General features: G+C 41.4%; 15 protein-coding genes and 1 long non-coding RNA gene across 27 annotated transcripts in view; 6 read left to right on the top strand and 10 right to left on the bottom strand.

Moving 5' to 3' along the window:
* The window catches only part of gal3st3 (galactose-3-O-sulfotransferase 3), a 31,346-nt gene extending 16,577 nt beyond the window's left edge, over window positions 1-14,769 (top strand). The window contains exons 2-3 of the mRNA XM_079669743.1: window positions 8,678-8,784; window positions 9,711-14,769. Coding sequence (XP_079525869.1) covers window positions 8,702-8,784; window positions 9,711-11,049 — 1,422 coding nt within the window. The 5' untranslated portion in view covers window positions 8,678-8,701 and the 3' untranslated portion in view covers window positions 11,050-14,769. The remainder of the gene's footprint in view (window positions 1-8,677; window positions 8,785-9,710) is intronic.
* Window positions 14,770-41,295: 26,526 nt separating this feature from the next.
* rin1b (Ras and Rab interactor 1b) lies at window positions 41,296-65,013 on the top strand. The gene is made up of 12 exons (XM_079672451.1): window positions 41,296-41,440; window positions 51,027-51,170; window positions 51,577-51,691; window positions 51,932-52,004; window positions 52,416-52,507; window positions 53,986-54,155; window positions 54,300-54,584; window positions 55,231-55,786; window positions 58,045-58,353; window positions 59,496-59,627; window positions 60,672-60,841; window positions 63,209-65,013. The coding sequence occupies exons 1-12, from the start codon at window positions 41,435-41,437 to the stop codon at window positions 63,530-63,532; spliced, it is 2,376 nt and encodes a 791-aa protein (XP_079528577.1). The 5' UTR covers window positions 41,296-41,434; the 3' UTR covers window positions 63,533-65,013.
* Window positions 65,014-72,344: 7,331 nt separating this feature from the next.
* Window positions 72,345-75,477, top strand: LOC307033336 (general transcription factor II-I repeat domain-containing protein 2-like). Of its 2 annotated transcripts, none has more exons than XM_079671770.1 (2): window positions 72,345-74,518; window positions 74,719-75,477. In XM_079671770.1, the coding sequence occupies exon 1, from the start codon at window positions 73,081-73,083 to the stop codon at window positions 74,497-74,499; it is 1,419 nt and encodes a 472-aa protein (XP_079527896.1). In that variant the 5' UTR covers window positions 72,345-73,080; the 3' UTR covers window positions 74,500-74,518; window positions 74,719-75,477. The 2 variants fall into 2 exon arrangements, with proteins under 2 accessions (XP_079527896.1, XP_079527895.1); XM_079671769.1 differs by having other exon boundaries at window positions 72,345-74,522; window positions 74,719-75,475.
* A 1,704-nt stretch (window positions 75,478-77,181) lies between these two features.
* On the bottom strand, window positions 77,182-83,837 carry LOC307031767 (actin-related protein 2). Its single transcript, XM_079669145.1, has 9 exons — window positions 83,648-83,837; window positions 82,445-82,555; window positions 81,202-81,360; window positions 80,894-81,023; window positions 80,577-80,713; window positions 80,291-80,440; window positions 78,655-78,800; window positions 78,422-78,554; window positions 77,182-77,745 (listed from the first exon to the last, which is right to left on the bottom strand). The coding sequence occupies exons 1-9, from the start codon at window positions 83,693-83,695 to the stop codon at window positions 77,584-77,586; spliced, it is 1,176 nt and encodes a 391-aa protein (XP_079525271.1). The 5' UTR covers window positions 83,696-83,837; the 3' UTR covers window positions 77,182-77,583.
* A 3,616-nt stretch (window positions 83,838-87,453) lies between these two features.
* Window positions 87,454-164,208, top strand: clcn3 (chloride channel 3). Of its 7 annotated transcripts, XM_079669139.1 has the most exons (16): window positions 122,820-122,979; window positions 128,497-128,678; window positions 140,629-140,789; window positions 142,384-142,483; window positions 143,950-144,137; window positions 144,902-145,024; window positions 146,702-146,908; window positions 147,154-147,234; window positions 147,783-148,035; window positions 148,739-149,031; window positions 149,230-149,416; window positions 155,274-155,672; window positions 158,066-158,282; window positions 159,202-159,277; window positions 160,416-160,446; window positions 162,294-162,433. In XM_079669139.1, the coding sequence occupies exons 2-15, from the start codon at window positions 128,516-128,518 to the stop codon at window positions 160,434-160,436; spliced, it is 2,469 nt and encodes an 822-aa protein (XP_079525265.1). In that variant the 5' UTR covers window positions 122,820-122,979; window positions 128,497-128,515; the 3' UTR covers window positions 160,437-160,446; window positions 162,294-162,433. The 7 variants fall into 7 exon arrangements, with proteins under 7 accessions (XP_079525269.1, XP_079525265.1, XP_079525263.1 ...); XM_079669143.1 differs by lacking the exons at window positions 128,497-128,678; window positions 160,416-160,446 and adding an exon at window positions 87,454-87,501 and having other exon boundaries at window positions 122,790-122,979; window positions 162,294-164,208; XM_079669137.1 differs by lacking the exon at window positions 160,416-160,446 and having other exon boundaries at window positions 162,294-164,208.
* six7 (SIX homeobox 7) lies at window positions 88,240-90,286 on the bottom strand (the record flags this gene model as incomplete). The annotated part of the gene is made up of 3 exons (XM_079667524.1): window positions 88,240-88,450; window positions 88,572-88,735; window positions 89,879-90,286. 3 exons carry the CDS (start codon window positions 90,284-90,286, stop codon window positions 88,240-88,242), a joined length of 783 nt encoding a protein of 260 aa, XP_079523650.1.
* Window positions 108,866-113,455, bottom strand: b4gat1 (beta-1,4-glucuronyltransferase 1). The gene is made up of 2 exons (XM_079669517.1): window positions 112,045-113,455; window positions 108,866-111,268 (listed from the first exon to the last, which is right to left on the bottom strand). The coding sequence occupies exons 1-2, from the start codon at window positions 113,182-113,184 to the stop codon at window positions 111,077-111,079; spliced, it is 1,332 nt and encodes a 443-aa protein (XP_079525643.1). The 5' UTR covers window positions 113,185-113,455; the 3' UTR covers window positions 108,866-111,076.
* Window positions 114,939-118,544, bottom strand: pfdn2 (prefoldin subunit 2). The gene is made up of 4 exons (XM_079669147.1): window positions 118,397-118,544; window positions 117,506-117,594; window positions 117,283-117,406; window positions 114,939-116,178 (listed from the first exon to the last, which is right to left on the bottom strand). The coding sequence occupies exons 1-4, from the start codon at window positions 118,481-118,483 to the stop codon at window positions 115,987-115,989; spliced, it is 492 nt and encodes a 163-aa protein (XP_079525273.1). The 5' UTR covers window positions 118,484-118,544; the 3' UTR covers window positions 114,939-115,986.
* On the top strand, window positions 119,260-122,254 carry nit1 (nitrilase 1). The gene is made up of 6 exons (XM_079669146.1): window positions 119,260-119,498; window positions 119,790-120,023; window positions 120,478-120,581; window positions 120,704-120,840; window positions 121,073-121,198; window positions 121,312-122,254. Exons 1-6 carry the CDS (start codon window positions 119,410-119,412, stop codon window positions 121,576-121,578), a joined length of 957 nt encoding a protein of 318 aa, XP_079525272.1. The 5' UTR covers window positions 119,260-119,409; the 3' UTR covers window positions 121,579-122,254.
* A 2,031-nt stretch (window positions 164,209-166,239) lies between the features above and the next one.
* Window positions 166,240-174,394, bottom strand: mfap3l (microfibril associated protein 3 like). The gene is made up of 3 exons (XM_079669144.1): window positions 174,220-174,394; window positions 172,480-172,885; window positions 166,240-168,245 (listed from the first exon to the last, which is right to left on the bottom strand). The coding sequence occupies exons 2-3, from the start codon at window positions 172,796-172,798 to the stop codon at window positions 167,221-167,223; spliced, it is 1,344 nt and encodes a 447-aa protein (XP_079525270.1). The 5' UTR covers window positions 172,799-172,885; window positions 174,220-174,394; the 3' UTR covers window positions 166,240-167,220.
* A 1,994-nt stretch (window positions 174,395-176,388) lies between these two features.
* Window positions 176,389-178,343, bottom strand: LOC307033734 (uncharacterized protein). Its single transcript, XM_079672301.1, has 2 exons — window positions 177,353-178,343; window positions 176,389-177,162 (listed from the first exon to the last, which is right to left on the bottom strand). The coding sequence occupies exons 1-2, from the start codon at window positions 177,731-177,733 to the stop codon at window positions 176,842-176,844; spliced, it is 702 nt and encodes a 233-aa protein (XP_079528427.1). The 5' UTR covers window positions 177,734-178,343; the 3' UTR covers window positions 176,389-176,841.
* A 109-nt stretch (window positions 178,344-178,452) lies between these two features.
* On the bottom strand, window positions 178,453-185,342 carry aadat (aminoadipate aminotransferase). Of its 3 annotated transcripts, none has more exons than XM_079672298.1 (14): window positions 185,296-185,342; window positions 184,615-184,685; window positions 184,057-184,225; window positions 183,625-183,733; window positions 182,998-183,072; window positions 182,713-182,922; window positions 182,429-182,494; window positions 181,885-181,967; window positions 181,217-181,313; window positions 180,541-180,602; window positions 180,329-180,393; window positions 179,976-180,082; window positions 179,095-179,196; window positions 178,453-178,841 (listed from the first exon to the last, which is right to left on the bottom strand). In XM_079672298.1, the coding sequence occupies exons 2-14, from the start codon at window positions 184,679-184,681 to the stop codon at window positions 178,800-178,802; spliced, it is 1,254 nt and encodes a 417-aa protein (XP_079528424.1). In that variant the 5' UTR covers window positions 184,682-184,685; window positions 185,296-185,342; the 3' UTR covers window positions 178,453-178,799. The 3 variants fall into 3 exon arrangements, with proteins under 3 accessions (XP_079528424.1, XP_079528422.1, XP_079528423.1); XM_079672296.1 differs by lacking the exon at window positions 185,296-185,342 and adding an exon at window positions 185,065-185,269; XM_079672297.1 differs by lacking the exon at window positions 185,296-185,342 and adding an exon at window positions 184,955-185,080.
* A 53-nt stretch (window positions 185,343-185,395) lies between these two features.
* ino80b (INO80 complex subunit B) lies at window positions 185,396-191,988 on the top strand. 2 transcript variants are annotated; one of them, XM_079672299.1, is made up of 6 exons: window positions 185,396-185,552; window positions 185,990-186,109; window positions 186,516-186,690; window positions 186,769-186,938; window positions 188,725-188,894; window positions 191,274-191,988. In XM_079672299.1, exons 2-6 carry the CDS (start codon window positions 186,070-186,072, stop codon window positions 191,736-191,738), a joined length of 1,020 nt encoding a protein of 339 aa, XP_079528425.1. In that variant the 5' UTR covers window positions 185,396-185,552; window positions 185,990-186,069; the 3' UTR covers window positions 191,739-191,988. The 2 variants fall into 2 exon arrangements, with proteins under 2 accessions (XP_079528425.1, XP_079528426.1); XM_079672300.1 differs by having other exon boundaries at window positions 185,397-185,552; window positions 188,761-188,894.
* Window positions 191,989-193,369: 1,381 nt separating this feature from the next.
* intu (inturned planar cell polarity protein) lies at window positions 193,370-219,128 on the bottom strand. 2 transcript variants are annotated; one of them, XM_079672294.1, is made up of 17 exons: window positions 218,731-219,128; window positions 216,332-216,915; window positions 214,441-214,526; window positions 211,637-211,852; window positions 207,479-207,597; window positions 207,275-207,364; window positions 206,677-206,754; window positions 201,948-202,134; window positions 201,524-201,577; window positions 200,289-200,351; window positions 199,851-200,060; window positions 199,395-199,487; window positions 198,433-198,846; window positions 194,892-194,986; window positions 194,625-194,814; window positions 194,128-194,264; window positions 193,370-193,854 (listed from the first exon to the last, which is right to left on the bottom strand). In XM_079672294.1, exons 1-17 carry the CDS (start codon window positions 218,814-218,816, stop codon window positions 193,743-193,745), a joined length of 2,814 nt encoding a protein of 937 aa, XP_079528420.1. In that variant the 5' UTR covers window positions 218,817-219,128; the 3' UTR covers window positions 193,370-193,742. The 2 variants fall into 2 exon arrangements, with proteins under 2 accessions (XP_079528420.1, XP_079528419.1); XM_079672293.1 differs by lacking the exon at window positions 218,731-219,128 and adding an exon at window positions 217,901-218,322.
* LOC307033731 (uncharacterized protein) lies at window positions 195,161-198,422 on the bottom strand. Its single transcript, XM_079672295.1, has 2 exons — window positions 197,294-198,422; window positions 195,161-196,782 (listed from the first exon to the last, which is right to left on the bottom strand). Exons 1-2 carry the CDS (start codon window positions 197,949-197,951, stop codon window positions 195,554-195,556), a joined length of 1,887 nt encoding a protein of 628 aa, XP_079528421.1. The 5' UTR covers window positions 197,952-198,422; the 3' UTR covers window positions 195,161-195,553.
* Window positions 219,129-227,667: 8,539 nt separating the features above from the next.
* On the bottom strand, window positions 227,668-229,993 carry LOC307033551. The gene is made up of 3 exons (XR_013806548.1): window positions 229,952-229,993; window positions 229,769-229,796; window positions 227,668-229,669 (listed from the first exon to the last, which is right to left on the bottom strand). It is a non-coding gene; the product is annotated as an uncharacterized lncRNA (long non-coding RNA).
* Window positions 229,994-230,000: the final 7 nt, after the last annotated feature.

The following is a 230,000-nucleotide window of genomic DNA, read 5'->3' as shown; positions in this document are numbered from 1 at the left end:
ATGCCAGGCCTGTAACTGGCGCTGTAGTCTGCCACAAAAGCAGCGAAGAAGACTTCCCGCACATGGTTGCCATGGTTGCCATGGTTGCCCTTCTGTTTATTCTCCGCTGTGGCTCTTTTTCTCCCTCCCCGAGGCAAGCGTTTGTGCCTCCTGCTGCTGTAATTCAATGCAATCCTTCCCCGTCGAGGCAAGCACTGTAATTTTCTCCGGCAGAGTTTCAGTTATATTTTTTTCCGCCGGTCAACATGTCCGTTCAAGTTTAAATCTTCCGGGCAAAATTTGAAAAGTGCAGGTCAAAGGTCTTCTTTGTTATTTATTGAGCTTTAAAACAAATGAATAACGACTTTATATAATCAGATAAGAATAAAACACGGAGGACGGAGATCTCTTTTCCTCCCCCTCTTCTGACAGCCCAACAGCTGGACTCAAAGCAAGCTCCCGTCTCCTGCAGGGGGGCGTGGTCAGCTGCAGCTAATTTGCATTAAAGCTACGTCACAGAATCAGCCCCTGCAAAAACAGGGCTGGAAAGAGCAGCAAGAGGCTTCTTCAGAATTGATTGTGGCATCTCAACCGTGGTCAAACCGTGGCCCCTGACATGTCTTCTGAGTTCTCCGGCCGAAGCTCCAAATAAACCGTCAGTGTTTGCCATCAAAGCTCCAGCTCTCCATCGTGTCTCTCTGAGTCCTGTCTCCATTGCTTCAGAAGTTTTCCCCACAAAGACCTTAAACTGCTATTCAAAAATGTCTTAAATAGCCTGTAAGTATCACTTCATATTTTATGAGACTGTGAGAAGACAATACACAGATCACTCAATTAATCGTATTTTAATCGCAATTACGATTATGGCTTGCAACGATTACGAAAACAACGTAATCGAAATAAAACGATTATTTTTTTATTATTATTATTATTATTTTTTTTCAAATATATATATTTTTGGGGTTTTTCAGTTGAATTATACTTAAAGTTCAGGGTAATCAACTGTTAAAAACATACTGTTCAAATTCTTTTTCTCCAATAAATTGATGTTTTCAAAGTAAATGGATAATCGTTTTTAATAATCATGATATCAATTATCGACCCATATAATCGAGATTATGATTTTTGCCATAATCGAGCAGCCCTAACACAGACAGTGAGTTCATGAAGGACTTCTTTGAAAAAGTGTTCAGGGCTTTTAACGCCACTGCAGCTCATACTCCTTTCAGACTGCTTTTGTGCTGCTAGGAACCTGTATCTTGTTGGGTATGTATGACATGATAGTGCATTGATGTACCCATCTAACCCCGAGTATGAGATAAATATCTGTGGCTTTACCAAATTACATACAGTAGAATAGTGGAACAGCAAAGACGCGGTCATGGAGGCACAGCTGTGGGAAATGACTTTAAGCCTCATATCTCAGATTCAATTGGAGGATTTCAGAGATGAAGCTCAGACGTAAGCAAAACAGCCTTCCCGGAAAATACACAGATTCCCTAGAAGTCGCAGAACAGCCTTTGAGGATTTCTTAGAAGTTAAACCATGCTTTTGATTCCCCCTCCCCCACACACACTCCCCATGATGCATACAGTAGCTCTCCAGAGTGTGTTGCATAGTGTAAGAAAAGGTCTTAGTATTTTTACTGTCCTGCTCTTCGGCAAATCATTAAGAAAAAGGAAGTCTTTGTCTTCAAGTTGTAAAACATTGGCAGCTGCAGATGTTAAATATCCTCGTTGGGCTGCAGCTGTTACCGGCAAAGGCTCAAATTCGACCGCCTGTCCAGTTGTCATTTCTTCTTTTTCTCCAACAATGTCACCTCGTGAAATGCTAAGCCTTTAAAACAACAGCGAGCCAGAGTCCCTGCTCCCTGTGAACAGTAATCATCAGATGTGATACCTATTGATCCCTCTCTCAGGGGTCAGTACCACAGGGTCAGCAGCCCTTGAGCTGAGAGGATTCACTGTCTTGCACTTTTCACAAACATGAGTGCTTGATCGCTACTGAAGGGGCTTTAAAACAAGATTCACTGTATCGAGTCAGTTCACCTTGGCAGCACAGTACCTTCTCAATTGGATGTATACAGATGTGAGGGTGTAGTCAAAGTTGTTGTAGAGATAGTTTGTTTCATGGGTTTGGAAAGCACTCGTTGTTTTTAGAAAGACACGTTGCCGTTGAATTTTTTTAAGAGGCACTTTTCACATGTCAATGTTGATTTACTAGACACAGTGGGTACTTACTCAGCCTGTGAAAACATCTTCTGGGGCTTTTCAGATGCTTTGTACATTTTTGGGAAATGAGTAAAGACATACTAAGAAGTCTTTAAAGTTGCATTATGGGAAGTGTAGGATCCAGGACTAAATAAATGTCAGCATATCTGTCAGGCCAGTTTGGACCATACTTTAAAATGTGTTCCCGATCTTTAGGCAAATGTAATGTCAAGTGCCCTTTGAATGTAAATGTTCAATGCTTTTCGCCATTAAATTGATATGGTGCAAGTGAGATCTTAAAACTGCACTACACAAACAATCTTTTTAGTAGTAATTTGTGTGAACCGACCCTTATACCTCTTCTTGTCACTGTTTTCATTAATATTATAATGGTGCGTTTCAAGATGTTTGAGCTGGCTTGATCGTTTCTGTTGCTAGCATAACATAAACTAGCATCTTCCACATTGCTGTTGAAGGGCAGCGCTAATGCTAATGTACCCCTCGGTCAGAGAGTGTGTGTGCTGGTGTGTATCTACAGTGTTGGATCAGGCTTTGCCCTTGGTGTCCCGCAGCGACAGTCATTCTGATACTTTGGGTCCTCTCCCTGTTGGCCTGGCCCCGAACAGCTGTGTGTCTTTTAGGGGAAAAAGTTGGGACAAACTGACATATGTGCAAAAGCTATCACTTGTCATGGCTTGGTATGTTGGCCTGTTTTTGACACGGAGAAATACACACAAAGAAAATACCATGTGAGTTACATTCTTGGGGGGGTGGGGATTTGTGTGTCTGTGTTATTTGTGTAAAACCTTACAGATAATTTGAGGTATAAATGTCCCTTAGGAGAGGTCAAAGGTTATCATAGGAGATCAGTGCACATGACAGGATCATAGAGCGTAGCAGCTGCTGTTGCCCCCGAGGACTGAGCATGAAGCTACCTATATACACTCATTAAGTCAGGCTGTGTGTGTTCACGTGTGTGTGCATGTGTGTGTTTGTGTGAGCAAGACTCGGGGGGGAAAGTGTGTGTTGTGAAAATCTGTGTTCGCGGACTAAAGTTGTTATTTTTTTGTTCCTGGATCATGTAGTTCATGTCGGGGCTATCTTGATACTATGTGCGTGTGTGTGTATTACATGTCTTTGAATTGTATTTGTTAGCCTCACTGCTGTATTTTCTGAGACTGTGACTCTCTCAAACTTTGCAGGAGACTAAACTCCAAAACTTTCTCCATTCCTCTTTCATTGATTCATAACAGCTGACATTTTGGAAATACCACATTTGCACACTGAGGCAGAAGCAGCGTTGTGTAAAAAAAAAGAAGACACCTCTGGGAGAGATAGAGATAGATAAAGGAGACAGACGGAAAATAAGTGAAGGGAGAGGGAGAGGAAATAAAGTTTGAATCACCTGCGGGTAGAATTTAAGAGAGGTGAGAATAATTCCTTCACACAGCCTCAATCTGCAGTCGCATGGTGTTTGTATGCAGGCGATGCCACACAGACTGGCAATCATACTGCCATACAGCCCCCAAAAAACAGATCCAGTGTCCTGAAATCAAATCAAATCCAAAATATTCACTTATTTATCTTAAGATATGAAAAGTCAAAAATGGCAGTTATTGGTCTTTGCTCATAAATACTACAAGTATTTACTACAAGTATTTATAGTATGAATTTATTTTTAATAAGCTCTGAATTAGTATCTTGAATCGAAGCGATATATGCAGCCCTGTCAACTGCAAATTGGTTTATATAACTTCAACTAATTTGGAGGTTGACTTTAAACCTTAAATACACTAAAAGGATTATAGGTTTTTTGGGGTAAAGCAAAAAAACTGCTGATACTAATTAAATAGATCCTCTCAAATATCGCTGCCATGCCTCAAAAACCCAGCATTGATTCTTATTAACACTTTTAACTGCACCAGTTCTCTTCCACCATCCTACACGTTAGCCTCCTATAATTATTTACCTCTAAGTCTAAAACATTTAATAAAAAACCAGCGAGCGCTCTCATTTAAAATCCTTGCCGAGTGACTACAATGTAAAACAGATAATCCACTCTGGGATCCGCGTTAAAGGATTAGTTTTTCACCTACGCGCTGTGTGTTGAAAACCTTTGCAATACACACCTGCTTGTTGATAATCCCTCATTTAATCATTAAATCAATACACAAATAAGATAAGGTATCCTCTCCTGTCCATATCGTCTGTCTAAATCATTGTCCGCTTACAGGGGGATCAGGTGTCCTCTCACTCTGCTTTCATATCTGCAGCGACCGTAAGAGAAACCTAATCAGACCTTTTTAATTAAAGAGGCCGGAGTGTTGGAGGGGCGAGAGGGGAGGGGGAGGAGGTGAAGGGAGACGAAGATGAGGGTGGATGAAGGGGAGAGGACGAGTCTGTCTGCTGAAAGCCACTTAAATCCCTTTCTTATTAAGTCTCTGTGACACATGATCCACCTCCATCCACACACACACACACACACACACACACACACACACACACACACACACACACACACACACACACACACACACACACACGCACACACACACGCACATATGCACACACACACACACACACACACACACACACACACACACACACACACACACACACACACACACTCTCAAGACTAGAAACCAGCTCCTCTTAAGAAACAGCCGTCTGCATCTCTGCTGCAGCTTCATTTGGCTGCCTCCCACTACTCACTGAATCAGGAAGGATTTTCATTCAAGCTTAATTTAAGACAGATATTGCAGTGACATTTCCCTATGCAGATGCAACCTAACCTCCAGCAGAGGAGGCCAGTGTAACTAAATGTAATTGACCGAGCTGGAAAAGGTGACATTTCTTGGGATAGTGAGGAAAAGTTCATCCTGCTCCACTTCCACTAGAAGGGATAGACGCACATATGCAGGGGCTTTATGTCGCCGTGATGGTAGAATACAAACTTTTTATTACAATTTCCATCACTTAAACCAAAAAGGGTCTTCAAAATGTTATTATCTTTATCGCAAAAGTTAGAGCTACTTTTCTGCATGCAATTTTTCTATATCATTGTAAAATAATTGTGGAATAAACTCAGGTAATTTTCGGACTTGTTGAGTATATAATTATTAGAAGGATCCTATTAAATATTGTTGCAAATCAAATAATTAGTTTAGACTTTAATGGTTTGCTGAGGACACATTCTAAAACCTTGACAGATACATTTGTTCATGACCAAATATGCTCAAAACTAATCCTATTAGCCTGACGCTATACTTGTTTAATGCTATTTAGCAAAGATTGGCATGCTACTATGCTAATCTATGATGAAAAACATGGTTAGCATTGTATTTGCTTAGCATCACCGTGTTAGCTACCTTTTTCTGAGCCTTTAGCAAAACAAACAGCCCCACAAAAGTTACTTAGTACTTTTCATAGAGATTTTGGCCAAATAGAGTGAATTTCATCTTTATTTTTAAACAACAACTTCACCTATCATATTGTATTTCAGTGAGAACACATTTTCAGGGCTTTTGGGGATTTTTCTTGCCAATACAAAAGGATCCGAAAATAAAGTTGCTCAGGTGAAATGTTTTCCAGAGATTACATCATTTTATCTCCTCTTGTGTCAGGTGATTAAAAATAAGGAGAGGGTGAAGTGTTGAGGGCACACATATGAAAACACGCTGCAAAAGATATAAAACACGTGCCGTGGCAGATCCACATTAAAATGTCATGTTTAATGCGATGGATTATCCAGCTCAGGCAATTTTCAAGTGACTGGGGGTTGTTTTCCATTCTGTACAAGATATATTGGCTTCTTCTTAAGGGAGGAAAACACTAATATCTCCTACTGCTCAGGCTGTGCTCAGACAAAACCAGACCGATGCAAACAACATGTTTTTGAAAGAACGTTTTATTTATTAATAGTACCAAGGTACCTTTTCCCAACGTTGAGAGTGCCGTGAGTTTCTTTGTGCCGAGTCTTGCAAGACTTGTTGTTGCAGAATATTAGCGTGCTACATATAAAAAGACACATTAGCCGCCTTCACACCGCAGTACTTTTCCCACAAAGGTTAAACTATTTAGTTCTCATGAACTAAGTACAGATCGCGTTCACACCGGAATAAGTCCCTGGGGGAGGTTTAGGCAAATGAAGCCGCTGACGGCACTTCTTCTTCTTCTGCTTTGGGTTTACTGGCAGGCCGCAAACAACTTCACGGCGTATACTGCCACCCGAAGTCCCCGAACGGAAGTCCCCAGAGTTTGGGGACTGGCTACTGAAGCCTTCCGAGTAAATCGCCAGAACACCCTCATCTCCACCGCTCCCATGTTTTCTTTTGTGTTGCCATAAGTTAGTCTCTCTGCGTTTCTGCGCTGGGCTAATGCTAATGCGAGGATAATAAAATGGTGGCTTCACAGAACTTTTTTGGAGTTTTACGGGGCGTTGTTTGCAATCCGCCCAGCTAATCAGACATAGGAACCTTTTTCTCCCAGGAAAGTCCCTGCTCTCTAGCAAAAAAAAAAAGGGGGGTAAAAAGGTTCTGATGAACTCATTTTAGTTCCGGATTTTTTTTGGTGTGAACGCGACACTTCGGAACTATATCGGAACTAAAGTGGGAAAAGTACTGTGGTGTGAAAGCGCCTATTGGGAGAATAAGCCCTACTGGGTGAGCTTTTTATATTTCTAAAATTAGTCTGATATGTGATGGACAATTAGTAAAATGGCCGTCTGAATTTCCTATCTCTTGCTTTGATGTCTTTCCAGTTTTCTTGGTAACAGTTTCCTGAAATTGACTGATTGTTTTTGTAAATTAAAAAGCAAAATACCCCCAAAAATTGGAAGATTGGCAGATTAAATATACTTGGGATTTTGACTGTTGGATTAAACATTTTTGGAATAAAGGAAATAATGAAATGGATTCTACTTGGCTAGATACTGCATCACTGTTTGTTCTTCCGGAGTATTTTCATCCCTCAGTCTTTAATCAATTTGGACGATGACAACTTCCTTTTGTTATGAAGATAAATATACGACGCGATTGTGTTCCAATTATGAAGCCGGCAGAGGACATTCTTTATTGACAACAACAAAAGATGAACTAGCCAAAAAAAAAAAAAACGTGTCTGCAGCAATCTGTGCATCAATTAGTGTGAGAGCATGTTTAATAGAGGCTTAGTGTTTTTGTGCATCTGTGTGTGTCTGCACACATATGTGTCAACACACATTCCTGCTGAGCACAACCAGCGAAGCATCGCAATCCCAGCTGTTTTGGGATTGGAAAACAATTACGTCAGTTTTCTCTCTTAATCTCCCACAACTCAACTCAAGGTCAGCTGTCAGTTTTGTTGAATGCTTAATTAGTCTTTGGGAAACATCTTGATTGTGCTTAGAACCTGGGGCTCACTTCTCTTCAACACAGTTGTTTCGTTTTTCACAGAAAACTGTCATATCATGTCCTATCATGTCATTACAAATTGAAATTAAGTTTTTGCAAGCTATTTACGCCATTTGTTAAATAACTTAAGTCATTGTAAAGAAGAATGTGTAACTTAGCTTTTTCCAGATTCCCAAATGTAAGGTTTTGTATCAATATTCATTTCATATTTGGAGGTGTGGGACTCTAAATAAATCACCTTTGGTGCTTAAAGAAACTGTAATACTGTAAAACTGGCATATTTTTAATTAGTAGTTAGAAATATGCTTCAGTTCTATTTGATTTGAAAGCAAGTAGCATGAATCTTGGTCAAAACACCAATATGAAAGGTCCCTCCCTGTGCAAATCGATGCGCTCATGCTCCCCTACCATGATTTGTATACAAAAAAAAATCCCAAAATTGGCATATGCATGTTGCTTTGAGTTACAAAAACGTTGGCTATCGTGGCTGTTGGCATGTGCATGGACGCTAACAGGAAAGTGTAATCAAGGAGACAGACGTCGGCCGTTGTTATGCAAGTGAGATGCCGCCGAGAGAGGCTTGGACTCCTTCCCAGGTTCCATCTCGTCGTGGCGGGTCAAGTGACACGGGGCGCTCTCGCTGTGAAGTGCTTTTAGTTTTTCTCATGTGCATGTCCCTCATTACTGACAGGACCTAATGTACCTGCCCATCTGTCCACGATTTGAGTATAAAAAGGTGTAACTGTGATTGTGACTATTACAGCTGTGGAAGGTAATGAAGGCATCATTCAGCACATTATTAGAGTGACAAAAGCCAAGCCTCGCTACCCTTTGCTAATGGACCCCGGCCATTATTTGCGGAGTAAATCCTCCTTACCATGTTCATTTCCCTTTTCTTCCTGTCCTTTCACTCCTCATTTCTGCTACCTTTCATCTTTTCTCACTCTAAACCCCCCTCTCATTTTCCCTAATTCCCGTCGCCTATTTTCACCGCCGTTCTTGTTCCACCTCATGCTCATTTTCGCTTTCTCATTACACCTCCAACTGCCCTCCTTCTCCTTCTCTGCCTTGACTCATGATCGCTCTTTTCTCCCGCAGTCCCAGTGAAGCAGAGAGAGAGAGATGTCGATGAAGAAGATTTTCCTGGTCTTCGTCGCCATCAGCACCATCAGTCTCCTGCTGCACCATGGGGGCCACTTGAGCTGGTGAGTGATCGAAACACGCCCTCACATATGCAAACGCTCACATTATATACCCTCTATCTCTCTGTAAGTTCAGACGGTGCTAATTACCATGAAGATGTCTGTCTTTTCAAGGCAAATTAATAGCAGGACTGTCTTATTATAATTCTCAGATATGGAGGGTTTGAGTGCAGATGCACTGCCACAGTGGTCGAGGGACCAATTATAAAAGTAGTGAGATCACAGATCTCTGACAGCCCCTTTGTACCCTTTTCAACTTAACGTGTTGCTAATAAAATCATTTTCACATTGCCATCTTTGGAGTCTCTGTTATTGCTCTGCCCTTAGTCTCTATACTTTTCACACATTGTTTCCACACCTTTTAAATATCCCACACTTTAGTTCTGTGTTCAGGGAATACTAGTGTGAGAGTTTTCAGTGTGCATGCACCCAATATGGACGTGTGATTGGGCTTTTGTGTGTTGTCAGATTCAGCTCTTTTTCTATGGTAAAATTGTATCATGAATATTCATCCTGATTAGAATTTGGCTACACTGGGACTCCTAAAACATATTTTTGTTGTTTTTACCCCACTATATTGGGAATAAGAAGATGCAAAGGATGAAGTTTTATGTCAGGCCCTTAAGTGACTTTTCAAGATCACTTGCAGATGCGGATATTTTCCTTAGAGTATAGGACTAAGATCATTATCATAATGACATACTCTTGGGAAATATTGAATAGGTAAAGAACGCATGCAGTACAAACAATTCCAACATACCTCATAATTATTCTTTCTCTTAGTTTCTGATACCACGTTTCTATTTTCAGCATATGCACTGAATATTACTAGATTACAGTCATACACATTAGTCCCTTGTGCTAACAGTCTATGGCCTGTTGCATTGAAGCCTCAAATAAATGAATACACTCTCTTTTTCTGTCTCCAGGACCATGGGAGCCTTCCACATCGGTTGTCCTGCCCTTCGTTCCCACCCTGCCCCAGGCCTTAAACCAAAGCACACCAATGTGGTCTTTCTCAAGACCCACAAAACAGCCAGCACCACCATGCAAAATCTGCTTTTCCGCTTCGCAGAGCGCAACAACCTCACGGCGGCGCTACCCGTGCAGGCCTGCAGCCACCAGTTCTGCTACCCGCGCTCCTTCACCTCCCACTTTGTCCATCCGCACACGCTACCGCCGAACATCATCACCAGCCACATGCGCTTCAACAAGGCTGAGCTGCAGCGGCTGATGCCCAATGACACAATCTATATCACGATCCTGAGAGAGCCGGGATCCATGTTCGAGTCTTTGTTCAGTTACTACAACCAGTACTGTCAGAGCTTCAAGAGGGTTCCCAACGGATCCCTTGAGGCTTTCTTGGAGGAGCCCTGGAAATACTACCGAGCAGATGAGAAGGACTCCATGTACGCACGCAACACCTTGACCTTCGACTTGGGCGGAGACAAGGACCGCTCAGCGAAAGATGAGGCGTATGCACGGGGCTTTGTGGCAGAGGTGGACAGAGTCTTCTCCCTGGTGATGATTGCTGAGTACTTTGACGAGTCGCTGGTTCTCCTACGACATCTCCTCTCTTGGGATCTGGATGATATTCTGTATGTTAAACTCAACATGCGGACGCCAAGCTCAAAGCGGAGCCTGACGCTGGGCCTTCCTTCAAAGATCCGTGCCTGGAACTCCTTAGATGCACGTCTGTACGACCACTTCAACGCCTCATTGTGGCGCCAACTATCGGCTCTGGGTCCAGCTTGTGTGGCGAGGGAGGTGCGACTCCTCCGGCGAGCTCAGGAGAGCTTGATGAGAAGCTGCTTCGGAGGGCGCATGCCGCTTCTCCGATCGGCAGCACAGATCAAAAACAAGGATCTCCGCCCTTGGCAGCCTAGTGGGAAAGTTGACATTGTTGGCTACGACCTCCCGGTAAATCTCAGCCGTGGGTTCTCGAGTCAAGCCCAGGAGCTTTGCCTCAAGCTCATCATGCCAGAGGTCCAGTACACACGGGTGCTTCTACGTTCCCAATCACTGCGCTACCGTCGAGACTACCAACTCCGGCCTCAGCAGCAGACACATCCCATCCAGCAGCCCATACGCACAGTCCTGCCTCGGCATCCTCAAGTGCAACGCAGTCAACCTCCCCCAGCGGCCCCAGGCCCTGCATCAGGGACTGGGGCCACCTCCACCTCAAAGCCCGTTGCAGGAACTCAAGGCCGGACCACAAAGATGGGGCCTCGATCGGCACAGACCCAGGCCTCGCAGACTGAAAAATAGAGACTGGAATATGGTGCCCAAAAGGCTGCATTGTCCTACCCAACCTGAAGCTTGAGACAATGGGACCTGGTTGGTGGGGTTGTTGGAAAAAGTCTGGGTTGCTGAGTCAATGTCTCTCTTGTCCCGTACAGACAGAGTTTGGGATAAAAATAACTGAGGAACATCAGAGGAAAAGGGGGTTAGATACATCTGGACTTGAACTTGAATATGTGCTCTCTCTGGTCTGTGAAACAGTCTTAGGACTTGAGAGCAGGAGGAATCTACTAAAGGACCTGGCTCACTTGCACGCCAAGTTTTTTAGGTGAAAGTGGTTATTTGAAGCAAAATCTGTTATGTGCGACTGGGACTCAATAGGGAAGTGGCGATATCGGGGCCTATTGTGAGGCACAGAGTAGGCGTTGTGTGTATCACACTGGTAAAGCATCATGTTACTTGCTTTCATTCCTTGCTCTCTCCTCCTAACATATGCCACTTAAAGTCCTTGAGAGAGCCATAATGACATAAAGGGATTTGCTGTCAGGCGTCCAAAGAGCCTTTTAAGAGGCCAGACAGCCATTGAGATCAGCTCCAACCGTTAATACAACAGCACAATCAACAACTCTTCTTCTTCTCTTACAAACTTTAGACGCTAAGGCAAAGGAGGGAGGGGAGTTAAAAAGCCAGATAGATAAATAAAAAGGGAGAGATTACAGAAGATATGCGTGAAGACTGGATCCATTACAGAGACTGAACGAACTGTCTCTTCGGCCTTTGACCTCATAGGCTCCCTCTACGCATCCTCCCCATCCTCCCATCCCTGCTGCTACCCTCTGGTTGGGCAGAACCTCCAGAGAGTTGCGCAAACATATTTTGTTTTTCTTCTTCTTTGATTGAAGTCTCCCTCGGAACTCCAGCTTTGATCACATCAGAGAGACTATCTAGGTTTCTGGATGTGGGGGTTTTGTTTTTAATCTTGGCCGTTATTGCAATAAGATCTCTGTGCCTACGCCACGTACGAAAGGCATGGATTTAATAACATACCAGCAACCCCGCACATCACAAGCAAAAACAACTGGACAGGACAAAGACTTGAAGCCGGTGGGTCGCAGTGTTTGAATATTTAATCGTCCCCTCTCATAGCCTTCCTATGGCATATGTTCTTGGGTTACACGGCTGTACATTTTCATTTAGAATACAAGGACCAAAGTCATTGTGAACTCGGGAAAGCATTGATGTAGGGTGTTTAAAGCCTCTTAAGGCTGGTGGGCCGGCTGGTTTGGCTGTGATCTTCAAATGTCATCACTTATCTCAGATTTGATCCGTTTTTAATCCATTCTGCTCATATTTAATGTGTCATTCAATTTATTTTACTCCTCATGTGGTCACACTGCTAAGTAGCTGGGAAAGATGTCTGTGTGTATTTTCTGTGAGTGTGTGTGTGTAAGACAAGAAGCAGCTTTCTCTGCTTCATGTTGTATTTTGTTCCCAAGGCCAGCCAATTTGGCATGGCAACAAAAGGAAACCATTTGTGTGACATGTATGACAACTATGTGTTATTTATTATCGGGACTGAAAGAGTCCCATTACTGTATTTTTAACTGTTACGAGTCACTGGATAAAAAACCTCTGTTTGTCGGTCTTTTCCCTTCAGGCAGCTGAGGTGGAACAAGGCATGTGGCAATGATATAAAATATTCATTCTATATATGTTTTACAAAATGCAAAACTACAAAGACCACTCCCGGAAAACCACACATTGAAACAGGAGTTGTCGCTTTAAAATAAATCTTTCACTCAGCAGTGCTTAAGTGCTCAACCACAAAAAATGTCTGTGGTTTGGGTGTGTCGTCCTGTAGGTTACAATAATGAAAAACACAAACCACTGCTGCTCTGACAGGAATAAAAAATGGAGCGGTTGGAAAACAAACCGGAGTCGAGGATAAACAGTTTTATGAAGTGGCTGTGAATATTTAAATTCAAAGTGGGCTTATCTGAACTTACTGTGGAACCTCAGCTCTGAGAGCACGAGATGCACAGCAGTCTTTTTTATTTATTTACCGGTTTATGAAATGTGTTCATATATGTGTAATAGGTACATACACTGCAAATACTCACTTTAAAAGGTGTTTTTTCACGTCTCTGTGTCAACAAACGCTGGAAACCTGCTGGAAATCTTTAAAAACGGGACACAAATATGTGCTTTCATTATTTTTATTTTTGTATGCAGCTGTGAAATGTGGTTTTGAGGAGCTGTTACTTTAACAATAATAAGGCTTTTTGGGGACAATATTCTGCCGGGGATGATTGCACATTTAATTCCATGCTGAGTATTTCCAGGGGCAGACAGTGTATTAAGGATTAACAAAAGAACCGGTGTTGTAATAGTTGGGAGGATTTTGGGATTAATTCATTGTTTATTTTGGCTTTTTAATGGATTTGGTTGCAATTGAAGTACTCATAATATCTAAAACCACCAGCCTTATAAAATCCGTTTGGTGATGATAATTATCAACTATATTTGAATTAGCTTGATTTAAAGCTGCTACATTTAATAGAAAAATAATTGGGTTCGAGTAAAACTCCTGAATTGCTTTAACTTTATGTAAAATAACAAGAAAACACAGAATGAACGTGTTTCTCTGTCGACCATTAAGCATTGTGCATTTGTGCAATAATAAATAAATGGATAAGACGTTATGGCTTGCATAAATACAGTCCTCATGTACTGTATAAAATTATGAAATGTTTTATTTAGATTAAACTATTTTCACAGTTTTACAGGCAGCTTTTATTATAATAGCAATATTTCAAAACACTACTTTTTACCACAATATTTTTTATTTTCCAACAGGGCAAAGGCAGCTTTGATGTTCGGGTATCAATTATAAGAATAATGAAAATGTTGTTGGAGTTACATTTTGTTGGATTATTTCACGATGTTACAGATTTTGTCTGTATTTCTTCCTATCATTTATTATATAATGTCTTGTATTTTCATTTGATATGGTACGATTTGGGTAGAACATGTGATCCTAAGGTTGTGTTCAGGTACTTTCTGGCAGTCATTTGTAGAAAAATAATGGCAAATAAACTGTACGATCTCAATGTGTATTTGAAAACACATTTCCTTCTGTGTCTGACTGGGAGCCAGCTGAAAAATATGTTTTTATTTCGCCTGAAATGTTCCATCTCTCCGTGGCCGTGAGTCTCTAAGTGCTGTCTTGATTGTACGAGTTGTTCGCCCGGCTGTTCTTATTCTTGTGGGAGAGTTTCAGTAATGGTCATGCTGTCGTGTCTCAAGTGTTGCTATAATTCTTCTTTGAGGATCTGTGAAAAAAAGTGCTCTCAAATCTCATCCTCTTCACATTTACCACCTCTGCTTCGACATTACAATGTTTTTTTTTCCTTTTACTGGAAAAATAAACTTCTTTCATGTATTGCGGGATCAATATTTTGAGCCTCTATGTTGCAGGAAAGTAAAAGAGAAACCTTTAATACTTGATGATTCTTGGACCGTATTTTTCCTCCATTGCCTCTTTGATCTGCTCATCCTTTATTTCCATCCTCTGTTTATGGGCTCATCTGTGAACTGTGAAGAATGAGGTAGATCTTGATCTCATTTTGGTGATTGATTTGAAGAGGTGGGGGACTGGGCTCTGAACAAAATGGCTAAAGACAATCAGAGCTAGGGGCCCCAAATCTTATGTAATGGTGGAAGGTGAACGTGACGAATAAAGTTGTAATGATTTCAATTCCTCTGCGAGTGGACATGTTCTTGTCTCTGTCATTTCAATGCAGATTTATTCAGATGTGCACTGACTTGAATTATTCTGAATATTAGAGCAATACACACACACACACAAACACACACACAAATGCTCTTCATCAGCAGCGATACATAACACACAGTGACACTAGCTCAATTAGGATTCTGATTCTTAGCGTTTTTTATTTCCCAGAAGACCAAAAGCAGACTTTTCAGGCTGCAATCAGTCGTTGAAAATGACCTCCATCTAGCACGCCTGCCTAAATGAATGAACAAATTGCTTCTCTGAGGGACATAACAAAATGCAAACTAGTGTGTTTGATATGACTGTGATTGAAGCAATCATGATGTTGTGCCCCCTCTGCCTGTGTTATTATGGCCTGCTGTTGCCATGGTGGCACATACGGTTATGCGGCCCTCTGACCGATGTTTTCTTTGAAACCTTTGCAGCCGCCTCTTTTTGCTTTTGTCTTTTATTTAATTATGGATCTAATTGTGAGCATGATCATAGTGGTGCTTTACAGATACATTCCAGGTAGCAATCACGTTATTTATTATAAGTGATTAGTTATTGACTTTTTAGCCTCGCTAGTGCCCCTTAGCGGAAATGTAGATTTGTCATTCTTCCACATATTTGTTACAAATATTGGCTGGATTGCCTTTAAAATGTATAGAGATATCAATTTCCCTCCCCCAGAATGAATTGAAATCAATTTCATTTCCTCTAGCGCCACTAGCTTTTATGATAATTAGCACATATTAGCATGCTGACTAGCTCAACTGAGGTGGTGAACAACACTGATTATCCCAAGACTTTTTACGTTTGCGACCCTGGTCAAAGTTTGTGAGCAGTGTAAGAGAAAATACCTGAAGAAGTACTGACGTTCCGGTTGCAACCCAGTCTCATGGCATTTCGTGTTCACCAACACGATTTTTAATCTATTGATTCGTGTTCACAAACACGATTTTCCCCTTTTTTTCGTGTTGCACAGCACGATTTTAAAAGCAATGTATTTCTATTGGTAGTCTCACGGCATTAAGTGTTATAGGAAGACCGGAAGCTGTGTGGTTCATAAAAACATGTTCTTACTCAATATCAAGCCACAATTATTGCTTTTTTTTTTAAATCGTATAATTTCGGACTTTTGCTGCTGTCTGTGAGGAAAATAAATGGGGCTCAGAGCCTCAGGATACTGAAATCTGTATTTTTTAAATCTTTTTTTCCTTCTAATTTGTTATTCTTTTCAAAATAACACACTGTTATTTACTCACCAATAACACACAATTATCCTTGTTTTTATTTATTTGTTTAGTTCCATAATCTCGTGATTTTTTTACGTTCGTCAGGAACTCAATTTAAAAAATTTAAAAAAACGGAAACGGACGTAGGCCTCTAGGAGTTTAGGATGGCCGAAGACACTACACTACCCATAATCCCCAGCTATCGTTTAGGACTACAGTCCTTGTGATTAATCTTCAAACTTTTTTTTTTAAGAAGTAATATTTTCACTGCCCTTGATCAAATATTAATTATTATCATTGCCATTGATAGGAGACACCCTGAATTATAGGTGTGTGTTTTCATTTTGACTATGTGTCATTTCTCCTTGCTTAGAGGACAGCATAACAAAAAAATGGCTCAACTTACCCCACTCTCCCCTACACATTATTCATGTTGTATTTTAGTCAGACTTGTTATTACATTACATGTCATTTGTTAGACGCTTTTATCCAAAGCAACTTACATACATTCAGTACTGTGGACAATCGATCACAGGAGCAATTTGGGGTGACGTGTCTTCACAACGACATGCTGACTGCCGTGGGACTCGTACTTGCTGCTCCATGAGTCGAAGTCCAGCACACTAACCACTGAGCCACAGTCGCCGTATTGGTAACACTCTAGTTGTTTTGTGGGATGGACACTTGCGAGTGGCCGTCCATCCTACGTTACATGAATACAGCATTAAAGTGAAAGTAAAGCCTCCCGCTGCAGAAAACAGCTAACTAAATTGTCAGAGAGAATAATGGGGTGGGCATTAGAATAGCAACTCACTCTGGATATCAGGCTACATGCACTCACAATTTGCCATTTGACTCCCTAATAACACAAACAAATCCCCAGCTGTGCACTCACACGCATTACATCTCTTGTTAATGCATAAATAGGCTTTTACAGCTGAACATAAGGGCATCTCCGGCAAAAACAAACAAATCCCCCCGCAATGCAAAACCAACCAGACCTCAAACACCAACAATGCAACAAACAAACCACTACAGTGCATTTCATTCATTCCATAACCACGTATTTATATATAGGATTATTTATTCTCAAATGCACAAGTGCAACGCGGGGTAAATTGCCATAGCTTAGCTCAAGTGCTTTGCCTTGATTGCACTATGATTGGGCCTTAAATGTCAAGCACACTTTCATCTTTGAGGAGGAAATTCCTTCAAAGCATTTATGTGTTCCAGCTCTGTAAGTCCCCTTGTTGATACTGGAGAAATAATCACGGTATAGGGGTTACATGTTTACAATTTAACACCAATTCTTAGACCTCTTTTGATTGAGCAAACAGGATTAGAGAAATACACTTTCACAACGAGTTATGCAGATGGTCATTACATTACATGTCATTTGTTAGATGCTTTTATCCAAAGCGATTTACACACATTCAATACTGTGGGCAATACCCACAGGAGCTATTTGGGGTGAAGTGTCTTGCCCAGGGACACAACGACATGCTGACTGCAGTGGGACTCGAACTTTCTATCCCCTGATTTGAAGTCCAGCACACTAACCACTGAGCCACAGCCTCCCTCCATTCAATTTGATTTTGATTTGAGACTATGATCAAAATACCTTATATGTTCCCATTCAACTAAATTGAATTCTCGTTTACATTTTGAGTTAAATGTGTCGTTAGTGTTGGCTAATGTCTGAGACTAGAAAGACTACAATCTTGACTTTGATCTGAGGCTTTGATAGAGCCAAGATAGACCTGTGTCAAGTGACGTATCAAACAGGCCGATCTGTAGACTTGACCTTAAGTCTGATACAATCACAGAAAGGAGGCCTTGGACACCCTGTAAACACTTGATTTTACTTTGAAACTTGAGAACGAGGCTTTGAAATCTCATTCTGAAACTTGAACAACTTGAATCTTGTCCTTAATGCCTTCCCTTTGATAAACTTGAGATGGACTTAACAAGGGATTGGCATCTTGTCTTTTCTCACAAATGAATACAAATCACTTTCAGGTATATAATCTGAGACAGTTTACAGTAAAGGTAATCTAGACATGGTCATACATACATTCATTATGTCATGTATTCATTAATATTTTCATTTCTACCTGTTATCCCTGTTTTCTTACACGCAGCCCTCTTTCTCTCTTTTGTCAGGCTGTGTTGGGGACGGATGCTGCGTGCTAAACGTAGTCCAGCTTTGTGAGTCACATGAGCAAGGAGGCACACAGCAGCGGCAGCAGCAGCAGCGAGGTTTTAATGTTTGCCTTTTGTGAGTCACAGCTTGTTGGAACAATGCTGGAGCGCAGGAGGCTGGATGGGTGGGCTGTTGGAGCAGCTTATCCCGGATAATACACGCTCATCCAATCTCTGAATAACCGCTCCGCTGGGCTCAGAGGTGCCACTGACATCCAATCTATTGAATCTTGTACTTCCTTTCACTCTCTTTTATCCACAGACGAGGAATTTATAGTTTGACAAGGGGTTATCTGATGCAGAAATTATGTAATTGAGTGATTTAAACTTTGAGTAGTGAGGCGAAAAAACCTTGAAGCTGAATAAAAATAAATAAAAGGTAGCTTAACTTTACGTTAGCAATGAATGCTAAATAGCTTGCCCCAGACATTATATCTGGTTTGATTTGAGCAAGAATTTAAAAAATGATGACTGTCCATATTATATAGTGGTATAGCATTGGTTGGCAGTCTAAAAAGGCATCAGAGGAACTGATTGTAATGGCTTCATAAGAAATGTGACATATTTGTAGTTTATTTTCTTGTGTATTTCAGCATCAAGCCCTCATATTCCTTATCTATCTCTGGATGTAATGCAGCCTTTCAGACATAAAGATGTAGGCAGATGAGTGAATGAAGTAATGCGATGAGAGGATCTTCCCAACTCTGATTCTGTGTGTTGAGATCGTGTTTTAACCACAGGGACAGACGGAGGGATTTTCGTTGTTGTTTTCCGTTTCTGCATGAGCCAGTGAGGGGGCGGAGGTTAGGTCTCATTTCTGTGACTGACTTAATTAGTACCCATCCCTCACTCTCTACTGTGTGTGTGTGTGTGTGTGTGTGTGTGTGTGTGTGTGTGTGTGTGTGTGTGTGTGTGTGTGTGTGTGTGTGTGTGTGTGTGTGTGTGTGTGTGTGTGTGTGTGTGTGTGTGTGTGTGTGTGTGTGTGTGTGTGTGTGTGTGTGTGTGTGTGTGTGTGTGTGTGTGGAGGCATGCCTCAGGGAGAAAAGCTGAGAAACTAAATCTGCCTTGCATAAACATGAAATGAACAAATACTACAGCACAAGCACACACTCGTAGAGGCGTAGCGTGCCGTGCTTTGACTCACACACAGCGACACACACAGACATGCAGATTCACAAACGCCTTAATTAAAGAAAATCATAGGGGGGTCTGTGGGATGGATGCAAATACAGAGGCCAGAAGTGAGAAAAGGTTGATAGAAAGGAGTGAAGAGGAGGGGAGTGGGCTCTTCTTGTACTACGAGAAGTTAATTAAATATCGCATGCTTTTGTCAGGGTTTGGGATTTTAATTGAATTGTTCTGAGTCAGCTTTTGGCCGAACTCGCTGTAACAAAATGTTGACTTTCTCTGGAGGTGGTACCTCAAGGTACGTTCAGGCAAATTCTAATCTTAGCCAAACACATGTCATCACAGGACCTCAAGGACAATCACATTACAATAACTGCCATTTACTACTACATTCATTTAGCTTTCGACGTAGGATGTGACACACCAGACAACAAAACACTACTGGACTCGTCAATTTGTTTTATTGTTAAGGTTTTACTCAATCCCAATTGAGCCAATACAGCCTTATATTGCTGTTTGACATAACTAATGTAACAACAACAAATACATAAAATCTTAACTAAAACATTTATTAGTTCTGACTCTGAAAAATAGTACAATTAGCCTAAAACTACTCAGAACTATCTCTTATGTTATCTCTATCACACATTGGAATAGATGTGTTCTCATGTAGTAACACATGTAATCTTTATTGGACTCCCCCAAAGACTGACAAGTTGCAGGATGAGGGTCAGAAATGAAGTAAAATGACAATTATGGACGATGAGGTGCAAGATAAACATCAGAAATGAGACACATTAAAAAATCCTTTGCTTTCAAGTCAGTTGTGTGTTGTTTCAAGCCTTTATTTAATCAGATCTCTTTTTCAAGGGAGACCTGCTCAAGTAGTTCCACATGAAACATAGAAACATAGACAGAACAACAAGGACATCATACAGCATCATTTACATAATTATCCACAGAAACAGGTACCAATAGCTTCCGATTGATTAGCATGCAATCGAGCTTTAAAAACATGTAGTGGCACCAGATTGCTCAGCTTCCATTCCTTTTGCAGACTATTCCAAGACAGAGGAGCTGCGCATCTAAAAGCTGTCTTCCCTAAGACAGTCCTAGCAGTTGGCACATTTAATAAAACCACAGCATTTAATCTCAGGCAGGAGCCACTTACAATTTTCCGTGAGATCAGGGAGCAGATAAGATGGAAGTTTCCCTAACATGGCTTTGTATATAAAAATGTACCAGTGACTGAGCCTCCGTACAGTTAATGAAAGCAAACCAGCCCTTGCATACAGGGTACAGTGATGTGTTAATGCTTTACAGTTTGTCACAAATCTTAGAGCACTGTGATACGCAGCATCTAACTTGACCAGGCAATTGGCAGGTGCATTCATATACATCAGATCACCATAGTCAGGTAAAAAGGTCACAGTGACTAGCCTTTTCCTGGCCTCAAGCAAGAAACAGGACTTGTTCCTGTAGAAGAAACCTAGCCTAACCCTCAGCTTTTTAAGCAGGTTATTTACATGAAGTTTGAAAGTGAGAAAATCATCAAGCCAGATACCAAGGTATTTGTAACAGGTAACCACTTCAAGTTTTATTCCTTGCGTAGTTACAATATCTAAAACAGGCTCTGGTGTCTTTTTAGCTTTAGAAAAGAGCATTACTTTGGTTTTATCAACATTTAAAAGAAGCTTTAGTTCAGAGAGCTGAGTCTGAATAATGTTAAAAACAGCCTGTAATTTAACACCAGCCTCCTTAATGGAGGGACCTGCACAGTACATCACGGTATCATCCTCATAAAAATGTAAAGTGGCTTCATCGACATTTTCACCTAAACTGTTGATGTAGATGGAGAATAAAAGTGGACCTAAAACAGAACCTTGGGGAACACCATGTGCAATGTTCAACCACTCAGAATACAGCCCATCAAAATGAACACATTGAGACCTTTCAGAGAGGTAGTTCACAAACCACCCCACTGCATGGCTGGACATGCCTACTGGCTAGTCTCTGCTTTAAGATGCGATGATCAACGGTGTCAAACGCTTTGGACAGGTCAATAAATAGAGCTGCACAACTCTGCTTATTATCTAAAATACTCGCCACATCATTCACCACTTTCATTGTGGCAGTGATGGTGCTATGTTGCTTCCTGAAGCCTGACTGGTGTCTAGACAGGATGTCATTTTTACATAAAAACTCCTTTACCTGTTCACTCACTAGGCGTTTGAGCACCTTCGCCAGAACTGACAACTTAGAGATTGGCCTATAGTTATTTAATAAGGTGGCCTCCCCTCCTTTTAGTAAAGGCAGGACATACGCTGACTTCCACAATTTTGGAATTGTATTTTTGTATTTTCACACATCCTCTCCTTCATATTTGCAAAGATGAAGGGATACACTTATTTAAAAAAAAAACACAAACCATCATTTTAATCAGCCTGCAGCGGCTCCGGCGGTTGCTTTTCCCTCCACCTACGGCCTGGTTGTTTACCGAGACTCCCAGGACTGCAGTTCAAAGCCCGCCTCATGCTTCCCTCTGCAGTGCACCACTCTCTGACCCGATGCCCACACAGGAGCTGTGATCTAAAAGAACACAAACAAACGCTTTGTTCTGTGCAGAGTGAAGCCTGCTCAATATCGAAAAAAGAGAAAGGGGAAGGATCGGAAACCTCCACGGGAAATGTGTTGCCCGAGTGTTCGTCATCGAGCTGATGAATCTATATGGTGGCTTTAAAGCAGCAAACTGAACAGTGTGTATTTCCGGAGACACTATACATCCCTGTGCTGAATGTGTTGTGTACATTTAAGTAGTGTGTTTATTTGCTATATTTTTGGGTCTTCATGTGTGAATCGTTGTCTGCTTGTGGCAACACCTCCAATCATTAGCTCCAAAAAGAAATCAATGCAGCATGGATGGGTATTCAGTGCGTAGGTGTGCTGAGCTACAAAGAGCATAAGAAATGCTGTAGTCAGAAGATGGGAAAATAACTTCTCTTTTATTTTCAGTCATCGAAAGCGCATGCCGATTCAATTTAATGTAATAAAAACAAACAGAAGTAAAACAACAGAAAGAAGTACATTTGGCGTAGATATCACAAACAAACTTAGGATGCTGTTGTAATAGATTGTTTTCGTAACATTGACAATATTTTAACTGTTACCTTTGACCTTTGTTAATGTTTAATTGTAATTGTAATTGTAATTGTAGGATGTTTGGAAAGGATGAGAAGGTATTCTGTCTGCGCTTGTTTGTGTTCGTTTTGGAGACGTGTGATCTGTTAAACCGTGACGACTAGATGGCCCTGATCTGGGAGACGGAGATCGATTGCTCTTGTCTCCGCTCACATATCTGGTGAGTTTCACGGCACTTTTCCTCACTCGAGTAAAGTACCGGAGAATGAAACCTAACTTTGACTCTTGTCAAAATTCTTCCCTTTTATCCGGGGCGTAACACTGGTACCCACGTTTGTCTGTCGCTAGTTTCTCATTTATATTGTACCCATCTTCTATGTACTCTTGGATAATTAAGGCTCTCTTTAAAAATGGATGAGTGAGATTCTAGCTGCTCAGTTCTTTACTTTTTAGCAGCGAAATTCAGTAATGAGTCAAGAAGCGTGGTTGCAAAAAATCTACATCTTTCCAAAGGGATTCCTGCTGTGTCTGAAAACGTTTACTTCCCAGCAACTTCCTTGCTTAACAACATTATCAACACTTCACATAGCAGTGTTTGTTTCTCATTATGTCAGCAGGTGACATTGATTGTTGCATAACAGAAACCCTCAGCTCAGAGACAGCCTGGGGGCAGAATGTAAAATGTGTTCAGGTTTAAAGTGTCGACTTTCCCGTCGGCCTCCCACGCTGGTGTTTCCACTTATCTTGCCCGTTGAGACCTCTTCTGTAGGTGTGAAAACACTGTAGCTGAATGACGGCTTTACTCCCGTGTTAGCTCTGTTGGAGCTGGTGGGAGTAAGACAAGTACAGCGTCATCTTTATTCATTAGTTAGCTTCTAGCATAGACTGAAGCCTGACTGAAATTTGATTTCTTAATTCTGAGGAAAGTAAACACAAACTAGACGGATACTGAATTGTGTGAAGTTGTCCAATGTGGCCATGCTAACAGCTAGCTCTTGTGTGTTGGTTCAACCCAGGCTCACGGCATTTCGTGTTATAGTCACAAAATTAATTTAATCTATTGATTTGTGTTCACCAACACGATTTTCGCATTTTTTTCGTGTCACACAGAACGATTTTAAAAGCAATGTATTTCTATTGGTAATATGTTTCGTGCCTCGTGCGTCTTTTTGTCCGGTCGGGTCTTGTTCATAAAAACATTTTCTTACTCAATATCTTACACTAGGCCTAACCATCCCTTTTATTTTAAATAGTATAATGTCGGAGTTTTCTTGCCGTCCTTGAGGAAAATAAATGGGGCTCAGAGCCTCAGAATACTGAAATCTGTATTTTTTGTCCTCTTTTTTTCCTTCTAATTTGTTATTATTTGGTGCAGGCACGAAACATACTACCTAAATAAATGCATTGCTTCTAAAATCGTTCTGTGTCAGAATACTGAAATCTGTATTTTTTGTCATCTCTTTTTCCTTCTAATTTGTTATTATTTACATTGCTTTTAAAATCGTTTCTTTGTGACACGAAAAAAATGGCGAAATCTTGTTGGTGAACAGAAATCAATAGATTCATTTTGTGACTATAACACGAAAGGCTAGTGAGACTGTGTTGGTTGGTTGGCTCACCACTTTAGTCCAATTCTATCCTTGTCAGCTTTCTCATTGAAAATCTACTGGGTGATATTTGAACAAAAAGTCCTTAATAAAAGAGCTAGTAACTGTCAATCTGAAATCAAGCAGTAACTGTAGCGGTAAATGATATCCACGGCATGACGTTCCCTAACTTACTGTTTTAGCGGGAAACACATAACTATGCTTAATTAAATACTGTAGCGCTCTGCTAGCTGTTTAATTTAAACTTTAAATATTTATAATTTTTAGGTCATGCATCCTAAATACTTTAGTAATCCTCTGACTCTTTCTGGAGCACCCTGCTATGGTCATGGTTTCAGTTGACCCAAAAAATGTTTACCGAATTCCTGCGATTGGTTTAATGCTAATTAGCTCATGTTAGCATGCTATCACACTGACCTAAGATGTTGAACGTGCTAATTAGCAAATGTTAAAATGCTAACACACTTGTCTTTCTTATCTTAGTTTCTTATCTTTAGCATGTTTGAGCACATTTGATCCATTTAGACATTAGTATTAAGCTCTGTGAGGCTTCTCAAGTATTATTGGTCTATAGTTGTTTTTTTTAATACTTTTGAAAGCTTGCATAGAATACTTTATCAGAATAGAAATGTATTTATCTTACTTTAGATATACACAGAGCATGCAGTTGCTTACCAAATGCCTTCACATGTTGAATGAAGCATATTCATATGTCTGTACAGGCTATTTTACTTTGATAGCTTCCACACACTACGCATACAACCAGAAGACCTTTTGTTGTTGTTCTTTTTTGCTATAATGGGGTAATGAGGAAGAAACAGCAGGCAGGAGTGTCAGAGAGATGACAGAGCCTGTCTCACTTTCATTAAACCTCACACAGACCTGCCTTCACCCGCAGATAAAAGAGCAGAAGAGGAAGACTGGAGGATAATTGGAACAGCAGCATATGCAAATATTTAGCAATTTAGAGGACTCGGGGATGTGTGTGTGCTGAAGGGGGGGGGGGGGGGGGGGGGGGGGGTGGGAGTCTTGCTGTATGTGTGGGTTTGTGGGAGTGTGTGTTTTAATGGAAGTTTTTTTGTCTGTGTGTCTTCTCCCTAAGCGGTTGATGTCACTCAGTAGCCGAGCGGAGGAGCATCTCCGGTTTCCCGAGCTCACAAAGAAAATAACGGCCGCTCTGTTGAAGCAGTCTTTCTCCCAGCGGCCTGCAGAGACCTGGTGGGCCTTACAGAGGACCCCTCGCTCGACCCACTCATTATCAGCTCCTCTGTTTTGCTCTTATTTCAATCTCACATAATGTCCTTTCCTCCGTCTCTATCCTCTTATTCTCAACCCTCACAGCACTCCCAGTTTCTCTTGCGTCCTCCGACAGAATTTCGCTTTTGTTGCCAAATGCTCTATTTAAAAAAATTTTTGGGGGCAAAAAGACAATCTTCAAAGGGCGACACCAGCAAAGATCAAAGTGTAAATACATCACCTTTTCCCTCACACCATCCCCCGTCTTCTCCCCCTGACACCTCCATCTTAAAAATGATGATTCATGCTGTGTTTCAAAACAAGAAGATATGTTGCCTGCTGAATGTGGAAGGTACTGCATTTTTCATCGTGGAGGGGGCTGTTCTGTGGCCTTGTTTCAATAATGCAACAGTCAAAAGCGGCCATATATCATACAGAGGACTCATCTGCGCTTTACTCTCACCTCTACCTCCTGAAGTGGAAACCGCAATAAACCAAACTCTGTCTTGTTCTTTGCCGAACTTTTATGAAAAAGACATTGATTTCAGATTGTATGAAACTATTTTCAATTCGATTTTATGTCCCTAAACATCTAAAAGTAAAAGACGTTCACGGGTAAAAAGAACAATTTCGTCAGGCTGTGATTGTTTTTTCCTAATCCCATGACATTTAGGCTAAGAGTGTTTTACAATGGATTTAATGGAAGAATAAAGTACTCTGGTGATTTTGCTTTACTAATGTGGCCCTTTCAGAACACAGCGACATTTTCAGGATCCCAAAAAGCGAAAGCATGAAACTTGATGCTCGGATAAAAGCACTCGGTTATTGGGTTATCGAACAGAGGGCCAGAGAGCTGGTGGTGCTTGATGAAGTGGAGAATGAGGGCGGGGGTCCCAACTCTCCGCTGTGGCCCCCGAGAGCTGGAGTCATGGATTTAAAAAAAACAAATGAACGGTTACAAGAGGAGGGAGAGGTAGGAGGGGGTAATCTGAACCCTCCCTTGCTTTGCATTCACATTAAAGAACTACTCACTGCTACTTCTCCCCCCCAACACCCCCCCCACACACACACACATACGCACGCACGCACGCACGCACGCAGACACACACACACACACACACACACACACACACACACACACACACACACTCCTCAGTCCCCTGAAAGACAGCTTTCAGAATTGGATTACCAGCTCTGAATGGGGTCGGTTCCCCTCCGCTGGGTTTCGTCTCCATCCCCTGCCGGGGGACTAGTGGTCCCCCCCCCACACATACACACACACCAGTCCTCCTTAATTGGTGGGCTGTGCCCTCATTACATGTCCAAATATATGCATGTGCTGCTATTGTCTCTTCCCAAAGACTCCCTCTTTGAATGCAGATTGAAAGAGCGCACCCTGCTGTGTGTATGTGTGTGTGCGTGCGTGTGTGTGTGTGTGTGTGTGTGTGTGTGTGTGTGTGTGTGTGTGTGTGTGTGTGTGTGTGTGTGTGTGTGTGTGTGGTGATCCCAGCTACGGATGTGTCCTTGATGGCGGTGAACTTGAATCTCAATCTGACCCTATTATTCTCTGGGAGGCGAGCTCGTAGACAAAGCTCCACACTGTCTATGGGGCTACTCTGCACACTCTTTCACACACCTTTACACACACACACACACACACACACACACACACACACACACACACACACACACACACACACACACACACACACACACACACACACACACACACACACACACACACACACACACACACACACACACACACACACAGAGAGATGCAGGTGAGCTCAGTGGGAGCTTGGAGAAAGAGATCTGGTGTCTTGTTATCTGCTGCAGGCTGTTGCTCTTCTTTGCTTCTCGCTGGTAAATGCCTTGGAATAATTACCATAACATATTCAAGCACAAGTGAGTAAAACGAGAGAACCACAAATATCTTCCATCCAAACCAGGGACCTGAATCACCTCATGAACTCAACTTTGGTTATGTAAAAGAAAGAACAGCTGCTTCCTGTTGAGAATATAGTTGGGGGGGGGATACCTTGAGAGAGGAATCGATAGATATCTAAGCCAAACTGTATGTAAAAGGACTTTTATCTTTTCAGTCCATGATTTTACTTTGAGATTCTTTGCAATTTACGATATTTAAATAAATTGATTGCTGCCGAAAACGCTGCAATTATTATACACCGTGGCTTGTTGCTTAGAAATGGGGGATGGGTACTTCAAAGCGAGGAAGAAAAGGTTCAAACGTTTCAATAATTCCTCTTTTTTAATGTATTTTTGGGAGATGTCCTTTTCAACTTAAACCCTGTTTCATCAGTAAGTAATTTTTTTTTCAATTTAATCTCTTACTACTGGAATACATAAATAAATATAAATAACACCTCATATTTATGGTATGAAAACGTTTTTCTTGTTTTTGTTACTTATTTCCTGTTTGCATCCATCACCTGTCAATCATCCAGAACTCTCACCGTTTAACAGATAACATGCCGATAGCGGAGGAGGATTAGTCAGTCAGAGGTGTGATCGGCACCTGTTATCCCTCACTTTACACCCTCATTTAAAAAGATCTTTAACCAGTCTCATATTCTCGCCTCCACACACACATCCCCATCATTCCTTTCACACCTTCACACTCTCGCTCATCTCCCTCTATACCTGTGTCTGTAAGAAGACGCTGCTAGCGACTTGCTTATGCAATAATCAGACAAAGATTGGAGGAGTGGAGATGGAGTGTTTATTCGCTTGCATGAACAGAAGAAGAAAAAGGGAGACACTGGGTTTATTTCCATGTTCCAGTGTGTGTGGGATGTTCATGTGTGAGAGAACAGCTGTGGATCATTTTCATATCAGTCACTGTTTGTTCTGAGGATTGAAATGGGACAATTGAAATTAAAGACAACTGACTTTTCCCTCTTGCTTTTTTATGCAAAAATAGTTCGGCTTATTAGCACAAAGAGTTTATCTTATTCTATGTACATGTATATAGACACCTCTGTGTACTTGTTATAACATTCTCTTATTTTGACATGCATACAGGACTGTCTCAGAAAATTAGAATATTGTGATAAAGTTCTTTATTTTCTGTAATGCAATTAAAAAAACAAAAATGTCATACATTCTGGATTCATTACAAATCAACTGAAATATTGCAAGCCTTTTATTATTTTAATATTGCTGATTATGGCATACAGCTTAAGAAAACTCAAAAATCCTATCTCAAAAAATTAGAATAGTTCCTCAGACCATGTAAAAAAAAAAGATTTATAACAGCAAAACACAATCAAACATTTGAAAATGTCCATTAATGCACTCAGTACTTGGTTGGGAATCCTTTTGCACGGATTACTGCATCAATGCGGCGTGGCATGGAGGCAATCAGCCTGTGGCATTGCTGAGGTGTTATGGATGCCCAGGATGCTTCAATAGCGGCCTTTAGCTCATTAGCATTGTTGGGTCTGGTGTCTTTCAGCTTCTTCTTCACAATACCCCACATATTCTCTATGGGGTTCAGGTCAGGGGAATTTGCAGGCCAATCGAGGACAGTAATGCCATGGTCAGTACACCAGTTACTGGTGGTTTTGGCACTGTGGGCAGGTGCCAGATCATGCTGGAAAATGAATTCCTCATCTCCATAGAGCTTTTCAGCAGACGGAAGCATGTAGTGCTCTAAAATCTCTTGGTACACAGCTGCATTTACTCTGGGCTTGATGAAACACAGTGGACCAACACCAGCAGCTGACATGGCTCCCCAAACCATCGCTGACTGTGGGAACTTCACACTGGATTTCAAGCAACTTGGATTTTGCTCCTCTCCAGCCTTTCTCCAGACTCTGGCGCCTTGACTTCCAAATGAAATACAAAACTTGCTTTCGTCTGAAAAGAGGACTTTGGACCACTGTGCAACTGTCCAGTGCTTCTTTTCCTTAGCCCAAGTCAGACGCCTCTTCCGTTGTCTTGAGTTCAGAAGTGGCTTGACCATGGGAATACGGCTATTGTAGCCCATTTCCCGGACACGTCTGTGAACAGTGACTTTTGATACCTGGACTCCAGCTTCAGTCCACTGTCTTTGAAGCTCCCCCAAATTCTGGAAGCGACTCTTCTTCACAATGCTGTTAAGGCTGCGGTCATCTCTCTTGGTTGTGCAGCGTTTCCTGCCACATTTCCCCCTTCCAACAGACTTTTTGTGGATGTGCTTTGAAACTGCACTCTGTGAACAGCTTGCTCTTTGAGAAATTTCTTTTTGTGTCTTACCCTCCTGATGGAGGGTGTCAATGACGGTCCTCTGGACAGCAGTCAGATCAGCAGTCTTCCCCATACTTGTGATTTAGTTTACTGAACCAAGCTGAGTGTTTTTCAAGGCTCAGGAAACCCTTGCAGGTGTTTCGAGTTAATTAGACGATTCAAGTGATTCGTTGAACACCCTACTAGTATACTTTTTCATGATATTCTAATATTTAGAGATAGGATATTTGAGTTTTCTTAAGCTGTATGCCCTAATCAGCAATATTAAAATAATAAAAGGCTTGCAATATTTCAGTTGATTTGTAATGAATCCAGAATGTATGACATTTTTGTTTTTTTAATTGCATTACAGAAAATAAAGAACTTTATCACAATATTCTAATTTTCTGAGACAGTCCTGTATAGTTGACTTAATCTGCATTACTTGCACATTGGTCTTGCAAGATAATATTTTGATTGTATTCAGTTTCTTCTTGCGCTATTTTGATGTTTCTTAATATTTTCTTTATTGTTTTACATCTTATATTTATATTGCATTGTTGGAGGAGCCTGGGACTTAATTACCATATCTACACTGTAGCTACTGTGAAGCTTTGAATTTGAAATTTGAATGAGATTTTCTGTTATTTCTCACAAACTCTGTTCCCCCCCTACATCCAACACATCCATTTAATGAACTAATGAATGCCTTTGTGATAGGCTCCTTTGTGTAAAATAGTATCGTTTCTCCATTTACATACATTTCATAGTCAGCCAGATTACATTCAAACTTGAAAATGTCTCATTAACACCATAAAGATTGCATTATATTCCATATGTCAATGCAAAGGGACTCTTAAAGGGTATTTCATGGGTTATAGAGATAAGTAAATGGAGTTATGTCATTCTTTACAGTGTATAGTGTAAATAGGGTGAGCTTCTGACAATTTCTCAGGTATAGGATGTTTTCAATTGTGTCATATTACCTCAGTTCCAGCTTGTTTGAAACTCCGAGACGACAGCTGCGGGAGATCTGGAGACATCGGCTGACGGGCGGCGTCCCGAACAGATGTTGGTGTCAAAACATTTTGATGAAGTGTCTGTTCCAGCGGATGGGTTTTGATCTGGGACTCCTCCCCTGTCCCTTTCTGCTTGTTCTCCTTCTGTCGTTCTTTGACACAGAACAAACACTCCACAGCATGTAACAGCCTGTGGCTTTTAAACAAAACACCACTTTTAATTATTGACAATGGAAGATGGTTTTCATGCCATTAATATGAATGTATTCAGTTTCTTGCTGTGATTTTCACTTCAAAAAAACATGTGAAACAGCATTTGGACCATGTGGAAGCATCATACAGCATTCATTAATGACAATATTGTGGGGTTTATGGCATTTTAAATAAATGCTACCATAAAATACCACAAAATTGTATCAATTATTGTTCTTGATGGGAAGAAATTGTGATTGGATTGCAGGTCATAATAGGAGATGATGATGACACAACCCATGTTCACGCTCTTTGTGTATGATAGCAAGCACCTGGAAAGTAAATAAAATATAAATTAATGTATGATATTATGTATATAATATGACTAGAAATTAGACAATTTGAAAATCCGCTTTCTTATTGACTCAGTTTGAGGCTTTAAACTCTGGGAGGTGCTGAAGGCTGCTTTAAACCGTGATAATTTTTTTAATTATCTCCTTTTTCTAACCAGTTCTTGCAAGAGAGTTAACCGTAATGTATTCCAAGTGCAATCTGCTTTTAAACAACAACAAAAACAGAACAATCTATAGTGTTTAAAGTCTGTGTTTTTCTGTTGATAAATCTTCACGTTACTATATTTTGAAGAAATGTGATTATCACTCTATTTCCAGCATGTGCTCAACATTCCAACTGCAGATGTATTATTCATACACGCAGCATTGCTGTACGCAGTCACATACATATGCATGACATGACTTGATATGACGAACTTATATAATCATACTCAGTGTGTCACTTACATCTTTGCATGCATGGACACACATGCTGTACATCAACATACAATCACAGCGGATTAATATTGTGTCAATTAGTCATGTCAGCCATGCTTCGGATCAGGGTTATGTTCGAACGGTCAGAGGTCATGTTTTAACGTAGTTATGAACCGATCCTTGCAATGTGTTTTTTATTTTATTATTTTATAACGCTTACGGTAATTGAACAAATAGAGCAGTAATCTGATTAGAAAGCCAATGTTGTGTTTCATAAAACAAAATAATAATCACATACTAAAGATCAAAAGTGAACTAAGGATTGGACCAAACATATGACCTCTTACTGAGTTAAACAACAACAATTTTCCTTTCCTTATCGATAATAAATTGTTATTCCCAATCTAATGAAGCACCTGACATTCCTTGTGTATCCTCTCTGCTTGGCGAACTTCTCACCCTCAACTGCAGTTTCATGCTGATTTCTGACGATGGATTATATTATGCTATTTTCAGGTTCATATCAGTATGTAGTGTCTCTCCTGGGACATGTCTCCATGCTTTAATGTTCAGAAAGCTCTTTATTTTTCTCATACTGCGTGTACTGCTGCACCTCTTTTCACCCTCTGTCTGAAACCAGAGCCCAGTCTGCTCTGATTGGTTAGCTGGCCAGCTCTGTTGTGATTGGTCAACTGCTTAGAGATCATATGCTGTTGCGCTAGCCAATAGAAGCCCGAGCGTTACATAATGATGTCACTATGTTCCAGAGGAAAACATAGGAGTCCAAAGGAGGCGTCTTTGAAGGGAACACGGGGAATTTGTCCTTTGCAGACCATTTACATGCACCAAAACCAGGAGGAAAGGGAAAACCCCAAAAATATAAAAGGACTGCCTCTAATCCAGCCTGTGTTATCTCTCTCAGCTCTCTCTCTCGTCCGGTACAAACTGCTGTGCTCTCCCTCGTCCTCCTCTGCTTGTCCTGACTGTGACTCAGCTGTCAGCTTGTGAGTCCAGGAGACGTGAACAAGGTGTCAACTGGACCGCGCCACTGATCTGTCGTGAAGGGAGGCAACAGACAGACAGAGGAATAAACAGGGAGCAGGGGACAGCTATGACCAAGTCAGCTCTCATGCCTATATGCTGAAAAGCCCCCGGGCATTGTGGGAAATATGCATGTGAGAGCGTAGGCACGTGTGTGTGGATGCAAACTTGTTTTTTTCTTTGTTTAAACATCAACTATAAAAAGGTGGCAGTAAAGAAAAATGCAACTCACATACTTGGAGTTTCTTGAACACCAAACTTTTCTGACCTGTCCCAGCAGCTATCTGTCGTCCATCAATCATCTCACCTCGAGTCTGCAGAGGTCTGAACATCCACACACACGCCTGTCTCCATGACTGCCTCCCAGCATATGATATGAGCCTACACACAGCTTCTGACATGATGACACCACACACACACACACACACACACACACACACACACACACACACACACACACACACACACACACACACACACACACACACACACACACACACACACACACACACACACACACACACACACACACACACACACACTCACAGTGACAGTGCATGTATCTTACATGAGCTGTGTCTCTGCTCATTTCTCTCGCTGTGAGTCAGAGATGCTTCGCACAGCGCTGAGTCCACAACGCATCACTTCCATTTTACTTCACACTCTGAACGGCTGTGGGCGACGTGTGTGTCTGAATGTGTGTGTGTAGAGAGAGAGAGAGCAAAAGGGCATATAGATAACTTGTGTATGTGTGTGTGTTCCAATTAATTAGCATTAGTTCAGCTCTGTTGGTTTCCGAGCTGCTGCTGAATCTGGTTTTTCCAGCCAGTGGTTCACAGTGATCTGGCATGGGAGAGATGCCGGGGAGAGGGTAACATGGCAAACACCCAGGACTTCAACACATAGAGCTGCACAACATCTGAAGCCGAATTTCGTTCCCTGGGGGGCGTTCAACGGACCGCAGCTTGAGAAAATGGGAAGTTAAAAAAGCACATCACACATCCTGACCTTGATGATACAGTCCCTTGTGCCAGCGAGGTCAGAAATGAGTTGTTCCTATTATAAAAGGCACAGGAAATGCAGCTGTCTATATTTGGAGAATATTTTCAAGTGTCCATTTATGGGAAAAGTTCAAGTACATTAGCTATTGGAGATGTCCACACGTCCTTCATTGCAGATAGGGCTGCACTGTAATCATCATGACACTGCAATGTTGTCATTCTTGGAAGAAAATAAAGACACAGTTGTGAGAAGCAGGGATGGATCAACCACTGGGGACAATGAGGTCTTAATGGCAATATCTTCCCAATACTGTCCCACCACTTTGGTCCTAACTGAAATAACTTATACAGACATTCATGGTCCCCAGAGGATGAATCCTACTGACTTTGGTGATCCTTTCTCTCTCGCACTATCATCTGGTACAATACTTGGTTTACAACCAAATACTGGCAACCCCAGAGGTTTGCATTATATAGTTAGTGTGTTGTCTTGTTCTTGTAACATTTAACCTGTGGAAAACAACACAGTAAACTATCAAATGAGAGTTAAATTGATCACAATAGATCAGAAGAGGCCCTTTGTTTTGTGGCAGGTTTTTAGCCACTAAGAAAGTCCAAAGTGTGTCCAGCAACAGACTTTGCAGGGCTTTGTTTCAGACACCCACACACATTTCTCTGGAGTAATTTTCCACCAGAATGTTGTTCCTTGCAGCACGGACAGGCCTTTGAACCAGTATTTACTCTTGTGACTGAGCAAATAATCCAAACACAAGGTCCACTCCACACTTTTGTGTGTGTTCAAGTGCCTTTCACGCTCCATTTGTGTCTGTAATCAGCACTTCACATTCCCTTTTGTGCAGCCGTAATTTCCTAGAAAGTTTCTTGGGAATAATTAGGCCGCCTGTAAGCTACTACACTGCAGGGTAAACAGGGGACAAAGAGCATATTTTTTTAATGTAATGTGTAGCTGTTGAATGCCAGAAGAATTTCCCTGACTAGAAATGTAAGCGATGAAATATGTAGAGTCCAAGCAAAAACATTTCAACGCTTTATGTCTAAATTGCAGTATTCTTAACAATTACAATACATTTGAAAACCTTCTGTGTGAGCCTGTGACCAACCAAGAGCAGAACAAGAAGAACAAATACAAATCTACAACAAATGATCAAGCAACACATGATGACTGTCATCTCCATCAGCATGCAAGCGTTAAGTTTGTAAGTGTCATCATTTTCATAACGTCAGGATTTCACAGAGACACTCATCATCTGTCCAGAGAGGCATGAAAATGAAAAGAAAACAAGTCTACTGGGACGAAGAAAAAGGAGCGATGGTGGTCATAAGATGCATGGCAGAAGCCCAGAGAATTATGATCCACAGCCAGACGGCAAACAACATCTGGAGCTGGCAGGCAAACACAGCAATTAGAAAAAACGAATGATGAGGACTGTGCGTAAGTAGGGACATTATCCTGTTTTCAATTTAAACCGACCAGAAATTAAATAATGTGCCTTGATATTAGCATCAAATCAGAAAGAATAAATTAGATTTAAAAGTGGCTAAATCACAATTACTATATGGCCAAAAGTATGCGGACGCCCGTTTTAAACTCTTTATTCTAAAACTATGACTTTTGAGCAGTTAAGCAAGATTAAGAAACAGATACAGAAGATGTTTTAATGACATAGGAAGAGTTATTCTGGTCCAGATGCAAAAGAATAAAGAGACTCAAGCAGGACTTTAGTATTGGGGGCCCTTTTAATATTTAAACAGAGGATATTTTCTAACTAGGAGCCACAATTGAAGGTCTTTATTCAATTCTAATTTGCACTAGCAAAATAACATGGGGTCTTAAGTTGTTTGTGGCATTCCCTTCTTTGAACTTGAACTTCATTTTGATCTCAATCACATCTGCAAATTGTCCTGTTTGGCACTTTTTCCTTGATATTGATTCATAATGTTTCTATCCTGAGCATCACAATAGTTTTTCATGGTGTTGTTGGCCCTGCATGTGAAGCTAAACACGGCCTGTGGCGCCCTCCAGTGGTCAGAAGCGGCAGCACAGATATTCACCTGTAAAAAATAAATATGACATTCTGATGGATGCAGCATTCCAGAAATAGCTCACCGAAAAAAGCTCACTGTGCGTCAAAGTCCTGTTCCGGTTGCGTCGAACAGCTTTACCATGGTCAAAGTGTGAGATGGTTGTGATATTGATCATTAAAATACCTCAGTAGATGAATACAAATGATTGAATTAGCATTTTAAGCTGTTTTCTCCCACCTCAACACAGTGATGCAAGCTGTATCGGTATGTAGCCTAAATGAGGATACAAAAAGATGATTTTTATAACTTTTTAAAGGTATAATTTTGAGGTTATAAGGAAATGTTCTATCATATTAAGATTTGAAAAATTCTGTAAAATTCTACGTGTGCATAACTTTGCTATCCATGTTCACTTTAAAAGTGACATGCGCAAATGTGTGTATAGTTATGTGTGGGTAGGTGGGGCTGCATTCTGCCCTGTGTTGCGTAATATTTTTATAAATATGTAAATGCTATCTTTCTCATATTGTTAGCATTAAGAGTTGTTATTCTCTAGGGTATCACAATAATATTGTATAATGGGTTTATAGCACCTTAGTATTGTTTTTCAACGACAAAGGTGCTTTTTACTCACAAAACAATGCTTTCTTTTTCAGTTGCATGATATGATTTGGTGTGTGTGTCAGAGTCAGGGAGGAGTAAAGGGGGGGGCACACACACACACACGGGTTCTCTGCTGTGACTGTGTATCACTTCAGATGCTCAGACAGAATTAAAAATGCGCTCCTCCGCCTTGTCACTGGTGGTGTGCGCATTTTCTTGACGAGTTCCCACAGCATGTTGCTCGGACTCAGAGGCTCAGCACTGTCTTCACACACAAAATCCATTAAAACTCTGTCGGACGCCTAATTAGACAGCAGACCACGCACGGCTCTGCAGCACCTGTTCCCACCTTCACAGAGAAGGTAAGTTATTTCTGAGGAGAGGGAGATTTTTTTTGGACTGCTTGCCATGCTTTGGAGAAAAAAATAGACACGGTGAGTTTCCAGCAGAGTTGGCACATGCATCCTGGCTGCGGGCTATCTGTATTAATATGTTTCTCCTCCCTTTGAAGGTCTGTTCTCAAGTTCAAAGCGCGTCGGCGTGTGTTGTTTAACGTAGCTTCCGGTCGGGACGTCTTGGTAAACAATGCTGCTCAGTGATTCATGCATAGTGTCCCTTTGACACCCTGCCAATTAATCAATTAGTGATCAGGACATTGTGATGTGTTGCTGAGATATGGCAGTGAGTCATGATGCTCAGTGCAGCCTCGCCAAAGCCAGTAGTGACTTCATTTAATGATAAGAGAAGATTTCAGTATTTAAAAAGGAAAATGTTTGGTTATTCTAATTGTTCAGACTAGCATTGAAGCATGAGATAGTTTGTCATCTTTCAATAAGTGGACTGACAATTGATTTCATTTTTTATTAAAGGCATGTCTTTTTGAAATATTTGACCACCTTGATGCATGTTTTTCTAGACAACCTTACATTTTAATTCTCAAGCATAAGTTCCTGAGCTGTTGAACCCTAAATCCAAGACCCATGAGAACAGAAATCATGTTTACATTTATTTCCAAACTAATGTAATTTATGCACCTGTGTTTCCTTTATAGCCGGCACAATGTTCAATTAGCCACTCAGACTTTTATTTTTTTAATCTCTTGATCTCCTGTCTCCCCTCTGAGGGCAGGGTGAATGTAATCTCAAACCATTGGACTGTTACATAACTTTAAAAACTGAAGTGCCATCCTGCTTGCGTGGGAGTGGATGTGATGTTCCCACTTCCTTGCTGTTGTTTTGCTCGTTAATTCCGAGAGGCACATTACTGTAAGTGGCGTTTTGTGACTTAACATCACAGTTGATTTTTATGTTTTTTATGAGAAGCTCTGATTGCGTTACAAGTCCTCGCTGTGATTATGCTGCCTACCTACACTGATTCTGTGAATGTCGAATTACATGTTCATTTCCTTGGGTTGCATGACCAAATGTGTGTGTGTGCGTGTGTGTGTGTGTGTGTGTGTGTGTGTGTGTGTGTGTGTGTGTGTGTGTGTGTGTGTGTGTGTGTGTGTGTGTGTGTGTGTGTGTGTGTGTGTGTGTGTGTGTGTGTGTGTGTGTGTGTGTGTGTGTGTGTGTGTGTGTGTGTGTGTGTGTGTGTGTGTGTGTGTAGGGGGGCTGCATTCTGCCCTGTGTTGTGTAGGAGGGGTGTGATCGCAGTGTGCCCGAGCATGACGCTGAGAGTTTGTTGGACACAATTCACTCCTTTTTTTTCTTCCTGAGCAGTCTTTCCTCAGAGCTGCTGGGAGTGGTGCGAAGACACACACCTCACAGTAACCTGACTCATGTATAAGGCCGGCTTCCCCATCACTGATCAGGAGTTGCGTCATCATCATGCACAACACACAGGAAACCATACATGTGAATATGTCCTGCAAATAGGGGGCACCATTTTGAAAAATCTGGCACCTACTTGTGTAAAATTATTGCTGGCAAATTAAGAAAAAAAACCACACTGTAATCATTCAAGCTGAACTTTTTACGTCAGTAGTTTAGAAATATTTTATAATTTTATTAAGGAAAACGGCTATAGTATCTGAGGTCTGAAGACTGTCTTAAGTATGATAACAAATAAAATGCACACGTCAACATATGACTATTATTAGTTTATTCTGTATTATTAGTATTGTATTATTTTATTCTTAGTTTCATAGTTGTATTATTATGATTATTATTATGATTAGTAGTATTATTGTATTATTATTATTAGTTGTATTAATATTATTTGATTAGTTTATGAGTTTTATTATTTTATATGAATAGTTTTTTTATCATTATTATTATTATAATTATTATTATTTTTGAATACCATTATGAAACACCATATTTGATGACATGACGTGAAAACAACTGATTTTACTTTTTTTTAATAACTAAAGACACATCCTAAAAACTATGCAATTTGCTATTAGCCAACGTGGGATATTGTTCTAGTTGTATAACTGGTATGCAAGTGAAAATCGTGATATGCTAACACGACAAAGTGGACTTATCTCCATTTCACCACTTGATTCTGGCTTTGCTTTTATTGCTCTATATGAATACATGTTGAATACAAAATGTCCTATTAATTAAAAGTGACATAGTAAAAATAGGAAAACTTTCGGCGAGTATGAAATTAAAGGTACTGCATGTCTGACTGTTTTTTTAAACCTCCTTCATAATCCACTCCATCCCTTACCACACACCTCCCCCACACAGAGAGTAATGTCAAAAATCAACAACAAAACTTTAAGACACAATATCACCATACATGTTAATCAAGTTTAAGCAGAACATTCATCACTGATTTGGTTATAGCGCACCCATTAGTGTCCCTACATTTTCTTTCATCTCGCTGCTAATGTTTTGTAACTTATCAGAGACCAAAAACATACTATGTAATATATATCAATATTATTCTGAGGCTTTATTTCTTAGGTAAGTGTTGTAGATAAATGCTCCATTATATAGACAGTGTGAAATCAAGCTAAGATGCTTCGAGCCTAGCAATGACTCAATAATCCAGTATTATATCACAAAGTATGAAATGCGTCTGTTATTTTATAATGCTACATATTATAGGAGTCCTTCCTCAGCAGAATTAAGTACAATAACACACACTACATTGAGCCAACCCAACCACTTTCACCTTGTTGTGACTGGGGCGGTGATTGGGGTCAGTTATAGCTTTCTGGAGAAAGGTTTAAACATTCAAAAGAGTCAATAAAAGTGCAGATTTATTAAAGCTTGTTGTGCCCGCTCCCTTCCGAGACTCAACAAAGAGTAATTTGTTAATGCAGGCTTTTGTCCTCTTGTGGTCACTCTAACACAATCTGACAATTGTTGATGAAAGTGATCCCTCATTGTCATCGTCAAGACTCTGATCAGGAGATTTTAAAAGGCTGTAGTGATTGTATTATTAACGATCAACAACAATTCTAAGTCCTATGTACAAAATAAGAGTGTTTACACACAAAAAAGCCAAATATTTGTAATACCAGCTGTCCTGTCATTAGTTATCATTATGGTTTTGGTTTTTCTTTGGAAGAAATATCTTTGGTTTTGAAGTGATCTTATGAGAGTTAGAAAAAATCAATGATTGACCGTACACATGGTTCTCAAAAGACAGTTAGTCAAATGAATACAAATTCCTGTACCGCACCTAATTTTGTCAGATCCCTAAACATTTTTGAAAAAGCACTTTTGAAACATATATTATTCACACTCACTTATAGAAAACCTCTGACATTACCTAACAGTCCTTTACAAAAATAACATTTGGTATGAAGTGCTGTTCATGCCGACCAGTCATTAGTCACGCTGTGAATCACACAGTTCTCCAAAGGTCAAAATACATCAGGAAAGGCGGTATATGAGATGTTAAAAAAGTAATTTAATTGCATAAATTAAAGGTTTTCAAGCTTTAACTTGAGAACTAGGAAATATGTTAATTCCTCTGTAAAAAAATAATCTAAAACCATGCATGTGTTTGCAAGAATTGAGCTGGAATTCATCATCCACTCTTGTTTTTATTAAAATAAGTGTGAAAACTGACAGCATGGTGAGACTTTTGCAGTTGTTTTATCTTTTGAGAAGTGACAGTAACCAGTGACAGGATCTTGGAAAAAAGTTGTTGTTTTCGTTTCAGTTTTCACAGTAGACAAGTGGATGGATTAGAACTAGATTGTTATTCTGGAAAGTTTCCCAGGCTTATTATGCGAAATAAATTTGATTTCAGAACTCATTGCTTGATTAAATGACCTCTTCAGATGGACGGATTTTGCTTTGTAAGCCAAGCCTTCACATTAAAACTCATAAACATGGTGAGAAAAACAAGCCTCAGGGATAAATATTCATGAGTCATTAAGTTATTTAAGATCATCAAGGTCCTTTGAAACTATTAAGTACATGCTGTGATTGACTGACAGTTTCTGCACCTGTATGCAAGACAATTTATACAAGTTATTCTTTAGTTGGTCTTGTACAAACAAACAAATGGCCCTCCACTCATCCGTCCCTTTCAATACCTTCACCTTGGTTTCCTTCAGGTAAAATACATTCAGTATTAGGTTTATCAGTTGCTATTGTAGATACATGGTGGTGCAACATAACCGACTGTGAAATACAGGAGCACAATATATCGTTGTATAATATTTCCTCCAGTGGATCCCTAAGTGGTACACACTGGCCCTTTAATTACATTACATGACATGTCACTTGTTGGACGCTTTTATCCAAAACATGCTCAATACTGTGGACAATCCCCACAGGAGCAATTTGGGGTGAAGTGTCTCAGGGACACAACGACATGCTGACTGCAGTGGGGTTTGAACCTGTGCTCCCCTGATCCGAACACCAACGCCATAGTCCACTGCGCCACACGCCTCCGTTTAATGGGGCTTTAACACCAACGCGGTTCCAGGGCCGGTTCTGAGCTAGAGCCTCAAAACCACTCTTTTCCCCTTCCTGTTTTAATGCCCCTAGTTTTAATATCAATCATGACAACATTTAAATGGGATTACATTTAAAGTCAATGTCTATTTGATATCATTTAGTAATTAATTTTGTTTGGCCACTTTCAGCACGAACGTGACGTCACTTGCCGTCATGTTGAAACGGCTAACTGTCAACAACAGTCGCTTTTTTTTTTACAAGTCCAGTGTTTACCGAGCAACAACATCTTTTTAATGGAGTCTGGTGTGTTTTCACTCGATGAATGTAAGTCAAATATTCCCTCTCACTTGGCTATAGGTTCGGTTTTCAATAACTCCTCAGGGAAATACATACAAGCTCCTTTAACCGCTAAAGTAGCCATTGTTTTCGCTAGCATGATGCTAACTTTTCATACGGCGCAGGTAATGCTAGCTGTGGGTTTTAAAAGCTTTGTTACTGAAAAAAATAACTAAACAAAGTGAAGTTATGGGACGGATGACCAATATGTTAGCAGCAAGCATGTTAAAAGATGCTAGCTAACTGCGTCAGGTGATATTTCTCTCTGAGTATCCCTTTTTACGTGATTTAATATATAATTAATAAAGAAAATTGATAATATTCATATGATTACATGTCTGTGCCTTTCAAATTATTCTAAAGGCACATGATATTGTTTGCAGAAAAGTGGGAAAATCTCTGTCAAATTGTTGATGCTTTCACTAGGTGGCGCCAAATACAGATTTATTTTAAATTCTACGTTTTATTTTATTTAGTTCCTTCTTTAAACATTTTAAACAAAGATAATGTTCCATAGAAACATTTGTTTTGCCAAGTAGGGTACATGGAATTTTTCTATTTTGGTGCAAAACAAAAAACTGCAAAAGTAAAGAATCATATATATATAGAAAATAGAAATGTACAATGAAAAAAGGTTTAAAATAATTTGTGAAAAAAATGATGTCTTTAATGCTGTAAAGTTTTTGATAAGCGAAGTTTAGGAATAATAGGCAATAATACAACATTACTATAGGGGCTTTGCAATCACTCAATATTATTTCTCATCAAAATTATTTCTTGATGTTGTTTAAACTGAATGTGAAAATATGTTGAAGTGTTGAAGACACCATGAAGAATACGCCCTCTCTCTTTTACACAAAAACACATGCTGGTCTGACAGAACTATTGGTGATAATGCCCCCTTCTGAATCAGCGTACCATTTAACTGAAATGCTTCTAAAATTATGAATATTCACAGTTATGCTAACAGGCCATCTTCTCTCCTACGGTCCCAGTGTTACTTGTGACTCACGCTGATGCCTTTGTGACTTCATCATAAACACACTCAGAAACACACAGCTCTCACTTCCTTGTCACTGCTCTCGAATGCCATCACTACGGCACTTTTACAGCAGGCTTCAAAACGGACACCTGTCATCAGTCAGCAGGCCCTCGGTGCCCACTGTTGCCCCCTGCGGACACTTATATCCCACTGCAATTATGCCGTTCCATTAGTCATCCTACGCATGCACTGATGGGTTGCTGGCTATACTTAGACAACGTCATGGCCACTCTTATGAAAATGGGAGATGTAACAGTCTGATGCATGAAGATGAGATGAATAATAAGTACACCGTTGTTGCTTTGTTGCCTTTTTTGGACACTGTGTTTATGAGGAAACAAGCATTGCTCATTGTGTGGTCAACTTATATTTAGCACTTTGGTATGTTAGAGAAACGTGATCTATAACGTCAAGTTGGCATCTACGCTTCTGTATAGAGTGGTGGACATTTTTGTAGACCGGAAGCTAGCATAGCCAATGGGATTTCTTCATTGGATTTTGGAGAATAAGCTCTGTGGTATACACTAGGGATGTAACAATACCAAAAACTCACGGTACGATAATATCGCGATAAAAAGTCCACGGTACGATATTTATCGCAATATTGAAAAATAAAGGAAAAAAAAATTGATTTTTTTTTTTTTTTCTTTATTAAATACTACATCTGATTTATACAGTATTTTAGTAGGATAGTAGTATTTTAAAGTGTCAACAATATAATAATCAGACCCTGCAATAGAATAAATCAAGTTTCACTTTAGTTTTTCTAGTAACTCAACTCTAACTCACTCACTCAGCATCATCAAGGTTATCTTTTAGGAATATGAGCATGTCTACATTTCCAGGTAGAAGCTGGGATGTTTGGGAGTTTACAATATCCCCTGCTGTTGAAAAAACTCTCTTGCTTGGTACTGATGTTGCTGGGCGAGAGAGACATGCTTTGGCCATGGGTGACAGCAGTGGGTCAAACTGTGCATTGTCTCTTCACCACTTCAAAAACAATACAGTTTTTGCCAAGAAGGTGATGCTTATTGACAGGGCGAGATATAAATATACTGTTGGTACTTGTCAATGTATCTGGGTATGTACATGTAGCCCTGTAAATACGATGTCCTTTTGTGTTATCTGTTGTTTTATGTTCATGTTGTAACCTACTTGTTGCCATGTTGGACAGGTCTCCCTTGAAAAAGAGATCGATGATCTCAATGGGACCACCTGGTTAAATAAAGTTTAAAAAAAAAACAATTATAAAAAAAAAAAAAAATAGCGATATATTTTGTCAGTCTCACGACGGTATTGAGACATCTATTTACCGCGATATCGCGATATTCGATATATCGTTACATCCCTAGTATACACACGTCTATTATCTCTGAAATGTCTCGTTCAGCAGGATGATCTCCAGATATAAACACCGCTTTTCTAAAAGTTGAAGCATAAGTCAATTTCTAGAAGATAGTAGTTAGCGCTAGGCTACAAAGTAATCACACAAAACTTAATGTCATCGCGAATAGTGGAAAAATATCTCCTGCTCTCTCTTGCCTGTCAGTGCCAGAGAGTAAAAGTTTGTACAAAGTTACCGTCTCCAGCATTGTTGACAGTTTAGAAACTTTATTTTGTCATGGGCTGAAACAGTTTTAGTGAAGTTTGCATTATTACTTCCCACTGGAGATTCCTGTTGTTCCTGTTTGCCATCATTAGTAGTGAAATGTCTTTGCCTAGTTTTAGTTTGAAAGGTTTTCAGACAGTATGGTATTTCATTGTGACATACTTGTCTGAGTAGTAACAATTTGATGTAGTCACAAAAGTAAAATTAGGAAAATACACCCTGAAACTAAAGTAAAACCATTGAAAAGTAGGGACATTGTGGATTTGTCTGGGCTAAATATTACTGTAGACATGACACAATATCAAGGTAAGATGAAAGTGTCATAATTATCCTGACTCAGGTGATATAATACATTTCTGACTATAAGAATATCAAAACAAGAAAAAACATGTATTAATTTATATTGGCCGGGTATCTACTCTGCTAGCTGCCGGCCTGCTTATCATAATTCCCAGATGGAAATACCGTATGTGGGATGTGACAGGGAGCAAAGTGCACCACATCGCTATCAGTCATTACATTTTTGTGGCTGGAGGTAACATTGGTGGAGAAAAATGTTGTGAAGACTGTGATGCACCTTGGTTGATGAGGAGATGTGTGTGTGTGGCGGCATCAGCTCATTGGGTGGGGGTGTGAGATGTTTCAAGATTCAGTTTCCTCCTCTTCCTCCCTCCGCTGCCGTCTCAAGAGCCTCTAAGTGTCTCTGGACTTATTTAGTTAGGTGCTGTGTGCTGTGGATAACCGTCCAAATGCAATGAACACTACAGATGATTTATCACTGAAGTGTTTTATTGCAGCTGGAATTGAGTTTATGAGAACACATCAACCATAAACATCTTTAGACTCGATAGTGTTGGACTAATGATCAGAAATATTCCTTGAAGAGGCAGAGGTACTAATTTCTCCTCTGGCTGTATCCTCGAGAGACCACAATGCATTGCAGCGAGATGTTGTTTTAGGTGTAAAGGGCACTATCGCTACCATTATGGCTTCATACGCCTACACAATATACTTAGCTGAATACAAGTTCATGTGCATGTAGAGGCTGCATGAGCTACGTAAGAAATAGCTCAGGCAAAATCACTCGAACTGATTTTTGAGCCTTTTAGAAAGACTGATACAATGCATTTTATTGTCATAATTTAACTTCAAATGTATATTTAGTTTCACCTCCGTTAAATGTAGCAACTTATTAAAGTTCATTTGATAGTTTTATTCCTCAAAGTTGTCTATTGTAGTGTTTATTTGTTTATTTCAAGGACTCAAAACTGACCTATTTATTTATGTCAAAGGGACATTATAGTATTTCATACCGATGGACCATAGTGTTGGAATTCTTACTTGAATAAACGTTTAACCCATTGAGACTCTTTAAGACCAATTTTCCTTTCCCATGCACTTTGCAAGTGTGTGAAGCTGCATGAGAACCCTCCACTCCACTTCACACACCGCCTCACTCTGGATAAGAGAGTTCTTCTGAGCTCTAGGTGGTTCTCCTGGCAACATCAGACAAAACTCCTCACCAAACTCATGTCCTCCCCTCAGAGTGGTGGCACCAGTGCTAAGCTAAATGCGGCTATTATTCGGAGTGATGACATTTTTTCTTGTCATTAGCCACTTGTTAGCAACCTGCCATTAATACAGTAGTGACTTGTTTTATGTTGTGCGGAAAGAACTCATAAGATTGTTTTGAACACAGACCTTATTTTGGGAATCCAACCAAAAGCACAGGAGCTTGGAATACTAACTCGTTTTCAGGTTAAAGGCGAATTCCTGCTCCTTTCCTTTGCTTCCCACGACAAAGCTGTCATTAGCAAACATCTGAATGTGGCACATTGCGTTGAGATTGAAACCATTGTTCCCTTGGGTGTCTCACTGTTCTTACCCGAACCAGATGGGGAACTGGTCTGGAGGTGGATGAATCTGGACGTCATGGTGCACCAGGCTGAGCAGCTGCTCACCGTCAGGGATCTCTTTCATCCTACACTGTTCTCCTAAATCCTGTGTTTTTGTCATCCTCCTCTTCAGCTTCTTCAGGTCAATTCAACTTCAGCTTCACCTCCTGCCCTAAAAGACTACTTTCTTTTGTCCTAAATAGCTTCAAGTCAAGGAATTGTTGTCAAGAAAAAGTCAAGACAAAGTGTGTATACATCAAATTAACAGATGCATGACACTGGTCTGAGAAAGACTGATGTGGATTTTTATTTTTATTAATTTTTTGGGGAGTTTTACCCTTTTTTTGGAGTTGTTTCACTTGTTGAGGTTATTTTAGTCCTATGTAGTTGTTATGTGAATTTGTGTGTCTCTTTATAGTCATTTTGAGTCTCTTTGTGGTCATTTAGTCTCCCTTAGTTACCTTGTTTCTCTATGTGGTTTATTTTTAGGAATTGAGTCCCTCCTAGTTGTTCCTAGGCCACAGGGGGCCCCTGACGTTTAGGGCCACTGTTCCCAATAGACCCCTTTCAGTAATACATCTATTCTTGGGCTGCATAAATACCTTATAAAATATACAGGAAACTGGTATGCAACGCTGATACCTATTGCACCTGCTATGTTTTCTCAGATCTGCTAAAAAACAAATATTCCATGTTTGAGTCACTGCATCAAATCCGTCATCACTCGCTCAGCCAGCCTTTTGGTCAGTCCTTCTGTCCAGTTAAGCATCTCTTTCCAGCTCAAATATATTCAATTTCTCTCTAGCAGTCAGTCATCATTTGCACAATAGAATCTGATGTTGCCTTTCCAAAATACCCATTAGCACTCTGCTGATTTTTGGCAGTGTAAATGCTCACTCCAGATGTGCCGGCACCAGCCCATTCCCACTCTACGTAGCCTTTCTCCCAGACGTCATTGACGGCCCATCTACACTACAGGCATGAAAAAATCTTGAAGCTGGGCGTGTCTGAAGCTTGGCGATTTTTTGCGAGCAACCAATCACATGAATCTCCCGCCCCCGACATACAAAGCAATAGCAATGTTAAAACGAAGTAAACTGGATATAAACTCTCCAAACAGGCGAAAAAACTATCAGTTTCACCCACTGTCTCTGCCACCTCCCTCCATGCCTGGTTCCTCCGGTTTGTATCCCGGTAAATAGTTCCGGTCGTAAAGAACCGGCTGATTTGCTACCGTAATATCTCGTTTGGAATATGAGGAAATGAACTGCGGTCTGGCTCTCCCAGCTTGCACGCGGTTGGATTGGCTGAGCTTGCACTGGCGGGATTTGCATAAACGGAATTTGATTGGCTGATGCCAAGCATCGAGCCTCAAAAGTTGAACATTGTTCAACTTTTGATGCCGATAGATGCTCGTGATGCTTGCAAAGCCATGCCATGCTCCCCACAATGCAGTTCGGCGAAGATTAAAAATCTTCTACGTCACCCCATTCAAGTGAATGGGCGAAGCGTTGAAAGCATTTTTTGATGCCTGTAGTGTAGACGTACCTCTTTTCATCGGCTTAACTCCTCCAGAAGCATCAGACTTTCTGGTTTATGCTGCTGCTGCCCTCAGGTGCAGAATCACCGTGTTAGATATACATTGTACGTCTCCTCTTGCTTATTACATCTCCAGTCTGCCTGCTTGAACTCCAGCGCTGCAGGCCCACTGAAGTTATGATTTCCTAACCCAGGTTACATTTTCCGTCCCAGCTTTTTCTTGTCTCTTTTCATCATTATAGCTTTTATCTGGTTTTCTCTCTGTGTGTGGCTCTCTTTCTCTGAGGGAATTGCATAAGTATTTTCTCTGTGTGTGGGCAGCGTTGTGTTTTATGTAAGGCGGACATGGAAATGGCTAGCGATAACACAAGGGTTTTCGCTCTGTATTCTTTCTGCCTCTCTCTCGCTCTCTGCCGGTCTTATAGCCTTGTGTGGTTGTTTGTGTGTGTGTGTGTGTGTGTGTGCGGTTGGGTCATCGGACTGTGGCTCTGCGTGGTGGTTGGCTCCAGATAACACAATAGGGTGATTCTGCAGGCCCACTCGCACGGAAATATATATTTTTTTACACACACCTTGAAATTAATCATATTTTACTCCTAATATGAAGATGGTGATACATGTTGACATGTTGTGATTACGCGTCTCTTTTGAAGTCGAACGTGATACAGGTAAAACACTCATAGGTCTGCTGTTTATTTGCCTGAATGAATAAAAAATGTTTGCAAGTTTTACTTATTTTAAGTTGAGGATGGTGGATTTTGACAGCTAAAATTGTGTCACTCCCATTTGATTAACTGTGGCTAATAAGTGTAAATGAATGCTAATGCAAAATCAAGGAAAATAATATATTTAACTGACTCATTTGAAACCTAAAAAAGGGTGCTCAATATGCACGGAGACTAGGGCTGCTCGATTATGGCAAAAATCATAATCTCGATTATTTGTCAATAATTGATATCACGATTATTAAAAACGATTATCCATTTACAAAAATTTGAACAGTATGTTTTTAACAGTTGATTACCCTGAACTTTAAGTATAATTCAACTGAAAAAACTATTAAAAAAATAATAAAAAATAAAATAATCGTTTTATTTTGATTATGGTGTTTTCATAATCGTTGTAAGCCAAAATCGTAATTGCGATTAAAATACGATTAATTGAGAAGCCCTGGAGACTGCATACATTTCGTAATGTATGTGTCGTGACACCCAGTGCTGCTTCTTATACTCAGCTGAACTATGAGTTTATGTAAAGAATAATAACTGGCTATTGTGGAAAACCCCAGATTTATGCTAATCTGGGAGAAACACAAACTGGGGCAAAATTATTAGAGGAAGTTAGCCAGGCAGGCATGCTTACGTTTTGTAGCTTATGCTAGATTTCTAGCTTACATTTTGACTTGTAAGCTCTTTCCTAACCAGGTGTTTCTGTCATATTAGTCCCATGCTCACTGTGTCTACATGAGGAGAAACTCAGAGTTTAAATCGCCCGTCCTGTGTAGTTACAGTTGCTAAAATATCAGACTTTACTCTTGGTGGATTTAGCTCACTGTCAATTCTGCTCATTTTTAAACTGATTAAAAAAGTTCTCCCAGTTTCCTCCAAAGCCTTCCAGCTGCAGGAACAAACCTGTTATTTTTATGAAACACCGAGTCCCTCCTTTGATTGATGTCTGCTGTACTTGAATCCTAACCCCTCTAATGCTATTTACCGCTAACTGCTAATGGCCCCTTCAGAGTGCAGATTGGCACACAGATAACCCGCTTCCCCTCAAGGGGGGGGGGAGAGTTATGTAATAAGTGGCAGGAGGTGATGAAAAATGTGAAATATTCAAATGTGTTATTGAGAGCAAACACTATTCATACGGCTTCCTCTTAAGCCTCAGAAAAAAGCTGCTGCATCTAATTTTTAGCAGTCGTTGCTCAGAAATGAACTCGGAGGAAGCGCACAAAATGTTAATGGCATAATTGTGTTATTTATTTTTCCGAAATAAGAAAATCCTATTAATAAAAACACCTTTACACCCTGGTCACCTTTTTTTAGATACTGTATCCAACCTGTCAGGGAAAGGGTGTTTCACTGAGTGGGAATGCCTGGTAGGATGTGTAGGCCCGGGTTTCTATGGCAACCATCTGCTGCTACGCTCACGAGCGTTCGTCGGCAGCCCACACAGTGTGACATCCAGCAGCAAGCCAATCTGAGAGAGAAAGTAAATCTGTGATTGAATGTTAAGACGAAAGGGCCAGGAATAATAAGGACACAGTTCAAACTGAGTGGTTGGAGCACAAGCCAAGGTGCATTTTATCCAGAATATCAAAGTCTTTCAGGACTCTGTTGAGTTTCCTGCTGTTATAGTAAAGACAGAAGGGGGGAGGTGTGTAGCATACAACACACTTCCATAATAGACTGAACAGAAGGATGTAAAGCTGCTTTCAAATGTGTTGGAACACAAGCTTGGTAAAGGATAAGTAAGTTGAAACCACTTTTAGAGAACAGGTACAAAGTTAAGATGCCAGCCGTCAACCACAACTTCCTTGTTTAAAGGGGCCCTATTCGGCTCATTTTCAGGTTTGCTTTATTTTTCCCATACTGCTAGTGCTGCAGCTTAATAATAATAATAATAATAATAATAAAAAACAGCCAAAAATCTGCATTTGTTTAAGATATGAAACACAATATCTGCCTTTTAACTGAGAAGAACAATGTTAAATCAAGAAATTTTTACTGAAACTGAATCTGACGAGTCAGATTTGTAGTAATGTAGTCACGTTCTGAAAGGATTTCATATACAAAAGAACTATAGATGACGCAATGATATGGTATGCGTCTTAACCATTCAGATAAGGGGGCTTAATGGATACCTCCTCTACATACTTAACTAAAGACAGATGTGTAACGACCACAAAGACACAAAAACAATAACAAAAGAGAAACTAAACAACTGTAAAGTCTGTGAGTGATCCCATTATGTCCTTTTCTTCTTCTCCCTCCACCACTATAATAGAACTGGGGCCAAACGACCAGATTTGATCGTAGCAATAACTAAGAATTGATTGTGTGTGTGTGTGTGTGTTTGTGTGTGTGTGTGTGAGAATTGTGTGTGTGTGTGTGTATAGGCACCTGAAAGCACCAGTCTATTGTGAACACACACTTTCTTACTCTTAAGTACACTTGTGTGGTGCGTAGGATTCACTTCAACTTTAGGGGCCACGCTCTGGGAACAACTCCTAATCTGGGCAAACTGCACTCGCATACTTAACGTCAGACTGTATGCATTACTCATTGCCGCCTAAAGACAACCCATTGACAAAAAGAAAGCGTGACTAAGAGCTTGTGGAGGACAATGTATTCAGTGTGAAATGCACACATTGCAGAGCTTATCTTCTTAACAACACTGAATAAAATGTGTTTTTGTGGGAATGGATGTCGAAACTGACCAAAAATACTAATGTTATTGTTGAGTGATAACTATGTGGATGTGTTTCAGATGCAGGAGACGGGCGGTTCCCATCACGGCTCTCAGAGGGCGTTCAGTGTCCTGGACCGTCTGCTGCTCACACACCCTGTGTGGCTGCAGCTGTCACTCAACCAGGACTCCGCCCTCTACATCCTGCTCAGAGAGCCTGTCGGGGTACGTCAATAAGACTAAATGAATAACACACATTAAGACATTAGAGTCAGAATCAGAATACTTTATTTATCCTGGGGGAAATCATAAAACTGTGGTATTGAAGAGTTGAGATACTTATCTTAGGGTTGTAATTTCCTCAAACTCAAATGTCATGTTAATTAAAGACACTTCAAATGGAATAGTTTAACATTTTGTCGAAAAAACTATTTTATTCCATTTTTTTTCTCACAAACTAAAGCTTCTCTGAGGTTTTGACATTACACCATAGCTCATATTCATTGTTTTCCCTTTGCTTTTATTCTGACTCTACATTGCTGTTCACCCTCTGTGCCTCCTCCAGAAAACATAACAAAATATATTTTTTAACCTCCCTGTGCGTTATGTTTTGCTTCTGCTATGCTTACAGACCTTTTTGGTGCGTAAATGCAGCTTCAGCCAGAGGAAGGTGCTGTGTTTGAGAGCGACGGGGGACAAAAGTGCCTCCTCTGTTAAGGAGTGCTTCATCTGTGAGGAGGACTCCAGTGAGTATAAAACAAGCTACATTAGCATGAATTACCCACCTGTGAGCGGCGCACAAAACGCTACATTTCTCTACTCGTCGATTTTGTTTTAGCACAGCTCATTCACTCACTGGGTGAAGTAGTGCGGGACACAGGCGATAGGTACTTCAAATCATTTGCAATTGCCAAATTTCCTGTTAGATTTAAAGTCTCCCACTACCTCCACAGCTGTCAATCAAACTCTGTCTCTTCTATAACCAGCATTCGCCTTGGAGAGCTCAGCGCTCACCTTCCCTGACCTGTGTCGCCTGGTGGCCTTCTACTGTATCAGCAGGTGATGTTTTATTTGAACTAAAACACAGCATGGTCCAAATAATGTGACTTATTGCTTTGTTTCACCACTTTTCACGGCAGCACATAATGATATATCAGTCAACATCGTGCTTTCACATTTGAAAACAGCTCAAAGCAGCCAATCAGAAATCCCTTATGTGTCCCACAGCAGGTAAATATACATTGTTAGAGCAAAGGGGACAGTGCAGATTAAAAGGGAAATACAATCAGTAGACCAAAATATTAAATTAAGAGGCAAGCAAACGTTCAAATACGTACACATCCTAGGTACAAATTAAAATACATTATAAAAGTAAGTGTCCAAATCACTTTTGCCACCTGATGTCATTCAGCGTGCACTTTCTGGAAGATTCATGGCCACACACATACTGAGTATTTCTATTATTTCCAGAGATGTGTTGCCCTTCCCGCTGCAACTACCAGAGGCCATCGCTAAAGCAGCGACACACAGGCAGCTGGAGAACATCTCACACATGGGACAAGGTACAGGGACGAAGACCTCTCATTCTTTTAAACATATTAAATAACTTTGATGTTCAGTTTTTAGCATTTAGTTCAGAGCAATCAAATGCTAGTCCCACATTTCACTAATCTTTGTGTTACTTTCACATTGCTTACTATTGTTTTAAAGCAACTACTTTACTTTGTCATTTGCTCTAAAAATATTAGATACTTTACTAGATTATCCTTTTAATTGTGCTTGCATAAGAGCTTTATACTAGCATTGTGGTTTTAAGGTGGTGAAGTTAACATACTTGCTAAAAATCAGTCATGTTGATGTTTAGTTTGAACATTTAGCTCAAATGCTAGCTGCTAGCATGGCTATAGACTTTTTTTGTTACGATCACATGGCCTACCAACTACCAAGAAGAGACTCTTCCAAATGTTTTTACAGTGTATACATTCTTCCTGTAGATTACTTATGAAGCAAGGCATAGTTTTAAAATGTCCACCTTGCAGCATTTGATCGTGAGGATACAGTGAAAGTCCTCTGTAACAGCTCCTCCTCAGCAGCGTATTGCAAATGTGATAAACTAAAGGAATGAGTGCAAGAACTGACTGCCAGCTTGCATCTATTTTAACATGGAAACATGTACTGAGCAGCAGCAGTGAGCGAGGCGTGACTTCGGTTTGGCTAAAATTGACACCAGTTAGACACAGTATGTGTCCCCGACTGCAGCTCGGAGATAAAACACTTTTCCTCACGTGGTTCTGCAGGTTCAGTCTGCTGTAGTCAGATAAACCTACATTGCACATATTTAAGTGCTTGTTTGGGGTTCGTTTGACTACAGGTTTTTGTAAAATGAAAAAAAGTCAGGTTTGGGGAAAATAGGAACCAAGTGCAGTTTAAAGGACTAAAAAAGATAAGGTAACAAAGTGAGCTTTATTAAAAAAAAAAGCCGAAGACAAAGAACACAAGACACCAATTAACATTAACAACCTGGGGAGCATGACAGACAGGAACAAACGTACAGGCGGGAGACATGGACTAGCAAAGACGTGAAGGACAAGGTGATATGGAAAGACAACGATCAGCACAGGGGAAGACAAGACTAAATACACAGAAGGGTAATCACAGGACAAGACACAGCTGGGCAGGGGAGGCAGAAACACAAGGGCAACAGGTGAACACAATCAGACAATCAGACACACTAACGACAGGAAGGCAAACACAGGAAGTAGGATCAGACAAGACACAAGGAGGAAAACATTTCAAAATAAAAAGGTGGAAAATGAAAACTTAAATCCAAAAGTAATCTGAAACGAGGTTAAGTCATTAACGAGAGATATAGAGATTCTATGTGTACCATTTCAACACAAGTGAATCATTAGAAGCCTAATTTAGTACATATTTACACAATTGCTGCAACAAATACAAAATTATTGGTTTTTTTTGTTGGTATTTCTGCACTTTTTTTAATGTATAATTGAAAAACTAAACCCATCTTTTTCCTGACTAGACTTCTGGAGCCCCCCGTCTGCTTCAGAGATCCAAAACGGACCGGTGGACTCGGGTGCAGCAACCAGCGGCAGCCAGAGTCAGCAGGACCTTTTCACCCTGCTGACCCACGTGAGGCCCGGGAAACTCTGCTTCATCAACCCTCTCTTCCTGCAGCTGGAGCTTAGCAAGGTTAGTAACTCTTTGTAAATCCATTACGAGGGATCTAATCCATCCTCCTATATGACTGCTACTGTTTGCCTTGCACTTCACTTTAACTCCTCGATAAATAAATCACTGGCTCGTGTTATATAAATACATCGTTCTCTTCTACAGCAGCCACAACTCATTAAGCACAGTGCCTCCAATAAACGGCACCGCTTCAAGCGCAGCATGCGTCTCCGGCTCTCCGAGTCCTCCATGAATCTGTCCCTGGAGGGTGTCGGCTCCTACTCGCCTCCCTCGTCCCTGGAGCTGCCCGGCGGCTCGGAGAGGCTGCAGAAGGCCGGAGCCAACCCGATGAGAAAAGTCCATCCGGGGGCGGGAGTCCTGAGGAGAACCCCCGCCATATCCACGGGGTCTGCAGAGGAAGAGGACGTGATGTCTGTCTACGTGCCAAAAGTAATACGTGTTAGCATCTTGAGTTTTACATGTTTGAGTTTGGATAATCCTCTTTCAGTCTCATGTTTTTTAATCATGTAAACAAGTCCCAACTTTAGCAGGTTTACCCATTTTCTCAACTCATCTAAAGTCTATTAGTGCAAAGAGCTAGAAATAACCCACCACAAAATCCCATTATATTGTCTTTGCAACTTAAAATCCGTTTCTGTCTAGAGATTGATGAGTAAGGCAATAACTGCACAAAACACAATATTCCCATGATAGTCCTCCTAAAGATCTTGATGGCTTGCAAGCAGGCTCCTTCTAACAAGTAAGCATCCTACAGTGATAAACACAGAACCTTTAAAGGTGGCACAATTGTTTTTACAATAAATCACATACATGTCGTCAAATGCCCCCCGGGTCTTGTGCACATTAAAAACACAAGCACTACAAACTGAAGGGGATTTCCACCAGAGGATGACCAGACGTCCCAAGGTCAGTTTCTATCTCTCCCACTCACTTTAATCTTGCAGTATTAAAACATATTCTTATCAAGGATTACAACACCTAAGGATTACTTTTCTCAATGGTTACATCTCACACCTTTAATCCAACAATTTCCGTTCCATGATGCTGTTCAATGATCGTTTCTGTCCTGGTCCAGACGTCTGCGAAGGTGGAGGACCCTCTGAAGCCGAAGCAGTCGGCCAAAGCCCAGGGGCCAGGCATCGAGGTGGCGGTTCTGGCTCTGGAGCGCCGTCCGGCTCCGTGCCTGGCCGAGCTGGACAGCAGCAGCTCCTTCAGCAGCATGGACGAGGACGATGACTCGGATTCAGATCCTGAAAGCATGGCCCGAGCCCAAACTGACGCCTACCGTCGGCCGCCGCTCGTTCGATCTCGAGGCCGCGGCGGGCTGCACCGCATGAGCGAGGCGTTCGTGTGTTTCTTCGCTCCAGATAAGCGGCTGACGCGCCTGGTGGAGGAGCTGTCCAGAGACCGGCGCTCCACCTTCGGGGGCATGGTGCAGGACTTCCTCCTGGAGCAAAGAGAAGTGCTCAAATCCCTGGCTTCCTCTCCTTCGGCCACTTCCTCTGCCCGTGTGACCTCCGTGCAGATGCTGCAGGGTCTCCGCCTCTTCCTGTCCCAGGCTAAGTGCTGCCTGCTGGACAGCGGAGAACTGGAGCCGCCTATCGAAACCCTGGTGCCGGAGAACGAGAAAGGTGAACACACTCACCTGGGAAATGCGAGAATGCAAATATTGCTAAATCAAGGAAAAACACATTTTATTCGACTCTAATGTAAATAAATATCCTTGTGAGGCAGTGTTTACTCAGAATGTCCTCATTGCACAAATTAGATCAAGAAGAGATGGCCCACCACATATCAACAAATACTCGCCTCGTGACAACCTGATTGGTTCATATGGCATTTGAACATCTTTAAATAACACGTTGTTTTTGTAGACGGAGGAGGTTGCGCGCTGCCAGAGGACGCAGGTCTATGGAAACAGACAGGCAGCCTTTTCTCTCAGCCCAGGCTCCAGTGAAAGGCACTGTCAACACAAAGTAGTTTTCTCGTGGGAAGGGGGGGTAGAGCCTCATTCACTAGAGCCCACATCGTCTCTGATATCTAGAAAACAGCGTTAGGAAACATCCATCACATCACACCACTAGTGTGCTTCTTCCCCTTTAATGTAAAGACATGGCGCCGCGCTACAGGAAGGATTCCAGTTAGACCTTTTGACACACTCCTCTATGTGGGTTTCTCTCTTTGTGTGTGTTCGCAGGTGTGTAAATGTGTGATGCTTACTTTACAGTGCAGAGGCTTCAGGGGGAGAGGGCTCGGCCGCTGCCTTCCCTCCTTCCCTCCTTCCTTCCTTCCTCCTGATTCTGAATTATCTCGCACTGCGTCGGTGGGAGGCATTTGCATTTTTTTTTTCTCCCCCTCGTTTATCATAAAAAGATATCACAGTCCCACGCTCACTTGAAGAGCAGCACGATTCAGGGGAGGGAGGGATGGAGGGAGGGATGGAAATAGGCAGGATACTTTGTAATCAGTTACACATCTATGAGCACTAACACAATCACATTACATGTAATCTGTTACTCTAGCAAAAGAGAGAGGGATGCTGGGAGGTAGAGAAACAGATGATGGAGGGTGTGAATGATTAATCACAGGAGGGGTGAAATAGTGAGGTAGATGGGGCCGGGCGGGGGGGGGGGGGGGGGTGATGGGGATTATCCAGGAGGGAAACATGAGGGATGGAGAGCAGGAGAGGAGGATATTGATGATGAGTGGAAAACAGCGAGCACTGGAGATTTGTTACCCACTTAGTCAGGACTGCCCACTATCTGCAGCAAAATCTCTGTGTGTGTGTGTGTGTGTGTGTGTGTGTGTGTGTGTGTGTGTGTGTGTGTGTGTGTGTGTGTGTGTGTGTGTGTGTGTGTGTGTGTGTGTGTGTGTGTGTGTGTGTGTGTGTGTGTGTGTGTGTGTGTGTGTGTGTGTGTGTGTGTGTGTGTGTGTGTGTGTGTGTGTGTGTGTGTGTGTGTGTGTCCACACGTGGGAGAGCATGCATTTGTAACATGTCCACAAGCTTTGTCTATTACATCTCACTGTTGTCAGGCCAGAAATAAAATGGTATCTCCGGATTGTTAGCCTCTCAGGTGGAAGGAAAAAATAACTTTGTGTTTTAGCCTGGCGGTGCATTTCTGAACGTAAGCAAAGAGGATTTAAAGGAGTAGTTTAACATTTTGAGGAAATACGGTCAATTGCTTACTCTCCGAGAGGGAATAGATTGACATACACACTGTGTGGCAGGAGCCAGAAGGAGAATAGCTTAGCATAAACAGACTGCAAACCAAAAGTGGAGGGAAAAAAAAGATTTACTTTACTTGGATAGCAAAAACACTTATACAATCAATTGCAATCTAATACAAAAAATCTGCAAACATTATTACTTTTCTTACTTTGTTAATTCAACTTTTTAACGCAATGCATTTCTTTGTTATTGTTTTGAAATTGCAAAAACATTTCAGATTGAGCTGCATGTTTCGAGTAACAAGCTCAATTAATTTCACAAATGAATGTTAAGTGTGATGGTGATGCCTTTTAGAAAATGTAAGTCCTAATAAAAAAGTTAAAATCATACATACTGTAAACCCAATTAATATGTAAAAGTACCAATAATAAGTAAATGTATAGTATTTTCTATCAACATGCTTTGTTCCTGTATTGATAATAGACGTGGGGTTTGATGTCTCGTCAGACAATTCCATTTTCATTATTCCTTTATCACAATAATTCAAAAGCCACATACCTTTCTGGGCCTCTTGCCAGTGCCTCAAGATATGTTGACACATTTCTCTACCTGCAAATCACTACAGAAGTGAAATACAAACAACTCTACAGTAAAAAAAAAGCCACACGGCAATAACGTTTTTAGTTTCAACCCAACAATGTCCTCCCCCTCTGTCCTCAGACCTGGCTCTGGAGCGGGCCATGTTCTCCTGTGTGCTGCGGCCCCTCAGGTCCCACCTTGAGAAGGCTCTGGTTGCGTTGCACACCCAGGACAGCAGCAGCCAGCGGCTCGCACAGAACATGATCCGCCTGAAGGGGGACGTGGCCATGGAGCGGCTGGGCGTGCGGACGGGCGTCCCCGACAGCCGCGAGGTGGAGCGGGTGAAGCAGAAGCTGCACCTGATGCAGAGGACGCACTCGCCCATCGACAAGGTGCTGCTGCTGCTGCAGGTCTGCAAGTGCGTCCAGAAGGCCATGGGATCCCTACATGGTGAGACCACATGCATCGTTTTTTTACGATATACGATACTTTATTGTCCGTTCCAGTCTGACATTTCTCGTTCATCACAGCAGCTCCATATGCAACATAAACAAGGACAAATATTAAAGAGGCCCCAGTCTGCTTTTTGGATTTGTCTTCTTCCTGTTGTGTGTTACAAAGGTTTGTGTGCATGTAAATGGGCAGCAAAGGATAACATCCCAGAACTTCACATCAGAGGGACTTTTCTTTCCCCGCCTCCTTTTGACTCTTTGTTTATTTCCTGAACATAGTGACATCCCTATATAACGCTCCTATTGGCTAGCGCTCAGACACATTGTACGTGATAAGCTAAGGGTCGGGATATCTCTGAGCGGTTGACCAATCACAACAGAGAGCTAAATAATCAGAGCAGACTGGGCTCATTTAAACACAATATATTAAAAAAAAAGAAGTTTTACCTCAATTCACCACAATATTGATAACATCTGATTCATGTTTGAAAATAGTCTCTGCTACTGTAGATCACATTCAACAGTGGGAGTGTCATTTGGTTTTGTGATATAGTTCTATTTTATTTATAAGATACATACTGTATATATACTGATTTCCAAAAAGAAAATCTTTAGAAAACTCATATTTAAAACGTGTCAATTCGACCTAAACACCATATAAGGGTTAACAAAACATTACAGTCACTAACAAAAATGTTCAGGACTTCATGATGGACTGGTGCTCAAGTTCCTGTATTCACTTGTAAATGGTCAACTGACATTTTCTATTTAGAAATGCTAGGTTTGCTGCTTGAACGTTTCCCTGTTGAAGGAATGAAGGTGAACTATCTTGGCAAAGTTGAGTCTGGTCACTTTTAAAAGCTCCACACTTCAGACGCAGTGTATAAGTGTGAGCTGAGGCACGGCCTGTCTGCTTTTCAGCACGACCTGCTGATCAGAAAAAGCTAAATCGTGTCAGTAAAATATTCAAGGTTTTGTAACTTACAAATCGGACATTCTCAAATTCTGATTAAATGGATAACCAACTAAATTAAAGTTGAGAAAAACACACATTTAAACTTTTTTTCCCTGCTGATAAAAAACAAAAAAAACTGCCTACATTTAAACTGTGCTTAAGTCAATTTTCCTGTTTTTTTCCAGGACAGGAAGTGAGCTGGGATGACTTCCTGCCGTCGCTGTCTTACGTGATCGTGGAGTGTAACAAGCCCCACATCCTGATAGAGGTGGAGTACATGATGGAGCTGCTGGAGCCCTCCTGGCTGGGAGGAGAGGGTACGACCTGAGCTCTGAATGCTGTAGCCCCAAAGCTGTGCTGTGCTTTGATTGGTTAAACCAGTAACAATCATTCTGTCTGTCTGTTGAAAAGAAAGGATTACCATCTCGTTTTAGTCATAATACATCTCAACATGATTTTTCTATATTTTCTTTAATTTTGGAACAAACTAACATACAAATCTTGTTGCCATATTTAATTTGAATACATTTATTATATTAATTGAGATTTTCTTTCCATCAACCAGCAAATTAAATATATTATTAATACCGCTCTGCAATCTAAGACAGATTAGATAGGTAAGGGGCTTTTTATAGACTGTTCTGGGGACAGATTGTGTCACAAACTTGGAAACACAAGGTATTGGACTCAAATGCACGACCCAGGAGACAGAGGTAAAGTATGAGTAAGATACTTTATTTCCAAAAAGGCTCAAAAAAGGCACAAAGAAAATCGCTCACTAAGTGAGAAACACAATTTACAAAATAACTGACAGCATAAATCAGGCTTGAAACAAGGAGAGTAATCCCAGGCATGCTGACTACCTGCACCGGGACAGGACGAACTGACACAGAACAAGGGGAGACTGGGGAATTTAAACAAGAGGGCACAGGTGGAAACAATCAGGGGCGGGGCTGGCGCTGATGAGACACACGAGGGTAGGGAGTCAAGGAACCTGGAGTGAAGCATAACAAGTGAGTGTCAAAATAAAACAGGAAGTGGGAGACAATACAAAAATGAACCAAACATGACTAAACTCAACACTTTTGATGGGACACGACAGATTGGTCCAATTAAATTGAACATATGTCCTCTCTTTGCGCCTGTACACGCCTCTGCTAGGCCTGGAGTGTTTGGCTCACCTCTACTAGTGACTAATCAGATTTTGGTTTTCACATCTCTTACTACTTATAACTCCATCTTTGTTTTTCCCGTCCCTTTTTAAATTCTTAATAAGAAAGCAAAGTATGTATTCAGTATCCTACACATTAGTCGACTCTTCATACCTTCATGAGGCTTAGTTGTATACTTGTTGTTTGCAGGTGGGTACTACCTGACCAGTGTGTATGCCAGCCTGTGTCTGATCCAGAGTCTGGAGCGGGACCAGCCGTTCTCCGGCTGCCTGACAGCGGAGGCCCAGGACGCTCTGAAAGAGTGGAGCTGCAGGAGGAGCCGGGACGCCCAGAGACAGAAGGAGAGCCAGCAGAGCCAGGTACTCTTCCAGACATTCCTGTTATTATATTATCAATAGTAGCACACCATGGAAACACTGCTACGGCGTGTGTGGGTTGGCACAGTAAGCTGCTTTGTCACAGGTCTTTGTAAAGCTGATTGATGTGCAGTTTAGGAACTCCTCCTTATTATGTACTGAAACAATTCTATGGGATATTATCCAATGCACCATGTCAAAGCTTTAAAACATGAAGAAAAATGAAGAAGTAAGACTTTGTTATGTGAAATATTAAATGGTAAATGGACTGCATTTAAATACTGCTTTTCCAGTCTACAACCCCTCAAAGTGTTTAACATACACAAGTCATGATCCATAATTCACACCATACAGGCAGGGGCTGCTGTGCAATGGGCCCCCTGCTCATCACTCACTTGTGGTTAAGTATCTTGCTCAAGGGTACATGTTGACTGCAGGGTCTGGGATCAAACCCCCAACCTTCTTCGACAACAACATTACCTTACAGCCACAGTCGCTCCATATTACAATTTGTTTTTAAAAAAATTGTGAAAGCTTGAAATGTGCTATCACTTACTTACTGGAAATAGGTACCTAAACTAGAAAATAAACTACTTGTTCAATTGTTAGAGGTCTTTAAAGATAGGAAAATAAAAGCAGAGGGTCTACTTTAGTTTTTATTTAATAAGATTGTTTCCATATTTCTAAACTCTCCCCTTTTTGAGGGACGAATTAAGTTCACAATTGTAAAAGAATGTTATCTGAAATGTAAACACATACAACCTCAACCTGTCGTTTCAGTTAGTTATTAGTTATCGCTGTAATCTGTGAAGTTTGATTCGTAACTTTGTGATGAGTCTTTTGCAGCTTGCGTTTTTAAAGATGTTCTGTGTTCCTAGCTGCAAAGTACCTTTTTGAAATCTGTCCTGATGTCTGAACTTCAGGTTATAACACTCGAAAAAACATCCGACAGACACTAAGAATCATCAAGAAACTGTTTGTACATTTCATGATCCAAACATGCACCTGTTTCCTGTCTCAAAAAAGACACACATGGAGATAATCCCCCAAAGAGGTCAGACTTTACATAAATGACACTGATGGCGATGCACTGATCATCAACAGATTATCTTACATCTGCAGCGATGGCCGGTGGAGTTGAACAATCCACCTATATTGGGTTTTTAGAGTCTATTGAAGCTTGAAAAGTCAAAGGCCAAATGTTCTGGATGTCATGCAGAGGTGAATATTTACAGTGGAACAGTAGGTCATTCATAAAAAATAAAAAAAGACCACACACCTGGATTTCCCTTCTTTGGCGTGCAATCACAAATTCATTTTCAGGGATTAGTTTTTAGTCATTTTTAGAGGTAATCCGCTGATCTGGTGCCGGATTTCCACATGGCATGCACTATAATACGCACACTTCTTCCCTACACTCTCCTCTGATCAGTCGGATTGGTGAAAAGGTTCCACCAGATGCCACGGGGAGAGAGAAAAAGGGCATTGTCATCCACAGCGTTTGTGTCTCGTCACGTGGTTCCTCTCCTGGCTTCAAATAGCCGATCTAACTCACCCGGCAGCCAGATTTTCCACTGACACAGGCGGGGATCAGTGAGCCAAGTGCTATGAAGAAGTGGGCGGTCAGATAACATGAAATTTATTGAGCTGCATCTACCCATCGAAGCAGGCAAACACAATATGCACACGGACAGCGAGGAGCTCAGTGACTCTGTAAGTTTTCACCACGGCAGACCTGTTGATTCTAATTGCTTGTTGTATTTGGGAATCTGTCCGTGTGTGTGTGTGTGTGTGTTTGTGTGTGTGTGGCAGAGAAGAGGATTCTCACTGGTTTCTTAATGTTTGGTTAAATAGGATTAAGTTGTCATTCTGTGTGTGTGTGTGTGATGTGAGGGCGTCTGTAGGTGGCTGTGTCTGGCGTTATGTAACGGCTCAGGTAATGCACTATTGCCGCTAAGTGTTTGAAGATTGTTGAGACTTCTTTTAGTCGTGTCGCTTTCTGTTTTTAAATGGCAAAAAGTTTGCGCTGGAAAACTTCAGCAGAACACGAGGAGAGAACGGGCTTTATGGATTATATTCGGTGAGTTTGGACGAGTGGATTTATTTGGGAGTTTGTCAATGAAGCAGAGAAAAGATGATTTCCCTGTAAAGCTCTTGGACCCGCTGGTTATGTGTGTGTGGGAAGCTTCTGTTTCAGAGAGCGTTTCTTTTATGAGCATGATTTCGGCTCATTTATCACAGTGGATTATAAACCTGCACCTCCGGCTCCATCTCTCTCCTCCCCCTCTTTTGCCCTCTCTCCATAAGCCTCTTGACCTCTGTTTTGCATGAACACAGTATATATTAACTCTTTATTTTCCCTCCCCGCAGCGGTGCGTTCGGATACTGTTCCAGGACGGGGAGCGGAGCGCCGTGCGGACGTTGCAGTGGAGCGCCGGGGAAACCAGCCAGGCGTTGGCCCAGCTGTGCGCCTCCACCTTCGCTGTGTCCGACCCGCAGCAATACACCCTGTACTGGCGCAGCGGCGGGGAGATGAGGCCCCTGCCCCCCCAAGCGCAGCCCCAGGACCTGGCCAGCCACAGCGAGGGGGGGCCGTCGCTCTCCTACCTGAGGACCGACCACGACTTCAGCAAGATGCGGCGGCTCACCAGAGGTGGCGCCGTGGACCTGAGCGAGTCGGTGTGTGAGGAGTGAGTGGGAGGGGAAGGAGGGAGGAGGAGGGGGAGGATGGAGATGGATGCTTGCTCTCGCTTTTTCTCTCTCTTTCTCCCTCTCGTTCTGTCTCTTTTCTCTCCGGGCGGTGTGCGGTGTCTCGTCGTGGGTCACGACTCGTTGTGAATAACTTCAGCCGTCAGACTCGGAGCAGAACCTTTAACGGTAAACTCTTTCCTCCAGAACGGAGCGGCACAGCGACGTTAGGACAACAGTCGTACCACTCAGAGTGGCTGCTGGTGTGTACTACTATTTTTGTGACATGGAAAATGTGTAATAAATGGATTTGGTTGTTATTTTGAAACATGAACCCAGGGTTATACCGTGAAGGGATTACATCATTAAAAAACGTGAGGTGGCTCAAATCCAAAGACAAATTCTGTGAGACTACTGTTGCCTGGAAACAAACTCACTTCCTGTACGTACAAGAGATGGCAAATTGTCCACCGTGGTGATGTAACTCTCTCACTGTATAGTTCTGGGTGAAATCTAAACAAGACACTTGGATGTTTTATTACTTTTGTGTGTAAAAGTCTGCAGATCCTCGGATGGAGTGTTTAAAGGGTTTGGAGATGCAAACTTGTCTGTGCCCCCTGGAATACAGTTTGAAGTGTTACAGCCAAGACCAAACCTCAATACCAAAGTGACAAAAAACCACATATGTAGGACATTTTGTCATAAAAAAAAGGTGTTTACTTTGAAAGGAATCAGGTGTAGAAGCTCTAAGGAAGCTTTAAATCAGTGGTTACTTTTAGGATCACCCACAGAGACGATATTATTTTTAGCTTTTTTGAGAAAAGGCGCTCACTCTCCTTTCTCTCGTATTAAGTGTTTTTGGCTACTGGAGTAATGGGCGAGTAGGAGGGAAGTGACAGAGCTCTGTTTTTAAACCATGTGAGAAAAAAGGCAACCTGTGACATATTTACTGAATGACTTGCGAATGTATCAAAATCTTGTTTCCTTGTTTGACTTTAATCCTTAATCACAGCTGCGTTACGGTTCACTGCTTCTTCAGTTTTCTCTCTTTGCCGTACTGTAAGATAACACACCACGTTACAACAATAAACCTGTGGGTGACCGGTCGAATGTAAATGTAAACGTCACCAGCTTCTGGCGACTCCTGCTGCAAGTCATCCCCATCCACTGACTGTTCATCCCTGATTATCATATTATGTATTCTAAACTTTTGAATTGTTCAATTTGTTGGGTAGATATCAAACCTAAGTATGGATGTGCGACATATCTGGAGATCATTTGGAGAACTACAGTATGATGTGTTTTCTGAAAAATTATTGCATGCTTTTTTTTTCATTTAACGTGAAGGTTCTGCGAATGTGGCGTGTGTGCGTGTGAAGCATGTGTTCATTGTGAGAGCTCACTATTTATTTTCTCAGTGTGAAAACACATTACTGTATTTTGTCAGGTATCTCAGTATCGCAATAAAAAATTGCAATATCTGTTCAGTGTTGTTACAACCAGTTTTGTTTAGTGGTTATTGGATAGCACGGTCGGCTCTAGAACAAATCGAATGGGGGGGAAATAATTTACCACGGGGGGGGCACATAATGCCGTCAACAACCAACACACAAACACCAACGTAACTTCAATTTAAAAAAACATGCTGTAAAGTCTGTCGTCTTTCACACACATTGCATGGGTGTAGTGCTATTTTAGCGCACCTATGACTTGTGCATACATGCACGGTTGTGGCTCGACCACCAAAACAGAAACATATGGCCACCATATAAAAAGTGTGCAAATGTATTTAGTATCCTATCCATGTGAACATGTTTTAGGTGGGGGTTGGACCTAACGTCCTCTAAGAGGGTCTGGGGGCATGCTCCCCCGGGAAGACTTTTTATATATTGAAGTTAAATGTATCAATCTGGCGCACTTTGAAAGCAAAATTAAGAGATCTATGGATACATCTCTCAACATCCATATGAAACAGAACTGGAAGTAGATTAACTTTTTCTTTATGGATATTTTACTAATCACTCCCATTTTAAATGGTATTCTTGTGCTACTGTCCTATAGTATTTCATGCCCGTTTTTCATTTATTCTCTTATTCTTTAATAACTATAATGATCATATAAAGGTGTTCCTCGCAAATACTTGTTTACATAAATGGTGACCAAACCGTTTGAGACCCACTGAGATAACCTACACTAAAGTTAACTTTCTAAACACTGAGAAAGTCCTTTACCTCACGGAGCTGACGTTATAAGATCCTCTCAGTCTGACAGGAGATGACTCTCTTCCACCTTGGTGTAGAAACAGCTCTTTTGTATATCCGTTAGCATAGCTAGCTAACCAGATGCTAACAACAACATTCCACGTTACTGCTCGCGCACTCACAAAATGCGCTCGTGCCTCACACACACACAGGCCGTTTCTCAATCGCGAGGATGCTTGCTTGGTAGCACATGTCTTCCGAGTCACTTCCTCCAGAAGCTAGGCAAGAATCCTTCCTGGCATTCGGAAAACGAAGAGTGGAACAGGCTAGCAAGTGTGCAGGTGTGCGTCATACGAGAGGCCCCGCCTTACATTTTCCGCCACAGATTTGGGGAAATTGGTCCGTGCGCAAAGCATTGTGCGGATTTGAAGGACGCGAAGTCTACCCATGTGCACAGGGCCGCCTTAATGCACGGGCTGACCTGGGCTGAAGCCCAGGGGCCTACGGAGATCGGGGGCCTATCATGAGCCAATTAAAAAAAAAAAAAAAAAAATTTCAATTTTTTAAATTTTTTATTTCGGGTGTTTTCAAAAAAAAAAGTTAAATAAACAAAGTCTTGGCTTTCAGAATATGAAACTTTCATTTCCAAAATCACAAGATAAATACATTTTTGAAGCTTGTAAAGGGAAGACGACAGCTCTCCCTCGCCACTCTGCTGTTCGACAGCGCCGCCCCCCCTCCCTCCACTGAAATTATGAATGTAAGGTGTATAGTAATCATAGATAACACAGCAAGGTCCGTTACAGTTTGTCTTCATCTGATCTAAAAAAAACAAAGTCTTGGCTTTCAGAATATTAAACTTGTTTCGGCAAACTCAGATGATAAATACAACTTTGAAGTTTGTAACGGCATAATTACAAGCGGAGAACGGAGTAACTTAACGTCACAGCAGGCATAACAACAGCCGGTGTTTCTCGTGAGGGTTTTCCCCGGGAAACTAACACAATACACACAAACGCAAATATACACAAACACACACACGTCAGAATGAGAATATGTTTCACATGTGACTTATTCAAATTGCGAGTGATTGAGTGAAGAAAAAGTTTGAGAGTGGTGCTCGGAAAAGGAAATTGTTGAGGGAAAAGGAGTTTCGAGACAAGCAGCTGTTACAAAAAATGCCGAAGCTTACAGGCTATTTTAAACCTGTAGGCCATGATGAGGAGGAAGGACAGATGAGTTCTGTACCGAGCGGTAGCGGTGCCGGCTTCGGGGCCTCGGAGACAAGTAGGCCGTCTGGTTCTGATAACGATGGAGTAGCGGGAGAGGAAAAACAGACAGGAGGGACATTATCTGTTGGAGGAGATGGAGAGGACGACGAGGACTTGCTACGTGGAGGGGAGCCAACGGCAACCGGACAAATACATGAGGGAGGCCCGATACGTCACTCATCTGGAGGAGAGGACCAGGCGCGTGTAGAGCAGAGTGGAGAAGTGCGATCACAGAGCCTGCCGAGGCTATAAATGACTTTGATTTGTTGTTTAAATAGGGGGCCTACAAAAACTATCAGCCCCAGGGCCTGATGGCAGGTTAAGGCGGGCTTGCATGTGCAGCCTCGAAATTACCCCCAAACCAAGGACGCGGCCTCAGTGGAATTCCAAATATGCTGGAGATTGGAACAGTCCTTCGGTGGCACTCGATGACGTAGTATCGTTGAAATATTGGCTTGGAAGCCAGTTTCCTCGCGATTGAAAAACGGCGCAGAGCTGAGCTTATGATAACAAAACAATGGTCGGGGGTCATTGGTCAAGCAACACACCAATCAGAGAGTAGCAGTGAGCACACCTCAGGCTGTGTTTTATATTTGTATTCTTTATTTCTGATTTATTTCACACAAAAAACTTAAAGTGGAAACGTTTTCACTTATATGATTAAAGTGGCAAGACTTGCCCACCCTGCGTTGGGTGGGGGCACAGTGACTCATTTGGGGGGGCATGGCCCGCGAATGACCCCCCATGACGCCGACCCTGAGTTCAAGTCTGGTACCAAAGTTAAGACCAACTAATCCTGAGCCCAGTAACAATTCAAGACTGAGTCTGAGGTTGCGGTCGGATAATCCAAAAATCAGCTCCTAAATTCTAACCCTATCGTACTCTATTCCTTGACCTCTGAGTGAAACGTCACGGGGTTAAGGGATAGTTGATAGGAGAATTCAAAAGGATTTAGGAGAAGAGACTGCGGTACTTCCGAATGCACTTTCACTATCCGACGTGTTTATGATGCGCCAGCGGACGTCATTTTGTGCGTCTGCTGCTGTGGGGAAACTATGGAAACTACAGTTTTCTATACAACGAACTACAACATGGATGTTTAATAAGAACGAGGGACTTCTGTAAACTCATCTAGAGACTCTGCACCATGGTCTGATGCTGTTGCTTTTTGCTTTATGAACGTGGACAACAGAGAAACATATTCTTCATGACCAAAGTTGGAATTTAAATAAAAAATGAAAGTGAAACTTATGCTCGCCACCCTCTCCCTCCGGTCCACATTAATACAAATTATCCCAATACGTATGATTGTATGAACTATGAAAAGATCTTAAAATCAATACAAATGTATTTATTATAAACGTTAGTCCTTAACATCTATCACTGTGTCACCATTCAAACATTTTTTTTAAGTTGAACAAACCCCACACAGCTAAGTGAAATGTTGACTTTATTTGATCATTTGAACGTTCATATTTCTCTTTTTGATTATAATACTGATAAACGTTCAAAACAAAGCACTTTGGCAACTTACCACATACGTTTTAAAAAGCTTAATAAGCACCGTAACTTTCATGATATAATTTCTCTGTCATAATCGTTTGTTTCCGTGAACGGCCGACTGTTGTTGTGTGACGGCAAATGCTGCGGCTGCAAGGCATTGTGGGGCAGCATTTTCTCCTCTCCTTTCGTCAAGGGAGGTCCAGTGGTTCCTAAGCTAAAGGAGGTTATAAAGGAAGTTTGAAACATCCTTTCCTATCATCTAGAGAATTCGAACGGCACTTATCATGGCTGCCACTGAGGGAATTCCGGGTCATTTCACTCCGTTAGGAAGGTTCCTAGCTAAATGGACTATTCGACTTCAGCCTGAGCCCTGAGTCTAAACGAACTAGTCCGGTCTAAAATGGAATAGTCCAAGTCTGGTACCAAGTCAAGATCTGCAAGTCATGAGTCTATAGACTGACTAGTCCAAGTCTGGTACCAAGTTTAGACTGACTAGTCCCAAGTCTAGAGTGAATAGTCCAAGTCTGGTTCCAAGTTAAGACAGACAAGTCCCAAGTCGAGACCGACTAGTCCAATTTAAAAACTGACTTGCACCGAGTCTGGTAACAAGTCAATACCAACAAGTCCCGAGTCAAGACTGTACTAGCCCTGATTTTGGTACCAAGTTACGACAGACAAGTCCCAGGTAAAGTCTGACTAGTCCTGATTCTCGTCCCAAGTCAATATCACTAGTCCCAAATCCGGTTAAATTTAAGACCAAAAAGACAAGTCCTAAACTGAAGTCCCGAGTCTGTTACCAAGACGGACAAGTTTGAAGTCAAGAGTGACATGTCACAAGTACTGTACCAAGTCAGGACTGACAAGTCCCAAATCAGGTACCAAATCAAGACCTAGAAGTCAAATCTGACATATCCAATATATCCAGTCACAGGTCAAGACCTGAGTAAAGACCGGAAAGTCATTCAAATACAAGTTGTAAATGAAGTAAACAATATAAGAATTAAAAGCAGATAATACATTTAAAGTATGTATAAGAAGAAGTAATACTAACAACATTACCTAATAGAGTAAATACATATGTAGTAGAAATACTTATAAAATACATATATTTGTAGCAGTAATAGTGATATTAGAGAGGTATAGGGAGGGAGTAGTATTTGTAATACCAGGTCAGATATTGCAGTATTGTTGTGTATTTTCGTTCAGTGTCATATTTCAGCCTGCAGGGGGAGACAGAGACTGCTTTCTGCGTGAGAAACTCTAATAAATAATTCATGATATGACAAGAAATTAGATCAGAAATATACATTTATTACATTCTTGGATGATGTATGTGTACAATATGAAAAACCCATCACGTTTGATGCTAACAAATATACAAAAACTATGTGATTAAAATAAATGACTTCAGTTTTGTTTCATCGTTTCTTCTCCTCTTCATCACAGGCTCTGGAGAAGAGACACAACATGTATTTTAAATATTCTGCAGATACTAAATATTATGTATTTTATATATATACGTATATTGTATTTCCTTACAGAGCCTTGTAGAAGCTCTTCTGGTTCACCATCTGCTCGCTGAAGATGTTGATGGCTTTAAACGCGTCTATGTGCTCCAGACGCTCCTCCATCAGCTTCCTGAGCCTGAAACACAGAGGCACTTTAGATAGAAACACACATAGTGGTACGATTAACTGTAAGGTACTTCTACTGCACTGCAATTTGGAAAGAACTATGGTAATTAAATCAACTGATGAATTCACAAGAAAAACACTTCAAACGGGCCCGGCGCCACGAGGGGGCAAAAGGGGGTATTACCCCTCAGTTGTCTTATTTGCCCCCTCACTTTGAGCATAATTCATCCATCGAAAAGTAAAATAAATGTCACAATTAGTAAAGTATAAAAAAGTATTTTTTATTAAAAAAAAAGCGTAAGTGCTGTCATAACTGATGAATTCCCTCCAGATAGCTAAAAATACATTTACTTACTGTACTTACTTACTTTAACAAGATGCCTGTGTGCTTTGTACCAGGTTGTTATCATACCAGTAATAGTACCTCTTGCTCGTTCTCGAAGAGTAACTAAAACAAAACACGAGAGTGTATCTTGTTAGCTAATGTTAGCTAGCTGACATTAACGTTACACATTACACTCGTGTTACTCACCGAAACCTTGTAAAGCCGGTCCCGCATGAACCGACTAACTCCCCTTTTTCGTATGTACAGCTCTCAACATGCCCAGACTTGTAGTGATTTTCACCTCTTTTAATACTTTTCGCCTCATTCTGAAAGGAAGAGGTGAAATGTACCAACGTGACGGCCATCTTGGTATAGGTGACGTGTGCAAGACCAGAATTGTAGTTCATTGAGCGCTTCACACAAAGAAATGTGTAACTTCACAGTTTTACAACACATTTTAATTTTTTTGACTTGCAAAATTATCTTTTAAATTGACAAACATCATATGTGTAATTCGTGGCACAATTCAAACGGGATCGAAAGATAATCTTTCTCTCCCCATTGACTTCAATAAATTATTTTTCCAATATAAGGTCCCATGGAGGTCCACCGGAAGGGGAGGGACTTCGTGGTGCCGGATAATATCCACATGTCTACCCTACTTTTATTATTTTCGAATCATAAATCTAATCGATAGATTTATGATCGATAGATTTATGATTAGCATAAATTCGTTCATGATGGCTCACTTCAGTGATAGTGATGACATTGTTGCGAAATGATTAACCGAGTCATTTTCAAGATTGAGTTACAATGATAAACTGGAGTGGCAAAGGATCAGCTGAATGACCCGCAAGTGCTTCATCCAAAAGGACAGGAGGAAGGACTTTGTGTTGTGATTTGATCATCAAAGGTAGGCCGGTACGTCTACACTACAGGCATCAAAAAATGCTTTCAACGCTTCGCCCATTCACTTGAATGGGGTGACGTCGAAGATTTTTAATCTTCGCCGAACTGCATTGTGGGGAGCATGGCTTTGCAAGCATCACTACAGGCATCAAAAAATGCTTTCAACGCTTCGCCCATTCACTTGAATGGGGTGACGTCGAAGATTTTTAATCTTCGCCGAACTGCATTGTGGGGAGCATGGCTTTGCAAGCTGGTACGTCTACACTACAGGCATCAAAAAATGCTTTCAACGCTTCGCCCATTCACTTGAATGGGGTGACGTAGAAGATTTTTAATCTTCGCCGAACTGCATTGTGGGGAGCATGGCATGGCTTTGCAAGCATCACGAGCATCTATCGGCATCAAAAGTTGAACAATGTTCAACTTTTGAGGCTCGATGCTTGGCATCAGCCAATGAAATCCCGTTTATGCAAATCCCGCCAGTGCAAGCGCAGCCAATCAAACCGCGTGCAAGCTGGGAGAGCCAGACCGCAGTTCATTTCCTCATATTCCAAACGAGATATTACGGTAGCAAATCACCCGGTTCTTTACGACCGGAACTATTTACCGGGATACAAACCGGAGGAACCAGGCATGGAGGGAGGTGGCAGAGACAGTGGGTGAAACTGATAGTTTTTTCGCCTGTTTGGAGAGTTCATATCCAGTTTACTTCGTTTTAACATTGCTATTGCTTTGTATGTCAGGGGCGGGAGGTTCATGTGATTGGTTGCTCGCAAAAAATCGCCAAGCTTCAGACACGCCCAGCTCCAAGATTTTTTCATGCCTGTAGTGTAGACGGGCCGATCAAAAGTTGAACAATGTTCAAAGTTGAACAATGTTCAACTTTTGAGGCTCAATGCTTGGCATCAGCCAATCAAATCCCGTTTATGCAATTCCCGCCAGTACAAGCACTAGCCAATCAAACCGCGTGTATGCTGATACCGCAGGTCTTGACTATTTTCCATATGTCATAAAATGGAGGATAAATTAATCATTGCCGTGGCAAATGTCCCAGTCCTGTATGACTGTACTCTGTTCACCTACCGCAGGGGTGTCCAAAGTACGGCCCGCGGGCCAACTGCGGCCCGGGATCCATTTTTTATTGGCCCGCAGCAAATTATAAAAATAGAATAGAATGTGGCCCACACATGAAACTTGCACTTGACTGTATTGTAGTTCTTAGTTTGACCAGTAGGTGGAGCTACTCACTAGCTGCAGTCCTAATGCAGCTTCTCCACAAAAAAAAGTTTCAAATAAAAAAAATCCGCGACGACAAAATGGCAGAACCAAAGAAACGCAAGATAGCAAGTGAATGCAGAAAATTTCAAACACAGTGGGAAAATGAATATTTCTTCAAAGAAGTCAGGGGGAAATGTGTCTGTTTGATTTGCAATGAAACGGTTGCAGTGATGAAAGAGTACAATGTACGACGACACTACGAAACCAAGCATCCGACCTTCACGTCCTACACTGCTGCTGAGCGAGAGGAGAAAGTCAAGCAAATGGTAGCTAACCTGCAGGCTCAACAACAGTACTTTTACCGTGCTAACAAAACACAAGAAAATGCTACAATAGCTAGCTATGAGGTATAGCTCAACTCATAGCGCGCCACGGGAAAGCTTTCTCAGACGGTGACTTCGTTAAACAGTGCCTCATTAAAGTCGCTGGAATAATGTGCCCGGAAAAGATGCAGGAATTCAACAACGTGAGCATGTCCAGAAACACAATTGTGCGGCGAATCGAAGACTTGTCAGCTAACATACAAAATCAAGTGTCACATAAAGCTTGTGCTTTTGATTTTTACTCGATTGCATGTGATGAAAGCACAGATGCCACAGACACCGCACAACTGTTAATTTTTTTGCGGGGAGTTGACGATAACTTTTGCATTACGGAGGAGCTGCTTGATCTTCGGAGTCTAAAGGGCACAACAACGGGTAAGGACATTTTTGAAGCCGTGTCAGGTGCAATTAACAAGATGCAACTTAAATGGGACAAGCTGTGTGGAGTTGCAACGGACGGGGCTCCCGCTATGACAGGCGAGCGCAAAGGAATGGCATCTATGGTGTGCGCCAAGGTGCGAGAGAGTGGAGGCGAGGCTGTAAAATTGCACTGTATCATCCACCAAGAAGCTCTCTGTGCCAAGACAGTCCAGCTTGGCGATTTGATGACCACAGTTGTGAAAACTGTCAACATAATTCGAGCACGAGGGCTCTACCACAGAGAATTTCAAGCTTTCCTATCTGATGTCGATGCTGAATACGGGGACGTACTCTATCATTGTGATGTGCGCTGGTTTAGTCGCGGCTCCGTGCTGAAGCGGTTTTATTCCCTGAGATCAGAAATTGACCAGTTTTTGAAAGAGAAGGACCGACCTCTTCATGAACTGAGTGATCCTCTATGGTTGGCAGACCTGGCCTTTCTAGTTGATCTTACTGGTCATCTTAACTCACTGAACAAGAGCCTACAAGGCAAAGACCAGCTTGTACCACAACTTTATGCACACATGAAAGCATTCTGTGCGAAGCTTCGTCTTTTTGAAACACAACTACGCAACTTCAACCTTGCGCACTTCCCTACGCTGTCCGAAATCAAATGTGCTCATCCAAAGGCCGACCTCTCTGCTAAAAAGGGGAAATATGTGTCTGTGATCACAACTCTTATGACAGAATTCAATCAGCGCTTCCAAGATTTTTCTGTCATTGAGAAAGAAATCAAGCTGTTCTCAACTCCCTTCCTGATGGATGCAGAAGAAGTGGAAGAGAGTCTGCAATTAGAACTCATCGAAATGCAGTGTGATGATTCTCTGAAGAATCAACATCAGCTCCTCTCCCTACCCGACTTCTACCAGAGCTTGGAAAAGGCCAAGTTTCCTCTGATGCGACGCCACGCAAAAAGAATGACGAGTCTGTTTGGCACAACATACATATGCGAGCAAACATTTTCTCTGTTAACTCTGAACAAAAGCAGATTGAGAACCAAAATGACCGACAGCCATCTCTGTGATGTCCTTCGCATCTCAACCACCAAACTTACTCCTGACCTTTCAGCCATCCTTCAGTCCAGAGCGCAGCATCACTGCTCCCATTAAGTGCAACGCTGTTCCCATTGTAGGTGAGTTAAAATATATTACACAGTATTCATGTGTTCAAAAGCCCAATTACTTAATAAATTCAGTCAATTAAAGTTGATAACATTTTTCAAAAAAACATTAGCTGATGTGTTAACAACCGCAATAAATTATTTGCATAACTAGGTTAAATAAAGCCTACCCTTTCCCTTGTCCTGTTATTTTTCCCTCTTTATACAGGGCTGTGAAGGGGGTCCCCATCCTGACAAAGAAGCAATCTGAGGCTGCAGTTTTGAGAATGAGCTGCCAACCCTTTTTGTAAAAAAAATTAAAACCCATACATAGAAAGATGTGATGTATAAAGTTTTTTCTTTAAGTATAATAAATTATCAAGAATAATTTACCTACATTTGATTGATTTTATTTGAAAATAGATAAATGAATACCCATACATAGAAAGATGTGATGTATAAAGTTTTTTCTTTAAGTATAATAAATTATCAAGAATGATTTACCTACATTTGATTGATTGATTTTTATTACTGTTAATACACTAGAGGTGAGGCGATATACCTTAACTTTAGTGAGTGGCCCAACCTTTCGCATATTTTTCTGTATGTGGCCCTCAGTGAAAAAAGTTTGGACACCCCTGACCTACCGGGACCTAAACCGGAGGAACCAGGCATGGCGGGAGGTGGCAGAGACAGTTGGTGAAACTGGTAGGTTTTCAACTGTTTGGGGAGTTTATATCCAGTTTACTTCGTTGAAGAAGCGGGCTTTTTTTTGCTTTGTATGCCGGGGGCGGGCCGGAGATTCCTGATTGGTTGTTGGTCGCCTTGGGCGCGAGAAATCGCCAAGTCATTTTCAATGTGGGCCGCCGTGCCGACTTAATTCATTTGTAATTGTTACTTGGCTGTGGGTGCCCTGTCATGGTAGGTGTTTATATAAATGGTGTTGTTTTGTGTGGTAGAGGGTCGCTGTCATTGATGCGTTTTGCACCCCGGGACGCTGTTTTGATATTCCGCTGAAGTATACGCTGTGACGTAATATCTCTTATTTTTAAGAGGGAAGGGGGGGGTCAGAGGGCCTAGGTATAAAAGTCACGGCTCGCCACTGCATTTGAGTGTTCCCAAAGAACCGGTGTTCTGCAGTTTGTGTGGGCCTACTGTACTGTTGCACAGTTTACTGTAGAAACTATGTCCAGGACAAGGTATTTGGAAGTTTTGGAGGATTCATAGCTACACTGAAGATTATGGAGGTATTGATCAGTCTTCTCATATCTCTAACATCACCAGAAGTAATAAAAGGGGTCATTTCTCAAAATTAGGGGTCATTTCTCAAAATTAGGACCAAAGTATATTGTTGAACTCCTACACAATTACGAGCGATCAAGGTGCCTCAGGTCTTCTGGGACGGGTCTGCTATCGGTTCCGAGTGTAACAACAAAACATGGAGAGGCAGCATTTAGCTATGCCCCGACACTCTGGAACAAACTACCCAAATCATGCACGTCCGCACGCTTACCATTTTAAAATCGTTTTTACTGTATTTATTCATAAGAAGTATTTTATTTTGTCGAGCACTTTGAATTGTCGCGTACAGAAAAGTGCTATATAAATAAACTTGCCTTGCCTAGCCTATATGGGTTTGAATGGATAGTGATGGGAATTATGGCTCTTTGAAGGGAGCCGGATCTTATGGCTCCGTTCCTTTGCGAGAGCCGTTCAAAAGAGCCGTTTTTAGGGTTAATAGGTTTATCTGCAAAATATACCTTAATTATAATAATTCAATCAAATGTAGCCCTGTTTTGACTAATGATGTATATGTGTACAGTACACATATATCACTTAAATTATTCAATAGCTACATCCTTTGTAGGCTACTGAAGTATTCAAAAGTAAAAAGTACATTTTTTATATAAAGGCAATTGTTTTCATTGCATTTACAAACCCTTGTAACTCTGATTGTAGAACCACGCTAAAAAAAAAAAGCAGATAGCAACACATATACAAACTGACAACAAATCTTTGCTAAGCCTAAAAATAATCATAAATAAATAACATAATGAAAATAAATATGTTGCAATGCTCAAAACAGCAGCATCCAACAGTCTCTAATCCTTGGATATTATGTCACTGCATGCATGCACGTTCGCGGGCGCGAGCCGACACATCACTATTATTGGATGTTTTATCAAACTCTACCATCAGAGGGCAGCAAATACCAACACTTTTTTACTTATGTCAAATATGTATTCAAGATTTGTGGTTTCTAATTGTGACATCCTAAGGGATTTGGTATTTTTTATCCCTATTTCAGCTAGTCTAAAAACAAAATGTAATCTTTGATCAAATGTATTCAAAAGCAAACCCCTCACAAATCTGACTTAATACATTATATGGCTGAAATAAAAAAAAACCTGAAAGATCAAGGCCGTTTGTATTCTTTTTATAATATTTTGATAAATTATAAAGGGATAGAAAACTACTACAGTATAGTTTTACAGGTGAATGACTATTACACATTTGAAATGTGATTTTAATGTCACATTTTCAATATCAGTCAGTCACAGCATACTTCTTCATTGTTTCTAGAAGCATTTTATAAAAGCACTATTTGGGGTTAGATTTTATTCATTAGATGTAAACAATAATTTGTATTTTGTCGAGACATTTACGGACGCAATGACCAAGGACAAAATGATTCAGTAGTCACAGCATATACATTTTATTTAATAAAAGACTGTTCAATGTGCCCTGATGTATTTTAGGTAAAATAATGCAATATAATGTGAGCAAACAATCAAATGTTTCCCTGCACAGGGATTAACACTAAATTAATTAATTAATCTTTGAAATATGTTTGAGCTAAATCCAGTAAAAGTACAGTCTATTTAATGTAAATCCAAATTGAGGAAAACTCACAAAAGGCTTGAAAAATGAACATTCAAACTTGTTGTCAATATGCTGTCACTTGCTCCATCACTAGCAGGAAAGGGATGGAGTTCGGCTTTAACCCCCAGCATGCCAGGCTATGAGAGGTGAGTAATAGGTATTGAAATGTGATTATCTGGGTGAGGTTGTCTTTGCGCTACACATTGTATTTCTATCTGACCCCTCCTCCCAGTTTCTGCACTCCCTTCTCCTCGTACTCTGCCCTGCTCAGCCAGAAGGACTCCTTGTCCTTCATGATGTTGGCGAGCACCGCGCCGCCCAGGAACACCATGTGCTTACGCCGGGGGGGGTCCTCGATGCGGATCTTGAACTTCTACACAGAAGAAGAAGAAAGAAGAAAGTATTGAATCACAGCGGAGTGTGTGTGTGTGTGTGTGTGTGTGTGTGTGTGTGTGTGTGTGTGTGTGTGTGTGTGTGTGTGTGTGTGTGTGTGTGTGTGTGTGTGTGTGTGTGTGTGTGTGTGTGTGTGTGTGTGTGTGTGTGTGTGTGTGTGTGTGTGTGTGTGTGTGTGTGTGTGTGTGTGTGTGTGTGTGTGTGTGTGTGACAAATACAACATTGGATTTGCAATAAGTCACAATATAATATTCCAAATGTAGTATATATATATAAATGGCTGACATCTTTTTTGTCATTAATACAATTAAATAAAATAGTGTTACATTGGATTGATATAGTATTCTTGCCTTTTTGAAACAACAGAACAAAACAATCTTAGCTCAAGGTCCACTGTTTTGTTTAGTGCAATTATTATTATGAGTTATTATACAAATGCTAAGTAACTTTTTTAAATTAATATAAAATGCATTACATTGTGGCTTATGCTACAGATTAAATTGTTAATGGATAATTACTTTTATGCAAAGGTATTATAGAGGGTCAGCAGTTGTATAACACCTTATCTAACATCATGGTGCTCCTGTATTTCAATAAAAACAGATGATTAACATTTAAAGGTTAAAAAATATTGTTATTGGATGTAAAACTCTTACAGATAGTTTCTGAGTGTCTCCGTCCAGCACCCTCTCCAGGTACAGCTGCTTCATCTCCCTCTCTAGTCTGGATGGGAGCCCGGGGTACATGGTGCTTCCTCCGGAGAGAACGATGTGCTTATAGAAGTCTGACCTGCACAGAAAAAACAACCAGGATGTAAGAAAACAACATGTTTTGTTTTTCTACATGCCCTTTTTATGTTGTGCAGGTGCATTAGTGAGGGGAGGCAGACCTGAGGTCGATGTCTGCTGCCTGGATGGTGTTGAACAGCAGCTCGGCCACCCCCGCTCCCTCCACGTTGATGAGGTGAGGCTGGAAGAGAGCTTCAGGAGCCCCGAACCTCTCGCCGCCCACCTTCACCTGCCGGCCGTCGGGAAGCTGCACCACACAAAGGAAAACATTTCAATAACTGCAGGGTCTTTTTTGTGATACAGCAAGATGGAAGGTGCCACCATAACACATGCTTTGGAGAAATCCTTCATTTGACCACTCTCATAATAGGACTCAAACTAGAATAAGGGTACACTTATTGGCAGAAATTGAATATAATATGTTTAAATATGTTATTATTTTTTATACAATCACATTGAGTTAAGAATCATGTTTATGTTATCCTACAATAGGGTTGCAATCTGATACCTCACCACAAGATGTCCCTAAATACCAGACACTGGTCTTCAAAAAGCATTGTTTGCTGTTTGGGGAACTGAACATTTATTTTGATACCACTCTTATGTTTGTATGCTTACTAAATATTTAAGTACATATCTAGAAGTTCACTTTTTTGGTCTTTGGTGAAATTATTACTTTAAACGAGAGCTAAATATTTCCTTTGTTTTCAAGCAGTTTAACTTGTTTTCATGTATTTATGCTAAGCTTGGCTAACAGGCTGCTAGCTTTAGCTTCATATTCAGTACACAGTGGCAGGGAAGTAACAGTCGACAAGAAAGTGAATATGCACATCCTTTATATAGCAGCACTTCCTTTGAGTCAGGGGTGTCCAAAACTACGGCCCGCGGACCATTTTGAATCGGCCCTCAGCAAATTAAAAAAGTATAATGACTTAAGTATGATAAACTTATCTTATATTGTACTTCTTCAATATATATGTTCAAATATATTACACAGTTTTCATGTGTTAACAAGCCACATTTTCAAATGAATTCAGTCGATTAAAATTGAAAACATGTTCAAGTTGATAAGAAAAAAGCCCAATATCAAATCTACATAACAACCTTCAAAATATACCCTTCATATTTCCTCCTATTATAAGCAATCAGAAGATTCTGTTTTAAAGAATGAGCTGCTAACAAAATAAATAAAACTCATTTTTTTTCTTAAAGCATCTTCAAGTATCAAGAATAATTAGATTTTTCCAACTTATAACTGAATTTATTAGGAAAATATACCTCACCTGTGGCTCATCCCTTCGTATATTTTTCTGTATGTGGCCCTCAGTGAAAAAAGTTTGGACCCCACTGCTTTAAGTTAGGGCTGCTTGATTATGGCAAAAAATCATAATCTCAATTATTTGGGTCAATAATTGATATCACGATTATTAAAAACGATTATCCATCTACTTTGAAATCATCCAGTTATTGAATTTTCTTTGTTGAAAAGTATGTTTTTAACAGTTGTTGATTACCCTGAACTTTAAGTATAATTCAACTGAAAAACCAATACAAAAAATACAAATAATAATAAATTAAAAAATGTAATAAGAAATAATCGTTTTATTTCGATTATGTTGTTTTCATAATCGTTGCAAGCCAAAATCGTAATTGCGATTAAAATACGATTAATTGAGCTGCCCTACTTTAAGTAGACTAAAACTTTAAGCATTACTGGGATTTTGTTCTTCAACGTACTGTGAAAGTCTCCACCAGGAAGGTCGTCTCTAATGCCAGGCGCTGCTCCTGCTCGATGTCGTATCCCACGTAGCACAGCTTCTCCTTCATCATGCGCACAGTCTCAAAGTCGGCGGTGTGGTTGAAGGCGTAACCGCGAAGAAGCAGGAGCTAATGGCGGGAAAAGGTGCATTTTTCATGTCACAACTTTTTACCAGTATTCACAGTTTGGCATTTTCTTAATTTCTTCCTGTGCAATATTTAGACTTGTTTTCCCTTCTACAGGACTGAGCATCTCCTGGCTCACCTTAATGAGGTACCGTGTGATGTCACGTCCTGCGATGTCCAGCCTGCGTGTGAGGTGGGGTAAGGAGAAGCCCTCATACACGGGACAGATGTGGGTGACACCATCCCCCGAGTCCAGGACCACACCGGTCAGCAAACCTGTAGACAGAATCAATTACCCGAAAGAAAATGTAACCAAACAATTCCAATAATCTTTGAGGACAGACGATACGTTAGAAATGGGTTTTCTTGTGTCTTTAAGCACAAACCCCACCCAAGTATTCCAGTTTGCCCTAAGGAACAACACATTTAAGATTGTATAACATTTTGAAGTCTTACCCTGAGCATACAGAGTGAGCACAGCCTGAATTGCCACATAAAGGCCCTGGAACTGGTACTTCTCAAACATGACCTCAGCAATTTTCTCTCTGTTCTTGGTGGGGTTCATGGGCGGCTCCGTCAGCAGGATCTTCAAGAAGCAAAAAATACATTCACAGCTGTTTAAAAGCCTATTATTGATACGTTTTTCCCCAGGTGTAAAACATTAAAATGTCTTAAGTATTTTACCACTTGTTTTCTTTCTTCATGCCTTGTTCCAATACTTGTCTCAATGAGCTTTATTTTGAAAGGTCGGCTCTATGTTGTACCTTGCACTCTGATGGGTTGATGTCCAGGCGGGTGGAACCGAAGGTGTAGTCCCACAGGTGGAGCATGTCCTCCCAGGAGCGCACCATACCGTTCTCCATGGGGTAGCTGACCTCCAGCATGGAGCGGCACTCGCTGGCCTCATCACCCACCATCAGGTCCTGGTGGGAAGGAAACACGAGGAGACCGCCTTTTTAAGGTGCAGAGTAAAAGAATAAGACTCACAGGAAAACTACTGGCCCAATATTTCTAAACTTGGTGGAAGGGCGTAGCCTGGGCTAAGAGACAGTCGATTATATTTAAGAATGGAGGGGATCCAAATGAGTCTGCATTCTTTGGTCTTTTTTACTATTTTGTTAGTATCTACAGCTTTGATAAGCTAACGTATAACAAATGACATATCACAAAAATATTAAATGATAAGAATTAAATCTCAGTGCCAATACAATACCTTCGCATATTTTGCACGGATACCAACGCTATACTTTTTACAATGATAGTTTTTAGTAATGCATGGATTCTTTTATTTACACAAGCAGCCAAAGACATTATCAAAATACTGTATTCAAAATCAGGTTATTTATCAAAGAATATAAATACTTAGAAGCTTACTTAGCATTTGCTCACATTTTGGTTACTGCTGAATATTATTGAGCATACATGCTTACTTACAAAAAAAAGTATTGTGAACACTGTACCCAAAAATGCTATCTTTACAAATCTTCACACTTTACATTTTGTGTGCAGTGAACTTTTCACTTCTGCTTTACGAAACGTGAGGATTACGAGGAGTAAAGTTCTGCATGATCTGACCTCAGGTTACGTGAGAATACGGACTTAACTGTGTCTTAAGGAAGCTAACAGGTGTACCGTTCTAAGACACTTTGATACATATGAGCTGAAAGGTAAGAAGAGATGGAGGAGAAGAAGAAGGTCAGCTGTTTAATTAGCTTAACAAGTCTTACTGTCCAGACTTACCAGACAGGAATTCCCTTAGCTTTGAATAGAATACAATCCACATTTAGAAACAGCTTTTGTTAGATAAAAAATGTACTTCCTCTAATCCAATTTTTGTTTTAAAGTCTCCTTCTTTTCTGTCTTAAAAAAACACTCTCAATCTGGCACCTTCTCACTCACATACACCTGACATATCACCTTATATACAAAGTGTTGCCTTGTCTAGGCTCACCCGTTATGTATCGCTTTTCTGAATACAATTTTAAATAATGCAAAAAATGATCTCACCTTTATCTCAATGTTGCCCACTTTGGTGTTTGATCGTAACATTGGTCGACCCACCATGGCGGGGAAGATGTGTTCGGGGAAGTTGGATCCAGCGAAGCCACACTTGACAAACTGCGAAGGGATGTGAGAGTGAAACATGATGTTTTTTGTTTCTATTAAGTTCTTGTTTTTGTCAACGTTATCAAGAGCTTGTTATCCTCAGAAGAGGTTTAATCTTTATTGTTTTTCAGTTATTGAAAGAATTTGTCTAACTGACGAGTGAGTTTTCTGCTCATTCTGTGTGCTTCTTATATCTTTTAGGTTTTCGAAAAATAATGCTAGGTTTGTTTTGTTCTTCTCATGACAATTATATTGAGCTTGTGTACAAATACAATAGGAGAAAAATAATCATCTTACTCCTGCATTAAAGCCTTCTGAAATAGATAATAACTATACATTCAGTGTAATCCATCACTAGGTCTAATCTGCATGCAGGAAACTGTCCTAGTGTTTATTATCACAATGCATTCAATGGATTATTCATCAGTCAATGCAAATGTGTTAAAATGTGTAGTAATTCATTTGGCAAGCATGGAGCAATACGTGTTGCTACATTGCTTTTAAATGACCTGCTGTTTCTCTACCTGTCATGACTTCACCTCATACTGTTGTGTCTCAACTTGTCTTTGTGGCCATAGACACATTCCTTAGCCTGGAGGGACAATGCATTCCAAGCAGAGTCGAAAAACTAGGATACGGCCATTTTCAGTTAAAAATAACACACGTTTGTCTTAATATATGTTGAAATTAGCATGCCACCATTAGTATTGAACAACCACTCTGGATGTTTTGATAGCTGAAGTCTCACTTCCTGATTTTCATCCAATCGTAGCTCAGTTCAAAACATCACAACCATTTATGGCTGTGTGTGCACATTAGAGGCAGAGTGACAAGTTCAGACACGTGAGGAATCAAGCTGCACACAGATTCACACCCTTCAGATGTCAACCTTTACATATGATCCAGAAGCAAACTTTTAAACGCTTTTAAGAGCAGCCACTTTACAATAAAACACAGCTGGTGTGGGTTTGCATGAAAAACAATGTCACAGATTTCTGATAACACTTTGAAAACAAGCGTAAAGTATACTGAAAGAAAAGAAAGAGAAGTAAGCAGTGTTAATACAATGTTGAGGTAGTGTGTGACACAATATATTTGACTTACCCCTGTCCCATTGTCACAGACCACCACTTTTCTCCCCTGGCTATCCATGCTTATCCAAATGTAGCTCCCTCCTGTCAGGACAGGGGTCTAACTAACAAATGACAAATTCAAGATTATTACGCATGAATTTAGAAGAGACAACAAGTGACAGGTAAGCAGAAGTCTATTTGCTGCAACTTCCAGTATGGGCTGGATTACTACATTTGAGGACGCCCCATTTGCTGCGGGGGCGGACCTACACTTCCCCTTTTTCTAGAGAAACAGGTAGTGGTTTTTTTAACAAGTGATTTACAAATTATTTTTAAAGTTGACATTTCCTTACACTTTTTATTCTGCAACAAAAAGGAAAGAAATAGTCCTTTTATTGTTTGATGTCCCTACTCATTGTCACTATATAAAACTGGAAATAATGATACTTTGTAGATTACACCATCAAACTGTTGTAAATGTAAGACCCTAATTATTCTGTTGACTGGTTAACATGTTTCGTTATTTGTCTATTTTTCAATGTCCACTCTGCAGATTTGATTTGCTCAATAAAACAATTGTAATAAAGATAAGAAATAACAAATAATACAAGATTTTAAAAAACAAAATCATGATGAATAACCTTTTGTAAATCTTTGTAAAGTTATGCATTGATAAAAAGGTGAAACTTTTGATAAATCTGGGGCGGACTGGCCATCGGGACGTTCGGGACGAATCCCGATGGGCCGGTACTGAAGTGGGCCGGTCGGACGATGTGGGCCGGCCGGTAAGGGCTCGACATTATAAATGGCCCGCTGGCCCGGAAGCACTATTTAGACACCCCGGGCCAGCATAACGTACTTTCCACTTGCCCGCTCGGGCCACTAAAAATATTGCTTAAAAAAAAAAAATGTCCTGTGGTATTGGTATTTTGACTAGCAATTTTGTTAAATTGTTTCGTTTATTAACGCTAGAAAATAGCGTTCCGTGAGTCGGTTGTCGTTGTTGGGTGAAAAGCAAACAGCTGTTTGCTGCCGAGCGCAGCGCGAGCAGGCTCCCGTGAACGGGAGCGCGCTCCTTCACGCTCCTATCGCGCCACCTAACCATTCGCCAACATTTTAATACCAGCGGTAACCGGCCAAACAATCTTCAAATAAAAGAAAGTCACCGGAGGAGTTAAAGGAGAGTGACAGGGAGCATGAGAAGAAGAGGGAGAGAAAGTTTCAGCCAGCTTGATCGATGGAGTTGGCTTCTAGTGGTGCAGTGACGCGTCCTAAAACCCTTTTATAATCTATCGATTAGATTTATGATTAGAAAATTATAAAAGTAGGGTAGACATGTGGAGATTATCCGGCTGAACAAAACTTGCATTTATCAAACAGGTTTGTTTTCAACAGACCTTATTTCCAGCTATTTTCCAAAACCGTGAGGAGAAATCCCATTGCTTTTTGTCGAGGGAACCAGCAGCTTACTTCCTGGTTCTAGGACGCGTCACTGGCTGCACCTCTCAATATGATGCCAATATAAACAAGGTCTTCTGTCGGCTCTGTACATCAATGCCGACCTATGCTGACAAGTAAGTGAAGAGTAGACATTATAAAGGTATTGGCGAAATGTGCCAGCAGTTTAGGATAATGAAGGTTCTAATCAAATCAATTACATAGCCATTACATGTCTAACTCCTAATGACAGGAAGGCAGAAAATGCATTATACAAATAATACTCATAATAGCAGACATTTTTAAACAATGACCACAATATCATCATTTTAATAAACCAAATATGAACAATTGAGGAAAACGAGGAAGAACTGATGATTCAAATGTTGTAGTACAAGTAGTAATGTAGTTAGTGCATAAATTACTATTGCGACAAATGTGTTAATTTTATTCATTATTAGTCGATTTTTTTTTTTTGGACGAATGCTCCGGGCCAGTGGTTACAATGGTGGGGCCAGTGGAAATACAATTCCACCGGCCCCGTCGACAATTTACTGGCGGTATTTACTTGCGGTACCATGGTGGGCCGGCGGTACCGAAGTGAGCCGGTCGAGAGTCCCGGGCTGATTTGTAGTCGCAGTCCGCCCCTGAGATGTACCAACGTTGCTGCATTTTTGGTCCTAACCATCGGTTCGGAGAAAGTATGTCTATACTGTCTATGCATACTATATAACAATTTGTTTGACATATCCAAACTATACAGATTTAAAATACTTATATTACCTTACTACCATGAGACTTAAAAGGGCTAGTATGCAATAAATGTGCATACAAAATTTGATATTTTTCTTTCAATCCAGATTTCCCTTATTGTATACCTCTCACAATCTATTTTGTTTTTAATTGCTTTCCAGGTTGCACATGACACCTTTAAGAAACATTGCTATTGGGTCAAATGCATCCTAACTGGCCCCTTGTTTGATAACTCTCGTTGGACTACAAAACGAAAACAAATTAAACCGTTTGTCCGCCATCTTTCTTCTCTTAATATTTTGGGGGCCTGGAAATGTCCTCAAAACATTGTTAAGTGTTTTTTTTACCCGAAAGTTTGGCTTTTATATCATCATAAAACATTCAAGTGACTTTAAGGTTATGCCTACTATCAGGGCAAACGTTTAAAATGTGAAAGAAATGTTTAAATAAGAAATAAACTAGTGCTAAAGTCATCAACTGACAAATCTAGCTAGCAGCTATAATATGCTAGCTAGTGTAGCATTAGGCAGCTAAAGAGCCAGATATGTTCCTCAGGAGAGAAAAAAAACAGCTTAGAGGTGTGTTAATATTGGATATAAAATGAATACAAATGCCAATAGTTTGCTTTAGTGAATACAAATGGCAAAGTTTTAGCTTGTTTTGCACACAACAGGGGCTAACATGGAGTGACTTTCACCGTTTTACTTTCCATCACAGGTGAAACTAATTGCATAATTAATTGCTGCATTACATTAGTTGATATAATTAAGTCCTAATTAATGTTGTTAATACACCCTTTTTCTACTTAACATAATGTGATAAAAGTTTGTGAAACTCTTTTATGTGGGAATAATGGTGAGTAGGAATATTGCCTTGTTTTTGTCTTTCTGCTTTTGTTAGTATAATGGAGTAGTGTATGGTAACATTTATAGCCAACTGTTTTAATTAGTGGCTACCTTGAAGGAACATAATGAAGCCTATGTGAAAAAGTAGGGTTTCCCAATTTGAACTTTTGTTGAAATACCTATTGTGTTTCCTTGTTGTTGCTCTTTAATTCCAATGGACTATTTATCCAGAACAATATTTGTGGATATTTTTTGCAAGGGCAGAAATGTGTTTGACAAAAAACAACACCTATTTGAACTTTATGTTTGTGACATTCGCAAAACTAGCCTGTCCAAATAAGATATTAAACATTTCTGCTTCATCTGCTCAAGTTTTTAATTAAAAAAATCTGATTTTTTGATAAATTAATGTTTGTCTTTCTAAACCTGTTTAGAAACACGTATGTCAATCTGCCTTGGTTAAAGTAAAGAAAACATATTACTAAATGTACTTCACTTGCTTTACTACATTACTGAACTAATACATACAGGGAGTCAGTATAACTTTGGATAAAAATAGGCTCATTTATTTACATAAAACATTTACAAAATACATCTTTTCATTGAAATAATGTGTTCATGGTTTCAAGCACACAGTAGGCCTCTGAGAGTGTCGTTCTGACATTGGGACACAAACATATCCGACTTGGTCTCTGTTCTCAAATGTTATAGGCACATTGAGTTAAGACCGATTAACGCTTTACATTTTTCGCTGACTCATCTTTTCTGTTTCAGCTCCTGTGGGAATTCATCAGAGCAGCTCAGGAGCGTTTACAAAAAGCCCTTTCAACCAGTCACCAAAAGACAACAGGTAAAACACAGCTGGTTTTAAGCAGCATATTTGCTTCTAAGGTACATATATAAAGTCTACCTAAACTCATCTGATTATTTGTCTTTGCATTGTAAAAGAGAGATGCCCTTAGATCCTTTTTAAGGCAGTAAAATGTGATTAATTGGTCAGTCACTATGTTTACATGCACATTGTAACATGATCACTCTAAATAACATCTAATGGGAATTAGGATGCAATTTAAAAGTTAATAATATGAATTGTGCCCGAAAAAAATGTATTTTTAACCTAAATGCCAATTTCCTATCAAAAATATTGAACCTAAATTAAGATTTTTCTGATAATGGATGTATGTTAAATGTTTGAAACAAGACACCAAAATCTGAAGTTAGGTTATTATTGTGCATATAAATATAGTAACATTAACAGCCTACTCAAGGCATTTTTCATCGTGTCTTAGATTCCATACTAATTATTTGATAGCTTAGATAATGACTTATAGAAAATGATTTCTCCAAAAATATTCAATGAAACCCGTATTAAAACTTGAAATATCAAATGATCTAAAGACCATGGTCGGCAGTAAACTACTTCATATAACAGTCGAGGTTGTGTGCCATGGTGCTTCTTTTAAGTGCATGTTGTTTTTCCTTTACAATGTCCACTCTAACTGAGAACACCTCCAGTGTTTCAAATGTCTGTAGAGTCTGATGATTGCAGAGAACAAGAGTCTGTCTATCACGAAAATCGTCCGTCATCTCAGGACTCGAACTCGCTGTCGCTGCTGACGGAGATCTCCGGTGTGGAGGCTCCCGTTCCTCTGCGCTCGTTCTCCGTGCTGCAGTCGCTGGCCTCCGGGCTGCCCAGGTGTCGAGGGGAGGGAGGCAACAAGTGGGAGTGATGGCGGCGGTCCTGGAGGGAGCCGTCGGGTGAGCTACCTGAGGGCAGGTGTGAGTGATCCTGTTGCATTCTGGGTGAAGGGAAAGAAGAGAGAGATGAGATTTGGGTCCCAGATTGGAGCTCTGAGCCCAATTTAGTTTTTTCTCCTTTATATTCACAACTATTGTTATCGCTTGTAGTTCTTAACATACCTGTTCTTTGCGGACGCTGCTCGGTCTCTCTGTCGGCGGTTCTTGAACCAGTTGCCGACCTGTGTGGGGGTGAGCCCTGTGGCCTGGGCCAGGTGACGCTTCCTGGATGGGTTTGGGTAGGGGTCTTGGAGGTACCACTCTCTCAACAAACTGCGGGTTCTTTCCTGCAAAACACACAGTAATACAATCAATATTTATGCTGTCGTAGACGATTCAAAGTCAACTTTATTAGTGTGGATTTGCACCTTGCAAAGATACCATATGGTGTTTTGATATCATCCCAATAAGCCACAATAATCTCCTCACTCTCATGATGCTCACTGTAATAGTATTAGACTGGATTATTAAATACAATCAATGATTAAAATCTACAATAGAGGATAAACATACATTCATAGCGACTCAATTGGATCATGTTAAGGGGATTAATTGGCAGTAAGAGAGACTATCCCTCCCGAGGTTGTGAACTAAAGATTAACTATATTTAGGAAACAATACTTGACCCTGCCACATGAGGGAGATCACACACACAAACACACACACCCAAGAGGCAAGGTGCATGCTTCTGAATCCTGTCATTTGTCTCATAAAACATTTAGGTAAAAGAAAATATATTTTACATTTGTATAAAGAAGGTGTTAAAAAGTACCAGCAGTATGCATGTGATGAATTGCTCTTCACACATGGAATAATGTTCTTTATATTGGCTCCTGGATGGCAAGATGGATCATTTGGACTCCCTTAGGTCTGTGCTCAATGTCAATAAAAGTTGTGTTCTTATTTGAAAGGTGTCGTTAATAATTCAGATGAAATAAAGTTGAACCCTGGGGGGATGGGAGTTTGAAGCTGAACAGTCAAAGTTACAGAAAAGAGAAAAGCTGATAACAGAAGTGGAAATGATGCAGGTGAAAACACATCTAGGAGTATTTAGGAACTATAGTTAATTTGTTTTAACAGTATGTTCTTTTCATAAACATTGTCTAACCAGATCTCTGATCAAGCACAAGTAACCATGTCTAAAGTATTACGGACGAAGGCTGAGGTTAACCACAGCTCTTACCATGATCATCTTAAAAGCTCAAAGGGCAAGCTGTGTGAGGTTACATGTGGTACCGTACAACTTTTACGAGAGAGCAGCTGACGGTCAAATAGCAGGTCCATATCATATCAAAGCATGTTATATTGTGTGATACCGAGTTCCCGACCAGAACCTGATATATTACATTTTAGCCCCACAGACGAGGGAAAGCGTGGGTCACACCTGTGCACATGTGGGTTCAATTGTAATATCGCGTGGTGGTGTTTACCTTAAAGCAATGCGTCTTCTGCTCGCCGTCCCAGATGGTGCGGGGCAGGGGGAACTTCTTGCGGATCCGGTACTTCTCCACCGGTCCCAGCGGCCGGCCTCGGAGCCTCTCCGCCTCCCGGTAGTGCGCGTCCAGCCACAAGTCCTGCAGCTTGGCGTGCGACTCGCGAGTAAAGCGGTGGCTCTGCAGGATCTGGTATAGACCCTCGAAGTTTCCCCCGTGGAAAGCGACCAGCGCTCTGGCTCGCATCACGGACTCGTGTCGGGTCAGCGCCTCCCCGGCTGAGCCAGGGACGGCGGCCGGAAGGGACCAGAGGAACCGGCCGAGGCGCTCGATGTCCCCGGTCTCCTCCAAATTCTCGCACACCCGGGCGACCTGGTCCGGGGTGAACATCGGAAGTGGGAACATCTCGGTTTGCTGTCTCTCAGTAGTTTACCGAAGAAGCTGTGAAATGTTCCAAAACGTATCCAACCGCGCGTAAAGCTCCGTGCGCTCTCTGCCTCCTTTCCTGAGATGATGGCAAATATTGACACTTGCAGCTTCTATCTGCAGCCTCTCTTATGCAACCGAGTCTCTCCTGGCATTTGGGCAAATGTCTCAGAGAAGCCGGTGCGCAACAGTGGTGTTGGCGCCTCCAGGTTTCCAGAGTAGAGCCAAATAAAGAATGAGGACGAGGAGTCAACCTGTATTTATAGCTAGATACAATTAGCATCTCTGTAGTTGTTTTGAGAAGGATTATACATCCCGGCCATTAGCCTCTTAGTGGGGGGTAGTGTGTACAGAGGTGACTGGCTGATCAGCTTGTTTGGCTTAGCCTGAGGATACATTGACTGCCAGGGTGACTGCAGCGAGCAAACAAGTAGGGATAGGTTATTTGATAGGACGGATGGAGGCTGGCCTCAGGAGGTGATGATGAGGGGAGAAATAATGTGGATTGAGAGGCTTTTGACAGCAGGCAAAACACAAGAAAATGTCAATAATATGCCAAAAAATGTGGTCATTTATATATTACGAATGAGCGAATCCAGGGTGCAAAATTCACTTTTTTGAATTATTATTTTTTACCAGCAGCTACTCAATAGAGTACCATTGTTTTTGTGCTGATGATGCACATCTACCAGCCTTTGGCACACTTTTACCAGCATAAATTATTAAATTGCAGTGCCCATGGCCATGAAAATTGGTATTATATGCCTCAATTAACAGAGAGGACACGCCGGGACACACAGCTGTAGCGATCCCCGACTAGCTAATACCCATGTAATTAAAACAGACATGGTTATCCTCAGTGACCTCTTGCCAGGCCAAGATGTAATGAAAATGCCCCCGAGACATCGACGCATGCCTCAATCCTTCTGATCTCACTGGCTCATTAATCAGTCTTAGGATAATTTTTCTTATTAATCAGGTTAGGGGTCTGCTATAAGCATCTGTCAACTACAATACAAACATGTTACACTTAATTTGCACATCATAGCTTAGAGGAAATTAATTTATGACAGTGAACCAGAGCTTGAATAAAGATTATTAGCTTATTAATAATAAATTAGCCTCCAATAGGGCTCTGAAGACAGACAGGGATTAGCCCCCGCAGTGAATATGAGGCTTTGCTTGAAGGTTGCAGTCAGGTCAAGGATCATCATGGTTTAAAATAAGGTGAAGTGGCTTTAAATGTCCACAAATATGTCTCAAATACAGATATATGCCTGATGAGCCAGTTTGTGCTGTATATTAGAGAGAGATTATAATTAATCCCTCCAATATAAAAGTGTATGTATGTCATTTTATTTAGCAGCCTTTTTTCAGTGTAAAGAATGCTTTAGTTACACTTTTTGTAAGCAAATTATCCTCTACTAAAGCTCATATAAAATAACAGAAAATTAAGTTTTATTTGAAACAAATTGTTAAAATGTATGAAATCTGACAAATGTTAAGACATTCGAAAGAAAACATTGTAATAGTGTCAGGAATCATCTTAAGGCCTTAACTCACTTCAGTGTTTTCTACTTTACTGATTATACACAAAAACATGGTAAATATCAAGTTTCTTCCTCAAAGGATATAAAACCTGAGCATGAAAACTTTTAAAATGTCCTTCAAAATAGTTGAAGTTATGAGACGAGCAATTAGGTCAATGACAGATACTTTTGCTCATTGTTAACCCAATGATTTTGTCCATGTTATCTGACAAACAGTACAATCTACTAATTAATGCACCAGTCATGAAGGAAGTTATCCTAATACGCTCTTCAGAGGAGCTCCCCTGAAGGCCGACTTTGAGATAAATAGGGGGAGCCCAAAAAAATTGTGCATATTTGTGTCACACAGATTAGAAATGTTGAGTTTCTGTAAATAAAAGTTCTTGAAATAAATAATAGTCCTTGTTCATGACAGTTTCTGAATATTTGTTTTATATTTGTGAATATTTCTGAGTATTGCCATCTGTACGTGGCGGCGCTGCATTCTTTACGCTACTTAAGTTACTATGGTTACGGCGGCGATGCCGGCGCGGTATTTGACATGTTCAAATTGATATTTTGTTAACTCTGGCTTTGTAATACAAAATATGGCGAAACAAAAACAGCCAAGCCTCGCAACTTTTGGATTCACAAGCAAAGAAGCGAAGGAGTCTAAAATTGACAACATGAACGGAACAACTTTTAGTTGGCCGGCTGTAAGTCGAGTTTGACAGCTCCACACCGAGGGAGAGGCCTGCCGATGCGGAGCCTGAAGAGGCTTCAACAACGGCCACAGCTGCCGGCGTAGTGACACCGTCTGTGGTAGTAGCAGAGTGATTTTATAGCAATTGATCGAACCCGCGCTGCTGCTCCAGTCAACAGAGCGTGCATGTGATTATTTAGTAGTGTGTGTGTGTGTGTGTGTGTGTGTGTGTGTGTGTGTGTGTGTGTGTGTGTGTGTGTGTGTGTGTGTGTGTGTGTGTGTGTGTGTGTGTGTGTGTGTGTGTGTGTGTGTGTGTGTGTGTGTGTGTGTGTGAGAGACACTCTTGGGCACGGAAGGGGTGAAATGAGCTCAGTGAAGATCATGCTCACAGTTAAGCTGACCTCTCGAGTTTCAGACACTTGCCACTGACCACACACACACACACACAAACACACACACACACACACACACACACACACACACACACACACACACACACACACACACACACACACACACACACACACACACACACACACACACACACACACACACACACACACACACACACACACACACACACACACACACACACACACACACACTGCAAGGTATCTCCCCAAGACCCAATCTGTTTAAATCTTTGAGAGCAGACTAAACCAAAATCAGCTTAAGCTCTCCCAAGGCGTTGTGGAACAGGATGAATGATAAAATGGGTGATGGGATGACCAGATTAAGTGTTTGAATAAGGATGGGGGGGGGGGTTGTATACAGTATATACTGTAATGTACCTCATTATATGTGTAGACTTTATATTTTGGTAAAACACGAAAATCATTCATCATGCTTTTGTCACGACTGCTACTTTATTTAGAAATGTGTACCAACAATCGGTTGTTATTAGGCAGGTTTCATGGATGCATTCATTAAAGTATCAGGCAAAGGGGAAATTTAAAAAGGAAACACTCAGGATTTTCAACTGTATCTCAGATTCTCTGCATACATTCCTGCCCCTGTTTCTGACATGCGGTGTCGTGTTTGTGTCTCCTGATTCACGCGGTGAATCACACACACCAGATCTGAAGGCCAGCCTGAGCCGACACCTTTACCCCACATTGGACGCTGCTCCTCATCCACTTACGGTTAAAAGGCTTTTCATGTTTACCTCCCTGAAGTTGACCTCAAATTGTTCCACTGAATTGAAATATCCGCCATTTAATTTAAGAGGAAGCAAACAAACAAGTGACTAAGTGTAGGCGTACTATGCTTACTCTTTTTATATTTTACGTTTGAATAGAAGACCCCTTAACCACTTTTAAGTCAACAAAACCAAACCCAAACAGTAGTCCTTCGGATGAAAACACCTGGGGCCTCATTTATAAAGCCTTGCGTAGGATTCAGGTGGGAAGGTTGCTTACGTAGGACAAAGCAAATAAATACACACAGAAATGTTCCGATTTATAAAACACGCACGCACATCCTACGCCGGTTTCCCTTTATAAATCACAATCAACTCGAAATGCGGCACAGCTTTTGGGGGCTTCACGTAACGCCCATAGTTGCCTATAAATAGTCAAAGAAACACCCTTTATTAATATTCATTTTGACTGACTGCATTAAGAAGATCGCAGGACATGACGACAGAACAGCTAAAAAAGACAACTCACACCGTGTCAGATGTTGGTTATTTTGGGGAGGTCGAGATAAATCAAATTGTTTGTTGGATGCAGTTTAAACCAGAGTAGCAGCATGGAGGTCGGATCGTCACCAAAATAAATAAATAAGTGGTCCGAAAAAGGTTAATGACAAAGAAAATAAACATCGCCTAACCTTCCTCAGGCAGTGTGTCAGTGTGTTTGTACAGGGGGCAGGAGACACCCCCTTGATGAGAAACTGCAAGAAATGATCGGGGACTCCCTCCGGAGTGGAGTCAGTTTCCATACCTCCTGTGTTTTACGAGCTACTTATCAAGTCTTGGCGAACGGCATAAAACATGATTAAACGTGATAGTATATAAAACCATGCTCGTATCTACAACCTATAGAAAAGCAAAACGGCATCAGTTTAAAGTAATTCTGTCCTCCTGTTTACCGCATCATTTATGAGAAAACATTTCTTAACAAGAGAACATAATCGAGGGGTGATCAATAACATATCCGTATTTATTTCTCCAAGTTATGTTTTTGTGTGCACTGAGGAGTCTCAAACAGGCGTTTGTTTAATCATTTTAACATTTGGCTTTAATCAATTTGTGAAAGTTAATTCTTCATATATGATAAACGAGAGGTAACATTTTATTTATGGTATTATTTCCACATATTTATTTCCATTCTTCCTTCTGCCAACGGTTTCTCGTCTCCCGTTTTTGTGCTTAGTGCGAACGGATGGGTCAGAGTTTGCGTGGAGGACCACACATTTTCCCGTCAAGTTTGTTTTTTATAAATCGCAAACATTGCGTAGAAACTGCCGTACGCCATCTTTTGAGCGTACGCACCGTTTATAAATGAGGCCCCAGGTCAATACGACATGTTCACAAGATATTTACAGAAATGTACACAATGGATTTCTACCCACTGAATTTTCAGCCTCTTCAGGAATTTGCACTCGCGCAACCTGTGTAGGTTGTTGTAATTACAACAATTATTACAAAAAATATTATTGTATCTCTGTCGACACTGTTTTTGATTTTGAAACAAACCAGAGAATATGTTGCATTTCTTTGCAACCACAATTGATTACACACACACACACACACACACACACACACACACACACACACACACACACACACACACACACACACACACACACGCACACACGCACACACACACACACGCACACACACACACACACACACACACACACACACACACACACACCTCGGACCTAAAGATGGTGGAACCCCACTTGGCATAATTAATTAGGGGCTTAAACAGAAGCTCCCTTCTTAAAAAGATGACCTGTTGATTTTGCCAACAGGCAAAGCGGGGGGCATGCATTTTTGAATGTTAGTGTGTGTGTGGAATGGGTGGGTATTACCTTGCTGTATAAATCCACACCAAGCACAATTAACAAGCAATTGGGAGGAGAAGTAATTAGTATTATCTGCTTATCACCGTCGACCCCTATTCTAAGGAAAATGGGTTGAAAAACAAACAATGAGACACACACACACACACACACACACACACACACACACACATACACACACACACACTAAGTCCCTCCAGGCAAATGTGTAAGGGCTAATTACAAGCTCATTTGCAACTCTAAAGCAGTATCCTCTCATCTATCCCCCCTCTCCTCTCTCGTCCTCAGCAATCTGAGTGTTAGCTTTAGCTCCCAGCCCACGCCGGGGAACCCGCCAAACAAACGACAGAAATCGTTTCCCCGTCCGTCACTGTGGGGTGAGAGGAGGGGAGAGAGGGAGGGAGATCTCTTGGTTCAATAGACACAGGTGATGTAAAGTAAGTGTAGCAAATACTGCAGGGTGGATTTCATTAAAACGTTGAAACTAAATAGAGGTCTGGCGAAATTTCATGGATATATTTGACTCTAAATATATGTCAAACGGACAGATATTCTACCAATGGGAATATCTCAAAATTTGATAACTTTTTATACCTTGCAAAACCGTTCGGTGATCCTTTGGGATGTATTATTTAGATTTAAGTCTACAACTGTAATTGTTCTTTTATTCACAACTTATTTTGTCTCAATTCCTTGTTTTGTCCATAGCACAAGTTATCATATTGAAATGTCTTGTTTTCGGAAAAAAATAAAAGCCAAAATCCAGACATATTAAATAACTATCATTGAAAAGAATAGCAATGCATACAAAAAAGGGAGTCTTGGCTTAAAAAATGACCTCAATTATCAATTGATTTTCAAAGTTTTGAAGATACATTTTCTTTCTATTACAAAAAGAATTACTTCTGGTGGATGGTCTTAATGTGAATCCCAACTGTTTATATGATCTCCGCCCTGAAACTGGTCTACATTTTTAACTACTAATATGCCCAATTAAATAGACTTCCTTGTTCTTCTTAAGAAGACTCAAACAATGTTTTTAATTTTCTGTGAATAGGTTAGTGTGAGTCTCTAGCTTCACAGCAAATATGCCGGAAACGAAACAAATGCATTGTACCTCAATTTGTATGTGTCAATCCATCCAGGATTTATTTAAACATTTTTGATAGCTTTGATAGTAGATCAGGTAATAATTAGGATAAGTCAGGCATATATAAAGAGGTCAACTTCAGCAACTAAGAAGTATATTCTTTAAAGTCCTGTATCTTATGTCGTGTGACTTGATTTCCTTTACGTATGTGGTGATGTGTCATGGTGCCATGCTTTCGTGACATTATAGCGTTTCCTGGGAAAATCCGTCAGATCAATCTCCTTCGCACTAGCAGGTGTGAAGTGAAAGCTGTCTGGAGATTATTTGTGTAATTAGAAGATCCTTCCAGGTATCGTGAGCTATCAGATGGAGTTGCTGTTCCCTCCGGTAAAATGAACCTCCCTCAGACAGTATCATGTTTGCTGCTTGAAGATCAGCTTACCACAGATCACAGCTAGCTGGCAAACGCTCATTTAAGCCTTTAAAAAATAGCCCGGCAAATCACTGGTCGCACTGGATGATGTGTTTCCTGCTCTGGTTGTTGTCATCACGGTTAGGAAACTGAGGGCTGGTAGTCCGGGTCATTCAGTAGATTATTGAACAGCCAGAGGGCAAATTGCCAGGTTAGATAACCCTTATTACGTTTGTTTAAAATATTAAGACGGGATAATAAAATAAATGTTTTATCCCCAACATGTTGTGTTGTTATGTGTGGATTTTTTTTATCTATAGAAACTGGGCTTTTTACTGTTTGTAAATCTGTTTAAAGGTGACCTATCATGCAAAATGCACTTTAGTACGTCTTTTATACATGAATATGTGTCCCCGGTGTTCCAGGGAACTCACCAAGTGTGAGAAAACACAACCCTCTCTATTTTCCTCCATACCCAAATCTCTTAAAAAGGGGCTGCAACGGATCTGATACAGACTGATCCAGATTTGAACACGTCTGTGACGTCACAGAAGTAGCGCTACGGCTATTGGGCCAACTCCACCAATCAGGAGGAGACAGCCACGGACATTGCCGTTCGAAAGCGCTGGAGACGCTGTAGTACATATGCCAGGCCTGTAGATGGTGCTGTTCTCCCAGAATCAGCCCATGCAAAGACAGTGTTAAATTGAGAGAAATGAGGAATGGTTAAAATGCATGATCTGTTTGGTATTTTGAAAAAAAAAAAGTATAAATATGCCTTATATAGGTATGGTCCTACACTATATTACTCAAATATAGCATGATAGGTCCACTTTAAAAAAAATAATAATAATAATAGAGAATGCTCTTAACATCCCGATAGCAAGGAATATATTAAATGCTTTGACAATAAATACATAAAGAAATGTCATCTGTGGAAGCCGTGGTTCTGTAAAAAGCACGACCAATCATTTTAGCCGGCCCGGCTAAAATAACTGGATGGCCTACCTGCCTGTCAGCCTTCCATCTGTGCACAAACTTATCTCGTGCCCTCATTGGTCATGTGTGTGTTCGTGTGTGTTGGAGGAGGGGCTCTGTGAGGAAGTCTGAAGGAAGGGGCAGATTCTTTTCAGCTGCGTACTTTCAAATTCTAGCGCACTCGAGCTGGTTTCTCCATTCTTACCTACCCTACCTTTAAGGGCTGCTGCTGCTGCACATTATACTGAATACAAAAACAAATGAGATAAGAGATAATATGAATAAATAATTAGCCACCACCTCACTCAATGTGTCAACTATGTGTTCAACAGTCGACATAAACATATGTTGATTTTTGATTGATGGTGCTGTAGTTTAAATCTTGGTAGTTTTTGATACATTTCTACCAGAATTGAACATTTTAATCAAAAACCCTTTCTGATATCTGAGATGTGTAACTCATTATCTGCATTTTTAGTAGTTTCAGCTGCTCCTATGGGTCTATTAGACTCAATATTCAGTAAAGCTTTGATAGCAAACTATATGTAAGAAGCCTTTTGTGTCAACTGCTCGGATGAAAAAGGCTTGATTAGTAGTTTGTTGTCCGACAAATGTAGGAAACTGTGTTTATTTAAATATTCCCTAAATTCAAATCAAAACTTTTTTTCATGCTTCGTCATACACCCTCCTCCACCTCCCTCCATCATCATATGTAACAGGTGTTACTAGAGTTGTTTAGGAATCCTGGAGGATTTAAGGTGGAACTTATTCTTACCTAATACTATAATGCTCATTAATTCCTGCTTTGGTGTCTTACGTCCCCCTGATCCTCTGCTCGGTGCTGCCCGGCCACGCCTCAGCGTCACGAGGGAAGGAGGATTTGTCTTTTGGAGGGAAATTCTTGAGGAAGGCAGGAACTCTGATTGTAAGATAAGGCTACATGAGGGTTTTCTTATCCCCGCTTCAAGCGAGGGGTGTGATTCCCACTGAGTAGCTTGTTTGGTGAGGATTTGGGGCATACTGTGTCCACACAGTGGTCATTTTAGTAAGGACAGGGAAGAAAAAGTCCAGCTGTACTTGGACTGATGTTTTTGTAACACTTTGTGCTAGATTATAATGCCATTAGTAGATTTTTACAATTATAAAAACATCTTGATAAGGGAACTCAGACGTACTGTATATGTGATGGGAATCTACAAAAATAGGCTTTTCTCAATAGGTCGTTTCATGAAACACAGACTTCATGGTTGGATAGACACTGGGGTTTTGTGTTCTGGTAAGACAAGAGGTTATATTTATTTTATTTTGTAAAACGTATTTACCAGTCTTGCTGTATAAATGAAGGGATTCTAACATTGGCAAATCTTTTACTGTCATATATTTTGAGTGTGTCTGTTTGGGTCTAAATGAAACATTATAACAAGCTGTAGCATCACAATGCACTGTGTCACATGTGATCAATAAGAAACACTCCAATGTTAAAGAACGATATATAAGACTATGAGTTTAATTCAATTAAATTCAATTTAAGAGTTTAGGGAGTTTTTTTTAAGGGAGGCTATATACATTTATATTGCTATAATGCTATATATTTATATGCCTGGCTGCTGAATCCTAAGAACTGTTACAGGATGTGTATTTTGTAAATTGTGTAACTCTTTATTTTTATTCAATTTTTTATTATATTATAACTTTTTCTTTTAATTACGTAACATTAAGCTGTCTTTGGCTCTTTTTCTGCTGTAGCAACGTACATTTCCCCTCTGTGGGACTAATAAAGGTATTCTGATGTAATTATAATTATGACATAAATAAAGACTGAGCCTCTTTGTGACCTTTCTGTTATGAGGGGGTGGGCTAATAGAGAGAGACACGCACGCTTATGGTGGTGTATGTTAACATGTGTCAACACTGAGCTGCAGCAGCTAATTAGATGAGGATCTAATTTTTAATCAGGACCATAACATGAAGACATACTCTGAGTCTGGTCATCTTTAGTTTATTTGGTATTATCTCAAACAAATGAAAGTGAAGTTTTACAAAGTATTTAACACTACACACTTTGATAATTCATTTAAAGAGTTATAAGTTGTATTCTTTAACGGCAGTACCAGACAGTTTTTTTTTTTAGTTTTTTTTTTTATTTAACCTTTATTTAACCAGATAAACAACATTGAGATAAAATCTCCTTTACAATGCTGACCTGGCCAAGAAGGCAGCAACGTTACACATTTGTACACATAACACAGACATATAAAATACAGAGAACTAAGTAAACAAAAAAAACAAAACGAAAAGCAGTCACCACATTGTGCACATTTGGGACAGTAAGAAAGGTACTACTTATTACTGCAAGAGCAGCTGGTGGTAAGGACCTCCGACAACTTCAATTTAAAGCATGCTATTGAGACAAGTGCCGTCAGTTTGAGGCGTGATTGAAGGTCATTCCAAGACCAAGGACCATAATAAAAAAGACTCCTTTTCCCAGCCTCAGTCCGCACAGCAGGAACCTGGAACCGTATCCAGGCACTGGATCTGAGGTTTTAAGAGTCACAAACTGGAGCAAATCTGTCACATATGTAGAGTGGAAGCTTACCTAAAATGGCTTTATACATTGATAAAAACCAATGCTGCATCCTACGCATACTAAGTGAGGACCATCCAGTTAGGCTATACAGTTTGCAATGATGAGTCCTATATGGTGCATTTGATATATATCGCAGTGCAGCATGGTAGAGTGGGTCAAGTTTGGCCAAAACAGTGGGGCAGGCAAATCTATAGATTGTATCACCGTAGTCAAGCTGGGACAGGAATAAGCCAGAGACCAACCTTTTATGGGAAGAAGTTGAAAAACAACATTTAAGAGTGTAAAGGAAGCCAAGAGTGAATTTCAATTTCTTAGTTAGAACTTCAATGTGGTGTTTAAAGTTTAGATTTCTGTCCAACCAAAAGCCCAAATATCTGTATGTATCGACAAACTCAACGGAGACAGTTATTGAGACATCACTTCATAATTCCTTCTGCAATAATGAACACTGTTTTTACATTTCTCTGATGTCTGGATGTAAACTTTCCAATCACAATAGTAAAAGTATGATGACAAATTGCCTAATCTAGATTCTACCTGCTAATCAGTTTGGTGTAGAATTTAGGCTTCTGTAATGTTAAAGGTGGGGTAGGTAAGTTTGGAGAAACCGGATCGAGATACACTTTTTGTTATATTCCATGAAATGCTCTTAACATGCCGATAGCAATGAATATCTTAAATGCTTTGACAACAAATCCATAAAAAAATGTCATCTGTGGAAGCCGTAGTACTGTAAAAAGCACAACCAATCATCTGAGCCGGCCCGGCTAAAGTAACTGGATGGCCTACCTGCCTGTCAGCCTTCCATCTGTGCACAAACTCATCTCGTGCCCTCATTGGTCATGTGCGCGTTCGTGTGTGTTGGAGGAGGGGCTCTGTGAGGAAGTGGCAGATTTTTTCCGGTCGTGTATTTTCAAATTCTAGCGCACTCGAGCCGGTTTCTCAAACCTACATACCCCATCTTTTTAAGAAATCATGTTTTGCAGACAGTTTTTACAGTTAGTTTACAAGATTTAATTGCTCTATGTATTTTTTGTAACTGTAAGTGATACAAGACTCAAACTAACTTTAAACCGTTTTTTTTGCATCTATAAGACATTTCCTGCATTTACTTTGCACCTTTTTTATTAGATATTACACCCAAAAAATTCAAGTGTCCATATACTGACTTATTAAGTGTAAATAGACGTGTTGCCTTAGTTAGCTTGTCGTATGTATAGTAGGGCTGCACGATTTGGGGAAATAATCTAATTGCGATTTTTCTGACAGATATTGCGATTCGATTTGCGATATTTGTTTTTAAGCGACCCAACGGAAGTTTATTGTAAAATGCGGCCATATCTCCAGCTAGGAAAGTCGTATCAACGTGCTCCCGTCTCTAGAACCCCCGCAGCCCGAGCTACGAGTGAAAGAACTAAACTTACATGAAACTTCCATTGGGTTGCTTTAAAGTCAAGCTTCAGTTTAAGATTCACCCTGTAATAGATTTAAAACATGTGATGGAGCATTACTAACCTGACTCAGACGGTTTGTTTCACCAAACCATCTAGGAAAGCTCCACTGGAAGCCATTTGGAAAGGGCAGGCACTTTCAAAAATACTTGGCAGGTGATTGGATCAATCTGTCTGTCACCTTCTATCATGGGCCACTTCTGATTGGTTAACAATGACTGATACATGTGGAGCACAGCACTTCTGATTGGTGTGGATGACTGACACACAAGAATAAAAAAAAGAAAGAAAAGAAAATCGCAGGCTTTGCGATTTGATAATTGCATCATTTCAAATCGCGTTTTCTATTTAAAATCGATTAATCGTTCAGCCCTAATGTATAGAGCACAGTAGTTTTAATATTATTAATACTTATCTTTCCAACTATTTTTTATACGTGCACCATACACACTCTGACACGATGACAGCAAGAAACTTCCCAAAACAGTAGTGAAAACAAAAAGTCACCCTCACTTTCGCTTATATTGATTTTGTCCTGTTGTGCGATGCTTTGATATGAGGGCTCAACAAAAATGTAATCTGTCATATAAATCCAACTCAATAAAGCAGATGTAATACAGGAGATTAATTATATCAACTGGAGTGTGTATTCGCCCAGGCTGCTTGATATAACCACAGATTATTTATAGTAAATCTTGCTGATTTTAATAGACTTTTCAAACAGAAATAAGGAAAATGTGTCGGTAATCATATCTATAGCGCAGCCTAATGATATCACTGAAGTTCTTTAGGGAGTAATGGCGGCCTTGTTGTCAAACATTGTCAAAGCTTTCATAATCCGTTATGACATCAATCGATCAATACTGGCAGAATGAATTCCCGTATATGATTGTTTGTGCGTGACGGGTCGAGAACATATGTTTCACTGCCTCACTTTGTGGTGTTTGGACATTTTCTGCACTACCGTATAACATATGAAAACATGATGAGTGTTAATGATTACTCACCTGTGTGTATTTTCTTGTGTACACATCTTTTGTGTGTTTTCCCGCTGTGGTCATGGGACAGCAGGGGCGGGAGGATAAGCGCTTGGTGAGAAGGATTACCTATATCTGTTAGCCCTCCTTATGTTTCCCCCGGGCAGTGTCACGTCTCATTACTTCTGTACTCCAGCCCGGATAGTCTGGCTTTAGCAGGATACATTTAAAACGCAGGCAGCCTGGCCGTCCAAGAACACCAGGTTTAGACGCAGAGTGATATGCGTGCGCTTTGCCTGAGAGGCTTTCTTCATTAAGTAGGCAGGTTAACTTCTTCCAAAGCTGCCATTGATGGCAATTAAGATAAGGCTCATCGCTGGTTACAATATCTTGCTTTCAAATATGTCTTTGAGCTCACCTTCACGTAATTAACATGTGACGACAAAGGGGAGGCTATACAGCAAGAACGCAAGGTGTACTACAAGAGGATATTTATTAATAGCACTGCAACTAACAATTATTTCATTATTGATTAATCTGCCATTTTTTTCCTAGAATGATTGATTAATCATGGTGAAGCAGCGTTCAGTTGTTATGCTCAAAATATCTGGAACAAACTACCAGAAACCTGCAGGTCCGCTGAAACTCTTACTACTTTTAACTCCAGGCTGAAGACTTTTCTTTTTGCCGCTGCTTTTAATTGAGCTATTCATATCTTACATTGCACTGTAACTTTTAATCATGTATTTTGTCTTTTAATGTTTATTTTACTTTGCTTTTTAATGACTGTTTCTAAAAGCCATTTTCTTAATGTCTTCATTTTTGTAAAGCACTTTGAATTACCTTGTGTTGAAAGGTGCTGGTTAGGGTTAGGGTTAGGGTTGGGGTTGCCTTGCCCAATCAGTTGTAAAATATTAGAAGTAGTCAAGTATGTCCATCCAAGTTGCAGTTAAATTCCAAGGCCATTACTTAATTATGAATTATCAAAGTAGTTGCCACTTATTTTTGTGTCGATCAACTAATTGATTAGTCGATTAATTGTAGCTGCTATTTTAGACAGAAGCATTGCCACAAGGATAGAGCTAGAAAGAAATCTGATATGAATTCAATTTCTTTTGAAATTTTCCATAAAATGCCGAACATGAAAAGGTTCCAGCATCTCAAATGTGAGGTTTTGCTGCTTGTCTCTATTTAATATTATTATAAATTCAAAATCAGATAATAAGAGAAAACAAGATATTTAGGAATGTCACACAAGGCTCACATTGCAGTTCTAACTACTTTATAGTGATTGTATTTATAGGAAAAGCACAGACAAGATGAAGGCTTTAGTACATTTGTGATATGCCTGGGTTTGGGACACTAGGGTGGAGAATTGAATGATTAAGATAACTCCTGGAATGTACAAAATAATAATGGGAATGTTTCAATACATTATAGTTTGATAAGTTGATCATAACCATGCCAACCTTTCCTGACTACAGTCCTAAGTCAAAAAGTGTCTTAAACAAACCTCCCATTTGTTTCAACCTGCCAGGAAACCGCAGTAACGTGTTGAATTCAGCGCACTATTGTCTAAATCTACCCAAATACCCAATTATGTAAGTGTCATCTATTTGTAAGTCAGTTTGTACTCTTATATACTACATCCTAAATCCCCTTTGAGACACTCCAGTTAACAAACATTCATTCAGTAGTTGTTAAGATTTCTTCAACCATTCCTCTAAAACCATTTGACCTAATCACTTGCAAATCCTTCCAGTCAAGTGGCTCATTAGAAGAAACCAGTTAAGCTGAATGGCATAAACATCCCCCATAGACCTTTTCTATTCAAACTGCTGTTAAACATGCTACAGTGGACAAACAGCCCACTCGTTCGGAACCCCGTTCATTTTGCAAATTCCTTTCATCCGCATGGGTCATTGACTCCTTTTTCCTCACCCGTGCGCCGACCCAGAAGGGCATGTATGTCTACAACGCCTGCATGTTGACCCCTTGCTCTCGTTGCCCTCACCCTCCCTCTTGAGGAACCTCCTCCCCCCCCCCCCCCGTGCCGCCCACTCATCTCGCCTTCCAGCTGGTTCCCTGCACTGTCCAGAAGCCGTGGAGCTCTCCCAGCTAATCTAGATTGCGGGAGGCCTCCCTCCTGCCAGCCAAAACAAGAGAGGACAGCCCTAATTGCTTATGTCGTAAAGCTCTCTGACCCAGATAAGCCTGCACTCCCCAAAGCTGTCGATATAACCCCAGTTTACCTCACCAAACCTGCCTCTCCTGATCAACACAAGCCGCCCCCCCTTACATTTCTGCACCTTCTGCCACATTATTAACACCAAGGACAGGGGGATGACGATGGGGAGATGGACATGAACATCGTGGGTTGACCAAACATGAGTAGTCATTTAAAAATAGTTTTTTTAAAGATTTGCAGGAAAACAACTTATTTTTGAATAAATCTTGTAGAGCTGGGCAATATGAACAAATATTATATACAACAACTTTTTTTACCACAGCATAACGATATCTAAGAGTTGAACATTGATGCATTCAGAAAATATTTCCACAATGATAATTATGATAAACAATCAGTAATGTGAATTTAATGAGGTGGCAAGTCTGAAAGAGTCTGCTCCATGACTTTTAGTAATGCTGCTTTTAAAACCAGGAAAAGACAACAATTACGATATTAGGATCCCCAAAATCTAAGAGGATATCTAATGTCATATCCTGATATTATTGATATATTGATCGGTTCTCAAAAATATAGGATTATTTAGATGCATTAATAATCTGCCCGGAAAATGTATAAAATATTAGTCAGTACGTTGGAGTAAGAGCACATGCCCAAAGAGAAATGCGTGATTACTTGAAACAAAAATTAAAAGTAGCATATATAGAAATTACATCACTTTTTGTATTGCTGCCTTTAAAACCAGGAAAAGATAACACGTACAAAATTAGGATCTCCAAAATATAAATGTCTAGTATCATATCCTGATTGATATACAGTAATATAGATATATTGCCCAGTCTGTCAAACCAAATTTAGGGTGAATATTCTTCCCCATAAATATATAAAATACAAATAACTACATTGGAGTAAGAGTACATGTCGGAAGAGAAAGGCGTGATTACTTATTGACCCAAAAGTGAAAAGTATCAGATATTTATAAACGACACAAAGGTGTATGTTGTTTATGTTTGTGCTCAATATAAGCCCATCATAAAGCATGGAGTTGCGTGTGAATAGAGGCTGCATGCCTGGCTCATGATTTAGCTCGGTAATGCAGGATTAGCCACAAACACCACAGAGCCTCGGACGGTTGTCAAGCGCCGAATGTCACACGTGCTCTACTTTAGCAACAGATTGCTTTACCACTGATCGACACTTCGGGCGACTTTTAAGCTCCGCAACTACAGATATTTTGATATTATTTATCTTCTATGCTCACTTTCTAATAAGGAGATATAAATGCGATATAATGAAAAACTTCCAGACATATTACTCTAGCAGTTTTGCCCTTTGGGTCGCATTACAGAATATCAACTTCTTACTGAGAAGTTCTTAAAGTCCACTTTAAAACAGATCCTAATTACTAAATAGGAGCTTTTAATTGGATGCAACCCTGACTCGCCCTGTAATCATCCATCACACGCTATTGGTGCAGGGATGCGTTTAAACCCCCATCTTAAGCCATGTTATACCACAGGTTAATGTCAACTGTGTCAAGTACTAGCTGAACGATACACCTACTGATATCTTGTAGTTTTTCTCGCTGTGACAAAACTGCAAAACCCTACACAATTTCAGACAGTTGACATTTTGAGTATTGATAAATGTATTTGCCCACAGGCATGGAAAATAGCAAAAATTATTCCACTTGCAAAAAATCCAGCTGGACCATTTTCTGGTACAAATAGCCGTCCAATAAGTTTATTACCAGCATTAGCAAAGATAATGGAGAGAAACATTTTCAATCAAATACAAAAATACTTTGAAGGTAACAAACTTAATACTGTGTATCAACATGCTTTCAGACCTGGCCATTCCACATGCACCGCTTTAACACAAATGACAGATGACTGGAAGGGCGAACTAGATAATAGGAAGTTAGTGGGTGCAGTACTACTTGATTTTAGTTCTGCTTTTGATGTCATTGACCATTCTTTGTTGTTACACAAGCTGGAACAATATGGTTTTAATTTTGAAACGCTGAGGTGGTTAGAAAGTTACCTAACAAATCGAAGTCAAACTGTTTTTTTTAATGGAAGTCTCTCAAAGATGAAAACAGCCACTTGTGGAGTACCTGAGGGTAGTTGTTTGGGACCACTTTTATTTTCTATTTTTACAAATGACCAACCATTAGTGTTAGAAAAAGCTAAAATTGTAATGTATGCAGATGACTCAACAATATATTATGCAGCATCAACTACAAGAGAGTTGACAAATGTTATGAATAAAGATCTACTACTGATATCAGAGTGGGTCATAAATAATAAGTTGGTACTTAATGCGGGAAAAACAAAATCGTTATTAATAGGATCAAATCATCAGTTAAAAGGTGAACCAAAATTGCAACTACATTTAAACCATATTGAAATTGAACAGGTCAAGGAGACAAAATTGCTAGGTATAACCCTGGATCATAAATTATCTTGGTCTAAACAAATTGATAATGTTGTATGTAAAATGGGAAGGGGTATGTCAGTTGTAAAAAGAATTGTAAAATATTTGCCTATGGATGTCAGTAGACAAGTTTTGGATGCTTTGGTTCTGTCGCAGCTTGATTATTGTTTGGTTATATGGTCTAGTGCTGCTGAAAAGATTTAAACAAATTACAAGTAGCACAAAATAAGGCAGCACGATGTGCACTGCAGTGCTCCTACAGAACCAGAGTCACTGAAATGCGGGAGACATTGAAATGTCAGACAGAGGTCAACTTATATTTTATAAAATGTTGTCAGAAATATTACAGTGACTCACTCACCAGATATATTATCACAAAGGTTTATAGCGCAATATGCACAACATAACTATCAAACACGACATACAATTGAAGGAAGGTTTGTATTACCCAAATCTAAATCAAATATGGGACAGAAAACCGTCATGTACAGAGCCATGACCAGCTGGAACTCTTTACCGGTTCACATCATTCAGGAACATTCTCAAGTACATTTCAAAAGGTTGCTAAAAAATTATTTAAGTATTATAAAGTAAATTTGAACTGTGCCTGTGGCTATGTATGCATATATTATGATGTAAACTTATTTGTATTTACTTTTGTTTGGCCTTAGGATGGCGATAATTGGATGACCATTTTAGTTTTCACTTCATTTCACTGTAAATTGCATGCAATGATGAGCTGTTTTGTTTTAATTTTGTTTTGTTTTCATTTTGTTGTTCGATGTTTATGTATGTTTTTTAGTGTGTGAGGTCCCCAGGAAGAATAGCCAATGCTCATGCTAGTGCTAATGGGGATCCTAATAAAGACCAAAAAAAAGAAAAAAGAAATAAGTGACATCTGCTGTATTGTGTTTGTAAGTTTCATATTTCTTGACATAATACTTTATTTCTCGGCCTGTCCCCTCTTACGCTACTACAACGGTTATTTAAGTGATACTTCCTGAAACACTGTTGACATCACTTGTCACTCCAAATCCCTCCGGTGAAGTTCATTGATTGGATTTGCGCATTTCCAAGTGCTCAAAGAGCTTTCCGCTCACTAAGGAAGTTGTTCATAAGTTGTAGACTGCATCTTGTATAATGTTTAAAAGCAAAATCAGTGACAGTTACAAACAAATCAGGCATTATATTTTGTTTTATCACCAAAAGAAAAATGCAGATCCACATCACATCATCACAAATAATGTTCAAATTGATACAAAACAAAATTCTAAATGAATTTCTAAAACAAAAATGTTCCATGCCCAACATAATTTTTCACACCAAACACAAACTTGTGCTACAGTTTTCCTGCTGGGGTTTATTTTAAGTCCAGTTGAAGGAAAACATTTTACAATAAATATATCATAAACACTGCAAGTGTGGAAGGAAAACATATTGAAATCTCTGTTAAAATCAACAATAACAACGTAACACTTAAAAGTAACCAAACGGAAATGTATACGCATACTTTCCAGGTATTTTGTTTATATGAAAAAAGTGATGGTCAAAGTACTGTGCCAGTATGTTTCAGAATAATACGAGAGATTAAGATCAATAACATAGTTTAGACTGCTTTTGTTTGAGGTTTACATTTTGATTGTGCAGTATTGTTATCCATGCTACATTTCTACCTGAGTCCACTGGCCCCATCATATACTTCAAGAGAAAGAAACCCAACTCTAGATAATCTAAGCTACCAGCGTCAAATCCTCTGTGTTATAATACAGTCGTTTTCCACAGTGTTGGCAAAATCCTTGTCATACAATGTTCTGTGTAAAGTTTCCCAGTGCTTTGTTTTCCCGGACAGTTTGTGGCAAGAAAAAGCACTGACATGATACTGAGAACGTCAAAATGTGCAGATAGTTGAAACACGGAGTATATGTACATCCTCTGGTATTGCGTAATCCCTGCTGCTCACTATACGGTGTGCTGCAATACTGCATTTAACACTAGTGTCTGTTGCCCTCTGGTGGTCTGACCACATCGATTGGCACAACATTTGAAGGAAACAAACTATTTTAACTGAATATAAAGTGATGCATTTGTTAAAGGAGACATGTCATGGCCATTTCTACTGATCATAATTCCATTGTTGAGGTCTACTAGAATAGATTTATATTGTGCAATTTTCCAAAATCACTTTGGTTTCTCATACAGTATCTCTGTAAACTACGTGTATTCACTGAATTTCACTCTCTGCCTTTAACGACTCGTTGTAGCTCCAATAGCTCCAGCCCCCACCCTCCCTGTGAGCCCAGTGTGCTCTGATTGGTCGGAACGTTGTGAATCGCGCTAAGCTCCGTGAAGGTGTTGTTTCCTTGTTTAGCGATACACAGCGAAACACAGCCAAACTCATCCTGAGCACACACAAAGTCACAGCCCAAGTAAAAACAATAAGTGTGGCTTGATATTGAGTAAGAAAAAGGTTGATAAACGCTGTGAGAATGGGTCTGCAGAGAGAATTTCGCCGCGACCCCAACTGTCTGTTATCAGCCTGCAGCCAGGGAGGAGAGATCAGCAGAGCTGACTGCACTGAGTGTGTGTGTGAGGAAGTCCGTGGATTGGTCAATTTGGACCAATCAGAGGGGGCTTAACATAACGGCTCCATGGACGTAGTGTAACGGCTCCAGGGATTGGTCCATTTAGTTCCGGGTACGTGCTTACGTAATCTCGTGCCCGGAAGAATCAAATGGACAGTGACGTTTCACCAACGAGGCGTTTTGGGGAGGTCTTTTCTGTGTTAGAGTTTTACTCGCTACAGGGTGTACTTTGAGGTTTGTGACTCTGCAGACCGTTTACATGCATAAAAACCTTCATAACACACAAGGGGACGGGTAATAACCGGAAAAGCATGACATGGGCCCTTTAAAAAAACTGGGTTTGTAGTTTACCTCATAATCAGATTGCGATGCCATTTTGTTTCAATTCATTATTAGTACTCAGTAGCCGAAAATATCTTAGAAAAAAGATATTCTTGACCCTTTGCCCGTATTTAAAGTGCAATGGATTTTTTTTTCTGCTATAGTATATCTGCGTTATGTTACAGTAGATAACCTGAGGTTAGGACTTTTGTTTCTTAGGATATCTCTAAGTATATGTAGAGATCTTCTTTGTATCTGGACAAGCTCAAAAATGTTGTAAAATAGAAAGTGTACCTCTAATTATTATACATTTTGGATTTTGATTCCAAAAAGTTGCTTGCCAGTTTTTCAGTCTTGATTGATCACTTCTTCCTTTCTGTCCCAACCAGCAGAAATGTTTTACTTGATATAAATCCAAGAGTTGCCGTCAGAATTTAAAAGAAAAACTGGTTCATTTGGATAGAGAAGAACAACGTACGACAGGATCAGCAGCGTCGGTTGGAGGATGGGTATTTTGTTTTCAGGCCCTCTTTGAAGCTGCGAAAAAGAACCCGGTTGCGTTTGTTCTCCTCGTCCTTCTTGGCGTGAAACTCCCCCTGGATCTTGAATCCCCGGTGCACCAAGAAAGCTGAGCTCAGCACCGAGAACTTGTATCCAGCGACTTGGAGCTCGCAGGCCTGAGGGGGGAGACAGAAAGACAGAGTGAGCAGCAGACAGACATGGAGGTGTGAAGATGTGAAAGGAAAAGGAGAGAAGACAAGAGGACAGGGGAGGTGAGAAGAAAGGTAACGGCAAGTACAGACAAGGAAACAAGAAAGAAGAGCTGAAATATGGAAATAAGATGCATTGAAGCGAGGTCAAAGGGAATCATGAATAGTATGGTTTTCTCAGACTTCAGAAAACTCCTGTCAGAACAGGATACCATAAGTCTACAGGTTCTACTATGTTGGACAGTTGGTTAGACAAAAACATTGATAAGTAAATAATGCTTCAACTCTCCTCATCAGTCAAACGTTTTTTGCTAATACTGTAAATCTTGCAATGGATTGCATCAGCACTGCGAGAATAAAAAGGGACTCAATTGTACTTACTCTTCGTCATAGAAAGGGATTAAATGAATTAGGCTAATAAAATCCTACATTTTTTACCTTATTGTTTGAAAGTATAATAGCACTTTCTAATGCTTTTTTGGTTGTAAAAGAGACAATAAGACGCGGTTGATTTTGTGATTAAATATATGCTGCAGTCTAATCAGTGCAAGAGAAGGAAGTTGTGACAGAAACGTCACTTTTTTGCACGTTTTCATGTCAACTTGTTGAGCATTAAACTATATATACAAACAGGACAAAAACAGTCCAATTACATAACTTTGTTTCAACTGAATTTCACAGTGTTCATCAGCTAGAATGTGGACTTTGAGGATATAAGTGTCAAATGTTGAAATTGTACAAACCTGGCTGATGCGATTGAATCCATATTGCTTGAAGTTCTCATCATAGAGGGGCACAGTGTGGGGCCCGATGTAGAAAGGCTCCCAGGGATCAACCCAGGTGAGCGTGTAGCCAACTTCCAGGGGTTCGGATCCTCTAACGTGGCTGTTGACCCACCGCGAGTAGTTGGTGGGGGCCTGACAGCGAGAACACAGCTCTTCATAAAAGGGCCGGACCTCACCGACCTGGTAGAGCTGAACCAACTCTGCCTTGTTTCCGGGCATCTTCCTTGCGTGGCGGATCTCAAAGGCAGGCAACACAAAAACCTCATCACTCGCTGTCTCACGACCCAAGATCATGGCCTCAAACTGCTGGTGGAGGTCAGCGCTCGGCATCATGTCGATGTCAATGACCAGGATGTAGGAGGACTCTGTGCCACCTCGGGCTACGTTACGCAGGAGGTTGTTGGGGTAGGAGACGTTTCCACTGATGGCATAGTTCTTGTATTTATCCCTGTGCGTCTCCAGTCTGGAAAACACAGAGGCACAGTCTTCAAGCCCTGCAAAATGCTCACGGTCCTGCTCAGGGAAACTGGCCATCTCTCCTGAGAGGCACACCAAGTGGAAGTCCACCAGAGACTGAATCTGGGGGCAGAAGAAGCTGAGAGCATAAACCAGAGCTGTGGCAAACTTGACATCTTGCCCGTGTGCGAATATGGCCACAGAGAGAGGATTGTGCCACCTTTCCACAAGAGATTCCAGGTGATGCAGGTTATTGATGGTTGTGTGTGTGGCTAAAGCCAGGACATGGGAGCTGGGGATGGAACCTGGTTTATGATTTGTGGTGAAATCACTTTTTATCAAGTTCTTGTACACCCGGTACTGACCACTGTTGTCAAAGATCCCTCCAGTAGACAGGGAGAACCTCAGACGCTCCTTCCGTGAGTTTTTCTCGGGGTGCCCATTCTTCTTGCCCCCAGAGCCTCCAAAAAGCTCAGAGTATCGGTACCGCTGCTGATTACCGTGAAACTTGGATAAGAAGGACAGGTAAATGAGCTGCAGGAGCGCCACTATCAGCAGAGCACTCAGCACCACTTTGAAAACCGAGCATTTCTTGGACAGATGCATTCCAGAGAAACTGCAAACTGGACAACTAGTGTGCATAAAGCAGCTCCAAACACCGGAGCAAGCAGCTGTTTCCTTGAGCTATTTCTGTCCTAGCATTACCCACATTGCTATCACAATGCTAACAGTGCAACCTATCAGGGTGGAAATACAACAAATACTTGCACATTCTGCTGGTTACTGGCATAGCTTCTGCAGATATTCATGCAGCTCTCGATAGCACAAAAACAAAACGACGGATCTAATCCTGTCTGCGTGATCTTCTTGCAAAATAATTGTTGCAACCATTCTGCTGTGATGCAACAGCGGCGCATGTAGATCCGTAATAACCGTAATGTCGGGAGTAGAGGGGCAACATAATGTGATCTTTTAGCATAGTATAGCATATGGCTCGCTAGCTAGCTGTTTAATGTAGGATGAAAGAGGTAATGCCACTATTTCGTTAGTCTTTGTGAAAGCGTACAATAACAAAAATTAATAAAGAATGTGTTTTCCATGATTTGTATCGTCGATAAAATTGTCTGCGCATATATTCGTAGATCCACAGACGAGGTGGCCGAGTGGTTAAGGCGATGGACTGCTAATCCATTGTGCTCTGCACGCGTGGGTTCGAATCCCATCCTCGTCGATATCTATTTTCATTTTTGACTGTTTATGTCATTTGCTCATATAGTCATTATGTTTGGCAAAATAATCACATGTGAGAGCATTGCTACACGGTTCTCTCTTTTTATATTTATTTACTCTTGCACTATATCCTATTATCTTCATACATATAAACACTGAGTATCATTATTTATCATGTCTATCATGCTATATTTGAATAATATAGTGTAGGACCATACCTATATAAGGCATATTTATACTTTTTTTTTTTCAAAATACCAAACAGATCAAGCATTTTAGCCATTCCTCATTTCGCTCAATTTAACACTGTCTTTGCATGGGCTGATTCTGGGAGAACAGCACCATCTACAGGCCTGGGGTATGTACTACAGCGTCTCCAGCGCTTTCGAACGGCAATGTCCGTGGCTGTCTCCTCCTGATTGGTGGAGTTGGCCCAATAGCCGTAGCGCCACTTCTGTGACGTCATAGAAGTGTTCAAATCTGGATCAGTCTGTATCAGATCCGTTGCAGCCCCTTTTTAAGAGATTTGGGTATGGAGGAAAATAAAGAGGGTTGTGTTTTCTGACACTTGGTGAGTTCCCTGGAACACAGGGGACACATATTCATGTATAAAAGATGTACAAAAGTGCATTTTGCATGATAGGTCACCTTTAAAGTTTACACTGTTAACGTTGTTAATAACAGCACTGGTTTTTTGTTTTTGCGCCACTCACTCACTTTACAATGGTCTCCTAACGTTCTATTCTCATTCAGTTTATGTATGTCATGTCTTTCTTTTTATTCTTTAAATTGTTTAACTTGATTGTGTTACTTACTGGTAAGCTTCTATACTTTTTTTAAAGTATTTATTTCCTTGTACTGCATCAACAATTCAAATTCCCTGCTGTTTATCAATAAACGTCTATCTTAGCATAGATAGATATGTTGAATCTTATATTACATTTCTATTCGTCTTCAATATATTGAGGGGCAAACATAGAGGTGATAGTAATTTAGTTTGATGTTCTTTTTGGAAAAACTTAATCTCCAACAAAACCAGGAAGGTGAATTGTGTTCATTTTAATCCAGGTCGCAACAGTTACAGCTGTGATGTTAAATTGTAAACATCTGATTACGTCTAAGGGCTTTGTTGCACACAGTAATAATGTAAGAAAACACACAGAAAGAACATTTGAGAAACATTTTTAATGACCATTAACAAAAAACTTTTTGTCCTCATGACTACATGAACAGTGCTGACAGCAAAAACATCAGGTCCGAGGCGACATTTCCTCATTTTAGACCGAGTTCAGAAATGAATTCAACATAGCTCAAACATGTGCTATAGACCAGACTACAACTTATGCTGTGTTTTTAATAACGGGGCTTTATCATCAAGGTTGTGGTGGTAGTACTGACTTGTGGTCACATCATAATGTCCGCTTTATTAACCTCTGTACAAAAGCTGACCACACATTTATATGAATACAAACCAGCAGCCATTCTGTGCATGGAGACAATTTTACGAGTCATAAATTACAGAGGCTGAAAAAAGTTGATGTTCATTTTGATCTATAGTGACATGTTTACTGTATATTATCTTGTTCATGCTCAGAACACATGTTGTCAAAATGCCTTCAAGGACCTGAACTGCCTTGGCAAGGGTGACTTCTTGCAAAGCTCAACCTAATTCAGGGCCCTATGAAATCAGCTTTTTTTGTACGTTGTAAGTCAAAAGTCTTAAGTTAACATAAACATTCAGATTTCCTTTCCATCTGTGCACTCCTGTCTTGCATTTTCTAAACATTTGATTATTTTATTTCTTCTTTGAATTTTTTATTAGGCATCCTTGAAACTGTATATTAATAAGTGGATTACATTTTGCCGTACTCTGATACAGTGAAGTATTTATTTGCTCATGCGTAAATGATAGTAAGACGAAAACAAGAATTTACAATTCAAATATTTAATTTAGGCCACAATATTCTAGAAAAAGAAAGTCAGCTTCACTGAAAGGCAGATTTAAGACAAACAACCTACATTTTTATAAGCACTAGCATTCACATGTGTGAGTCGGTGTCTGTTGCAAAGTACCTCAGTACCAAGTGCAGTATCTGAGCAGAAATGTAATCAAAATCAAGTGTGAGAAGATACATTTTAAATTGTGTGACTACAACCATATTTTAGGTACTGGAGAAATCATAAGGCCCTACGGTCGCTCTCAATAATAACAAACTACGACACTAAAACGCCAGCTCCGGTTTTAGACCCGCCATCTTTGTTGTCACTGGAAGATGACTCCGACTGGCCCTGTGCCTCCGCTTCACCTTCTCCCACCAACCGGATGTTGTAGCGTTCCCTGTACTCTGTGAGGTCCCGCCCTTTCGTCTGCATCTGCTTGTTGATGGACTCGATTAATTTGGAGATCTGTGGAGATAAAAGAAGAGGACACTTGGGATTAAATGCAAATATTTAAAATTCATATTCCAACAGTAATGCACTAATATTGTGTCGATAGGCTCGGTAATCCTTACAATAAAATAAATCACCACAATGCTTCATAGTTGTTGTTCTGTTTCCATGATTGCTGAAACAATTTGCTGGTGACATACACAGGGTTCCTGCAGGTTTCAGCAACTCAAATTTTGAAGACCACGTTGAATAGAATTTAAGACCTATTTCACGGCAAGAAAGTATGAAGGAAAATTGCTAGGAAAAAATTAATTTGTCCCATAATGACTTACAAAGTAAATGTATTCATGTTCAGCATAAGAACGATGACTGAACATAACAGCATAACAGTACACTGAACTCTGTTGGGGTGTTAAGACAAAGTGTGTGTGTGTGTGTGTGTGTGTGTGTGTGTGTGTGTGTGTGTGTGTGTGTGTGTGTGTGTGTGTGTGTGTGTGTGTGTGTGTGTGTGTGTGTGTGTGTGTGTGTGTGTGTGTGTGTGTCAAGAGCTATAGTCAGAGCTCTGCTGTCTTCATGCCGTTGTATGATTGCTGTTTAGCTACGGTATTTAGCATCCACAGCAACTCCGCTTTTAGGGTTGACGTAGACTCAAACGTCGCCCACAGGTCCCCCGGTGTTGTTGCGGGAGTAGCTGCACTAGCTAACACTGCATTAGCAAAACAAACGCTAATTTTGTTTGCAAAAGGTGCAGTGGGCTTCAAACACGTTCCCCTCCACTGGTTTCAACCAAGCACTACATTTGATGTTTTCCAACCAAATACAGTTGAACTTACACTTCCACATATTTATTTGTAAGTAGATTCGAAGATACCTAATTTCTGACTGCCGCTAGCTGAAGCTTGGTTGCTAGGTTAATAGCTGAATATAATTTTTAAGACCTTCTAAAATCATATTTAAGACCTTTTTAAGGCCTTAAATTCAGATTATCAAATGTAAGACTTTAGGACCCTGCGGGAACCCTGTTACAATACAATGAATCACCACAATGCGTAATAGTTGTTGTTCTGTTTCCATGATTGCTGAAACAATTTGCTGGTGACATAAAGATGAATGCATTACCTGTTCTTTGTTAGACTCCAAGGCTGGTAGAACTTCTTTTACCGTCCTCTCCACCAACACTCCTCCTACAAGACGAAAGCATTTCCTCGAAGGATCCACTTCCTTCAGGGTTTCAATTACTAAGCTGGATGGAGGAAAAAAATTTAGACAAAAAGTGATGTTATAAACAAAAAATTGCACCTCAAAGATTCAATAAGCAGATGTGTGAGTATCCTCTACCAACCTGTGCTCATTGATATCCATCTCGAAATCTGCAGATTTAGAGGCCATACTGCGCTGCTCCTGACGCATCCTTTGAAATGTTGCCACCACCTGACACACAAAAAAACACCATCAGAAACAATACAGACTCACTGTCACAGTATTAATCTCAGTTTGAATCAGGTACTGCAGTGATAACACATTTCCTGTATTGATCATCAATCAAACAAGTCAAATGTTTAGAGAGTACATTTCTTTTGACTGTTACAACCTAAGAAAAACTGTTTTATTCTAGTCTTCATGGTGTTATATTACTATTTTCTTAAATTGTTATATTTTCACCATTGTTTTTAGCCTGCACTTTTTATGTTAAGTCTCATTCTGCTTTTACTTCAGTGACCTTATATTTGTGTGCATAAGAAAAATGTACTCAGGATATATTTACTTGTTATTAAAATCCACACAGTGCACACTTTCTTAATCTATACAGTATACTATTTGTATATTGTACTGTCCTTTCAGTAGATTGGTATATTAGAGAGTATTCAAATGTATTCGCTATATTATTATAGTGTGTATAGTGTGAGGTTTTCAGTAATACAAATAGCTCCAGTCCTCACACTGAGAAACACTATTCAGCACAGCACTCAATCCACTTATAAGTGTATGCTTATTAAAATGCAGTTAACGCATTGATATAAGCACACATAAACTCTTTAGAAATGAAGGCTCCTTATATGGCTTCACTCTGTTTTTTTGTGATGAGAAGGCAGAATGCTGGCGATGGGGAAGCTAATGTTAGCATCGGCTAGCTGGGAGCCACGTTTTCGGCTTTAGCTCCACCGGATTGAACCACAGAAACACTAATCGCGGGTGTACCGACTGAAGTAGACCGGGCTGGAGGGGACAGTACCTGCTCGGCAGACGGGCCGGACGGCTTTCCTCCGGCGCTGCTGCCGCTGCTGGATTTGCTAACCGTGCTGCTACTGTTGGCTGCCATCTTGGAAGGGTGTTGCTGAGAAGGACCCCGAGCAGAATGTATAGGGATGCTTGTTGTGTGCCTGTGCGGAAATATATATTTTTTGCTTTGCATTTTGAGGGTATCTTTTATTCTTAATGTTGCAACACTGCCATCTCCTCGAGATACAGTAGGTCATATTTTCCTAATCAGTATACTCTTTACCATTATCTTTTCCTGTTTGCACCAATGTTTTTTTACAGTAATGTCCATTGAAAGGCACAGTATTTCCCTCTGATAGGTAGTGCAGTATGAAGAAACATAAAATAAACAAAGATTGGACTTAAAACAGATCACAATTAAAAAAAAAAAAAGACAATCAAAACATCTTTAAATGTCAATTAAATGTCAGCTGTAAAAATTAATAACAAAAATAGTGAAATTCATAATTGATCAATTATTCAAAGTTCAACATGTCAACTGACCAAGTGGAAAATGCTGGTGTCGAGATAAACAGAATATATATTAAGATAAGTGCAGGATTCATGTTTCTACGTTATCTACAAATCGTTTGTTCATTTTGGAGATTTAAAAAAAAAATCCCAAAGAAATCCATTTTAAATTGGTTAAAGTACACCCAAACCACTCTACCAACCACAAAGCCTTAAAAAAATAAATTAAAAAAAATGTTAATTTTTCAAGATAATCATCTCAATATGTATTGTTTTAAAATATCTATTAAAACATAAAATGTAATCATTCCTCTACACCAGTGTTGTTGCGAATGCAGTCCAGCAGCTGGAGCCAGTGTGCCTTCGTGCTGGTTTCTATCCTTTCGAAATAAGGAAGAAGAAGAAAGTAGCCCTGCTAATCCTTCCTGCTGTACACTAACCACACTGGACGTATTAATGTGCTACTAACTTGGACTAAACAGGGGAGGTGAAGCTCTGTCAGTGTCACTGGGACCAATGTTCACGGCCAGGTGCATTTTGGGAACATCTGCAAAGTATTTGACCTCTCTCCCAGCTCCGAGACAACAGATCAAGCTCCAAAACAGGTGAGTTTATTATTCTGACTAGAGAATTTATTGTTATGCGTCTCTCTAAACAAGGTTAAATTATGATAAAGACTACATTCGTATTGTGTTATGTAAATCGATGTGACCGGCAGAAAGAGCATCAATAAATGTTATAGTTATTGATCTAGATATTGCATTTAAAGGTCCCACTATCCTAATAAGTACAATATGATAGGAGACACAATAACTAGTGCAGTTAATGATCAAACGTAACATATTTGCCAGTCATGCTGCTTTTGTGCACATAATAGCCACCTCTTCTCCCTGCAGGATGTCGACCTTACTTCGCCCGGTGGCTGCAGTGTGTCAGGTGACCGCCACCCCGGATAAAAAGGCTAACTTCTCCGCCTGTAAACAGCTGGTGGAGGAGGCCAAGGGGCGAGGGGCCAGCATGGTCTTCCTGCCCGAGGCCTTCGATTACATCGGATCCAGCCGAGAGGAGACGCTGTCGCTGTCTGAGAGTCTGACAGGAGACACAATCTCACAATACTCTCAGCTGGCCAGGTACACACACTGCTTCGTAATCATTGACATGGGTCCAATGTTTTGTTGTTGTTTGGGGGAGACATTTTTCTTCAGTCAGATATTTTTCAATAAGCTGCTGGCTGAGAGCAGGATACGCTACTCTTACACATGTATATAATCTTGCATAGATTTAAGCTCCTTCGAAGCAAATGAGGTACACAAAAAGGGGTTTTACTTCCTGATTCTTGCCTTACTAATCTACTGTTGGCTTCATGAATGAATAAAAAGATAGAGACCTCATGTCCCGTAGTATTTGGAGCTAGGGAAACGGTGAGGTTCAGTATGTTTATTTTAACATAGTGTAAATATGTATTCTATAGCCTAGTAAATATGTTGGTTATGTGTATCCATCAGCAGGCAGGTATTTACAGATTTGAAAAATAAGCAATTTTTCAGGATTTCTTTATGTATTTTTTAACCATTCCTTTTTCAGGAAGTTGGAAGTGTGGCTGTCTCTTGGAGGATTTCATGAACGAGGACATAACTGGGAGTCTGACAGACGAATCTACAACAGTCACATCATAATTAACGATAAAGGTACTGTCCATTGAAAAAGCTCTCTTTAAAATCCCACTCAGTTGCACACAGAAACATTAATTATTTTCCACTTGATGATTCCTTATGGTACACATTCTGACACGTTGTCATTGCACCCACAGGTGAAATCGTTTCAGTCTACAGGAAGTCCCATTTATTTGACGTGGAGCTGCCAGAAAAAGGCGTATCACTTAAAGAAAGTGCCTTCACCATCCCTGGACCCTCCCTCGTGTCTCCAGTCCAAACTCCCATCGGCAAGGTGTCCTTTATAACCAGACTTGTAAATTCACAGAACATCTTCATATTAGATGAGAGAAAACAACAAAAATTAGGAAATATAAGTACATTTTTCCAGCTCTGTAATCTCAATATTAAACACTAGCCAGCAAATATTTGAGATTGTAAAGAAAGCGTTTCCTATCTCTACTTAAACATTATGATCAGCTTGTTCTTAGTCTTGGTTTTTAACTATTCTCTTTTTGTTGCCCCAGGTTGGCCTGGGCATCTGCTATGATCTGAGGTTCCCAGACTTATCACTGGCTCTGCAAAGGCAAGGCGCTGATATTCTTACCTACCCATCAGCCTTCACTGTAGCCACAGGAGCTGCTCACTGGGAGGTGGGATGAGTCACAATACAACTACATGTGTTGGATTACTAGTGCTTGCAAAGACAGGATATCTATTAGATTGAAACCCAAGCAAAACACAAACTTTATGTATTTTTATCCAGGTGTTACTGCGTGCACGGGCGATAGAGACTCAGTGTTTCGTCCTGGCGGCGGCGCAAGTCGGCCGGCACCACGAGAAGCGCTCGTCGTACGGCCACGCCCTCGCCGTGGACCCCTGGGGTGAGGTGCTGGGAGACTGTGGAGGGGAGAAGCCAGGCATGGTGCTGGTGGAGATCGACCTGGAGAAGGTCAGCAGCACCAGGAAGAACATGCCGGTCCAACAGCACCGCAGAAACACTGATTTTTATCAAAGTCTGGAGAAGAGTTGACTACAAGAGAAGAGCAACACTCTAACTCTGAGTTACTGAAAGGACGAGGCTGACAGGAAATCAGTTTGAATATGGGAAACACACTAATCAGAAACGTGTCTTTGGTTTTATGTTTCAAAGACTTTCAGCTGGATAAGGAAACGTCACATAGCATCATGAGCACTTTGATTTGAAGTGATTTTTCACGAGGATTAAACGAGAATGTTTTATGTTGTTTAATCAGATATAGCAGGTGGAGATATTTTTGGAGATATATTTGCATATATTGTTCTCAAATCAAGCTTTTACTGATTAAATATAAACAAATGTAACAATGAAAAAACATATCTTGATGAAATAAATATGTACAGTTCATCGCAGATTCTGACGCGGTTTAAGGAAATGTAGCTTAACATTTAAGTCATCGTGTCATTACTGCTGTAGTTTATCTAATTTCTATTTGTAGTAACCAAAATCAAAAAGCACAGATCAGACCAAATGAGTCTAAATGCTGTATAATGGCCAATAGATGGCACTGGTGGGTTGTAACACTATCAGAAAAGGGAGGAAATGGCAGTAAAAAAGTGAAAGCGTCCTGGAAGACACTGACCTGTGGTTCTAATGGATATTTACAAATCCACTTGTAACTTTCCTGGGTTTCAATTAAATACTGTCATGCTTAAAGATTATTATATACCCAACGTCTGAACCTTCGCTTGGTTTGTTTGTCTCTTGTTTCTTCACTTTCTTTATTTTGTTTGATGGTAGCACATTATCAACATGTCCATACAAAAAAACAAAACATGTATCTATCCCGGAAGACTTGTTAAAGTGGCTCCTGGTTTTGCTGAGAACGACCAATTATCTTATATAAAGTTGTGTCAAAATCCACATTTTTAAAATTGTATTTAAACTTGTAAGTTGTAACCAATCCTGTTTACATAAGAAAAATGCAATACTCTCGTATCCTTATTACGTAATTGTTCTTCAGATTCATTGAGTAGATAGTCTATGAAATACCACATTACTTTGTATTTCAGAGTTTTCTACAGTGTGGTATTGGCCCTTTTACACAAGTTAAATCTCTAAATGCCTTGTCTGGCAATGCATAACTACACAACACCATTTGTCATTTGTATGTTCTGCCTCCACTGTGTTTTATCCCGTTTGATTTGCACTGGATGAATTATTGATCACATTCTCTCCTCCCTGTCTGTTCCAACATCACCCAGACTGTGGGTGGTTTCTGCTGTAAGGCTGGGAAACAGGAAGTGAACGTCACTGACAGGAATGGGACTGAAAAAGGAAAACACCATGATGATGAGGAGAATGTCAAATCCACTCGTGTAGCAAACACAAATCCCCGTTTCAACTGCAGGGAAAGAGGATGCATTGTCGAGCTGGAATTGAGGCAACAGGAAGGTAGGTGGCTGTCTGTGTTTATCAGCGGTAATGACGGTATGTTAATTTAAGGAAAGGAGGTCTGTGTGTGTGTTTCACCATCAGAGGCCATCCATCCATACTCACACCGCTGAGTATGGATGTTAGCTCGTTGTGTAGCTTGTGTGAATTATCTGCAAATTCGCTAAATGAATGTATTTTGCGCAGTAAATCACGCTTTCTGTGGTGTAAGGCCCTCGGCTGTTTGCTAAGTGACGCTGAAGTTTCACAATCCATCGACTGCATGAAAACCGTCCCATCTTCATGTGCTTTTCCCCGGTTATTTCACCATGAAATGCAGATGTTACGTTAATGCATGCACTGCTTTCGGCTGAGCATTTGCTGAAATCATCCACGCTTTCCCCTCAGTACACCATGTAGCTGAATGTAGCTTGTAATTCAGTGTGAACGCTTCTTTAGAGTGTGAAAAGTTGGGCTTGATAACAAACGCTGTAATTTAGAACCGTGAGTTCTAGTCGACTAAATGATTGGTCGATTATGAGGAAACTTATTGCTACTTAATTGTATTGCACATAATTGTTAAAGTGTCAGAAAATGCTTCTTAAAATAGCCTCGGAAATATAGAGATTACGTTCTTTCTCTGTTATTTATAATATTTTATACAATATATTTGGATTCGCAAAACAGTTAAAGACATCACTTTGTTATGTGAGAAACTGAAACTGGTTAGTTAAATGTGAGAAGAAAAAAAGGAAAAATGCTCAAATACATGTTCCAGAAGCCTACATCATGTCACATAAAGGCTTATTTAGTCTAATCAAAAGTCCAAACCTGAGAGATTTCACCTCACAATGATATGAAACAGAGAAAGGAAGGAAACACACATTTTAGGAGCTGGCATCGGCATAATTGTTTGAGTTTTTGCTTGTTGAATAACTTTTACAATTAACTAAAAACATGTATATTTAAGACCATTTGTAACCTTCTTCTGTGAAAAAATGATTTACAGTACATCCGCTTGATATACATTTTATTCCATATACTGTACATGTCGACAAGATATACTTGACACCAAAGTAGGATAATGTTAAACATAAACTCGAGCTAATGTTTTCGCGCTGTTACTTATTTGCTCCATCCCTTCTAAGGTATTCAATTTATGATTGGCGGACCCTCCTCTCATTGTAGAGTCCTTCTCTTTCCAGCCAGCATCAAAGACTGATCAAACCAAAGGCACACAACACACAGCTATGGCTGTTGGTTTAATCAGCGCTCCTGATTGTGTTACGTCTGTCTGGAGTGTTTCCGTCATTTTGTTAAACATGACCTTAGAGAGTTACATTCACAGCCAGAGAGTCCAGACATCTCACTTAAGTGTTTACGCCCCCGCCTCTTAAACAGTTATCCAAAGTTAATGACCTTTAAGTAGAAAGTCAGATTTCAGACTTTAGCAACTTCATTTGAATCTTATATTTAAAATATAAGACTTAAATTAACATCCTCATAACAACATTTATTTTTAAAAGTTCTCACAAAATGGTTAGTATCATGCAATTGAAGCACAATGAGATTCCTTAATGAACATCCGGTAATTTTTCACCCCTAAATTAGGTATGTTCACTAGTCTGTTAGATTTTATTCAGACTCCTTATTATTATTCTAGGATGCATCCATTGCTGTCTCCTAAGTGATATAATATGCTCAGACTGGTGGAGGCTGGATCAAATTGATAGCTGAAAACTCCTCATTGATCGCACACACACACACACACACACACACACACAAACTAAGACACACACTCTAAAGGATTTCTTGAATGGCTGCATTTTATTTTTCTCTCGAAGCAGGCCAGAAAGAGCATGTATTATTCATCTTATAGAATTCATTTTGTAAACGTTGGAACTTCCTTTATCTTCAATCCGGCCTGTCGAATGCTTTTTTTCACGCAATTTTTTACCGGCTTAAGACGTATAATTCAAAGGTATTTAATTTAAATTAGTTGCAGGTTAACATAATGCAAACTTAATGATTTGGAAAAAATAAAAGATGATATGTTAATTATGATGTAAATCCACTTAAAGCTGTAAATACAACTTCAACATAATATTTGGTTTTTGTCCTGCGTAGTATTTTCTCTAATTGACCTCGGCAGTTAGCTAGTGCTGCATGTTAAGATAAGATACAATTTACTTTATTGATCCCAACTTGGGGGGACATTCTTTCGCCAGGACTATTTAAGAAAAGACATAATGTTAGAATGAAATAGAGCAGAAAATAAACACACAAACATCTCAAAATAGAAACTAAAACAGAACTAAAAAGTAAAATATATTCATATTGACAGAGAAAAACGTACATCTGAAGACTATCTGTCAAATGTCAAATATGAAGAAATTAGAGCTAACAAACTTTAATTGTTGTTATTATTATTGAGGAGTCCATGTTGTCCATGATGGATGTTTAGCTACACAGCAATCCATATATTGATCTCTGGCTGCCGTTTGAAGGATGTGTGTCAACTCATCGTCTCTGGGGGAGGTGTGAGCCGGTCGGTTAGATAGAGGGAGGGATAACTGCTGAGTCACATCCCAGCAACAGTAGCCTGGGCAACACCTCCATAGTGACCAGCCGGAGGAAGATAACGGCCCTCGCTGCTCAACTAAGTTGTGTAACATCAGCAGACCCTGCAGCATTTTGTTCCTTTGCTGTTGTTATCGACCTCCACACACACACACACACACACACACACACACACACACACACACACACACACACACACACACACACACACACACACACACACACACTCTGCCTTCTCTTTAGATTATCCACGTCCTCTAACGGTAAAATGAAATCTGACACGTATAGGATAGTAGCCCCCTCAGTAAGCAACACACTGTCGTCTGATTACTGTTTTGATCACTGTTACAAAAGAAGAGACATGAAGAATGTTCTGCAGGCGTAATTATAGCAATCAAATGTCACCACGGAGAGAGAAACAGAATATCAAATGAAACATATAAAAGACATGAGGCTCAGCTTGAGATGTTCAGTTCAGTCACAACTGTCTGTTTTAAAAAGGTCATTTCAAGTTATTAACATGTGTTTTATGATCTCATTCTAATTTGTCCTGGTTAATACTGCATGAATTTTCATTCCTTTGGGATCAAACTAAACCACAAAGCTTAGTTTCAATTAGAGATGCCCTGATTCCAATATAATTAAGATATATAATTGACAGTATACAGATACATCTTTCTTTGTCAAATTAAATCGTTTGTTGCTAATAAAACATTGTCTATTAAAGTTATGTTCCTCAACCGCAATAAGTTACAGATGCTTTACTCAACTTTGCCAAACAAACCTCAAAATAAAAGTGCTTCAGATTACAGGTTTAAATAAAATCCAATTGAAAATTAAATCCATGTTATCAACTTTATCTCTTGTCCCAGGAGAAAACTGTCAGTTTCTGTCCATCCCGCTGTGTGGGACATTCAAACATTATGCGTGTCGTTGATATTTGCAAATAGCAAATATGAGACTCATTGTTTAGTTTCGATAAGAGGCCGACCGATCAATGCTTTGCAAGTTTCAATCCCTTGTTCTGGGCCAAATCATAACGAGAAGTCAAAGAGAAACAGAAACCGCATCACATGAGTTAAATGATCTAAGCCTCGAGATTGACTCAAGCTGAATTGAATTTCCGGATGACACTGATTCGATAAAGCTCAAATGGAAATCCCGTGTCATGGTGAGTGAGTGTGAGTGTTCCCTCTTCACCTCACATTATACAGAGGTTCAGTGGTCTTTAGTTTCACTGGTTCTTGCAGAATCCTTTTGTTCAGGATAGCTTGTGCCATTTTGAATTACTACTATTATAACAAATTGTCTGGATTTCATTGTGATAAGAGAGACTAAAGGAAAGGGTTTGGCGCTAAATGCTCTGAACAGTCAAAGATTGAATTCACTTCTTGTCGAGATACAGTTGACCTTCTTTTGATTTGGCATTCACTTTCTGTTTTCTTATGTTTTTCACATTGTATTATATCTTCAACTTTTTCGTTTTCTTCGCTTTGTGATCATCATGTGACCTTTGCATAATGTCCCATTTCAAAAGACCACAGCTTGAGAGAAGAATCAAAATGAAATCGAAAGTTGAAGCCATTCAGGTTGCTATGAAGGGAAATCAATGAGGCCTTTTTTAACAGAGATATAGAGGAATATGGAGTCGTCTTTGGAAATCTTCCTCCTGAACTCTCTTCTTCTCCTTTCCTTTATTACATAGTGACCCCTCATGCCTTGAGGCTGATATCTCTATGAATATATTTAGGTTATCTTCTCATTGTCACTCTCATCGCTCTGTTTGGTGAGGATCATTTTAGGTCACATCTGTCCCGTTTGTGCTCACATTTCGTGGTGTAGTTTCCCCCTCCTCCACTGGGGGGCGAGGCGACGTGCTGTGTGTCTCTGCTCTCTTTAGGCCAGCAGTTGTGTTATCATACTGCAATCCTCCTCTTATTGGACAGAGGACATCCATGTGTCATTGTAATCCCTCAGTCTATAAATACACCACTTGGCAGAGAACAGAACATTTTAAAATCACTGCCAAATATCTCGACATTTTAAGAAAAAAAAGAAAAAGAAAAACAACATTTATATATAGATAAACATGAAGATTAGTCTTATCCTTAGCTTTTGTAAATATAAAACCAAGTCAAATATGTATTTATGTTAAAATATATTAATTGTGGGCTAGCCTAGACATATGTTTACATCTCTAGGTTACACAACTTTGAATTAATGTATTCCAACACTCATATTTTCGTATGGTGTTAATCTCATAGGTGAGATACATTTTTACGTCAGCTATAAGATTCCATTGAACCTCATCTCTGTCATGCCTGGTTGTCTCTGACAGCCTTCATCTTTATAAATGTCCTGTATCGCCTCCATCTCTTTCCGTCCACATCTCATTCCCTTTTTGTTTTACTTAATCTTCCATCACGGTGCGCTCCAGCAGTTACAGTATTTCAGTCAGACTGTCTCGGATCCCTCAAGGTTATCTGCACCTCAGAAAATGTGTTTCATATGTTTCACTGAAAGTTGGAAGAAGGTCCAAATTGTCTGTGAAGTTTATGGAGCCGTTTGTGACTTTGCGGGCACATCTCATGTATGTTTTGGTTTCCTAGAAAAGACACTTGTTTCCTCATCTTCCTAATGCATCCACAGAAATGTGATGTTTGACATAAATCAACAAGGTGATTCTCCGTTTACTCGGAACAAGCTCTAGATACCGGCTGTGTTTTTTTAAGCTATAAAGTGGATTTCTTCTTCACTAAATGTGTGTATGGCTATAACCTCTCCATCACAGCATCCCCGAGTGTCCATCTTTCATTCTGTCTGCACGTTAACAACCCGCCCTTCTCATCTGTGACCGTCCCACTCCACCTTGTAGACTCAATAATCTCGCATCCTCACAACACGGTGTATCTCCACCTCCTCCCTCCCTCCCTCCCTCCCTCCCTCCTTATCACCCAGGGCACCGGCGCGTTGCTAAATGGAGTCGGAGCAGCTGTACCACAGAGGCTACTGCAGGAACAGCTACAACAGCATCGCCAGCGCCAGCAGCGACGAGGAGCTGCTGGATGGAGCCGGCGCCGTCATGGACTTCCACACCACCGAGGACGACAACCTGCTGGATGGGGACGCGGTCTCCCCAGGTAGGGAGAACGGAAATGCCTCTCCTCTCTTGATTCCCCTCCATGACCCAGTCTTTGACGAGCCCTCACCATCCAATCAGATTCTTGAATTCTTTGCGCTGCGTCTTCGAGTCCAGAATCAAGTTTTTTCCTCCTGAGTAAACACACTTTCGCTGCTTTTGTCATGAGTCAGCCCACTGCTGGTGTCGAGACGCATCAAGTGTGTGTTTGCTCGTGTGTGTTGCTGGGGCACTCGCTCTGCCATCCGCCCCCCCCCCCCCCCCCCCTCATCTCCATGATCCACACACCCATCAGCTGCTCCACATCTCGTCTTGCTTCACCTTCCGCCGTACAAATGGTAATAAAACTGTTCATTGATATGCAAATAGTTATAGACAGCCGAAGCAACCTCTTTTAATCTAACACAATGATCAGAGTTTGGTCTTTATTTAGGATATGTAGTTGATTCAGGTGAGCTAAGTAAGACCCTTAAGTTCCATGATAAAAGTTGATCCCTGAAAAATGTGATCAAATCAGACAACTCAAGGTGACACACTAACTTATTTAGACATTTCAAGTAAATCTCATAGTCTTCATGAGCACATTTTTTATGGTTTTGTTCTCAATAACTTCTAAGATTTAGTGTCCATCCCAAAATTAATACAAAAATCAAATGGAGGAGCGACGAATTACAAATGCTAAATGAAAGCATTTGTTTTCCCATTAAGAAAAACCTGATTATTAAATAGATGATTTCAGAATTTCTTAAGGCCCTCACTAACTTTTTTTTAATTGGATATACAAATCATTTTGCATATTACTTTACCAGAGAAACATAAATTCATGAATTCCTTTATAACCATCTGTAAGGCTCTCTAAGGACTGCAGTTGTTCTTATTATTTTATGTCGTCTTGTGTGTCTTGTCTTGATGTAGTTTTGTGCAGAACTACATAACTCTAACTGTGCTTTGGCCTTGCTCGTTATTCCTATCTTGCGTTTGACTTGTTGCTTACGTGGATTGGTCTCTTTCCTGTCGGGCAGTAAAGGTGTGTGTGAGTAATAACACAGACACGTGGCAGGCCCCTATTTGCTTTTTGTGTTCATAAATACGTCATCTCCTGGCTAGATATAGAAAAGGTAAAGCAAGGTGAACATGTTTGACAGGTGTTTGCAAGTTTCCAGCAGGTGCAACTGTATGAGTTGTAATTCCTAACCTTGGAGGCATACAATTCCAAGGTATTAAACTATTTCCGAACCGGTTCTCCACTCACTAAGTAAGAGATCTGCTACTGCCTGTGTGGCTGCCAATGCTAAACGATTGTAGTCATACCTGTCATTCCTGTGCAACACTCATTCATTCAGAAGCTCAGCTGCACTCTGACCGTTATCTATAGGCGCTTTCACACCGGAGTACTTCCCCCGTACTTTTCCCCGTACTTTTCCCGTTCAGTTCCGATCATTCCTGGAATTTTGCGTTCACACCAAAAAGAGAACTTAGTTCATGAGAACTTTTACCCCCTTTTTAGTGCCTGCTAGAGAGGTGGTACTTTCCTGGGGAGAAAAAAGTTCCATACTTATTGGCTGGGCGAATTGCAAAACACGCCCCGTAAAACTGGGAAAAGTTTTTTGAAGCCACGATTGTATTTGCCGGCATTAGCATTATTAGCATTAGGATTAGCCCCGTGCACCAACGGAGAGAGAATAACTTATGGCAACACAAAAAAAAACATTGGAGCAGTGGAGATGAGGAGGTGTCTGTATTCTGGCGATTTACTCGGAAGGCTTCAGTAGAAGCTGCTGGGAGTCCCAGCAGCTTCTACTGAAGCCAGTCTCTAACTCCGGGGACTTCCGGCCGGGGACTTGGGCAGCAGTATAAGCCGTGAAGTTGTTTGCGGCCTGACAGTAAACCCGTAGAAGTGACGTCAGCGGCTTCATTTGCGTAGTGGGAACTTATTTTCCGGTGTGAACGCGATCTGCTCTTTAGTTCCATGGGTTGTACTAAGTGCTGGGAACTAAGTACGGCAGAGTACTTGGTGTGAAAGTGGCTATTATCTTGTGACCAATCGACATCCGATCTGCTGCATCCTGTTTTCTCTTCCTCGTCTTACTAAATATGCTGATTCCATCTCTGTAGTTTTGACTTGCAGCTGACGAAACAAGCGCACATGCTGAGTGGGTTGTGTCAGATCTGTCTGCTGAGTTTGGCTCTCCAAAAGCGAACACATTTGCGAATTTGCTGGTTGGATTTTGTGGGAAATCCTTGTGCTCTATGAACGCAAAAGAAGCATAGCAAATGTGTTTATGCATGAGATAAAGATCTTAGGTTCTAATAAAACTTTATTTCCTGTCTTTTTTAATTGGATATTTTAGATTAACTGCATTCATTTGGGTCAGTTTAAAGACATCAACGATAAAGACAAAATCCCACATACGTTTGGTAGGTTGTTGTGATACTGAATGAGACTTGTTGCTTGCAGAGAACAGATGTTTCCCATACCACATATTTTACTATAATTGCCATCTCCCTTTTTTGTCTGGTTACAGCTCTTCCTTTCAGTTCTGCACTGATAAGGTTGTAGTAAGACATGCTCTGTTGCAGATCTCGGTTTCAAGTCATGTTGTACTGTTGCACAAGAAAGTTACAGTTCTGTTAAAGTGAATATCTAATGCTCAGAAGCTTAAAACATGATAATTCTTCTCTTCATGTAAAAGCTCAACATTCAGTTGGAAAGTTGCTATAAACCTCAAAGACAGGCACATAAAACCATCTATAGTGACACTGTTTCCAAGTGTTGACATTTCGTGTCACTTGCGGGTTATTCTTTTGGAATAGCTCCTTAATAATTCAGATTTGTTTTATTTTGTATCCTATCAATGTACTTACAGAGGTCTTAGGGGTTGTTTTTATGCACTTTATGGGGACTGGCTAGTGTCCCCAGTCTCTTCCTGGTGATTAGCTTCTCATTCTTCTGCTCTGAAACTGGACCTCTGGGCAGTGTATTATGTGAAAGGTGAAAGCATGGGGTAACCCTAACCTGCCTCCACTTATACTGTCACTGCTGCTGCTAGTACAGAGCGAGCTTCAGTGCAACAACACAGCTTTCTTTCAATAACTGAATAAGCTACAATCTTAATAACCAGGTTGTACCGAAGACTAACAATCATTAACTTCCAGTCTTCATAGTTTTTACATTCTTTGCACCACACTACTGTATTTGCCTTGACTCCACCCCCCTCGCGTCAGAGTTGTGTGACTCCCATACGCTCACCGACATTCCCATGAACCAGTTTGGCTGCCAGCCGGTCCGAGCTAGTGTTTCAGGAAATCTCTGGATGAATGCTCTTCCTTAAAGCTGCTGTGCCTCCCTGAGCTATTTATATGTAGTATTGAAGGGACGGGTGCCTTGGTTAGCTTTGTAAAAACCCCGGGGGCCGTCTCACTCTGAGGTCCTGTGGAGATTTCTGCTGACACTTTTTGTTCTCTTTGAAGAATTGAGGAGATCCATGGAGCCATGCTTTGGGGGATGTGTTTAACTGAACTGAAACGGATTTATCTGGTTTTGTTTTCACTGGATTACTGAGATTTCTGTTTTCAAACTTCATTTTTTTGCTCATTTGACGTCCTGACTGGGACTTCTTGTTGAGCAGCGAGGTGACACATTATGGTTGACATCACCTTTGTAATCGCCTAGCAACAAGAGCCCTACTTAAAGGTAAGACAGCGTGGAGGCCTAACCAATCACAGGCTGTTTGTGGTTTTATATCATAATGGAAACAAAGTCACAGCGTGTGAAATGCCAGGGTCCCATTGTTGAGGGCTGGGAATTGTTAAACCTGATTTAAGCTGAATTGCTTTATATAATCACACCGAGTTTACAAAACACCTTCTGTGTTGAAATAGTGACCGTGAGATCGCTTTTTGATTGTACGAATGTTTCATATCCTTCCTGTAGCGTGAACACAGGAGAGGAAGGTTAAGCAACAGCTGAGTGTCTTAAGATCAACTTTTCTTTTTTCTTGCCACAGTCACACTTAAAGTTTCCTTAACATCCCTTTCCTCTTTGCATACCAAAGGACAGCAGCAGTCAAATGTATGTATAACAACAACAACCTAAAATGACAAGGCAGAATGGCAAAAACACAGATTGACTTAAATTAATTTATTTCTCTTTGCACTCACAAAGCATTCTTTCATTAAAGCTATGAATAGGCCATGTGATTATTTTGTATTGGCATAAAACGTTACAATAATGAGTTAGGGCTGTAACTACAGATGACCCATTCCACATTTTTTTTTATATAAATAGTATTTATAAGTATCTGCCCTACAGTGGAGCACATCAACACATCCCTTAATATAACATGTTTTCTGTCATTCAATCATTTAATCTACAACATGTCAGACCATTTTGAAAAATAAGTGTTTTTGTGGTCCTTCTGATACTTAAACATATTCAGTTTTATGTCATGTGAGACAAAGAATTCACATTTTTGTGAATGGAGCCAACTCAATTTGAACTTTTTTGCTTAGGCTTTGAAAGCGGACTAGTGAGTAGCTGAGTTTCTGTGTTTGGCATGATGCCGCTTAATATCCCCAATAACCTTTGTCGTCTAATTTAGCCAATTGTTAGCAACCGCCTGCTTTTAAGAGATTTAAAAGTTTGAAATGTACAATTGGAGGCGATACTGTCAGGGTTATATAGTGGAACGAAATGTGAGAATCTCAAAATAAAGATCAATTCTAGCATCTAACACAAAAAACCTATTACAATTATTAATTGACGGAAATGCTAACCCTTTTCCTGGTTTTAGGACTCGTTCCTGTAGCACTCTATTACTCCTTACTTAAAGGTCCCATGTCATGGCAATTTCTACTGATCATAATTCCACTGTTGAGGTATACTAAAATAGATTTATATTGTGCAATTTTCCAAACTCACATTGGTTTCTCATACAGCATCTCTGTATAGTATGTGTATTCACTCTGTCCTAAACGGCTTGTTGGAGCTCCGACCCCTCCCTCCCTGTGAGCCCACTGTGCTCTGATTGGTCGGGACGTTGCGAGGCTCGCTGCTCAGTGAGCTGGCTTACTGGTGTGTATTCCGGGTCGGCGATACAGCGAGAACAAGCTAAACTCATCCTGAGCACACACACACACACACACACTCACAGCCGAAGTAAAAACAATAAGTGTGGCTTGACATTGAATAAGAAAAAGGTTTATAAACGCTGTGAGAATGGGTCTGCGGAGAGCATTTCTCCGCCATCCCAACTCGTCTATTACCAACCAGGGAGCTCTATGCAAGTCAATGGGACTCCCTGTTAGTTGAAAATGTACGCTAAAGGTCCTGGTGTGTGAGGAGCTCCGCGGATTGGTCCATTTTGGTTCCGGGAACCGCATGACGTCATGCGGTTCCCGGAAGAAACAAATGGAAAATGAGAAATCTCCAACGAGGCGTTCTGGGGCAGCATAGACAGGTCTTTTTCTGTGTTAGAGTTTTACTCGCTACAGGGTGTACTTTGAGGGTTTGTGACTCTGCAGACCGTTTACATGCATAAAAACCTTCATAACACACAAGGGGACGGGTAATAACCGGAAAAGCATGACATGGGACCTTTAATGTAAACCTCCCTGCACTTGCTCACAATGGAAGCCTCCATCTTTAGAGCTCGCCTTGAAACACAGTCACCCCTGTGACCTGGCACAATGGACTCTCCCATTCAGGCAGGGCTCACTGATCTCCCCTAGTAACCAAGCAGGACCGGCCTTGTGTGCTCGCCTTTCCCTAGTGTGTGTGAGTGTGATGACATCATCAGCTCTAACAGTCAGCTGCTGCAGTGGAGGGAGAGCGAGAGAGAACAGGGAGGGGGAGGGAGAGAGGACACACACACTGTTCGACTCAAACACACACACAGCCCCGCTTGTCTTCCTCTGGTAAACATGGCAGCGGCGGCAGCAGCGACTTACACACAGTGCGTAGTGAAGCCTAGCTTAGCTTAGCTTAGCCTCGTCTCAGCTGTCAACATGGAGGAGGAGGACGCGGGGGCCGACCCCTATTTGCCCTACGACGGGGGAGGAGACACCATCCCCCTGCAGGAGATCCCTAAAAAAAGAGGTATGCCACGTCCCCTCTTGTGTTATTTTTTTGGCCTCCTTTTCTCACGCTGCTGAGATGTGAAGCCGCTCTCCTTCTTCTCGTCCAGTGAGTGTATGCCGCCATATGGCAGGCAGACACGGTGCAGGTTGAGCAAAACCGTTTTCTGCTGTTGGTGAAGCATGGAAACCAGAGTGTGTTTGCCATTAACTGCATGAGGGAAAAACAGCCACCTGCCCGCTTCGTTCACCATCCACCCCTCTGTTGATGATCAACCAGCAGTGTGTGTGCAGGTCAGCCCGAGATAATGAGATAAAGGAGTTGAGTCAGTGTGAAGGCTTGGGCCTGTAAGCAGCAGCAGCGACTAAAGGCAACATCATGGGCATCCATTTTAACTTCCCGCACACAGAGCCACAGTTTGTCTTAAATATAATATTAACTGGATGTTTGGAGATGTAAATAAGATGTTGCTCAATGTTTCTGCAGAGAGACGACACCTGTTGGTCACTTTACATCACATCACACTTTACAGTCCTCAGGGTGAAGCCATGCAGGGAAATCGTGGTTTCTTGCTCTGCACCCTTGTTTTTCTTTCCCATGCTGCCTTTAGGGAGTTTATCTTGCAGTTGCCTGTGCGTGTGTGCGTTGGTTCCTCCAGGCCTTGTTACATTTTTACGGTGAGCAAGCAGAGACAAAAGACCCCTAGTGCGTTTAGGACTGTTTACATTCACTTTGTGCAAAAGGACGTCCTTACATCCAAGCTTTTATTTCCTCTCTCTTTGCAGCCACAGTTTCACAATCTTCAGTCCATCTCTTTCCATTATGTCAGCCCCTTTACTGTAGAGGCATCTTCTGGCATTTATAATTAATATCCTTTTAAGTTTATTTGCCAAATTCCTGATAAAGTAACCTGTAAAACTGGACATACTGTTTGTACTATTATTGCAAAAACAAATAAGCAATTTGGTAGCTTTACGGTCATTCACCTTACACAATGTGTCCTTGTCCCAACTATCCTGAATCAACACATCATATGTAAACACACATTTAAAAAAGGGGCATTTCGGACTTTGATCCTGTTATCAGCACGCCCTTTTGCGTGACTTCAGGGAATCCACCGGTCTAATCGTCCGGCTGCAGTCTCAGCCTGTATGGAGGTTGTCGGGGTCAGTTTATGATGCCGGTCACATGACGGCTGAGCAGACTAACCCTACTCCGACCGGGCCGATCCAGGTTGTCCTAGCCAGCCGCCTCTAAACCTCTCTGATCTGTTTTACTCAGCAGTAGTAGAGTAGGGCTATTATATTACACAAGAATGCAGCGCTTGTTGGACTGGAAACCTGGGATTTCTCCTCTCATTACACACAGAAACCTCTGAACACACCTGATGCTAATTTCCACTCTCAATGATCACAGGAAGGCCATGTCAGATTCATTCAGAGAAAAGGGATTATTGACAGGCAGTAGGTGCACTGACGCAGCTCTTAACTGATGCAGGCCGAACAGAGTTGCAGCGTCACTGAAGTAATACACAAGGGAGAGAAACTGAAGCCTTATTTCTTATGTGTATCTTTTGTCTATGTGGCCACTGAACCGTTGGAGCGTGATGCTGCCACTGTGTTCATATCATCAGATGCTGCTCCTTTATTGTTTTTCTGTGGCATCACCCCTGCTTGACTACACAGTCTGGATTCGACTGATGAATGCCAGTAGTGCAGCATCATCAGTCGTCTGATTTATCATAAGCCACATTCATTCTGTTTCTACATGTTGCTAATTTACTTCAGTGAGGAGTTGCAGTCTTTTATTTATCCCAAATTAGGAAATTATTCTGCTGTGTTTGCAGTTTTAGTTGCACTTGCACGTGTCTTCAAAACAAACCATTATTAATTTGCCAAGAAACATTAAGCATTCAGTTTGTAGCACCAACATGTTCATTGCTCGGCAGTGAGAGTAAATGCTGCAGACATCTCTTTGAACCATATTTGTGGTCAGTATTTCCGCCACTATGGTGTTTGTAGTGGGCCCTGAAGTGGGTCTGCTTGTTGTTTTATGAAAAGCCTGTGTTGTTTTTTGACCCAGGTAAAACAAAATGCACTGTTCTGGGAATGTTGTAACATGAGCACAATCCAAGACAATCACTTAAAGGTGTACCAAGAAGACCACGAAGTCATAACCGTGACCATCTTGTTAAATGGGTAATTTGAAGAGCGTTGACAGAAATCAATATAAAGTGCTATGTCCTTAGTATGCACGTCTCACATTTCCCAAATCGTGAAGGTCTTGGCTTTATTTTCACTGAAAAAGGCTTGTGCTTACAATGCAGAAGTACAAACTGATGACTCGTGTATATAGTAACCACGTAAACATTTCCTTTAAAACATTTGGTAAGGGAATCACACACAGCTCTCCTGTTTTTATTTTGGCCCTCAGGTGTCTATAGTCGGTCTGTTGGTAGGTTCAGAAAAGGTCAACTTTAATCTTTAAAAGAACAGACGTCCATATCAGTCATCTCACACACACACACACACACACACACACACACACACACACACACACACACACACACACACACACACACACACACACACACTCTCTTTCCCTGCACAGTTCAGACTGTAGCCGTCACTCTGAAATCAAAATGGAGAATGATAGAAACAGTCTTTTCCTGCCAACATGACTCTCACTGCTGCTGACTCCACAACAGTAGCTCACTTCCCTCTTTCTCCTCTCTGAACACCACATGTATCGCCCGGTCAGAAGAAATAAACACTTGGATATTTTGGCTCTGCTTCTTACAGAAAATCTCCCCAAAGAGTTTGCGATTTCTTTCCCTCTCACATCCCTTCAAACATCGAAGGCAGTGATATGAGCTAATAATCCTCACTTTCTTTCAAAGGTGGTATCATGGCCCACATTGGTACTGTGGAAAACTGGATTTATCTGCTGGTTATGTCTCACTTATCGAGGATTAAAAATAATTTATATTCCCAACTGACAATAATTTGATGCGCCTGATTCTCACTGCTTCTATCTTTTCAGCCTGTTGTGGATTAATGTTTTGAAACATTGAGTTGTGTTTCCGAGAGGTTTTGTTTTCACTTGGGTGAGTTTGTCTGTTTCTTACTAGGTTTACGGAAAAACTACTCGCAAGATTGTAGTTAAACTTGTTGGAGGGATCAAGCTTTAGCCAAGGAAGTAGCCAATAGTTCTTGAGTGAATCCGAATCATAGGTAGGGCTGAACGATATACCGTGTCATGGCGATAACCGCAATATGCGCATGCGCGATATTCACATCGTAGGGACGTGCGATATATATATATATATTTTTTTTTAGGGCGTTCGATATTAAGTAGGTAAATTAACTCAAACACGTCATGTTACAATTATTTTGCTGCTTGCTACAAAAGGAAAACTTGCGCGGCTCTCATGTCAGGGGTACTTGAGTGGATTGACATGCAGGCTCTGAGTCTGCACAGCAAACAACTATTTCAGATGCCTTTGCCGGTGTTACACCATATGAGAAAGGTTCAAAACCGCCTAAAGGAGCTGGTGTATAGCTGTTCTTCATTTTATTTTTATAATGTTGTTTAAAAGATGTCCACTACTTTGCTGCTATTTGCACAAAAAAGGTTTTAATTTTGGAATAAAAAGTTAAATTACTTATTTGGTCACGTATGTTAATTCCCTAATGTGACATTAAACTATAGGAAGCTTCATTAATACGTTTAATCTCTTGGATCCCTTCTAGACACCACTCTTCTTCATTCACAGATGAACCCCCTTATTTGAGGGTAAGCAACATGCATTACCATGACATGTTAGATCATGACTTAAGGTATGATGAGTCAACCAGTTAAAATCCAGACGTCCATGACTCAAATCCTTCATCCGGTTAAATATAGTTAAAAAAAACGCAATATATATCGCAGGGGAAAAGAATATCGCAATGTCAGTTTTTTTCAATATCGTGCAGCCCTAATTATAGGGTTACTCAATTTTTGCGAGATACGATATTTGGCTTAGGAGGTCTGTGCTCTCCATCTGCCTTTTTATAGTTATATGAGAATACCTTGGTTTAGTTATAGCGGCTGCAGACAATGTTGCAGATGCAGATTTGTTCATGCCATCTTAGGATCTGTTTTATGGCTTTACTGAGAGGCCTCTGAGGTTTGTAATGTCGATCACAGAGGCTATGAATGAGGCCTTGTTTTAAACTAATGACCCTGCCCCAGTTGACGTTTTGCTAGGCAGATTAAAAATGTATTGTGGACTGGAATGTGTGTGTCCCACAATATTTAGTATTATCCATTGTGTGTCATTGGATTGGCATTGCTCTCGCCCACATTTCAGCATTCACACCCTTACTTTTAGCAGCCACTGTACAATTTCTAAGACTGGTTGCCTCCTTTGTTCAGTGCTTCACAGAGTCTATATTTCACATTTACTGTAAAAACACAATAATTACACCCATTGACATATTGATCAATCTGATATGATACACAGACAGTATAAACCAGTTGAACTTGTGATTCCGATATTGTCTAACCATTGCCCTTTGTCTCCCTTTCGTCCGCGTCAAACACTGTTCTGCCTTTGTGTCGCAGACGAAGAAGTCTCCAATTTTTTGCGTCATCACGGGCGGGCGGATCAGGCATTTCAAAATGTCAGAGTAGGGTTCTCCCTAATAATTATCTACACTTTGTGTGAGATTATACATATGTGGCAGTGCATTTCTTATATTAATGAGATGGCCCTCTTATATAACTTGCTAGGTTATTAGGATGATAATTAAGGACATTATAAAGACTTGTGTTTTTTATATGAAACCAGGAGAGCCAGTTGGCAGCAATGAAAATCCTTTAGAGAGAGAGAGAGAGAGAGATTATTAAGAACATTTCTTATAATAAACTAATACACAAATATTGGCATACATCTTCTAAACAGCAGTGGACAACGTTTGCTTTGTATTTTTTGTTGTTAAATAATTAATATATGCTGTAACTAGTCATTCTCATATAAAAGTCATTACTGTACAGACTGTACTTGGTTATTAAGCATATAGGCACATTGTCTGTGAAGGCCAATAATATCAGATCAAATGTAATGAGACTGCCAGAATGTCAGTAGTTAAAGTTTTTACACTTAAAAGGGACTGTCGTTTTTAGGGCTTCACGAAAAAGCCCCCTGTTAGACATAAAACAAATGTCATTATGTAAACCAGGTCTTGCATAAAGAGCTTATAGTAGAAGATGCAGACGACTTTTTTAAACCAATCTTTGTAAAACATAAAAGACAACTAGAGCAGTAAAAAATGAAAAGCACGAGCAGCTCTATTCCCCTCAGAAGTTCCAGTGTAGGTGTGTATACATTTGCATGAAAGATGACCTCCAGGTAACTGCCGAGTTTACTCATTCAAATGTTCCAGCTTTGCAGATAAACCTCCACTCTGTTTATTGCTTTTGTTTGAGGTGATGGAGTGCAGGGTTCCCTCAGGGTAGCTGTGTCATTAACTCTCCGTGATGACTGTGTTTAGCTCTGCAGTGTTTCTGATGGGCTGGATAATCGAGGAGATGCAGCTCTAATGTGCAGCAGGCAGTGCTGTGATGGATATCGTTTCTTTTCTGGAGCTTAAGGATTAAATGAACAGCAAAGCAGCTTGGACAAAATAGCACATCACAAGCTTTTCCTTTTGATTTGGTACTTGCTTCATACAGGTTCAAGAGACTGGACTTGACTTGCTAACCAGATATATATATATATATTTTTCTGATATAACATGCTTCTTTCAGAATAAAACATCTCAAAGTTTTAAAGCCCTTATGTACAGAGGTGAATGGTGAATTCTTATACTTCACTTTCTCTCTTCTTCAGGGTCTAACTACGTCATGTCTAACGGGGGCGGGGCACCCAGCAGCACCACCCACCTGTTGGACTTCCTAGAGGAGCCCATCCCTGGTGTGGGGACCTACGACGACTTCCACACCATCGACTGGGTCCGAGAGAAGTGCAAGGACCGCGAGAGGCACCGGAAGGTGAGGAGACTGGAGCTAGCTAAAAATAAAACTATTTTAAAAAACGTTTTAAAGTCTCAGAACGCTTCAAACACGCTAGAATTTTGAGTACTTTTCATATAAACAACTGAATGCAACACTAACGTGTCTTCCTGAAAACGGTGCTGTTATCCCTGTACTTCAACAATATTGTGTTTCTATGAAGGTAAGCTTTTTACTTAGCTTTCAAGTGTGGCAGTTTGTAACAACTATACAAACATTTGATTTGTGCCACGGTTAGAGAACACATTTAAAAACGACTTTACTTTATAATATAACCCTGCCTTTAAGCAGTCCAATAAGCACTTTTACTAAAGGATACTGCAGCTAGTCTTAAAACATGACTAGAATATCAAAGGGATTTCACTGCTCAGACTGAGTGTTAATAGAAAGCTAAATTGATACAGCACTCACAAGCATCCTCATAGATGAGCCTATTTTCATTTATGTAACCTGCTTAGCTGTTGTCAGTGAAAATTGCTATGCCGCACAGGAAGTGATGTTTAACACACTTCCTGTGTTGCAAAAATGAGTTTTGATGACACAACAGAACAACTGGGTAATAAGAATCAGCGTTTTTTAGCCTAGATGGCTGAAACTATATCAAGATCTCGAAATTAAATCTTAAAAAAAAAGATAATGCCAAATAAATGTATGATCTTCTGTTTCAAAACCGTTAATATTTCCAAAACTTTTTTGATATTGCAATAATCTTGTCTGACTTAAACAAGTCTCATGTTCCTCCTAGTAGCTTTAAACGACCTCTCAGTCTTCATTAGCATAAAGTTTAAACTCATGAATGAACCGGAGTGGAGGGAGACACAATAGACTGTCGGCTTCCTGCCCTTTGTCTGCGGTCAGCGATACTACTTCTCTGTAAACACTTTTATGCAAATATTGATACAGCACTTCAGCCCGCTTTCCAGAAGTGATTTAGTGCAGGATAACTCTGAGAATTTGAATGATGACACAAACTGGCTTACATGAATTCATTGTTTTATTGAAGCATAAAACCCCGGCACGAGAGTAGATAATTGAACCGCTTATCATGATGTTGTAGTCATAAACCTTTGACATACTTGCATTACTGCCGGTTTAAGTCAATTTGTTTAAAGGGGCCCTTATTATGCTCACTGTGGACTCGCCGGAGCCTCGCAGCGGGGGTAGTACGCAGGCTACTGTCCCGCAGCTGCTGCCTCTCTGTTGGACTCCGGTACTGCACATTACTCACGGGACGTTTCTCTGTGAAAAATGTGCGGCTTTTCAGAAAATATCCGGGGCTTGAGCCCAAGTAGCCACCCCCTAGCTCCGCCACTGTACAGAAGTAAACAAAGGAGTCCAATGGAAGCGTTTCAGGCAGGGGGGGGATAGTGTGTGGGAGAGACACTTCCTTCCGAGGGAACACAGAGATGTCAGCCTTTGCATAAAAACCTATATAATGCCTTGTCTTTTATGCTGCTGCAACGCAAACATTTCCCAAATTGGGATCAATAAAGTGCATCTTATATTATCTTTATAACACGCTTCAGGAAAGAGAAGACCCCAACAAGTATAATTATTATCATTGTGTTTTTAGATCAACAGTAAGAAAAAGGATTCGGCATGGGAGTTCACAAAGAGCCTGTACGACGCCTGGTCCGGGTGGCTGGTGGTGACGCTCACCGGCTTGGCCTCAGGTAGCACTAATGCACACACACACACACACACACACACACACACACACACACACACACACACACACACACACACACACACACACACACACACACACACACACACACACACACACACACGGCTGTATCTCCTCTGCTGATGACTCTCACATGCTTTGCCTCAGGCAGCTCTCTTGGTCGCTCTCCATCTTTTGCTGTCATTTAACCACAAACACAAGCATTCTCGTTCCCCTGCATGAGCCTCAGCAGACACGTTAATCTACACAAAAAAATTATTGGGTACCACTTTACAATAAGACTACCCTTATAACGGATTCATAAAGGGTTATGAATTAGGTTATGAATTAGTAAACACTCTGAACCATTTATAAACCAGTTCTAACATAGTATTCATACGTCAACAAAGGCTCACTATTTGGCAAGATGACTAAGCCTTTCCTGGCATGTCATTATGACCATTTATTTATGAGTTACTAACATTTATAGTTGCCAAAAGGGAGCCTTATTGTAAAGTGTGAAACAAATCACCATGTAGTAATGAGTTACTACCATTTCTAATGAGGATTAGCAGTACAGATACATGTGGGCTCACTATTTGGCAAGCAACCGGTCACAGTTGCCCTGTTTATCTCATGTCTTATAAAAGCTTATTAATGATTTATGAAGCGTTCACAACCTGATTAATAAATAAATTACAAACTATTCGTAAAAAAGGGTAGTCTTATTGTAAAGTGGTACCAAGTATTTAAACCTCAATGATCATCACCTTGTGGAGCAGATTCTGTCAAATGTATTTAAGATCCAGGTTAAAAATGAAGGGAAAAGTGCAAAATATGCCACAGTTTAAAGTGGGGCTGTCGCAATTAATCGTATTTTAATCTCGATTACGATTTTGGCTTGCAACGATTACGAAAACAACGTAATAGAAATAAAACTATTATTATTATTTTTTTGTTTTTCAGTTGAATTATACTCAAAGTTCAGGGTAATCAACTGTTAAAAACATACTGTCCACATTTTTTTTTTAATAAATGGATGTTTTCAAAGTAAATTAATATCGTTTTTAATAATCGTGATATCAATTATTGACCAAAATAATCGTGATTATGATTTTTGTCATAATCGCTCAGCCCTAGTTAAAGTTTACCCTCAATATTTGGATTTGAAACATGAAAGGTCTGGGGTACAGATGTACATGTGTATGACTTGAATGAGCCTGTGACACTGTGGTCTGACCTGGAACATGTGAACATTGTTTTAAAACTTTACAACAGAATATTTATTAAAATAATGTATTTAGATATTTTTGTAATTTCTTTCTATACGGCGACTTTTATCGACTTGCGTCCACTTCACTGTTTCTCAACATGCTATGAAGTAGCAAGCTAAGTGCCTCTGCCTCTTTCCCCCTCTTCCTCTCTCCTCCCTGCCTCCACCTCCTATACTTCCTGGTTCCCTCCTCCTGCCAGGTGCTTTGGCTGGCCTGATTGACATTGCTGCTGATTGGATGAACGACCTGAAGGAGGGCGTGTGTCTGAGCGCCATGTGGTTAAACCGCGAGCAGTGCTGCTGGACGTCCAATGAGACCACCTTCGCTGAGCGGGACAAGTGTCCTCAGTGGAAGAGCTGGGCTGAGCTAATACTGGGGCAGGCAGAGGTAGCTGACACAGGAACATGCTGGGGGACAACTGTACATATCTGCACATTATCTATATCAAAGGCTTTATTCTCATATGCACAAGAGTTACAGTGTAGTGTTGGCAATGGAAAGGCCCGGGCTCTTCCAACAATGCAAATTAAACACACATTAACAATGGAAATAGTGCAAGAAAAAGACATAGGAAAAGAATAGTGCAAGAGAATGTTACAAGTGACCAATGTGCAAGTAAATGCAGAAATAAGTAAAGTATTTACATGATGTAGAATAAGATAAAAACAGACTATTAAAAGAATGAACTCCTTTTTGGGCTTCCACATTGCACATCCATAAATATTAAACAAATGATTTTTGGGACTATTGAGTGTAGCTGCTAAAAAAGTAATTACAAAGAAATGACTTGAGCCAGACACCACATCCACAGAGGGCTGGTATGATATCATTCATCAAATCTTTGTAGTGGAAAAAAACATGTTCTTCATGAGGCTTCAGGAAATGAATTTTGTGGGCAGCATCCTTCCCTTTGCTGCTAGGCTACCAAAGTAATGCAGGAAGTATTGATTGTGATTTAATTGCAATAAACTCCCATGTTAAAAAACAAGCATCAAAAATAATGAGTGAGCAAAATGTAAAACAGTGTACAAAGATAATTCTATGCAGACACACAAACACATGCCTTGTTTCAGACGTGCTCTCAGTCACGTCCACACATTATGTGCGTGATCCTCCTGAGATTCTCACGGTCTCGCTTCCTTCCTCTGCAGGGGCCCGGCTCGTACATCATGAACTACTTCATGTACACTTACTGGGCGCTGTCCTTCGCCACCCTGGCCGTCTGTCTGGTCAAAGTGTTCGCTCCCTACGCCTGCGGCTCGGGGATCCCTGAGGTGAGGAGAATATCTCTTACGAAACACTTTACCTGAGGTGAGGAGAATATCTCTTACTGTACGAAACACTTTACCTGAGATGAGGAGAATATCTCTTACTGTACGAAACACTTTACCTGAGGTGAGGAGAATATCTCTTACTGTACGAAACTCTTTACCTGAGGTGAGGAGAATATCTCTCACGAAATACTTTACCTGAGGTGAGGAGAATATCTCTTACTGTACGAAACTCTTTACCTGAGGTGAGGAGAATATCTCTCACGAAATACTTTACCTGAGGTGAGGAGAATATCTCTTACTGTACGAAACACTTTACCTGAGGTGAGGAGAATATCTCTTACTGTACGAAACACTTTACCTGAGGTGAGGAGAATATCTCTTGCTGTACGAAACACTTTACCTGAGGTGAGGAGAATATCTCTTACGAAACTCTTTACCTGAGGTGAGGAGAATATCTCTTAGGAAACACTTTACCTGAGGTGAGGAGAGTATGTCTTACGAAACACTTTACCTGAGGTGAGGAGAATATCTCTTACGAAACTCTTTACCTGAGGTGAGGAGAATATCTCTTAGGAAACTCTTTACCTGAGGTGAGGAGAATATCTCTTACTGTACGAAACACTTTACCTGAGGTGAGGAGAATATCTCTTACTGTACGAAACTCTTTACCTGAGGTGAGGAGAATATCTCTTACTGTACGAAACTCTTTACCTGAGGTGAGGAGAATATCTCTTACTGTACGAAACTCTTTACCTGAGGTGAGGAGAATATCTCTTAGGAAACTCTTTACCTGAGGTGAGGAGAACCGGCTGCATGCAGGCAGGGATAGTTTTGAAACCTCTGGGTGCTGCATTGAAGTTCTCAAAGGAAACTCCAACATCCAAGAGATTTTTGACAGTTATTCAATTTGTAAAAGATGTAAGCTCATAGCCTGAAGTTGTATCCAGCTGATGAGGTCAGCAGCTGTCTCTTTTTGTCGTTCCTCTCTCTGTTTCAGAGCGAGTGATTATGCTTTTGTAGGATTTCTGCAGATTATCGACGTTCCGTTTTATCCCTCGGCTCTCATTTTCTCACGTCTGATCAATTTGCATCAGGATTAAGAAACTGTAAGTGGCACATTAAATAGAAAGCCTTGTGAACGGCCTCTTACTCGGCTAAACAAAATGTAATGTAATGTAATGTAATGTTTTCATTCGTATGCGTTCCCTTTTATGTTTTGAAGTGGCGTCAAATTGTTAATTCAGTGGGGAGCAGGGAGGTTTGACCGCACTGTGAATAAAGCTATGTTCACGTGAGCTTTCAACATTTAATTTGTTGTTGCCATGAGAACAAGAAAGCTGGAACTGCATTGTATAGCCCAATATATATTATGTTTATAATTATATATATATACCAATTGTGTGTAGTGAAAAACGACTTAAAAGATGGTGACAAAAGGAGAATAAAGGAAAAAATTGGGAGGTAGAGAAGCAGCCTAAGCAAAAAAAAAGTCATTCTTTATTGATTGATTGATTGATAGGTAATGAATTCTTATTTCCTTCTTAATGTTCTGTATTTGATCAAGTGTACTTGTTCAATACAGTCACATCTATAGAGGTTTAACACAGGCCTTCATGTCACAAAGCTTCTCATGGAGAAATATGATATGATATAAATCCATAACTCCTCTCTCCCCAGATAAAGACTATCCTCAGTGGGTTTATTATCCGGGGCTACCTGGGGAAGTGGACCCTGTTGATAAAGACTGTCACTCTGGTGCTGGCGGTGGCGTCGGGGCTCAGCCTGGGGAAGGAGGGCCCGCTGGTGCACGTGGCCTGCTGCTGCGGGAACATCTTCTCCTACCTCTTCCCCAAGTACAGCAAGAACGAGGCAAAGAAACGAGAGGTGAGGGACAAGACATTTAACTCGTTGTTTTTAGTTATGTTTCAGTCATGCTTTGATGCCTTTTAAGTATCAGAATAACTTTATTAGTCTCACAGAGGGGACATTTACATTGTTAAAGCAGAAAAGAGCCAAAGACAGCTTGATGTTACCTAAGAAGCATTAAGCCCGACTTGTGTTCTGTTATCATGAATAATATGACACTGTGTTTTTCAGATCAGCTGAGGTGCGTTTGTTTTGTTTCCCAGGTTCTCTCTGCTGCGTCGGCGGCCGGGGTGTCTGTTGCTTTTGGAGCCCCGATTGGAGGAGTGCTCTTCAGCTTGGAGGAGGTAAAACACACCAGGAGCGCCTGTTGAAGGTCACCTATTATGCAAAATCCACTTTTCATGTCTTTTCTACATAACCATGTGTCCCCTCTGTGTAAAGAGATTCTGAAAGTTTCAGGAAAAATGACCCCCTCTCTTTATGTCATGATCCATTTATATAAAAACCTGTCTGAAAATGAGCTGATCAGACTTTGGCAACTTTATGATGTCATAACGATTGTTTGGCTTGTTTAATCATTAGCCAATCACCAACCAAGGTAACACCTCCTAGAGCACCAATGTGTTCTTTTTAACCAAATATCTCTCAGAGGGGCGTGGGGAGGGGCTCCTTATTTTCATCTAAAGTAACAGACAGAGAATCAGCACTTTTGAAACAGGGCTGAAACAGAGGGGATTATGGGATGCTGCAATGCATGATGTGTTTGGAGCCCTATAATAAAGTAATGAAAAACAGTATAATAGGGGACCTTTAAGCTTTTCTTTCAAGCTTAAAATCCCATTGCTCGGTATTAAAGACAGAATAATGAATACAATGAAACACCTTCCTCCAGGTGAGCTACTACTTCCCTCTCAAGACGTTGTGGCGTTCCTTCTTCGCCGCCCTGGTGGCTGCCTTCGTCCTGCGCTCCATCAACCCGTTTGGGAACAGTCGTCTGGTGCTGTTCTACGTGGAGTACCACACTCCCTGGTACCTGTTCGAGCTCATCCCCTTCATCCTGCTGGGGGTGTTCGGAGGCCTCTGGGGAGCCTTCTTCATCCGGGCCAACATCGCCTGGTGCCGGCGGCGCAAGTCCACGCGCTTCGGCAAGTAGTCTGTCTTAAATTTAAAATGTGGATATGTCAGTCAGGTGGAGGTAGATGCTTGATATGATGGGCTGTCTGGGAGATGAAAAGGTTCACGATGACAGCTTTATCGTCGGAGTAGAGAGATGAATGACTAAATTCTCTCGCAAGCAGCTATTTAAAAACAATAAAGAGACAGTTCACCTTATTATTGAAAAATATCTCCCTCTTAACTGCAGTGATTTATCAATGTAGGTTGTTTTGGTTGTCGAGTGTTGGAAATATTGGCAGTAAAGTGCTATCTCTTGAATAAAATCGAACGACATTCAGATTCAGAATACTTTATTGTCCATTACATTTACATATGATGGAAACGTGTCTTTGGCACTGGTAAATAAGATAACATTTCACTCACCATACACAGCACAACATACAATTCATGCACACAAAAATAGCGAATTTGCATCATAAAGTGACTAAATAACAGTCTTTATAAAAGTGCAGAGTTGATTGTTCTTCAGTCCATTAAAACATCAGTTGTATCAAAAAATCAAAAAATAATCTACTAAAGATTAAAATGAGGTGATGGTGTTGGTGGCCGAAGAAGGATCCTTGAGGCTTGGAAAGGGGGCTCGAGTCTTTGTTAAACGAATATTTGAAAAAGTACAGCTGTCTTGCTTTAAGACTCCTACATCCTGACATGTTGCATCTCCCCTCTCTTCAGGAAAGTACCCGGTGTTGGAGGTGATCTTGGTAACGGCCGTCACCGCTGTGTTTGCTTTCCCCAACCCGTACACGCGTCAGAACACCAGCGAGTTGATAAAGGAGCTGTTTACAGACTGCGGCCCGCTGGAGTCCTCGCAGCTCTGCCAGTACCGCAGCCAGATGAACGGCAGCAAGGCGTTCAACGACAACCCCAACCGCCCCGCGGGGCCCGGGGTCTACGCCGCCATTTGGCAGCTCTGCCTGGCACTCGTCTTCAAGATCATCATGACCATATTCACCTTTGGACTCAAGGTGAGCCCTTGAGGTGTTGATAGCACGTAAGGAAAGAAGTACATTACAGCAAAGAAGTACAGTAAAGCAAAGAAGTACAGTAAAGCAAAGAAGTACAGTAAAGCAAAGAAGTAAATTATTTATTATACCTAAAAATAACAACAAATAAAAAAAAACTAAACCCACTTCCTGTTCCTACCCCCCCCCCCCACCCCTCAGGTACCGTCGGGGCTGTTCATCCCCAGCATGGCCATCGGGGCGATCGCAGGGCGGATCGTTGGCATCGCCGTGGAGCAGCTGGCGTATTATCACCACGACTGGTTCCTGTTCAAAGAGTGGTGCGAGGTGGGGGCCGACTGCATCACACCGGGGCTCTACGCCATGGTGGGGGCCGCCGCATGTCTGGGTGAGTCAGCGGAAAACTATAGGTTACTTACGTAACCCCAGTTCTCAGAGTAACATGAAGTGAGATGTCTCACTATGGGATGCGCCTCATCGCGGAGCAAACAGAAGCATTAATCTCATTACGCCAATCCTGATTGGCTGGTGATCTTGACGTCAGCGTCAGGGAATCCACCCCCTATAAGTAGCTTGCGCTACGCCGCATGCGTCATTCAAAATAAGCACCTCTTCTCGCTTCACCATAGCAAGGAGGGCCGTCTGGTGAGACATCTCACTTCATGTTACTCTGAGAACTGGGGTTACGTAAGTAACCTATAGTTCTCATTCATAACACTCCGTTCGATGTCTCACTATGGGATATTGTAGCTCCCGTATTGCCAGACGAGCTTATCTCAAAAGTCACCAAGACCAACCAGAACTTAACAGTTAGAGCTCTAACTCAGCAGGGGGCCCAGCACTGCATGGGCCACACTGGGAGCAAAGACGTCTAATCTGTAAAAGCGGACAAAAGTGAGCGGCGAGGACCAGCTCGCTGCTGCACAAATGTCTTGGATGGAAACACCCCTGAACAAAGCCCAGGATGTAGCCAGACCACGAGTCGAATGAGCACGCAAACCCGAAGGTGCCTGCAGACCCTGACTCGTGTAAGCCAAAGCAATTGCCTCCACAATCCAGTGAGAGAGCCGTTGCTTAGTAACAGGCTTGCCCTTCTGAGGGTTAGCCCAGGACACAAAGAGTTGGTCATTATGACGAAACTCTTTTGATCTGTCCATATAAGTGCGTAAAGCACGGACTGGACATAGCAAATTCGGCTGCTGTTCCCCGGAGGGACACAGCGGCGGAGGAAATGCCTCAATGTCAAAGGGGGTACATGAACCAACCACCTTAGGTATAAAGGCAGGGTTGGGCTTCAGCAACACTCTCGTTAACCCTCGGGCGAACTGAGTGCATGAAGGATGTACAGATAGCGCATGAATGTCACTGACTCGCTTGGCAGATGCCAGGGTCAGTAACAGCACTGTCTTGAGTGACAGGTGCTTCATGTCAGCTTCTTCCAGGGGTTCAAATGGGGCTCGAGTGAGCCCATCTAAAACCACTGTCAAGTCCCATAAGGGCACCAGTGACCTGGAAACAGGAAGGAGCCTGCGAGCTCCCTTCATAAAACGGCAGACCAGAGGATGCTGGCCGGCCGTCTTACCCTCAAAACCCACATGGCATGCAGCAATAGCAGCCAGGTAGACTTCGATCGTGGAGAAAGCTCTGTGTTTATCAATTAGGTCCTGTAGAAATGATAAAATCACTCCCACAGGGCATTGAAAAGAGGTGTGCCCTTTTTGAAGGCACCAGTCCTCAAACACCCTCCACTTACAGTCATAAAGAGACCTAGTGGAGGAAGCAGGAGGACCGGAGGCCAAATGTGCGCGAGCGCGTCCACGCCTAATGGTGCGTTTTGATCGCGCATTGAAAAGAAAAGCTGACAGTGAGCATTTTCTTTTGATGCGAACCGATCTACCGCGGCTCGGCCGTAACGCACCCACAGCTGGCTCACAACCATTGGATGTAGAGTCAAGTCTGCATATAGTGGTACACCCCGGGACAGCAGGTCTGCCCCGAGGTTCATCACACCCGGTACGTGCGTCGCTCTCAGAGAGAGGAGACGGCCGCAGCTCCACAAGATCAGTTTGCGTGCCAGCATGTGTAACTGGAGAGAGCGCAAACCCCCTTGTCGGTTTATATACGATATTGTGGTCGTATTGTCCGTCCTCACAAGGACATGGTGTCCTCTGAGAAAAGGCAGAAAGCGTTTTAGGGCGAGGAACACCGCTAAAAGCTCCAGGTAATTTATGTGCGACCGCTGGAGGTCTCTGCTCCAGAGACCCCTCACCGGACGACCTTCGTAAATACCTCCCCAGCCTGTCAGACATGCGTCTGTGGTGACCACCTTCCGTGAAAGAACAGCACCCATAGGCACGCCCCGTACCAGAAAAGTCGGGTGCAGCCAGTGGCGCAGTGCCATTACGCATTTCACAGTAACCATCACTCTCCGTGCTCCATGACGCGCGGGGTTTAGTTTTAGAGCGGCTACCCAGCGCTGAAACTCCCTCATGTGTAACCGTCCCAGCCGTACAACCAGGATGGCTGACGCCATGAGCCCCAGTAACCGCAGGCATGATCTGAAAAGAACATGTTTGCGCAGCTGGAAATGAGCGAGGCAAGCTCTGAAAGCTTTCACTCTTTCCGCTGACAGGCGGGTGTGAACCCAGGAAGAGTACAGTCTGTGCCGGGCACAACATGCTCTTTTCTGTGTTTATTATGAAACCCAGGTTGAGCAGGTGCTTTACGAGGACATTTGTCTGCGTAATAGCCTCCTGTTCCGACTGTGCGAGAAGCAGCCAGTCGTCTAGGTAGGTTGCCAGGCGAATACCCTGTTGTCTTAACGGGGCTATCGCGGCTTCCGTACATCGTACAAACACTCTTGGACTGAGAGACAGACCGAAGGGAAGTACTCTGTATTCGTAACAGATCCCCTGAAATGCGAACCTCAGATATTTCCTGTTTGGGTAATATACTGTGATGTGGAAATACGCATCTTTCAGGTTGACTGATGTAAACCAGTCGTTTTGTCGCACGAGACGCAGCAGAGATGTGTGAGTGAGCATTCTGAATTTGTATCTTCTTAGATATTTGTTCAGAGCCCTCAAATCTAGTATTGGCCGAATTCCGTTCCCTCCCCGTTTGGGAACGAGGAAATACTTGGAATAAAAGCCGCTCTGACTCTGCTCGGCGGGTATTATAGATATAGCCTCCTTTTCTAGAAGTGAGAGAATCTCTCTTTCTAGAATGTGGGCTGACTCCCCTCGGGCCTGTGAATACAGAACGCCCGAGAAACGAGGGGGGGTGACAGCGAATTGGAGTCTGTAACCCCGTGTAACTGTCTTGAACACCCAAGCAGACGTTGTGAGCATCTTCCACTGTTCGCTCCTTAGAGCCAGCGGAGATGTCACGTCTTTTGCCCTCTGAGTCTCAATTTGTTGTGTTATGGGGCCCTCTAGTGTCTGAACACGGTGGTACCCCGATTTGACAGTCCCCACCGACACTGCGCATGCGCGTGACGGAGGTGCCTTCACAACCCCAGCCGGCACTGCGCCTGCACGTGACGGTGGTAGCCTCACAGCCCCAGTCGTTACTGCGCATGCGCGTGGCGGCGGTGCCTTCACAGACCCGTTCATCGTCCGCCTTTTGAGAGAGGCCGTAGCTGCTCTCAAAAGGGGAACAAATGGCGGGCTGTTTATTGTTTTTATTGTTTTCTCTTTCATTTTTCTGAGCTGCGCCCTCAGCCTGAGGCCTGGATGCGTCAGCGGAAAATGCTTTATCCGAGAAAACAGAGCAATATTGTGACATGTGTTTTGGTGCACTTGAGGATGGCTTTGAGGCATCTCTCGAGGCAGCGGGAACACATCTGGAGCTGGGGAACCTTCCAGCTCCGCCACCGAGGGAAGAAGAGGAGGCTGTCAGGCCGCCAGCTTCTTCTTCCTCGCCTGCTGGCCGAAATTCCGGGTTGGCTGCGCCTGGGCTGCAGCCGGAACCGGAGACTTTCTGGGCCAATTCGCCTTCGTCTCCTGCCTGGGCTGGGGACTCGGGGCGGGCCGTGACCTCTGCTGTTTCGGTACTTTAAACCGAGCAGCTGAGGTAGCTTGGGCGAGGGACTGCCGCTGTGAAGGCAGCAGCTGGACCCATCGAGGAAGACAGAGGTGGAGGGCCTCGTCTTCCTTCTTCTTGGACTCGCATCTCTTCTGCATAGAAGCGAGCGCAGATCCAAAAATCCCCTCGGGAACGATGGGCATGTCCAGCACATCCTCTCTTTCCCGGTCTGGGAGGTTGGTGAGGTTGAGCCATCTAGCTCTTTCCTGCACCACCATAATTCCCATTGCCTTTCCCGTGGCCTGGACGGCGCAGCGTTGAACGCGGAGACAGATGTCCGTGATCGCGGCTATCTCGTCCAGTACTGCCGGTCCAGGATTACTCGATAGATCCTCGCAGAGCTCCGCTTGGTAAGCGGTTAGCAGCGAGGAAATGTTCAAAGCCCTGGCAGACAATGCTGCGGCTCTGTAGGACCGTTCAGTCATGGTTGACTGGAACCGGTCCGCCTTTGCCGGCAGCGTGGGGTTCCTGCTCGGTGTAGTCGCCATCCTCGGAAGGAGGTGAGCTGCCACCAGCGGTTCCATCGGCGGTATGCGGAGCAGGCCGAGCCTCTCCATACCGTCGCAGTCTAGGGGAGGAGGCACCCTGGATTGGGGCCTTGTTGCTGAAGGGCCGGTCTCTCCACGAGACCGACACCTCATCCAACATCTCCGGGAAGACCGGCAGGAGTTGCCTCTTTGTCCTCGTTGCTTGGGGCAAATGTTTCCCCTCGTAACGGGACCTGTAGGTCTCCTTGGCCATTTCGGGCCATGGGATGTCTAGTCTGGCTGCGGCACGCTGACACACGGCCTGCAGGTCTATACTCAGACAGGGCGAAGCTGGTGTGCTATCGCCCGGGAGAGCAGCCATCGCTCCCGGCTTTGCAGCCTGAGCTGATGACACGAAGGCATCATCGTCTTGCTCATCAGAGTCGGACAGGAGGAATCCAGAGGTTTCATCCTCTTCGTCCTCCATGTAGTCCAACTCCGGGACATCATCCGCGGGCGAGACCATGGTGAGGTCCAGTTGGGAGCCCCAGCTTGACACAGCGCGGGGCTCCGCTCGCACGTCCCTCGCTGCCACCGAGTCCCAGCCTGACACGGCGCGGGACTCCGGTTCTGCAGCTGCCACTACTGATGAGCCCCAGACCGACACAGTGCGGGGCTCCATCTCTGTGGTGGACGCCCCCGTGTCCTGATTTCCATCCGGTAAATCAGAGGACATGAGGGAGTCCTGACCCGACAAGCTAGCTTGGCGTGCTAGCCGTCGGCGGAGGCTCTTGATGGTGAAGCGGGCACAATGTCCGCACGAGCCGGGGTTGTCGATAGCCTCCTGGGCGTGTTCCAGCCCGAGACAGGACGAGCAGACCTGGTGTGAGTCTGTGCCTGATATCTTCAACCCGCAGCCACAGAGCCGAGCCTCCGAGTCCCTGACTCCTCTGGTGTGAGGGAGAGAAGCGTCCATCTCGGTCGCCGTGGTGACGGCGTGGAGAGGACCCGCTCGTAACAGGTACGTTGCTGAGAAAAAATACTTCCCCAACTGTCGTTAATCCGGAGAAAAAACGACGGTGTAGAATTTTATTCTCAAAGAATATTAACTGGTGTGTTAATACCCTTTTTATCTTCCCCTCCTCTGGTGTGAGAGAGAAAAAGAAAAAACGTCCTCGCTACCGTGGTGTCGGTAGTGAGGCAAGACAAACTAGCAACACGTGTGTTGCTAGCTTGAAAAAATCAAAACCTTACCTTTATTCCCGAGGAGAAAATGGCGAGGTCGATTTGCAATACTAACTGGTGTGTTGGTATTAACAGTCTTCTTGCAGAAGTATATATAGAAGTAGCCGGCGAGCGCCCGTCGACCGAAGTTAGCTTGGATAGCTTGGTTCAGTCTGTGGACTGTTAAGCTAGCCCGGCTACCAATATAGAGATGTGCTCTGAAGCGAGAAGAGGTGTTTGAATGACGCATGCGGCGTAGCGCAAGCTACTTATAGGGGGTGGATTCCCTGACGCTGACGTCAAGATCACCAGCCAATCAGGATTGGCGTAATGAGATTAATGCTTCTGTTTGCTCTGCGATGAGGCGCATCCCATAGTGAGACATCGAACGGAGTGTTATGAATGAGAACTGCGTGATAGTGCAAGTTTGTGTCTGGGTGTTATTTTCTTACCCTTCTATCTCTCCAGGCGGTGTGACCCGTATGACCGTCTCTCTGGTGGTCATCGTGTTCGAGCTGACGGGGGGGTTGGAGTACATCGTCCCCCTCATGGCCGCTGTCATGACCAGCAAGTGGGTGGGCGACGCGTTTGGTCGCCAGGGAATCTACGAGGCGCACATCCGTCTGAACGGTTACCCCTTCTTGGACGCCAAGGAGGAGTTCACCCACGTGACGCTGGCCAGTGATGTGATGCGGCCGCGGCGCAGCGACCCCCCGCTCGCCGTGCTGACGCAGGACGACCTGACGGTGGAGGAGCTGCAGAGCACCATCAACGAGACCAGCTATAACGGTTTCCCTGTCATCGTGTCCAAGGAGTCCCAGAGGCTGGTGGGCTTCGCTCTGCGCAGGGACATCACCATCGCTATAGGTAAGCTCTCTCTTTGACTCTCATTTCAGTGGAAGTGTCAGAACAGAAAGAGAGTACACGGATGGTTCTGTTTGAAATCTTTGTGTTGTCTTCAAATTAATTGTTACTGTTTTGACTGTTTATAAAGCATGTAGACTATGTCATCACCCAAAATTGGTTACCCTGAACTTTAAGTATAATTTTTTTTTTTTAAATAAAAATACTAATCGTTTTATTTCGATTACGTTGTTTTCGTAGTCGTTGCAAGCCAAAATCGTAATCGAGATTAAAATACGATTAATTGCACAGCCCTAGCACATAATGCCATTTAATTTGAATACAACACGTAATTCAATGGAAGTTGTGATCATTATGTTTCTTTTGTGGTAATTAGATGCAATAACCCATTATTCCAACAGGAAGTTTAAAGAGCCTGTGACACGAACCCAACAACTGTTGTGCAATGAAATAGTGGGCTACTAGTAATCTCGAACCGTCAGTTTAAAAAAGAAAAAGCGATACCGTTCCGATAAATATCAATAATTTCGAACATCGCGGGAAAATTCCTTCGACTCATTTTGAGGTTTTGGGGGAAGCCGGAAGTGACGTCAATGCGGGAACGCTTCACTGCGGCGAGAGAGCCAAACACGGACAACGGGTGTTGTCATGCGTAGAAATGGTAAATTACTGAGTTTAGGCACGTTAATAACGTTTTAATGAAGTTGACTACAGTATATTCATATTTGTCAGTGATTTCATGTCAATTCGGTGAACATAAACATAAATGATCGTGGTGAAGATGATGATTAAATTAGGATTAAAAATCGGTAGTGAGAGCTGCTGAATTTCCTCCCGTCGGATGTGATATAAAAAAAAATCGATTATTTTTGTAGTTGTAAACTCAAGTGGATGAAACTACATTTATTAGTGTTTTCATGTCAATTCGGCGAACATATGATGCATTAAATGATCGTGAGGAAGTGATTTAAAAATCTTTTGTTTGAGCCGGTCTGCATTTCCTGATGAGAAAACAAACCTTAGCTTTTTGTAGTTGCAGTCAGTGGTGTAGTGGGCGTTGGACGCGGGGGTATGCCGTACCCCCACTTATTTGAAGCATGATTTCTTTTTTAAATAGTCTAATACATCTAAAATCATTGCCAGTGTTATCAGTTGCAAGTGTGTGTTTGTTGTAATAATGACGAAAACATAATACGCAGATTTCACAGTAATTATAATAAAAACGTAGCTCAAGCATTTATGCAACTTGATTTGAAGCGTGTGTGTGTGTGATGGGCAGAACTGTGTGTGTAGGGTGACCTGGTGTCCCGCACTGTGCGGGACTACACACACAGCATTTTTATTATTTGTCCCGCGTCCCACACATTGAGACTATGTCCCGCATTTGAGTGATAGTCGCGCAGAAAGGCCGGATCGGTTCGCTGACAGCCGGCACCGCCCTTTATTATTATATTGTCTAAACGGCATCATGTAAGTTGCGCTGACAGGCGACACAGAGGTCCCCAAGCCCCCCCCCGTTGACAGTTCACGAGTCCATAGTGTCTCCCGTCCACCCACCACCCCGTCCACCCTGTAAAACATCCCCACTACACCACTGGTTGTAGTAGTACACCAACATGGATTAAACGTGTGTTTTTTTTTACCACAATGTTGGGGAAATTAATGGATAAAATGCACGGATTATTATTATTTTTCCCACTCCGATCGGGACACTAGGTCCACCGTTTCCCCGCAGCGAGGCTCCCCCCGTTCACAGTTTACGTGGGCTGGGCTGGGTGCAGTGGCGGACTGGCCGGTACCGAAGTGGGCCGGTCGGATAAATCACTAGCACATCCCCCACTCCCCCCGTTGACAATTTACTAGTGGTACCGAAGTGGGCCGGTCGAGAGTCCCGGGCTGATTTTTAATCCCAGTCCACCACTGGCTACATGACCGTATGATCGCCCATATTGACGCACCTAATTCCTAAACTTCTAACAGATACAACATAAACCGATCCTTCAGCCTCATATGAGCTCTCAGACACGTTCAAAATTAAACTGTCATCGCTGTCTGAGCTTGCTGCTGTGTGCCCCATTGTGCATTTACATGCAGATGCTGGGATCCTGAACGGTGCAGCTGGAGCGCTGTGCCCGCATTGACGTCACACATAATTTGGCGGGACTTGAAGAATCCCCGAGAAGATCTGGAAAATTGTCAACATTGAAGGGCAGATTAATGGTTATCAAAGTACAAATATCCAAAATCAGTTCAATAACGGTTTTCAAGGGGACAATATTTACTCAAATTGATGGGTTTGGATGATGGGGGAAACTCGTGTCACAGGCTCTTTAAGTAAGACGCTGAACTCAAAATGGTTCTGAATGTGTAATAACTTCCTGTTCCTTTCTCCACAGAAAACGCTCGTCGTAAGCAGGAGGGCATCATGCTGAACTCCAGGGTTTACTTCACGCAGCACGCCCCCACCCTGCCGGCCGACAGCCCGCGGCCCCTCAAGCTGCGCTCCATCCTGGACATGAGCCCATTCACCGTCACCGACCACACCCCCATGGAGATCGTGGTGGACATCTTCAGGAAGCTGGGCCTGCGCCAGTGCCTGGTCACTCACAACGGGTAAGTAGGAAATGAAATATTGTAGAGGAAGGATGTGTTCTTCTTGCGTCCTTCTTCCTGGTTCTGTTTGACTCGCCCGTCTGAAGTCAACATGTAAACACTGCCGGTGTTAAATGGGCTCTGAAATCTGGGACCCTCCCTGTAATCTGCATGGCCTAACGCTGTGCTGCACCTCCTTTACCCCCCACTGAGCAATAACAGATGTTCTCCTGCTGAGGAAACTAACTCCAGCTGCATAACAGGTATCATGTCGGGAAGCAGTCAATAAAGACCCTTTGTGTGTGCTCTGAAGAGAGAGAGCCCCCTGCTGGTGTGATGTATGAATAACAAGAAGCATTGTGTTTAATATTCCTCGATTTACAGATCTCTTCTCTCAGTTTGCTGTGAGAGGAGCTGCGCAGCAGTGTTTGTTTTTTTCATTAACATCTCATATTTTAAAGGATACGGCTGGCATTGTTCTATATGTGTAGTTCATGTTTACAAATCTCATGAAAGTAGGTCAAACATTATATTGGTTTTTTTTGTATTTGTTTTCTTAAACAGCACTGTGTTTTAATTGGGGACTTTAATTGGGGACTATTTAAAAATGCATTAATACAAATGTGTTGCTGTAGGAAGTATACAGTAGACAGCATACATTAGATGGACTTACAATAGACTACATGTTTATTATAATGATGTGACACCCACTACAGAATCTTTCCATCATAACTTGTTTGTTTGTGTCATTTAAGTTGTTAAATCTTAATTCCTACTTGAGTTATCTGTTTATTATTTTAAGTTAGACCCTGGTATGTAAGTTGTGCTGCTGCTGCTGTCTTTTCTCTCTCTGTCTCTGTTCTGTTTTTTGTTTTGGATGTATTTGTTGTTGTTTATGTTGTTTTTGGGCAGTTTACCGAGTAACGGGTGTGTGTTTCAGGAATGTTTTGGGCATCATCACAAAGAAGAATATATTAGAGCATCTGGAGGAGCTCAAGCAGAACACGGAGCCCCTGGTGACTAGCCCCACCCCTTTACACATGTGACCCCTTACACACTCTTCGCACCTGTCTCTTAGGCTCTGCCTCTTACGAGGGCTGCATGAAACTTGGTGTGAAAGAATGTTGACCGTTCCCGGCTAAGCATTAAGCCTTCCTCCTCCTCCTCCTCCTCCTCTTGTTCTTCTTGTACTCACTGTTGGCACTGTGTTTGTTTGTGGGTACAGTTTGTTGTGGAGTTTCCTCCAACGCCTCATCCTGGAGAAACATCTGTAGAAACACCATCTTCATCTTCATCGCCTGTGGCGGCTTTTTATGAGTTTTGACGTCAAATAAGTTCTTTTTTTTCTGGGTCCTGTAATGTCGGACCTCTTTGGGAACTGTCACCTACATCCTTCTATAGAGCCCCTTTCAGACGTGTGATCCATTACGGGAATATGCTGGATATTTAACGTGTTCATGTTAAAAGTGATTCTACCATCAAAGTATTAAAGCACTCCCTTACCAGGTAGGACCTTGTAACATGTCCGTAAAGATTCTTAGATTTTAAATGGGTGCCTTCTTCCAAACTTTAAATTTCAACCACGTCAAGGTCAAAAAATATCTTTGATGCTTTACTTTTAAGCCACTTTAATATATTGTTAATTACTTTTAATGTTAGAAAAAAGGGAAAAATGTGTGTTCGTAGATATTCCTCTACAATGTGAACATTTGTGAGATTTAATAAACCCAAACTCTTCGACTCGCTCCCCAATCTATATCAAAACCTAGCTTAGCTGAAGCCAGCAGTACCTGCCTCCATGTCTGAAAGGGTCGGTAGATTCCCAGAATGCAGCTGTGCATCCCTGCGTCTGCCCCCTGTGGCGCTGCTTCGCGTTGTGTCATGCTCGCACATTGATAAGATGTTCATCACATTGCTCCTCTGCAGTCACTACATAGCAGCTGATGGTTTGATTTGGAGCACATGCTGTACAGTTTCTCAGCATGTGTGCAGTCATGTAACCATGATGCCTGTTAAGTGTTTCCCACCTCCCTCTCACAACAATTACTTTAACAATACACCCACCCTCGATATTCTACCCTCATTAACGTGTGCTTTTTTCTTCTGTTTTAAACCCCTCCCTCTCGACCCCACCGTTTCCCTGGGTCTCCACAGAGCGAAGACATCAGACCGTAACAACCACTTGGCGAGTAGCTAGGACTCTGTTTCAATATCCTTAGTGGGTGGTGTGTGTTATCAGCAGGGAGGGAGAGGGGGGTAGGTTTCCCCTCATTCTGTAGTGCAGTGTGTTGATTGGTGCCGGTAGAGCTGTAGTTAGCGTGTGGTGATAAAAAGACCTTGGTGAAGTCATTACTAATCCTGCTCTTTAGCCTGCCAATGTTTCCTCTTAGCCAGCTGTGTCCGTGGGCAGGAGACTCAATGTGTCTTATAAAGAAAATGGATGCTCTTTTGAGTACTGAGAGCATATTTAGCACACACATTATCAAGGAATTATTGTATACATATTGATCTACAGCTCACAATGCTTATATTAATAATGAATTAAGGAGCCAAAGTCTGTCCATGTTTAACTTCAGTAAGGCTGCAATTCAATAATTCTTTAAATGATAGGTAACTGCAGTTTTTTGAGTGAAAAGTGTTCATACTAGTTGCTTAAACTAAAAGTAGAGGTCTTTAAATGTCTTGTTGTGTAAGTCCTAAACCAAAAGATACTAACTTAAAATGATATAAACAGACAGGCTGAAAACAAACAATTTATCAACCAATCAAAGAAGCTTACATGTCAGAGTTCCACTTATAAAGATGTCTCCGGACACGGCTGGCTGCCACCCCCCCCCCCCCCCCCCCCCCCCCGGACCCTTTATACAGTCTGTTCCAGGTATCCCGAGCTTCTACATCTGTTATTGTTTATTTCTATGCTTTTATACGAGCTAGACAGCATCTGTCACTGCTGCTCAGGAGCTCTGACCCTCCACAGGTCATCTCAAACTTTTCCTTTCACTCATTTTGTTTACACTTATAGAGTTCAAATGAAGCTAATGTGAGTAATAGATAAACTCTCTGAGTCCATACTAAAACAAATCTGAGCTTGTTCTCCCTCTTTCCACTTCAATCCCGTTTAAACAGCTGGAGAATCAGAGCCTTATTAGGTTAACCCTAACCTGCAATGTGTTCCTAAATCAGCAGAACCCTAACCTTCACTAACTGAATATTTAGAAACGTCTTAATGAGTCAGACCCGGTCTCATTATAGTTGGGTCCATCAGGTTAATCTACTCTCACGTAGAGGGAGAAGAAGGATCTGTCACAGGAGTCAGAAGTTGCTCACGTCACTATGGAAATGTTGATCGTCCCACCAGGGCAGTCTCTACCAGTCCTTCATGTATTTTAACTAGAAAATAAGTCTTAGTAAAGCTCCTTTCATATACATAGAATTAACATAGAATTGGGATAGAATACCATCATTAATGTAAAAATGACAATGAAATAGGGTCTACAGAAAAATAATGTGTAAAATGTACTTTTAAGTTTTCAATTTTTTTTCATTTCTGCTAGTAACAGCCAATATAATTCAAAGTGGGACGTAATCCCACCTCCACATCGTCTAAATGATTTCTGACTCCTGTGACACGCCCCCTCTTCTCCTACTCTCCACTTCCTGTTCTACTTCCTGTCTCCTTGTAGGATCCAGTTGTTCCTTCTCACCAGCTTTTAGGAGCGATGACATAAAACAGTGGCGGCAGCGTCTGAAACAGCACCCTGCTCTCTGACAGTCGGGTGCTGTTTCAGACCTGGTTCCTCACTTCCTGTCCTCCTGCTGACTTTTATCTCCTCAGGGACTCATGTTTTTGTTGGCTTGCTAATCAAAGTCCACAAAATGAATGTGATCATTAACCATAAGAGCCATTAAAAAAACTCCCTGATTGAAGAGTTCCTCGCCAACAAAAGCATGATGTTGTTTTCTCTCCTTCACTCCAAACCTCTTCCTCACTTCTCTAAACTTCTTCCTCCTTCCCTTTGTCTCCCTCTGCAGGCGGCTTCTTGGTATTATCACAAAAAAAGATATCCTGCGTCACATGGCTCAAATGGCAGACCAAGATCCCGGGTCCATCATGTTCAACTGATCGGCTCCTTCCAGGACGGCCGGGGGGGCGACGACAGCGAGGAGGAAGTGTACCTCCTGGACGGCTCCAATCGCTGACATTCGGACCCCGTTTTGTTTCCATGTTTAGTTTCCAGCTTTGTAGAACCTGGCGGACGGAGCGTGCCCTCCACAGAGACTTGCAGGCCATGAGAGGGAGAGCAAACGTGATAAAAGACTTTGTTGTTATCATAGCGGCTGCTGAAGGCAAACACACACACGCACACACGGAATGCACTTTCTACAAACACATCGCAACACTTTTGCACTTGCAGACACCTCACACCTGCATGCTCTCTCTTCACCTGTAACACACACACCCGTCTGCACCCCCCACGTGCCTCACCCGTCCTGTCGCCTGGCCGGGGGTCAAAGGTCAGAATGAACCGCCGCTGAGGGACGCGATGAGAAACCTCGACACCTCCAGGCTTCTAAGAATAGAACCCCCCCTTGCACACACACCACACATGTCCGTCCTGCAGAGAAATACATTGTTAACCTGTGATTTAAATGTGTGTGTGAGAATGTGTGTGTTTTACCGCCACTACATTCCAGCACCTGCTCCTCACCCCCAAACGTGGCGTTGTGCATGGCTGCTTCCCCCGGGTGAACGTAAGTCAAAATGGTGTGTGTGTGTGTGTGTGTGTGTGTGTGTGTGTGTGTGTGTGTGTGTGTGTGTGTGTGTGTGTGTGTGTGTGTGTGTGTGTGTGTGTGTGTGTGTGTGTGTGTGTGTGTGTGTGTGTGTGTGTGTGTGTGTGTGTGTGTGTGTGTGTGTGTGTGTGTGTGTGTGTGTGTGTGTGTGTGTGTGTGTGTGTGTGTGTGTGTGTGTGTGTGTGTGTGTGTTACTGTATTTCAAGAACAAAATGTTCAATTTCAGAAAGATAAACGTGGAGAAAAAGACCTTCATGAGTGTATTTTCTTTACTGATCCAGCTGTGTGTGTGTGTGAGAATGTAAGTGTGTGTTTGTCGCTGCCGTTCAGTGTGAGGCTTAAAGGACAAAAGGAAATCAAATGTCACTAAACCACTAATATGTATTTGATTAGTAAAAAAGCCCAATTGTTGTAAAAAATAACCCACCGTAATGTTTTTAATTGTTATTTTGTTACCGTAAGTCAAAAACACACACTTTTTGGAATCATAATAATATAAAGAAGAGTTTAACCGCTGTTTCCAAAGACAGGAATGGACTCTTTAACTCAAAATAAGTAATGTAATTTACTGCAAATCACAGAACCGGCTCCACCTGCACGCTGCTTTTCGTTACAGCAGGTTGTGCTAAATCTTGTCCGATCTCGCAACATCTGCCAAGTGCCTGGCAAAGGTTGTTTTTGTATGGCTTTCACACCCATACATGATCCCTAAAAACCCACCTGCTACCCCCACCAACCTTCCCCTCTTTGTCCTCAGAACATATTGTGATCCTTTTATAAACGATGAAGGGAGATGGAGAGACGGCGGTGAAGCGGGGACAAACGGCGACAAACGGCAGCACTTTACCTGTAGTGGTGGCAGTAGTGTGTATGTGAGAGAGTGTGAGGAAGGTCGGGTTCATCCTGTGTTCTTGTGACGGGCAGCAGAGCATCGTCTTTGTTAACCAGTGGTGGTGCCTAACATTGTATTTCATACTGATCTCGATGTTTTTCTCCTTTTTTTTTTTTTATTTATGGGTAGTGTCGATAGAGTTGTGCATTATTATGACGAATTTTATGTATGATTACATTGATTGTTTGATTGTACATTTAAAACAAAATGTGTAAAGATTAAATTTTGTTTTAAATTAAAAGGAACAAAAATATTGAAGTTGCAGAGGTGGTGGTCGTTGTGCTTTTTTTTGTTTCTCCACAGCTCTGCTTCACTCTGAATTCTTCACCGTTTACATAATTGCGCATTTCCAGTGCAGGTCCTCGCACGGCTTAGTACGGTATAGTTAGGCCTTGGTAGGCCAGGCTCACTTTATGCTGCGTTTCCATTACAGTTTAGTTGCTGGGGCAGTAACTATAGTAACGCAGTGTAGGCGGAGCCGTGACGTCATCTTCAATGCGAAGCACAAAACCAACATTAGCCCTAAGAGCTCACAGGCAGGTCCTCATATCTGTTCAGAAACTAGACAAAAGTTAAACAAGTGCTAAAAACAGACTGTCTGTGTCATGGCGAATACAGTCGCTGGTTTATTTACGTCTGTATAGGCCGTTGTTGTGAGTGTGGACGGTCGGAGCATATACTGATTTAGCTTAGCCAAGCTCCATTCAGAAAACACGCATTTTAAAAGGTTTTCGCCTGCCGCTCCGCGCTGTAGTGGAAATGCGCCATAAGAGTCTATTTTTCTTGGTTTATTGCAATGTTTCATCCCTGTAAGGAACAAGATCTCCATGTTTCAATAACATGACGAAAAAGACATGTTTGTTTTTCTGACTTTAAAGAATATAATCATGTCTTTCTTCAAATTATTTCCACCCCATCTCGCAGTCTTCATCAACAGATACAATGTTCTTAGTGTTGCTGTTTCTAGGGTCAAGAATGAATGCAGGAGACGTTTTAAAAGCACCTTGTTAACCAACAAAAAGCTCAGGAACAAGTAAGTGGACATTTTAGTGGTGTTTTATTTTCAAACTGTAAATTATTGTTCTTACACTCATGTTTTTCCTTTTCTATTCATCTAAATGAGGCAACATTAAAAAGTAAATCTGTCTTATTAACAAGCAGTTGCCCACAAAAAATGTGCTGAATTTGGAAACATTTAATCAAAAATAACAATTTACTAGCGGTACACAAGTGGGCCGGTCGAGAGTCCTAGTCCGCCCCTGATCGTGACCTCCTGTAGGGGGCATCAAAGCTCTACTAATCATTAATTTCACAGCTGTAGTCTATAGTTGATTTACTTCTGCCCCCTTCTGTACCCATACCTCCAGTGCACCTCACTGTGTGGTCTGGTTTTTGTCTTGCTGCTTAGAAACAGCTTAACAGTGCAGTGTCTGTCTGCATCACCATTAGTGTTAACAGTGGATTTACTGTTGGGTAAGGGTGAAGGGGGGGGAGTGGATTAAGAGAGATTTTGAGCTGAGTCTGGGGGAGGCGATGGGGGCCCTCCACTTCCCCAGACACAGAGCAGTCTTTGTTGAGAGCAGCCTTTGGCTTTCAGAGTTTAAAAGATGCTCGGAAACAACAGTGGCTGAGAGAGAGAGAGAGAGGGAGAGACTGCTTCATGTCTTCTCCTTGTGTCCCATTACAGAACATCTATCATTCATGGCCGTCGGAACCAGACACTTGTCTGTGTGTCTGCTGGCTGGCAAGGGCAGAAAAAACTCATAAATATCACCCTGTTTAACTGCTTTGTTGACAAAGTTATGGAAATGTTTTGTTAAGTATTTTTGTTGATTAAAACAGGGTGTATTTAGTATACTGTAAATTGTCTGGTTGCAAGTGGTATCACAACTGTTGTACTGGTTAATATATAGACCTTCCTGCATGAACAAAGCAAAGGTGTAGATTTTTAGGACACTTTCTGTCCTTTTTGCTCTTTTCTCCTGCAAACAGATACAGACAATGGAAGATATCGAGCTCTGTAAACACCTTGTGTATCGGTTGGCTTAAATAATGTTAGTATCCTATCTTCTATATACAATATATATATTTTTTTTTGGCAGATTAGCACACGTTAAGTTAGCAGAATTAGCTATAAGCAGTTCCTGTTTGCCGTGTCTCTGAATGAGACTTATCATATTTCAAGTTTTAACACGAATGGTTGTAGGAAAAGGAGATGAATTCCCTCGATGAGCCATGAAGTCATAGTAGATGAAGCTGTGTTTATGTCTGGGCAACAAAAAAAAAATACCAATGTCTTTTTTAACACAGCACTTTCATTTAATCCACTACAAAAAAAGAGCCATCTTTAAGAGCACCAGTAAAAGCAGAACACGTCCAGCTCCTTTCCTCCGCAGACTGTTAGCCAAGCAAAGGAAGAAGGACCTTTCAGTCCCAACGTCCACGTTCACATGCAGCAAAAATGCAACGGTACTAGTGTAAAGCCTCTGTAGAAGCAAGAAGGTGCCGAGAGCAGGTCGGGAATTAAATAAATTAAAAATTAAAAACAGCACAAAGCGGAGGAAAATAAACAAAAAATATTTAAATTAATATTTAAATTAAAACTGCTAGCTGAGAAACAAAATCACACCACAATGGGTAATACTATTAGAAATATTTCAGTTAAAACACAAAAACTCTACCCAGAGGTGTGTGTGACCCGGTCCTGTAATATACTGTACACACATAGATTAACCTGGCTTACTCGTTTGTTTGTTTTCTAGCGATACAGTAGGCCGTACAATCATGAAGTAATGACCGAGCATGCATCTCTATTTGAGCAGGACGTTGTTCACTAACAGCAGATCAGCTGTAGCTCTGCAGAAGCTGGATGTGATTCTGGAGCGGATGAAAGAAGCTTAGTGTTCACGGTTTGAGGAAACGGCACGAAGACCAGCTTGAGGCAGTTTTCTGGAGTAAGTCATAAAACCCCTCGCATTGTCAGAAACTAAAAACCGAAAAGAAATCATCAAATCTGAGCTATGAAAATCAGGTGATCCTTTACAATTCGCTGCTTATTACATTAATAACATTGATTACCCCTGCCATGTAAATTCAAGCATGAGAGTCCAGAGAGGGAACCCGCTAAAGTGTCTTTTCTCAGTCGCCTACAAAGGTTTCAGGATTGTTTCGTTCAGGAAAGATGGATACAAATGTGATTATTTATTTGACCTTTTGTCTTCGAGTGGAAATGCATAGCAGGATAACTCTTCGCTCCTCAAGGGTTCGTTTGTCTCGTCACACGTGGCTCTCGTAGAACACCTGGCAGGGGGCGGGTTTACTGTCGGCTATGGGTTCGGACTCTGCCTGCTCTACTTCCTGCTCTACTTCCTGCTCCACTTCCTGCTCCACTTCCTGCTCTACTTCCTGCTCTACTTCCTGCTCCACTTCCTGTTCTACTGCTGCCTCAGGCTCCAGCTCAGGCTCCTCCTCCTCCTCCTGTTCCAGAGGAGGGAGTGGAGGTGGGGAAGAGGGAGGGGGCGATGAGGGCGTGGTCTCTGGCTGAGGGGGAGGAGCCTCGATGCTGCAGCAACCTTCGATGGCGAGCTGCGGGTGCACCGACACCTGGATGGCGATGTGCTGCGGCTGCTCGTGGACCGACGAGTTGTCCGAGTCGGCGGCGGGCGATTCGCTGCGCTCCCTCTCTCGCCCTCGCTCCATCTCCCTCTCCTGCAGGATGGTGAACACGTCTCTCGCCCCGATGCTCCTGGTCACGATCTCGCGGCACCCCTCGGGCGACTGTCTGAGGAAGGTGTGTCTCATCTCGTCCACCCCCACCACCTCCAGGATCTCTTCCATGAAGGTGCGGCAGTTCATGATGAGCGGTGGCAGGGGGATGCTGCGCGCCAGCTCCTCGATGTACCGCGCAAACTCCATGGTTTTAAACTGTGTAACCTTGGCCAGCTCCAGCGTCTTGGCCGAGGTGATGATGGGGATCCGCTTGGCGATCTCAAAGGCCTTCTGAAGCTTCTCTGCGCCCTCGGTGCGGAAAAACTCGTTGATGGCTTTCTCCGTCTTCTTCAGGTGGCTGCTCATCATGCAGAGGCGCGTGATGTTCAGGGCCATGATGATGGTGAAGGTCACCAAACACACCACCATGTAGTACACGCCCATGTCGCCGTTAGTGATGACCACACGCAGCGTCACCGTGCAGTTAGAGCTGCCCAGAGCATTGGACGCCATGCAGGTGTACTTCCCACGGTCTGCAAACTCGATGTTGGTGATGTTGAGGATCCCCGACTCCATCAGCCACCATTTCTCCCCTGCAGAGGGACGGAGGACAGTCATGAGTGTGGCAAACACTGCGTAAAACAAACTATGATTAATTATAACTTGGGTTGTGTTATTGCAGCTCTTCTCTAATTAAAACCTGTATGATGGTATTATTCACTTGTGATTTTCTTCATTTATCATAATAACAATAATTAGAGATGTCCCGATCACGTGATTTTCAAAAGATCGGAATCGGGAGAAAAAAATCGGGGATCGGGATTATTATATATCTTTTAATACTTTAAAAAAAATTCAATGTTACAAAAATGACCATTTTCAAGTCTTAAAGTCATCCTGAGGCCTTAGTTTTGGTTTCAAATTACACAACATCATGTATGTGTTGCTTCTTTGGGGCTTGTTTTCATAGACCTGGTTGCTTATTTCTCTCAAATCTGGCAACAGAGTGGGCAGGGCGCAGTGTCTAATTGTAGCAGTAAGCTAACGAGTACTGATAAGCTTTATTTTGTTTTGATCCAATGCTGGACAACTGAACTGATCCAATGCTGCTGTGAAAGAAAGAAGCTATATCCATGTTGGATAGAATATCCAATTTAAATAAAATAACCTTTAAGGGACAACTTGAATGCCTTTTTTCTTTTTTTTCTCTAAATGCATTGCATAAAGATCGGATCGGAAACAAAAGGGGCAAATAATAAATCAACACATTGAATAAATAGCAGTAGGGGTGGAAGCAGGCTGTGATGGGTTAGGGGTCAAAGGCCATGGTGAACAGGTGAGTTTTTAATGATGACTTGAAGATGTCCAGGGAATTGTACGACTGTTCCACATTATGAGATCCAACCAATTACTTAAGTGAAAAGCCAAAGCTATCAAAATGACAGCCAAGTACGAGGAAAAAAAGCTACAACCACCAATCCTTTTCTTTCGGTACCAGAGTACACACATTGCTGACCTGTTATTTAAAAAAAGACATTATGGACTGGTACTGCCTAACCCAGTGAACATGCAGTTTGCCCAGTAACTCACAATCAAGGTTTAAATCCTGAAATCCTCTTAATGCATCTGTTCCCGTCCCCCGTGTGATCAACAGTGAACTCTCCTGCAGTGTTGTTGCAGCTGCTCTCCAGTCTCCAATAGGAACTGCTTATTCAGATGTGCTGATGTTGCACTTCTGCACTGACTCTTTTTAAGCTCAAGAGAACACATTGTTTTGGCACTAAAGCAATGGAAAATAACAAGTGTCTTTGAGCCTAGCAGCGGTTTGTTAACATTTGAAAGCAGCAGTGTACCCTCTTGCGTAAGCCTTCATCTGCGCCTTGCTCAACGTTTGGCGCTGAAATTAACAGCCATTTTATGATCAATAGGGTATATTTATATCGGCTTGTCTGTTCAGATAGAAGGGCAGCAGAGACCGTGCCTTCAATATTTAAACAGGTGGGGCTGCTCTGTGTGCTGAGGTTTGAGTAATCAAAGCAAGGACGATCCATTTACATGTTGGAGAGGTTTAAGGGTTGTTTCTCTCACATTACAAAATAAACCATCTTCAAAGTCACAATTAGGTCAAATGATAAAGCACACTGTTCAAACCAAGGCAAAGTGAGTTAACCGGTGACAGTACACTACCAGAACTACAGAGCACCTGCCGAGCCATTCAGTGGACACCGGTGGTAGATGCATGAGTGTCGGGTTTATTTGCTTTGTTTATCAGTTCTTATCTAAGTAATAAGGTGGTGATTCTGACTCATAGAGTGATCGAGCTTTATTGTGATGTGACACCCTTTGTGCGGTTCAAAGGGATAGTTTGACATTTAGGGAAATCCGCTTATTTGCTTTCTGTGGGAGAGTTAGTTAAGAAGATTGATGCCGCGCTCGTGTCTTTCTTTTCAACATTAAAGCTGAGGCCGCAGATTGTTAGCTTAGCTTAGCACAAAGACTTAAAACAGGGGAACTATGAGCATACACCCTTTGGCCTTTTTACTGTAAAAAGACAATATTCCTACAAAGCTGTGTTGAAGGCAAATGAAATGGATATTATATATATGATTTTTTTTATACTTAATAACCCTTGAATAACTTAAATGTCCTTCCTTTGCAGTCATGTTGCTTCTGTGATGGACCCTAGAGGTTGACGTTCTGCGAGTTCAGCAAAATACAAATGGTAAAAACACATGCATGATATTTGGATACTTGTCCTGTTAGGGATTTAAGTGTAATTTAAGTAGTGTCCTTTTAAACAAAGGAGGTAAACCCAGGGTTGTTTTGACATTTGTTCGGATAAGTCAGTCTGTATGCTATGCTAAGCTAACAGGGCTGCTGGCTGTATACTGTCAACAGTTATTTGTATTTTTATACCTTTGGCTTAATACCGCTCCTGATAAAAATGACAACCCCCAGAGCAGCATTTCATCCACATGCAGCACAGTCTTGAGGAAAATGATTGACAGATATCACAGAAGGCGTTTGTAAATCCATAGTCTGAGGTCTGGAGGAGACGATAAAACGATTCCCCCGTCTTCTCCAAGCACTAACGATTGATTTCCCACACTGGTATCCTCTGGAGGAGATGAATGGGGTTCGGGAAACGCAGCCAGGCCGACAACAACGTCCCGCCTTCTCCACTGAGACATTTCTAATTTTAACCTCAATCACCGGACCATTTGATGCGATTGATGTGCTGCCCAATACTACAAGCAACTTTGTAGGAAGGGGAAAAGGCAACTTATAAATGCCAGATATCTGCAGAGGAAACAAGAGCAGGGAGGTTGGAGTCACTGCTCTGGAAGTGCTGCCTGCTGTGAGGGAAACATCCTCCTCGCTCATTATATTCCTGTGTGTCGCCCAGGGGAGAATCTCTATGATGGTGCAGACACTGCTCTGGGTTTGTGAGTCATAACAACACTCTGATGGCAGGCTTCAACAGGCCGGCTTTAGGAGAAGCATCACAATGTCTGTTCCCTTCCTCAGGTGAATCACAGTCATCAAAACACAGGCGGAGGAGGCTCGGCTTTAATGCAAATCTAAACTAAAAACCTCTTTAAATGGTTTTCTGAATCGAATTAGCAAACAGCAAGGAAATAATCTGTGTTCAAATGTGAAATAACAAGCCAAATCTATTGAGAACCAATCCTGACTTCTCAACATGAGGGTGTTTTAGAGAAACGTCTGGAACTATAACAAAAAAAAAACGTTGCACAAGGTTCCCTGTCTCGTCCTTGAATATACAAAATATCTTTCCCATGTAACAGAAGATTCACTTAATTCAACATATCTGGAGTCATAACCTTGCAGTCGTCTTGAAAAACGTGATTTCCTGTTCTTTGAGTGTAGCATGTACATTTTTAACAGTTCTTCTTTTCTCCTAAAAGAGACAAGGTGTACTTCAACCCTTTCTGTGATTGGTATTCTACGATGCGCACTGAAACACCTGAGAGTACTGTTTTCCACACTGGCTGTGCCTTTTTAAATGATGCACAGCGCCAGGACCCGTCAGGACCCACCACCGTCATATTTCCCTGTGACTAAGCTGAACACACCCCCAGAGAAGCACATTTGGGTGAGTATCCTTAAGACCTTATATACGTATTGTATACTACATTAGGAATGCCAGTTATAACACTCTAAAGGAAATATCTGTTTCTAGGGATGGGTGATATGTAATGTGATATTAATAGACTGTCCACCAAGGTGAGATCTGGCCAGAGCTATGGGCATTTCTTTGAAGGATTTTTGGACCAAATGTATGAAGTTTTGTTAATTGAATGCACTGGTTTATTCAAAACAAGACATACTGCCACAGAAAACACAGTACAAAATAATAAGTAGTGTGCAGAGTCTTGACCATAACTTGAGTCCTCCGGGTTTATTTCTGCGACACAAACGATTGGCTGAATACAATATGCGACACCTGGAAGTGTCACTGAGCCAGGCAGCGGGCCAATACTACCCTTAATAGCGGATCAAATGGATGTGTGGCCATTTTATAGCGTGTACGCACATCTCATAAATGCCCCCTGGTTATCTTTGAGATTTTGAGATACAGAATGTGAACCATGTTAATACACACTGAGCAGGCTGAGGAGAATGTTCATATCCTGTTGGAAACCGTGCGTGTACTGACTACTAATTCAAGTGTTACAACTATATTATGCACATAAATGTTAACTTTCAGAAGCCAAATTCCGAGTGAATAATAACCCAGACACTCCTAGCATCGCTGGTGACAAAGAGAGCAGGAGTTTTAAGTAACGGTACAATCTGTCTTACCATTAGTCTCCGTGTCCAGGCGCTCTCCATGGGAGTTGAACCACTGAACACTGGGGAACGGCTCCCCGGTGATATTGCAATCAATCAGCGCACAGTTCCCCTCACGGGCAATTATCTGGCTCACTTTTGTGAACACAACCGGGCCAAATCCGTCTGTCACATTGCCGCTCTCTGTTTGGTTTGCGTCCGTGTCCACTGATAAGGCCCCGGTGGTGTGAGAGGCGATAAGGGATGCCAGGATCAGGAAAACGTATCCTCCAGCCCACTGCATTTTCTCCAACTGTTGGTGCGTCACCCGCGGGGGAAGAGACTCTGTCATGCCTCCTGGTTATCCATCCAGCACACTGGCTATCTCTTTGTAGTAGAAGGCAATTTGGTATTCAGCTCTGTGGCTTGAAACACCTCACTAGAAAACAAGAAGGTGAATGACATGTGTTAGTCATAATGCTGCAGGACTAAACAACACAGCAGCACGATACAAGGAAACAGACATTTACATACTATTACAATGACTGAAGACAGCATTATCTGGACCCTCTATCGTACATTTGAACTGGGTTTAACCTCTGTATTTATTTGAGGATTAACTGGTGCTCAAAAGAGTGCTTCAGTAACTTCATTAAATATAGGACCAGGTACCTCTGATTTGATAACAATTAATATTCACGGTTCAGGACTTGGTTGGGGTCAGAGACAATGTTGTTGGCCAGCTTCAATATTTTGTTATGGTAGGCTCGGCTGATTCATATAGTTTCTCACAGTGTTGACCCACAATCTTTGACAAATGCCATCACAAAATGCACTATCGCCCAAGGTCAAATCTGCAAGTAGCTGTTCTTTAATCAACCCACACCAAAGGTGCAAAGATATTTAACTATATACATTACCTATACTATAAATGGAGGAAATAAACATGTTCCCCTCCAAAGTCATTGTGTTGTAGATGTATGATCTCACATCATCCATCAGCACTGAAATCATTGCCTGTACTATTGATCTTACATTATTGAGCATTCATGTTCATTCATGACTGCATTTAGTCTGTTACACAAAGACTACGTGTTCACAGCTAAAAGCAGCTATAAACATTCACAGCAAATGTAGGTATCCAAAACGTGCATTATAGCTACATTAGGTCATCTGAAACTTAAATTAAACTAACAGATGTATCCTGTGTTATAAGAGATGCATTTTTTTGCTGGATTTGAAGGAAAAACAAAGCCAATGAAACATAACGGAACTGTATGTGGGATCCGTCTAATTCCCAGTTCGCTTCGTTTTTCCCACACATAAAGCCCCAGAAGATCGCATGTCCGGCTTTTAAATGCTCACCGATGATGACATCTTCAAGAATAATAGTTTATTGAATTACATCAGTCATGTCATATGAAAAAGCTTTGAAGATTTTGTGCAGTTTGATCGCCAGACATCACAAAACAAGGGCGTGGGACACGGCTACGTGCTGGAGGGTTTTACATCACGGGACCCTTTCTAGAAATGTGCAAACAAGCGAGGTAGCTCTTTCATAATATGACACATTATTTAAGTGTAACTACAGTTAACGAAACATATTATAGGAATAAAGTGAATGACGTCAAAGCTGCATTTATGTCGAGGGTTGCGGTAACGTTACCTCCTGCAAACGACCAACTTAACGTCGACGCCAGCAGCTCAAACGTTGACGTAAAGCCTATTTAATAAGATATTTTACAGGTTATAAATACATATATGTATACTCACATCATTGTCTGTCATTGTTAACGTTTAGTGGGGAACACCAGAGGAGTGGATGTCCGTCGTTAGCTGTTCCTCTGCATCTCCATCCTCCCCCTAGCGATAATAGTCCGCTATAACCTGCAGATCCAGACTAAAGACTGGAGGAAACATCGCCCAGTGGTGTATGCAGCGCAGGTGGAGCAATTACATGTTTATTAAGACTACGGTGTATAGTAATAACACCTCGCCCTGTATGAGCATTCATACCAACCCTGAAATGGGACCTTAATTGCATTTCAGTACATTTTAAGAAGACACGTATAATATGTCTGTCTTGTACTGGTAGAGCATATAATCAGAGGTGGGAGAACTAGGCTACTCTGAACTTGTAGGCTACTTGAGTAAAAGTAGAAGTAGCCTACCAGAGTGTAGGAATACTATGTTACAAGTACAACTCCTGAATTGCAAATCAAGTAAAACTACAAAAGTATTAGCATCACAATATACGTTAAGTACCAAAAGTAAAAGTACTAATTCTGCAGATTGGTCCATTTCAAAATATTACAGTACAGTACTACTTGAGTAAATGTACTTTTCACCATTGCATAAAATAGATGGATGTTGTTGTCACAGGGGTCCCTTTTATTGATATTTCCTCACACCAGTTTAAAGCTGCATCAATGGACTTTTTGGGCACTTATGGGGAGTAAGCACAAGGCATGATAATGCTTTAAGTTGAGAGGGCAACCAAGAGAAATTAGCATCCATTTAGAGTCAACATTCAAAAACATTCACTCATGACGTTAATATGTGCCTGTTACATGCCATAAATTCTCCATAAAGCTATACGAAAAGATTGAGAGCTAGGTGATCATTTCCTTTGATTTGTCAATACAAGCCACCCCTTTCACATTTCTCTCAGTCATCAGTGCAGCTTGCATGCACCAAATCTCAACCCAACAGCTATGCAACATTTTGAGACTTAAAATGTTGTTCTTTCTTTCAATATGTCACTCATCTGTATTCCTGACTTGTGTCTGTGCAGCCTGGCCTTGAAGCTTCCTGAGCAGACAGGAGCAGCTTGGCAGTTTTCCAGTGTGTCATCAAACACTATAGCCTACAGAAAAAGACGGCCTTGAAAACCTTGCTTGCATAAAGGTAAAGTGCTAGTGCATTTCATTTGGTTTTGCAGGGAGTGCTTTAAGACGTAGAATACAATGACAGGTAAAACCCATTTCCTCTGCATTTATGATTATTGAAAGCTAAAAGTTTGGAGTATGAAAAGACGTTAAGGTTGACTTCAGTGTTGTGGATAGAAGCTGCAATATAAATAGGATCAGGGGCCTAAAAAGCAGGAGGGAACAGCACACTTCCCATTGAACAAAAATAATTCCTGGAATAAATTGAAGCAGAACAGAAGCTCTTCTAAATAAAGACTAGGTCAGGGTTATGTTTGTGTACAAGAGCTGATAAGTGACTGACCTTGAAACCACTGTTAAAGTCTGAAATGGACACTCTGTAACAGGTCAAACAGTCAATAATGCTCATTAGATCCATTAACTGTTCTCTAAGTACAGTTTAGAGGTTCTGGTGCTTTCCTTTTAACATTTTCTAATGTATTGTTCTTTTTCTACATTCAATTTCATAACATTTAAAGGTAACATTCTGTAAGGGTTCTCTCTTTAATGCTTGCGTTTGACTACTCATATTTTACTTTTACTAGTCAGGACACTAATCTCTTATTAGAGGATTCCAGTACCTTTTCTTCAGTGCTGCAAAAGCCTGATTTTTAAGCCCACAATCTGACCCCATTTTTCTTCACGGATGAATGTTTCAGCTTTACACAAACACTCCTGAGAGCTCAGTCCCTCTGCTCACGAGGTGCCACACAACGGGGAGGAAGTCTGTGCCAAGGGAAATAACTCACAGAACGTTCTCATTGCTAACCACGCTGCTGTTTATTCAGGTCATCAAGGCCCAGTAGTTCAACACTTTTAATCTCAATCAGATCCGATCAGATTTTGAAATCCCATTTTTTTTTTTTGTGATCCAGGATCAGACAACTCGGACAGATTTTGTCCCAGTATTTCAAAGCTGGGATCACCCTGATCCAGATTCAGACTTTTCAAGATTACTAGATCCTGAATATCAGTGCTTTAGTCCTACCGATCTCCATCTAGTGGATATGAAAAACAATACAAGGAAGAATAGAATCGGGGGGATGAAACCCTCTTTAATGGTCACACATGCAGAGCACACAGCACACAGGGACATTTGTTCTCTGCATTTAACCCATCCTAGTACTAGGAGCAGTGGGCAGCTATTGTACAGCGCCCAGGGAGCAATGGGAGTGGTGTCCGGTGCCTTGCTCAAGGGCACCACGGCAGGGCAGGAGGTGAACTGGGACCTCTCCAAATAGCAGTCCACACTCCATATTTTTAGGTCTGGACGGGGACTTGAACCGGCGACCCTACAGCTCACAGTCCAAGCCCCTACTGACTGAGCCGCTGCCGGACGACAAGAGACCACATTGCAGAGACTTCTATAATGTCTAATTATATTTTTAAATACATATAGGACATAATATCATAATGGAATTGTAATTTAAAAAAAATACTCCCACTAAGGTAACAAAAAAAAAAACATTCATTCAAAGGCAGCTGGATCATCCAGGCGTGCTTTGAGGAGCTGAATTCTCAGTGAGGTTTCAGTTTGCTGAAGCTGGCACAGCTGTATTTGTTCTTTGGCCAGACGGATCTGCATCTCCGCCCTCTCCGTTTCACGGCTCAGCAGTGTCTCGTAGGCATCGTCCCTCTGCTCTGGTTGTCTGGTGTGCTTGCATTTTCTCTTTCGAGGTGGCTCTTGCAGTGTGTCATCAGGCCTGGTTGAAGGTCCAGCTTCTGGATCCACATGGGTCAGGAGGACCTCGTCTTGAATGGTGTGTGTCACATCAGGTGCATTGACTACCTGAAATGAAAGTTGATCTATTTACCCCTTAATAAGATGATCAAAAGTATGCAAGCTCCTGGAAAATGGTAGTACTATAAGAACAAGGATGCTACAGTATATAAGAAATATAGCCATTGTACTATGAAAATAGCAATTATACAAGATAATAATTGTAGTTCTATAAGGACAAGGATAAAATGACACATACCTGCGACTCACCATCCAGTACAACGTTTGGTATTCCATATGAAGATTGTGACTGCTGACCACCAATGATATCAAGCACCACATCTGTGTATTGTCCCCTATATGGTTTGTTACCCGTCAGTGGGTTTTTAGCCTGGCTGTGGTCTTTGGTAGCATGCTGCTTCAAATTCTTCCACCTCAACCTCACTTGGTCCACCGTCCTCTTGTGTCCAGATCCTGTGGCATTCACATTGTCTGTAACTTCCATCCATATTCCGCTCTTCACTTTAGTCGCTCCACCCTCTCTGTTAAAGCTACCAACTATGGAGTCATAATTATTCCTTACACTCTGCAGCAGTGCATGCGTTTCAGCAGACGTAAAATTCGGTCCCTTTTTGTCCATCTTTCCAACTCACTGGTTTGGTTTATACTGAAACATATTTTCAAATAAATTGTACAGTACATTTTGCTCTGGAAATCCAGCCCTCTGGTGGGATCAAGATAATCCAGTTTTTTGGGGATCAGACTGATCCCAATCCTGTGTTGTCGGTTTGAACTACCCGTTTTGAAGATTTGATCCAGATTAAAGCTTGGATTTGATGTACTGATCTGATTGGATATCAAAGTAATCCTAATCCTGTTTTTTGGTTTTGAACTACCCAAAATCAAAATCTGATCCGATCAGATATAGGGATTAAAAGTTTTGAACAACTGGGCCCAGAATACAAGCCAGGTCAACCCCCAGTGACGACATAGCCTCAAAACCTCATAATATGAAGATTGAAAGGCAAAAGCAGAAGATTATCTGACACCATTCCCCCGCTTGCTTGCAATGTGGAGTTTTAAGAACAACTTTATTGTGTTTGGACTCGTGGCTTTCTTCTGTGTCAGGTTAACACTTGTGTCAGTTTCACAATCCACTTGTTGTTGATGTGGCATGTGTTGCTAGAGATTTGATCGTTGAGGTTAAAAGAGTGTGCAATCCAGTGTAGAAAGAGGTCATGATGAGTTAGACGACTGTTTTTTATCCTTTGTACCAATTTAAGATGAATTTGTTGGTAAGTGTTGTATCTACAAAGGAAATATATGTTGTTTAAAAAGAAAAAGACTCAAACGACCAAATACAAAGAGATACAAAAAAGTGTTTACTTTTTTATACAGTACAGGGTTCATGTGTAGTGTATTGATGCAGCAAAGAGTAAGGAGGTTAGCAACTGTTATCTTCTAACGTAATGTAATCTTTTCATTTGTTTTAAACTCATTCATTTGTATGAATGGCCCAACATTCAGCTTCAAGTACATGGACTCTGACGGTCCTCCATTGGCTATTTTAACATTTTAGTCCGAGGTTAGACAATATTCAAATATATTTAAACTTTAATATATAATAATATATTAAAAAAATAATCCTTTAACAATAACTTAAACAAAAAACCGCATCTTTAAGGGGAAATACAAATCTTCGTTGATCACTTAGCCTCTTTGATGAGAGATGAGAGTCTTCTGAAAGCCTGTCGAAAAATTATGAGAGATTAGAGTTGTGTGTGTGTGTGTGTGTGTGTGTGTGTGTGTGTGTGTGTGTGTGTGTGTGTGTGTGTGTGTGTGTGTGTGTGTGTGTGTGTGTGTGTGTGTGTGTGTGTGTGTGTGTGTGTGTGTGTGTGTGTGTGTGTGTGTGTGTGTGTGTGTGTGTGTGTGTGTGTGTGTGTGTGTGTGTGTGTGTGTGTGTGTGTGTGTGTGTGTGTGTGTGTGTGTGTGTGTGTGTACCTCGTCTATCTGCTCGGGTGTGGAGAGAGAAAAGGCAGCTCTAACGTAGGGGCAGGGGTCACTGCTGTTGATCATGAAGACCCCCCCGGGAACCAGCAGCACCTACAGCGCACAAACACACACATGACTTATGTTAATCAATGTCATCTTAGTTTAATGCCAGATTATTCTCGGAGGCTAAACAGACAGGTAAATATTGATTAATCCTATTTTTATGGGAACAAAAACATTATTTTCTAATTTAATCAGCAGTTGTTTGTGTGTTCAATTAATTGCAAATGCAGAAATATTTTAACTGGCCAATAATAGTCCAACACATAACTCCTAAATTGTTTTTACACTTGATTTGTATACAGATCAAACAACTCAGAAATACCATGTTAATTAGTTAGCTTTAGCAGTGCTGGCTTTTTTATTAGTTTTCATTTGGATGGATCAAAGCTAACTGTTTCTCCCTGTCTTTGTGCTAAGCTAAGCTAACCCAACAGGAGTTGTGATTCCCCCTGTATGTGTGGTAGTTTATAATATCCTGAAACCTAGGAACATCCTGATAATACCCACTCTTGTTTAAACTTGGCTAATCAGCTATTTGCTAGCAGGGATTTAGATGCTCTGTGTGGGAGATGAAACACTCTAGCCCTTCTCACAATGGCAGCTCAGCAGCAGCACCCTACACACTGTTCAGACACAACACCTGCTTTGCCCCTTATGCAAAACATCTGCTGACAGACAGAGACTAACCGAGCCGAAAGAAGCAATGGAATGCATTCTGGGTACTGATGTTATAGTGCAGAAAGTAAATTGCGTTTTGTCTCATATTAAACCACAAAGAGGATTAATGTGTGAGGGTTAGAGTGAGATTCAACAGGAAGTGTGCTGACCTCTTTCTCCAAGGCTTTCTCCATAATGAGCTGCTGGGTATCGGCTATGCCCTTTAGCTTGATCCACAGGAACATGCCTGCTGATGGGGCGTGCCACTCTGCTACATCTAACACACACACACACACACACACACACACACACACACACACACACACACACACACACACACACACACACACACACACACACACACACACACACACACACACACACACACACACACACACACACACAGAAAAAAAAAGAACACCTCTTATATTCATCACGTTTCAAAAGATTCTCATCAATTTAACCAAATATGAACTATGCACTGTCTATTATTATTATTACGTGTTTTGACTTGTTCACACACCTTTGAGCCACTTGTCTGCAGAGCTGATCATGGCATTGCGTTGTTTCCTGTAGAACTCAATCACCCTGTGGGAGGAGATAAAACTGTGTCATGCACCGCTGCCAGTGTGGCCAAGTGATGACTGTATCATGTGTTCGATATCAAATATCTTTCTTAACCAGTCGAACTAGTAATGTCGAGTAGGTGCAGCTGCATTAGGGGAAGTGGCATACCCGTCTATGTGTTGAAGGAAGCCATCTTGTCCCCAGCTGTGCAGCAACTGAGACACCATGAGCTGTGAGGAAGCAGGTTACATGTTATATACTGTAATGACTGGAACAGATCAGAACATTATTGTACTGTAAAATGACCCTAAGGTATAAAATCCCCCCTCAGATCTATACATCTGGAGTGTGACGCACATTTCTTTCTTTGACTTGAAATGCTTTCTCCTTTCATGGTTCTAATTTTAAATATCTCCGAGTTATTGCCTCTGTTTTAGTGCAGATTATATAAAAACGCAGAGGCGAGGTTGACAGCAGATCCAAATTAATCTCCCTCCTCTGCAGCTGCTGCCGATCCAGACGCAGCACAAAGACTCACTTGGCCTCAACACGTCTCCTGGCAGTGTGTACAAGTCTGAGGTGTCACTGTGTGTGTGGAGAGAGCATGCTGAACCTCCCTGTTGTGAGCTTAATGCTGCATGGTAAATGTCAGGTTGCTGGAGGTTGAAAGCATCAAAGACGTTAGCCATAAAATGCTATGTATCTGTGAGGTTCTATCTGCTGTAGTTTAGAACGAATAAATGACTTCACACAGTTAAAAGCATCAATATGTTTGCATCCAAACCAGTAATGCAGAATGTGTATTGAGCAGGGTGTGGCAGTGTGAAGCAATGGCTTCATTTACCTGTGTGAAGGTGCTGGTGTGCATGGTGGAGGCCTGGATGTGCAGCACCACCCTGTCCACCAGAGGCTTGGGACCCGTCACAAAGCCTATTCTCAAACTGAAACAAACAGAAAGTCAAAGACATCAACATATATACTTTATTTTCCTTAGTCTTGAATAGAAACCCATTATCCATGAAGCAGTAAAGCAAGGAATCAACGAACAAACGCAGATCTGATTTGGATATCCCGACTGAACCTGAAGAAAATGTGGCTAACAAATGTCCTCATGTACAGTCAGCACGACTAAGCCTAAAACCTGTCAAAGCATGTTATAATATTTCAAACGTCTGATTTTTACAACTTGGTTCTAAGGAATGTGAACATCGTTATTGGTGTATTTGTAAAAGGACGTGGATGTTAACATTTTGTTTTTAGAGGCAAATTAACAAATAGATAATGTCGTTTTTGTAAATATACACTAAAATACATAAACGTTGACGTACAAAAATATATCATATAACTGGAATCAATGTGCACAACTGTGAACGACACCCCCATTAGCCCATAGTCTACGTATGAACGACACATCCTGTTTGTAATTCAGGTCCTGACTCTTTAAGGGAAACAAACATTTGAACAGCAGAGCTTCACACGCTCTGGGTTTTGAACACAGAGTGAGACGCTCACCCCGAGGACAGGATCTTAGAGAAGGAGTCGGTCCTGAGGATCCTCCCGTCAACATCCATGGAGAGGAAGGAGGGAGCCCACGGCTGCCAAATAATGAGTCACATCATAAATCATACTTTGAAGACCAAAATCTATTCAAAAAAGAAAATGGAATCATTCCCAAAAATAAGCACATGTTTTTGTCTAAGTAAACATTCTGCTACAATCCCGAATACTTAGCATTAAGCTTTCCTAAAACAACAAGTTTTAATTCATTTAAAAAACGGTTTGCTCGGCTGCTGCACACAAAGTGAGGCTTCCACCGATATAAAAAAAAGTCAACAAACTTAATGGGTAGGATGTCGTAAAATATAACGACTTGTAGTCAAAGCTTGTTCCAAAAATCTCAATGGAAGATTTACATTTTTAAAAAAAGGGCTCCTCTGTACAGCCTGTATGCTAAGATCAGACCACAGAAGACACAGATTGATTATTTCACCTTTTTAAATGTGAGGAAATGAACCGTCTCTCCCGAACACTTGATGTGAGGGAACTCTCTTTGTACCTTGTCAAACTGCAGGAAGTAGTACGGGTCGTCCTCGATGATCAGCATGTCGTACTGCCTGGCCAGCTATTAACGACACGGGGGACGTTCATTAAAAAACGACTGAGTGAATCTGCAGGGAAATCAGCTTCACAACAAGCTCTAATCAGCTGAGTCAGCGCTCAAACGGCCACTTTGCATCAATCAGAGAAGAGTGAGTCATTAACCATCTGCCGTGTGAACATGCAGTCATATTACAAATCTAAATGAGGCTCTGATGTGTGACTTTGTAGAAGAAGACAAACCTCGTACACTTCCTGCTTCCTCTGCGTCGTCATGGAGGCACCGGTGGGGTTTCCTCCGTTGGGGATGGTGTAGAGGATCTTGGGCGCGGTGCTGCCAGGCTTGTGGACCTCTGAGGGTTCCCAGCGAGACAAAACCTCCTTCAGAGCCGCAGGTATCATGCCGTGCTGATCGCTGGAGACGTTTATTAAGTTGCAACCCAGAGGCCGGAGCTGAAAACCAAAAGGTAAGAGGGTCACAGCCGCTGTAGGAGTGTGTAGTCATAAAGAAATAAAGTATTCTCTCACCGCTGCTAATGTGCCTGAATAGGTGGGAGCATCCAGCAGCACGTTGTCTCCAGGGTTGACCAGCATCTCAAACACCTAGAAACCCCAAACATCTGAATCACCATCACTTCAAAATGAGTTTATATGCAATTCTTATCAAATATATAACAGTCAGGACGTTTTAAACTGATACAAAAGTGTTAAGTAGAGAAAGTTAAAGGACAACTGGTAAACGTCAGGTCATAAAACAACATTGTCACTTTTTATGTGGATGTCAAACTAGTGTTGCCATGTCGATAGTTGAAGCTTAAATTCCCCAGTGTGTGCCTCAGGAAATCTGTTGTTCCTCCTGCATTCAACGTCTTTCTTTGACGTGGCAACAACTGATTGGTGGTGAGGAAGAACCACAGGCTTTTGGCTTTCATTTGTTTTCACATTCCTGTCCTAACAGAATCACAATCAGGTTTATTAACAGGTCGGTTTACACGTACGAGGAATTTGACTCGGTGTCGTGGTGCATACATAAAAGTAAAACAAGAATTAAAAACACGGGTAGAGAACGACAAAAATAATTAAAAATATAATAAAACAGTATTTACATTGGAATGGAATCAAATATGGAATAAAAAGTAGAGGTGGTGTGGGTACCTTGCAGAGCCCTTCCTGGCTCCCCGTCGTCACACACATGTCCATCGGGCTCGGAGGGTTGTGGAGGTCCTTCTGCAGTTTCTTCATCCACGTCAGCAGCTCCGGGATTCTACACAGTGATGAACATTAACTCCAGAACTGAACATGTTGTTAAAATGCTGTCAGTCCAGTTAATTATACTTTTATAAAAGCACTTTTAGGTGCTGTTGCTGGGTAGGTTTGAGTAGATATACTGTACGTATATCGTGTTTGGAATAGCAAAAACGTCTCACCTAAAAACGAAAAATCAATATTAGGTTAAATGAACATTATATTTCAGCCTGACACAGTTTAAAGAGGCAACTGTTGAATGATAACCTCCACCTGCTGCTGCACACTTTTCTGATGTACTCTAAAGTAATGTGTCTGTTTTTGTTCTGGAGATTCTCTCACCCGTTAGAGGCAGAGTACTGCAGAGCCCTCTTCATCAGCGCCTCGTCGAAGTTGAGCGTCTGTCCGTCCTTCAGCCTGAAGGAGGCTGACAGGAAGGGGAAGGTGTTGGGGTTTGGAGCTCCTCCGGCCAAAGAGATCATAGTCGGAGGAGACCGCTGCTGCAGCTCAGCTGATTACAGGTAGAGAGATGGATGAGAGGGACTGATTTACTAGCAATCTACATTCGTAATCATTTCCCCCATTTGATATACATATAAGGTTTGTTTTAAAGCATATTTGGCTCTGTGTGTATGGCCAGGTTAATAGGAGTGACATCGAATAATGTGACATTTCTTCTAGAATTATTTGATTTGTGATCAACAAATAAAATGTCATATTTGTTCCCTTAAGTATCCCAAAGTGATTTACCCACAGTTCAAAACCAGTGAATAGGGGCTGCACTGCTAAACTTATAGCAGGTAAGCCTGTACATGCATTCACTAGATAACAACATTTTCTGCATATTTTCTATGAAACGAGTGTCACATTTAAAACACGTGTTTATTTAAAAATACTCACTCAGCATCCTGATGGCGGAGGGCTTTCTAGCTGCACTGACAGCTGTCAGAAACCGAGCGTAATTCATGATCCTTCAGAATTAAGAAATCAGAAATATTCATCCTCACAGCTCACATATAAATACATTGCATTAACTTCATCAGCCTCCACATGTTGCTGGAAGCCTGAAAACATTAATCAGCATATTATTATGTTGTGACCCAAGTTAACTTGATATCAAATAGTTCCCACTTTTAACTTGCTTGAAATAAATAACTATTGTTGTACTACAGACCAGCAGCACTGTCACATTAGATTCATGTTATAAAGAAACTCCGTAAAAGTGAGCCCAAATAAGCACCTGTTTTTGGGACAATGCAGTGCCGAGGTGCAAATTACACTCGATACATGTCTTAAAGTTACACTAATAAAGGTATTAACTCGATCACGTTGCGCTTTCTGCAAACTAACCTTGCGTAACTCGGCTTGACCGGACCCTGCACCTTTTGTCCGAGACCTACAGTGGTCATGTCGCGATACTTGCACAGTTAACTAATCCTCCAAGATGTAAAAAACAATACACAACTAAAACAGTTCAATAACTTCGCTTAACTTTTTGATGTTATATTCTTCGGGTACGTTTCATGTAACTAATTTGAGTTGGATTAATTCCTAACAGAGAAAATGGATGTAGATCCTTACCGATGTGAAGTCTCGCTCTTGTTTGTCCATTTCTCCACTAGCGGCAGTATAGCGGATCTCAAAATGAGCGGAAATGACGAAGAAGATGAAGTTCCGTGTTGTTAGCTTAGCTTTGGTGTGCTTACTGGTATGCTAACAACGTTATGAAGCGCCTAAATCATTATAATGTAATGATTGTTAGGTACCGTTACTGTTAGTTCATATCAGTTAAAGGTCAATTCGCCTCAGCTTTGCAGCGTGGGATTTCTTTCAAAATGGTAAATGTTGTTGCTTGTCTTTACGTTGAATGTATGCTAGCTTATGTGATGAGGGATCACATGGCTAAATAAGGTTAAAGCTAACTCTTTGAAGCTAATCTTATACAGTTTACTAAATATAAGGTTATTGCTTAGCTAACTCAACTAATAGAGAATATGTACATGCATTTAAATCGATTTAATGTAACGATTTCAGTAATAAGCAGTGTAAAGTGTACATTCACTCAAGTACTCTACTTTTCTGACAGACTTGTACTTTACTAGAGTGTTTTAATTGTTTGCTTGAACTCATACTCCACTAAGATTCAGAGGGTAATAGTATACTTTTACTCTTTATTTTGTACTGTATTCCTTCAGTCTGGTATTTCTACTTTTACTCAAGTATAAGATCCGAGTACTTCTCCCACCTCTCGTAATCAGGTGTGTTTTCCTCTCAGTTTTGCAGATAAGTTCTGCTGCCATGTAGATCTGCTCACTGGCTGCTGTTTTCCGTGTTTACATCCCTGTTGCCGCTTCAATGGGGAAAAGGAAAGATATGATTCACCCCAGGTTCCTCGGTGAGTAAATAACAGTACTGGCATTTACAGTCTTTCTCAGTCACTACATTTCTCAGATGACAATTAAAACAGACTCTCAGTTTGTAGTTCATTGGATTCGTTTTCACCAGTTGTCCAAAGATGTGGAGCACATTTTATATTCATATTTCATATATACGCTAGGTGAACACATTTACTTTCACAAATAGAGGAGAATGTGTGAAGCTTAAGCCAAACCAATGAAAAACCACACATAGCTAATTGTTTAGATAATTTGTTCAAAATGTACTCTTTTTGTTCAGGACTAAAATCATTGCTCCATATACTTCCTCTTGACCGATATGGCGTAACGTCAATAATAACAACTATTATGAAATAGATAACACACTTTTATCTGGTGTATCTGTGTCTCCCCACTTCCTCTCAGGTGAGGGCGGCTCCAGCCTGCACAGCGTTCACAAGCGCAAACACAAAAAACACAAGAAGCACAAGAGGAAGCACCACAGCTTCCCCGAGGCGCCGGAGCCCCCCCCGGTCCCTCGGCCCCCCCCACAGCTCCGACTCAAGATCAAACTGGGGGGGCAGACTCTGGGAACCAAGAGGTGAGGCGGGGGGAGTCTAAAAATTAAGTAATTTTCATCCAAACCCAGTCCCTCACTGATTTCTGTTTCCTCTCCCAGCGTTCCCACCTTCACCGTGCACCCCGGTGTCGCCTGTCCTCCCTCTCCTTTGATGATTATTAACAATGTTGATAATGACAATGACTCCGATGATGATGATGACTCAGATGATGATGATGGTGACGACGATGAGCCGTCTGTGCCTTTGGAGCAGTATCGAGCCTGGCTTGGTGAGTTCAATGTGAAGATTTAATGTAAAATGCTAAATACTGGACCTTGACACCACATGATTCTCCAAAGATCAATCTAGGTCAGTGCTTCTCAAAGTGAGTATATTGCTAAAATTTCACATTTGAAATATTTCCGCACTCTCGCGGGAATATCTCCGCAATGGAGTGAGCTTAAGTTTCACTTTCGATTGCATGATATAGCCCAGCGCAACACCTTCATCACACTTGTTTGCAGGGCTGCTCGATTATGGCACAAATCATAATCTCGATTATTTGGGTGAATAATTGATATCACGATTATTAAAATCGATTATCCATTTACTTTGAAAACATCCATTTATTGAAAAACAAACAGTATGTTTTTAACAGTTGATTACCCTGAACTTTAAGTATAATTCAACTGAAAAACCAATAATAATAAAAAATAATAATAATCGTTTTATTTCGATTACGTTGTTTTCATAATCGTTGCAAGCCCAAAATTGTAATTGCGATTAAAATACGCTTAATTGAGCAGCCCTACTTGTTTGAACCATTTTCAGGCAATTTGTAATCTGTTCTAGAAAAACAATGTGTTTTTGGATATTTGTGGAGTTAGGTGGTCCGCGATTGTTTTTTTATTGGTTAAGTGGTCCTTGGTATGAAAAGGTTTGAGAAACACTGATCTAGGTAGACAGATTGTTGGTTTTCTGTTCATTTCTCTAATTTGAGCTTTTAACTTTTTAAATATTTGACAGTTTTATCTCTTAACACGTCAACTGTATTTCGTTTTATGTGGTCACACGACACGGGTTGGGGAAACCCAAAGATCCCCAGAACAGTAGTATAAATACAACCAAGAGTATTAAGTGTATCACATTGATGCAAAAACATTCACTTGCACCGGTACAGTACTTTAAGATCTCTCCATATATGATACTTCTTAGAGATGTCCCGATCCGATCACGTGATCGGGGATCGGAGCCGATCACGTGATTTTCAAAAGATCGGAATCGGGAGGAAAAAAAATGGGAATCGGGATTTAATTTTTTTTTTTTTTTATAAATACTTTATTCTATTTTTTTGTATTCAATGTTATAAAACAAAAATGACCATGTTCAAGTCTTAAAGTCATCCTGAGGCCTTAGTTTTGGTTTCAAATTACACAACATCATGTATGTGTTGCTTCTTTGGGGCTTGTTTTCATAGACCTATTTCTCTCAAATCTGGCAACAGAGTGGGCAGGGCGCAGTGTCTAATTGTAGCAGTAAGCTAACGAGTACTGATAAGCTTTATTTTGTTTTTGATCCAATGCTGCACAACTGAACTGATCCAATGCTGCTGTGAAAAAAAGAAGCTATATCCATGTTGGATAGAATATCCAATTTAAATTAAAAAAATAACCTTAAGGCACAACTTGAATGCTTTTTTTCTTTTTTTTCTCTAAATGCATTGCATAAAGATCGGATCGGGAAAAATCGGTATCGGCAAATTGTCAAAATCAAATGATCGGAATCGGATCGGGAGCAAAAAAAGGTGATCGGGACATCCCTACTTCTTTTATGAATAGCCTTTAAAACGTATTATGTACCTTAATTGTTGGTTGAACAACATCCAATGATAGCTAAACAAAAGCTTTAATGCTTGTGAATCCTTTATTCACATCAAAAGCCTTTCTTACTCCGAGGCTCACAGTGGATGCTAGTTAGCCTCACATCAGCTGTATTCCAGTTGTACCGTTCAGTTGGTGAGGATTTATTTTCTGGACCCCACATTCATCATGTTTATCCGGTTTGTATTGCGTCAGACGAAGACAGTAACCTGGCCACATCCCCTATGCCAGACATAGACTCAGACTCCATGATGGTGCCCGTGGACGAGGAGGAGCGGTGGCTCGAGGCTCTGGAGAAAGGAGAGCTCGACGACAACGGGGAGCTGAAGAAGGAGGTGGACGAGTCTCTGCTCACAGCCCGACAGGTGAGGAGGAGGAGAGAAACTGAACTCTCATCACCTCTTAGTCAGAACATGCTTTAAAGTGGAACGTGTAAGACTAGGATTTCATTTAGACATTCCAGTTGGATATTTCTCTTGTGTTACAGAGTGCATGTGGCTAGGCTTTACAGATGGTTGCTTTAATAAGTTGCTATAAACAAGTGGCCGTTTATGTAATGAACTCAGTTAATATTCTACTTATTCAAGTTCTGACTCACAGAAGGCGGATCAAACTCAAACAAGGGTTTATTGAAAGTAAATGACAGCGTTATTAAAGCAACTGATTTCCATCCAAATGACATCTTGCGTGCTTCACTACAGCGTTGATGATTTAATCACATGCCATATCACTGAATTCAATATCTAATACTTGGTTACCAGGGGGGTGTACTACGAAGCAGGATTTTCGCTTAGCTGGCTAACTTCAGGGGAAACTCGGGGTTTCCGGTCCTACGCAGATATTTCCTCACAGTAGCAGCCGCATACCTTTAGTTAAACTGCCAAAAAGGCCACATTATTAAACCGAAACTACACAGAAATTACACTTCAGGTACTCAACTTCCTTGACATGCTTCACGTTTTCAAATTTCACAGATATCTGTTACGGTTCTTCCACAAAACGCTCACATGTAAGAGGTTCATCTCTCATTCAGAACAATGAAGCCTTTGAAGTCTAGGCACCTCGTTAGCTCAACTATAAACAGCTGTGCAATGGAACACGATGATGTCATCACTCCAACTGACATGCTCAGAGCAGCAGACTTCAGATAGCAGTGTGCAAACAGTCCAGCCGTGAAGACATCTACAGGACAGTTTTGAGATTTCTTCAAATGCCGTTGCCATGGCAACACAATGCTCGCCTTGAAACACGATTTTCTCATAACTTCAGAGTAAAATACTCCAAACAGCCCAGAACTTCACAGGTTTGGTAACGATGCAGCCATCAACGCATCTAAGCGTAGTATGGGGTGTCATCAAATGGCGTTGCCATGGCGACGGACCACTCGCCATGAAATACGATGTGGCTGTAAGTCCCATCGACACGGTCCAATCGTCCCCCAATCTTCACTTGTATATCACCGGTCCATGCCTCAACAGCTCTACGCCAAATCTGAGATCTCACCATATGCCGTTTCCATGGAAACGCATCCCTCGCCATAAAACATGATGTCGCTATAGGTCCAATGGACACGGTCCAATCGTCCCCCAATCTTCACTTGTATATCACCGGTCCATGCCTCAACAGTTCTACGCCAAATTTGAGATCTCACCATATGCCGTTTCCATGGAAACGCATCCCTCGCCATAAAACATGATGTCGCTATAACTCCTATGCAAATGTAAAAAAAGTGCTCATACTTCACAAGTGTGCTAACAGTCCAGCTGTGAAGACATCTACGGGACAGTTTTGAGATTTCTTCAAATGCCGTTGCCATGGCAACACAATGCTCGCCTTGAAACACGGTTTTCTCATAACTTCAGTGAAAATACTCCAAACAGCCCAAAACTTCACAGGTTTGGTAACAATGCAGCCATCAACGCATCTAAGCGTATTATGAGGTGTCATCAAATGCCGTTGCCATGGTGACAGATCATTCGCCATCAAGTTAGTTCAGAAGTTTGCGGTTCAAATATTCTGCTGCTATTCCAAGCCTTTTCACTTTCTTTTCTTCTCTCATCACACATTCAAGCCCCCAGTGTTCATGTATCATTTCAATCTAAATTATTCACTTTTTTTCTTACACATTAAATTTCAACAGTTTAGCGTCAGATTTTCAGCATAAAGCATTCCCACTAGCAATTTCTTCAGGAATTGCATTCTCTAGTATTATAGTTGACTTTTCATTCAGGAAGTATGACGCTGCGCTGTCAGTACGCTTCTCCATGTTTGTGATTGGTCGAAGGCTGTGAACGCGCACCTAACTAGATAGAGCACGGCTGGCTTGAGCGATCCACTTGATAACCCGCGTCGTAGTACCGTTTAGCGAGAGCGTGTATGTTTTGGATTAGGCCAACCGGCTAACTCAAACATATCCAGGTTAGGTTAAACCAGTTTCGTAGTACAGGCCTCTGGTCAAAAACGTGTTGTGATACTAACTTGCAGACTTTCAGCATCTTACTAGCATACCGTAGTGAACAACTATTTTGAGTCACTAAAAGCTGCTTTAGGGCAGGATCGCCTGTCATAATTTAATAACAGAAAAGTACAGGAACAGAACTGAAACATCAAGTTAGCATGGTCCACTTATATCAATATATACAAAAAACAAAGGTAGTAATTTAACTGATATGTAATCTGTCATGCCAACATGTTCTCTGAAATAGAAACGTGTGATTCAAGGAGTGTTTTTGTCGTGTTTTCAGAAAGCGCTGTTACACAAGCAGCAGAGCCAGCCGCTCCTGGAGCTGCCGATGGGCTACAAGGAGAAGGAGATGACGGTGGAGATGATGCAGAAGCGGGAGGAGCGAGCGCGGAAGAGACGCCTGCAGGCGGCCAAGAAGGCGGAGGACAGCAAGAACCAGACCATCGAGAGGCTGACCAAAACCAGCAAGGCCAAGATCAAGAGCATGAGGGAGAGGAAGTCCAAGCTGAGCCAGAGCCCCATGGTGCGCTACAGAGACAACGCCCTGGGAATGAACATCTCCTTCCCCTCGGGGGTTCCTGCTCCGACCCCCACCCCCCCCTCTGCTCCACCTGCAGCCCCCGTGACCTGCGGGGTCACCGGCTGCCCTAACATCAAGAGGTACGCCTGCTCCAAGAGCGGGGTGCCCCTCTGCAGCCTCGAGTGTTACAAGAGGAACATGCTGCTGGTTCAGAGCGCAGCGTGAACTCTTAAGGACGAATGAACACCAGTTTTGTTACTACATCCGGATGAAGGTGCATACAGACTACATCCTACAATCGATGCGCCTGGAGAGGATCATTTGAACTCGACACAAATCATTTCAGGACTGAATATTTGTCATCCTTATAATAATGGTTTTCCCTGATCATTCAATTATGTACATTATAAAATGCAGAATTCTATGATTTGTTTGCCGAGTATTAAACTATACTGATAAGATTACAGTTTTTCTCGATTGCTAACACGTTTTTTTTTTAAATTGCTCAGTTTCTCAGAACACTAAACACAATTCACAAAACCACACCCCCAAAGTGCAAAACACCTCATTTCTCCTGCTAAATGAAGAACTGCACTCAAAACTACATAAACACTTACCAAATGCAAACTTTTGCACCAAACATAACACACTTCATTCTTAATACTAGATGGTTTGACCACCCAACTACACACTGCTGAGCATAATCTAAAGCACTTTCATCTTTATGGGCTGTGCTCTGTACATAGAGGTTTCTACAGAGAAAGATTGCTTGAGTTTACAGAAATACAGTAAATGAAGAAATACAAATTAGTTGTTGAAAAAAAAATCACATTTCATTCAAAACTAACATTGTGCAACATGCATCTCAGCACATAGTTACTATGCTTCGGATCTCTAAGTGTGATGCATTGTTTGCCAAAACCCAGTTTGTAACTGCTGCTTCCTGTGCCTCATTGAAAATCCTTAGCTTTCCACCTGCACCTCTTTGTTTCTCAGTCCTTCAGATAAACAACACAGATATAGTGGTTGGTCAGTGTCTGTGTTGCATAAAAGTAAGTCTACCACAGTACATTGTGTAGGATTTTTGTACAGTTATAGTATGCAACATGCCAACAATTAAATTACAGCAATGAAGTAAATACGTTTCACACAACAGATATCAGCTCTGATATATCATGAATTATGCTGAGCTAAAACTGGTAACTAACCTGTTTTCAAGTCTAAGTATCCGGATTACAGAGGCAACAGTAAAATCGGCTTAGATTAGGCAGAACCCTCAGTCCAGCCTCTCCCTCCAGCTCTACCTTTCATTCTTCCTCCTCTCACTCTCACCCCACCTCTTCTTCCTCCTCTCACTCTCAGCCCAGCTCTTCCTCTTCCTCTTGCTTCCATGTTGGCTTCCATTGTTTCTGTAAGAAAGTACTCATCTGTGGTCTTTTTATAGTGCTAACATCCTGATTGATGAGCCAACAATATGCTATAAGGTGTTTGGTCAGGTGGAACGTGTTTCTCTATAATTGGTCCATGTGTGAGGCATTTTGAATATCAGTGTTATGTATGTGCAAACACGTGACTTTATGTCAGATTCCTGTGTCTCATGTGGAGAAACGTGTGCAGTGGTTTGAAAAAAGTGCCATGTTGATTTGCAAATTGTGTGAAAAGCTGAAAACGTGTTTAGAGTTTTGGAGATTTGAGCCGATGTTTTGCTCTTTGAGTGTCAGTTAAAATAATTATGCTTTATGTATAATTTTAGTGTGTTAGCAATCGAGAAAAACTGTAATATTTGGAGAAAGAATAGCTTTATTTCCACTCCCTTTTCAGTAATGTAGAATTATGTTGTGGAGACGGACAAACAATAAAAGAGAGTTGCTTCTTTAATTGACTTTGTTAATCTATTTCCATACAAAACTGTACATCTTAAATAAAGTATCATTTAGTTGTTACAACACTGCATTGTTACAACCTTATTTGCTGTCAACATGAAGCATAGCTGCAGCAGAATAGTTTCAGTTGGTCCACAACACATTTTCTGAGGTATTCACTGGCTTTTCACTTCCACAAACACATTAAGACACACATCTGTGGTCGGCAACAAAGCACAAAACAATGACCTGCTATATTATAATAATAATAATAATAATAATAATCCCCAACAGTTTTTTTCCTGAGAGTTCAACAGATGCTAAGAAGTGTTGTAGTGTGTGTCCATCCTTCTCTTCACAGATCTGATCACAAGGCCAGACCGAAGGAGAGTCTGAAGGCCATCTCTACGGGAACCTCTGCCACCGAGTCGTGGAAACACACGTAGAACTCCTGAGGGACCGGCTCGAGCAGCATGCGACTGAGACATGGAAAAATACATTAGACTGGGGGGGGGGGAAAGGCAGGCTTGATATTTTCAGAAAATTATCCAGAATGCAATTTTGGAAGTTAGAAATAATCATGAAATGTCATAAGACACACAGATAGATCAAAACTTTTTCTTTTTTTTTATGTAATTCTAAAAATAGTTAAAAGCACAAATTAAGGCAAAACGCTCTCAAGTAGAACGGGGAATGTTGAGCCTAATTTGAATAGTTCCATCCAGGTATTCATGTAATAGGATAAAGTGTACCCTATCACCCAGTAGGTCATGGTGGGAGCGGGCTTCCTCTGGTCCGTCCAGTTCTCAGGTTTGCACTGAAACAGGACCCCGTGCTCCTTCACTGGGCCGAGACCCCAGCCCTGAGGCCGGTCTGCAGCGCGCCGGCCCTGCAGGGGGACAGGTCATTCAGTATACCATCGATTGCATATTCTGGACATGTGTTTTTTCTAGAACATTTGACATGTATTTTCTTTAGCATATGTTGGACTTCCCTTCTGTGGGACGAATAAAGGTATTCGGATGTCGTTTTTTTTGCATGTTTTCGACATAACAATACTATGTCGTTTTTTGCACATTTGCAACTATTATACTATACTAGTTGCAAATACGCAAAAAATGACAGTATGGTATTTTCGAAAACAACATAGTATGTCGTTTTCTTTTGCATATTTTCGACACAGTATGTTGATCAGACACGGTCTGCGGTTCTAAACACATTTCTTCATGGCCTCCTAGAGGTGACGAACCCTGGTCGGCAGGCTCTGCTGGAACGCGGCGCGGATGGAGAGGCAGCAGTGGTGGAAGTTGCGGATGAGCTGCGGGTGGATGGAGCCGCTGAGCTGAGCCTCCTCCCTGTGGGTCGGAGCGATGAAGATCCCCTGGACACTCTCCATCACGACGTAGTGGAACAACGTGTTCTCTGCTCCAGAGGTCAGTCTGTCACAACAAGAAGAAGCTTTTTAGCAAGTTCTAGCCAAAATGTTAAAATACAAGAAATGCATCTCATCACCCACTTCATGGTGTTGTACATCTCCTCCGTCTCCCTTTCCGTCAGGGTCTTCTTCAGGGTGCCCAGGAAGAATGGATTCGGGTGCTTCATCCTGGGAATCTGATAGAGCCATATGAAATCTGTTTTATTATTTTCCAAATTCCATTTTATTTTTTGCCAAATTCCGTTTTTTCCGTTTTAATATTTCAGAATTCTGTATTTTGCTTTTTACGCTAATTTTACCATCAGAAATAGTGTCTAATAAGTGGGAATGAATAAATGTCCACAATTCAATAAGATATAACAGTCTTTTTTAATGTTTAAGTGCTACAGTTCCATTTTAAAGTGCTTATAAGCTTCAAGTAAAGAAAAAACTCTAAACAAAACATTCCCTTGGCTTCTGGCTTCTGAGTTAACACATTTTAAGCAAACTTTTCTCTCTGTGCTTCAAGTAAAAAAGATAAATAACTGTAAACAAAACACTCAATACAATAACTGTAAACACAATAACTGTAAACTGTTACGCTTTTCATTATAAATGAAAAAATGCATCAGAAAATATGCAACAACTTACTCAGTAACCTGAATTTAGTTGAAAACTTGAAACTAAAACAATAAAACGTGTTTCTGTTTCCCTGTAGTAGTATGACTAGTACTACTACTCCTTATTAGCTCCTGTCTGTCCATTTAAGTCTTCCATCTATCAGAGACATCTCCATTGAAGTACATGATGGTCAGCCTCTTTGTGTTGAGCTCGGTGAGTGCCTCTCGCTTGTCTGTAAGGAGAGTCTTGTACTTGCTAAAACTCCTCTCACAGTCAACTGAGCTGACTGGGAAGTAGATGTAGGACATTGCCATTTCTGCAACTTTTGGGAATCTCACACTCATGCCCCTCCAGTAATCAGCAAGAGTGACATCAGCTGCCAAGGGCTCCCTGGAGTGCTGGTAGGCAAGCCATTGCTCACTGAGCTCTTGTGATGGGTTTGCCATGGGTATCAGTCTTGTGTAGGCTTCAATCCGCTTCTCCATGGCTGGTGCCTGCCTTGGATCGAACACTCTTATCAGCTTGTAGATCTCTCTGGCTGGGTGCGTGTCCCAGTGCTTGGAGAACTTTGTGAAGGCCAAGTGGAAGGCATCATGGAGATCGTCAAGAACCTGCTTCCTCTCTCGAACACCCGTCTTTCTCAGCAGCTCATCTGTCTTGGCACCAAACCCGCATGTTTTTGCTGTTCCATTCACTAGGTAAGAGCCCAGGTCCTCCATGATGTTGTATGCAGACACTGCTGTGGTACGATGGGTTCTTTCTAGGATAGTCAGAGCTGTCATCAGTTTGGAGCAGCCTTCTGCGATGAAGGTTAGCTTCACAATGAGGGCCTGCATCTTTTCCTCTGTTTCTAGCAGGCTGAGGATGTTTGTGACTGCTTGGGCTGATGAATTTTCTTCCAACAAAAATTCTCTGTACAGATGAACATGCTCTGCGTGGTACTGCACTGCCTCAAACCAGCTATTCCATCTGGAGCCCACTGATTCAGGAGGAGCCTTGGTGTGCACAAACTCCTTGTTGATGAGGAAGCTCACCCATCTTCTCTTTCTAGCAGGCTTCCTGCAGAAGACAGATCTAATCGCTGCCACAAGTGATGCAGCATCAGAGAAGTATCTGTAGTGCTGCCAGGTCTCACCCACCAGATTTATGATATGGCAGAGGCACGTTACATGGACACTGTTGGGCATCACTCCTTTTAGAATCTCCCTGTATGCCTTCAGACAGTAGGAGGCATGATCTGTGACCACTGCCCAGACATCATTCAGTTCCAGATTATTGCTGTGGAAGGAGCGTATGATGGCTTGGGCAACTGTTGAGTGGTTGCATCGATCCATGAAAATTACATCCACCAGATAGTACTGGTTTTCAACACCTGCAATGAAAGATAACACAAGCAAAAGATTATTATATTTAAGCCAAATAATATTGTGACAAAATAAAAATGCACAAAATAAAAATACACATTTCAAGTGTAAACAATAGATACAGCTAGCTACTGACATTATCACAATGTCAGTAGCCTAGCTATAGTATCTATTCTATTGTGATGAAATACAGTAATGCATAATTTATGCACCTTTAGTTTATTTTGTTTATAAAGGACAGTGTGCACTGACAATCATTTGCATTAAAAAAATAGACTGGTGCACCAGATTTAGCAAGGAGCTATAATTTCCATCTATAGTCCTAAATGTAGGACTACTGTACATAGCTATTTAATCACAATAGTGTCATTGATTAGCCTCGCCCTCTAGCTGTATCTATTGTGATCACCAGGCAGAGATCATCGTCATCACACTTTGCATGCTGACAATGCACACTGCAGCATGTAAAAAAAATTAGGATATTTAAACGACATGTTAATAGGCTGTTCATTAGCTCACCAATGACGATGTTTAGAACACTGCAGTCCCTGGTATCGGTCGTCTCGTCAACAACCACCGACAACTTCTTCCCACGGATTTTCTCCAAAACAGCCGTTATATGTTGGTCAAACACACGGGGCAGATGGATTTGACGAAGGGCTGTTTCGTTCTCGGGCAGCGCTCCTCCCTGCTTGCAGTGCTTAACTAGAAATGGTCGCAGCTTCTTCAGCTTTGCTAAAGGGATGTCTGACTCGGCGCAAACAGCTACAAAGTCCTGCACAAACTCTCGTCTTGAATCTGCTGACGAGGTACTTGCTGTAATTGTAGTTTGAAGTGCAGGTGTGTTTTGGGAAGCACAGTGTTTTCCCTTGTTTCTGACATGGCTTTTCGAGACTAAATGATCGTCGCACGTATTTTTGCGGGTCCAATCCACGGTATGTTGACAATATTTACAAAATAACTTATCGCCGGAGGCATAAAAATCATTCGGATACTGCTGTGCTCTGAATTGAGGGTTTAGTGTGGAATTTCGTAGCTTTTTAGATGATGATGTTGATACCGAAGCAGCTACACGCTTGGACATTGCTGTGTTGTTGTGAAGCAGTGTGGAAGTGACGTGTGCGTTGTAACACGTGTTAGCGTCCCGGTCATTTTTGCTTTGCACCAAACATTCCATCGTTCTCCCGAAAACGGAATTTCAGTCCAAATTATGGCAAATTCTGCAATATTCCACGTTTTACAGTTGATTCCATTTTTATTGGTCAATTCCGCGATTCCGTCCGCGATTCCGTGAACGCGGATTTCATATGGCTCTAGAATCTGATGATGAAGCAAATATTATTACCCCGTGGCCTGAGTGTGGTACGTTAACAAAAATCATTCAGTGGACAAATCATTTTGACACCAGTTAGCACCATTTCATTCTAACACTGTTCTGTATTCCAACTAAAAACACGTTTTGTGACCTTCCTTTGTTTATCTGATTCTATGTGTCAATGTTGTTGGGGGTGTATTACACATTCCTCTGAAAACACACATTTTTTTATGACAAATAAATGTTAAGAATTATTACACGCACATTTTTTGTAAGCTGCATCAAGACACAGTAATAAACAACAGGAACAAATATAAGCCTCAAGGAAAGACTCCAAATGTACCTTAAAGAGTCCTCCGCTGCCTCCACTCCCCTCAGACCCTCCGGACCCCAGGGAGTCCCGACGGCCCCCCAGCTTTCTCCCCGAGTCCGGTGTAGAGTGTGGACTGAGGCCTGGAGCCAGTGATGTCCCAGCATCCATCTGGCCCTCGCTGCCGCTGTCCGATTGGCTCCTCTGAGGGCTGCTCCGCCGGGCCCTCTCTCCGAACAGGCTGCGGCCCCTCGACCCCCCCGAGGAGCCTCTGACGGCCCCCGCCAGCTTACTGAAGACGGGGGAGGACGAGGCCAGGCTGTCCAGGCGGTCGCGGGCCGCGGGGAGGAACCAGTCGGCACAGGACAGGCAGGGGGCCGGGGGGGCGTTCAGGCGCTCCTCAACACCAGCCTGCAACACCTCCAGCTGCAGCAGGGTGGCCTTCACCTGGGCTCAGAGAGGAACAGCACTTTATAGGCTTTTCCTTTTTTCAGCAGGATGAGTGAGGAGGGTACAAGGACATCACATTCAAGATGTCACGACGCCAAGAAATTAACTGACTTAAATGAAATAATTAATACTTCACTCATTTTTTCAAAACAAACAAACACTAACCAAACCTCCCCTCCCCCCTCCGAACTAACGCAAACTGTAAACGCTTTTTCATCCATATTCATTTGATACATTCCTGTTAACCTCTTTTTAGGTAAATATATGTATTAATTTCTTCTTATTTATATTCATAACTACATTCCTTTTTACGTTCAGTTTATCCATTCAAAGTACTGTATGTTTGTATCTTAGTGTTTGACAATAAAAACCTTAAGTACTTCTATTTTTCTTGCAAGACTTGATACATTCCTCAGCTACAGAATGTCCCTTTATCCTTCCTCGTCAGTATAGTGGACAGTATCTCCGCCTATTTGCATTGTTTAGGCTGTAAGAGTGACTAGGTAATATGTTAGCCATTAGCTTTGAAGAATCACAAGGTTCACCTGATCTACGTAGACACAGTCGGGTCCTGGAGAGCCCAGAGCTGCTGAAGCACAGCCGCCGGCCTCCAGCAGCACGCACTGCATGAAGTGCCTCTGAAGAGGGGGGAGAGAGAGAGGGGGAGAGGGAGAGAGAAGGGGAAATGATTGTGAAATATATCTTACACAAGTTATAACTTAACTTGTACCATATACAAATATAACTGAGTAGAAATCGGGCAACAAGGAGTGATTGGTTTGGAGGGGGCAAAGTTAGTCTTTGTTATATTTAATAAAGTAATAAAGAAAGTCAATATACAAGTGCAATCCTAAATGTAGGAACACAGCTAGTGTTCTCATGAACCAAGTTCTCTTTTTGGTGTGAACGCAAAATCCCAGGAACTATCGGAACTAAGCGGGAAAAGTACTCCGGAGTGAAAGCGCCTGATGATCATTTGACACGACAGATGGCCTCCTCACCAGCCCCACTATGAGGAGGAAGTGGCGTCCTTGGGGTTGGCTGTATCCTGGGTTGTTGGTGCTCGCTCTCTGCTGGGGGAACACCTCCCTCCAGATGACCAGCTGACCCACGCGCTGCTCAGAGGCCAGAGGCAGGAGGCAGTAGTGCTGGCAGTACAGGCACACGTCCAGCAGGTCCTCTTTAGGCAGGTGGTTGGCGATCAGGTAGGACTGCAAGGGGAGCGTGTGGACAATTAAGTGCAGCTTTTATCAAACAAATGTAGGGTTTAAAGCCAGCATTGTGAGCGAAAATACATTTGATAGAGTGTAATAAAACTTATTTTTACGCTGCTATGGACAATCTTCCATTAATGTACATCCCTAACACTGGATATGAGTGATATGAGAGATATGAGAGATATGAGAGATGAGCGAGTGTGTTTTCACCGAGATCCCTACCTTGTAGAACAAACAGGAGCCAAGAATGGCATACAGACGCCTCAGGCCAAAAAAGTCCTCAGACTGTTAGAGAAGGAAATAAAGATAAATAAATACAACAAATAGAGTAGTGACATTGTTTGACCTCGATACAAATTGGACCTATTATAAACCAGGAACTCTTTAAACAACAATGAACAAATAAGGAAACTTAACAAAGCTTGGCGAGATGACAATATAAAAAACACATTTAAATGGAGCTTCAATTGAACTCAACCACTTCCTGTATGAATCTCCCCTCGCTCTCACTTTGTCTGACCTAAAGTGCTGCTTCATGTAATCGGTTAGCGCTGCACGTACACAGGCAAACCAGACATTAGCTTCTCATTAATAATACAACAGGTACACGAACACAACTCTAAAAACAGTCTGAACTTTCCTCTCCCCTGCTGAGGCCAGAAAGCAGATGGCATCTCAGCTCACATGCATGTTCTGCCAACTAATACATAGCAGGATTACGGAACACGTGTGGGTCTAAAGCCTACAGCACCTATTTGTAATTGGCTAAATTGTTATTTATTAAAAAGCTTGATTTTGTTCCCCACACGTATTCTGTGAAGACCCCCCCCCCCCCCCCCTATACTTGATTGGTAGGTTTCAGCACGAGGAGTGAGATGGGGTGGGTCTTAAGGGAGTACGCGAGAGAGAGAATTCATAACAAGTGTTGGACGACGTGTTTTTCGGATGGAAAATGAGCCAAACGCGAAAACGCAGCAGCACTTGGATGCACTTCAACCAAAACCCAGGCAGTGATAAATCCCACCATTTGTAAAGGCAAAATATCCTTTAAAGCAGGGTCAACTAATAATCTCCATCGCCACTTAAAAACACAGTATCTAATATTAAGAGTTGCGTGAATTTCATTCAAGGCAAGGCAACTTTATTTACTTAACACATACGGAGGGTAAATTCAAAGTAGTACATTCACTGACATTGATATGGCGCCACCTTGTGTCATGTTTACAATGCAGATTATTGACATTAGGTCTGGTAATACAGTCAATCATTATCCTGGTGATTATTTCACAGATAAACCTAGTAGCCCCGCCCCCTTTAAAAAACGGCTCTTTTGAAGGAACGGAGCCATAAGATCCGGCTCCCTTCAAAGAGCCATAATTCCCATCACTAATTCGCAACAGGTGGCATGGATATACAAGTATGTAACGCTTGACAGCAGTGCTGGTGTGTTTTCTCACCATTTCTCCAAAATCAGAAGACTCGAAATCAGAGAGAACAGTATCCACCTCCATCTGTAGAGAGAGAACATCAGATAAAATCTTAATAGCATTTATAATATGTCAAATCCTTTTGTATTTCCAATTACTTATAGTCTTATCCAAAGTCTTAACTTATCCACTTTAACCATATACATCATTACATTTGCATCTATTTTCAATACAGATACTCTATGAATGATGTATTTGCTACATTTCCAACATTGGACACTAGAGGGCGCCATTGCTACATTTTTAAACAACTTCTTCACAACCAACATTAAACAATAAAAAAAGAGACACTGCAATAAACAAATATCTGTTACCACTGCATTTACTTCGACTCCATCACTAATTAAATGTTTACATGATATTCTTGTCTCTGTCCCCACAGAGAGAAATTAACCTTGATTTCTGGAGGCAGCGTGAGCCATCGGACCGCCGGCAGTCCGTCCAGAAAGAGGGTCCCTGAGACGTCGGTGGGGGGGGCGGAGGAGGAGCCGTCCCTCAGGCGAGACGGCTGGATGAGCAGCTGGAAGAACAGGCAGAAGAAGTGGTCCAACCTGGGGGCGTGGTCCGCCTGACAGAACGCTCTACAGAGGACACAATGAAGAATAGGTCATTCATAGGACTACAGAAGAATGACTACATCTCAAGAACTACAAATACCATGGCTGCCTTTGGAAAAGCAGACAAGTTGCAGTTTACATCTACAGTATGTCAAGCAGAGAGCATACTGGCCTCTCCAGGTCATGTTCTAGCTGATGAATTTCGTCTGTTGCCATCAGGGCGTATGCTTTACCTGCTCTTCAGACAAATCGCCGTTCGAAGTCCTTCATCCCCTCTGAACTCAAACTTTTAAATTCTTGATAGGTTTTTTAACTTGATTATTTATTTATGTATCTATTGGGATGACGAAGCAAACATTATTACCCTGTGGCCTGAGTGTTGTACGTTCTATGTTCCTGCCTCTGTCCGTCAATGACATAAGGTGCTCACAACCAACTTTCCTATGTGTCTTCCCTTTAGTCTTTCCTGTGTCTTCCCTTTAGTCTTTCCTATGTGTCTTCCCTTTAGTCTTTCCTATGTGTCTTCCCTTCAGTCTTTCCTATGTGTCTTTCCTTTAGTCTTTCCTATGTGTCTTCCCTTCAGTCTTTCCTATGTGTCTTCCCTTTAGTCTTTCCTATGTGTCTTCCCTTTAGTCTTTCCTATGTGTCTTTCCTATGTGTCTTCCCTTTAGTCTTTCCTATGTGTCTTCCCTTTAGTCTTTCCTATGTGTCTTCCCTTCAGTATTTCCTATGTGTCTTCCCTTTAGTCTTTCCTGTGTCTTCCCTTTAGTCTTTCCTATGTGTCTTCCCTTTAGTCTTTCCTATGTGTCTTCCCTTTAGTCTTTCCTATGTGTCTTCCCTTTAGTCTTTCCTATGTGTCTTCCCTTCAGTCTTTCCTATGTGTCTTTCCTTTAGTCTTTCCTATGTGTCTTCCCTTCAGTCTTTCCTATGTGTCTTCCCTTTAGTCTTTCCTAAGTGTCTTCCCTTTAGTCTTTCCTATGTGTCTTCCCTTCAGTCTTTCCTATGTGTCTTTCCTTTAGTCTTTCCTATGTGTCTTCCCTTCAGTTTTTCCTATGTGTCTTCCCTTTAGTCTTTCCTATGTGTCTTCCCTTCAGTATTTCCTATGTGTCTTCCCTTTAGTCTTTCCTATGTGTCTTTCCTTTAGTCTTTCCTATGTGTCTTCCCTTCAGTCTTTCCTATGTGTCTTTCCTTTAGTCTTTCCTATGTGTCTTCCCTTCAGTCTTTCCTATGTGTCTTCCCTTTAGTCTTTCCTATGTGTCTTGCCTTTAGTCTTTCCTATGTGTCTTCCCTTCAGTCTTTCCTATGTGTCTTCCCTTTAGTCTTTCCTATGTGTCTTCCCTTCAGTCTTTCCTATGTGTCTTCCCTTCAGTCTTTCCTATGTGTCTTTCCTTTAGTCTTTCCTATGTGTCTTCCCTTCAGTCTTTCCTATGTGTCTTCCCTTTAGTCTTTCCTATGTGTCTTGCCTTTAGTCTTTCCTATGTGTCTTCCCTTCAGTCTTTCCTATGTGTCTTCCCTTTAGTCTTTCCTATGTGTCTTCCCTTCAGTCTTTCCTATGTGTCTTTCCTTTAGTCTTTCCTATGTGTCTTCCCTTCAGTCTTTCCTATGTGTCTTCCCTTTAGTCTTTCCTATGTGTCTTTCCTATGTGTCTTCCCTTTAGTCTTTCCTATGTGTCTTTCCTTTAGTCTTTCCTATGTGTCTTCCCTTCAGTCTTTCCTATGTGTCTTCCCTTTAGTCTTTCCTATGTGTCTTCCCTTTAGTCTTTCCTATGTGTCTTTCCTTTAGTCTTTCCTATGTGTCTTTCCTATGTGTCTTCCCTTTAGTCTTTCCTATGTGTCTTCCCTTTAGTCTTTCCTATGTGTCTTCCCTTTAGTCTTTCCTAGGTGTCTTTCCTATGTGTCTTCCCTTTAGTCTTTCCTATGTGTCTTTCCTTTAGTCTTTCCTATGTGTCTTCCCTTCAGTCTTTCCTATGTGTCTTTCCTTTAGTCTTTCCTATGTGTCTTCCCTTTAGTCTTTCCTATGTGTCTTCCCTTTAGTCTTTCCTATGTGTCTTCCCTTCAGTCTTTCCTATGTGTCTTCCCTTTAGTCTTTCCTATGTGTCTTTCCTTGAGTCTTTCCTATGTGTCTTTCCTTGAGTCTTTCCTATGTGTCTTCCCTATGTATCTTCCCTTTAGTCTTCTCTTTAGTCTTTCCTATGTGTCTTCCCTTTAGTCTTTCCTATGTATCTTTCCTTTAGTCTTTCCTATGTGTCTTCCCTTTAGTCTTTCCTATGTGTCTTCCCTTCAGTCTTTCCTATGTGTCTTTCCTTTAGTCTTTCCTATGTGTCTTCCCTTCAGTCTTTCCTATGTGTCTTCCCTTTAGTCTTTCCTAAGTGTCTTCCCTTTAGTCTTTCCTATGTGTCTTCCCTTTAGTCTTTCCTATGTGTCTTTCCTTTAGTCTTTCCTATGTGTCTTCCCTTTAGTCTTTCCTATGTGTCTTCCCTTTAGTCTTTCCTATGTGTCTTCCCTTCAGTATTTCCTATGTGTCTTCCCTTTAGTCTTTCCTATGTGTCTTTCCTTTAGTCTTTCCTATGTGTCTTCCCTTCAGTCTTTCCTATGTGTCTTTCCTTTAGTCTTTCCTATGTGTCTTCCCTTCAGTCTTTCCTATGTGTCTTCCCTTTAGTCTTTCCTATGTGTCTTGCCTTTAGTCTTTCCTATGTGTCTTCCCTTCAGTCTTTCCTATGTGTCTTCCCTTTAGTCTTTCCTATGTGTCTTCACTTCAGTCTTTCCTATGTGTCTTTCCTTTAGTCTTTCCTATGTGTCTTCCCTTCAGTCTTTCCTATGTGTCTTCCCTTTAGTCTTTCCTATGTGTCTTTCCTATGTGTCTTCCCTTTAGTCTTTCCTATGTGTCTTTCCTTTAGTCTTTCCTATGTGTCTTTCCTATGTGTCTTCCCTTCAGTCTTTCCTATGTGTCTTTCCTTTAGTCTTTCCTATGTGTCTTTCCTATGTGTCTTCCCTTTAGTCTTTCCTATGTGTCTTTCCTTTAGTCTTTCCTATGTGTCTTCCCTTCAGTCTTTCCTATGTGTCTTTCCTTTAGTCTTTCCTATGTGTCTTCCCTTTAGTCTTTCCTATGTATCTTCCCTTTAGTCTTTCCTATGTGTCTTCCCTTCAGTCTTTCCTATGTGTCTTCCCTTTAGTCTTTCCTATGTGTCTTTCCTTGAGTCTTTCCTATGTGTCTTTCCTTGAGTCTTTCCTATGTGTCTTCCCTATGTATCTTCCCTTTAGTCTTCTCTTTAGCCTTTCCTATGTGTCTTCCCTTTAGTCTTTCCTATGTATCTTTCCTTTAGTCTTTCCTATGTGTCTTCCCTTTAGTCTTTCCTATGTGTCTTTCCTTGAGTCTTTCCTATGTGTCTTTCCTTTAGTCTTTCCTATGTGTCTTCCCTTTAGTCTTTCCTATGTGTCTTCCCTTCAGTCTTCCTTTCAGTCTTTCCTATGTGTCTTCCCTATGTGTCTTCCCTTTAGTCTTTCCTATGTGTCTTTCCTTTAGTCTTTCCTATGTGTCTTCCCTTTAGTCTTTCCTATGTGTCTTTCCTTGAGTCTTCCTTTCAGTCTTTCCTATGTGTCTTCCCTATGTGTCTTCCCTTTAGTCTTTCCTTTAGTCTTTCCTATGTGTCTTCCCTTTAGTCTTTCCTATGTGTCTTTCCTTGAGTCTTCCTTTCAGTCTTTCCTATGTGTCTTCCCTGTGTGTCTTCCCTTTAGTCTTCCCTTTAGTCTTTCCTATGTGTCTTCCCTTTAGTCTTTCCTATGTGTCTTCCCTTTAGTCTTTCCTATGTGTCTTTCCTTCAGTCTTTCCTATGTGTCTTCCCTTTAGTCTTTCCTATGTGTCTTCCCTTTAGTCTTTCCTATGTGTCTTCCCTTTAGTCTTTCCTATGTGTCTTCCCTTTAGTCTTTCCTTCAGTCTTTCCTTCAGTCTTCCTTTCCTTCAGTCTTCCTTTCAGTCTTTCCTATGTGTCTTCCCTTTAGTCTTTCCTATGTGTCTTCCCTTTAGTCTTTCCTATGTGTCTTTCCTTGAGTCTTCCTTTCAGTCTTTCCTATGTGTCTTCCCTGTGTGTCTTCCCTTTAGTCTTCCCTTTAGTCTTTCTTATGTGTCTTCCCTTTAGTCTTTCCTATGTGTCTTCCCTTTAGTCTTTCCTATGTGTCTTTCCTTCAGTCTTTCCTATGTGTCTTCCCTTTAGTCTTTCCTATGTGTCTTCCCTTTAGTCTATCTTATGTGTCTTCCCTTTAGTCTTTCCTTCAGTCTTCCTTTCCTTCAGTCTTCCTTTCAGTCTTTCCTATGTGTCTTCCCTTTAGTCTTCCCTATGTGTCTTTCCTTCAGTCTTTCCTTCAGTCTTTCCTATGTGTCTTCCCTTTAGTCTTCCCTATGTGTCTTTCCTTCAGTCTTTCCTATGTGTCTTCCCTTTAGTCTTTCCTATGTGTCTTTCCTTCAGTCTTTCCTATGTGTCTTCCCTTTAGTCTTTCCTATGTGTCCTCGCGGGAAGAAAAACAGCAGTTTGACCCGGCTCTCTCAGCAGGAAAGCAAAGAGCGACCCACCTGTCCAAGGAGCCATACATTACTTTCAGCGTCCGGACCACGTCTCCCACCACCGTCTGCAGACACAGCAGAGGAACTCTGGAGGAAACAGAGACATGTTGAACCCAGACCTGAACGAGCTTCAGCGGATGTCATCAAATACCTGGACTAACTGCCAGGAACCATGAAGCAAAAGCATTTTATAGTTTTTTTTTCTCAACATTGGTGTTCCTAAAAAATCTATCTGTGAGCTTTTAAGCATGAAGGATTTCATAACTGAGATGATGCTGGATCGGGTTTCTAAAAATATAAAAGTGGGGTAAAACGAGTCGTCTCATGAACAACCACAAGCTCCTTAAAGGAGGTATTCATGCTGCCAGCAGAGGACGAAAAGAAGACCGTACGCACGTTGAAATAGTTTTAACAGATACTGCTCTTAAATACGTCTCCACTTCTACAAATAAAGGTCATTTCTAATCTCTTAAAAATGTGCAACTGCCGTATGAAATTCAATCCTGCCGGGCGATGTCTATGTTGTTTTTTTCATCAGTCTGCAGTTCAAATGAAATGTGGAGGAGGTATTTTACAGTGTCTGTGGGAAACGTGTGTTTCGCGCTACCTCTCAGCAGGAAGACCGATGACTAGAAGATTGTTGCTTTCCTTCCAGTAGCCCACATGGACCAGCTGCTTCCCGAGCAGGAGAGAAGAGCTGGGGGAGAGGATAGAGGAGACGAGTGAGCAAAGTGTAGAACATCCAGGAATGAACATGGAGAAAAGTTAGTTATTTGAGGGGAGCTACAACTGGGATTAAATGTTAACCCACCTGAGTATCCTTCCCCCTGTGACGTTCTCCAGCATGTCACACAGCGTGAGGAAGATCCCCCTCACTCCCTTCAGCTGCCCCGATGCTTCGGACGCAGGGTACTGGTACAAGATCTCCTCCTGCAGACACAAGAACACAGTCACACAGAGATACAAGGTCAAAGTGTTGCCGTGTGTCACAAAGATTTATACAGTGGGTCAAAAAAGTACTTAGTCAGCCACCAATTGTGCAAGTTCTCCCACTTAAAAAGATGAGAGAGGCCTGTAATTCTCATCCTAGGTATACCTCAACTATGAGAGACAGAATGAGAAAAAAAAGTCCAGAAAATCACATTGTCTGATTTTTAAAGAATTTATTTGCAAATTATGGTGGAAAATAATTATTTGGTCACCTACAAACAAACAATATTTCTGGCTCTCACAGACCTGTAACTTCCACTTGTTGACTCTATTAATGGCACCTGTTTGAACTCGTTATCAGTATAAAAGACACCTGTCCACAACCTCAAACAGTCACACTCCAAACTCCACTATGGCCAAGACCAAAGAGCTGTCAAAGGATACTAGAAACAAAATTGTAGACCTGCACCAGGCTGGGAAGACTGAATCTGCAATAGGTAAGCAGCTTGGTGTGAAGAAATCAACTGTGGGAGCAATTATTAGAAAATGGAAGACATACAAGACCACTGATAATCTCCCTCGATCTGGGGCTCCACGCAAGATCTCACCCCGTGAGGTCAAAATGATCACAAGAACGGTGAGCAAAAATCCCAGAACCACACGGGGGGACCTAGTCAATAGTCAAAGTAACGGCCCGTCCACACTACAGCTTCGACAGCTTCAAAAACGGTTTCCAACGCGTCTGCCCATTCACTTTGAATGGGGTGACCTCACGTTGCCTCGCTTTTCGCCGAACTGAATTGTGGGTAGCAGAGTGGAGCTTTCCTGGCGTTTCAGGCTGCAAAAGTTGAGCAATGTTCAACTTTAGAAGCTTCTGAAGCTTTCGGTGGAAGCGTCAGCCAATCGAATCATATGCCAGTACCAGTTCTAGCCAATCAAACCGCTGCTTGTGTGTCAGGGGCGGGAGATTCATGTGATTGGTTGTTGGTCGAGCTTCAGACACGCCCACCGGCAAGCTTTTTTTGAAGCTGTAGTGTGGACGGGCCGTAACAAAGGCTACCATCAGTAACACACTACACCGCCAGGGACTCAAATCCTGCAGTGCCAGACGTGTCCCCCTGCTTAAGCCAGTACATGTCCAGGCCCGTTTGAAGTTTGCTAGAGAGCATTTAGATGATCCAGAAGAGGATTGGGAGAATGTCATATGGTCAGATGAAACCAAAATAGAACTTTTGGGTAAAAACTCAACTAGACGTGTTTGGAGGAGAAAGAATGCTGAGTTGCATCCAAAGAACACCATACCTACTGTGAAACATGGGGGTGGAAACATCATGCTTTGGGGCTGTTTTTCTGCAAAGGGACCAGGACGACTGATCCGTGTAAAGGAAAGAATGAATGGGGCCATGTATCGTGAGATTTTGAGTGACAACCTCCGTTCATCAGCAAGGGCATTGAAGATGAAACGTGGCTGGGTCTTTCAGCATGACAATGATCCCAAACACACCGCCCGGGCAACGAAGGAGTGGCTTCGTAAGAAGCATTTCAAGGTCCTGGAGTGGCCTAGCCAGTCTCCAGATCTCAACCCCATAACATTTTTTAGGAGGGAGTTGAAAGTCTGTGTTGCCCAGCGACAGCCCCAAAACATCACTGCTCTAGAGGAGATCTGCATGGAGGAATGGGCCAAAATACCAGCAACAGTGTGTGAAAACCTTGTGAAGACTTACAGAAAACGTTTGACCTCTGTCATTGCTAACAAAGGATATATAACAAAGTATTGAGATGAACTTTTGTTATTGACCAAATACTTATTTTCCACCATAATTTGCAAATAAATTCTTTAAAAATCAGACAATGTGATTTTCTGGATTTTTTTTTTTTTTTTTTCATTTTGTCTTTCATAGTTGAGGTATACCTAGGATGACAATTACAGGCCTCTCTCATCTTTTTAAGGGGGAGAACTTGCACAATTGGTGGCTGACTAAATACTTTTTTGCCCCACTGTATCTCTGGTGAGCCTATCAACCAAAAGAAATGTCACATAAAGTGTGACATATCTACATGTCACTTTAAAAGATTAATGTTCCTAAAGATATTTGACATGTCGGACTGTCCAGAGTAAAGAAGAGTAGATTCAGGAAGTTAGCTGAAGCTCAGAGAAACTCATCAGTGCTTCCTGTAACGTGTGCACACAAATCGTTTTCACAGTTGAAGTATGAACATTATTTCTGACTATTGATGAGAGGGTTCTTCAGGCAGATTCAGTGTATAGTTTGTAAGATTCCTCGCAGCACGCTGGCAACTTTAAAGAATACAAAGTGGATAAGAGCAGAGCCGCTGAGGGGACTGGGTTAGGGGATACAAACCTTGAATGAACGGGCCCCTCGTAGCCTTGCCAACCAGAACACAAAAACAACAGCCATCACTTAAGCTACGTCTCGTCTGTACATACATACAAGCCAGAAAATGCTCCAATCATGAAATCATCACACGGCTAAGAATCAAAATACCACTGTGGTTTCTACCCTGCAATCAAAGGACTAACTAATCAAAGTGGATGCTCCTGCACGACTCTGTCATTTAGGAAATCCACCGCTGGCTGATGTGGCTGCAGACATCACGAACTCTACTACTCTGATGTTTGGGTGAAAAAACAAAACAATCTGGCTTGCAGATACAAAAAAGGAACTGCAGTTTAACGTCACAAGAACATATCCTGCCAAAAGGTGAGAGTAAATACTTTTGAGAGTAAATGGAAGAAATTGATTATTTATGACACTGTGGGAAAAGGCATATGCTCTTCAGGAGACTACACAATATATCTGAATGCACATTGTAACCATGACTGTTGAATTTTTATTTGATTTATTTCATTGTCTTTTATTTATGATCTTGTACTTGTGTTTTCTATACCAAGAAAAGCCACAAGTACAATGTGATTTCTCTGTTTTGTTTCTCCATTATGTACAAACTTAACTCAATAAAAAAAGGTGTCTAGGACATGAGTGTAAAACAATACAAAATAGGGACCAAAAACATAGGAAATTATGATTTTTTGTATATAGACTACTGCACTTTAGCAAAGATGGCATGTGTGGATTCATCCTAAAGAGACAGAAAAGGACAAGCGCTTCACTCTGGGGAAGGAGCCTCAACCTCCCCCCTTTCTCTCTGCTTTCTGTCACTGGCACCCACAGGATTTGGAGACCGTCCAGAGCAGTAGTTTTCTCTAGAAGTCTGACCTAAAAGCTTTCCACTCCTGTGCTTGAGATTTCCTATTCAAATCAGGTCATTGTTAACACTCAGATATAAGAATACAGCTCACTTCTTCTGTTTCAAATCCAGCTTTATAGCTGCTCTCAGTCAAATCACCCACTAAGAAAAATGTGATCCTAAAGGGGTAGAGTGGACTGTTCCCACTAGCTTCCTTCCTTTCGCTACGCCGCTCCCTCCTAATTATTTTGACCCTTATCCTACTTCACGGATATCTGGTTACTCATTCACATGCTGCCTCCTGCTTATTTTAACGAAAAAACAAGTCGTCCCTGGGTGGGCTTGAACCACCAACCTTTCGGTTAACAGCCGAACGCGCTAACCAATTGCGCCACAGAGACAGCTGCACCAACAAGGGTGGAGCTTATATATAAACTAAAGGGTGGGGGTTGCCTGCTCTCAGGAGCTAAGCATTTGCTAAGCAGACACTGGGGGTTGTTACATAACACTTTATTTTACAGCCAAAAAGGAGATTTCTAATTATCTCAGACTTTAGGCATTTCCATTCTCACTCTTTATTGTGCATTGTGTATTCTTTATTGGCTTTTATTGTCACGTGTGCATAGCTATATTGTAGTTATGACAATGAAAATCTTAGGTCACAGGCTCCTCCAACAGAACACAATAACACAGGTCAAATAGGCCAAGATAAGGTTTCAATTGAAGTTAAGATAGAAGTATTTAATGAGGTTTGTTGGTTAATTTGTCATTCATTTCTGTCAAAGGTGCATAAATGTTTTTACGATACACTTCACACACACCGACTGACCTCTTCCTGCGGTGACGCCGAGTCCAGTTTGAGCGAGAGGAACATGACGATGTGCGGGACGTGTGCGATGGACATCTGAAGCTCGGCGGTGTCTTCGCCCCACAGCAGACGCACCAGCTGGCTGACGGGAGGAGAGGCTTTCGTCTTACGGACCGATGAAGTGTCCTCAGCCCTGCCGTCGTCCATCTGAGCCAACGTCTCCAACAACAGCCTCACCTGACAGAGGAGCGAGGACAAATATGAATCAATCAATCCATCAATCAAAGTGTATTTGTAAAGCCCGATATCACACATTCTTTGTCTCGGGGGGCTTTACGGTTTATACAGAATACGAAACCCTCTGTCCTTAGACTCGCACAATAAGACGGACAATAGGTGTTGTGTGTTTAAAATAAAAAGATAATACATTTGCAACAAAGACAGTCTAAATGCTAGAAAGGATAATGTGTCTATATATAAGGAGAAGATAGACCTAGGTGCATGTCAAAAGAAACAACAAAATAAAAAAGGGGAGATGGTTTTGAATATCCAGTAATGTTGTTAAAAAACAACAACAAAAAACCACATGTATCTTGTTATAATTAACATTCTAATATAACTGCATCAGGCTGCCTTTTGGTCTCTGTTAAGAGTTCCTTCATTCTTTAAAGGTAGCCACTATGGCGCTGTGTGGTTATTTACACTTGGCAGTGTTCATGTGTCTGTTGAAGGAACATAGAGGTGAGCGTGTATGTGAGGCCTAGCATTACCATCCTTGTGGGGACCTAAATCTGTCACGTGTGGGGACTCGTTAATTTTAGGGTGAAGACTTGGTTAGGATTAGGGTAAGGGTTAGGGTTAGGCATGTGTTGGTTAAGGTTAGGATAAGTCTCCAGGAAATGCATGTAAGTCAATGTAATGTCCCCTGAAGTGATGTATACATGGTATGTGTGTGTGGAGCGCTGCCAACAGGGAGAAAACCGTTCAATCATTACACGATCATTGAGGGTTAGGGTGGAGAGTGAGCAGCAGGATGGAGATCGTCTGGGAGAATGTCACACTAACATCCAGAGCTAACCGCAGCATAACAAATTGCAGGGATCTGTGTTGGGGTTTTTGTTTTTGTGCTTGTCTGAGCGTGTTTGAGTAAATTATAACCAGACCCTTGCAACCCGAATGAATCTTCTCTGGTTCATGCGGTCTTTTTTTTACTTTCCATACCACATTTCTCTATTTTACAGAAACAGAAACGGAGCAGCACGGTAATCTAACTAGCACTCGTATGGAAACACATGCAGAGATGAGATACTGCGAGAAATGTCGTAGTTAAAGCAATCTGTCAAATCTCAATTTAAATATTGTACACCACGTCCGATCATAGTTTCTGAAAATGACTATATGGAGAAATACAAAAAAAGATCTCAACCCACTATGAAACGTACAGATCGAGTTAAACCACTAACTGGACACGCCCCACTACATTATGGTGTTTGACTGTATATGCTATATGCCATTTTATTGAACACTCACATACAGGGGAGTACAGATCATGTTTCCGAAACTAACCCAAGCTCCGAGAAATAAATGGGGTGCTGAGGTTGTTACTTTCCACAAAATGTGGGTAGGCATATATTATACGGTACCTACCAAATACATAGAAGGAAATAAATATCATATTCCCCGGGATAAAATGTCGAAACAGTATTTTTCTAATCCAACCATCACTTCAAGAACTCCCGGAGGCCTGTCAGCGGGAACCACAGGCGCCGGCATCTGGGCTGCGAGCCATTTCAGCCAAAAGTATCGTTATTATTAAAGAAGAGCCCAATAGGGGTGGAAAGAAAAATACATGTGACGGACCGTTCAATTGGTGATTCTGAGTCCTTGAAGTCAGAGGTTGTGAAAGGGATATCTACAATTGTTTGCAAGAGAAAGCTTTGGTTATATTGAGATGAGGAATTCATGAAAATGGGTTTAGGCTAACCTCAAATTTGAACAATCACGGGGTGAAGATGCTGAGTGGGCTAAACTGCAGCACTTTCTCTCGTCATGAATAAAAAGGATGTGGTTCGTGCGGATTGCGCTCTCTCTGGAATTCCAGTCTGTTGATGTCAGTCATTCAGTCAGCCACACACTGAGGCTTGTCCCGCTATAAGGGCACGGCAGACTAACTTTAATACTAATATTTATTCCTCCAGAAATAATAGGTGCTGTGTGGGAGGGCTGGCAGACAGAAAAACATCCTCCAACACAATCATCCTGTCCGCAATACAACTCTATTTCAAGTGTCTCAAGGGTCATCGTGGTGTCTGGGGAACCTTGTATTTTGCCCCTGCTCTTTTCCCTACAGTGTAATTTAGTTTCCGACTACATCTTCTAATCAGCTGCGCGTCCAAACCCGCAACAGCTTCCTGTGGGCGGCGAGAAAAGCGTCGCACCGCAGTCCCGTCTATCCGCCAGCCGCCCGGTCACACTCTGTCATTTGCAAATTCCTACTTCCTGATGGTCTGCTTTCTCGGTAGAAACACACGACTGAGGCACGGACTGGAGACTTCAGCTGCAAATCAAAAGGATCGTTTCTCAGTAATTGAGGGTTTTCTAATGTCAAACAGCGCTGACTTCTACATTCTATTCACATTTGAGCAGCTTAGATGAACCCATGCATTTCAAAGTACTTTAATGTCTATGTTTGCAGTTTGGGACAAGACACTCAGATTGTGGGCCTCCTATAAGAAAGGGACTAACAATGTTTTGATCAATATTGATTGCTAACACCTTCAAACTGTTGTTGTTGCTGTGCTTTTATTTAAAAGGTTTACACACACCTGCGTAGGTCCTGGGATGCAGGACAGAACCCTCTCGATGTTTTCAGAGGAAACGTCCACATCGTCCACCGCCACGAGCACATCACCTGAACAAAGCACGAAGAAAAAGGACATTTATCAAACCTGGCTTTGGATAGAAAAGAAAACATGCTGATAAATAGTGTGGATGTTTAACCCGCTGACATATTTGAATTTGATTTGTAGCAGCAAGAAAGAAAAGTAGAAAAAAAAGAAAGGGAGGAGATGATAGATACTAGATTCACAGGTGAGGGTCATGCTGTCCACAATAAAGGAAATTCATTTCATGATAAATTGAAACAACGTAAGCATTGCATCGACGATTTATGACGAGGTTTTTAATCCCTGAAATTAAGCGTCGAACAAAACGGTATAAAAACATATTAGTCTATTGTCTCTGTTGTCCATAAATGTGTGTCACGATGGGTACAATATCCTTCGAATGTTAACAAAATACATTAACCTGATCCTTAATCTGAGTTTCTGGAAGGCAAACTGAAAGGGGTATGCCGCCATGACAGGTGACTAAATACAACCCTGACTAAAAGGAGATATTTCTCAGTCTGGAACCATTTGGGATGAGATACATGCCTTTAATGTTTACTTGGCTTAACAACAGATTCGTATGGCAATGTGCTTCTGCTCTATGCACTTGGCTGTAAAGACCCAGTAAAGGGAGGACAAACAGCTCCACCTGCTCTGTGTGCATGGAGGCTGAACGCCATCTCAGTAACGGAGCTATTCCAGGTATTTTACCACTCTTATTGTTTAAGCATGCTGCATAGAAGCTTCTCAGTTACTCGTGTGGGAAGTCATTTGTGTTGAAGCTCGACGTTCTTCGATCTATTAAAAACTGTCCGATCATTAACCCTGATAGGGGACAATCACTTCAGAGGAGACAGGCTTTCCATCAGACATTTCCTCAGGACCAGGAGCTTCATTTTCTTTAGGAAGTGCACTGAAAGCTCCACTAGGACTGAATATACTTGCTGCGAAGACTTAGCAATGAGAAGTAGCTGTTAAACACCTAAGTGGTTTCTCAACACAGAAACTATGACAAAGTTTGTATCACTTTGAAGTTGTTGCTATGGATGAATGTTTCTGAAAGAGTTTGACACACCAAGGCTAGTTCTTCGTGTACTCACAATAATAACAATAATAATATAGAGTCATTATGAATGCTGTGGGCTGTTTTTCTCAAGAGGACTGTGTTGTATTATTTGCAGCCCCGTGATCTGGCAGTGCATTTGTGTGGATTGGAAATGTAGATGACTCAGTACGACTGCTATTGAAATCAGACGAGCTGCAGTTTCCAATTGATTCTTTTAGAGGACGGGGAAAGTGAGTCAGTGACAAAAGTATGTTATATTTATCAAAATAAAATGTTCCTCCAAAGCTTTTCAGATATATCCCTCGTCTACCGAGGTCTGTACGGGTGTCTTAGCCAACGTGAAACATGCTTTACTGCTTTGACAACTAACATGAAAATGTCATTCTGATATTTGTTTAGTTTTGCACAAGGTTAATAACAGCTGACTCTTTGAATTTAAGTATAATAATAATAATAATAATAATAAAGCTTTATTTATAACACTTTTACAACACATGCAGCTCAAAGTGCTTTACAAAATGAAACATTAAAGTTAAAAACAAACAACAAGAAATTCCCCTCAGATTATTTGTAAGAATTTTAAAAAGGTACATGCAGCAAAATATAACGTTTTATCAGGTTAATAGAATCAAGGAGGTCAAAGGTAGGATCATACAACAAAAATAAATAAAGAATGGTTTCTCTCTGACAGGTAAGACACAAGACAACTGAGTCGATGCAACAATATGAAATATAAAACCCCATGACACAGTATGGTCTTACCAATTAGGATTTGTCCACATTTGATGGCCGGGCTGTTGGGTATCAATCCATGGACGGTCAGTCTGTCCTCCTGTCGGACCTCCGGAGGGTCCCCCAGCCCTCGGCCCCAGGAGGCTCGATGCACCACCCCCAGCAGCGCCTCCAGCAGGCCTCCACCTTCACAGAGAGGCCCTGCCAGACGTTTGGGGTTGAGGTACACACACACTTCCTTCAGCTGCTGGACCCTCACAGCCTGCCTCTGAGCCGGCTGGTTCTTCAGGATGGACGCTGGAGCTGACGAGAGAGCAGAGTTCTCTTTACCCCCATCCTTTGCTCCAGGTTTGCGCTGAGATGGCCGACGTTTTCTCCTCAGGATCCTGGCTAGCCGTTTGAGCGTGGGCTCGCCTTTAGTCCGAGAGGCGCATCGCTGCTTCTTGTTTTGCTCGGTGAGGATCTCGGCCTCCTTTTCGCTAAAGCGGACGTGATTAGTGGCCACACCTTGATTGGCGTTGGCCAGTGCAGCCTCCTCTTCGCCCTCACTCAGCTCCAGGTAGAAAAGCTCTCCGTTCTTCTGGATGTCGTCGAGCCATTCTGGTTCCAAGTCACTGAGAGAGAAAAAGGAAATTGAAAGACGCGTATTATTAAAAGGCATGGAATGGAACTGGGAAGAGATGGTAGAGTATGAGAGATGTACCATCAATTGTATATTCTGTTACAGGATTGTATAACATTTGGGAGGTTGGATATCTTGATATTGCGGTAAAGCTAACTTCTGGTCTAAAAAGCTTTGCTAAGCTTAGGTGAATTATTATACTATTATCAGAGCTGTACATGTATGAAGGAAAAAAACTAAACTATAACATGTACAAAGCATGTCCAAAATAGTGTATGGTGTAATAGTGATATTTCCGTGTGGCTTTTCTCTATTTAAACCTGCTTTGAAGAAGCTGTGGTAAGCAGCTTTGATGTTTTATCCATAAATGTACTGAGGGTGGCGAGAAGCATACAATTATTTATGAAGGTTTACGTCCCAAATTGAAAACATTCCCCAAGAGCCATGTAAAGAAAAAGAGAGGAGAGAAACTGAGTGGATGTGAAGACACACTCCCTCAAAGCTGGACACAGACTTACTGTACATTCAACAATATTATATATTTATATCACATATATAGATATATTTATATACATTCTTCTGCAAAATAATTACTTTTACATATTACTAAGAATACTTTTGTACTTTTACTTAAGGTTTTGAATGCAGGACTTTTACTTGTAATAAAGTAATTTGACAATAACGTATTGTTAATGTTACTAAAGCATCTGAATACTTCTTCCCCCTCTGAAGGAGCCACACATCAAAGTTCAAGTTTTAAATGGGAAAGTAACACCATCAAAATGTTAGTGTCGAGTTACAGGATCTCCTGCTAACAAATGTTTCTGTTTGCTAGCTCGTTCAAACATCTGTCAAATCTGCAGTAGATTTACGGGGTTTCACAATGTCAACTCCACGTTATACGGTGTGTTTGTTTGTTGTCTAAAGGAGGATAAGTGTTTGTTTGTTGTCTAAAAGAGGATACATTATCTTCTTACTCTGAGAAGTCGGAGCTGTTGAAACTTGATGTGGATTCACAGTCGCTACCGTGCATTTCAACACCGTCTTCTTCTGTTTTCCCGCCACAAACATTTGTATTGATACACTTTCGGGCGTCTGCAGTCGCCATGTTGATTACGAGACGTTTTATTCCCCATACAATGCGAGATACTTCTTAAAAAAGCTAAACTTTTTACCAAAACAAACGCTGCTGTTCTGTCGCCATGTTGGAACTCGTTGACGAGCTGACTGGCCACGGTGTGATCACGTGATTCTAAAGAGAGCAATCTGATTGGTGGACAGTGCAGTTGCCCCTAACAACACAGAAGCTTTCTGTTTCCTTGCTGTCTCGGGCATGGGCAGGCAAGTGCGTGCTTGTTTACTTGGCAGCACGAGACTCTCGCACGCTAAATAATGTATTTACCACACATAAAACACCAAATACGTTGTTTTACTATATCTACAGGAACATTTAATTAACCCTATACACAAAAACACAGGTACAGTTTATTAAAATAACACGGTGTAAAATACATCAGAATGTTTGAGAACAACGCTTGAAGTGGGACTGAGGATACAATAACAACTAATTAAATGAACTTTAGAGCGCATTTTTACAATTTTTAGTACGTTTGTGGCATTTAAAATGTTGCATATAATGTCCCCTCTTTCTCCTCCTCCCTACCGACCTGCACGAGTCATTTAAATCCCCTCCGGTATTCAGCAAAGCCACTACGACCAAACAAAAGCACAACACTTTAGGTGTGCGTAAAAAAGAGAAAAGAAAGGTAATTGTGTCATCCATGCATCGTGTGAATTTGCTACTGACCTGTAAAGAAGAACACTGCGAATTGAATCAAAGTCCTCCAAGTTTTTAGAGAATGATCCTCCATCTATAGAAATGTTAAACATCATTTGTGCGTCATGTTTTATGGCCCCGGCCAATAACGCTGCGCTAACTCCCAATTGTCCTGTGAATGAAGATGCAATTTAAAACTCCAAAAGAGCCAAAAAAACAGGCCTTAAAAAGCGATAAAACGTGATCAAAATGTATTCCTTTCCTTTGCCATGCATGCAGTTTCTGCGCCACTATACAGGATGCACTGCGTCTCCAAAAGCGCAACGAATCCTGCTCCAGTTTCTCACGTCAATCACTGGTTTAACACCGACTCTATTCAGAGAGAGCAGAAACCCACTGGTGCCTTTTTTTTTTTTTTAAGTTTTGAGTGTTTCTCCAGGCCAGCAGAGTGGAATTTGTCCCACTGGTTTTCTTGGCAGGTGGAGCAAAACCCCTCCTACTCTGGGCACCAACAAAACGCTCCGCACACAAGCCTATAATAGAACTGTTTTTATAAGAAGTAGGCTATTCAAGCATGGGAAAATAACGTTACTTAATCCCAACAACAAATCACGTACAAGTATCTGTTGAAGACACACAACAAGTAACAATGCGGCAAAAAACATCGGTTTATATCGGAGTTACATGCAATATAAAGAATTTGAAAGTATATAAAATGGTATAATGCTATTTTTATAGCTTTACTACATTTTAATATTGTTTTAGTTCTCTACCTGTGTTTTAATTATTGTTTTACTTTCACGTATGCACCACGACACCAAGTCAAATTCCCCGTATCTGTAAACCTACCTGGTTAATAAACCTGATTCTGGCATATATTAGTATATAACCATACGCAGGTCATGTTGAAAGACAGGTTAAAATGATTAACTAGTAACCACGACCCATATATTCATCATGATTTATATTGAACACTCTTGCACTGCCACTCTGAACATACTCTCTCCCTCAAAGCCCCCAGAGGAGGCAGTGAACGGTCATCAAAGGCAGAGAGCATAAGAAATAAATCAAGACTCTCTGCCAGCTTCGCGCTCAGGAAAGAGTATCACCATCTCTTCATCGTGGTTAGCGAGACCAATCACTTTAGAAACACATTTCTCAAGTCAGAAACTATAGAAATGATCCCTGAAAGTATAGTCTTAACCTCTACACTGAGCTAGCCCTACTACTAGTATGACAGGCATGCGACTCTCAGTCATGGTGCTCACTGTCAACATCTCAATGTAGGCGGGAGCTCAACCTTTGAGGCACGTGACGTCCCGACTCCCGTGTTGTGTACTTACCTGGTACTTACCCAGTCACAAAAGTAACATATTATAAATTATATTATTAATATATATATAATTCTGATGTCTGTGGTTATTTAAACATTCCCATATGAACGTTTTTTCAGCGTCAATAAATGAGTGTTAATCCCAGTGTGTTTAGTGTACAACATCACATGTCATTTCACCTTCAATTCACGGTTTTCAAAACGTTAGCCACATGCTAATGCTAACCGGAAATGAAGAATTTTCAGAATAAAAGTGTTAAGTTCAAAGTTAATAGTTAGTGTGAACTTCCGGTTTTTTCAGAATAAATCTGCTTTAGATTAAAACCCTGTATTTAATTTAAATTACGTCATATCAACATTGATTTTAATTTCTTACAGTAGGAGAGGTTTTGGGGTTTAGGTTTGGGAGGGAGGAAGGAAGATTAGGTAGGGAGTGGTTCATTGTCCTTGGGCAACACTTCACCCTAAATGCTCCTGTGGGTTTTGTCCACAGTATTGATTACATGTCTAATATATGTAATATGTCATTTAAAGCGCTTTGAGCACTTGGAAAAGTGCTCAAATAAATGCTATGACTTAGATATAAGTCAGATGGTAATACTGAGAGAATAAGTATATTTTAGCTGCTTTTGGAAGTTTGTTATTTCAAAAAGGAACCATATTTAGTAGTTTTCGGTTTTTTAGATTATTTAGTTTATTTGTATTTGGTATACATACTTGTCTTTATTATTTTTAAAAGTTAAATATTATTTTTTAAATAGTTTTCACTTTATAATCTTTATATTTTTGAGCTTCTCTTAGAGCTTACTTTCTCATGTTGTTTATGTTTGCACCACCATATATCAAAGCACATTTCTTGTATGTGTAAACATACATCTCATACTCTATTCTGATTATGATAAGAACATAATGGGCTGTAGGTAAAACAATAATCTGCAAAGTAACTATAGCAAATAGTGATGTTACGTTCGCGAACAATCCAACTATTTTGAACGACCTTTTGGTACGAACGATGGGAACCGAGTCGTACTTTGTGAGAGCCGTTCTTTTTATCGTTGGGTCACTGCCTATTCTCCAGGCTCACCAAGTTCGTGGCGGAAAGGCTTTGCATTGTGGCAACGTCAGTTCCATCAGAGAAAATATTCTCCAAGACTGGACAAATCTTCTCAGAGAGGAGGAATCGCATTAAGCTCTCAAATGTGAGAACATTTGCTTTCCTGAATGCAAATTTGCCAGTTAGTAACACCACCATCTTAAAAGAAAACGGCTCTTTTGAACGGCTCTCGGAAAGGAACGGAGCCATAAGATCCTGCTCCCTTCAAAGGGGCCATAATTCCCATCACTACTTCTTATATCCTTTTGCAATTGGTTTAAATTATAAATGCATTGAGTCAACAATAATGTGCATATATGAATACAACAATCACCTAACTAACAATAGCATATTGTAAACAACTGTAGCTACACTGTAGTAAACAATAAAATAAGAATAAAGTAAATAAAAGGAGTGGAGTAAAACGTTCATGTATCCATCACATTACATTACATTGCATTTAGCTGACGCTTTTATCCAAACTACTTACAATAAGTGCTTTCGGCCAAGAAGATACAAACTAGAAGAAGACAGAATCATATAAGTACATCAGGTTTCATAGAGCCAAACATTTCAAGTGCTTCTCAAATAGCTTTAGATAAGCCAGTCCTTTATTAGTATACGTTTTGCAATTGTTGCATATACATTGAATAAACAACCATGATCATATTATGATAAAGGAATGCCTCAATTACACTGAGAACCCATTTGGCTGAATCATCTTGCTTTTTTTTTTAACACTTTAGCACTGCCACTCTGAAAATACGCTCTCCCTCAAAGCCCCAAGAGGAGGCAGTGAACGGTCATCAAAGGCAGAGAGCATAAGAACTGAATCAAGACTCTCTGCCAGCTTCGCGCTCAGGAAAGAGTATCACCATCTCTTCATCGTGGTTAGCGAGACCAATCACTTTAGAAACACATTTCTCAAGTCAGAAACTATAGAAATGATCCCTGAAAGTATAGTCTTAACCTCTACACTGAGCTAGCCCTAGTACTAGTATGAAGGACATGCGACTCACAGTCATGGTGCTCACTGCCTCAGATCAGGTTCACCCCCAGTTTAACAGCCAATGCTTGTGTCCTTGGGCAACACTTCACCCTAAATGCTCCTGTGGGTTTTGTCCATAGTATTGATTACATGTCTAATATATGGAATATATCATTTAAAGCGCTTTGAGCACTTGGAAAAGCGCTAAAATAAATGCTATGATTTAGTTATACGTCAGATGGTAATACTGAGAGAATAAGTATATTTTAGCTGCTTTTTGAAGTTTATTATTTCAAAAAGGAACCATATTTAGTAGTTTTAGTTTTTTTTAGATTATTTTGTATATTTTTATTTGGTATAAAATACTTGTCCTTATTATTTTTTTAATGTTAAATATTTTTGGGAAATACATTTTCTTTTTATAATCTTTATATTTTTGAGCTTCTCTAATAACTTTATTGCACCACCATACATCAAAGCACATTTATTGTATGTGTAAACATACTTCTCACACTCTATTGTGATTATGATAAGAACATGATGGATTGTAGGACCATAAAGTGTAAAGTAACTGTAGCAAACAGTAACATAATAAAGTATATAAACTAGTAGAGTAGAGTAAAAGTTTAATGTATGCTTTTGCAAATGTTGCCAAATACATAAACAACGATTAAACAATTATGGGCTCATTAAAGTAATAGAGTTTACAACACTGAAGTTGTGATAATCAGTTTAGGCTGAGTCGACCTATACATCTTGATTTATATTGAACACTCTTGCACTGCCACTCTGAACATACTCTCTCCCTCAAAGCCCCCAGAGGAGGCAGTGAACGGTCATCAAAGGCAGAGAGCATAAGAACTGAATCAAGACTCTCTGCCAGCTTCGCGCTCAGGAAAGAGTATCACCATCTCTTCATCGTGGTTAGCGAGACCAATCACTTTAGAAACACATTTCTCAAGTCAGAAACTATAGAAATGATCCCTGAAAGTATAGTCTTAACCTCTACACTGAGCTAGCGCTAGTACTAGTATGACAGACATGCACCTCCCTGTTATGGTGCTCACTTCCAATACTTTAAATCAATTGATAATATTGAGAGAAAAAGTCTTGGTAATTTATTATTTCCGAAAGGATCCATATTTAGTAGTTGTCGATTATTTAGTATATTTGCATTTGGTATGAATACTTGTCTTATTTTTTTACGTTAAATTATTTATTTTTTAATGTTATTTTTTAAATCTTTATATGTCTTACCTTCTCTTACAATTTGTTTCTTATGTTGTTTAAATGTTGCTCCATACATCAAAGCAATTCCCTTGAATGTGTAAACTCACAGTTCCATAGTTTCTCTTTTGTTAACTGGACTTATTACTTCACACTGTACATTTATGTTTAATTTAATATGCCATTTCTTGCTCACTTAATGTACATAATATCCTACTTTTATATTGTGTTAGCATTAATATCACTCTTCAATAGAGTGCCACAGTGACGCGTCCTAAAACCCGGAAGTAAGTTAGCATTTTACCACTTCCGGTTCCTTCGACAAAAAACAATGCAATTTCTCCATAGAAGAGACAGATCACGTTTTGTTCAGCCGGATAATATCCACATGTCTAACCTACTTTTATAATTTTCGAATCATAAATCTAATCGATAAATTTATGATTGATTGATTTATGATTAGAAAATTATAAAAGTAGGGTAGACAATGTGGATATTATCCGGCTGAACAAAACGTGATCCGTCTCTTAAATCAGGGTTTTTACACCTTTTCCAAATTCAAGCACTTTTCCCAGGCATTTTCAAGGTGCATTTCAAGCTTATCAAGCATCTTACAGCTGTTGTAAATTACATATTTATATACACATACTTATCCTCAAATGATTATTTCCCTACCTCGCATTAAATCAGATGTTCTTTATGCTGTAAACAACCAAATGTGTGTTTCGTGATAGTGTTAGAAATTAAAATCAATGTTGATATGGCGTAATTTGAATTAAATACACTATTTGATTTAAATCAGTTTTATTCTGAAAAACCGGAAGTTCTCACTATTAGCTTAACACTTTTATTCTGAAAATTCGTCACTTCCGGTTAGCATTTAGCATCTGGCGGAATCATACGATTTCAAACCTTGAACCAAGGTGAAATGACATGTGATGTTGTACACTGAGCACACTGGGATTAGCACTCATTTATTGACGCTGAATAATGTGTAGCAGGGAATGTTTAAATAACCACAGACGCTAGAATGATGCAATTTAGCTACAGAAAAAGGCAGGAATTGCATTGGACCCGCCCCCCGACAACGCCGGCCAATAGGAGAAGACCTCAGATGACAACAGGAAGAGCAAGCCAAGAATTGATCTCTTGAACCCCCTGACCTGAACTGACCGGTCGGATGTGGAGAGCGCCTCCACTCGCACATTTCATTTTGTACACCACCGCATATTTTGTGTAATTAAATGCTGTTAACTTTTATAAGCTTCCCTTGACTCTTTTCAGTCTCTCTTGCCTTCAGGGTTCTAGAATTGCTTTCAATAGCATTCTACATGAGGATGATAAATTAAAGAAAAAGAAAATAAAGTGTAATATTTAGAAATGAGTGACCCATCTGTAAGTAGACTGGGCATCCCATCTAACCTGGCTGAGCCAATATACAACAATCCGCCATGTAACTTTTCAATACATTCTTTACGAACATGTTGGAGGTCCTCAGGTTGGCAGTGAACATGTTAGGCTCTCCCAGGTTAGGCCAAAGGGGGCATTATATCATACACACATATACCTTATCAACTCAAATGTGAATTTTCCTTCACATTGAATCAGTAATCAGAAATTATGCAAATCAAATCAACTTTCAATCAGTCTTTGAGCTCCTTGAGTTGAAAAAGCAAACAGAAAACCTGCACAGAACACTGCAGTGAATCATTCAAGGTCAGGCTAAACAGCATACGGCCTATCAGGGAGTGTCTTTCAGTTCCTTGAGTTTGTCCGTTAGCTGTCTCTCCAAAGTCTCCAGATGTCTTTCCTTTTCCTTAGCAGCTCTTCCAAGGCCATTGGGCTTGGAGATGCAGTTTAGTTTTCTTTTTATGCAACTGTTTACTACTCCACTACAGTTCAGAGGTAAATGGTGTACTCTTACTCCACTACATGTATTTAATACCTTGAGTTACTTCACAGATGTGGATGAATGATGTGAAATATAATCAAGTGTTAAATCAGACTTTAGTTCCACCTGGAGTAAATTCACAAGCTAAGCTTTACCAGATTTGAGAACACTTTAATGATCAATCATTATCAAACATATCATACATATTATTCTGAAATGGAGCCTCAGTGACCTTTCAGATATCACCCTCTTTCAATCCCAAGAAAACTTTCCCCCTCAAAGACACATTCGGCTCTGACAGACTTTCACTTGTGGACTAGAGTTATCCTGTGGATGAACTCAAGAAACACTATCTCCGCCTACAAGGCCTCCCCCTTCCCTCTTTCCCAAAGTGCAGCCTCTCCTACTAATACAGTAGGTGCAGATAACTTTCACCTCATTACCCCAACCAAAAGACTCTCTTTGGGTCTACAGGGGGCACCAATAGCCCTCCAGCTAGGTTCAAATACAAGATCTCACTCCTCACCCATCAGTGCATCCACGGGAACGCTCCTTCATACCTCAAGGAACTACTCTCCTTACAAACCTCCATCCTACAACCAACCATCTGCTTCCCCCCCCAGGACCAAACTCCGCACCATGGGGGGCTTTCTTTTCACCTGTGGAATTCCCTCCCAGACAAACTGAGGACTCCACAGACCACTGACTCCTTTAAGAAGGGCCTGAAAAACCTCTTTTTAAAAAAAACTTTTATTAAACTTGTGTTTTAATATATATATATATATATATATACTGTATATTATGCCCCTTGTAGCACTTTGAGATTACTTTTAGCAATGAAAGGTGCTTTACAAATAAAATGCATTATTCTTATTATTATCATTAGGTTAGACACTCCAAGGGCCCCCTCTATTCAGGAGCCATCGGATGCCCCCCAGAGTCTCTTCACCCCAACTGGAACCCCCGATGCCGAACTCAGTCGTCAGGTGGAAGAACTATGGCAGATAGGTGCCTTTCAGAAAGAGCAAGGCATCACCAGCGTCCCTCCAGTCCAGTCGACCCCCTTCCAGCAACTCATTGACCGGGTCCTGCGTCCCACTCTCAGTATGCAGATGTCCGGATGACTACATCGTTCAAAGTGAGATGTTGGAGCGGGTAAAGCGGGGCTCCAAGCTGACCTGAAGAAGAGTGAGTTGGGGTATCTGGGGTCAATGGAGTCTCCTCTTTGGTGCCGGGATGGGTGGGAGGTGGTAGGTAGCAGCAGGTGTATGTACAACACATCTTTCTTCTTAAGAAAAGCTTTAAGTAATTGATTGTTTTTGTTCATTTAATATTGAGGAGAGCTAACAGGAAGGCCCATTCCCAAACCGCACCCTACACCCTACCCCTCCGTTTGCACGTCCACGCGGAGGGTCCGCCAAATTGAGTGCTGTTCCAAACCAACGAGTGTGGAGCGGTGTGGAGGGGGAGTGGGCTATCAAGCCCTCAAACAGCGAGTCTGCAGCGGTGCTGACTTGAGACCGGTCTCTACCTGGCCGGAGTCACGCTGTGTGTGTCCGTCAGGAAACAAGCTGTTAACAAGTAGTTCCAGCAAACATCCACTGATTACATTACATTACATTTAGCTGACGCTTTTATCCAAAGTGACTTACAATAAGTGCGTTCGACCAACAAAATACAAACTTGAAGACAACAGAATCATATAAGTACATCAGGTTTCATATTGCTAAAACATTTCAAGTGCTACTCAACTGGCTTTAGATAAGCCAGTCCTTTATTAGTATATAAGTGCTTTGTTAATAGTTCTATCGCTCGAAGTGGAGTCGAAAGAGATGAGTTTTCAGTCTGCGCCGGAAGATGTCTAAGCTTTCTGCTGTCCTGATGTCATTCCAACATTTTGGAGCCAGGATAGCAAACCCACGTGTTTTTGCTGATGGGAACTTGGGTCCCCCTCGCAGTGCGGGTGCAGCGAGCTGTTTGGCTGATGCAGAGCGGAGTGCACATGCTGGGGTGTACGGTTTAACCATGTCCTGGATGTAGGAAGGGCCAGATCCATTTGCAGCATGGTACGCAAGTACCAGTGTCTTGAAGTGGATTCTAGCAGTTACTGGAAGCCAGTGAAGGGAGCGGAGGAGCGGCGTCGTGTGGGAGAATTTAGGAAGGTTGAAGACCAGACGAGCCGCAGCATTCTGGATGAGCTGCAGAGGTCGGATGGCACATGCAGGTAGACCAGCCAGGAGGGAGTTGCAGTAGTCTAGGCGTGAGATGACGAAAGCCTGGACCAGAACCTACGTCGCTTTCTGGATCAGCTGAGGACGTATCCTCCTGATGTTGTAAAGCAGGGGTGCCCACACTTTTTTGGCTGGTGAGCTACTTTTTAAATGACCAGCTCACCGAGGTCTACCAACCAAAAATAAAATCCCAAATTGCAAGGGTTGCTGAATAACACGTTTTATTTATACATGGGATAACTACAATAGGGCTGCCTGCAACAAAGGACTAATTTGATAATCGATGAATCTATCGATTAATGGACTATTCGGACTATTACTGCCTTGCACAATTTCTCAAACGCTCTGATTTAGCCATCAACTTTTAGATTTAGGTTGAGGTTGTTTTAGGCATGTGGAAACTAACAATGACGACAATAAAGTGGAATACTTGATTGAAAAATACATATATTATTAAATTAACTTAACAAATTGTGAACAAAATTAACATTGCTTTTTATTTGAATAAAATAAATAATATTTCACATCAAAAGAAACAACAATGTTTTAACAAATCGTATTAAATAATCTGATGACAGAACTGTAAACAGAATAACTGAAACGTTAACCAAATAAATAACTCAGTTACCTCTAATCATCCCATCTAATCTAATCACCCATGTTTGAATAATTGAGTTAACTGCGTGTGTTGCTGCTAGCATACATAACGCCTGACGTGGAAACGTTACTCGTGGATGGGGCTACAGAGCTACGAGAAAGCCAGTCGAACCCGGTGCATTCCTCCGTCTGAATGTGGTGCACTTTTGTTAAATGTTTGGAGCAATTGTTCGTGTTACCGCCTTCACATGCTAAACACTCTTGACAAGGAGCATTGCCCACCTCAAGACGGGTAACATTTAACCCATACTTGCCAACCTTTAGACCTCAGAAATCGGGAGCATTTCAAAATGCAAAATGGGGGGGGGGGGGGGAGGTGCTAGTGGATCGCCGGAGCTGTTAGATTGATTAGCATTAACATGCTTATTGTAGTTGTAAGTGCACTGCCTTGCGGCCTGTAGCACCGTCCTTGATGGAGCATATGTGTGGGCTGGACCAGTATTTTACAGGAAAGGAGTGAGCTGAGAGTAGAGTAGTTGTAGATTCTTGTTCTGTTTTCTGTGAATATCTGCCTCACCCTCTCAGACTTTGAGTTGCGCGCGCTACTAAAGAGACGTGTTACCATGGAAACCAAACAATGGTGTAGCTGTATTAAAGTCCGAGTGGAAACAGTCGTGTGTAAATCTGATTTTGTCAGAAATCGGGAGAAATGCGGCAGAAATATGACCCCGGGAGGAAACCGGGAGAGGGCAATGAAATCGGGAGTCTCCCGCGAAAATCGGAAGGGTTGACAAGTATGATTTAACCACACCTTGGAGCGCTTCTCTCCGCCATCTCCTCCGTGTGTTGCTGCACGGAGCAGGCAGCCGCGTGTGTGTGTAAACTGCCCCGCCCCCTCGCACACAGACGGTAGAGAGAGATCTCATCTGGGTTAGAAAGGTCGAAAATACACCGACCATAGACGCATTTGTTTGTCTTTTTGCATGTTAGAAACGAGTTGGCGACACTAAGAGTGCGAGATAATGTTTGTGTAGCAATAATACATGACCTTTCTCTTTCTCAACTCGCTACTCGGAGGGAAGCCGCTGTCATATGCCTTGTGAACACTCCGATAATGCCTCTACGTTACCTTTCTTTGGCAGAGCGACGCTTGCTTTACAAATAAGGCAAATAACCTTTCAATGTGACATCACAAAAAAATATTTTGTTATTTGTCTCTTTAACTTAATTTGAGTTTTCTCGGCACTTGACTGATTTTGTATCGCTTTGCATTCTGGGTTAACAGACAGAGTTTTATTTGAGTTATTAATTTAAACTTTTTTGTCAAAGAGATGCTGATTTGAAACCGTTGTTACATACAGTAACGGCATTTCCTGTTTCTGCCGGAGAGAGGGGAGTTTGTCCGAAAGCTGCCGCTGTATTTACTACCTCCATCTGACAGTCCGCCTCGTTGAGCTGCGAGTGTGGCTACAGACGGAGTTCCCTCGAGGGTCGAGGGAGTGGTTTGGGATTGGGCCGAAGTCTCTCATCAACTGCAGCCTTTTTCTTTATTTTCCAGAATGCCTCCACGCTCCTCTTTACGTCTCAAACTCGCCCCGTGATGAAGAAACTGTGGACAAATAATACCTGAGCTTGCAGATTTGTCTGGAACACCAGAAAAATGTGTTGAAACCTCAATAAATAAACTTCACACGGTACGGCCTCTCACCTTTCTGTGTGTCTTCACTTCCTGTCACCTGAGAGTAGAAGGAGAGAGAGACAGCAAAGATAAAACAAAGAGAAACAGCCAGAATGATGAAGAGAGAAAGAAGAGTGTTGTTTTCCTCTGAGGTCATGCTCCATTAAAGAGTTTCATATCTTGATGAATGGAGGATATGGTTTCAGTACTCACAGGTCTTCTGGATCGTGGCTCTGATCGTCTCCTCTCTGATCCTGTAGAG

Source organism: Notothenia rossii (assembly GCF_949606895.1).
Source record: "Notothenia rossii genome assembly, chromosome: 3".
Lineage (NCBI taxonomy): Eukaryota > Metazoa > Chordata > Actinopteri > Perciformes > Nototheniidae > Notothenia > Notothenia rossii.
Note: the sequence above shows the minus strand (reverse complement) of the source record. Positions and strands in the feature narration are given on the sequence as shown.

Coding starts and splice junctions, on each gene's coding strand:
- rin1b (XM_079672451.1), top strand. Junction 52,005..52,415: donor GCCTTCTACTGTATCAGCAG/GTGATGTTTTAT, acceptor TATTATTTCCAG/AGATGTGTTGCCCTTCCCGC. Junction 60,842..63,208: donor AGGAGAGCCAGCAGAGCCAG/GTACTCTTCCAG, acceptor CCCTCCCCGCAG/CGGTGCGTTCGGATACTGTT.
- LOC307031767 (XM_079669145.1), bottom strand. CDS start 83,695: ATGGATAGCCAGGGGAGAAAAGTGGTGGTCTGTGACAATGGGACAGGG. Junction 81,024..81,201: donor TCAACCCATCAGAGTGCAAG/GTACAACATAGA, acceptor TGCTTCTTGAAG/ATCCTGCTGACGGAGCCGCC. Junction 78,555..78,654: donor GCAGCAGACATCGACCTCAG/GTCTGCCTCCCC, acceptor TTTTCTGTGCAG/GTCAGACTTCTATAAGCACA.
- clcn3 (XM_079669137.1), top strand. CDS start 128,516: ATGGAGTCGGAGCAGCTGTACCACAGAGGCTACTGCAGGAACAGCTAC. Junction 142,484..143,949: donor GCTCACCGGCTTGGCCTCAG/GTAGCACTAATG, acceptor TCCTCCTGCCAG/GTGCTTTGGCTGGCCTGATT. Junction 147,235..147,782: donor TGCTCTTCAGCTTGGAGGAG/GTAAAACACACC, acceptor ACCTTCCTCCAG/GTGAGCTACTACTTCCCTCT.
- pfdn2 (XM_079669147.1), bottom strand. CDS start 118,483: ATGGCAGCCAACAGTAGCAGCACGGTTAGCAAATCCAGCAGCGGCAGC. Junction 117,595..118,396: donor CCGGCCCGTCTGCCGAGCAG/GTACTGTCCCCT, acceptor TTTGTGTGTCAG/GTGGTGGCAACATTTCAAAG. Junction 116,179..117,282: donor TGGAGTCTAACAAAGAACAG/GTAATGCATTCA, acceptor TTATCTCCACAG/ATCTCCAAATTAATCGAGTC.
- ino80b (XM_079672299.1), top strand. CDS start 186,070: ATGGGGAAAAGGAAAGATATGATTCACCCCAGGTTCCTCG. Junction 186,110..186,515: donor GATTCACCCCAGGTTCCTCG/GTGAGTAAATAA, acceptor ACTTCCTCTCAG/GTGAGGGCGGCTCCAGCCTG. Junction 186,939..188,724: donor GCAGTATCGAGCCTGGCTTG/GTGAGTTCAATG, acceptor GTATTGCGTCAG/ACGAAGACAGTAACCTGGCC.
- LOC307033734 (XM_079672301.1), bottom strand. CDS start 177,733: ATGGACAAAAAGGGACCGAATTTTACGTCTGCTGAAACGCATGCACTG. Junction 177,163..177,352: donor TACTGGATGGTGAGTCGCAG/GTATGTGTCATT, acceptor CTTTCATTTCAG/GTAGTCAATGCACCTGATGT.
- LOC307033336 (XM_079671770.1), top strand. CDS start 73,081: ATGTGCCCGGAAAAGATGCAGGAATTCAACAACGTGAGCATGTCCAGA.
- mfap3l (XM_079669144.1), bottom strand. CDS start 172,798: ATGACAGAGTCTCTTCCCCCGCGGGTGACGCACCAACAGTTGGAGAAA. Junction 168,246..172,479: donor CCTGGACACGGAGACTAATG/GTAAGACAGATT, acceptor GTCCCTCTGCAG/GGGAGAAATGGTGGCTGATG.
- aadat (XM_079672296.1), bottom strand. CDS start 185,123: ATGACCACTGTAGGTCTCGGACAAAAGGTGCAGGGTCCGGTCAAGCCG. Junction 184,226..184,614: donor CTCCGCCATCAGGATGCTGA/GTGAGTATTTTT, acceptor ACCTGTAATCAG/CTGAGCTGCAGCAGCGGTCT. Junction 180,083..180,328: donor TGCAGACAAGTGGCTCAAAG/GTGTGTGAACAA, acceptor TGTGTGTGTTAG/ATGTAGCAGAGTGGCACGCC.
- b4gat1 (XM_079669517.1), bottom strand. CDS start 113,184: ATGCACACTAGTTGTCCAGTTTGCAGTTTCTCTGGAATGCATCTGTCC. Junction 111,269..112,044: donor GATTCAATCGCATCAGCCAG/GTTTGTACAATT, acceptor CTCCCCCCTCAG/GCCTGCGAGCTCCAAGTCGC.
- intu (XM_079672293.1), bottom strand. CDS start 218,031: ATGGCGACTGCAGACGCCCGAAAGTGTATCAATACAAATGTTTGTGGC. Junction 199,488..199,850: donor TCCTCCTCATAGTGGGGCTG/GTGAGGAGGCCA, acceptor CCCCCTCTTCAG/AGGCACTTCATGCAGTGCGT. Junction 193,855..194,127: donor ATGACCTACTGGGTGATAGG/GTACACTTTATC, acceptor TCCATGTCTCAG/TCGCATGCTGCTCGAGCCGG.
- nit1 (XM_079669146.1), top strand. CDS start 119,410: ATGTTCACGGCCAGGTGCATTTTGGGAACATCTGCAAAGTATTTGACC. Junction 120,024..120,477: donor CAATACTCTCAGCTGGCCAG/GTACACACACTG, acceptor TTCCTTTTTCAG/GAAGTTGGAAGTGTGGCTGT. Junction 120,841..121,072: donor TCCAAACTCCCATCGGCAAG/GTGTCCTTTATA, acceptor TTGTTGCCCCAG/GTTGGCCTGGGCATCTGCTA.
- LOC307033731 (XM_079672295.1), bottom strand. CDS start 197,951: ATGGAATGTTTGGTGCAAAGCAAAAATGACCGGGACGCTAACACGTGT. Junction 196,783..197,293: donor TGTTCTAAACATCGTCATTG/GTGAGCTAATGA, acceptor CTTTCATTGCAG/GTGTTGAAAACCAGTACTAT.